This window comes from Cygnus atratus, chromosome 5, assembly GCF_013377495.2.
Source record: "Cygnus atratus isolate AKBS03 ecotype Queensland, Australia chromosome 5, CAtr_DNAZoo_HiC_assembly, whole genome shotgun sequence".
NCBI classification, from domain to species: Eukaryota; Metazoa; Chordata; class Aves; order Anseriformes; family Anatidae; genus Cygnus; species Cygnus atratus.
Genome location: NC_066366.1, coordinates 9,147,407 through 9,435,764, shown reverse-complemented (window position 1 = coordinate 9,435,764; position 288,358 = coordinate 9,147,407). Strand labels below are relative to the sequence as shown.

Here is a 288,358-nt window from a genome sequence, read left to right as displayed (position 1 = left end):
CTACGCCTGCAACTGTGGCAAGAAACAAGTTTCCCCAGGAAAAAATATTAAGCTTCTTGCTCTGATTTTTTTATGCATCTACTTCGAGGGAAGCACGTTACTCTGATGGTTGGACCAGATGATCTTGGACTTTTCCAACCTTAACGATTCTATGATTCTAAGTCACGTTTTAGAGCAGCAGTTTTATTTGTGAGACAATCTTCTTCTTCTGCCATAGCACAGACATGCAAAACATCCATTTGCTCATTAACAGTAATGCCCCTAAATTTTTCACAGAGAATGCTGAGCTGTTTAAGTTACATTAACAGTCTAAACCTAATGCCGTGTTTAAAGAAGATAGATACAGAGCTTTATTCTACGGGAATGCCAGTTGCTTTGCCAGAGGCAAGAGTACTTGTTAGGGGCAGGTTTCCTAATTCTCTCTGTAAATGTCGGCATTCAGTGGTTTGCCTGAGACAGTTTGATGGAGAGGATTTCAAAGGAAAACAAACGATCTCACATCACTGCTTCAACATGCAGGTAAGTCAGGGCTTTGGTACTGTTCTGGGCACAGGATGAATGCGGTGTTTCTCTCGATCAGCAGGGTACAGCAGCATGATGTCCCGGAAGAGTAAAAATCCCAGTTACTCACTGGTCTTCACCCAGTAGTGGGCTCTCTGCTGTCCCCACTGGATAGCTTGTGGTACCTGTGCTACTTAACCACAGAGGAGAAGCCTCTGCAGTGTAATGCAGACAGATCTGAATTGAAAAACACACAATGGTGGCAGTAAGGGTGGGTGAAATGCTTTTTTTTTTTTCTTATGCTTCATGTTTCTGAAAATGTCAGTGTATTATGTATATTTAATTTTCATCCAAAACTGAACAGAAAGGTTTTGGCTTTTTTGGTTGTTTGTTTTTGGTTGTTTGTTTTTGTTTTCCTGGTGGAAGATCATAAGTAATGAATGTGACGGAATTATTCTGGTCCTGTGGACCCGAGAAGAGTGCGGGTTCTCTGTGGCTGAGCAAAGTTCCTCACAGGGACACATGGGCACTGCTCATGGTGCTCTGAGATGTTGACCCTTGTTTCTACGTTTTGTGTGGGAAGTTGCTCCTTCACTGATGAAAGGGAAGGGAGAAAATTTCTACAGAAACTTCCAAAGACCTAGAAGTAACCCGACATTTGCCTCGTATGTTCATTTCTGCAAGACTTCAAAGATGCTTTACGTTACTAGGATCAGATAAAGGTTTGAAACAGTCTTTTTTTGACCCTTTACAATTCATTGACTGTTTTATTTCTGAGCCCTTTTTTGAAGTATTTTAGGCTGAGCTAGTATAAAGAGTTGAGAGCTGTGAGTTGCTGGCTTCAAAGGCAGAGCAATAGGGTGAGACAAAATTTTGGGCCAGGGAGAAGATGGAAAAGAAAAAGAGAAAGGTGTAGAAAGGAGCTTGAGAAGAGGCAGAAAAAAATGGACATAAGAGGACACTGGGGAAAAAAACAATCTATTTGGAAGAGGCATAAAAGAACTGAGGCAAAGGATATTCAGTATGTTTATGAAGGTAGCGAGGAGACTTCTTATTCCCTAGTAAGTGTCTAACGATTTCCACTGGCTGTGGTGTGCTCTTCCCTCAGTACATAACAGGCTCACGGGATGAAAACCTCCACACTAATTCAGAGGTAGAGTGTACATCTAAACCCTTTATCTAATGGGCACCCCCTGTCTTTTCTCATGAATGTTCAAGAAAACAAAATAGCTTCATCTGTAGGGCCTCAAGCACTGCCTGGAGATGCATGGAATAGCAAGGTAGCACCTCAAAGGGCACTTCTGTCTCCTCGCTCTGTCTTGTGAAATGTGAACAAGCAGAAAATAGGGAACAAATGAGAGAAGGATAAAAGTGTCTCTGTCAAAGAATATACCATGGACAAAATACTCAAATGTGACCAGAACAAAGTAGTAGATGTATGCCTTGAAAACAGATTTTTGCAGATCCAGGTAGGCCCTTTCCTTGAAATACAAAGAGAAGAAAAGGGCTCCCCCACTGCTATTTATTTTGATGCCTAAACCAGAGCGCATAGGCTTTTATCAGGTCTTGTTAGAGCAGAGAATACTTTAAAACAGGGAATATGTGGAGCTGTCCTTTGCAGGGGATGGTTGGTGGTAAATTGTCCTGTCAGCGGCTGGAGGCTCTCCAGGCTGAGTCATGCAGGAGGACACTAACTGCAGCAGAGGGGTGCTGCGCTTTGCTTGGCAGCACTGTCCAGTGTCCAGTAGTATCCATCGAGCTCAGGTACCCTTCTTCTTCAGAGCAGCTCATGCAATTATTCATGAGCTTATTCGGTCGAATAGTCAGGCTTCCTGTATGAGAGTCTGGCCTACAATTTATACATAGCATTGCCAGAGAGCTGAAGGACATTTTAAGTTAAATGTTAAAGCAAATTCAAAAACTAGGCTAAAATATAAAAAAGATTATAAAAAATAAATAATAATAAAAAAAAAGATACTATAAAACCAGCCTGGTAAACCTGTGGGGGCGCTTGGCCAAATCTCCTGGGTCCCAGCTGCTGCTAAGAGGGGACTGTGAACTGGGACAGCCCAAACTGTCTGGGAAAGCATTTGCCTAGAAGTCACCCTTTAACAAGAGGAAGGCAACTGTCGAGCAGATTAAACAGGCACAAGGAAGCTGCGGTTTGCTGGGTTTGAAATAAAGCAGGGGTGTGGGTGTGAGTTGGGGCGGTGGGCAGCAGGATGGGTCCCCCATCTGTAGGTGGAGGGAGCTGGCGCCGGGGTAGAGCTGGGGCATGTGGGCCGCACGGCTCCTCCGGTGGGGTGCTGAGGGGCACTGAGAAACTGCCAGGGGCACGTTAACATTTTATAAAAACCCAGCATTACAGCTTCACTGATATGGATTAAGAAGATTTAGTTCCCTGATTGCTGGCTAATTATGTCATTAATCAATAAATCGCTTCAATATTGACCTGGTTTAAGCTACCTGAACAGAGCATTTTTTTCCTGTGATACAAGTCCCCATGTAAGTGTTTCACATTTTAGTCACAAGACCCCATTTCATAAATCCAGATTTGCACACCTGTTTAACACAAATTGTATGACCAAAAGTACTGAGGTGGACAACAAGAATGTTTATGAATTACTATTTCTTTTTGAAGCTGATGTGAAACTAATTCAGAGATTGAAGAAAGAAAAAATAAATAAAAAAGAATAAGGTGTTCAACAGGGGAAAAAGAAATAATCTCATCCATCTTGTGATTCTGAACATCAGCCTGACTTTCTTGGGGATCAGAGAAAGACCACAACTATCCAAATTCAGCAGAATGCTGTCCAAACTTTTTAAGTAGAAAAAACGTCCATCAGAAATTTGTTTCTAGATATATAAAACACAATTCTCTGGTAAATTTTTGTTGGAGTATTGGAAGCAGTGTACATTGCTGATTAATGTGTGTTAAACAGGAAAATTAAATTATCCCCTCTCATAAGCTGCTGAACTCTAACTTCTGTAGAATAAAACAACTCTCAATTTCTCAATGTCTTTTTAACACTTGCACACAGAACCGCAGGTCCTCGGGGGGTGGGGGGGGGGGGGGGCTAAACTCTGTAACTCACTGAATATCTGATCCTGTCCTAAAGAAAACTTCATATGTTTCAGGTATTTGCTCTGCCTTTGTCAACAACTGAATTGTTTTTATATTTCAAGTGGGTAGCATACAATAAAAGGGACATGAGGACTATCATCCTTCACGTGAACAACAAGACCTTGCCACCCTTCTTCGCGTTGAATCTGCATGTTCTAGGAGAGGGAAGTCAGCATCAGGCTCTGGCCTTCACCTCCCAGGTAATGTACAGATAGCAAATTTACTTAAACCACATTGGAGAACACACTGTAACGCTAGATTAGAATCATAGGAAAAAAAGGAAGGTCATTAAATCAGAAAGAGTAAGCATGGAAATTTATATATATATATAAAAATGTGTATATATATATGTGTGTGTGTGTAATATGTGTGTATATATATATGTATATATATATGTGTAATATGTGTGTATATATATGTATATATATATGTGTATATATATATAATCTGTTAGAGAATCAATTGCAAACTGCTTCACACAAGGAACAAAATTATGCTCATGCTGTTTTTGTGAATTCTCCCATTTCAAAATACGATGTCTGTCCACTGCTGTGGAGCTGGGGGATTCCCCAGGGTAGTTTGCTGCGTTCTTCTTGACCACCTAACACTTGCCCACTGAAGGGCAGCTCTTCATATGCCACCGGGGAAAGTCCTGACACCTGAGTAATAGCACAGTTGATGAGAAAAAGACACCTCTGTACCTTATCTTTGTTATTTTTGACCATTTCCTCAGCAGGAAAAATGTTTATTCATTTTAGTGTGTCTCCTTCTGAATAACCACAGAAAAGCACTTTCATTACTGCTAATGGTTATTGTACATTTTTTCCACTGTGATGTGTCCTGACTTGAATGTCAGTTATCTCGAAGATGAAACTATGGAAAAATGACTCTGCAGCATATGCAGTTTGCAGTGTGTGTTGTCACTGCTTTCAGGGGCTGCTTAGTAGAAAAGTAAAAGCCATGGTGTTTGCTCACCCCAGAAAACTGGAGCAACTGCCTATTTTTACACTCTAATCTCAGCATGTAGAGATCCAGCCATTAAGCTCCTATCAAGGTTAATTAAAGTTTTGAAGGCAAAGGTTTGAAATGCAGACTTGCTAGAGAGAACCACATTTCCTCTAAGGATTAAATTCAACTCAGTCACTGCAGCTCTTTTCGGTTTCCTGTTAATTCACGTCTTTGTCCAGGTGGTTTTTACCCATCAGAATAAGACCTGAAGGGCTCAGGAAGCACAGTTTGTGAGCTGGAGCCCTAACTCTTAAGCTGAAGACCCATAAATTAACCAGGAGCTGTCAGACAGCTCTACATGATCAAACAAAAGCCTAACGCTAAGCTGTTTAACAATTCTAAGATATACAGCAATGAAAAGGGAACCGAAAGTAGGACAAAAATATGCACTATGATCTGAGAACATTTGCATAATCTTTTGAAAACAAACTAAGTGCTTTCTCTTTCATTTTTTTCCCCTTTATTTGTAAAAATAGGGTGAATATTCCTAAAAATGCAGTTTTAATAGATATATTGCACCAGTTTGGTCTTTCTAAAATGAAATAGAAGATTCAGCATTTGAAATACCACAGAAAGATATTAGCTAACTGAATGCTAACAATTTCATACAGATGTCTACTTATCATGCAAATAGTTTATTTAGATGCAGAGACACATTAGACTCCAGTGATCGGGAAGTGAAAAACAGTAGTTGCTTCATGTTGTTTCAGCGTACGTGACTAGAATTTCAGCATGCTTCCTCTAGTAGTTCAGATAGCAACACTGAAATAAGCAACAAAAATGAGGGACACAAACTGTGTATACAAAGGAGGCTTGATTTCTAATACAGTGGATATTAGCGGTAGATGATGGGCTGCAGAAGAACAGATGCCTTTAAATCAGCAGAGCATTATGCAAACAGCTGTTAACAAGACAAAGCATGTAATTTCACCTACTGTACTCTTAATTTTGCTCCTACCATGCTGATCACATCCTGATTTCAGTATGACATTTAAAAGGAGGTCTCAGCTGGTTTATATAGCACTTTATAACCCCTGATTTGCAAAAGGGTAACTGACTGATACTACTTTTGAGCTCCAGAAAATAATACAGCTTATAGCCTTTTATGGAACATGAATGGGTTTTCATTAGATTTGAAACCTAAACTGCTTCCTGACCTTTTCCCAATACCATACTTATTATTTTTCTCTCTAAATGAAATGATACTCAAACTCTAAACATTTGTACATCACTTTTATATATTACTGTTCCTGAAGATGACTTAATTATCCTAATATCTAGCGCAAAGGTCTTGCTGTTACACCTAATCGCTGATAGCATGCAGAATGAAGGGCCTTCCATTTGTGGACGGGTCAGGTAGCCACGTGTCCTAGCAGCACGTAGTCCACAGCAGAGCACTCTTCTCTGCGTGCTAAACAGACCACAGAATGTTTCATCTCCTGGAAAACACATCATTTATTCATACTAGAGCAAGTTATCTCTGAAAGCAGTGGATGAAAGCAGAAGTCTTTTCCTTGACAAAGATTGTCTTTTGACTGGTGCAAGTACCTGCAAACTCAGAAAAAAAAAAAAAAAAAAAAGGGGTTTAGAAAGGGCTTTCTGATATTTCTCAGCAATTTTGTGTTGAAGGGAACCATTCTAGACAGCAGACTAAAGTCTGTTGTTGACTGTGTTTAATATAAGTATCCAATTCTGTTTTCTTTTCATCCTCCATCATCGCTTAGCAAAGCTTGACTGATGATGCTGCTATTGAGGGGTTGGATGGACGCCCTCCTCCTCCTCTGCAGCAGCCTGGGACAGGAAGTGATATTCTTTTGGCTGCCCATCACCACCAGTTGCCATCTTGGCTCGCCAAGAAAGAGCAAAACGTCAGCAGCAACCTCCGACAGATCAGGACGAGGTGATGCCCCCTCGCTGTGGGGGCAGCTGGGCCTCAAGGCAGCAGATCCGCAGAACAGCAGTACCACAGGATGCTCGTTCCTGGGCCTTCCTATGAAAGATTTTGTGATCAGTGCTGATTTTTCTGCTTTTCTGAATTGTTTTGCAATGAGTTGCAGAGTTGCTTAGGCCTTAGGGTAATAAGGCTTATATATCACTACTGTGAGTTTTTTTTCTTGAGAGTGGAAACTGCCAAGCATGAAAAAGAGAGGGGAAAAAAATACCAGTTGCTTTTTTATGAATCCCTGTTGTTTATTCTGCAGTGTATACCCAATAGCAATTACTTTAATCACAGCAGAGACTGTGTGAATCCATCAGAGAGAAAGTCTATAAACATGATAAAGAAATGTCATATTGTCCTCACTATCAGTTTATCTTTTTTTTAAAAAACTCTCTTGTAGGTGACAGTAGTGATAAAAAATAAAATTAACAGAAACCTGAGGCAATGTGTTGTCCAAACCCCAGTTGTTTTTATGGCATATTTATGCATTTAAGAAGTCGATGTTTTCATCAAAGGAATAACTGATTCAAAAACAAGGCAATTTATTAATGTAGAATAAAAGAATGTAAATTATTTTGTCTAAATTTTGTGTTCTTACATTTTATTAACAAATAAAAAGATGTTCAAAGTGCTTATAATAAAACTATGATGTTTATTCAATAAGTTGCTGCATGTCACTTGGTTTATTTATAGTACGTTTAAATACATAACCCTATCAGTGTAAGAGTTTTGCATGGTTTAGTTTAACCACCAAAATGGCTATAGTGGGTGTGTGTGTATATATATATATATATTTCTCATATTATTTCTCTGGATTTATTTCCACTGGAAGCCTCTTGGGGATTTTATTGGATTTGGGATTAGCGTCTCAAAGTGTGGCTGCAATGCCTGTTATTGAGAACCGTGTGCATCACGTCCCTGACCCCATGTCTCTGACAGTACCAACAGCGACAGGAGTGTTTTTCAGTGGAAACAGATATTGTTCTTTTGACACAATCTCGCCGTGTGCATAAGTATAAATAATTTGCTGAGGAAGAGCTATGCCTGTGACATGATGGAGCAGTTTTTGCCCCGGTGAGAACGTATGCATGCAGAAGTGAAATAACAGCAGGAGGAGCTGCCTGCAGAGACACGATAGCCTCAGAGTCATCCCAAAAATGTTAAAGTAACTGTTTTTGTCTTTATGTTAGCATCATTGATGTTTTCTGTTTCTATCTGGCTGTGCGTAGCTTGGCACTATGCACACTGTGACTGATGCTCTCTCACCTAAGTGCCAGCTTTTGCTAGGCTGGGTGTGAGAATTGTGACCACAGGATGCTTGGTTGATTTAAGCAAAATTGTCTGGGAAGCCAGACATGAGCCAGCTTCAGACATGAGAGACACTCTGTGTACATGTCTGAACCTCACAAATACTACCCTGTAAGGTATGCAAAAATGGGAATATAAAAAAGAGCAGAGTGACCCCAGCCAGATTTTCAGTATGTGGTGTTAAGTATATAAAGAGTGGCAAATGAAGGATGTCTGGGGACATGGGATTAAAGAATGAATACCCTAGGAGAGGAAAATGTTTTTCCCTGTAATTTCTTCTACTGCTGTTGGTGCTTTTCATATTACACTGCACCTGCTGCCACAGTGACATTTATAAGTCTGGAATCAGGCACCATCCTCCTGACCCAGAAAGCTTAGGTTTAATTGAGATAATGCAAACAGTCAATAGGAGGAAAGGCCAGAGATGGGTTTTACAACAAGGTAAGCAGACCACTGGAGACATGGTGGAGTGTGAGCTCATTCTGCTGTCAACACTGCATTTCTTTGGCAAACACTTTTCTGTAGCAGAGGCTTTCATTGTATTTGGAAGTTGTAATCTGGACTCGTGCTGGTTTCAGTGCCTTTGAAACCCGAATGCTGTAGATCACTACAGTTTTTAATTGGTTTTACAGTTTATGTCAGATGTGTCTTTATTTATTACCAGAGCCAACCAGCTCATGAAGAATCATGTTTGTCTCAAGTGACTGGATTAGGAGGAGGGAAGGTGCCGGCAGAGGTTAACAAAGGAGCTCAGATTGTCAGGGGGGCTCCCCATCAGGTTCTGATATGAACCAGAGGCAAATCTTTGGAAGTCCTGTTATGAAGCAAAGCAAAAATGACTTGGGGCTTTGTTGAGATGACTTCTTGGGACTGGAGTGTGGTGGTTTTACTCAGCTGGGCAGATGAGCTCCGCCACAACTGCTCTCTCACTCTTCTTGGTCAACGGGAAAGGGGGAAAAGAAAATGATGGAAAGGGCTCAAGGGTTGAGATAAAGAAAGGGAGATCACTCTACAGTTACTGTCACAGGCAAAAACAGCCTTAGCACAGGGAAATTAATGCAATTTATTACCTATTACTAACAAGGTAGAGCGGTGAGAAGCTAAAAATAACAAACCTAAAAACAACTTCCCCCCCATCCACCCTCTTCTATGCCTTCCCCCCGAGCAGCACAGGGGAACGGGGAATGGGGGCTACAGTCAGTCCCTAACGCTTCATCTCTGCTCCTTCACAGTCACTCCCTGCCCCTGCTCCACATGAGATCCCTCCCATGGGAGGCTGTCCTTCCTGAACTGATCCTGTGTGGGCTTCCCGCAGGCAGCAGCTCTTCAAGCACTGCTCCCACATGGGTCCATACCATGGGGTCCATCCCCCAGGAGCAAACTGCTCCAGCACGCCATCCCCACTGGCGGCAGCTCCTGCCCAGACCCCCTGCTCCTGCGTGGGCTCCTCTCCATGGGCTGCAGCGCTGGCCTGGGGCCTGCTCCTGCGGGGGCTCTCCATGGGCCACAGTCTCCTCCAGGCCACATCCACCTGCTCCACCAGGGGCTCCTCCACAGGCTGCAGCATGGAGATCTGCTCCATGTGGGGCCCATGGGCTGCAGGGGGACAGCCTGCTCCACCAGGGGCCTCTCCACAGGCTGCAGGGGAGCTTCTGCTCCAGAGTCTGGAGCACATCCTGCCCTCCTTCTGTGCTGACCTTGGGGTCTGTCAGGGCTGGTTCTCACTCCTCACTCTCCCAGCTGCTGTTGCGCAGCAGGTTTTTTCTCCTTTCTTAAATCTGCTCTCACAGGCACAAACAGCATGGCTTATTGGCTCAGCTCTGGGCAGCAGCAGGTCCCTTCAGAGCCAGATGAAACTGGCCCATACCTAACATGGGGCAGCTTCTGGCCTGTTCTCACAGAGGCCACCCATGCAGCCCCCTGCAACCAAAACCTTGCCACATAAACCCAATACATGGAGAAAGTACATTAAATAATGTGTTAGCAGTATTTAGATATTTACTTAGAAAAGCTGGAAATGATTAAGCAGGAGAACAGAAGAAGTGTTTGCTTAGCGATCTCCCTTGCAGAGAAAGACTGGAGCAGGGGTAGGGGAGGGAGGTAGAAGAGAAACTCCCAGAAGGGGGACACAGATAGCTGCTGTGCTCAAGGTATGGAACAGAGAGAGTTCTTGAAGCAGCTGACAGAGGCACCTAGTTTTGCTGGGAGGGCACTAGCTCCCTTTCCACTGATTAAGGAAGATCTGGCATGCTGCTCTTCAGCAGCTGTGCGTGCCCAGCAGGCATCTGAGTTAAAAGGGACAGGTGTTGCGTTCTGCCATCTTGAGGCCGTGAGATGTCTCTGTATGTGTTTTTCCCCCCCCTTCTCCTCTGCATACAGCTGAAGGTAATACTGGCAGTCAGGAGCAGCTCCTCAGGTGGCTAAAGAAGGTAACTTTTCATAGAATCATAGAATCCTTAAGGCTGGCAAAGACCTCCAAGATCATCTGGTCACCCTACTACCAATATCACCCACTAGAGCATGTCCCTAAGCACCACGTCCAACCCTTCCTTGAACACCCCCAGGCACAGTAACGCCACCGCCTCCCTGGGCAACCCGTTCCAATGCCTGACTGCTCTTACTGAGAAGAAGTGGCACCAAATTGCTAACCTAAACCTCCCCTGGTGCGACTTGAGGCCATTTGATGAGGTGCTGTTGGTAACTGTGTGTGGTCATGCATTCCCTACACGGAGTGTAGGCCTCACCTCCCTTCAGAGGCTTTTTCCCCCCAACATTGGTTTGGACAGGATGCCTTCAATCTATTCAAGATAGAGTCTTGACATGCAAGTAAAAGACAAAACAGATAGTACACTGACCAAGCCACTAGGAGAATGTGACCAGTTCTGGAGGGTGAAACCACAGCCAAGCTGGAGGAGAAGTGGTAACACCAAGAACAGGTACACCAAGAACAGAGGAGATGCATATGCAAACGTCTTTCTAAAGATCATCTTCTCAGGTTTCAGAATATAAAGCCAAAAAATTCCTTAAATCACACTAGGTGAAAACATCGCGTATCTCACTGGTTATCTGGGATCATTTGTATTACTTGTCAAACCTCCGATTCTTTTTTTGTAGAAAGAATTTGTGTTTCAATGTGGGAATTAAAAACAAGCTTTCATAATAGCCACAGAAAATATACTACTGCAAGTGAATCTTTTCATCCTGGGGGAACACGGGAGAAAATAAATAAAATAAAATAAAATATTTATTAATAAAAAAAATTATTCTAGGAAAAGGGCTTTTCTTGCTCAGCTCCAGCCCTGAGAATTTTTCTGCATTGCTCTTGCTTTTCCCTTCATTTTTCTCACCAGCCACAGAACTGGCTGAGCATGCTACATAGATGCACACAAAGGATAACCTTGGGGCTTTACACATGCAAAACTGCTTGATGTCTCATAAGCAAAATATCTGGCCTGACAAATGCCGTTTTCCACAGAAAATGAGCCTCAAAGGAAGAGAGGGCATAAGAAGAGCAGTTGCAGGAGGAAAACCAGGGGACAGCATCACGCTCCCCATGAATTTTGTTTCTGATGCAAATAACTTTTAAAGTGATTTGGTAGTCTGATTAAGTTATTCATAACAAAAGAAATGCATATATTTCTCATTAATTTTGCCTTGAAACACCAAAATATATTTACCTGAGAATACATATTTTTTCTTTTTATTTATTTATAGTGCAAGGCAGTTCTAAGTATGCAACAACTATGGTATAAGTCATAAAAATTCATCTGTAATAATCAAATTGTGTGCAGCTGTGGATGTAGTTAAAAGGTATGTTTTTGAGCTTAAATTATTTACGTTATCTTCTTTGGTAGTTCACGCTGGATTCAACATATGTAGCTAGAGGTTTTTGTTTGTTTTGTTTTGTTAAGAATTCTAGGAATTGCATGCACAGGTAAGTGACCTGGGTTTTAAAAACAAAGGATCGGTAGCCCAGCATATTTTCAAGGAGCCTTGGAAAATTCAGGCTTGGAGGGCCCTTTGGAGATCCTGGTCCTGCCCAGTGTGCAATGCTGGGCCAACCTGAAAGCTGGTCAGGTTGTTGAAGACATTGTTAAAATCTGAGTTTCCCAAGTGAAGGTTGTACAGGAGAAAAATGCCTCCTGGTGAAAATTATCACCACCTCTGAAGAATTATTGTCACTGTGAATAGTTTCTTCCCTTTTCTATAGAATATATATTCTTAGAATATCCCTTCTTGCAGTTTCTAACCATTGCCTTGCTTCCTTTTCGTGTGTTTCAATATGCAATACACAGGACTCTGCACTTTTCTCACAGCATCACATCATAAGAAAACATCATTTAACTAGTTCCCATTCTACAGGTGACTGCATTTAACACTGATTTCTGATCGATTGCAGGTTATCACAGAAATTAGGATGATGGAGCTCTTACATCTGTTTAGTTGGTAGGGCTAGAACAATGTGGATTTTTGTTATTTTTTTGTTATTTTGTTATTTTTTGTAACCCCTACTGGGTTAACAATGCCATTGGCTGAATTAATTTTAATTCACTTAAGGTGTAGTTATTTTATTTTGGGGCATGTTATGTCTTGTAGTTTGCTTTCTACATTTTGACTTTCCTCAAGTTCATGGATGTTCTTTGCTTTCTAGATCTATTGGTCTGGCTTCTGAGGGGCTTTCTGCAACGACTACTCCACTTCAGCTTCTGCTGTGCCCTGTATCCATATTTAAAATGAAATTTGGATATAGTGTGTAGGCCCAAATATGTTTGGTGACTAAAAACTGTTTGCAGATATTTTAGTTTTCTTAAGAAGCTCTTTTCATGGTTTGCCAGGCATGGGGGGAGTAGCTTCGCTGCCATAGATAGAAAGTATGGTGATGGCAGTGGACCCAAAGGTGTGGATCCTCTGGGGACCAATCTGGACTTAAGGTGCAGCCCTGCTCCTTCGGCCAGCCACTGCAGGCTCTGCCGGGGGGAAGCTAGCATTCCTCACCAGTGCCCCAGCTCCCTCCAGCACCACCAGCCTGCGTGCGGGGCGGGTGCAAAGCACGAAGAAAAGGGAGTGGGTAAAGAAGGAGGACTTCCTTTTTATAGGAAAATAGCATTCTGTGAGAGGGAATAGCTGGCAGGAGGTTATCACTGGTGGTGGTGGGCTGTAGTGGGTTTACATGGCAAGGTTTTGGTAGCAGGGGGCCATAGGGGTGGCTTCTGTGAGAAGAATCTAGAAGCTGCCCCATGTTAGACAAGGGCCCCACTGTTGCCCAGAGCTGAGCCAATAAGTGATGTTGTTTGCGCCTCTGTGAGAGCATATTTAAGAAAGGGGAAAGAAAAAAAAAATGCTGCTACACAGCAGCTGGGAGAGAGACTGGAGTGAGAAACAGCCTTGCAGGCGCCAAGGTCAGCGAAGAAGGAGGGGGAGAGGTGCTCCAGGTGCCGGAGCAGAAGTCCCCTGCAGCCTGTGGTGAGGACCATGGTGAAGCAGGCTGTTCCCCTGCAGCCCGTGGAGGAGACCACGGTGGAGCAGGTGGACCTGCACTGACAGAGGCTGTGGCCTGTGGAGGACCCCTGCCAGAGCAGATTCCGGGCCAGACCTGTAGCCTGCGGAGAGGAGACCATGCAGAAGCAGGAGACCTGGCAGGAGCTGCTGCCTGTGGGGGACCCAGGTTGGAGCAGTTTGCTCCTGAGGGATGGACCCCATGGTACGGACCCATGTGGGAGCAGTTCTTGAAGAGCTGCTGCCTGTGGGAGGCCTACCCCCCCCCCCCCCCCCCGGATCAGTTCGGCAAGGCCTGCGTCCCGTGGGACGGACCCCATGGCACAGGGGACAAGAGTGACCGAGAAGGAGCGGTGGAGACTAAGTTTCTTTCCTTTGTTTCTCACTTCTCTATTCTCTAGCTTGTTAGTAATAGGCAATAAATCTTACTGTCTCCCTACTCTGAGTCTGTTTTGCCCATCACGATAATTGTTGAGCAATCTCCCTGTCCTTATCTCAACCCTTGAGCCCTTTGCATAGTATTTTTCCGCCCTTTTCCCTTTGAGGAGGGGGAGTGAGAGAGCGGTTGTGGTGGAGCTTGGCGACCCACCCGAGTAAAACCACCACAGGGGCAACCAGATTTATAGTTACAGCTAAGATGCAGATGCACCTATGAATTGAGCTTCTACAGACAACTTTTATCACCCTAATGACAACCCGCGTACACTACTGTGGAACATATTGCAATATGAGTGAGTTAGTAGAAACTGCATTTATGGTCTTTCTTCTTGCCTTGCGGTGTGACTGTGGTACTTTTCTTTCATTTAGCCATATATTTTGCCCCCAAGGTTGATTTTTTTCGCAAAAGTGAATAAATTACTTCAGAGAATAAATTACTTCTGAAGAAGAAAGCAGATTAGTATCAATGGAATAAAGCAAAATGAAACATAATTTTTACTGTTTTGAGATTCTTTGTATCTTAATTCTACATATAGCTTAGATAACATAGTTGTACAAAACAGACCATGCTTGATATACATTTAAAAAAAATGGTTGCAAGTACTGCTAAGCTGTTTACTTATGCATGTCCTTTAGAAAAAGTGGAGGAATGTACACTAATTTTATGTGAACTAATTTTGTTTAAAGTAGCATGTATCATCATAAAACCACACTCAATTAACATAAAAATGTATAAAAATGTGATCCAGAAAGAGAAGTTAAAGAACCGAGTTAAAAAAGGAGTTAGAACCAAAGTGTAATTTAAACTATGCTAGAGAATACCCACAATGACAGAGGATGGAAATGTATTCAAGTGAAAATCTGTAAATCCATCTGGTTATTTTAGTAACCTAATAAATATTAGCACTTCTCTCTGAGAGTTTATGATGATTTAATATATCTGCCTTACTACATTTATGGTCTAATTTAACAATGTAACATCAATTTCTATGAATTATATGTATTGTAAATTGAATAATTCAAGAACGGGAATGCTTAAATGACGAATGTCTTAAGGTTGAGGTTTTAATTTCTTTTTCACAGAATTTTCCTGAAATTGGGCATTTCAAAAACATTAGAGAATGTTATGCATACATTTTTCACTCACCGTTTAAAAAATAAAAACAAATAATAAATTTTACAGAAATTGAGTACTCTTTCAGATGAAGCAAGAGTTTTGACAACTAATATCTTTTTCTCGGTGAAGGACTACCTCATGATAATATTTATCTTCCAAACTGCAGTTTTGACACATCCTAAAAACAGACCGCAAGCCAGAAGAGCATAATAAATCTCTGTTTATTTATGAGAATGTCCTTACAGTGAGCGACATGTGAACTCAGAGGAAGTTTATTTAAATTTACTTTAGTGGTGAATCAGGTCAAAACCTGATCACCTCTGTTAAATGCTTTTACTGATGTTTTTACAAACAATCTCTTCTATAATGCTGTTAGTTTAGTCTTTTCTTTTTTCTTTTCTTTTCTTTTCTTGGAAAGTATCTCATTTTGACAGAATCTGAATCTTCAGTGAAATAATAATAATAATAATAATAATAATAATAATAATAATAATAATAATGATTTCCCAGAATGAGTATTTAGTTGGAGTAAAACTGCAGAAATTGGTGCACATCCATTGCACGAGGTCGTGTATCCCTTCAGGACTATCTTAGGCAAAGAAATTATATGTGGATAAAACAGAATAGACAATACCTGTCTACTGTAATGTGATATGAGGGCGGACCAACTGAAGAAGTGTTATTATCTAAATTTTTGAAAAGAATTACAGATATATAGACTTCCCAGTAGACTTCAGGGACTACCTTTTCCATTTAGAGCAGAGCGCTGCTCTGATTCCAGTGCATCATGCCCATCCCAGAAAGGGCAACCATTACTGTCGGTCTGTTTTATAATCCCTTCACTTTCTCCTTGCCCCTTTAAATTTGCCAAAATTTTCAGTTACATTTTAGTTTATTTTTTGTGGGCATTTGTACGGCATAAACTCTTGATTAAGAGACACACTGAACAAAACCATCCTAAGAAAAGGTTTTTCAGAATGAGAAGCCTGCTGTCAGCAGGATATAGATCATTTTTACTCCTTTATTTCACAGTATTTGATTTAAAAAAAAAAAAAAAAACTTCAATGAAAAAGCTAGGCTGGTTTGCCATATGATTTTACACAATCTGTCATTAAACTTTATTGCAATTTCATTAGCATCTTTATTCAGGACCTGTCTCTTCAGGCCTTAGCGATGCTGATTCCAGCCTTTCATGACTGATAATCACATAATTTTAAAAACAATGAAATCTTAACAGACAAAGGAAGCTGAACTATGCATTTCTATTTTTAGTCTGACACAGCTGAAACATCATCAGAGCCCAAGGAAAGTTCCGTTATGAAAAATTCATCATAATACTCCTCTCTAAAGCTTGCCATGAGTACATTTTAATTATTTTTACTTCTCGGTGAATTAGAATAAACTCTTAAGAAGGAAGGAAAGAAATAAAATACAGCACAGCACTTGCCAGAAAAAAAAAAAAAAAAGTAACTGAAAAACTTGCCAGAAAAACTGAAAAGTAACAAAACTCCTTATAAGTTTTCCAGAGTTATATATATTATTTAAAAGACGCAGTAAATAAATAAATAAATCCCTGTACTTTATTCATGAAAAGATTTCATGGTAACTTCAAGAAGTGAAAACTCTTTTTTAGGGTAGGAAGTTCAAAGGTATAGCTAAGATTAAACGTGACAGATTGTTTTGAAAATACATGCTTTGAAAATCATGATATGAGGAACCTCTGTTCCCAGGGACTGTGAAGTACAAGCTCTGGGTATAAAAGCCATGCGGGCTTTTACTTAGTCTGGGTATCTTTGAAACAATGCATGCTGCATCACCCAATACAGTCATCTGGTAAGTATTTAGGTGGGGTTTTCATCCTTGGACAGGGCATCACATATGTTCATGCACATCATACATATCCCCTGAAAATGGACTTTTTACATCTTTCTAATATTTCTCCTGCAAATAGCAGGCTTAAAATCGTATTAAAAGTACTGGGCTTATTGAAGTGCTTATTGAAGGGGAGAAGAATATTGAAAACTAAAGATATAAAAACAAGTCAAAGATCTTACCAGCAGGAAGAAAACAAAGGAAAACTAAGGAAAACAAGGGAAATGAAAAGGGTCAGGGACGGGGACAGGGACAGGGACAGGGATGGCAAGGCAAGGCAAGGCACCACCTGTTCTGTTTATTTTTAATCACGCTGTTCTATGGTCTTACGTGACAGGTGAGAAAGAAGACTTTCTCGCACTGCACCAAGCAAATTAATATGCAGTGTAAATGGATCACAAAGCACACCGCGCAGTGGGGCCAGAATTTTTTGTTTGTGATCACAGGTGGGCAAAATTTCTATATGTCTTGTGTACTGTGGCACACAGCCTGGGAACAGGCATTCTGTGAGGGCATGTGCCTATGAACCGTGTGGGAATTTAAATCAATGTATTTTTACTCAGTTCTTCTCGAGAAAACAGCGCGTGCAAGTTGCCAGCCCAGGCGCAGGAGGGCAGGGCAGGAGGTGTTCAACCACAGCCTGCAGGCCTGGCCATCCCAACATGCCAGCACTGCTCTCATCGTGGCCATGTCCCACCTGCGCCCCTACCACTCCCAGATAATCTGTTCTTTGTGACAGGAGGGATTTCTCCGAGAAGGGTCAGGCACTGGTGTTGTACAGCACTGGTCTGGCTGATGGTGGAGGTCCGATGTAAGCAGACTTGCTGTACAAATATTTATTGCCCCTTTACTCATATATTTTTTTTACGTCTCCTCTGCTGGAATAAGTGACCCCAGAGGTTAAAAAAAAATATATGGTTACTGTCCAAGGATATGGGACGTCCATGGAGAGAGGAGGATCTGGATTTCAGCTCTCATTCTGGCCAGGGCCAAATATTGCCTTAAGGCCTGACCCTGCCATGCCAGGGGCATGCTCTGCATCAGATGTATCCCCTGTTTTGCTCTTTAAGCATTTAGAAGCTTCTGTCATGGGTAATCCTATTATGGAAGCTGGTTGCAGTTTAGTTTACTACTCGAAGGAATATTATTCATGTTGATGGGTCAACATGTAAGGAAAAACATTTTTATTTCTAAATTGCTCACAGTACCAGAAACAAATCCCATAAACCAAAAAAAACAAAACAAAACAAAAAAACTGCCCCTGAACACTCCTGTAGTGTATGGCTCTAAACACAAGTCAGTCACACTGCGTATGAAGCTGTGGAACAGAATGAGATGCCAACAACATTTTCAGTCAGAAATATATTAAATGCCCCCTGTCCAGAAGACTGGATTTGATTTGATATTTGCTTCATCAAGATGTTGGACACGGCAGAAAGGCTGTGAAAAACAAGAGAGAAGGTATCATTTTGCTGCTGTATGAAGCCTTGGCGTACTCCTGATCAGTGTGCAGCTCTGGTGTTCACACCTCAGGAAAGTCCCAACGGAGCCAGAAAAGGGTCAGCAAAGTGACTAAAGGGATGGGGCAGCTGCGATGCCTGGTGAAGGGAAGGGAAGGCTGGGGCTGGGGTCTAATTTCACCAAACCCCAACAGTGACAGAGCTGGTGAAGGTGGCACTGCTATTCACTAAGCACTCAGTACCGGGCACCCCAACCAGCTATGTTTAAAGCAAGTGAGAGCAAATACATGGTGTTTAACAGACTTCTGTAATTGTCCTCTGTGGAGGCAGACAGTGTCAAATAAAGGGGGTTAGACAAATACCAGGACAACAAGTCCAGGAAGAGGTACCGAAAAGGGGCATCAGGATGTGCTCTCTGACATCCCCCTGCTTTGAAGGTATGGGGGGACAAAGGGACAGCAGAGGGGCTGTGCCTGCTTGTACTGCCTGAACACCCAAGCACCGCTCGGTGCCTCCTTTGCACGGGACAAAGCGCCCGACAAGATCCAGTTGGGGAAGTTTCTAAGTTCGTATATTTTTATGCTTCCATCTTTCAGGGGGCACAAAATGAGGGTGAGCACATACACCCTGATTGCCGCCTGGAGCCACAAAGGTGTGTGCAATGTTGCTGATGGCTCCTGCTGCAGTCCTGATGCTGAGTGCTGCTACCTGTGCTGCCCTCTGCTATAAAAGCTGGAGGTGGCGGCACAGGTCCTGTTTGGCTGGGGGACTAGGGAATGTCTGAGTTTTAAGGTGTAGGGTGTAAGTCTGCCTTTCTCTTTAGAAGGGCTTTTCTGAGCTCAGGTTTTCAGGCTTTCCTTGCACGGGATCAGAAGGGAGCATGCTTCTGTGTGGGATGTGTTTGACTGCCTTTCTGCAAACAGGTATGCCAAACTAATGATGCTGGTGGTGATGGAGTTATTTCTAGCATTTCTGCTGTTGTAAAGCTATGTTGTGTGCCATTGGTTTGAGAGGGAATTTGGCTTTCTTCTTTCCTGGGGGCCTTTGCTGATTTCTGTGACATTAGTTGTGTTTTCTTTATCGTTTAGAGCTTTGCAAAGCTTAGTTTTACTTGTTCTGTTTCATGTCCCAGGTTCTTGGCTTTGTGTGTCCTTCTTGCTATCTTTATCTGGTGTCTTGCTTCAGATATCATCATTATTGATATGCTGGTTTCACTTGTTTCAGAAAAATCTTGTAAAGAATAAAATGTGGTTTTCTAGGTGGATAAGCAATGGGAGAGAGTAAAGCTTTATTACTTTCACCTGTTCCTCTTTCGGTTAAAAAAATGTACATAAAATTCATATATGAAGAGATAGTATGAAGTGTAGAGGGGAGAAAAAAGCTTTCTTTTCTAACTTCCATGGTGTTTGTTTTATGCTTATTTTAATTAATATGGAGTTGGTGCTCAATATCACTCAAAATGTGGGTGTGGAATTGATAATAACCTGACCCCAACATATCATGGGTGTCCCTGGTGAGGAAGTTTCTCTATGTGAGAGTAGGCTGTGCTGCAGGATTTTTAAGTAACTGCTGGTAGTGAAAGTAGAGGTGGTGAAATTTAATCAGCGTGAAAAGCAGACTTCATGTGAATGTGGAAGGTTTGTGGTTTTAGGCCACAAAGGTATGGTTTGAAGCAAGATAACTATTTCAGGGTGATAGCTAGAGTATTTTTATTATCTTTCAAAACTCTGTATGAAGGGCCTTTGATTATCCCCCAACAAGAAAAAGCAGAGGTATTTCACTTGCAGGAACTGAATCCATATTGGTTTTCATTTGATTTCCTGAACATCACTTTGGCTCATTCTATGTCACCTTGGTAAGGTGGGGATTTCTAGTAATGATTGTTGCACAAATTCAGTTGTGCTTCTCTGTTAGTGTCTGCCCAACAAGATGTTAAACTGAAAAATTCCTCAGCTACTCTATTACTGTGGGTTATGTACAACAGAATCCAGAACAGTTTTTTTTCATTTTTTAGGTAATGCAATTAACATCATATTTGAAGTAAAGGCATGAAATGCTTTTGAGATAAGAAATGCTGTATATGTTGAATTAGCAGCAGCATCCCAGGCAGGTGGCCTGTGATGTTTCATTGTAGGACCGGGTAAGTGACTGACCAACTGTACCAAAAAAACACGTTGAAAAAAGTAGATTCAGCTAAATGAGTGCAGTTTTTCAGACTGAGTGTGGTCTTCTAGTCCAAAGCAAATTCTTCGCAGTTAGGAGTCTTATCTGGTGCATATAGTATTCTGTTGACTTGGTTTAAAAAACAAAACAAACAAAAAAAAACACTTGATCAGCTCCAATTCTATTTTCACTCAAAGGGAGTATTTGTTCGTGGCAAATGCAAATGTTTCTGTGCCAAGTCTTCATTTTATAGCCTTAAGTGTCCTGTGTGCCAGGTTTTTATTGTTAGAGTACCCAGAAGCTTTAAGCACACCTGTTGACTAATTTGAATTCAGCTCTTGTGATGGTAGTGTTTTCTTATTCCTTGCTAAGTCACTACCTGAAAGGATCAAATAAAGAGTATTTTGAGTTTTTTTAATGTTCCGAGGGAGGGAAGTAAAGGACTTGTTATTGCACCTGAAACAAATGATTCTTGCTTAAAATTTGTGAAGTTTGGGCAACAGCAATGCATGTGGAGCTCAAGTTGGGGTGAATATCATTGCCATTTTTTCAAGTTGTTATATTTAGTTATATTTAGGGTTGTAGTTAGGAATCGTCATAAAGTTTGTTTATCATCATGCAACACTTTGCGTGCACTTGTACTGGCATCTGTGATGGCATCAACCTTGAAGGGAGGTTTTGTCAGTGTGAGTCTGAGTTTGGAGGAGGTCAGTGGTTGTCCACTTCAGAGCGCAATTTGTACTAGCCAGAAAAGCCCTATGCACTACTTTGCCCATCTTTTTTTCTTGAATTACAAGTATATTACTCTACACTTGTTTTGGTGTGTGTATAGGTGAATTAAAACAGCTGGTTCATGATCCTCTTCTTTATACTTCCACTTGTTCTCTTGTTCCTTTAAATAACTACAGTCAGGTTCATTTCACTTGTATTGACAATTTACTGCTAAATATGTACAGTTGCGAAATCACCATGTTGAACTGACAGAGAAATCACTTCCAGGCAGTTTTGTTCTCTGATGTGATTTGTGATTTATTTCAAGTACCAAAGTGTGTGTTTGAAAGAGCTCCAATTAGTAGCTCCGATTCCAGGTAATGCTGTGCTTGGAAAAGAATGATATGCAGGTTTCTGTCAGCTAATTAGCAGTATTCGTGAAAAATTTGTTTTAGTTAAACTACTAGATTTTATGCCTGGGTCTAATGTATACCATCATTAAATGACTTTAAAAAACATTTGAGTTTCAGTTACCAGAGGAATAAATAATGAGGGCACTTGGTACTGAAAATTCAAACCTGAAATTGCAGTTTGTATGAAGTGGAAGGTCAGGCATCCTCACAAGGACCTGGGTTGCTGCTTCTTTTGGTGTTCCCTTGCAGCCAGGACCAAGACCTTCTTCCTCTATGCTAAGAGCATGACAGTGAAATAAGCGGAGGTCTTGTAACAGTTATGAAGGATTTCAAGTCTCCAGCATCCAGAAACACAAATGGACAGTCTCCTGACAGGCAGAGAAATTGGAAGTGTCTTGGTAATACTCTATAGCAATAGTAAGTACCACCTGTCTCATGCTTCATTTGCTTTGCAGTAATACTTCATACAATTCACTGCATCTCTGTTTTAATACTCAAATATCCTTGTCTCCTTGTATATGTGATATAAACTTGACAGCTGAGAAGTTCACTTCTTTGGCTTTCCAACTTTACATACTAGCACTTAATGGACCTGAATTGAGTTTTTGCATTTTGGGGAAAAAAGTAGTGGAAAAGAAATGCTGCTGTAGTTCATTGCAATAACACATGCTGTAATTTTTATTTGCATCCTTGAGTAAATAACTGCATTTGTAGCCTGAGTACATTATGCTGTATAGGAATCTAGTTAGTACTTGGTGTATAATAACTCTGCTTAAAGAAATGCCTTGTTTCAGAGATTATGAGACAATGAGATTACATATATGAAAATGCTTCAAGTCTGAGATAAACATGGAACAATTCCCCTGAAGCAAGTGGCTTCATAACCTGAGGAAGAAACAGTCTTTAGGACTGATTTGTTCTTTAGGTGTGCTCTAACTGGGCTGACCTTGCTATTGGAGATGTTGGACAGGTGAATCCTGGAGAGGCTCTAGGTGGGACAAGAGCAGAATTAGAGAGGATGCTGGGGGAATATCAGAACATTGTTTGTGTGATAGTCAGTTAGCAGCTTGCTGCTGATCTGTAATCATACTTAAGTATCAGAAAGCACCTCTTCAGAAGGGATAGAGTAGGTTTTGGGGTGATAAATGGGCATGGTCTGTGTTTTCCATTGGTGCCCTTCCTGTGCATTATGCTGTTCCATGCAATTTTAGCAGATGGATGGATAAATCTGTTGTAGATATGGACAGTATCTGACTTTAGCTCTGAAATGGAAGAGGAAACAGGATTCAAATAATCCCAGATGCCAGTTTGCAGTCTGAAGCCTTGGAATGCTGAGTCTTGTAATTGCTCAGGTGCTCTGGGATGGGTGTTGAGCAGACTGCTGGTGATAATCAGCTCTGTGATAGGGTGCTGCTGGCATGGACAGCTGCTTCTCATTTGGGCATCTCTGAGAAACCTGTCTGTTGATACTTTGTCATGGGTGCTCAAATACTTTCTAGACCATTGTAACCCTTTGTTCCCACCCCAAAGGAGTTGCTAATCATGGCATGAGAAGCTCTTTATTTGCAGCATGGAGACTCTGGTCCTCCTATTTCCACAGAGAACCACAAGGAAATATGTGTGACAGAAGTCAATAATTTATAGCTTGGTAGTTCAGAAAAGAAAGTAGGTCAGCTCATTGCTTCTCTCCCCTTCAAAAGTGCTCCTTTTTAAGGCAGTGCCTTTTCTTTCAGGGATCAGAAACCGTTTTCCTGTGCAGCCAAGCAATTTTTCCTAATAAACCAGTTAGACATCATTATTTTGTATTTCCAACATATCCCTGACTTACAGTAATGAGCATTTTTAGGTATGCTGGGAAATTTTTCATCTTCTGTTGCTCTAAAGGTATTAATAGAATCATGGGTCTGTGAAGCCTCAACAGACTGAGGACTTCTTCCTGCATCTATTACCTCATCTGATCTGATGCAGGAGTGTTTGCTTCAACCTCTGCTGCTAGGAGACTCGTCCTTCATTTTGTTGATGAATAGAAACTCCCAACTAATTTCCAGCGAAATTTTGTTATGGCTAGTTTTAACTTTTCTTGTATGACTTCTGCCTCTGTTTAGAATCCCTTCTCTAATCAATCTTTCCATTGTTACTATGTGAGGTTGGGATCTATATTTTATCCATTTATGCAATGTATGCTTTAATATTGGGAGGGCAAGGTAAATGGTAAATTTTCTAAGTGTAAAGCTTAATTAAATTTTACATTTCAAATACGTTTCCTCTCTCACCAGCATCTTGAAATGATATTTGAATGGCATTTTAATGGCTGTTTTATATGTACTGTGAGGGAAAGGAATAAATAAGTTATTGATGATCTCTGGATGCTGCTTTTGCTGTAGCGACTAACCAGAAGACAAAGAATAGAAGGAAAGATCAGAACAAAGTGTGACAATTAGAGATTCAAGGCAAAAACTTCAAGTCTAACTCTGTTGTAGAATCACACGTGCCTATGGTTATGTCAGTAAAAATGTCAATGTAAGGTCTTATGACAAGGTAACATTGAAAGGAATGGTTGCTGCTATTGTACCAGAACTTGATAATTTATTTTGCAGAGTCCTCCAAAGGGACTCTGCAGCCCTAATCCATTAAAATGAGCCACTAAAAATGCCTCTAGGTTATCTTTATGTGTATGCATGTCTGAATGACTTGTACAAGGAGTCTGTAATTGTTTTTTATTGTATAATACTTAGTATCTATGTAAATTGTGTAACTTTATGATTTTATAGGGTGTTCACATGCTGTTGCTCAGTTTTTAGAGTAGAACTATTCAACTTGAATCTCTTCCTATTGAATCTCTTCCTATTTAGTCTGTATTGCATCTACTTAACGCTTCAGTGATATTAAAACATTTCAGATTGTCTCCTTCGGTGAAAGGCAGTGTTCCTCTGGAGTACGTGCCTTAAAGACTGTTGCATGCTTTTGTGTTAATGCTCAAGGCAACAAAGAGAAGTTGGAGGGAAAGGAATTATATAGCATAAAATATTTCTGTTTGGTTAGGTAGTTTAAAGCAGAAGAAATTGTTGTAATTGCTTTTTTTTTACTGTAAATGAAATGTTACAACAGTTCTTGGAGGGGTGTATAACATGATCTGTATTGGTGGAGATGAGTGTTCAGGGAGAGGCTGCAGTGCACACCCAAGGTTTGTGATGAACCAAAATCACTGCAGGTGCATCTTGCAGGGTGTCAGCTCATGCTTGCCTACTTCTTGGGACCCATAGAAGATTTTTGTCAGCTTGTTACTACTCTCCTCCAAAAGGGGAGCTTTCTTTGAAGAAATCTCTGGCAAGGTGAAGTTTAACTTGGTTTTATGTGAGAAATTCTGAACCTGCTGGGGTTGGTAACCTAGGGTTATTGATGCTGTCAGCCTGGTGTTTCTGAAGGGTTTTTCATGTTTTTTTTTTCAGCTCCTAAGTGAGCTGTTTTGTTCTGTGTTGAAAATCAGCATTTAGAGTTTGGGAAGCTTGGAAAGCTACTAGCCTGCCCTATGTGACATGTTCTGCTGACCAGTTGGGTTCATATCGTGGGGTCTGGGACTTGCACTTGTTAAGTTGGATGGGGGGCATTAGAGTTTGTACCAATGCTTACTTGAGAGTTCTGAAATGACTTGTCAGAGGGATGTTATTGTGACTTAGTGCTATATTAAGACCCCTTCTTTGTCAGCATTTTTTACAATCCTGAATTTATCCCAATAGTTCTTTTCTCTTTTTGTTGTAGCAAAATTGCTTATGTTACTAATTTCCATGGAAACTGTTTGGCTTCTTCACAGCTCAAATGGTAGATGAAAGCCCCATACAGGTAATGTTTGCAGAGCTTAGTCAACTCCTCATTTTGCAGTAAAAAAAAAAAAAGGCTTAGTGGCTCTCAGGAGGATCTCTGCTTGTTTGTCAGAGCTGCAGAAGACACCTGCCATGTTGTTCTCCAGAAGTCCAGTCTGTGACTGACACTGCCATGGACCACCTTGTGTCTTTGTGCCTGTATGGTTATGCCTTCTGAATTTAATTTGTGTTATAGTGGCCAAAAGTTAAGTGCTCAAAACTCTCCAATCAGTACTGGGTTCTACATTGTTAAGTACAATTACTACTACTGAAGTCTTTTACAAAATAAATATTAGTCTGGGGCTGCACACAGGAAGAATGATTTGAATCCTGGATGGAAATATGAACGAGCAGATGTCTTGAAACAGGATTTTGATTTTGGTAGTTGTCGGTTCCTGTTCTTTATATGAGATGTGTAAATCAGAAGCTAATGCAGTCAGGTTAATTGGGGAGTAAGTGAGAATAATTAACTTAGATCAGTGCGAGTAGCATTGGTATTTGAACTGAAGTGTGAAGCCATGTCTCAGGTGGCCTCCCACCAATACTTTCGATGAAGAAGTTTAAAAAAATTGTTGCTTTATAATTTCGGGTTGAAAACCAAACAGTATTTCAATTAGTATGCATAAGCTATCAAGTGTATTGGGTGTTCAGGTGTCTCACATGATGCTGGGGTAATGGTTAAAGAATCCAATGCTGTTTGTTCTTCTGTAGGCTTAGGCTTTCTTTATGATAATTCTACAATAAAGGGCTCTTCTCAGAAAGATGGAAATTCCTCAGAATAACAAGTGGAAGAGCCTGTATCGTAGGGGCGTGTGTAGGAACTGATATTTCAGCTTGTAGAACATAGGTTAATACTGCGAAAATGTAAAAAAAAAAAAAAAAAAGCTTTTGAAGCTTGACTAAATCATTCTAATAGGCCTAAGAAAAAAAAAGGGGGGTTGACATATTTCTCTGCAGTTACAATGGAAATAATGTTGATTTTTCCTGTTGTGAAATAATTCTCATGAGAATACATGACCAGCTTTGCTTCAAGTATTCTTTAATGTAAAAGTATGGAAACGACTTCTTTTTTGCTTAATATCCAGTTATTACACAGGCTAGTTGCCATGCTGCTTCTACAAGGTTTTTTTCCACCTGAGTTTTGAATATTCTTAGAGATGGAGTGATCTATACAGTTTGCCCCAGGTGATTTTATTTAACACTTCACAACAGAGTGAACTCATTTCATACCTGCTTTTTTACTTTTGTAGTAGGACAGAATCATCAGCAATGTAAAATGAAATGGTCCAAGGAACTGTGATGTGTTGCACCTTGATATATAAAGCTTAGTTAAGGTACTCAAAGTTTAATTTACTGTAATTAAATATCTTTGTCTAGTTGGAAACTATATATTGTGGTGTAGTTCTCATCTATTTATTTGATGTACAATGAAGGAAGATGTGTGTGTTACTATTGAACTTGATCACCAATACTCCTTCTCATCCTAAATTGTGTTCAGGAAAGGAACTCCTTAAATGTATTAGGCCATGTATTTGTTTTCCACCAGTTCATTCAATGATTATTCACCTTGTCTTGTCAAGGGGTATCAAGGCTAAGAGTGCTATAATTTTCTTAAAATGTCAGATGTGTTCAACACTAGTCTCCTGTCGTGATATAGGACTCAGGTAAATATCTTCCATTTCCTGGGGCTTCATGTGTCTCTAGATGGAAAGGTTGTGGAGCAAATGCTGCTGGAAGCAAGTTCAAGCTGTAACTGGGAACAGGGCAGATTGACTGTTGCATTTCAATTTACTGATGATAAATTTCACCTGTCCTGTCAGATTTAAACCTGGAAGAGCTGTAGATGTTGTATGCCCTGGCTTTCTCTAATGCCTTTGACAAGGTCTTAGAGAATCTTGATAGCCAGAGTGGTGAGATAGAGGTTGGCTAGCAGACTTAAAGGGTGAATAGAGAGTTGGTTAGGCTCCACGGGGCTGTAAACAGGAGTAGAATGGCAAGGCAGTATTTGTTCATCTCCCTGCAGTGTTTCTGGAACAGCACCCGCAGTCCTGTGCTGAGTTTGGTTGTCCCCCCAGGGAGGCTGACATAATGGAGCAAGTCCAGCAGAGGGCCACCAAGATACTCGGGGGCTGGAGCAAATTACACATGGGAGTCTGAGAGAGCCGTGCTTCAGCGAGAGGAAGAGAAAGGTAGGAGTGACCTTAGTGTAATATGATGAGAGATGAGGAATACAAGTTCAAAAATGGGAAACTGCTGTTGGATACCAGGTTCTCTTAACTACAAGGGTGCCCAGACAATGGAGCAGGCTGCCAATAGAGTCTCAGTAGCTCCCTCCTACATTCAGATCTTAGCCAAGTGACTGCTTGTACAAACACTGGAGGTCACACCAAAAGTGACATCCAAGGATCCTTTCCAGCCTAAATTATCCCAGAATCCATACAAGTGGAACAAAAAAATCATCCCAAACACCTATAAAAAGTTTGTTTTTGTTCCTGCTTTAAGTGGGGACATCATAGGAAGCTACTTGGTGCCTAGAGAAATGTGATGATTAGTCATGTCACTGCTTGTGCTGTATTTTTTATGTTGAATTGTAAAATGAACACAGATTTTTGAGGGAAATGTTACTGAAGCTGTTTTTCCCTCCATTCAGTACTCTGCAGTAAAGAAGTCTCTAATTTGGGTTATATTTCCACTGAGATTCTGCTTTGTTTCGGGAGCTGTGTAGTAGAACAAATGTCCTTGAATTTTGGAAGGCCTCTGGGCTAATCATTTGTGTTGCATCTCTGAAATTGAGACTAGCGCTGAAAGTGGAAGTGGTTTATATTCCTTTATTTTTGATGCAGGACTGAGATGTGGAACATATCCTCCTTTCTCACCCAATGAGCTCGTAAAATGCATGTCTGTTTGGCAATTACGGTGTAAAGAAGTATGTGTTCTGAAGTGTTTTGGGGAAATCCTGTTAGTATTTGTCGAAATGAATTGCAGAGAACTTTACCTGATATCTGCCACTTAATGAGTAGTCATTGCTGGGAATTGGATTTTGGTTTGTAGTAAAAAATTATCATTGACAACTGTAGTGCTTTGAAGTAGAAAATGAGTGTTCTGTGTAACGTAGATATTCTGGAAATTTGTCCTTTTGGCATTATTTAATGACTAAGCAGTTTGAAAGAACAAATATGGTTAACTTGACAACTTGCTCTTTCAGTCATTTCTATCTTTATAGAAGAAACTAGGGCTTAATGTTGGGTTAACTTGCCTTGAAATTCAATCCAACTGCTATTGCTAATACCAAACTTGTATTTGAGTTTGGTGTTTTGTATACCAAACTTCCCAGCCTGGCAAGGTACAATGAGTAGTTAAATTAGCAAGTTTGAACTGAAGAGCTACTATTTAAATGTCCTTCAATTAAAGACATGAAATGTTTCAATTTACCTTATATGCTTATTTACGAATAAAACTTTCTTCGGCTCCCAGAAAACTGTTTCTCTTAATCAGCCCTCTTGTGATAATCTTGTGATAATCATGGCTCTACACAGGCAGGTTACTATGGTTAAGTTATTAGGTGGCTTATCAAAATGTCCAGTACACAAGCTGCCGCAAGAGCAGATTGCATTTCACTGATTTGCCAGCCTCTAGGGGTTAGTTAAATCTAAAACTATTGGATATTTAAATAATAACATTGTATGGATAATTGACCCACTTACCCAAAAGCTCTGTAATGTTGACCACAGAGGTTTGTGTTTTCTCCATGTTTCTTGTTCTACCCTGTTGTGCTAGAGGAGGTGGGGGGTGAACCACAGTAAGTCTACTTGTCTTTGAGAAGCTTGCTTTTTGTCCCATAGAATTTGAAAGGTCCATCTTTGGTTGAAAAACCATTTCAGGAAAAGATCTATTGCTGCTCTTAGTAGGTAATTGTGATTAAATGAGCACTTGAGAGAAGGCTGCTTTAATGCATTTTCACACAGTCTACCTGCTGCAAGATGTTACCTTGCTTTTTACACTCATCCATGATAAGTACCCTTAGAGTTGAGAAAAATAAGTTGAAAACTTCTTCACTAGTTATAATCATTATTCAGTATATGGGCTGATATGATTTAAAGGAAATGTCTTGATATTGCACAATGTAATCATTCATTCTTTTCTGCTGCTTAGTAAAAATTGTTTTTAAAAATAATTTGCATAAAACAACTGAGCAACTATGTACCTAGTATGTGTGTCTTTTTTTTTCAACTTGGCTTCATGAAAGAACAGCAACTGAGAATCTTGTTTTTGTTGTCTGAAAGTATGTTGGTGTTGTGACAGGTCTTTAAACAGGAACGGAGTATCTATGAATACTTAAACTTAATGATCAGTCTGAGGAGAGAATCTCTAGGGAGCCACTGTCATTTCCTCAGTAAAAGATTTGGGGTGGGGGAAGAACAGTATATAAAAGTGTTCTTATTCTAAATGTTTAGAAGAAACCTTATTATGCTGAATAGTCTTGCAGCTGTGGTGTTCATTGTAGGTGTGGGAAGACCTTGAGGTTACAAACACTCCAAGAATGAAGTCTGAGAGGAGTCAGAAATGGATGTTGACTGATTTGTTTTGATTAAGAAAGATATTTATCTGGTTATTCAGCTCCTGGAAGAAGTTAATACTGAACCAGTATTTTACTTGATGTTCTATTTTACTGGCTATCCATGCAAGTTTAATGCTTTTTCGGAATGTCTGGGCAAGATGATTTTCCAAGACTTGGTTTCCCATTCAGTAGTAACCAGTAGAGATGTGGAGGACAGGAGAAGTCTTTAAGAGTGAAGAAGATTGTCAGAGGAGAAAATAACTGTGCTGTCCCACCTGAGGGGAAGAAGTGTAGTTATAGTGTATCACTTAGCCGTTTACACATTTATTCTGGAAATGGAGATTCACGCTGATGTTCTGGTGACGGAGCTGATGTGTGAAAGCTGCCTGTCTCAGCACAGACTTTCCATATGCATTTGCCATGTCAATCAAATCCATTTCATTATCTTAAGCACATAAATATTGAATGCTCAGGACTAGGGATATAATAGGCTTTTACTCTACTTTCATAATAGATGTGAGATAAATCAGAACTGTGAATATTAACTTAGAATAATTCCCCTAAAGGGGAATGGACTTGGTCCAGTGGTGTAGTTCCTATAGAAATTGCAAAGACAGTAATTTGGCAGTGAGTTATTTTACTTGGTTTTTGAACTAAAATTTTTCGAAGTGGCCCTGTTTGTGTAAATTCACAGGAGCTATGTCAAAGCAACTTTTGCTATGTGTGAAGTTGAAATCACTTTTTCTGCAGCTAGCTGCTAGATGACAATTTGTATGAATATTGTTTTTCATTTCTTCATAGGAGATCAAGTACACCAGAAACAAGCTGACTGTATTGTGGCTTGCATTTTTGAAGTCTGGACAAGCTTGAAAAAGCTGTCTCAGGTAGTTCTGTGCAGGAGCAATTTTAGTACAGAGCCTCATGCAAGATTTCATTTCCTTCAATTTCTAACAATGATTTGTAGAGCATTTAGTAGATGATCTGACAGAAATGCTTTAATCACATCACTGGAAACCAGGAAAACAGGGATGACAACGTGGCATCTAAAAAGCTAAACATACAGGCTGTGATGACTTGAAAGATACTTGCTTCATTCATTGAAGAAATGTGTAATCACTTGCAGAAGTGGAGACAGGGCCCTGTTTTGGAAAAGTAATTGGAGGGGTTTGTGACTGCTTGAGGTCCTTAAAAGCTCTCACTGTTCTCTGCCTCTTGCTGTAAATATTTAACCATGCACTTCACCTTCTGGAGAAACTGTTTCTGTGGTGACTCTTCTGGGCTAAGCCTCAACAAAGGGTGGAGGAGGGTGCGTGTTATTAATGCAAGTGTTGCAGGGTGTCTGAACAGCTGGCTTTACTGCCCACAGAGTATTTATGAAGTGGGTCACTTTAAACCAGGAATGTTGTTCTGAGCCCTTTCTGCAGGGGTCTGTCCTAGATACACTTCACTTATAGAAAATATTACTGTCAGTGAATTAAGTGGATGAGGGACCAGGAGCTTGCTAAATTCACTGGCAACACAAAATGGACAAAATTTACAGCTCCTAACAAGTATGCAAAAAATGGCCTTAAAGAAAAAGGGGGGGGGGGGGGTAATGTTATTTAAAGTGGAAAAAGCTGCTACACATTTCATACTGAGATCAGATTGAAATGGTATCTGCAGAATAATCTAAAAGCCAAGTGCATATTGGAAATGGTGAGTGCTTCCTTTTATGTGTTCTTTGAGCTCCAAGGAATAACTTAACTGAAAGAAGGTCCATATTTTATAGGGAGAAAGTACTTCAAAACCAGCACAGTAATAGTATATTTCCTCAGACTCAAATCTTGCATAAGAAGTATCCTAATATCTTTTCTAAAATATTTGTAGTAAATGAAAAGAAAAGCAATTCTGTTCATTGGTATGAGAAGGAAAATCGTAAGATGAAATATTTTGCAGACATTGTCAGAATTCAGGTCATTGCAATGCCTTGGGGTTGAAAGGGTAGAAACAGTTCCTCTGCTTACAACAGAGTAAGTTGCAGAGTAAAACTCTCAAATGAAAATGAGGTTATGGACTCTACAGAGGAGTAGTACTGGAGCTGATAACAGTACTATCTGATAAATACAACACGTAGGTAAAAATCAAAATACTTTGTTAGTCTTGAAACTGATGTGAATGGAAGTTTGTGCTTTTAGTGTTTTTGAGGAGCAAATTTGATAGATACTAGTGGGAAATGAGAAGCACGGTTGGGTTTTTCAAGTATTAGATGATGGAAAACACTGATTGTTCTCAAGCAAGACAATGGCTCAGAAGGTGAATTGCTACTTGAATTGTTTTGGACCCGCAGTCTAGTCTGCTTGTCAAATTCCTTATCAACATGCATATCTTAGGTGTACAAAGCTGATAATTTATCTTCATATTAAACCTTAATGGCATTGAAGAAGTGCAAGTTGCAAATAAGAACAATATTTTAAATGTGGTAAGCTTCCTAAAATACAGGCTAAGACAACTTCTGTTAAAGGGCACCAAGGTAATACCTTGTTAACTAGGGAAACAAGGTGAGGTCAGTGAAGTTCCTGGTAAGGAACCAGTGTTTTGCTTGTGTTCAGGATACAGATTAAAAGCATATCCTTGACTATTTCTTAGGGAGGGGGAAAAAAAGCAGTCTTACATATCGATTGCCACCTTAATTGGAAATGTCTTTGAACCCCATCATAAAGCTTTGTATTTTTCTTTTCACAGTGTTTTTTCAGGTCATAGCAGGTCATAGCTAAGATGTATAGTTCTCGAAACGATTAAGTTTTTAGCTTGGTATTGTGGTTATTTTGATGTTACTTTATTGCATCAGTATTTGTTAAATTGTATTGTTTTTCTGCAGTATGTTTTACCCTTGTAAGATGAGTGCTTGCCCAAAACAAGCAATAATGGAGTGTAGATGTACCTTTAGCAATTCAAATCAGATGTGGGAAATCGAGTACAGTCTAAACTGAACTGATTATGGCCACTTGAAAACTCCAGGCATTTAAGGATATTGAGGATAAATCCATGTATTCCTTATATATTTGTTACGTGTGGTTCCAAGCTGTAGTTGTTGGCCAGGTTAGAAGGAAAATGTCAGCAGACCACACTGTGACTGAGAATTAACAGGGATATATGCGTAAGAGCCAAATGGGGGGAAAAGCTGCTTGATTTTCTTTTTAGATCATGAGATCATAAAGCTTATTAGGACCTAGTATTGCAGAATACTATAATTGCAGAACTAGATGCTTTTTTCTGTGCTTCTTTCAATCATTTATAATGACCATGACTCTTAATGATATAGAAGAGATCCTTTGTCATCCTGATGTCTCTGCCACACTAGTTTCTATTTGTAGGAGTTAACATAAGATATACCAAGGCTGTTGACCTAGAGAATAGGAGAAATTGCATAGTGTGTTCCTAGAAAATATACCAAATCTATCTAAGTACCTGATAGTCTTGATTGATTTCTTACTCTGTGTTCTGAAAAAAATGTGCTATAATAATCATATGTTGATGAATATATTCTTATTAGTGTACTTTTGACATGTAGGATATTGTATGATTGAAATGCAACTTTCTGCTTGGAATATTATTTCCATAAATGAAACATGACTCAGCTTATTAGAAATGATGCTATTTAGGAAACTCAACTAAATATTCTACTTCTGCACATAACTGCCAAGTTTAAAAGAGCTTCAATAGTTTAAAAACAGTTGGAGAAAAAAATTGACTTTTCTGTAAGATTGACAAGATAGCAATTCATTGCATTTCAAAAAAAGTTGATGTTTAGGTATTAGTTTTCAAGGAACAGTGTAAACTTTGCTCACCCGAAGGAATTCATTTCCACTTCCTCAGCAGGGGTTCAAATTTTTACCTATTGTACCTACTTTATTTGGAGAAGTCTAACAAACGTGTCTTTTAATGCCAACACCATATTGCATTTTGTCCACCCAGTGATAATCCTAACTGGTAAAACAATGAGATTTACAACAGTCATGCCTGTATGCACAGACTTGCTTTAGTCTATTGCAAATGGTGAATCGCTAATCTACCTTCAGATGAAGGGTCCATCTGATCCACAGAGGTGCATACGGGATGTCTTTGCTTTATAAGGAGTTAATCAAAATAAATGTGAATTGTCAAAGGAGGAAGAGAGAATTCCTTTCCTCTACATGTCATATTTGTAAAGAATCAAATGTAAAATACCCCTCTGCAGGTAAGCGAATGCTTCATATCAAGGTGGAGGACCAGAGTTGTCTGTTAACAATGCTCTCAGTTGTCTTGTACAGCTCTACCAACAGGGGAGTGGAAGAAGATCAAGTGCCTGTGGCACTTGGAGGGGGGTGGGGGCAAGTGTTCTTAGTTTGAATAATATCAGCCTTAATTCATGACAACTTCAACATCCTAAGATGTTCTCTCAAGTACTTCTGTAGATACCAGTTAAATGCTTCATCTAGCTTTTATTTTTCACAATTACTGCAGGTGAAAAACAGTACCAGCTTTAAGAAGAGCAGTCTTCCATTGTCAACAGCCTTTGAGAAGTACTGAAGTAAATTGACACCTCAAGCCTTTCTTCCTCACTTCCAGCTGTTAGACATGTGAATGCTTTGGTGTTATGTGGTATGTGCTTACTTACTAGCCAGCTGTGCTGTAAATTGCAAAATAACATCCTGAAGTATCTTCAATGACAAAGTAGAATATGGAATAATGATAAATATCAATATACACTGAAATATGATGAAAATGAATCTGGTAGCAAAAGCAGTTGCTAGCTTGGAAGATGGGGTATGGTGTCACTAAATGAGAAGAATGGTACCTAATGCCAGTATCTTTGGTGCTATGAGAAGTGCATATGTAAGCCAGCTGAAGAAATACGCTGTTTTGCAGTGTGCGAGAGGATCGGTAAATGTCGTGCACTCTCCAAGAACTCCAAGTGCGCTGCAGAGGAACTGCTGCTCCTTGTCCAGGCAGTGATACTTGGCTTGAGTATTAGCACTTGTTTAGTTCTTTCTGTTGCCCGTAGTGTATTCCTTGGTGGCTGGATTTAAGCTTGCATGAATAGATGATTGCTACGTCCAAATTTCTGTCATGTGGTTGCAAATGACTAAATATTTTGTAGGGGAGATGGTTGGAGTTTGTTGTTGGAACTCGTAATGGAGAACAAGAATCTATATAAGCATCTTTTTTGTGGGAATGGTCAAAACCCTTAATGACAAAACTTTCTGTAACTTGATACATTGCTTGGGTTTGATTAGAGTTGGCTCACTTATGAAAGTGTTTATAACTTTAGGTTATTTAGTAAATGCTAAGCTTTCAACAGACTGAGGTTGCTAATAATATCTTATTGTAGAAGATGTATTTTGTTTCTACCGATTCTTTTGTTTAATATACTGAGTCAGGTGATGCTATGGCCAAACCTTATGAGGTGAATTCAAAATGTCTACATATAAAATACTAGCAAGTGTCCTTTAACTGTCAGCTAAGAACTAAGTGCTGTCTGAGTCTGTGGATGGATTTCTCTGTATCATATAGGTCTTTATAATGCAACTGTAAGCCCTGTAGTTTAAATGCATGTGTGACCACTCCATAAGTAAACAAAGCTGGTTCAATCATATTTAGTGATAAATTGCAAAGATTGTAAAGTGGAACTTGAGGAACAGTAAAAGGGTTACTAAATATTCTGTCTTGTAACAAAACATTGACTCACTGAGTTTTGCAGTTAAACCATTCTTCAAATGTTTTAGCTGAAACTGCAGACTTTGTTAAAAAAAAAAAAAAAAAAGGTTTTTGAGAAACACTGACCAACAAGGAAACAACATGCTTGAACAGTATTTTGAACAGTAAATGGCTTGGTTCCTAGTTTTATAGGCCTGTTGATTTATACTTGGTATTACAATTTCTGGCTAGCTACTGAAACCCTAAGAAACAAAAAAGATCAGCAGTCTTTTTCTGGACTGATTTTCCTCTGCTGTCATTTTCTCATGGCAAGCAGTTTAGCAATTCACCCTTATTTCTGTATTAAGACATAGAGTTCTATAGCTGCATCCTTTAAAGTTGCATCCTTTAATAGTCGGGGATAAATTTAGGGATACAGTTGCTAAGCAGTGCACACCATATGGTAGAATTTGCATTTATTATGGGAAAGCAAAAAAAAAAAAAAAAAAAAAAAAAACCACAAAACCCAACTTCCTATATTGGTGTAGTGGCTCTCGTACACACATTTAAGCATAAGCTTTATCAAGATGCAAGTTGATGAGACAAATGTGTATCTAGGATAAAATGAACTTATTAAATGAACTGCAATTTCCTCATTAAGAGCAATTGCTGAAAGTCTGAATGTCAAGCCAGCATGAGGCAAGGATAATTGTGGGGAATAGTACTGTGAATAAGGTAAATCCTCCTGGAGAGCACAAGTCAAGAGATTTCAGTGGGAGGTAACCAGTGTACAGTAAATTGATGTACAGTAGATAAATGTGGTGGAAGGGGCACATCCAGTACAAATGGTTTAAGGCATTGTTCTGGGAGCGCTTGCCATCATTATTGGTGCAATGGTACAGATGATAGGAGTTTTTCAAATACCGGATGGGAGATGGGAATAACTGGTGAGTTAGAACTGCAACAGTGACTGGTATAAACAAGGGGTGTTCTTTTTTACGATGCATGCTTTATACTTAGTCTTCTAGTCTGAGCAAAATGAATGGATGTATTGAAATGGCAATTCAGCTTGTACTTAGCTCTTAATTTTGAAAGATCTTTGTTTAGAGGTCCTTCAGCTGTACATGCAAGCCAGGAAAGTTTGTACTACCTCATGTGGGAATCTACTCTGATTCAGCTGTCTGTACAAGTCTCTTTGCTTGGTTTTCATCTTGAAAGTAAAGTTAGTCTATTCATCTGGGTTTTCTGCATTATTGTGAGTAGGACTCTGAAGAAAGTTCCACATGACAATGATAATGAACTTAGCCAATTAACTCGTCATTAAAAAAAACTTTCCTTTAGAATCACTTCAGAGAGTGCTTGTGCTTTGCATGTGAAATGCAGTGAAATGTAAATGTCTTGTTAGTTGTCACTGAATCAGCATGAGCTGTAGTAAGCCTTTTGTTACATATTGGGATGAAGATATAGGGCTTCCTCTGCAGAGTTATCAGGTGACTGAGCTGTCAGTGGTATGAGTTTGTCATATTTTATTGGTCTTGTTTTTTAATATGTACGGAATACTGCCCTGGGCCTATGTCTAGTGAGGTACTGCCTTGCCTGTCATTGTATTGTCAAATATTTTAAAATCATATGTACAGGATATGTTTTCTGTAGTTTATGCAGTGAGATTATGCCTGTGATGTGCAGCAACTGCTAACAGAACAGTTCCCAGTGTAAATCCACGTGGGGAAGTATGAATGCTTATAGTAAATGTAACAAACTGAAAGCATGGGTGAAAATTTCATAGCTTTTGAGTGATTTAAATTTTTTTTCTTCCAGAGGTCTTGAGCTTTCAGAACATGTTTCCCAAGTAAGGGTTTGTAGCTGTACAGTTTTCATACCTCAATATTATCTCATAGGTGCAAAAGAAAAGCAGGAGTAATTGCTTTGTCAGAAGACAAACTGTCCAAGACAATCATTCTTGCATTCAGCAGGCTATTCTTGAATGATGTTACATAGTTAATGTCCTTTTCCAGGTGCTACTATGTAATCTAGTTCTTACTGACAGATGGCTTATCCATCTATTCCTGAAATGTCACTTTATTGGCGTACTTGCCAGTTGAATATAGAAAGGCAGAAAGCTTATGTGACTACTTAACCTCAGCTTGTGATGAGTTTCAGTCATCTTAAAGAGACTTAGGGATGTCAGAAATACTTGTGGTTTTTTTTTCTGGGTTTAAGTGAGATTCTAGGCCTTTAGTCACCCTAAATGAGTTCACTGGTATCGTGTCCATAGCTGCTGTTCTTCTCAGTGCAGTTACAGTTCATTACTCACTGTTTGTTTTGTGTGGCTCTGATGCAAGGAGTACAATGTCTTGTCTTTTCAGTCTGGGTGGGTAGTTCAGATGGCTTTTTTTTCAATCTGAAAATGCACAGATCGGGCACTTGAACCGCTGAACCTAACAGATGAGAGATGATTAGCCTTTCGTCTAAGCACATGTGAAAAGACAGGACCTTAGACTTTGAGTTAGATGGACTCTCATATTTAACTGTAGATTCCAGGCTGTGAATACCAGACTAAACAGGCAGTCTGTAGTTTCTCTCCCACAAATTTAATGCCTCATTCTCCAGGAGTTTTTTGTTGCCTTGTTGGAGAAGGGTTCCCCTTCTGTAATGATGTACAGGCTTTGGGTTGTTCACAGCTGGGTGTTTTGGGTTGTGCTACGCTTGTTGGTCATCATTTAAGAATGGTGAAAAATTACAGATAACGGTTGAGCTAGACAATTTTCAACCTCTATTTGACTTAGATATATTTGGGCTTCTGTGGGGGGTTGGGATAAGTCCGACTGTGGTGTCTTCAGCTTGTAACCATGATTTGTCAGCACTGTCTGCAGTATGTTTAAGGAGGAGGCTAAATAAAGTATTAAGTATTTTCAATTAAAATATTTTTGTCTAATGTGTAAAGAGAACTTATTTATATCCAGTTGAATGTGTGGTAGTTAAATACCTATCTGAAAATTTTAGTAGTCCATCAGGCAAATGGTATTTCCATATGGTGTATGTATTACAGCTGACCCATGTAAGACAGCTACAGGGAGCAGGGAGAAAATGTTGACGGGAAAAAAGCATAGTAACCCATGCATAAAGTACTGATGCTATGGTGACAGACAACTGGTAAGAGACTGTAAGCTAAAGACAACTCAAGTTGAAAACTCCCTTATTCCTTACTGATGTAAGGGAAGGACTTAGTTAAATTCCATACGTTCTGCTCAGGTAGAATCTACTACCAGGGTAATCAATATCAACTCCTGCTATAACCTATTTATGGGCCCAGGAATACTTTCTGTCAGTTGATAGAATCAATAAGCTCTTGACAGATACCTCTCGAGAGAGGTACCTATCTTTCAGTAAGCATATTTTGTGGGGCTTTGATAGATAATGGAGATGCCATACTGCAAAATTACCATTGCAATAATGACTGCATGTTTCATTCTAGAGAGTTGTGTTCAGCTATGCTTCAGATCATTTTTCTTCTCTCAAACAACACTGTGCTTAAAATGCTTGACTTGAGCACTGGTGCCTTGGCTGAATCCTGCTTGGGGCAGGATGAGGGATGAACTCTGAGCATCCGTAAGGAGTTGGGTGTAAACCTGGGCTTGGCTCTACGTACAGAGCATGCTCTAATATTCATTGTATTACCCATGTATTTTCTGGGTGGCATAGACCATCTCAAGCCCTTGGCAAGCTTAACGTTGGAAATTTTCCCTTGGAACAAGGGTTATGCAAATACTGGTTGTTAATTAACAAAAACAATATTGTGCATATTCCTGCTTTGATTTTTTTGAGCTCCTTCCATGGGACATCTGAATTTTTTCCTATTTATTTATTTCATGTGTTCCATTGGTCTAATAAAGGCTCAGTGTATTTGTTTTCTCTGTATGTATCAAAAAGTCTCTTCGGAACACCCAACTACTTACTGAGGTTTGAGCTTGCATGTTCAAATCTACAAGAGGCAGTAAAATCGCTCCCTTCAAGTGCTGACAAACTGGAAGACTGCCCTCCACCCCCTTTCCCTCAAATAACTGACATATCCTGATTAAACTGAGCGCTTGTAAAAATGAAAATATGTTCAAGTGTCATGGGTGAAGGATGAAGTGTGGTGTGTTATGTACTATTGCTATTACAAGGCAATGGAGAGGAAAAGAGGTATTGAAACAGATCTGTGAATCTACACCTGTTATGGACTTGATTTTTCCTTGGGTAGTTGTTATATGTGTAAGGTTATGGCTTAAGCTGGAATTGTGCAGCAGAGTCAAATTTATTCAGACATATTAAACATGTCAGAAGTGTCTTAATTTTGCATTCCTGCCTCAGAAGGCCTTATGGTTAAGGTGTTACTGCAACTCAAAACAGACAAAAACAGAACATTGTACATAAGAATTGACAGCATTCCCAAATAGAAGTATCTCTAGGATTAGGGTTTTATGAGTCCATCCTTCGCTGGGCTGAGGAAAAAACTCCAAATGCTCCTACCTGTAATTGGGGAAACTGATTTCTGTTTTTGCGTAAACCACAAGTATGCTCTGATTTCTGGTTCTGTCTGTAATTTTTCCTCTGGCTATAGATGCAGACTTCATAGATATGTTTAAACAATGTCCAGATAAGATTTCCTATAATCATGCTTGATTCACATATGCTCTTAACTATACATGTAAACAGATCACTGTCAGACATGAAAGAAAGGAAAACTGCAAGTCCTAGAAATTTTATTTTCCCAAAGGTTTGACTATTTGGAAAGGGAACATAAATCATAAATGGCTTTAGCTGCTTTAGAAATGCCATTTTACCCCTAGTAAATAAGAAGCTTGCCAAAACATTGTCCCACTTGTACTTCTGGTATTGTACTAATTTTAAGAATATTCATGAAGTGTTAAAGGGAAAAACAAGTAAGCACACTGTTTTTTCACTGCCATCTAAACAGGCTTTGGGGTGTGGGGTTAGAACAGCTTATAGGACACGGATTACTCTAAGTCAGTGACAGGTCTAGAATACCTTTGGTTTTATTTTCATCTCAATACCTACAGGTCAGATAAGGCAAGGAGTTTGCATCATGGTTCATTATTTGATAAATTTCAGGTTAAATTATCAGAGTGAATGCTGATTGGGTATGTAGTGCTGTTCAGGTGTTGTATGGAAAATTTTGCATCAGATCCTGTAGGAAAATGATGGAACAAGCAAGAGCAGTACCACTAAAACAGCGCATATTTGACTTGGGGAGAAAGTATTATGCAGGCTGTGTGAAACACTTGCTTTACTACTCCTTCTATTATATATAGGGACTGGAGTAAATAATGCAAGTATTGTGCAGAGTTCCTCTCAAATACCAAACTCAAGATTGACTGCCAGAACACCTCCCTGTCTTCATTTTCATGATCTATTGCAGGATGTTGTATGCTGAAAACTCTTTTAAAAAAGCCGTCACAGGATTATCTTCTCTTGATTATCTTTTCACTGATGCAGAAGGAAGCCTCAGACATCTGAGTGTAATCCCAGTTTATCACTACAGTTCATACTTGAAATTTCTTGACTCAAGATGTCAATCCTCTGTGCAAAACAGGTGTAAAGAGCAATTCATTATGCTTCAGGAAAGATTTGCCTTACAGATCAAAGCCTGAAATCTGTTTTTTCTTAAACAAATTGCGTGCTAACATCCACTCTGAAAATGTGCTGAGAGCTATAGCTTTGAGTAGTGTCAGATCAAGTGATTTGCGTGGCTTCTGAGTATGTTAGGCATGGTTTTCTTAACTGTTTTTCCAATCTCAGGTAACATGCCTTCTAAGGGAACTAAACAAAAGAACTGAGAAAGCTATTGAACTCCAAGTATGATTAACTATGGGTCAATGATCTGATAGCTTAATTGGATGGAAGAGGAGAAATTGACTCTAAAAATGCTGGCACAAGCTTGAAATCCCTATGGCTAATCATCAACTCCTTTCAATCAGTGCAAGCAACACATGATTAGAAATATATTAAAAAAAAAAAAACCTTTTGAGTAAAAATTATTATTCAAAGCTTGCTACAGTAATCCAAGTTTAGAGGGGAAGGTGTTCACTGGCTTTTGAGAATATTAGATAAATAATGAAATAGTGGGAGTCGTTTAAGATTTGGGCTGTATTAGCATCTCCCAGTTTCTTCAGTGCTTAATTATAAGTCAAGGCACAAATGTAACACTTCGTTGTTTCTTTCATCAAGTATTCAAAAGAAAGCAACACACAAATGATTGCTTGTTTACAGGGTTTGTACCAAAACTCTTGAACACGGCCTTCCGAGTGCTTACATAAGTTGGTGGGTTATAATTATAAAAGACACCGATGTTTTCAAAAGGAACCAACCACAGTTTTTTTTGCAAAAATGCTTTGGGGAGAAACAGTTCAACGAATCAGTGCTAATAAATGTTTATTTCTTGTTGATAATAGAAAAATAAAGGGAAAATGTTTTAGGCTGGAATATCTAAATACTGAGCCTTATTGAAACAAGTTTCAGACCACAATGTCAAATTTGATAGTCACAATGTTAAGAAGTTGCATGAAGTGTTTTTCTCAGCATGTGTGCGATGTTTAAAATCCAGATCAATGTGACTCTTTCAAGCTACTGAAAAGCTACTGAAAGCCAAGGAGTTGTTAAAGACAGATACCTGTGTTGTAATAGTTGCTAATACTTGGTTTACTTTTTCATATTGAGTGAGGGTTAATCAGGTAAAGATACTAAAATATTCTAAATTGTAATATACTTGTATTGGTTTGCAAGTGACTGTCTGCACTTGAAGTTGCATGATGTGATAAGCTGCTACTGCTCCCAGTGCTTGTTTTATGCCTAGCATTTTCACACAACTGAAGACTATCACCTGTTGGAGTGTTTCCTGTTGTTTTTCCCTTCTACTCCTAAAAGACTTGATTTATCCCTTTTCTTTGTGCCTTAGACCATATTTTTTCATCTTGTAACTGCTCCTAGCATCTTCTATTTTTCCCCTAGTACCAGGAATTAACTGCATTCAGTTGAAGTCTGTATCCTGTCATCTACAGCTTCACTGAGAGCCTATAGCATTCAACATCCAGTAGTTGTACTGGGTTTTTAAAACTGTTCCTGTTCCTTTCTGGGCACCTATACAAAGGGGTTAGACATGCATCTGACAGTCACACTAGTGATTGTTGCACACAACACTTGGAAAAGCAATTAAATGTCCAACTAAAACCAATTTAATTACCTTGTTTTGTACATTCTGTCAAAAACTTCCAGTTTCAGTATCTGTTGTGACTGTATGGAAGCATGTGGATCTTGCACCTGAAACTGGTTATGTGGGTTCAGCAGTAGTTAGAAAGAGAAAACACTAAGATGAATTTGCAGGAATAGTATTTGTGCATTTACTCATGTGTTTTCCTCTAGAGATTGTTGTTTTATGGTAGATTAAGAACTTAGTACAAAAGCAGAAGCCTTGTTTCATGTAGCAGTTATATTACTGCTTTTTTACTATTGTGAGGAGGAAATCAATTCCACAGGTCAAAAAACATTTCCTTTTTATAAAGAAAGCAAAATGTAGAGACTTTGTCTTATGAAGAATTATAGCGTTGTAGGAAATGTACACATTCATGAGCATTAGGAACTGTCTCTTGCAAAACGCATTAGATTTAATAAAGCATAAATGAGCAGTTCTTAGGGAAACCTGAAAGAAGGCAGCATTTCAATAAGAAATGTTTTTTTTGTTATAACAAGTTCTTTTTAAAATAAGGAGCATGGGCAGGATGTTCACAGTGAAGTCTGCGAAATGCCACCAGGATGGACTAATGTGCTAAAAGAAAGCTACCTCCTTCAAGTTCTATATTCAAAACCAACATTTTATATGACAACCATTTTGCTCTCAGGCCTGTTGTTGCTGCTTGGTTCATTTTAGTTATTTATGAGGTAATTACATTCAGCTTTGAGTGTGTAATGGAACAAATGACTCCCCTGGCTCAAATAACTTTGTTCTGCTGCAGTATGGCAGTCCCATGCATAGAGTGCTTGCTATTCAAGTTGGTATGTTTGTTGGTACCAAATGGTTTTATGACAGTAACATAGAAAAGTTGTACAGTTCCTTAAAAATTCCTAGCTTAATGGCTCAATTCGTGAATAACTGGTATTGTTTGTTTATGGCTTGGATCACTGTGGCATGACTGGAGAAAAAAAAAAAAAGACAATTAAAAACACTTAACCAGAAAGCTTATGGAATCTGTATCTCCAGCTGTCTGGGCATAGTCCTGGACAGGCTATTCTGGGTGAACAGGCTTGTGTGTGCATGTAGGCTAGATGATTTCCAGAGGGCCCTTGAAATTAAATTTCTGTGAAGAGTTGAATGTCCAGGACAAGGAAGAAATTTCTAAAAGCTGTCTTGCCCCAGCTGAATTGAAGGTGATGGGAGGGTTGGGCAAGGTGACATCAGTGCTGCAGCTTGCCTTGGTGTGCTGAAGAGGATATGTGAGAAGTAGCATGTGCTGGGATGATGGCATTGTTGGCTGCAGACCTTTGCTGTTTAAAGTGTTCACAAAGAGTGCTTCCTATGGCTGAAAAGTCCAACTTCTCTTGTACTTCCCCCTCCCTACCCTGGCAAGGTTTAACACTGTATAAATTTCCTTATATTGTGTAATTCCAAAAACCCATGATACAGGATAATTAGTAATGTAAAGTGGTGTGTCTACTCAGAATTATGAAACAGCGTTTTTTATCTTAGTAGGTTTGCTGAGATCTATACTCCGTATTCAGGTGGGACTTGTCAAATCTTGAGAGATCTGTTAGGACAACCGGGGAGGTTGCAGATGCCCTATCCCTGGAGGTTTTCAAGTCCAGATTAGATGAGGGCCTGATCAACCTGACTGAGTGGGTGGTGTCACTGCCTATGGCAGGAGATGAGAAACCAGGTGAGCTTCACGGTCTCTTCCAACCTGAGCCATTCTAGGACTGGGAATGTAACTATAACTTTGCGAAATGATAGCTCTTAATCATACTCAATGTACTCTCTAAAGTAGATATTGATATTTTTGCTGAAACTATTCTTTAGTAAAGACCAAGTGTTCAGTTTTGGAGTGCACTGATGCTATCTTGGTGCAAACTCTCAAGGCCTACTTCACCAAAAAATAAATATTCTGCACAGGAAATCTGTGCCTAAGAGCATTGCAGGTACGGTAGTAAATATAACCGAGACTAGTAAACAGTACTTGGCAAAAAGAATTCAAGTTTTCAGCTAAGTAGCATTTATTTCACAACATAGATTTTTGGTGAGTAAAATGTTTTGCTGTTCCTCTTTTTATCTAAGTAGTTCCGGTGAAATGTTTGTCTCATACTACATCTGTAAAGTCCAAGTTCTGAAAATAGTGATGTGTAATACAACATGATCAAAGGGTTCTATTAAGTAAATGTCTAGTGCAATATGTGATCTAATAGAACCTCCGGAAGTACTTTCAGACTGATTTTTATTGAAGAACTAATGAAAAAACGTAGCATCTCAAGTCTAATAATTTGAATGGTGCTTTTTTCTTCTTACCAGAAGTTGTGATGGGCATAATGATAATGAGGAAAGGATAAGAGGTGATAGGAAAAAAAAATGGGGTCAGGGTGAATGAGAGGTGGAGATGAGAACCACCTGAAACTGAAATCTTCACTGAATACTTGAGATATGAGTATATAGAAAGAGTGAAGCTTGAAAACCAGGCATTTCAGTATGCTAAGTAAGCCTTTTTGGTACATGTCAAACACAAATGAATAAGTAATATAAACCAGAAGTCATTTTTCTTGGGCTTTGTGCTTATATTGTACCGGGGAAAGATAAAGGCAAAATGAAACTGTTTACATGCAAAAAAAAAAAAAATCATTCCATCCACAGAGGAATAGAAACTAGTGGAAATTGGTTGCTTATCTTTGAGAAATATCTTCATCTGAGTATCAAACTACATATATACAACTTGACATTCACCTAGTTAGTTTTACTTTATAAAACTAGAACTAAGGGTTTTCAGTTTTCTCCTGTGTATTTCCCAGATAAAATGTGGGAGTTAATTTAAATGAGTAGCTGGTGTGGATTTATGATGCACCATTAAGGATTGCTCAAATCCCTTTCTGATTTCCTGTAATGTGTTTTTTCTATTACTTCTGTACAAAGTGTTTGCACATATATGTATTCATTTTGTCTTTAGGTTTATACTTTTCCTCCATGTATAAGTGTAACTCGACAGCTTCAAATACAAAAAGTGTTTTGAATGAGGAAATGAGGTTTTTGCATACAATGAAGTAAAAAACTTAGTGATCAGAAACTTGGACAAAATGTACTTCCTAAATGCTAGAGGCAAACTTCTGGGCCTCTAGTAGGTGATAGAGTTATCAGTACTGTTAAATGTTAGTGGCTGCATAGACAATAAGGATTTTTGTTACAAGCGATCTTTTTCCATTTAGCATCAGTCAGGGTTTTTCCTGCACTATTAGAAACGCCGTTTACAGTTTTCATGTAAAATAGTGACTTTTACAGATGGAAAGGAGTCCTAAGTAACAAGTTATTAAACTTGTTGGAACTATTAACTACTTCTAAGTAGAAATTTCAAAGATGGAATTATGCCCTCCAACATTATGTGAAACCTCTTAGACTTACAGAAAATTATAAACAGTCTGGAAGGGCTTATGCTAACAGATAGCTGAAGATGCTTGTAAACCAAGGATTAAATAAGGCTTTAAAAGCAGAGAAAAATGATAAATTGAAACACAGATCTTTAAGTAGAAGTTAAAAGCTGCATATGGTCTACAATGTAGCTTTAATTGCTTTAAAGTCTAGATGAAACAACTGTGCCAACCTTGGATTAAGATCTACCTTAATTTTCCACGTGGCTTCTGTATCTCAGCAATTAAGGTCCTTCTTGATTGTGAAAGCTCTGCAGGCTGACTTGATTTTTCTTCTGGGGACTTAGCAGTGTGGAGTTCTCAAGGAATTCTTAATTTTCCTTGAAGATGGTTGGCACTCTGCAGTAGAAGTTGTTATCCAAGCTCGTGTAGACACAGATGTGCTCCAGAGTCTCCTTACACAAGAAGACAACATATGCTAGAGCAAGAATAAACCCCCAAAATGAACATTCTTTAGCAGAACTTCTTAGAAATACTGTCAAGTTGGAGGAATATTTTGGATTTGCAAACACCAATGAGGTTGTTCTTTCTTTGTATCTTCAAATGTACAAACACCTCTTTTTCTTTACAGTTGAAAGCAAGCCAGAGTAGAGCTTACATAGGTATAATACTTAATGTATATTTGAATACAACTGTTTGTTATAAGATTTCCCTTAATTCTTCAGTATTTGTAAATTTTGCTTTCAGAGGGAAATCATGCACTGAATCTTTCATAACACGTTCAAAACATATGAAGTTGCAGAAACTATACCAATTGAATAGTTCTGCATAGAAAACTAAGATCTGAAAATGCAAATGGTTTATTAATAACTCAAATTTTTCACTGAATTCCTGGCTCTTGCCATATTTGGGGGGGAAATAAATTGTTAATGTAAACTTCTCAGAGGTAGGGGAGAAGGCGTTTGAGCAGTAGCAGATTGTGTCCTGTCCAGGTCTGTTTTATGTTGTAAGGGAAGCAAAGCAGATATGAGTGTTAGCTCTTACACTCCAACACCTATGTGAGTTTCAGTTGTATGAACAAACAGGAGTTTGCTAGCCTGATACAAATTGAAGGCTAAGGGTTACTGTAAGTGAACAGAGGTGTATATTATTGCAGATCAGTGAAAACATTAAGTGCAGATGGGTGAAAATACTCTTCTCAAGCAGCAGCTGTGTTGCTGATCCTTCTGTTTTCCATCATTTAAAAGGATGCTTGCCTTAGGGCAGGGGCTCAGAGGGTGGGATTCCAGGACAGCATGTTCAGCAGGCTCTGGTTCCATTGCCTACCTGGTCCAGCAGAAGCAGGTAGTTTGGTTTTGGCAACCTAGCTATTGCAATGCCAATGCAAAGTAGATCTGAAATGCGATGTGGCAGTTTGAGGCATAACCACCCTGTGACAATATCAACAGGTCTTACTAATTTTGTAAGGTCAAAAAATCAGTGTCACAAATGGGAAAGTGACATAGTTGATCTCTCAAACTGGAGGCAGTACTCTGACTGGTTATACGTAACCTTGTAACTGCATTACAAACAGTGGGGAAGAGAAGGAAGATGCAATGAACTTGAATACTGTGAGAAAATTAGTGTGTATTTTGAGGTGGAGTCATTTTGTATGTGGAAATGAACAGAAAGTGTCAGGAAGTTACAGTGCAATGTTATTGAAAGGGAAACGGCAGCTACACTGGTCTTTCTATAACTTCTTCCTATAACTTCTTTCTTCTTAGACATGACAAACTATCTTGTGATTTAAGAACTTGATGTGGTTCCCTACAGGAAATTCTTCTTGAAGTTGAAGATGACAGGGATTCATCCCAAGTGTTAGAAGACAGGGTTGAACAGGAAGTTACAGTGGATAAGTTGAAATCCTTGGGAGAGACCAGCAGGGATATTCTTAAATAATGAATTTGGGGATTCTGAATATTCATTAGGGACCTGAAAACCATAGATGAGATAAGGTAAAAATATTTATTGTGCTAAGGACAGCCCAGCATCTCACATTATGTGACTTTGTCAAGAGAGCAATGGGAACTGGAATGAAGCTTATCAATGGATAACTTTCAGCTGCTGACGTGATGGAGCTCTGAAAGGCACTAATGTAATTTTAGGGGATATCAGGCAAGAAATTTCAAGACATCTCTGTTGCAGTTAGGGAAGTGCTAGTACTGCAGCTTGAGGCTATACAGGATCTAAGTACTGTGTTAAAGCCTGACTAAAATTTTCCAAGATAAGTGAATCCAAACAGGCTGCTGATCTTACAGAATAGAAATATAAAATACACAAAGCTGACTAACTTGCTTTGGGTTAATGAAGGTAGTTTTCCAAGCCAACTACAAGTGCATACAATATAGCTAATTCCTTTCCTTTTCTGAAGCAAAAGTAGTGCCACAAGACTAAATACTCTAAAACTGGTCCTTGTGTAATTTAGAAATCTTATCTAGATTTTCAAGTAGTGGAATAATCTTCCTGGTGGGACTAGGCGCAGAATACAACTTACATAGAGGAGGAGCTAGGTAACTTCATGGAAAGAACAGAGTAGGTGAAGGTCTTGGGAAAATTGGAATTGATTTAATTCCTTGATGTCTTCAAAAAGTTGTGGAAGGATTAGGCAGCACTTGCACTATATAATTCTGTGACTATTTCTTGCCCTACAGGAATCAAGAAGTGCTTAGCTTTTGTTGCATGACACGTCATAAGGTTCCTCAATGATTCTTTCACTGTCTTCTCTGAAAACAGGGGATGGAATCGCTGCCCGTGACCACCAGGGACTAGGTTCGAAGACTTGAGTGGTTTGTACTGTCCTTGTTTGCCAACACTAACTTGTCAAACTCCAGTTTCCACTCGCTTGACCGCAGAGGTAAAGATGTAGCTCTGAAACAGAATTTTCAGTAGTAAAAATGATCCCCTTGGGAGCCACTTAAGAATCAGTCATTTCTGAAACTGAAACACATGATCCTTACACATTGGACAGGATTTTGAAGTCTTCTTATTTCAAGTCCATGATAGCCATGTAGGCTGTTATCACTGAACGGAAGTCAGCTAGGTCAGCTAAGCTTATACAAAATGCCTTGGGCAGGTTTCAGTAAATATGAGAAGATTTCAAGTAGTTAGGCTTGTTTTGATTCCTTCTCTCCCAAGCTATTAGGTCCTGTTCCTGAAAGCTTCCTTTCTCATGCAAATGAACTAACCCTAATGTCAGCACAATTTTTTTCATTTATAACCTTTTCTTCCTCATTAGGTCTTTGTCTTGGGCTAGAAAAGTGTTTGGTACCCTTCACTGCTGTTGACAAAGAGGATTTGTGCTGTTTGTAGGTGTCTTTTTGCTTCCTGAAGTCTTCACGTTGGTCCTCATCTTCTGAGGACTTGGATGTCTTTAGAATTTATCTTGTGTTCCTTTTATTAAAAAAAAAAACCTCAGGTAGACTGAAGTATTAAATCTGTGTATTGTATTGCTTGGGTTTGCTTGTATCCAAGATGTTTTCTCTTCTAAGGTGAGAAAATTTAACTCCCTTAGAGTACACTGTAAAAAAAGCATCATGCTATAGGGAGCAATCAAGAGAGTGATTTTGTTATTGGAGCATACCTTCAATTGTTGGTTCAGCTTTCCACTGTAATTGATATTACTATCCCCCTCTACAGAATCACCTGTATAATAATACTCTATTGAATGAGTGCAAATGGAGGCATCTGGCCTCATCTTTTTGCAGAGTAAGATCTGTCAGCAGTTCAAGGGATGCTCACTAAAACTAGAGGCCATAGCATAATGGTGAAATGAGGATTTGGTTGAACAGACTTCAGAGAATCAGTGTGCGCTATGGTGGTGTTGAAATTGGATTATGTTCATTTTCACTCTAACTTCAAGAAAGCTATATTATTGTAATTTTTGAGGTTAGTATTTAAAAAAAAGTGTTTGGGAGAGAAGAAAAAAATGACTAGGTATGGCAGCTCTAAGGCTTTTAATATGTCCAAAAGCTTTTATCTGAAACAACACACCTCTAGCTGCCTGTCCAAAGTGTCTGGTAGGGTATCGTATCATGCTGGCAGGGAGAAGAACATTCAGCATAGGGAAACGTGGGGACACGCAGGTCCCTCAGTCCTTTTCTGGAGAAAACTTGATGCTGAAGGTGCAGCTCTGCAGGCTCCGGAGCTGCTGCACAGGCCTGTTTGTTGTGCATGTACATGCTCCAGCCATGTTCCCTACCCCTGCTTGTACCCTCTTCTCTGTGGAAATACTTGCAGGAGGAGGCTGCAGACAGGCAATGCATGTGCCATTGTAGTTCTGTAAGTTACAAGGGAACAAATTTTCCAACATTTGGTATAAAACTGTCCACAGTAAGTTTTGTTGCAAGCAGTTCAGGTTTTGTTATATTGGTGATGTAGGATGTTTAAGTCAAAGTTTGTCATACAACAGTTTTTGAAAACTGAAATCCACAGAATATTGGGGAACATCAGAGCTTGAGAGCTCACATAATTTTCAAAAATAGTTCAGCTGTTTCTATACTTGGCAGGTCTTTGACCAAATGGTGTTGAAAAACTTTTTTTGAACGTTAAGCAGTCTGTGCAATGCTTCTCACTATCCTAGTGCAACTAAATGCATGAATTGCCTTATCAGAGGTATCTTCCGGAGCAGAACTTCTAACATAGTCACCCCTTGTAAGTCTGAAATCACAGAATGCCAGCCAAAAGGTTAGTTAGAATCAGTGTTTTTCCCTGGTAATGAAGAGCTAATTTCTAGAAGGTACAAAAGGAGTTCTTTCCTCTAAACAAGCCCTGATGTTTTGGTGGAATTATGGAATAACACTGCATTCAGTAAAATAAGTAGTTGTTCAGCCCTTTCTCTGAGCAGGAACGTTCTGGTAGGGAAACAGTTGCGTTGTTTTTATGTATTTTGATTTACGGAAGGATTTTGACAGTACAGGCAGATAGGATCAGGGATTGAGAAGAAGGGACCAAGAAAACAATTGCTGATATTGTAATAGCTCTCTGAACACAACAGCTGTGGGGTGGGGAGAATATGGAAAATTTTTATTCCTACATGTTGGGACTTGTGAGAACATCACTGAAATGCCAGAGCTGACTCTGACATTTACTTTTGGCTAGTGGTATGCTCTCTATAGACGGTGAACTGCAACCAGTGATACAAAGAGCTGAGCCACAAAATTACATGTGTTTGTTTCCCCCCCCCCCAGATTTCAGATGTACGTACTGTAGGCCTTCCTGTTACTAAAAGATAAAGCCAGGTGGGGGGGAATGTCTTCTCTCTGGTTAAATTGCTCTCTATTTCCCATTACCTTTCTGTTCAACAACAAGCATATGCTATCATGAAGCAAGTCAGACACCTAGTGTCTACTTGAAATTAAGTCATTGAGCAAGCCTATCATTCATAGGCTAAGCATGCTCAAAGTGGCTTCCTGACACTGAGGAAATAGTGTGCATCTAAAAGATTGTACGTGTGAATTTTTCAAGAAACTAACTTCAGTAATCTGATGGTAAATGCAAATCCAACTTGAAAAAATGCAGATGCGAAATAAACAGTTGAATGATGTAGTGCTTTGAGTAACAAATTGTCTGTAAGGACATACTATTGCATTTTACAAAATGTTGTTTTTAAGTAAGCAGTAAGTGAAGGTTTGAGGACTGTTTAATTTCCTGTTGCTTAGGGAGTACTTACTATGTTATGCTTAATGTGTCAAGTTCCTTAATAGGCTATCTTTATAGAGTTTTGTGAACCTAGGCATCTCTGTTTTGTCATAGAAATAATTTTTTCATACAACTAAATGTTTCTGAAACCAGTTGAATATATGCTTGTCTTTATGGGTCTTAAAAGTATGAAAAATAAAATATACTTTAATAGTTCCTATTTTTATCATGAATAAGGTAGAAACGATATTCTTGATGCCTTTGTTTGTGAGGAGGTCATTACTGGAAACAGAAGACAGCTGTATAGAATCTCAAAACTTGGGTGAAGTTGTGGTTGTATTATGATACTTGCTTTAATGAGATAAGTCTTCATTTAGAAATTTACTTTATTCTGTTTAATTTGATGTGTGTGGTGGTTGTTTTTTTTTCAGTAGTAGAGATTTTAGCCTCTGGAGGTGCAGTTCAAATAAGATCTGGTTACTGACTACCTTAAAAAGGCTTGATTGAGGTTTATGCATAGTATACAATTTCATCCTTTTGTGTCAATATTATGGATCCTTCAAATTCAAAAATGCTGAGGACTTAATGATGACTGTTTAAAGCTGTAAATCTAAGTGTACACAGTGCAGGTGGGGTTGAGGCCTTGAGCTTTCTGAGGAGATGAATGCTGTAAATGTTATTGATTATACAAATGACTTTGTTAGAAATACAATTTCAGTTAGAGAATTTTGTCTTCAGGTTAAGGAAAGGTCACAAAAAATGTGGTGAGTGAGACTACTAGATTTGCTAACATTTCAAGAAATGGGGGAAAAATCATCTTATCAAATCATCTCATCATGGTGTGGTGTTCTCAATGTGTACAATCGAATCACTCCCTGATACACTAGATCCAGTTACCATGAGTAGAATGAGTAATGTAAGCTGGAAATAAAGGCTGAGGGAAAAAGATGTTAGGAGTCCAAAAATTTGCTTATCTTAAAGAGCAGAACTGAGGCTCGGTCAGCTTTTAAAGGCTCATGGAAGGAGATGGTGTTCAATAGCTCAGCTGGAAAGGAGCTTTAAAGATCACCTACTCCAACTGCTTGAGCACTTCAGGACTATCCAAAAGTTGAAGTATACTAACTGCATTATCCAGATGCCCCTCTAACACTGATAGGCTAGGGTATCAACCCACCTCTCCGGTAAGCCTGAACCCTAAGAAAACATCTTGCCCAAAACCTTTAAAATGTCACGCTGAATTTGGTAGAAAGCTTGCAATTCATAAAAAACAGCTGTTAATTCCTAAAGCACTTGCCAGACTTGTGTATATATAAGTATATAAGTAAATGGGAATTGGGATGACTGATTTCATACTCTTATGCTGAGATGTTCATGAAATGCAAACATGTAAAACTCTACCCCGTTAAATTTAATCAAGTCTGAGTTCTGTCTGTGTGATTTGAAGTGTGGAGATTAGTCTTGGAGAACCCGCCCTGCATCTATGTTTGTCTGCACATAAGAGTTGCTATAGACTAATTAAATCATTAGAGAGACCTGGTTTGATTTTCATGCCCTTTACAGTCCAATGCTACTTTGTAAGATTGCAGCTATCATAGAGGTCTCTTTAAACTCCAAGGCATTCCATTGCACCCATGAATATCTTAGATGATATTTAAATTCCACAATTGACATCTAAAATTATTTAGCTGAAGTTACTAGAAGTAATGCATAGCTTTCAATTTTGTTTTTTGCTAGAACCTGTGTAAAAGTAGCTCATAACTAGAAAAATACATGAAAGCCTTTAGGAACTTTGTCAAGCATTGTAGAGGAGATTTGAGAAGTAATTGCTTTGTAACTAGGGCATGTTTTGGTTTTGGACTTTGCCACCAGTTTCCTCTGGGGCTGATCTTTGTTTCATTTATCTCTAAGGGCAATTAGATTACAATGTTTCCTGTGCAAGTGGAGAAAGGTATGTTTACATGCCACAAGCTTCAAAAATCACCTCATTAGATGGTTAGGAAATGCCTGGAAGAGCAACTGTTCTCCATAATTGGGCAAGACTCTTCGTCTTTCCTATTGGTATTTCGATCTTCGCTTTAGGCTACAAGCAACACCGTAGTGGAAACAGCACATTGCTTCAACCACGTGAACGTTTTATTAGCAACTGCAAAAGGTCTTTGTGTGTGACAAAGCATAAGGTTTATAGTGCATTATGGGAATGGTCTCTTACCCAAGCAAATATCTGATATTACAGTGAATGCATCTATATAAGGGCAGAGTTAGGATTATGTGCCTCCTTTCTTATGTTCATGTTTCCAGAAAAGATTTTTTAGACAATGCTGAAAAGTAGTTACTAGATAAATATCAGTAATGTGTAATAGGTCATCCTGGTTTTAGCTTGCTGGTATCTTCAGCGTATCTGATATCTATCTGGCATATCTTCGTTAGTGGTCTCCTCTCACTCTTAGAAAGTAAATTAATGCAAACTTCCAAGTATTGTTTTCTTATTGATAATACTGTAATGTAAACTAATTCCAACTGTCACCGTTGCTCACAAATGCAAACGATCCATTTTGTGATCTATTTTCCTGACTGCATGCTAAAAATCAAAATCAAATATAATTGGAAATGTATTAACATTATCTAGGAACAAAAACATGAGCATTTTGTTCAAGACAAAATAGGTTTTTAAAGACTCAGCAGTATAAATGATCATTCTTGCACTTGAATGATGGAGTATGTTCTAGATGCATTTTGTATATATACGTGCTGGCAAGATATATTAAGAAGTTTGGCTTAAATTAAATTTAGATAACGTATTTCTACAACTAAGAAGTGTTAAGATTAAAAAGCCTTCAGGTTTTTGGACTGCAGTTCATTAAGTGCATGTCTGCTTTTAATGGTATTTCCCTATTATAATTGGTAAAATTAGGTGATGACAGTGTGTGCTGTCTGGCTACTTAATTTTGTTCTTTCTTCCCTGGGGAGAATGATGGTCACTGTGTCCTATTTTAGGGTAGGTCTTCATTGAATCATGCAGTAATGCTTTTAACACAAAGAATTGCAGTAAACTCAAAAGGGAAATTGAAGTTTTTATGGGATAGTTAATTCATAATTAAATATTTCCTCCCAACAACCCTAAATAAGAAAATGGGAAGTAGAAAACTATGCTTTTAAGATGGATTATTCAATATTGCCGGCAAAGCTATTTGCAAAACATTCAGATGTGTTAATTCATCAGCAGAGTGTAGCCAGAATTGGTTCGCTTTTCTACCAGCTCAAAAAAGATAAAGATGATATAGTAAAATAATCAAATTCAAATAGTGCCTCAATTGATTTAGCGGACAGTCTGAGGTATTCCTGGGTCTGTAACAGAAGACAGATGGAGTTTTCTTCCTTACCTCTTCTTACAATGTAAATAACCACTTCTGTGGAAATCTAAACAGATAGCTCTTGAATTAATTGATAGGATAACATTAAACATGTGCTATGGTAGTATAAACTTTTTTGCTATTTAAAAACTGTTCTGGTTCATTACAGCATGCTGTATTTATGGTCTCTTTATGTATTAGGTAAAACAGCATTTGTTCTTTAGGTATAAATGAAGTTCTTTCTCTATGCATTGAAGCTGTCTCTGGTACAGATATTTACAGTTGCTCTCAACACCATTATTTTTGAAATCATCGGTGTTAAGATGTGACTTGAGAAGGAGAGCCTCTGTGCAAAGATGTTTTGAGTCAGATGCTTTATCTGTTGTATGCCTTCTCTGTTGAGAAATTCTTTCTGGCCCTTGATGTGGTGGGTTGTCTGTGACCAAAACCCTCAATAAGGATTGTAGCTATTTATAATAGAAATGAGATTGTTTCATATTGGACCTGTTTAGATTTTCTTTGGTAGGAGTTGAAAGGTAGGAATTCAGAACCAGTTCTATTTTGTTCCTTTCTTGCCTTCTCACAGTTTGAGGTCAACAAACATCCAGGAATGAGACAAATTAATTCAACTGATTTATCAATGCTTATCTTACTGCTTCTCTTCCATGTTGTTTGGTTCATCTGGGAAACGTGCAGCCAGATGCAATTTTTTTTCCTTGCAGTGCACTGAAGCCTCTGCTTTTTTTTTTTTGTCCATTGATCTCTATCAAGTTTGCCAATGAGCTGGCCCATGATGATGGTGCAGTCCGTATAAACTTCTGCCACAGGGGTCGTGTACACTGGACTTCATCTAGATCTGTGGATATTTGTGCGTTGTCTAGGTCCTTATAACTTACCTCCTGTACGGCTAATTCCCTCAGGTACTGAATTCCCTTCTCCATGGTGGTCCACTTGACTGGTAGACATACAAGTTCTTCCTTGAAGGGATACCTTTCCTTCACAGCTAACAGGAGATGCCTCCAGAGGCTGTGAGATCGTGCCCATCTCCAATTGCTTTGTCAATGCCTGCGTCTCTAGCAAGGGATCCCAGCCGCCTGGCTTTCCTGCCCTCTAATTCCACACAATTGGCTCCAGTGTCCCAGCACCGGAGCAGCCAGGTGACAAGCTGCTCACCTATGCAGCAACCAAAATCTTTTCGCACATCTCGTAGCTCACGCTGGTATAGGGTTCAGGTAGTTACTGTTGATTTTTTGACATCCTCATCTTCATCCTCCTGCACCTTTGATGGCCCAGCCTCGTCTTCTCTATACTTAGACCTAGCAGAAGACTGTCTGCGTTCTAAACGACCTGAGTCTCTATACCATTTTTTCACCTTGTCTACAGGGGCAACTTGCACTGCTACAGCTCGTTTCTCTGACCCAGCCACAGGGTCTGCCACAGGGGTTGGAATACTCTCTGCAGGGGCAACTTGCACTGCTACGGCTCGTTTCTCTGACCCGGCTGCGGGAGCTGGAACTGGAGTGGCTGCAGGGGCTGGAGCGGCTGCAGGGTCTGTCACTAGGTTGATAGTAGCATCAATTGCAGCTCGATAGGCACAAGCCAGACCCCAGCACGCTACAGTGATTTGTGTCACTTTGGAACTGCCAGAGTCATGACACCTTTTTTTCAAGCATTCTACCAGTTTTTTTAGGATTTTGCAGTTGTTCAGGGGTGAATGTCCAAAACACTGGAGGTGCCCACTGCTCTAGAAACCTGCCCATATCCTCCCACACTCCCTGCCACTCGCAACTATCCCGCCTCAAGACAGATCTCCAGATGAGATTCCTAAGTAGTTGTTTAACCTTAAACAAAACCTGAAGCGCATTCAGGCGACATAACAGGAACATGCTGGTCTGAGTATCCCAAGGATATTCAACATCTTGGAGAGCTACCGTAACTAGCTCGGGGGATAAGAGGGTGGTGAAGGAGGAAGGGAGAGTGAACAGGTAGGAAAAAATATCTTCCCCTGTCTCCTCCACAGATTGACTCCCTGACGAAAAAAGGCAATAGGTGTAATTGCTAATAGTTTCTGAGATATGGTTTCCGAAGTATAGAGTCAATGACAGTGCTGAGTACAAATACCAGGTTAGAGTCATGACCAGAAATCTCGTCATTTCATAAGTCATTGTTACACCGCACAGTGCCATAACAATCTTAAACCAGGGCCCGGAAAGGATAAACAGCGCGACAGGGAGCACATACAGAAAGTAACGTGCTATAAAACTCAATTTGCAAAACAGGCACAGCAGACTTGAGATTAGTCACAATGTTGATTGCCTTAGCAACTATTAAGCAGGTCCAATACTTATATCAATTTTAGTTTAACGCACTCTGGTCAAATCTGTCAATATCTCAACCCTTCGAGCCCCACGTTGGGTGCCAAATGGACTGTTGTGGTTTAGCCCGGCTGGCAGCTAAACACCACACAGCTGTTCACTCACCCTCCCCCCTTCCTCTCTGGGATGGGGGAGAGAAATGGGAAAGTGAAGCCTGTGAGTTGAGATAAAGACAGTTTATTAAGACAGGAAAATAATAATAATAATAATGATGATAGTATTAATAATAATAATGTGTATGAAACAGGTGATGCACAATGCAATTGTTCACCACCTGCTGACTGATGCCCAGGCTATCCCCGAGCAGCCGGCCCCCCCTCCACCACGGCTAGCCACCCCTATATATTGTTCAGCATGATGTCAGATGGTATGGAATACCCCCTTTGGCCACTTTGGGTCAGCTGTCCTGGGTCTGCCCCCTCCCAGCTCCTGCTGCACCCCTAGCCTGCTCGTTAGCAGGACAGAGCGAGAAGCTGAAAAGTCCTTGGCTTGGTGTAAGCACTGCTCTACAACAATTAAAACATCAGCATGTTATCAGTGCTCTTCTCATCCTAATCCAAAACATAGCACCCTGCCAGCTACTAGCAGGAAAATTAACTCTGTCCTAACTGAAACCAGGACATCCTCACTGCAAAGGCCTTGCCAATTGCTGTTAGACTATAGTTGGCTTCCTGAATAATGTAGTCAGGCTAAAAACTATTACATGAGAGTTGAGATGCCAAACACCTCTGAATATGCATTCAAACACAGATAGTGCACTTCTAAGCAGATGCCACACAGCAATCTCTAGATTACTTCCCATATTATCAGTGGTTGGAGCATGTTAACCTTGTAATATTAGCAAATATTCTTGTCTGCTGTGTTTGAAATAATATAATTCCAGTGTAGTTCAGCCTTGTTCTAGGAAGGTGATAACTCATTTCCTCTGTTTTGAACATCTTGTTTATCTGTGGTTCAAATAGGTATGACAAGAGGTTCAAATTAACACACGGATTCCCCACCGACACTAACAGAACAGTCCCTGGGAATAGGCACAGCTCTGTCCAAGCTGAGGTCATTAAGCTTGGGTCTTCAATTAAATGAAGGCATAAGCACTGAAACCTTGGACTAAGGGAGAATTGTGTCAATGCATCTTCATTACCGTATAAACATGTACTTCTCTTGAATTAAGAGAGTTTTTTTGCATGAGACAATTATTTGTCTTGACGTTATCTCTTATTTTTAGTCTTTGAGGAACAAGTATTCATAGCTTGGTTTGGCATGACTTGAGTTTTAGATCATAGTATCTGAATGGTTCATGATAATTAAATTTCCATTATCTCTGAAATACTGCTAGTGGTATAAACCCTACTTTCACATTCTAAAACCTGCAAATTTTGATGCTCTGTTGACAAAGCATGAGAACCGTGAGACTACTGTAAATAACTTGCCAGTATGTGTACGTGTTTGACCAGATGTATTAGAGTATCTATTCACAGAAACTTTAAGAGTCAAATTGTTTAGAGACTTTCAAGGAACAGCATGTTTTGGTGCTTTTGATTGTTCAGTTAAGTACCTATATGAGTACCTTCAGGCACTTAAGGTTCTGAAAATGGTTTGTTCCTATGCTATTTGCTAAGATTTTGTTCTAATACTTTGCCAGAAGGGACAATTGGATAGTGTTTCTTTTTCCTCCTCCTTACTCTAAACCTCTTGGCAAATAAAAGTAGTATTAAAATAGATCAGGCTCCTGGTTTTGCCATCTACTACTGTTGGTGTTGAAAGAGGAATGAGGATGCTAAGGGAGAGATGCTAAAGATGCTGTACCATACAGGACTTGAGCTGCTCACAGGTTGGCTCAGCTCTGCGCTGTCAAAGCAGGTGCAGTGTTAGGCCCTGAACCTCTGTTTTGCTTTACTAACATGGAAATGTCTATAGGCATCTGCTGCCTTTCACTCCTTCCATGGGCCACAGGGAAAAGGAGAGTAGGGTTTATCAAATTTCGCCACTAGGTTACTGCTTTCAATAGATAAACAAATGAAAAGTAAATAGCTATGAACAATATGCTGTCATCTTCTGCCACTGTAAAAAGGATGATCTTTACCTGTTAGCACAGTTAACATGTATTTCAGGGTATTTACACACACCCTGTAATGCATAAACGGTAAAACAGTTTGGGGAATCTCTAAATTGATTTAAAAAATGATGAAAAGCACTGCCTACTGTTAACATATGTATAAACATGTAAAATAAAGGAAAAAAGCTTATACAAATGAAAAACGGTCACACTGTTAAAGATTTGACATGCCTTAGAGTGATTTGCATATTCAGAGTTAACAGTAGCTATGTAGAAAACATAATAGAAACATAATTAGATGCTTCATTTTTACAGTAAACTACACTGAGTTCAGTGTCTTTGGAGAAACCTAAAACATCAGATACAGACTTGTGCAGGAAGTAAATTTGTTTGCATATGCTGGAAAAAATCACAGATACCCAGCTAAGCGTAGGAAAATGTCACTAACAGCCAGCATTTTCAACTGGGGGAAGATGGTTTTTAGAATACCGTCATGTTACTTCAGCTATCAATAGCAGTATAACCAGACTTCATGTAATTAAAAACTGAAATAGGGTTCTATTAACACTGCTGTATGTCTGTTCTGTTCTTTTGCCTTTCTTGGCATGAGTTGTGCTGGAATTGCCTTTCGAACTATGTAACATTGGCTTGCTTGTTTCCCCTGTTACATAACCATTTCTAAAGTTTGGGGAAGTGCTGTGATTCTTTGACCAGGCTGTCTTTGTTCCCCCACCCCGATGTGCATTAATTGAAGTGAAATGAAAGAACTGCTTCAAATTATTTCTGGCCTCTTGGAAAGCCTCCCCTGTGACTGAAATTCTTTTTTCAGTGCCACTTGCCTGCTTCTCTACTTAATAGCAATAGTCCTGTTCCACACCTGGGTTTCCTGCTTTGGTTGTAAGTCACCTAGACGATCTACTCTTGCAAGTTCCCTTAAATTGGAGAAGTGTCCCACTGGATGTTTGGCGTTTTCTTGGTTGACAGCTGGGTGCTGCTTAAGGATATGTTTCCCACACAGGCACAGGGGAGCTCTACCTGCTCCCAGTCGGCACAGGGATTGGAGAGGTAACTGCCAAAGGCTTGGTTTTAAACGAGGCTAATGTTAGCTGGGGTTGCCCTGGAAATTCCTCTCTCTAACAACTGGAGTTTACAGATTTGGGATTTGTCCCCTTGGTACCATTTAAGGGACTTTTTCCTACAAACTGCATGGCCGCATAGATGTTTCTGCATTTACTTCTCTTTCCTGCTAGCAAACAAGGTAAGCAAGTGATAGGCAGCTAATACCTGATGCATCATCCGCAGGTGCCTTTTCTCTAGTCAGGCTTGGTTTTTCCTAGCACAAGCTCGTGTGTGGTGTACTTGGAGGAATGACGATTCCTGCTTTAGCAGCTCTGCTGTCCTGCAGGGAAACTTGGAGCCGTGCAGTTTCCCCCGCCACCGGTGGGTGCCTCCCTCGGCACTGGTTAGCGGGGTCTCCAGCCGCCGAGGCACAGGCTGGAACGAGGGGAGAGGAGCTGAACGGGTCTCCGGAGTTCTGCCGGGGTTTATTTGTATCTAAGCGTGAGGAGAAGTGCAGAGAGAGATTACAGGACTGAGCCGGTTTGCTTAACGTTACTAAAAGCGGTTTTCCTAAAGAGGAGCTTGGTATAATCAAGGCTTAAAAACATGGAACAGAGGAACCAAGAGCTGTTTGTTGCTTGTTTTCAGGGACTGATGGAGTCTGTGGTGTGCCTGTATCTTGCTGCGCGCATCCCGGACACAGCCCTGAGCGCTCACCCAGGAAACCGAGCTGTGGCAGAAGCAGCTTCCCCCGTGCAGCTGCCAGGCTGGCGTTCGGGATGCACTTGTGTTCATTGGTACTGCTTAGCCCCTCCCAGCTGGACCAGCGGGTAACAAAATGGGAATAAGACTCTTAAAGTTAGTCCAGAACTTAGTGGAGATACAGATGTCTCCACTTACCTTTTCTATTTTTGTACCAGCTCCACAGAAATGCCATAATATTGTTGTCACTCCGAGAAGAGAACTTGTTAAAGAACTAGTTTCCTACACTCAAGAAGAGCTGCAATATGTAGCAAACGCTGCAGAGCTGGAAGAACAGCTTCATGGAAATGGAGTTTCTCAGTCATTAAGGAAGTTAAAAGCATTTTGCACTATTACGGCTTGGGGAAATATTTTTATATTAGGAAGTTATTTTTTCCCTAGACTGCAAATAAGCTGAAGTTAAGGTGGTTTGTTCTTTTATTGACTGGTTTTGATTGAGTTACACTGAGACTGTCTCACAATGTCAGCAGTGCTAATTGAACTGGATAAACTTTCTTCAGATGAAATTGAGAGCAAAGAGGATTCCAAGTCAGACTTTAAGGAAGGCAAATCAAGTGATTTATGTGCCGTTCATCAAGGTTTTCAACTTCACTGCTCACGTTCTGCACCAGCTGGTAAGCCTGCCTTTATATAAACTGTTTCCTCAGCTCTGTGTTCATTGACTCCTGTAACATGTGAGTGAACTATAAGACCAGATCAGCAACATGGTAGTCTTTGCTGTCACATATACGCAATCTGAAGTCATTTTTACTTACGATAAAGGGTTGAACACATATGCAAACAAACACCCTTTTCAGCATCTTCTGAGCACTCCAGCATACAAGGTACCGCTAGAAGAGCCCAAGAGGCTGTTACCTTGTATTACCTTGATCGTGATCTGTATGTGGATGCTAATGTGGTTCTTAAAGTAAATCAGAGCAGCCCGAGGAGTTGTGCTGGTATTACGCTTGGAACAGTGTGTACCGAAGGTGTGCCCTCTAGTGCTTAGTGCTGTGCCTCCTCTTTGGCTTTCCTCTGGCTTTTTTTATCATGTCAGGGCTTGTAAAGTGGTAAGTGTGCATGCTGTAAGGCTCTTCCATGACTATTATGACTCATCTATAGGTTTTATTTTGGGGCAGGTGTTAAAATAGCTATATATAGCTAGTCTAGCTGATACAGCTAGAACAACCCCCCCAAAAAAAATGTCAATTAAGCATCTTGAAACTTGAGTTTCTCTAAAAATTCAGTCATGAAAACAAAGAATGCGGCTGTCTCAATCTCTAACAGAACCACGGTTGATCAATGTAATCTCGCTTAAGTCCTTAATGCCTACTGAAGCGTTGAATGGAAATATATTTAAGGAATCCCTTGTAAGGATGACTACTCCAATATCTTGTGGGCTACATGTATTTGGACTTGCACTGCTCCCAAGGGATAATCTGATTTTTTATTTTCATGTTTATGATCAATGGAACAAAATGTAAGCAAGAGAAATAGGTAATATCTGAATATGTGACACTTGTCCTGTGACAGGACAACCTGCAAGATCTGGAAGACTGCAACTTCCACTCAGCTCAAGTAGGTGAATATGGAAATAACTGACATTTTCAACTCTGTGAAGAACTTCTGGAAGAGCTGGTCCTTAAATTCAGTTCTTGCACTTGAAAATGGACAAATGATGTCATGCTATCTGTTCTCTTGCAAGAAAAAATATCTTGTGCTTTCCTTACTAGAAATTTATTTTTTATTGAGCAACTTGACTAAATTTCCTATTTTTTTTTTTTCATAGTAGAAATGCTTGTGGAATCTGGGGATTTTGTGTAAACAGGTCTTTGCAGGTTCAGGAATCGCATTTGTCTGTTCCCTGGGATCCTGCAATGTGACTTTAAAATTACGTCTCCTACCCCAAACTGTCATTAAGGAACTTGTGCCTGCAGTAGGTGATGTGCTTTGCTACGTTACCGGAAAGTCCAAGTAATCTGTTCTAGCCCATCTTGTCAACCAATTCAAAAATGAATATTCAGCTTCAGTAGTGTGTTTTTAGTGGGATGGTAACACATCTGCAGGAGAGAGAGGAAAAAAATAAAACCTTGTGGGAGTCCTATGTTGAAAATACATACTTTTTCAAAGAATTACTTATTGGAATTATTTGTTGCAAATGGTTTACTTGGGCTTGCATGATATTGATCATCTTGTATAAATGCATTGTCAATGTGTTAGGGTTTTTTTGTTTTTGTATCATGGGAAGAATGAGGTAAATGCTGATGCTTCATATGCTTCGTATTTTTGATTTGGATGAATGGTTGTGGTCCATGGAATGGAATGCTAGTGCAGTTTCTTTCTTTGAAAATTTTCCTTGATATACTTTGCCAGTGGTTGAAGCAAGCAAGTCATCCATAGTTCAGTCTTGCATTGGGTTGGCAGAAATCTGAATGAAACAGTGACCAAGTTGCATTGGGATTCCACATGTCATTTCCTAAAAGGAACTTCTACTTGCTCACCCATAGCTATTAAAAAACTAACAAAAAAAAGCTTTTGCTTGTGTTAAAATGAACCTGATTTCTTCAAGAATCATCTGTTTCTTAGCATGCTGTCTCATAGACAAAATGAAACCTTTGAGCAATGGAAACAAGAAACATTTCTCTCAGGCGATGACAATAGTATAAAAATCTTCCAAGACATCAACATGCATCATACATCAGGGTGTTGCACATGGTTTTGCTGGTGCTAGCTCCTGTGTGCCATAGTATTCTACTCTCTAAAGATTCCAAGTCTTTCACATAGTCTCTATGCTTTTTAACAAATGAAGTATTTTTGAAAAGGATTTGAAGAACTCTGTTCTAAAATCATACGGAGCACCAACAAATAAAGGTATGAAACATTAGAACTCAGTGTAAACCTAGAAGAAGCATTAGAATGTTTTTCTTCTGTTCACATGTATTATGAGTTGTTGTTGAAAAGTAAATTATCACGCTTGTGCCATGACTTTTCATGTACAAAACAGAATTCAATATAAAAACATGGTCGCTTCAGAGAAAGCCTTCTCCTGTAGTGTGCCGATTGTTTAATTATAAACATGGCACTCAGCAGTGCTAATGCAGAAAAGTGAATACTCTGACGAACTTAAGTGGTATCCTGAAATAGTATGATGTTCTATAAACGGGAAATGGAATTTTCATTAGAAGACCTGGTGTTTATTCAGAGTTACTGGGACATAAAAACTTCTTAACTTTGTTTTTTTTTCCCCGTCTTAACCAAACCCTTATCAATGGGATATAAATATTCAGTTGTTTTCCTATGCAACTCATAAATAAATAAATAAATAAGCTTAACTTTCTGTATATCACTGTCTTCATCACTGATGCAGGTACCAATCCCGAGGCATATTTTATTTGGGATCTGCGAGTATGTCAATATATTCCAGAGTAACAGAGTAAAACCCTAGAATGTGAGGGACAGTGTTGTCAACCTTTGTGTGTCCTGATTTTTCCACGTGGACCATCTTTATGGTTTGACTAATAGCGTAATATTGAGACTGTTTCAAAAGATAGAATTTTGAAACAAGTGACTGACCTTCTTTAATAAAATGCTTAGTGACCACGTGAAAGGCCAGTGTCAACTGATTGCCATGGCACTAAGGTCAGCTAAACTCTGAGTGAAAACTTGAGTGGAGCACACATACCTGTAAACACACAGGATAATATTGAAGCTGCTGGTTTTTAAAGAAGCCAAGCAATCCTTAAGAAAATAAAGTGATACCTTATTTAAAAAAAAAAACTTCAAAGAACTTTAATACATGATAACATGAGATAACATGAATGCCCATGTTGCAGATGGAGCAATTTGTCTTGACCAATGGGCAACTGAAGGTTATTTAAGCTAAAGAAATACAGAACTAGATCTCTGTATCTGCCAGGGTAGAAGTACCTTCGGGACCTCTTGTATTTGCAGTTCAGAGTTCTCACAGGAAGTGAAGCCAACCTCAATATTCCAGCTGTAAATATTTGTTCAGGCTTAAACCTTATCACTGATAGGTGCTGTTCTGTTTCATCTCACTATTGTGGAAGTGACTGGGAACATCCAACCTACAATAATGGCCTTATCTCCTGATTTTTGTTTTATGACTGCAAGACAAAAAACATTCTCAAGCATTTCTTGACTTATCTTCTAATGTGTGGCAGAATGTGGTTTTGTATAGCTTTCTCATGAATAAATATTTTTTTTAAATATCAGCACATGAGCATAAGTGGGGTCAGAGTACAGCCCTCAGACCCTCCTGAAATGAGAAATGTCATAAGTGACATGGCTTTGACTCTATGACTTCCGGCAGAGCTATTCACACAAGAAGGAATGAAATGTTCAGGCTGGGAAAAAACTTTTTCTGTGATCCTCCTATTGATGAGTGTTTTGGGGAACGCATCTCACATTTTTCAGATAAAAATGCTATTTTACGTTACTTCCACAGTTGGCCTGCTTGTGTTAGCAATACCCTAGCTACTTAATGCAGACATCAAAGGATCAAAACCAGGTATCCAAATCATAGCGACTGACAAGGGTTACTCTTGAACATTGAAGGATATATTCCTGCAAAATGCTTTGAATAAAATGCTTTGAATGATTCTCGTGGCACAAGACAACAGGCTAATAGGGTGCTCAAGGAAAGGAAAATGTGAGTTAGTGGGTAGAGAAGATAGAAATCAAATGCTTTCAGTAGTTACCAGTTGGGCAACCATGACCATCAATGTAGTAGGTGTGCATACATAGTAACAACTGTATTTTAGCAAAGCTAGAAGACTGAATAGCCTTTGGGAGTTAAAGCAGTGGTAAATGAGCAACCTCCCCTGCAGCTACCACCTCCTCTTTTCATTTCTGAAATGGTTATAAGAGGAAGCAGGAGACTGAACTCGAGTGCTCTCTATCATCTCTGTAAGTAACAGCCCTCTAAGTGACCTGTCTAGACAACTTGCTATACCACCCCCTCGGAAGAGCTCACAGTGGACAAATTGCAGTCTCACCTCATAAGAATGAAGTTATATTATTTATGATATCAGCTGAAAGTAGAAGGCAGAGTAGTAGACCCCTGTCTTTTAAATGGAGCATTTACTTTTAAAAATTGAAATATTTAATGATAATTCTACCACGTGAAAAATCCAAAACCTACAAGTTACTTGTGAGTTTCTTCTGGTTGCAAAGTACAAAGCCCTATATGAACATAACTCCTGCTTAACTATGCTTGACAAAATATGTTTCCATCTCCACTGGAACATCAGAAGAATCCTCCTAAACTAGCGTTTCCTATTTCTAAAGTTTACCAACTTTCAGTTTCTGAATTGAATTTTCTCCTTCCCTTAATTTAAATTCTGAGAAGTGCTTTGTTTGCAGTGCAATGTCCAGAGAACTGGATAACTAAGCTGTAGTTTCCTGCAGGAGTCACCTGAACCCTATCGCTGATTTGCTTTACTCCTAGTAGGACTATACAGGAAAAATAGGACTTTACAGGAAAAACAAGTGAAAATACACCAGACACAAAGACATGTCTAATAATTGCAGTGCAATTGAAGGTCTGTATATTAAAATCAGTTTTGGATGAAGCTGCAGCCTGTTATAGAATCAGAGCTTGAAACTCTTCCACTAACCCAATTTTTTGAAACTATCCAAGTGTTTGTAAAATCAACAATTGTAACAAATGATTGCACAAAGCTTAGGTGCTATTTTCTACTTTCTTCCATTTCTTCTTACACAATAAGAGGTCAAGGAGTGTGAGCTTTTTCCTTGATTTCAAGAAGCAACTGAGATCTTGGTTTGAAGATCAATATTCCGAAACAATCCTTCTACTTGTGCCACAGTAAACCACTGCTTCACTGAAAGCCATCAGGCAACTTAATGACATGAGAAATAGAGCAGAAATGCTATTAGTCTCTTACCCTCAATGCAGCAGTGCGGATTTCATTATTTATGGATAAACATAATTACTACTGATCTTTTTCACCCTTATATTGAATTCAAACTTTATCTTGGAAACAAATGTTATGTCTGTGTCATTGATCAGTAATAAGTTCTCACTTTCAAAACAAAATAGGTATCTTGCATAGGGATTGCAGGAGAAGGGAAACTGGGGTAAAAAGCATCTGTGCTCCTGTATTTATGGAGGCTGGAACTTGAGACATTGCATAGAATGCTCTCAGTAGAGCTATGGCTTTAGTACTGAGAAGAGTCAGTCTTGCTATTCAAGCTTAAGGTGTATTAGAGGTACACGTGGAAGATGGTTCATTTCGGCACTGCCCTCTGTATCAAAAAGTTCATTAATAATGTGTAAAATAAGCCTGTAGCTAATGAATAATTCAGAGATTATATAGAAGCTGAGTGTACTGAGGCATTCACCTCTGCCCCTGGGGGTCATGACTTTGATCCTCACATAGCTACAATAAATGGAAACTAAGCTGAATATAGAAACTTAATTTTTCCCAGAGGCATCATTTCTCTTCTGTGCTCTTCCTTCCTATAATGAGCTATTTACTTTTGGTTCAAGGGTGGGGTAGGTTAACTAACTCTAAGTAAAGATACTTTAATGATTTATAATCACAGGTTTTATTTCCCAAATTCCCTCAGTAGCAATAGATGAAATATGTTTACATAAAGAATGTTACCCTCACAGGTATTTCAGGAACTTGGCATTTTTTGAAAGGTGAAGTCAACATTTATAAAACATCAGTATAGACTCAATAACCAAGCTCAAAAAAATGAAAGCAAGAATCAGGCCCGAGCAATCTTGTTGTAGCACACTATCTGAAGACTGGAAAAGCTGACTACAGCAATGAAACATCTGCGTCTTGTTAGCAGAAGTGAGGCTAAATGGTTTTTCTTTCTTTTATTCTTTAAACAATGAGTTTATATTGACAAATGGGTGTCCAGTATGCCATAAGGATGCAAGATGACAGCACAGATAGGGGAGGTCACTGTTGTGTTTAAGGTTTCCTTAAAAATTTTAGGGTAAGGATATATCTTTGTATGCTGCTAAAATAAAATGATGTTTTGTGGCACTGACTTCCCCAAAAAAAAAAAAAAGCCTGAACTTCGTGAGTGTTATAAACAGAGTAGATATCTTAATAACTTTGGTAAGTTATTAATATATCAAATATGTTTGGTAAATTCTAACCTAGATTAGAAATTAGGAGCAAGTTTTTCACTCAGAGGGTGGTGAGGCACTGGAACAGGTTGCCCAGGGAGGCTGTGGATGCCCCATCGCTGGAGGCATTCAAGGCCAGGCTGGATGGGGCTTTGGGCAGCCTGCTCTAGTGGTTGGCAACCTTGCCCAGAGCACGGGGTTTGAAACTACATGATCTTTAAGGTCCTTTTCAACCCAGGCCGTTCTATGATTCTGAGTAACGAAGGATGTTCTTCAGGCAGTGTAGAATACATTTGTATTCGATATTTGAAGGCTATTTACTGTAAAGCTTGACAGCTCTGTCTAGACAGCATGCAATGAGGAAATAAATGATGTCAGTACGTAGTCTATAAGCTATTGCTTAGAATCAGTTTCTTTTATCGTAATAGAGGAAAAAAAACACACTTGGGATTCTGTTACACCACCGTGAATACACAGAAACTCTACTAGTTTCATGTTCTGCTAGACCTTCTTAATATTTCTTTATATACTATGTCCTCAATTAATCTGATTAAAAAAAAAAAAAACTTCCTGAAAAAACATGTTTAGTAATATTTAGAAGGGACATCATGGGAGAGAGAGAGAGAGTTATCTGTGCAGGCAGATGAATGTTATAAATAGAAAGAGCTTTGAGTGGTGCTGGAAGAGACAAGTGTGTTTTTCCAAGAGTACATGGTGAGAAAGAATTTGACTGCCTATTAGTCTCAATCCTAAAATGTTCTGTTTAGCTGGTAAAATAATAAATTGAGATGGTATTTTTAGGAATTAAGCATTTGTACATGTAAAGATATTATTAATTATTTAGATCTCCATCATATCTATGCTTTGACTTCTGGGGGATGTGTTGAGGCATGTCGCTTAGATCCAGATACAGGCATCTCTTGAGCCAGTGCAATTACGCCAGATCTCTTTAACTGTGTATATTTTGTGAGGATGATCAACGTCAAGTGTCTGTTTTAATGCTTTGACTGAACACTGAAGGTGACTGTTTCTAAAATACATACATCCTGTTCAATATTAAAATTAAAGAGCATGTACTTCTTTGCAACCAAAAAAAAAAAAAGCCAGCATCCTAAATTAGATGATGCATCATAAGTCTTAGTAATAGCCTACCTTATTTCTCTACTATTCTACTTCTATTTTGCTCTGTAATGCTATGTGTTTTATGGAAACTCATGTTGTAGTTAACTAACGTCTCTGTCAGAATGTTATTAAAATGAAAGGCAGTTAAACAGCGCTTAGTTAACTTGCTTTCAAGGAACAGTATGATGTCCATTGAAATGAACTTGATCGGTCTTACCAGACTACTGAAGAGCAATCTACTTTCCATAGTACCTTTTCCTTGTACGATTAGAAATTACGAATTTTTTCATAGCTTTTAGAAAGGAAATTCTCTCACCTTTATCAACATGTTTTTGTTTGTTGTTTGGTTTTCCGGTAGTTGCTTTAATTATCTTTTTCCTTAATTATTTTTTTCTCCCTTCTTTTCTTCCTAGAATAAGGAATAACAGCTCAAACCGGTCTTTCAGTCATTATGATTACAAAGGTTGCTGGCAGATACCATACAGGGCATTGGGACTGTGAATAAGAGGTTAAAACAGATTTCTTCTTTCCTTACCTAGGCATTGTTAGATGACTAAAGAGTAGAATTGCCTGAAGTCATTAAAATAACTTAGAGCCTATTCTGCAAGCTTTTTCTCATTTCATCTTGGTATATCTTTGCCTTCTATGTTCCAGACATTTTGATGTTAACATTCCAAAGCTGCTCCCACCTCTTTCCATTCAAAAGTTTTCATTTCTGCAAGACTATAAAATATTAAAGGAAAATGCTCTTGCGGGGGATATTTGTTTACTCCATCTCTCCTTCACTCCAACATCATGCTGTTGAACCTGAACAACAAGGAGTCAAATGAATTATTTAAGCGAACCACCATCAAGGTCCTGTGTTGCTGTGTCACATATTTATGCTCAAGATTCCTGTTGTCAGATACTATTTTGCTAAGGGGTGAGATATACGAGGTATGCGTGGGTTTTCTCTGAGGTTCCCTGCTAAGGCAAGCTCTATTTGCGCAGCTTTAGAGAGACAAAAATTAATGAATAGAGGCCCTCAGCCTGGAGGCCCTGCCAAGCCAAAATGACTTTTTATTCAATGGTATTTTGACACTGGATTGTCACTTTTCTTTTTGGAGAAGCAATTCCTGATGTACGTCAGTCAAGAATGTAATTATATTCATCTGTGTTTTTTTAATGACTGTCTTGAAAAAAATGCACAGACTCTGGAAGCTGTGTTTGAGAAAACAAAGAGCTATTGAAAGAGAGAACCTAGTTTTGCTATAACGTTTGTGTTGGCTGGTCAGTGTGGCCCTGTGGAATGCCTGCTATGAGGCTCTGATGGTTGCTGCTCATTTCTATTGACAAAACTTAATATTATTTCAGAAATAAACAGTAGTAAAAATAGCAAGTATGTTCTGGGTAGCGCAGATATTTTCTTTCTTTCTGTCAAAAAGAAAGACAAAAGATTGAGTTATTCAGGATTAAGGAACTGTGCGTGTGTAAAATTAGTGCCCTTTTGGTTTGTTTATCAAAACCCAATGAGACCATAAATCTTCAGAAGTTAAGGATCCTAAAAATTAAGTTGAATGAAGTTTATTCCAAATGTTGACATCTTTTTTTTTTTTTCCCTTGAGAGGAACTTGGCCTTGTCCTCTGAATTTAACTAAATGATGCAACGTTTTTATATTATTTTCCTTATTTCTGGAGGAACAGTTTTGTCATTAGTACACACTTCTCACACAGGATGTATTTCTGGCTTGTTCATTAATGTCAGGAAGGAAATAGAGGGGCATTGAAAAGCATACAGATAGGTATCCCATTGATGTTCTGTCAGCCTCAGATCCACGTAGTCTTAAATACATTGTATTTTTTCCCACATTCTGTTATTTCTGTTTGTATTATCAGTTACAGTGGACCTAAACTTGCTAAGTGCAACTTCTGTTTTCAGGACTTTTATTTTTAGGAAACCTTTCCACATGTTTTCCTTCTGATTTTCTTTGTTTTGCCAGGAAAGCAAAGTAGAGATGACGTGGGATCTCTGAGGGGAATTGTTATGCTTTTCTGTCCTTGATAGGATTTGAAGGAATTCCCTTATTTATGTCAGAAGTCCACCTCACTTGGTATCCTGTTTCTGGCATGGATCAGTATCTGCCCTTACAAAGGAAAGGAGAATAGGAACACATCCTGTTGGCCATATTTCCAGTACCTCCTCAAGGATATCCTACCATGTGATCAGAACAAACAGTGATGAAATCCTGCAGGAGGTATGGCACCCAGCTAGAGAAAATCAGTCGTCAGCCTCACACATGCAGGGTTTGGTCGCTTGAGACTAAAGTTCCCAAATCACTGATTTTACCTAGTTCAGAACTGGGATAAAGTGTGCTTAAAAGGGCTGGGGGCAGGGGAAGACCTGCTAAAAAATGATCCTCTTATGATGTACGCTGAAAAGCCTCCAAACTGATTTTGACTCTCTTTTATGCAAATCATGTTTTTCAATTTCAGCTGGTCTGTTTCTCTCTCTCTTTGTTCAGGGTCAGAGAATGTTCTCTTCTGTCTTCTGATCAATTGAATATACAGCACATGAAACAGTCTTCCTCTCTTACTAAATTCCTAAGGTTTTTTCTTGACCTTTGCATAACTAGTCATCCGTCCATCAAATTTTATTTGTTTTCATCTCACTTATGACTTTTCATTTCACATGGCATGTCTGGATTTATTTTTAACATTTGTTTTCTTGCTCATTCCTTTACACCTCTCACTTTTAGAATGACAACTTATCCAAGTATATCATTTATAGACTTTAAACATTGGTATTCAGTCCATTTCTTGAAACGAGTTGTCTAACTGTACCTTATTTTTTTAACCACTCTTTTAATACTTTGACTTACATTGAATTAATGTTACTTTCCCTTTCTCTTCTGGTGCCAATAGCATAATTTTACTGATATTATTTCTGAGTAAAAAAGAGTAAACTTATTCTCTCCTTTTTTAAGTCTACAAAGTTGTACATTTATTTTTTTTTGGGGGGGGGGGAAGGGAGAAGAGGGAATAAGGAAAAGAGTTTGAAATTGATATTTTTAGACTTTTTGGGTGCAGGTGACAAAACTATACAAGATCTGGTGTGATGTATGCCATCTATGTAACTTTAAATGTCTTCAGTGATAAGGAAATTGCTGTTAGGCAATTTCTGGAAAATTGAGGTGTGAAGAGATTGAGGAGCCTCAAATCAAAAAAATAAATAAATAAACATTAAAGTTCCTTCTGATTTTACACAGAATTAGGACCCCTTAGCATTTCTGGGAAACAGGTCCTGACTCATTTGCCCAAGCCCATAAAGCAGCTGGGAGATCTAAGTTCTATAGAGCTGCTTGTGGGTTTTAATATACATACGTCTACATAGGCGTGTGTATTTTCAACTATTCCAAAATTACATTATTTATTTGGTGTGCTATATAATGCTTACTGGATGATCTTCAAGAATAAAATGTCCCTATAACAACATTTTCTGCCTCTAGGCAGCAAAAATAGTTTGAAGGTATCAGTGACCCCTTCTCACAATGGCAAATATACACATGGAATCAGGGTATACTCTGATAAGTCCAAAGAGAAGACCACTACTGGAGTTAGAAAAGCATTTTTATTTCCATGTGATAAGCTGATCTTTCTGTTGTGGTTTAGCCCGGCTGGCAGCTAAACACCACACAGCCGTTCGCTCACCCTCCCCCCTCCCTCTCCGGGATGGGGGAGAGAAATGGGAAAGTGAAGCCTGTGAGTTGAGATAAAGACAGTTTATTAAGACAGGAAAATAATAACAACAACAACAATAATAATAATAATAGTATTATTATTAATAATGTGTACGAAATAAGTGATGCACAATGCAATTGCTCACCACCCGTTGACTGATGCCCAGCCTATCCCCGAGCAGCTGCCCCCCCCCCCCACCCCGGCTAGCCACCCCTATATATTGTTCAGCATGATGTCAGATGGTATGGAATACCCCCTTTGGCCACTTTGGATCAGCTGTCCTGGGTCTGTCCCCTCCCAGCTCCTGCTGCACCCCTAGCCTGCTTGCTAGCAGGACAGAGCGAGAAGCTGAAAAGTCCTTGGCTTGGTGTAAGCACTGCTCTACAACAATTAAAACATCAGCATGTTATCAGCGCTCTTCTCATCCTAATCCAAAACATAGCACCCTGCCAGCTACTAGGAGAAAAATTAACTCTGTCCTAACTGAAACCAGGACATTTTCCCATTCAAAAATAGGCCCAGTAAGGAAGAACAAGGCTTCCTGCTAGTGCAAGGCTGAGTTCACTGTTGGTTCACAGAGTTACACCTGTTTGCTTCAGATGAGTGATCTACCTCAAACTCACCATGCAGACATAAAAAAAACTTTTAATCCTGTAGGATTTTACCACAGGGAAGTTGGACTGTGAGCAGAAAATCATCTGAACAATCAAGTGAAACACTTGCAAGAAGTGATTTAGGGAATTAAAGAAAGACAATTGTAGTTTAATCTTCATAAGGAAATAGTTTTGGTGTAATAAAGTAGTCGTTTACTGATACTCCTATACTTTAAGCACTGATCTTTGTTTTAAGTAATAGTAATAATAATAATCATATAGCATCTTTAGCTATTTGTGAAGGAGGAGATGAAGTGAGTTCCAAAGAGGTTTTTACTTTTTATTTTTTATTATTTTAGAAATGCAAATTGATTTCTCTGGAGGGAGGAATGCTTACAGACAGCTTTGCAAAAACAATTTTGTAACTAACAGCCTAGAGTGAAAAAAAGTGTTATAGCCTTTCCTCCTGAACAGATACGGGAGTGAAACAAGGAATCTCTTAGATGTGCCAAGCTTGTGACAATGTGCTTTTTGAAGAATTTTATGTGGTGAATTGAGATGTCATTAAAACCTGGAACAACTCACAGTGCATATATACATATGTTGACTTCTTGGAGAACAGATTGGGAAGGCGACCACCTGGCACCGTCAGCACTCCTTTGTTCTTTGCAGCACATGCAATGTGAGCATGAAACCAAGGTGTGGGTGCAGTTGAGGCTTTGGATTGGTAACAGCAAGTCATACATAGCCGTGTGTGAATGTTTCTTCTCACCTTTCGAAAAGATCCTTAAAAATAAGGCATAAAAAAACAGATGAATCTTAGAAACGTGAAGCTACTACACATTCCAAGTTGGTGTGTGAGCTTTGTTCAAACTGTTCTCCAAAAATCATTCTGATGATAATGCCACAGGTTTAATGATGCCATGAAGCTCCTCCTCTCTGCCACTGCACAGGGAAGCAGGGCAAAAGTTTTCTCATTTATCTCTTTTCCTTAAGTAGGAGGAAAAAGCCCTAAATATGTTCTTTACACCTGAAAGAACATGCCATCTTGCTAGTTAATTAGCAGGCTTCTGCAGACTTGTTCTGCAGCACCAGCTTTCATTAATAAAGCATTGCCTTTTTTTTTATGGTTGCTACTTGCTGTCAGACTACCTGAGTACAGCCCAGACCTGAAGATTCCATTGACTGCAGAAACAATATTAAAAAATTGAAAGGGGGATACAGAAACACAATCCTGATGGTGTTTAAAAACTTAAAATAATTGTCATGAACAAAATATGAGGCTACAAATTTTGGTAGAACTTCTCATCCAATAGTGCATTTTCAATATAAAGCCAATTATAAGAATGCTAATAACTTTCCTCTAACAAGCATCCCAGTGTCCAAATCAACTCCAAAGGTACTTTCGTTCCTAACTCTGAAGATGATCAGATGTGAACAAAAGCTACTGCACAATGCTCTCTCAAGATATCCAAATGCATTTTGGAAGAGCTATTTATATCAAATCAAGTATTTGAGTGTTTAGAGTCAAGATGATAATTTTGTTCACTAGGTGGAGTTTCACTCCTGTCTCATTATTTTCCTCTTACCATTACAGTATGAATTATGTTTAGACTTCCTTTATAACCTTACAGAAATATGCGAAGGACCAAAGAGCAATGCGAATAACTTTTTGTTATTGATAGCAACTTATTTGCAATCTCATGGGAGAAGACTCAGCTCCTGAAACTGCTGCTATGTGAGCATAGTCTGATAGTACATTGCTTACGCTATGGCTTAGTATCCAGCACTGTCTAAAGCTGTTTGTGCTTCTCTTCTGCAGTGTCATGTATCTAAAATTTTCTATGAAACGGATACTGAGCAGCCTGACTGCACCAGGTTCTTTGTTTCCACCCTCTGTGCTGGCACGCACCAGCACTGGCTCTGAGGCTGCTTGTTTGAGAGAGCCTGCTTTCCGAAGTGTCAGCCTCGGATAGCTGCAGCACAACATGGGGATACAATGCAAGTTAAAATTGCGATTGGATTGGTTTGAATGTCAGTTAATGCTTAAATGTCTCCAGCGGCTAATAATTTCACTGCATTGATATACTACAATTATACATCATGAAATTCACGTACCTTCGTTTGTTATTCTTTCCTGAAAGTTTAAATCAAAAACAATGTCAAATTTTACAAGGAGTTATACAGTAAATTATCACAACATAGTCTTCAAATAAGAGTTTAAATCAGCAAGAAGTTCAGATGACGAGTTTTAACTTGGCCATGCTCTTGCAACTTATGTATAGGCTAAGATCTGATATCAGCATTTTGAAGTGCGGTTAAAATTAAGTACCACATGGTGCAGCAGAGAGTTGTAAGCTTGGTCATCCATAGTCTGACAGCATTTTGTGAAAGTTTTGTTCTGTGAAAACCAACAGTGAGCATCATGTTCGTTAATGACAGAATATGGATGTTTCCTGACTAAAGCTTTTTTTCTAAGTATTAAATAAACTGTAAGAAAAAAGAGTTTATAGGTTTTTGGGGAAGATAACTTGTTAAAAATGGCCGTTAACAAGGGCAACTTCCACTAGCAATGCATGTTAATTGAATCTTTGTCATTCTTGACACTTTTTTCATTATTATAAATGTCTTTGCAATTTTAGCCTAGACATGGAACAAAGATTTGTGAAATACCTTTTAAGACAATAGCATGTTTTAATGTTTTTAACAGCCTCTTGAAGATTGAACCCACAACTGTAGTTTTTATTTAATTAAGAAACCTTGATATAAATAATTTCTTTGTACTCACTGCATTTTTGAACTTATCTCAAACTATCAGATCCAGTAACACTTTCACAGTAAGGGGGGCCTTGGGTTTGGGGTTTCTGCATTTGTGTTGGTGAGGAATGTTTCCCAGTATTGGGATTCTTAACAGATGAGAGCTATGCTATAGTGCTGCAGTGTTTAGAAAATGTCTGAAAGAACAGAGAAAGTCAGCTATGCAGCAAAACAAAGGGCATTCTGCTCCACAGCATTCACTCAAATGGCATTTACTGCAGAAACTGGACATGGTAAAGAACATAACTGGTGAATAAGAAGTGATAAGATATTTCTTCATCTTTACTGCTTCTGACTAATATATTTATTTAGCTTTGGCATAAGTTAATATTTGTAAGGAAAATCCTCAGACTTGGCTGTTGATGTCAGAATATCAACTAATTAAGCAGTATTAAAGGGTAATTTTTGAATCATTCGTGAAAGATTTTTCACATGACACATAGCATAGTTAATGACACGATGTACATTGAGAACTACTACATTAGAAGACCTTTTTATAACAAACTTTGTATTTGAAGAACACTGCAGAATGAGGTGCAATGTGTAAAAGCTGATGACATGGTAAGGGGTAAGGGATTCTCTACATTAGAGAATCTTTTGATGTTGTGGAACTCCAGGCTGGGAATGATAAGGTTGAATCCCTGTGGGTTAGGATCCGCGGGAAGGCCGGCAAGGCTAGCATCCTGGTCGGGGTCTGTTATAGACCACCGAACCAGGATGAGGAGACGGATGAGGAGTTTTATAGGCAACTGACAGAAGCTGCAAAATCGTCGGCGCTTGTCCTCATGGGGGACTTCAACTTCCCGGATATATCCTGGAAACACAGCACGGCACAGAGAAAACAGTGTAGGAGGTTTCTGGAGAGCGTGGGAGATAGCTTCCTGACGCAGCTGGTCAGTGAACCTACCAGGGGTGGTGCCCCGCTAGACCTTCTCTTCACAAACAGAGAAGGACTGGTGGGAGATGTGGTGGTCGGAAACTGTCTTGGGCAGAGTGACCACGAGATGGTAGAGTTCTCTATTCTTGGCGAGGCCAGGAAGGGGACCAGTAAAACTGCTGTATTGGACTTCCGGAGGGCTGACTTTGAGCTGCTCAGGACGCTGGTTGGCCGAGTCCCTTGGGAGGCGGTTCTGAAGGGCAGAGGAGTCCAGGAAGGCTGGGCGCTCCTCAAGAAGGAAATCTTAACGGCACAGGAGCGGTCCGTCCCCACGTGCCCAAAGACGAGCCGGCGTGGAAGAAGACCGGCCTGGCTCAACAGAGAGTTGCGGCTTGTGCTTAGCAGAAAAAAGAGGGTTTATAATCTTTGGAAAAAAAAGGGCGGGCCACTGAGGAGGACTACAAGGATGTAGCGAGGCTGTGCAGGGAGAAAATTAGAAAGGCCAAAGCTCATCTGGAGCTCAACCTGGCTACTGCCGTTAAAGACAACAAAAAATCCTTTTACAAATATATCAACGCGAAACGGAGGACTAAGGAGAATCTCCATCCTTTACTGGATGCGAGGGGAAACCTAGTTACTAAGGATGAGGAAAAGGCTGAGGTGCTTAATGCCGCCTTTGCCTCAGTCTTTAGCGGCAATACCGGTTGTTCTCTGGATACCCAGTGCCCTGAGCTGGTGGAGGGGGATGGGGAGCAGGATGTGGCCTTCGCTATTCATGAGGAAATGGTTGGCGACCTGCTAAGGAGCTTGGATGTGCGCAAGTCGATGGGGCCGGATGGGATGCACCCGAGGGTACTGAAAGAACTGGCGGAGGAGCTGGCTGAGCCGCTTTCCATCATTTATTGGCAGTCCTGGCTATCGGGGGAGGTCCCAGTTGACTGGCGGCTAGCCAATGTGACGCCCATCTATAAGAAGGGCCGGAGGGCAGACCCGGGGAGCTATAGGCCTGTCAGTTTGACCTCAGTGCCAGGAAAGCTGATGGAGCAGATTATCTTGAGGGTCATCACGCGGCACTTGCAGGGCAAGCAGGCGATCAGGCCCAGTCAGCATGGGTTTATGAAAGGCAGGTCCTGCTTGACGAACCTGATCTCCTTCTATGACAAAGTGACGCGCTTGGTGGATGAGGGAAGGGCTGTGGATGTGGTTTACCTTGACCTCAGTGAGGCTTTTGACACCGTTCCCCACAACATTCTCCTCAAGAAACTGGCTGCTCGGGGCTTGGACTGGCGTACGCTTTGCTGGGTTAGAAACTGGCTGGATAGCCGGACCCAGAGAGTTGTGGTGAATGGAGTCAAATCTGGTTGGAGGCTGGTCACAAGTGGTGTCCCCCAGGGCTCGGTACTGGAGCCGGTCCTCTTTAATATCTTTATCGATGATCTGGATGAGGGCGTCCAGTGCACCCTCAGTAAGTTTGCAGATGACACCAAGCTAAGTGCGTGTGTCGATCTGCTCGAGGGCAGGAAGGCTCTGCAGGAGGATCTGGATAGGCTGGAGCGATGGGCTGAGGCGAGCTGTATGAAGTTCAACAAGGCCAAGTGCCGGGTCCTGCACCTGGGGCGCAACAACCCCAAGCAGAGCTACAGGCTGGGAGATGAGTGGCTGGAAAGCTGCCTGGCCGAGAAGGACCTGGGAGTATTGGTTGATAGTCGGCTGAATATGAGCCAGCAGTGTGCTCAGGTGGCCAAGAAGGCCAACAGCATCCTGGCCTGTATAAGAAGCAGTGTGGCCAGCAGGTCTAGGGAAGTGATTGTGCCCCTGTACTCAGCTCTGGTGAGGCCGCACCTTGAGTACTGTGTTCAGTTTTGGGCCCCTCGCTACAGGAAGGACATGGACGTGCTCGAGCGAGTCCAGAGAAGGGCGACCAAGCTGGTGAGGGGTCTGGAGAACAAGTCTTACGAGGAGCGGCTGAGGGAGCTGGGCTTGTTCAGCCTGGAGAAGAGGAGGCTCAGGGGCGACCTTATCGCTCTCTACAGTTACCTTAAAGGAGGCTGTAGTGAGGTGGGGGTTGGTCTGTTCTCCCACGTGCCTGGTGACAGGACGAGGGGGAATGGGCGAAAGTTGTGACAGGGGAGTTTTAGGTTGGATGTTAGGAAGTACTTCTTTACCGAAAGGGTTATTAAGCATTGGAACGGGCTGCCCAGGGAGGTGGTGGAGTCACCACCCCTGGAGGTCTTTAAAAGACGTTTAGATGTAGAGCTTAGCGATATGGTTTAGTGGAGTACTTAGTGTTAGGTCGGAGGTTGGACTCGATGATCTTGAGGTCTCTTCCAACCTAGAAATCTGTGTCTGTGTCTACATTAGAAGACCTTTTTATAACAAACTTTGTATTTGAAGAACACTGCAGAATGAGGTGCAATGTGTAAAAGCTGATGACATGGTAAGGGGTTGGCTTAGCTGAAAAACAGTTGAAATCTGAATGATTTATTACTTGTGCAACTGTACTTTGAAATGACTAGGGCTCGGTGTGACACAACTTTCCCTTGACAGAATGCACTGAATCAAGGCTGCTCTGGTGGTATTGTTATTCCTATAATCTCATAAGTCTACGAAATCATTAGTAGATGTGACTCTAAATAGCAATTTTGCTAACTGCCTTGCATATAGGTCTTTCTACAGAGCCCAGGAAATGGGAAGTGCCAAAGTAATGATCAAACTACTACTACTTCATCTTCTCTCTACCTATACTTGTTACAAATTTGTATTTAAAATCTGTCTATCTTTTAAGTAATAGTTATTGCATTATTTTTTTCACAATGACTACATTTCATAATGCATTCAAACAGGACATCCTCCACAGAAACCGGGAGGCAATGCGTAGACTTAGTTAAGGGAACAACTGGACCTAAAGTTTTGACTTCCTTGTTTACTTTTCATCCTTTTCCATTTGGCCTCTTTCATGCTGCTTCTGGGCTACTGATAAACTCTCCTCTTGTTACTATTTCCACGTGTGTAACAGGAGTGCACTCTGCTCGCAATCCTGTGTCACTATCTGAAATTGCTTGTCTTCAAGGTTTGTTTCTTGTGTCTGTACTCATTGACAAAGGACAAGTTGCTTTCTTAGTGCGTGTTATTTGGTATGATTTTATTTCTGAAAATCATACACAGAATAATTAATGGTGTTCAGGATGGCATACAGAACCAGTAGAATTTGTGTAATTTCTACTACTGGCAGTAATTCGTGCTAATGTACAAGTGACTGATACTGAGGTTATGAAGTTTCCACTATTTTTTTTAACTCGGAAATAGTGCTGTTATTGTTGCACTATAGACAAAAGTTATAGAGGTCATCTCTGTATTTTTGATATTTTCAAAAATAACACCTTGATTAAAAGCTAACTTTTTTGTGTCAAACTGTGGTAAATCTAATGAGTTAAAATGCAGAGTTTTCCCATGGCTGAACTTGGTAGCTCAATGTGAACTGGTTAGGACAAAAGACAGAAAGCAGTGAGCAAGCTACTGTTGATGGTGATGGAAGCACATCTTCAACACTGGAAACGTGAACCCACAGTTTCAGTAAAGAAACCAGTCTGTTACGCGTATATCAATGACTTGTAGACTCTGGAATCAATCATTAAAAAGAAATAAGCATTGCGTCACTTAGCTAATGAAATATATTGCTTATTTATTTTTGATGCTGGAAGTCGTCTTTGATTTGCTTTACTAAAAATGGCTATGCTAATATGGTTCTTCTGAGACATTCATCCTCTGTTCTCATCATGCAATCCGTCTGTAAAACATAAAAATGATCAATGCGGGCATAGGTTCATGGCTAATTTCTTCTCATCCTCTGTATTCCTATATCAATAACCTTTTTGACTCACATTTTTTCTTAATTAACATGATGGAAGATTTGTACCTTGAAATATGACAATACAGATCAATAAGTACTGGGTAAAATGTGCTTTGCCTGTTCTTATTTCTGTGTTAGTAGTACTGTTGATTCATTTTTTTTCTGTAAAAAGGGTGTTGTGACAAGAAAAAAAAGTTCAACCTTTGCTTTCTCGAAACCTTTGAACAGCAAGTTGCATACTCAGTTTATCTGCAGTACAAATAGCATTTTCCAGCAGGCCGTGTTTGGACTAGCTAGGCGATATCCAAGCCAAGAAGAGTCTAACAGGGAAAAATGAAAGTGTTATTTCCCTGCCTTAACCTTAGCCTAAGAGTAGTCTGAGAGAAACCTGAGGAAACTGCCTCCACCAACTGGAGGTAGCAACTTAAAGCATGATTTTTAACATTTTCTCCTATTAATAATATTCTTGTCCTCACGGTTCTTATGCCATTCAGTTCATGTTCTTGTGTTGTGATTCTCACTCATCTTAGAGAGAACTTGAAATAGATAACTGGTGTGGCTGATAGTTCAACACATCTTCTTTAAAATGAAGAATGAAAAGGAACTCGAACTTCCAAGGATATTTTTTTCTGCAAAATATCTTTTTGGACCAATTCTAAGTCTCTGATGTTGCATATAATAATAACTGTATAATTAATAGAAATTGTCTATTTAGTGTTTGGTTTGAAGTTACTTAATCTTCACGATCTACAACATAAAACTTTAAAGTAGATTTTAACTTTTAGCCTAAATTATAATGGCTTGAAATTGGTTACTAATTCAAAATGCAACTGTTCTGCAGTTGTTGGAGGTAAAGTGAATGTTCATCATGCTTCTAGTCAAGAGCTTTTACTGTTCTCCCTGAAAGCAAACAAAACCACATCTGTTTTTGTTTGAGCTTGCATGATTTGGGCTTATGACTTTTTGAGAAATATGCGCCAGTCAAATATTTTCAGCTTTAAGATGTCTAAATAAATAAGCAACAAGGCATCCATGACAGAGAACTAGCATAGTTACATGGATAGGAACAATGTCTACAACTTCCAGTGAGATAAAGTAAATTATAAGTAAAAACAGTCCTTTTCAACCGTGCAAAATTAGGTCTCAGCTTTTTCTCCTGGCTTCGATCTTAACTATCTCAGTCGTACTGTATGGGAGTCTGGGAAAGATATTCAGCTTTGATTACTTAGCTCCACATCTGTAAATTGGAATAAGATCCTCTATTGCTAAATTGAGGATGCAGAGGTATGAAAACCAATGAATTTTCAGAATTCTGGATAATAGGACTGTGAAATGTTGGTTCCTTATGACTTCATACCGAGGGCTGTTTCAGGTCTTAATACCTTGGCTTTTTTGTCCTTTACTGGAGAATGACAAAGACGTAGAGGTATGCTTTGCAGAGGCTAATGAAGACCATTCACTCTACAATAAAAATTATCAATTAAAAAGTGATTGTTTTTTACTCTTCATCCTTTGTTATCAGTTTTCAGATAGTATTACACAGGTGTTAAAAACAAAACCAGACAATAGTACCAATATGGTCTGGGGGCCAATTCAAATTATATTCTCTAGGGGAAGTGATGTCTCTATCTGCCCATTATTCATGACTTCCATGATTTCTCAAACGCAGTTGTGAAATAACCTGCATAATCTTGAGCCGATTAGGAAAAATATTGCTCCTTAGATCAGCAGTCTGAGCACTCAGTCCTCCCTTTTACTGGACCAGACTCCTCCAGCTTTTACTGGACCATCTCATGATACCTGGGGTCCCTGAAGGCCATACCATTCTGTCTGCTATGGGTTGATGCCAGAACGCCTTTATGCATTTTCAAGACAGGAAGGGTTGCAGTTTCCCATTTGTTTTCCTGATGAGCCTGATGAGCCCTGGGCCATGCCAGCACCAGGGGCCCATTTCTTCTCCACAGGGAAGAGGGGCCATGAGCACTGTTCAGGTCCACATCTGTAAACTCAAAATATCAGCCTGTGCAGGGCGGAGCCAACAATCCTTATCCTATGCTTGCCTTTGACCGAGAGGTCAAAGAGGTCTGGAGCCTGGGAGAGAGATACCCAGCAGTGAGATCAGGCAGCGCTGTGCATATGATGTGTTCAGCTGTGGGAGCAGGATCTTTGTGTGGGGACACTGAGTGCAGAGACAGTGCTGGCCTTTTGGAACCAGAGCACTGCTTTTGGTGAGCCCGTCCCTGCAATGTGGATATCCCTAGTTTTTATTAGTCCCCTGGGCTCAATAGGGCTGCAGAAAATGGCAAGTATTATAGGTTGCTAATGCTGTCAAACACATTACCTAGCTACAAGTGGTCTGTACCAGCCACCCAGGTAAGGGCATGTGGTTCTTGGACTGGCCCAGTCTCCATAATGGAGTGGTAGAAGAGAGAGCTCATCCTAGTGAGATCTGCACCCCTTTTGTGCCTCCTTTTTCAGGCTCCTGTAAGTAAATTGATTACATTGACTACTGTTCCCTCAGCTAGCAGCCCTTACAACTCTGATTGTATTTGTAGATTAGACATGAAATTTTGCTATAGTCAGATTACATACACTGAACCCATGTATTCACAGCAATAGCAGAGAGGAAAAGGTTTCCTTGAAGCAGATGTAGCTTGCTTGCACTGCTGTTAGTGCAGTGGCTGGCCCTTTTTTCAACTCTGGGTCTTGGAGGTTTGGTTACAAGGATGATAACCTTACAGCAACATCTCAGTGAGTCAGTTTTTGGTGGTCATTCAAGGCACAGGAAACACTGAATAGACAAGTCAATGATCTGCACATTATCTCTGTCTACTGCATATGTGCTACCTCTGTAAGCAGGCGAGGTGAGCTTTGCCATTGGAGTGGGTCCAGCAAGGCCGAGTCCTGCACCTCCAGCATCCCCTGTCCCTAGGGTATGCCAGTCAGCAGCCTAGGCAGGTCCTGGTCACAGAGTTGGAGTTAAAGCTTCTACCTGCTTTGATCTTTTAAGGTTTATCCATTTCTTTTTGCAGTAAGTGGACATATTGGCAACACAAAGCCATTTGCCTCACTGGCCATAAGCAACAAGGTAGACGCCCCTCTCTGTGTGCCTTCTCTATCCCACGTTTCTCAGGAGAAGTCCTCTGCACTCATTATTGGCAGTGTTCTTGTCCTAGAGCAAGAGGAAAACAACGAGGACTTGTCTATAGCTTTCAAGAATATAATGAGGATGATACCAGGACTGTGTCTGGTCCTGTCTTGAGCACGTGGGGGTCCTTGTGGAGGGTAAGACATCTCCTGGAATAGTGCTGAGGGACGAACTCAGGAATAAGCCAGTGGCATGGTCCCATTGAAGTTAATAATTGGTAACCACTGAACCATGTTAACTTCTGGATTGTGCAAGGGCATTGTTTGGGAGCACCATGTTGGCCGTTCAGTGTGCCAGAAACTGTTTGTTGTAATAGAAATTGTAATAATTTATTATGTTCCACATTGCTAACAGTATAAGAGCAAAGACCATCACGTGCTTGTTCCCACAACTGATTTGCTTGGAGAGAAATGGCCTCAGATCTTTGGCATGTGGAAGCTACATAGAAGACAGGCATATTCAACCAAAATGACATTGATAAGTATTACTTCCTTGTTCAATTCCTAGTCTAGAAAGGATAGAGAAAGCAACTAAAACAACTGGGTTTTGCCCCCTAAAAGGTTGCTCACAGGACATGCAATGTTTCATTTTACGTGCTAAACATTTATTTTGTAGTACATAGCAGTCTGGAAGGGGGGAGGGGTTTTGTGTTTGTGTTCTTTCTGTTGTTGTTTGGGTTTGTTTGGTTGTTTTGTTTGTTTTTAATCAAAACCCCATTTTCATAAGATATATATTGTTTACAGCATATATGACAAAACAGCAAGACCTTGGGGAAATAGATCTCACAATGATCTGTTCTCCCAGAAGTTGCCAGATGGGATTTCTTCTTGGGGGATTAACTCCTTCCTCCTCCCTGTCTTCTTTTTAAGCTAAGTGCTTCCTAAACAGTCTGAGTAGTTTGACTGCTAAACTCTACTTCTTATTGGGTAATACTCTGTCTTGTACCAAAAGCTTGCTTTAGGGATGGTCCCATATTCTTAGGGGCAGCTTAACCATCTTGTTTCCAGAATTTCAAATCTAATGTTTGTGTTGTTACATTCCTGCTACACAATGGGTTAGATGCCAGAGGGATTTAATTAAAATTATTGTTCTTTACATCTTTTTAGATTAAAGTGGATTGGTCTGATTTTTCACTACTGTCCCAGTCTTTGTTTAAAGACATCTTAGTTCTCTACTCCATGAACTGGAAAACTAGTTTGTTTAACCTGAAAGCACAATTTCCTGAAGGGTAAAAATGTAAATGCGTTAGTTTGCATTTACATGCCCTAGGAATATTAGATGTTTGTGGATATTTAGATGTTTTGATCCTTACGCTCGGGCTCATCTTTAGGCACCCGAATAACTTTAGTTAATCTCGCTCCTGTGTTTGAAAACGTAGCTGCAGTGTTATGTGTTTGGGGGACAAGGACGGGGCAGTTAGATGCTGTGTTACCTACTCTGTTAGCTGCTTATCTGTACCACCTGCTGCGCCAAAATGAAACAATTCAATTGATGATCTTGTCTGTGATCTAAATGTGTACATGAGTGATTATTATTGCTCTTCACAATGTGATTTTCTCCATGTATCTCATGTTCATTTATTTTCCAAAACAAAAGTTTCTTAAGAAATATTTTTATTATTATTTTATTTGTTTTTATTTGCACAGTCAGCTGGAATCAACTCACTTCAAAAGCTGGAAGACTTTTGGAGAGACTTATTTTGATAATTGTTCTGTAGAAGGATTTGTTGTGTTTCTGTTCTGTGTGAGTCTTCTGTTGTTTTTTGGAACTGTATAATTAATTGATAGTATAGATACTAGCTGAAGTAGTTTCAGGTATCTGTACTTATAGTTCTATAGCTGTCTTAATCTCGGCTTATTTCTTTCTTGAAAAATCAACATTTGTATTAATTTTACGATGATCGCACCCTACTTTCATATGTCTGATTCTTTTGGTAATTTTTTTTTATTGAGATGAAACTTCTTTATATCTACCTGAAGTGGGCTCCTGGTTTGAAAATCTCAGATTCCCACCCCCCCCCCACCCCCCCCCCCCCCCCCCAAAAAAAAAAAGTCTAAATACATGTCATAAGCCTTAACCATTCTGAATCACTCTTTGTCAAAGCTCTTTTTACCCTTTAATGGCCATAATTTATTTATAAATTTAAGTAACTATGTTATAACCTAGCATGGTCATTATATTGTGGGTATTTTTTATTCCTCTTTGATTACTTCTCTCTATCTTGAGCCATCTTATTTTGTGCTGGTGTATTTTGATCACATGCAGCGAGGAAGTTTTTGACAAAATTTATGCAGTTATTTTATCAAACAGACTACGTGTATAAACTCAGATTTCTTCACAACTTCATAGTGGTATTCAACTTGATGTAAATATTTATACTGACAAAACACATAGTATACTCTGGCCTTTCAAGGTAAATGAGACAAGTAAAATCTGTAAAGAAGATTTTCTTAGCATTTTGGATATAGGATGTAATGCCTGAAATCCTGTTAGAATTTGGTACAGGAGGGAACTTTTTTGGAACCTTTCAGGAATCTTTTGCTGCTTGGATAAGAAAAGAGAATAAATACTACTGATTCTGAAAGGATTGATTAACTATAGACATTGCATCGAATAGAAGTTTTCCACCTTTGAAATAACAAAACAAGTAAAAAGCAAGCAAGGTTTAGAAGAATAGATGATAAAAAGTAACCTGTAGGGATAGCAGATTATTTCTATTGCAACATTACAAAAGCTTCAGTTGTAATATTATGGAACAGATGGATGAGACGGGAAGGTATAAGAACAAGAATTTTTTTTAGTAATTTTTCATTTTGAGAATAGTTATCAATATGTACATGTTTTCCAGGGAGACTTCAAATTCCAAATACTGTGAAACACAAATTGTCTGATTAAAAATATGCCAAATTTTGGAGTAAGCGTTGACAGAAGCAAAATCGAAGGCTTTAGAGATAAATGAAGAATTAAATGCAAAGTATGGTTTGAGAAAGGTAGATATCAGTAGGTAGAACTTTTAGGTTCTACCAATTAAAGTTTTTGCATTTAAAATATTCCATGTGAACCAACACAGGAAATCAGTAGTTAAATGAGATGGGTAATCCCACTTAGTAGAAAAATTGTAAACGCTTAGGTATGTCTTGAAAGAACAAATATTGCCAAAATGATGTATGGAGTTGTATTTATGCATTATTCCATGCTTTACGTTGAATTTAAGCAACATGCAGGAAAGTAATGGAGTAGCCTTGCATTTCAAACTGCCCGTATTAGGAAAGCAAGCAAAAGTGGACCGTTCTACTTTGCTTTCTCTTTTTCAAATTGCTCCAAAAATCCAAATTACTTATGAAGGTAAAATGTAAACGAGCTTTTTGTCTAAGAAGCAAAATTGCATTTTTTTTTCTATACGATTTTAAGTAATAAAAGGAGGAAATGAGAAACCTGTTAACAAGCACAAAGCTCTCATTAAATCTATGTAGTATGGCTACTTCATATAGCAAGAACTCAGTTCTTCCCTCTTACATACCAGTATTCCCAACTAAAATGAACAAATCCCTTTGTGACAGCACTTCGTCTTTTTTTTTGTCATACAATAATTCTTCTGTTCCCAGGCTAACATGTTTATTTGAAGCATGTATGTCTGTTCTTGACTGTGCTGTTGCCTCCAAATATATATGATTATAGGCAGTGAGTGGCTGGCGACAGTCCCTGTATTAAGAAAATAGATTTTACGTGTTTTGTCTAGCTCACTGTTCTTAACCGTTGGTCCTTGGAGTCCCTTATGGTCACCCATAAAAACATAACTAGCAAGCACAAATAAAATGATGCCAGGAATGAAGATGCTGGATGGACACTGGTCCAAGAAGTGCAGGTTCAAAACTGAATATATTTATTCTTTTTCTTACTGTAAACTTTCCTTAACTTCAGTTTGGCCGGTGGTTCTGTAAGTCTCATAGCTGTCTTTATCAGAGTGAATTTTTTTTGGCTCCCTATTGATACTGGAGTTATACTTAGCAATACAGGACCCACATCAAATCTGACTGTTGCGTTAATCACTTTATAGTATTAGATGTTGGGTATTGATGAAAGCTTGATTTTATTCAAGCCTTCAAGTGTTTATTGCAAATAGTGCAAAGTTGTGGCTTCCATTTTGATATGCACAAATGAGGAAGAGTGAAGCAGTTTATCATTTTGTGATGATACTCATACTAGTTTTGAAAACTTAAATATTTTTCGTAGGGCAAGTTAGAAAAAAAAAATGTGCAGGCCCTTTTTTTGAAGAAGAGGAAAAAAAAGTTCAGCTGAGATTTTTTGTGTCATCCTTTGTTTTGAAGGTGAAACAGAATAGTAGAGTGATCATGGTTTATGAAAGAACATGTCATCCTATTTATGAATATGTTCCTTTTTGTTTTCCAGTAAGACTTTTTTGGAGAAGGTAAAAATGTATTTATATGTTTAAGTCTAATCTAAATGGATCTTTCTTCACAAGAAGGAAACTTTTTTTTTTTAATGGCAGAAAAAAATAATTATCCAGTTCTAGACTTTCTCACTGTGGTTTGTTTTTTTTTTAAAGTGATTTGGTTTCTTCAGTGTAGCCTACCTTTGTCTGTTAGCTTCAGTTCTAGTCTTTGACTAAATTTAGTCAAATTTTGACAAATTTAATCAAATTTGACTAAATTTGACAAAATTTAGCTAGCAATAAACCAAAATGTTGTTGATTAGCACGTGGTGCTTTTGCAGAAGATTGAAATCTCATCCGTAGTTCTCAACTTGGCTCAGGTTTGTCCGGGATTAGGTAATTACCTTTATAAAAAGGACAGGACAGCACTTTGTCATGTCATTCCTGTGTTGCAGTAATTGCTTTCCTGGATCATTTAAACTGATTTTTAAAAGCTATCTTTTCTCATTTATGCTATCTTTTGTCTTTCAAATATCATTTTAGTGACAAGTATGGTATTTTAGGATATCTATGCATCAAGAAGCCTCACAGTTTTATAGTTCACAACAAGTTTCAAATTTAAAAACTGGCCTTTGTCATGTTTTTAAAGCTTTTTCATATGATTATTCTACAGTCTACTGTTCTGCAATATAATATTTCATCTACTATAAGGAAGTATATTTCATTAATTATTTCTGTGGTAGCCAATTTCCTTTGCAAAAGGGATTTCAAAACTGATGTTATGAACCTCCTGGCAAATAAGTTATACTCAATACCAGTTGTTTTCACAAAGTAATAAAAAGGTAATTTTCAAAATGTTAAAAGGTATTTGAAAACTTTTGTGCTGTGCAGGCCTGATTTTCTTGATTGAAAGCTCAACTTTCTTTGTAAACACATTGGGTGTCAGAAAAGCTGTCTTCACTATTTTTTAATAGCACAAATTTAAGTTTGTTTTTATTCCTGTGAGGCACAAGGTGATTAGAGGATTCTTTTCAACCTATGTTTTTAACTGCTGTTTGTTTGTTTGTTTTTCTGTGCATAGAACCATTTGTCAGGATTTATCTCTAGTTTTTGTATAATAGTGTCCTCTTTCATAAAGAGGTGTTGAAGACTAAGGGATTTATGGGGGAAAATTGTTACGGCTATTGACCACCTTGAGACTGTTTTCATGGCTTTTGCTATTTGTGTTACCTTAGAAACATAAAAGTGACTTGAGGAAGGACAGACAAGGTTCACCAGGCTGCCTAGATGTCACCTCAGCCACTGCAGGGTTGACCTAATATTTCCCTACTGCCCCTGCCCTTAGTTCTTACCCCAGGAGAGACCTTGACCAGAGATCACTGGCCTTTGGCTATTTTCAGGTCTCTGGAGTCAATGTGAGGGTAGCACAAAGGAACAAATAGTGGAACTCAGTCCTTTAGAAGTTCTTCCTGACTTAGATGCCAGAATGAAATAACCAAGGTCTCCTTGCAAGGGTGTAACTGAACTTGGCTTGATAGATGTCATATTTCAAAAGCCCAAGACTGTCAGTGGTTGATAAAATGCCATCTCTGCCTTTAAAATAAACAGAAACTCTGCTGTGTTTAGTTCTTGAAGGGAAGAATTGAATACAATTAACAGTTTATGCATTATGTAAACCACATGTTAACCTTTTAAACCAAAGATTTGCAGACTTTAAACAGTTTAGAAAATTTCTCAATAAAATTATCTGCTTTCCTTCACAGTATACAGAACACAGAGAGAATTTTCTGAAGGGAACTGTACTTTACCCACACACTTGAAGCATTAGCTCACCAAACTGGGCTCTTCTGTGGCTGCAAGAATGCAGGGCCCCTACTGCTTCTCCCAGCTGTTGTCCCTGCACTGCTCGGTGCTCCAGCTGTCCCGGGGACAGTCCTCTGCTGTGCTGGAACATCCCTGAATGCTTGTGACAGCACTGGGAAGATTTGAGATGGATGTACTGTCTGCTACAAACCATGCCCAAGTGAATTCAAACCCTTCAATGAACTTTGGATCAGGCCCAATGCACATATATAAAGCAGCCAGAGATGACTGATGATGGGATGGAAAACATTAAAGAAATCCCCTGCTGTCTGGTGTTGTAGATGGCTTGCTGGCATAATGTCCTGCAGAATCCTGTGTGTGTTGCCTTTGGGAGTAGGTGTAAATATTGGTCTTTGACCTGACTGTTAAAAGATGTGATTACATTTGGGAGGAAAGGTGTAAGAGTGATCTGACCAAGATCTATGTGCAGAGACAAATCAAGAAGGCTTTACTTATAAGTAACCTGTAGTTATTATCTATCAACAATTACAGCTTCAACAGATAGTTAACTCTTGCAAATATTTGTTAAGTAGCACTTCTTAGCACAATTTTCCAGATGAGATTACATGAACTTCACTTTATATTACTACACTTCCAGCAAGCACCATCCGGATTTTAAAATAAAACCTCGAATCTCTCTGGCTAATGTAAGCATAACTGTTTGTAGAGTTGAGCAACTGAAGGATAAGAGATGGAGTCTTATAGGCCAGGTTGCAGTGTGTTGGGGTTTTGGTTTGGTTTTTGTTTGTTTGTTTCTTTGTTTTTGCTTGGGAAAGTCATTATTATGACTTTACTAATTAATCAGAGAAATAAAATAAGTGGAAGGATCTCCCTGAATTAGATAGAAAACGTATTTCCAAACCCCAGTTTTATGAAGATTGATTGCTGCTTTGTGCTTAGCCTTGTCTCAGTGTTTATGAGCAAAAGTCCCATGCATACAGAGGAATTTCAAATACAGAATAACACGAAGACAATTGCTAAAGTCATAATTACTTCATAAATTGAATGGTTTTGTTACTACTCACATCACACTTAAAATACTCATTATAGTACAGAAGTGTGGTGTGAAACAGCTAACGTGACCAACACAAATTTGTAGTACACGTCCTTGAAAAATGCCAAGCAGCAACCTCAGTAGCAAGTAACTTCTAAACATTTCACCACACTACATGCTTTGAAAATACAGGCAATTTATGCTGTCATTGCCCTTTTTCCAATGAAGAACTATCTAGGAGAGGTAAAATGTGTGATACAGGCCAAACTAGATCTTTTAAATATACATTTACCAAAAAAAAAAAAAAGTATATGGAACAGGAAAATATATATATATATATTCCTGTAATGTGTGTCAGCGAAATGTTTTTAAGAATGCCAGTTATTTCCTTTTACGTACCCTAACTATTGTGAAAACAGATCTTCCAGAGCACTAAAGTATTCTGAACATGCTGTTGTACTGGGTCTGTCTAGGAGTCTCAAGCTGACAGTAGCAGGTTTCTTAGGAAAACCTATTGCACGCAAAATGCAGCAATTAAAACAACATAGGCAATAAAACGTTTGAGGTCTATTTTTGCATTTATTTTGAACTTCACAGTTTGCATCATTTGATAGAAATGCTAATTCTGTGTAGGTGTTCATATACATGTGTTCGCTTATGCATGCACAGCTATCTGCTTACAGATAGTTATGTGTTCAATTACAATTTGGAGAGAAAATGTTAGTCTTCATGGCTCTATACCATGGATTTAATTTTAACACAGCCACTGGTAGAGTCCACCGAGGTAGAATATAGCTTTTCCTCCAGAAAAATGAATAAATAAAATAATAATAATAAAACAGTTATATTGAGAGCAGATCAAAAACAACACTTTTCTGGAAGAATTAGCTTTTCTGGAAAGCTAATTTAAAAAAAATAAAATAAAAAAGGGCAAGACAGAAACTCAACCATAGTAGCAACTAGATATTGTAGTACCCACCTGAAACATGGGAAAACGAAGTTACTGATACTTCTATTCCCCATTCAATTATTTCTAAAGCATCTTCATGACAATCTGTGTGTCAGCTGTTCTGAGGGGAGTACTCTACTGTTTTTCTCATGAGAAGCTTTCTGCTGATCTTGAGAAATAGCATGCCATAAATTTATCAAAACCGGCGCATTCTGTAAAATGTTTAAATTTGGGCAAATAGTCATTTTCTGTTCATTAAGGTATTCCATGAGAGAATATCCCAACAGTTCCACATGCAGGTAGCTTCAGTGTTTAAAGGAGATTCAGCAAATGTTGGTATTTTCTATTTACCATTAGGAGTGTAGCGTATTTTGTTCTAGTATTACTGAACTCAAATGATAGGGGGTTGGCTGATTAATGTTTTAGGTCAACAACAATAGTGTGATTTTTTTTTCTATTTGCAAAAATACGTAGTTAATAATTTTGTGACAGTCATAGACTACATTCAATTTTGAAAATAGTTATGCTCAATTTTTGTACAGATTTCATTCTGCATGGTATTATTTTTCATAACTGAACTATAGCATGCTATAAAGATGTGTGTTTGGATTGTGTGTGCAATAGTACTAGAGGAGACTTGTGCTCTTTGAAATGTTTTGGGAAGCGTTCGGGTTAATATATGTTAAATTATAACTACCATATAAGATGAGTGGAATGTGACTGGGCAGTAATATTTGCTTTAAATTTTATATTTTGAGTGGTCAATCCTCTGAACTGGCTTTATGGAACAGAGATAAGGGATCACTTAAGGTTTTTTTTCTTTTTTAACACCAAGTTCTTGGTATGTTCAACTTCTTTCTGACCTCAGTTTACACGCAGCTGTACTATCTCCTTATTAGTATTTTTAGGAGAACTCTTGTCATCTTGGATCGAAAGTCAAGTGGCTTGAAACTTCATCTCAGATGGTCCAGAGATATGGAGGGAAAACGGTACAATATGTCCTCCCATTATAATTTGCTGGTATTTGCAATTCAACAGATTTATTGGAAACAAAATAAAGTTTATGGGAGCTTAAAGACTGCTATTGCAAATAGCACTGTAAAAAACCTTTAGTGATTTTAATTGTTTTTGGAAGGAACAAAGTCACTAAACTTGGTATTTCCTCTAAGAATATTATGACCTCAGGATAATGTCACTAGAACTATTCCATTTCTTTCCAATCCCGTATAAGGGAAACAAAGGAAAACTAAGACTAGTAGTATTATGTAAGATATCCAGACTAAAATCCATTCCAAATGCACTTCAATACAGCAAAGCATTCCTTTCATCTAGTCAGTGACAATTAGAAGTGAAAGCTGCATAGTTTTTTTTGAAAACTATCTAAGCAGTGTCTGAAATCTTGTAAGCAATGATAAAATAGATTTTTTTTTTCCCCCCCCTGTTACCAGCCACCATAGAGTTCAGTCTTTTTTATGTTACTCTATAATTTAGCAACTCAGCTATTTCAGGTACCTTTTCCAGTGAATAGAAGTAGAAACACTACAAAATCCTGCATGGTAAAATTTATATCATTATTGTTTTTTTAGGTGATATGTGAAAATTACATTTTAAGTAAATTGCATTGAAATGAAGACATTGATAAAACAGACAAGATTTCCGCAGCTAAGTAGTTACTCTCTGCGTTCTTCATTCAAGCATAAAATGCCTGAAGTGTAGTAGAAAATATTAGAAATATTAGTCAAATTGAGCCTTATGCTGTGCCTGGATAATAGTGGATAACTGAATACAGAGCCTAGGAGTTTGCATGAAATCACACAATAAGATAATGATAAGGACAACTCTACTTTTTTGATCGCTTAATTCATTCAGGTTTAATAACAGCCGTGTTAACAAAAATGAAGAACTAATGAAAGCTTGGTATTCATCCGTCTGGCAAGATGCCAATGTTTTTATATAGAAGAACAATTGTGCTGTATCTTGTTAAACATTCTGGGCCTGATTTTCCAGCGTGAAGGATTTAGATTTATTTTTATCGCTTTAAAATAGCATCACTAGAATAATATATGTAACTCAATTATATTTCCCTATCTTGTAACCTCATTTAATGCTTTGCAGTGTCTTGTCCTTTGGGACTTTTTAGATTCCTGAGTCAAACTGTGATGCTGTTACACTTCAGATGCTTAAGTGAAGATACTGGAAAAACATTGTTTGAATCAAAGAATATCTCCAAAAAAATTTGGGAATGCTCGATGCACACAGGTATTGTAGAAAGTCTTTACCTTTGTGCTTATTCTGACTTCGAATGCATTTCACCTTGGGTTTTTTTTTGTTTTTTTTTTTTGTGTCCTGGTTTCAGTTAGGATAGAGTTCATTTTCTTCCTAGTAGCTGGTATGGTGCTGTGTTTTGGATTGAGGGTACATATTTTGTACATAGTAGTAGTAGTATCATCATGATTATTTTTTCTCTTTTTTTCTGTCCTGTTAAACGGTATTGTTCAGTCTCCCTCTCTCCTTCACCTCCCCCTTCCTCAGGCTAGTTAGGGTAGCTCTCCAAAACTCTGAATATCCTTGGGATGTTCAAACCAGCGTGTTCTTATTGTTAGAATGCCATCCAGAGATCTGTCCTGAAGCAGGATAGTTATGAGTGGCAGGGAGTGTGGGAGGATATGGGCAGGCACCTAGAACAGTGGGCACCTCCAATGCTTTGGAACTTCACTCCTGAACAAGTGCATAATCCCTAAAAATAAAAATAAAAAATAAAAAAAATACTGGCAGAATGCTTGAAAAAGGTGTGTCATCACCCTGACAGTTACAAAGTGACACAAATCGCTTCAACATGCTGGGTATTGGCCTATGCTTACTGAGCCACAACCAATGCCACTCCAACCCTTGCCTGCGACAGGCCCTGCAGCCACTCCAACCAGTGTGACAGACCCCAAGGCTGGGCCAGGGAACCAAACTGTGCCAGTATCTGTTGTCCCTGGATGCAAGGTGAAACAATGGATGAGAAAGTCAGGTTGTTTAGAAAGCAAAGGAACTTGTTCTCAGACAGCGGAGGAAGAAGACAAGGCAGGCTACTCCAAAGTGTCTGGGCTGTCGGACCAACAGGAGGGCAAAGAAAAAGATGCCATAAAAGCATCAATAACTACCCGATGCCTATCCCAGCATGAGCTACAAGATAAGTGAAAAGATTTCAGTCCTCATCCAGGTGAGCATATTGTCACCTGGCTGTTCTACTGCTGGGATAGCGGGGCAAACAGGCTGGCTGAGGAGAAGCTTTCTCAAGAGGTGCACCAACTCAAAGAGAATGCTTGGGAGAAGCTTTACCAAAAGTGGTTGTCTGAGAAAATTGCTTTCCCCAATTTCTAGTGGGCAGTCCCCCAGATGCAGTAATGAGTACTATGACCAGGACTTAGAGGCATTCTGCCTCCAGCCAGCAGGAGGAAAGGGACAGTCAGGTTTATTGGACTGTGTGGATTTGATGGCCTGGCACGTCAGACCCACAGAAGTATAAGGCTTTTTAGACACTGGTGCACAGTGTGCTGTAATGTCATCCAGCTATAAAGGGGCAGAACCCATTTATATTTCTGGAGTTACAGGGGGATCCCAGACAGGAGGGTGAGTGAACAGCTGTGTGGTGCTTAGCCACCTGCCACGTTAAACCACAACGTTTGGTGTTTTTTTCTTTTTTTAATTATAATAGTTTGCATTTCTTGTTGTATTCATGATCTGATCTGTCTCCATAACTTACTGTTTTAGATTACCTGATGTTCTTTTTGCTTAACCAATTCCAATTATTTGATGCAAGGTGACTGTAGTACAGTTTCTATTCAGGGATTCCCTCTGACCTCTTCCACTTGTCTTGGGCTCTCTTATCAATTGCAGGGCTTGCCTTTCAGTTGTAGGCTCTGCATGGCAATATTTAATTTTCCCTATTGGCCAGTTCCTGGCACAATCACTCTTTTTTGGCGCTTGATGGATGTAGGTATGCTGTGAAACACAGGCTCACTTTTTCGTGGAAGGTCAGCACTGTTCCCAGCACATAGCTGTTTGCAAGCTGAATGGAAATGGAGAGATGAGAGATGGCTGCAGGCCCCATTTCCATGATTAATGTTCATGTTTTCCTGAGCTACTTTTTAGTTTACATTAAGTTCTCCAATATTTTAAAAGGGCACCATGCATTTTCCTGGGGTTATGCCATAATGTTTAAACAAAGGTTAGTTTCTTCTCTCTAATCAGCTAAGCTATATCAGTTTTATGTATCACACTAATTTCAGTCACTAAAGAAGGTAGAGGATTTGAAATAGGAATTAATGGGTCCATTTTCAGCAGATGTTGGGTCTTTTCCCCCCTCAATGCTTTTGCTTATTTCAGTAACTCATATGTTTCTTCTGCTACAGCTGAGTTTCCAGAAGTAAATGTAGCATTAGTTTGTGGTAACAGAGTTATTTTATGAAAACTGGTAAACACTGATGCAAGAAGTAAGGTTGTAGGAGCTTGCTGAACTATGGCAGTGTTGATGAAGTTTAACGGTGGATTACAAAAGGAAAGACTGCGGTCCAGTGATTAGATCAGGGCATCGGGGCTTCTCAATTCTCTTCTCAATGTTTCTACAGACTTACGTGGGTGGCTTTGAGTAAATCAGCTGAGCTCTTTAAAACTCTGTTTACTCATTCATAAAAATGCTGTGATACTTGCAGTCGAAGGTTGCTGTGTGCCTCCTGCTATTTAAGTTAAAAGAACTTACCTTATATTTTATACGACTATTGCTGATAATTAGAAATGTATTCATAAAAGGGAGATAGGGAGGCAAATTGTATATACATATGTATATATGAAACAATAACAAAAACAGGTTATCTATATCAAAGTAACATGATATAACTTCATTGTCATTGCAGTTACAGGTATTTAATGAAGTGTCAGCAGCATGGAACTGAAGGTCCAAAACAACAGAAACGATAGGGCTATCAAGAAAAAAGGTTATTGTTATTATACTCTTATTTTCTTTAATTACAGCAGTAGAACTGGTGCTGAGCTTATAACTTGTGAAAGTTTACCCTTCTGTGTAAGTATATGCCAGCCCAATTGAAGGGGTATGGCAGAATTCCCTGTTTTGGATTATGTTTAGATTTACTATTAAAATGATAGGAGAGCCCTTGACGTTATTTGGAGCACATCAGCAAAAGCTAAACTGCATCTGAAAGGCCTAGAAAGACACTTCCATTTAAGTACCAAATAATTTCGCTTTTGCAAATGTGCTTAAAATCTTTTTCTAGCATCGCGTGGTGTATTCGTGTTTTCTGATTTAATGCAAATGGAATGTGGATTTTAGAATGATGTCAGTGTTATAAGATGGCATGTCTGTAGGACTTGTGATGCTGGTGGGCATCATGGAAGCGAGCAATACCCTGTGGCAGCAGAGCGGCATCCTTGCATTCGTCTCCCTCCTGTTCCTTGTGCTCGCTGTCAGCTGCAATATGCACCAGCTCCTACGTGCATTGAGCTCTTTGCTGAGCTGATTCAACTTGCAAACCCTGCAGACAAGCCGTTTCTTTTGGCTGATGTAGTCATCTGTTAACTAACTGCAGCAGCCCAGCAAGGGGCCTGATGGATGCCAGAGCAGGAGCGTGTGGCTGGAATAGGGGTGGGGTGCAGAAATAAAATGCTTTTTGTGACCAGCTTGAATGACTTACTGCTGCCAGAGCTGTATATAGCTTGTCCTCCTTAAATCACCGGTTTCTCATTTTGTGGCAGATGTCAGCATTGACAGATTTTGAAGTCTATCCTGAAGTTTATAAAGATTGTTTCTGTCTTTCATTTTGTCTTCCTCCTTTACTCTTTTATTGAACTGAAACGACTTTCTACTGTGATCATTAAGTAAAATGATAATGCAGGTAACAGCTTACTAAGCTTCTCTGTATGCAAAGGTACTCTTCTCCTCCCCTTTTCTTCTCAACATCCATAATCTCTGGAGGAAATCCTGCAGTACATCATCTCAAGTGGGTGGTCAGCCTGCACGTGTTTGATAGCTCCCAGATTTGCCTTTGGAGGTTAGAGTATGCGTAGCGTGGGCTCTATTGTTCTCTTCCCTTCTTAGAGCTTGTGGACAGCAACATTACACAGAATTCAAAATATTCCTCACCATTAACATTTTTTTCCTACTCCATTGTATTGAATTTACAGCTATTGTGTTCTCAGTTCTTAAGAATTTTCTACATAAATGGCAGGCGAGATAGTCATCAGAATGCTGGGCTATACTTGCTCCCTTTCTGTCTCTTTCCATAAACATGTGGGTTAATCAGGTGTGACTCATAAGGAGTTGCAGAGTCTGAAAGACAAAACAACAGGTATGGAAGCTTCCTCACAGAAATGTGGGAGATCAATTATTTTTCTTAGAACTACACCCTTTCAAAACAAACTAACAAACTAGTATGATACACTGATATGGGACAAATGAACAGAGCAGCTGGCCGGTTTTTCCTTTAGCACATAATTGTTCTTAGTGTAGACTGTCCTGAGTTGGAAGGGACCCAGAACAATCATCCAGTCCAACCCCTGGGTCTATGCATGAAAAACAAACCCTATGTCTGAGAGCGTTGTCCAAACGCTTCTTCAACTCCAGCAGTCTCAGTGCCTTCACCACCTCCCTGGGGAGCCCATCCCAGTGCCCGACCACCTCTGGGTGCAGAACCTTTTCCTAACCCCCAGCCTGACCCTCCCCTGTCCCAGCTCCATGTTGTTTCCTCAGGTCCTGTCGCTGTCCCCAGAGAGCAGAGCTCAGCGCCTGCCCCTCTGTTCCCCTCGTGAGGGAGCTGCAGGCTGCCATGAGGCCTCCCCTCGGCCTGCTCTGCTCTGGGCTGAACAATCCAGGTGACCTTCTGTGATGCTTTAATCTCTTTTAGACTCTAATGGCACCTGAGAACATGTTTTCTTGTTACCCTTGTACAAACCAAGGCCGAGTCTAGTGCCATGGAAATCCAAGTTGTGGTAAACTAGATCCTGTACTGTGCGAAGGTTTCTTGCTCTGTGTTTCTTCATATTTCAGGTCAAAACTGTTCCCCCAGGCTGTCTAAAGTAGACTGTGGCAGTTATTTTCTTATGCTTTGAGCATTAACAAAATGCTCATCACTGCTGAGAACTTCTGTTGTCAGTACAGATAAGTACAATGACGTACAATTTCATTACCTTCCTCTCCACTTGTTGACTGTGCTACTTGTGGCTCAGTTGGAAAGAGCGTAGGAGAAGTCCTGCTGACATCTATTTGCTTTGTACTTCCTGTCCTTATATATTACCACATTTGCTCTGTATTGAAGAGAAAGCTGAGATTTTATTCTATTCCTACTGAATTAGGAAAATTTCAATAGTTTAATGTACAGGAGCATTGACTATCATTGCAGAATTTTGGATCAGGCTATGTGTAAAAGTACACATGCCTTCAGACTTTGTTCTTAAAATTTCTCACATTTTATAGTGCAGCGATCTAATAAAATTGAAGGCTTGGTCACCACTATATTCTTCTTCCAGTTCTGCGTTTTAAAACATGTAAGGGTTAGATATGTGCATCTTTATTAAAGATATCTCTAATATTGCTCCGTCCTTCATTCTACAACAAATATGTGCTTTTTGTATAAATGTTTTGTCAAATGCAAGCATTTTCATCAATTTAAAGAGCATTAATATTTTGAACCCTGACATTTATTAGTTCAGAGCAGGATACCGTAGAGTCTGAAACAGTGAGAGGATGTAATGTTTGTGGGACTTGCAGTTTTCTGACAGGATGGTTTAAGCGTGCCATGAACCTATTGTATGTGACCAGTGTTTCAAATTCGTGCTTTTTGATGAAAAATTGAAGGTCAACATCAATGTATCATCAAATGCACATCTGTAGTGAAAGAAGTGGTTTTATACCTATCAAAAAACAGTGAGCAGTTTGAAGTGACATGAGGTTTTGTTGTACACGTCTAAACCCTTTAAGAGATTTCATCTGTATGCTGTAGATGCTGGGGTCTAAAAATATGTTTGTTCCACAGCTAGAATATGCTTCTACTGGATAGAAAAAGGACTAAAATTTTTGGTTGCTGAAATGTACTTTTTCTTTTAATTCACATAGCTTACTAGAGCTGTTCATGTCCTTATAAAGCCAATAGATTTTCTGTGGGATAATACTGCTTGCTTTGAACTGTCCAAATGAAATATTGGAGTTGAGATGAAATAAGTGTACCAGAAAAGAAATCAGTAGAATCCTGTGGATTTACAGTACAACGTGCATGTGGGTTGGGGGGGGGGGGCTGGAAATAAAGGAGTGTAAGGTGGACGGACCTAAGTATTTCCATTAATATCACACCTTGGAGAATGCCTATCAGTAGGCACAAGCTTTGCTGTTTTCCTGTATCACCAGCTAAAGTAGCTGTGTATGCACCAGTGTTTTCTTGTATTGTAGCATTCAGTGTTAAATGGATTTTGTTGTGCTTTCTGTAATGACTGATTGACCAGGTGAATTAAGTGCTTCCTGCTAAACAGTACTTGATATTTGCCCATGTAAAGAATCCTATCATATGTCTGAGTGGTGTTTAGGATTGCTTTTAGTAGCCTTGGGCCCATGGCATGATCCACTAAGCCATGGATGGCCTCCCTGAGTAGTTACTGTGATTTCGTTCCAAGCATTATTGTTTTGCCTTGTTACTGAGTACTCAAAGATTTTAGCTAATTGTCTTCTATGTCAACTATAATAAAAGCCATAGCCATTGAGATAGAGAAGCTAAGTTTGATAACGCTGAATTGCTAATCAGAGATAGCAAATGCTTTAAAAATAAGAATTCAGTTATCTAATGAAGAATTGTTGACTTAGTGTTGATTTGGATAGCTTCAGATATTGTTTTGTCAGAATATTTTTCATTTCATCTTTTCATTCCTTACAAAAAATGGAATCCTCACTTGTCTGCCAAATGAAGTGAATTAATTTTGGTTCACATCTAACTTTATTTTGTATTGTTCAAAAAGTATCTTCTGTACTCTCTCTAAGCCCTTTGAGAAGCACAATTGCTTCACAGCACGAGTCTCCAGGCTTTAATCCAGGTATTAGATGGGTCCCAAAATCAGTATCTACTCAACTCATTCCCAAAACCTCACTTGCACAAAATACATGAGGGAAGTTCACAGTGTCATGATATCATAGTTGTGTTCAACCAGCCTAGCAGTTGAATCAAGCTTTGAATGAAAAAAGCTTTTTGTTTTAAACCTTTTTTTTTTAAATAGGTTGGGGCAGGAAAAATCTTTTTCCATGCTACTCTTATTAAAGTGGAAATAACACTGAATTTTATTTTACTTTTCTTTAACCCAGTGACTCAGTACCATGATGTCATTCTGCAGTTCCTTCTTTGACCTTTGATTCCATGAATGGTATATTATCAGCAATAAGTGATATTGTTTCACCCTTTTTTTCCTGCTCATATACAAATACCTTTAGCAACTTAGGTCCCACTACAGTATCCACTAATAATTTTAATCCCTTCGTACAATTTAGCCATTTATTCTTATTTTTTTTTTACTATCTTTCTAATAGGTATCAATCTATTTAAGAAAAAAGCTCATTGTATCTCATGTCATACTATTTGTTGGGTTTTTTTAAGAGGTTTTTTAAGACACTTTGTTGATAAATTGTTAAAAGGTTTTTGGAAACAACAGCATACTATAAGAGCTTAAAAATCAAGTCACATGCTTGTCTGCTTGGTTAGATGCTTGTCATATGCTTCTCTGCTTCTAGTAGCTTTGAGACATGACTTGTATGCTCAAGACCAATGTTTGTAGTTTGGGGTTTTTGTGTTTAATTTTTTATTTTTTTTTTAATTACTAATTCATACATGAGGCTTTGTATTGTTATTGGTAAATAGCTATTGTGCAGCATTTCCAGGGTGTACCTGACAGATCCGTTTAAATAGTTGAGTCACCTTTGATCTCTTCGTATCTGTTACACAGGGGCCATCTCAAGTGATAGGCCACTGCAGATAGTCCTACAATTTCCTATTTATCCTTCTATACAGAAATAAAAATAAATTTAAAAATTGTCATCGGAACATATACTTGTTTTTAGTTTTCTAATTATTTTGATGTTTCAGACAGACCCATTCCTGAATACTACTCTGAGCTCTATTTCATTAAGTGTATCAAAGGCTGGGAAATATTGGCTTACTTTTAACAGTTAATTTTTATTATTTCTATTTTGTGTGTTTAGTCCAGTGAAAAAGATGACTGTAAGGCAATGCCTGGGTTGAAGCATGTGATTAATTCCAAACTGGTAGAATGAGTGCCCTTAGGTGAATGTCTGTGCTCTGTCTATGCACTTTTTGCATTTTTTTGACGGATAAAATTGGTAACCTCTCCACACTTGCAGTGGTTTTATGACACAAACTGTACATCATGTGTTATCCACCTCAAAATATGATTAATAAAACAAAATATAAATCATACTCCTGCAACCAACTGGAAAAAAGTATTTGGTCAAATGGATATAGTTTCAAAAATCAGACAAGTTTCAGAGAATCAAAATTGAAAATAGCTCTGGAATGCAGGAGTTAGTTTTACCATTTTCCTCCATTGCATTTATGCAGAGTGGACACATACCAAAAAAGAACTGGATTGTATTCTTCTCTTTAGGAGTGATTCTTCCCTTTTAGAACACGCAAATCTTTGGATCTTCCCAATTCTACAAAACCCCTGTATGTCACAGTAGAGGCATTAATTTTGTAAGCAGTGAGCAGACAGTGCAAGAGAATGACTGTGTGCTGCTGTTGTGCTGACACAATGTTCCTTACAAAGTACAGATAAAATGTCAGTTTTGTTCACTGAGTGAGAGATGATGCTAAAGTACAATTCAATCTTGCCTAACCCGCTGTTTTCTTGTGGATCAGAAAATGTTCATTCTGGTTTGAATCATGATAAGATAGGAAAGATAGTCATAAAGTACTGTTACATTTTGAAAACAGCTTATTGGAGGATCAGAGAGTAAATAACTTGTATGAACGAGTCAGATATGATATGCTGTCATCACATCTGTTGAGTCTTTTCAGAGCTCACACTGAATTAATAGAAGTTTATCCGTGCATTTCTGAGCCTTCAACTTAAGAAATTAATAATAACTGTGTTCAGGTAAACCAAAACCATTCCCCAAACCCTATAGCCAAATACAGTAAACAAGAAATATACAGCTTTGGGAAAGAATCTGATTTCATTACGGCATGCTATTTTTGATTTGGCAAGTACTTTCCTTGCTGTGTTGTGAAATGCATTTACAGCATTACAAAACTAAGCTGAGTGTGAAATATAAATGAGCAGTGTATGGGAGTGACACTTCAGCTTTTGATCATTGGTTTTCTGAATTTATGGAAACTCACAAGCTACCAAGAGCATGTGTTGTCCATACAGGCAATCAGGCAAATTAAGGTTAAAAAGTAATATCCTCTGCCCTGTAACGTGGCAAATCAGATACTCAGGTTTTGGTATTCGCATCTGAAATTCTAACTAGAAGATTTTTTAAAAGATGGGGATATTTTGGAAAACACCCACAAAAAATCAAGATGTTCTCATAATACACGAGTATGTAAACATCCATGATAGATCTGGTGGCTTGTATATATATGCAGTTAGACGTACCAAGTTAGAGTTATTTACCGAATCTAGTAAATATTTATTTCAGTAGTAGATAAATTTGTCAATGAAATCAAAATGATAGGACAAATCTCTTGCTATTGTTGCTGTGCCAGTGGAATTGCTCCATTTTTTCTATAAGTTAAGGGTTATACTGGTTGTTTTCTGTTGTTTGATATTTCTTTGTGGTGCATTTAGAATTTGCAGGCTTTGAAGAACAAAAAGCTAAATTTGTAAACGCACGATTCAACAGGAAAAAAAGTATTTGTTGTATCCTTGAGGTTAGTCAGATCAACTCAGGGTGATGTAACTTTGGCTCCATACCCTTAAATGTCATTAATTTTCTACCCTATGTGTCAAATACAATGAAATCTGGGAAACTGTTTTAAGGTGTGGAACATCCCATAGCACTGTTAGAAGAGGTGATAAAAGCAATGAGAACTGAAAGGAAAATAGATTATTAAGGATTAGATATGAGACAAATTGTGCTATGTAAACGTTTGCATATATAGAACGTGAAAACATCTAAAGCTAAAAAATAAGCTAAACTTCTTTCTGATATAGAAAAAAAATTATCAAAGACTAGGCTAAATGTATTCTATTTTACCTGGTTTTTTTTTTCTAATGTTGATCTTGTCAGTGAGAGTTAAATGTGCTGACAAGACTATTAGAAAAACAAGATGTATTTAAGCACTTCGTGTTTGAATTCATTTGTTTGTAACTACTGATTTTATTAGTACAATGATTTGAAATGGATCTAACTGAGCATCCTTGAAAATGTTGCTGACCCCACTGGGATAAAAGTAATAGCAAGATCTTTCTGGAGAGACATCCATATTTGTTTGCTCTGTGTGGTGCGAGAAGTCTGGCTACTTAACATTCGCCTATGGATTCCTCACTTAATAAAAATCAAAATAATGCTGGAGGGGAAAAAACAAATACAGCCTCAATAGAGGGAGGAACTCTATTTTCTGTTACTGCCAGAACCGTTGTTTTCTCAAACAAACACATACCCAGAAAATGAGAATTTTTGAGAAAATAAAAAAGCAACCCAAACAAAGCAAAACTAAGCCTTAGCATAACACACTGTGTACTCACATCCTGAGTGCGCTATGTGGTCCTGGATGCCTCATCTAAAATAGAACACAGCAGAGCCAAAAGTGCCAGGGAGGAGAGAAATGGCTAAAAGCAATCAGACAGGGAAAGGATCTGACAACTAAGATCAGATAGAAGGTGATGAGGGGAGGGATGCAGTTTTTTTTATGTAACCAAGGCATTGGAAGATGCATTGTGACAGGACTGAACAAGCAGAAATACAAAACAAAGCAGGAAATGAGACACTTTGCCTTGCTGCAATGTATTGTAGAATTTAAGAGACTTGAAATGGGATTAGATAAAGAGGGTATGTGGGGACCACAGAAAACCTGGTACTGATATGAGAGAGCTGCAAGCTTCACGCTGCAGGAAGCTGGCAGGCGTTGCTAGGAGAAAAATAATCTCAATCTGACCTTTTTCCATATACTGTTTCCAATATCTCTCTGCTGATACCCCTCATAAACTAGGCTAGAGAGGCATTTTCCTGAGCCAGCATGTGCTTGATAGTCCGTTGAGGGTTTAAGCTATGCTAGGTCAGCCTGGCAATGACTATTTCTGTAAGTCTCACATAGCCCAGTATCTTCCAGTCTCTCAGAAAGCCTGCAGTGTCACAGTGGTCATTGGAAGACCTTTGGCTGTCCTGTTGCCTCTGTGTGACCACTTCTTCACAAATTGATCCAGATGAAATGGGGGGGCTGTGCTATAATCTTCTACATACAATGCAGGATGGTTGATGATAGCATTTGTTAAGGAAACCCGGGTACTTACTCTGGAGATATACAATGCTTAGGTGAGGAATACCTTAGGAATGCTTTTTATCTTCAATCACATGTGAGGCAGGTTTATGTAAAATGCTACCACAGGCACCTACAGAGTTCTGCTGTTTTTTTTTTAATGGAAGTCTAGTTGTTCAGCTGCAACATAGCCTGGATGCCATGTTGCTCTTCTGCAGAGGACAGCAAAGGTGAGCCAACTGCTCCTCGCTATGTATATTTGTGAGAAAAAACACTGTGATGGAGCTCTACGCTTGCATCTCAGGCAGTTCAAGGTCAGTGAGCAAACATGCCTGTAAAGTGAGGAGAGTTTGTATGTCTTAAGCTGCACATCCTTCTGTTTGACATTTTAACTCAGACGGCATTCTACAGGACAGATCCTGGGCAGGAAACCAACAGTTCCTGTTGGAACAAACCTTCTCGCTGATGGGGTAAAGGAAAGCATGGATTCAGAACAACAGAAGATGGGTTGGTTTTTGTTTTTGTTTTCTGCTTTGTTGTTTTGTTTGTTTTTCTTACCAAGTAAGCCCAAAGCTTTCTTGAAATCAATGCAAAGGAAGACAAATTTAAATAAGCTTTAGTTACGATCAACACCTCTGCAACCTAGGTTCTCCTCATACAGAAGATGACTAGCAGTTGCTGGTGTCCAAGGCAATCCCATAGGCCTTTTCCTTGAATAAAGGATTCTTTTTTAGAAGTATATTGATGTAATTAGTAATACGTACAAAAATAATGAGTCATATATCAGAGTTTTAGTACCAACTCTTGGCATTTTTATTGGATACTATTATTTTTGAACAAATGAGTTTATATAAATCACTTAAAATTATGAGATTACAGCTCTACTAAATCCTTCTGTTTGACTGTAGAAATGACTGAGACATCTTTAGAGCCGTGAGTTACTTCCAAGTGACACCACTGGCACGTGCCATTTGAAGGGCTGAGAATCTGCTTTTCCCATGGGAAAAATCTTAGGAGAAGTTGAGTAGGTTTGGCCCAAGCGAGACTTTCTGACTTCTGTTGTTGCTTACCCAATCTTCTGATGTTTAGACTTAGCTCACAGAACCTCAGGAAGTCCTCCTACATAGCTTCTCTTTGTTTTCTGTCTTTTAAGCATGATAGCAGACTACACACTTAAATAGTATATAGTATACAGTTCTCATCAAGCTAAACTTCTTCTTATGCTACGTGTTCATCCTAAACTAAAGAAAACACTAAGCACAGATCTTCAGTCAAGATTGTCTGTATCTGGTTAATTACTAAGATAACCAATTGATAATCCACTGATTTAATTTGGCTATGTCAATTCGCAAGGCACTTTACATGAAGGTTTAAGTTACATGCTTATTCCCTTTCATATGAGATGTGCTCATTCCCTTTCTTATGAGATGAGTCATGACTCATATCCACAAAAAAAAAAAAAGCTGGAAGTGGTTAAGTAACTTGCTTTATTATGCCATATGTTCATTGCAGATCCAGGAGAAGAGCTCAGACCACCCATCTTCCAGAGTCACTGCAGAACTAGTCCTTGCCTTATAATTCAAATAAACATTATAAAAAATTCCTCATGAGAAAATAAAATATAATGTCAAGTACATCTATCAGTTTAATCTTCTACTACATGAGTTTTCCTTGTTAGAATGGAGCAACTTCTCTGTTTACTGTAAATCATAATTATGCATTCCTTCCTAGCCCCGCAAATGCCATAACTGACCTTTGAAGGAACTGAAAGGCTTCTTATTTGTTAAGGCACAAGCCTGCACATCTGGTTTTTGCTGCATCAGCTGACAGCAGTTGTAACATTAGATATGTTTGCAGACCTCCATTTTTCACAGTTATGATGCTGTTTAAGTTATCATTTCCACTTGAAGCTTCATTTTGTTTGATGAATAAAAGAAATATTCACTCATCTTTATGAATACATTTCACTCTGCATCGATTTTACTAATTACCTGAGAATTTAATTAGTATCACAACAGTTCACTGGGATAAGATAAATTTTCAGTCTTTCCTACAAACTGAATACATTTTGTTTGACCTATAAATCAATATGAAAAAAAAAGCGATCATTAGAGATTTACCAGTAATGAAGGCAACTGATACAACTATCCCAAATATTTTCGTTGATTGGAGAGGAAAATGCAAGAAGCAATCTACAGAATAGTTTATTCATTTTCCAAGGAAAATGACCAGCTTATTACTAAAATATTATCTCAGATTCGTGAGGGGGAATTTAAAGATGCTCTTCTCTGCTCAGAGGCTCACATAGTTTTTCATACTGGGAAAAGTTGACATTATCTAGTTGATCTTATCCTTTTTCATTCTGAGAACTGTGTTTTTGTGGTACTTTGGCATGTTTTATACCTAGAAATTTCAATCTAGTTTGGATTTAGGTTGATTAGTAACATGATTATTCTTCATGACAGGAACTAAGCTAGTGTCGTATTAGATATTGTTGAGCTTCCATTCAAATCAGAATAGCTATCAGGTTCATTTTCTGAATTCAGTACTATTATCTCTAAGATGCTGTGATAACAAGTTAATGTGAAAGATGTATAACAAAAACATGATACAGAAATAAATATATAGTGATTAAAAAAATCTTTTTTTCATGTAACTGTTGATTTAAATCTGTAAAACTTGTTTCCAACAGATGACAGTACTACAAAAAGTAAATTTGATCACTTTGGAAGCGTAGGGTAAATATATTTCTGTGATCTGTTAGTAATTATTGTTTATTTGCTCCCATGATAGATTTTACTTTGAAGAATTTCTAATACAATTGATTGGGGAAAAATGTATACGTCTTACTTATTTGAAATTTTTAGGTGTGGCATGAAGGCAAACTTTTAGTTTCAATGGAGATTACTTTGTTGTGAAACAAGTGGTTACAGCAATGTGATGACCAAGGCAGAAAGTCAATGTGTTTTTACATGACTGGATTAAATTTTTAAGGCTAGTGTTAAAAGAATCTTGCAAAATCAAAACATTGAAGGATTAGAAAATTGTGCTCCTGAAGTTGACAATACAAAAATAGACGTTCTCCCCCATGAAATTAACTTGAATTACATCCAGGGCAATTTTGCCCCACGGGAGTGAAAAAGTATGTGCTAAATAATAGAAGACAGTGTGCAGAAGATGTTAATCTGGATTCCACTTGAATTTGCAACTTTTTGTGATTTTTTTGATTGAAGGCATGTCAAATACAGCACTAATACATTTTTTTATTAGCTACTTTAAAAGTGTTATAGAATCTTGTATATACTGTGACGAAAAACTGGTTGTATACTAAGGACGTGCAACTCTAATTTTTGTGCAACCATAAGTGAGTGCAAACTGCACTAACAGGCTGCAAAAATGATTAAAAAGATGAATGAAGATATCTTCCCAAAATGCATCAAGTATTTAGAAGTACTGGACTATCTGCTTTTCTTGTGATACTTCATTGGAAGACCTTTATTTGTTCAGGGTGGGAAAAAAATAACTCAGGAACTTGTACTTGTTTTATTTTAAACATAGTCAAGGACCATTCCAGAGTAGTTTGTGTGGTTCTGTTTAAATACATGTTTGTATGTTAGTCATGCTTAAAATTATTTTTACTTTATTCTTCAGTTTCAGAAATTCCTACGAGGACTGTAAGCCTTTAACACAATTGTGTTAAAAGATTCTCTTTCCAGTTGTTAATGTGATAAATATAACAGGAACTGTTGGAGCTATGCAGTGAAGTAGGATCATGCTGTCAGAGCCTAACACTAAGAAACAGAAGGGAAGGAAATGATGAGAAAATGAGCTGTGGGGAAACTCAGCATTTTATGGTTTTCATTTTTTTCCTATATTTTTATCTTCAGTGTTCCAGAGGGCCATTGAGCTTCCTGCTAATTTGCTTCACTTCTGCATGGTCAGATGGTACTGTCACTAGAGAACATAAAAAAATAAATAAATAACGGTAGGTCTTATCAGTACCAAAAACCTAGCAGAAACAGGTCGAAGTTCAATTTTTAGTTTAATCTACAGGTCTGCTGGAGTACAGAACTGAAAAATGAATGTTAGAGCTCATGGGAAAAAAAAAAAAAGGAAAAATTACAGCAAATGCAATTGTTGGGTCATTTTGATGTTCTTGATCCACGGGTCAGAACAGGCTTCAAGCCTTTATGCTACTGTGGAAAGCAGAACTAAGTGCACTGTGGGGCCATCGGCTCACTTAAGACACTGCAGTTGATGCTCTGCACACAACAAAATCAGTTTATGCCTGCAGAAAAAATCATGGCAAGATGCGATTTTTCAAGCTGGGATTAGTCAAGAGAGGAAATGGTTTTCTATAATATGTTCGAACACCTTCCGTTTGAGATGTTAATAATGAATTCTACGAGGCAGCATATTATTGTCTGTGATGAAATTCCCATTTGAGGTCAGGGGCAAGCTGGTCATCTTAAAGACCAGATTTCAAAATCAGATTGATCTGTTTTTTTTTCTCAAGTGTTTTGGGGTGTGGGTTTTTCACACTGGCGACAATTCTGTAGTTACCAGTTCAGTAAAACATTCAAATGAGAAATTGAGCTGCTTAAAAAAAAAAAAAAAGTATACTCCTTTGATAGTTAAAATGTTGTGTTTATGAATCTTTGAAGAATCTCAGTGAAATGACATCCCTGGAAAGCTCCACTGTGTCCCCCTGTTCCTGCTGGGGAAACAGAGGGGAACTGCTTGTCTGTACCCAGGGCTCTCTTCTGTTTAGCACGTATAGCTTGTGTGACCATTTGATTTTCTGACATGGGTCTTTCTCATGCATATGCATACTTTGAAACAAACCAACAAAAAACATAGATATGAAAGGGTGGAAGCCATGATCATAAGCTTCCATGGAGCCACACGGCTGTATGTTTTCACCTCATGATAATGACACAGCTACATTTCTCCTGAAGCCAAGTAACCCTGATGAAGCTCTGTATTTCAGGAAGGAGCTAAACTCTCTAAATCAAGACCAAGGACTGGAAATTATTTTTAGTAATTCATTATCATGCAGTGGGGATGTGTAGCATGAGCTCTGGGTAGATAGTAAGAGATTTTCATCCATTCAGTGGATATTTGGCCTTATGATTATTTCTTTTGGACTCTGTTTCTCAGAGATTACAGTGAATTTTTATTTATTTATTTATTTTTCTTCCAGAAGCGAGGATGTAGATAGATAGTAACGGGCAAGTTTTTATTGACTGCTGGACTGCTCTTTTCCAAATGCATTCATCATAAGTCCTTAACACAATTTTAACACCTTAATGTTAAACTTCATTCAAATGAATCTAGCTTACCCAAAATACATAAATTTCCATAGTTAGAATTGCATCCATCCTCATCTCTGAATCTTTGCACATAGACTCCTGAAGCTGCTCTGGGTGAAATAAGAAGTGGATTTTTTTTTATTTTTTTCTTGGAGACAGAGAAATCTGTTCAGAGAAGCTATAGTGTTTCATTCCTAGTACCTCCACCAGGACACTGATTGGGATCTTGGTTCTGTATAGGATGATGCAGGGATAGGCTATGTTACAGGGCAGTGTAGCAGTGATAAATGACTTTTTTTCCTCATCACCTCACACATAGAAGAAACACCTGACAGAAATATAGCATTTTAGAAGTAGATCGGACAGAAGTAGCATCATTTGCACCCTAGGAGGTTGTGCAAACCTTTTCTAGTGTAGGGAATTTTAGGGAATCTGAATACGTGCCCCCAGGGAAGCCCTGGGCTGTTCTGAACGCATCCAGGATATGAACTTCAAGCTCCCTTTGCCTCTTTTCCCCTAAATCTTATCTTCTATATTACTTGCTACCCACAATATAACTAAAACAGACTTTATGTAAAAATTATGACAGATGTGTGTTTTGGTGGAACAGGGGAAGGAGTTCTAGTTTTAAACCACTTCCTATTACATTTTGTAGATCACAGAATCACAGAATCGTCTAGGTTGGAAGAGACCTCCAAGACCACCTAGTCCAACCTCTGACCTAACACTAACAAGTCTTCCACTAAACCATATCACTAAGGACTACATCTAAACGTCTTTTAAAGACCTCCAGGGATGGCGACTCAACCACTTCCCTGGGCAGCCCATTCCAGTGCCTAACAACCCTTTCAGTAAAGAAGTTCTTCCTAATATCCAACCTAAACCTCCCCTGGCGCAACTTTAGCCCATTCCCCCTCGTCCTGTCACCAGGCACGTGGGAGAATAGACCAACCCCCACCTCGCTACAGCCTCCTTTAGAGAGGCTCTCTACCTATAGAGGGCGATGAGGTCTCCCCTGAGCCTCCTCTTCTCCCAACTGAACAACCCCAGCTCCCTCAGCCGCTCCTCGTAAGACTTGTTCTCCAGACCCCTCACCAGCTTCGTTGCCCTTCTCTGGACTCTCTCGAGCACCTCCATGTCCTTCTTGTAGCGAGGGGCCCAAAACTGAACACAGTACTCGAGGTGCGGCCTCACCAGAGCCAAGTACAGGGGGACAATCACCTCCCTAGACCTGCTGGCCACGCTGCTTCTTATACAGGCCAGGATGCTGTTGGCCTTCTTGGCCACCTGAGCACACTGCTGGCTCATATTCAGCTGCCTATCAACCAGTACTCCCAGGTCCTTCTCGGCCAGGCAGCTTTCCAACCACTCATCTCCCAGCCTGTAGCTCTGCTTGGGGTTGTTGTGCCCCAGGTGCAGGACCCGGCACTTGGCCTTGTTCAACTTGATGATCTTAGAAAACTTGTGAAATAGTCAAAATCTGAAGTAATTGGAATTCAGATGATATGATTACTTAGCTTTTTGTGAATATGTAAATTTAGGAGGGGACATAATGTATAAAAAAAAATATTTCGTGAATGATAAAATGCATAAATTCTGCGACTCTCAGATTTACTTGTTTGGCAAATCCAGAATACTGTTTGGTAGTAAAATTGTGGTAGGGCTGCTATGAAATGTTATGTCTTCTGGCTGAGGCAGTGTAAAACTGCAACAAGGGGCTTTATCTTTGTTTTATGAGAAAAAGGAAAAACATAACCAGGGAAAAAGCAAAATGCTTGTAATCTTTCACTTCATCCCAGGAATAGTGGAGTGAAGCTTTGGGATTTTTTTCATTTTTTTCTTTTTCTCCCCTTTGGTTTTCTTATTGAAATAATTGGATAGAGAGCAAAATAGTTATTGAAGCTCGTGTAAATTGTACTAAAACATACTAGGTGCGATTCCATACGTGCCTAGTTATAAATAAATTTAGAGCTCCCTCTAGTGAGATTTCAAAATAGTGTTTTCTTTGAGTTCTCAAGTTTTAAAGTAAAATCAAACATTAGTACAAGTACAAACTACTAAACAAGTATGGATGATTCAAATGTAGGAGCATGTCACATTATTAAGCTGTTTGAGCACGTTGTTATGAACTTAAAAAAAAAAAAAAACAACACTACTGCCATTTGACTATAGTCACAGGGAGTTGTTTTCTGAGACGGAATGCTTCTTAGTGTACATGGCTTATGTAGTTGCACTAGCTGTAATTGGGTTTTGCTTCTTGAGTTAGATCTTTCAGTATATTTATCTGGCATGCTATATTTAAGTATGAAGTAAATTGAGCTTTAAAGAATGGAAAGGAATGTTAGAATGGGGAAAATATCTTGTACAGTAGCTATTACATGTAGCTAGAATTTGTATTTGCTAAACAGAAACTGTACCTTGGCTTGTACCAGTAGCTAAATCAAACGACAATGGTAATGGTTAAAACAAAACCAACCAAAAAAAAAAAAAAAAAAAAACACAAATCACAACAAAAACAAGAGGAAGATCACAGTTGCTAACTTGAGCTGAAGCAAGCAGAAAGTGTTGAAAGCTCTATCATGATTTGCTGTAAAGGAAAAGGAATCATGAAGGTATTTATTGAATTCAGATTTTGGATAATATCTAACTTATTTGGAATGCTGAAAGTCATGATTTGACCTATTTATGTTTTTTAATGCAAGAGTGTGGTAGAAAATGAGTTTTGTTGAGCATTACAATTAAATCTCACAGACTGGTACCTTTTGCTACTGTTTATGGCTTGCTAACACCTCCTTAATTTCTGTACAGGGTTATTGTAACTATACTCAGTCAAAAACAGACCACATGTCCATTCTGTATAGAGAACTAAGAGCATCGAGCACTGCATTTTTTCCTTATGGATTTTGTTTTCAAAAGGAATTATATGCAATGTGAACAGAAACACACAACTTTGTTGTACCACTTAGAGATAAAAGAATACAGCACAGATAAACAGGAGAAGGCAGATGAAATTCCTACATGATGATGTTCTCCATTGTGAATGTCTTCCGCAGAAATTGAACAGAGTAATTAACCTGGAGGTGAACTGAGTACAGAGACTTTAGTACTGAGAGTGCCTTGCACAGTGACCTTCAGCAACAGCCCACCAGGTCTCCAGGACCTGGTGACCTCGGAGCAATGGGTGCCAACATAGGCCCTGCCAGCAGCTCCCTGCCACAGTGGGAGACCTATGGAAGGTGTCCATCCGCGTGCATGCGCGTGGACGGGTTAGTGGCCATGGTACCATCCTCTCTCCTTTTAGAAGCATCATATCACTTCTGAGATGCCTGACAAGTGTTCATTACAATGCAGGAGCATAGCATTGTAACTGTACTTGGTGTTCATTCATTCATTCTCCAGCAATTACTGCTGACACTTCACAAATGCCTCATTCCTTTGATTTTAAGGAGTCTGCTCATTGGGTAGACCTAGGGGAAAGGGTTTAAAAAGGCTCTCTGCTGGCAATGAACACTACCTCAGCACAGAACACAAGAAAGATGAAAGATGATTGCTTTCTAAAACCCACTGATTGTTGAGACACTGTTATGATTTGCATAAACTAAAACATAAAGTGTGAATGTATATTGAATTAAATTCATCCCTGATTTAATGTCTGGAAGTTATGTTGTAACAAGATGCAAATAGGCACAGCTGGATATAAAAATGTATCAAATGCAATTTATTGTCAGCAGTGCTTAAACTTATATATTTTCAGTCGGCAAAGCGTATTTGCTTGATTTTTTTTATTATTATTTTATTTACAGTCTTGTAAATCTCGCCAGCCAATAGCAAGCCAATTAGCCAGGCAAATTTATGGATGTACTTTTTCCCCCACTCTAAATCCAACACCCTTTCTTGGAAGTACGCCCACTAGGAGTCCTGAAGTGCAGTCTGGTTGTTTCACGTTCTGTGGCCAGCCAGCCAGATAACCTCACTGCTGTGCTCTGCAGCCTCCCATTTCTCACCCCCAATATCCTGTGACCAATTTCTAGTCCCTCTCTCTGTTTCTTTTCTCTGGGACTTCAAGGACTATTTATAAATGAGTTTCATAGTTCAGGTTCAGCTTGGGAAATCATAAGTTTTTACTTTTAAGTATAGTGTCTCAGTAACTTGGGCCTGTAAACTTGCCAAATCTGGTTTCTCATGGGTTTTCCATTATTTCCTGCCTCCAGTCATTAGCCTGCAAAATGCCTTTCCTGTGATATTTTGGCGCAACAATGTTGACAGCTATGAATATGAAGAATTGTCAAGGAGTCCTTCAATTAGGTTAATTTTGGCTTTGTTTTGAGAAATAATTGGGGGGTGGGAGGGGAAGACAGGGAAGGCTCAGACCTTCAGCTGATATAAATAAACTCTATTTTAGGCCAAAATCAGATCTGTCCCAAGTCACTTAGGGAAGAGAAGTATCCGGTCTGCCTATATCCAGTCTTTTTTTCTTCACTCTGTCAATGCCCAGAGAGCCCAAACAAAATCAGACACTCGCTATAATAGGAAAGGCTCATGCATTTTTGTATGAGAAATAACGAGTGTTCCAAAGTGCTTATGAGCTAAATATAGCATACATAAAACCTAAGGGAAAGTGGTATCATCCCATTTTATAGGGAAAAAATATGGTTGGAATTGCTGTTATAGAAGAATAAAAAGGTTTGTTCTTTCTGTTGGGCAGAGGTACAGATGGGCTCGCTCTATCTAGCCCTGAGCTTCCTTGCCTGAAGTAACAACACTTACAAGGAGAAAGGGCATCTCCACTTGGGTACAGTCCTGTGTCAGTGTGTTTAAAGTGTACTGGACCACAGCAGTCTCTTGTTTTGCTGCCTCAGAAACAGCTGAATCAAGGTACTTACTGACTGCATCCTACTTAAATGCTTCTTTCTGCTAATAGACATTGTTCAGTTTTGATGCTGACAGCAATTTGTAGCCCTTACTTAAGGCCAAATCCAGACGAGCTTAATTCTAGCTGTTGGGTTTGATCATGCTGGCATTCATTAAGCATGCTTCTGCCCCTCAAAAATCTCAGTTCAGACTTTGTTATGGAAGTTCAGAGTTTAATTGCAGCTAGTAAATGTCATTCAGCACTGAAAGTGCATAAGCAAACACCTTCTAGAGTTCACTTATAAAGTGAAATACTGCAAAAGTTTGGATTGACTGAGTGCCTGTGCCTAATAAACTGCTTAAGGAAGACAGAAAGGAATCAAGAGGTTCTAGGTTTTTCTATAAGAATACTTAAAAAATAGAAATGGTATGCTGTCTTTTCCATAGGATTTTCTCTGAGTTAGCTTCTCCTAGTTAGTTTTACAAATCTTGTCTGCGCTGACCATGTTATCAATTGGTGCTTTCAAAGGGTTGTTTCAACTTCAGCTGATTTGTATGATCCCCTAATCTTATCACTGATCTGCAGGATCAGCAGAGCAGTGCAGCTCGGCCACACTGATCTCTGACCCTCATGTGTCTTTGTCAGAGAGATGGAAGTAGGATTAATGCAGTAGCAGTTTCTGCTAGATACGGTGCAGTACCAGATTCTCGCTTTGGGGGAATTTTTGTTTGGATAACTGCAGGAAGAGTTTGGCTCTCTTTTGTTCCCTATGCGATCAGGAGAAATATCTTCTTGAAACAACATTATTTAGGCTTCAGTACGTGATTCTTTAGAGACTCTATTTTTTTTTCTTAGTCTGCATATACTCTTGAAAGAACATCTGTGAAGTTGATGGGTTTATTATACGTTTTCCTTAGGATGTGGCGTAATGTTCTTCATGTCCCTGTTCGGGTGCCCTTTGTGGCGTAAGGACCACATGGACACCAGGGTTCTTTTAGGATCAATAACTACTTCTTTATTGATGACAATAACTTCAACTCTCTTATTCAGGACATAACTTCAACTAACTCTTACTGAGGACAGGCTCCCTTCTTATACCATTCGCTCTACAGCAGTACTTTTCCACTAACTATTCATTGGTCAATAACTCTGCTCGGCAACAGCAAACACCCAGCAACTTCCATGTCTTAACAGCTGGAGAACAAGCAGTCCAAGACAGCAAGGTGTCTCCTGAACCACCCTTCTTTGTTCCTTCTAAACTCTTTACATTCTGCATGGCTTCATCATTAAGAGTCCAATGTTATCACCAACCATGGGGCTTGTCGACCCCCATGGCAATACTCCCACTTTAGGAGACACATAGTACCTAGAATGAAAATTGGCAACTTACTTAAAGTTCATTTTTAAAGTTTTCTTGTATGAGTTTTAAATTAAATCTTTTTTACTGGATATTTCTTAAAAAAAAAAAAAAAAAAAAAAGTGCTCTTTGAAGAACTGGTGCAGGCTCAGGAAATGAACAATTGTATCAGAAATATTTCTCAGGACCTTATCCTACTGATTTCTTTCCAAAGGTCCCTCTGAGGACTCTTTCTGCGAGGTCATTGTATTGAAATATTAATACTTATTGCTGTTTTGGTGCCCTGTCCAAACAATGTGCAGGAATTTTGCAGTTGCAAATTGTTTATTCAATAAGGAATAATAAGCTTGTATTAAATGGAAGAGTTTAGCTAAGTTTTGTGAAAAAGATTCTCAGCAGTTTTCTTTCATGTTGTAATGCCGTTTGTTGGCTAATGGAATAATGGTATGTATCTTAGGGAAGTAAAAAGATGATAGGTTTAAGTGTGTTTATGCTATTTAAACATAGCTAAAGGAATAAAATGTCTTTCGATAAACTTCTGCACACAGAACTGATGGGTTTTCCAAGCAAATGGTGTTTGGACTGCTTTAGATGAGTAGTTCATCTTACCTAATGTTGAAATAAGAATTAGAAAATGCACAACGGTGATGTAACCTGTTAGAAACCAAATTAACATGGTTGCAATTAAGAATTTTTTTTCTTTCCTTTCTATATAAGGTGCAATGAGCAACATAGAGCCAAATATCCTGCTAACCAGAGGCAGCAATTTTACCGATGGAAATACAAAAACTAAAGAGACCTGAGGCTTTCCATTAGCAGCAGTGAGGGTATAAGAGTTAATAGCATGCACAATTTTGATCTGCGGACATAAATTTCATGTGGAAGTTGTTCTAAAACTTTTCTCATGTGTTTATTAGCTTAATAAACTGACTCATGAAATTCTGATTAGGTAATCATAGAGTCAAAGTCCATTTTGACAAGATGTCTGTAAAGGGCTAAATGGCAAGCAGAACTGAATATAATTACATTGTTTAAGGAAAAAATATGACTGCTCTTGTTGCCAGACTTACTACAACAGAAGCAGATATGTTTCATTAAAACATCGTGTTTTGGACAAAACGAGAGCCCATTTGGACAAAATGGGAGAAGGTTTGGTAGACCTACCTAGTCAGTTGTGAGGAGAGGCTGGTTTGTTTAGCACAAAGAAGAGTCCAAGAGAGGATCTAATTGCTATTTTGCATTAACTAAAGAGCATGACGGGGCAGACAGGACCAGACTCTCATCAGAGGTACCCAGCAAAAGGATAGGAGTCACAAAACACAGCAAGAAAAAATTCAGAGGGATTTAAGGAAAAATTCTTTGCTTGCAAGAGTTGCTCAGGAAGGCTGTCGAGCTGTACGTTCCCTAGGCCATGAGTGACCAGCTCAGCCTTTGCAGCTGGGCTGCCAGGGTATCAGGAGGCCTGTAGCCAGCATGATGTGGGGCTACCAGCTGGGGCGTGCCCCTGCTGAGGTCTCCCGCGGCTCCTTCCCCACAGTTGGTCCCAGGCTGTGGTTGCCCAAAGCAGAGTGGCCATAGGTACCAGCACCCACTGCCCAGGCAGGGGAAGAGGCTGCCCTGACATGGAGAGGTCTGCTTGGAGAAAGAGTTTGGACTAGATTGCCTCCACAGGTCCCTTCCAACTTACCTCTCTGTTGTTCTACTATTCTAAAACTTTGTGATTTTTTTTTATATGGTCACAGGGTAATACTGTTGTTTCTGTTCAGCAGCACTTCCCGTATATTTCACCACAATACCCAGGGTGCTTGAGTGGCTTAAACCCCAAAAAACTCTTTTGTTTGCTTGCTTCCTTCATAGAGAAATTTTCAAATCATTGAATTGTCTTCCTCCAACATTTAGAAGTCGTCCAGGAGCTCTACTTTGTTTAATATTTCTCAGACAAATTTTGAAGTGTTTTCGTAAGGTTTGTACTAAATGCTAACTTGTATAATCTGAACTACAGAAATGCCATGCTATAGATTTTGGACCCTTTTCAATCTATCAGGGGTGTGAACAGGTAAAGATGACAATTTGGTTTCAGTGCCTGAAGTAGTCAAAACATCATGGTCCAGGTTCCTGATTTCTGTAATTCTGCAGACATGTTTGCTACAGGAAATATTAGAACTGCACATTTTATTCTGCAATCCTCTAGCAAAGAGGTTTGCAGAACCACTGTTCAGCTTACCTCTGATACACTCCCCAGCCACACTGACTCTAGTGAGTAAGACCAGACTTACACAGAATATTTCATATGGAAATGTTCACAAAGCAGTGAACTGCTCTTAGAGAAAAGCGGTTTTCCTTTCGCAAGTCTTTGGAGATTTTTACAGACTTTTCAAAGAAATAATAAAGAACTTTCAACATGCTCTTTGCTGACATATCAGTACTAGATAGGAAGTTTATTTCTGTAATGATTCAAAACCAACACCCAGCACTGCAAGAGATTGCACCGCAGCATGACAGGACTATTCATCTGCACAATCTGATTTCAGATCTGAGTTCAGTTGTGCACTCCATTTAAGAGATTTATTATGTATTGTTTCCCTCTTTAATGTTGTTGACATTTGTACAAATTCAAGCACTTAGTAAATCATACAGCTGATGCATCAACCTGTTGTAAATAGGTAGTATGTTGAACACCTGTCAGTTTACTTTTAATCTTGTATACGTAATTGCTTTCTTCTTTGTACTTCTTTATTTCTCATTGGCCATATTTCCTGTGTGCTTGGAGGCAGCAACTATGCAAAGGAAGAAATGTATGTAGGCAATCATATATATACAAAACTTTATATATATTGAAAAAATAAAAGGAACTTTTTTTTTCTATATTTGGCAGATTCTAAGCTACAGTTCTCAGCTATTCTGGGCTTGTGCAGTAGTAAGGGAAAATGTGTCCACAATTTGAATGTAAAAATCATTTTCTCTTAGTTTCTAGGTACTTTCTAGGAATCATTTCAACAGCTAGCACCCAGCAGGGTACTTTGAATTCCCTCCCATCCATATACACTACCTCCTCCACGGGACTTGTTCACCAAATATTTAAATTGTTACATTCAAATTTAGTACTCTGAAAATAGTATGGAAAGCTGATTGTGGATTGGGATCCACTGTGACACAATATGGATTTATGTCGGGGGGGGGAGGGAGGATGATGTTAAACTGGTATTTCAAAAAGAAAAGCAGACAATCTTGGGGAGAAAAAAAATCATGGAACCTTCTTTTGCCACTCTTTAGGAAAACATAAGTACAGTTTATATTAATTTGGAAAAACTGACTCAAGTTCTTTAAACGCGATTGTCAAAAAAAACTTGAAAGCTGAAAATATTGCTCCACGAGCTATGAAATTTAGCACTGTGATGAAGGTAGGAATGATCCATGTTTCACTCTTAAAAGCTTTGGGAACGACAACAGCACATGAACCTCCTGGCTCATCAGGCCAAACCTCTTAAATAGCATCCACCTCTTTAAGTTACAAAGGGTAAAGTATGACTTGCCAACCGTAAGTTCAGAAAGAAATTTCTTTCTGGTTGTTAAGATGACAAAGTAGGCCTGTTGAATTTTCAGTGTGTTTTCTCAGAGCCTTACTTCCCCCTCGAAGCTGCAGTTGGTAGCCGCTGTTAAAGCTGGGATGACAGATTTGAAGGACTTTGTCATCCAGTGTGACAAAGCCTGATTTCCTATGTAGCAAAACATCAGGGATGATTTTTCAAGTTCCTGAAAATGAAATGGAAACAAATCAGTTTTTAGAAATGTAAAAAATAATCTTTTTGTTACACTTGAATAGTTCTGTATATAATATAAACAGAAAAATAACTTCGGTGGTGTGTGTATGAAGATTACCAAATTTAAATAACTTAACCTGGGAGAGGACTATAGCAGTGGGGCTACTAGCACCCTGGCAAACCAGAAAGCTGTGACATGAAGCAGAAACAAGAAACTACAACATGCTACATCCAGTGAGATTGTTTTCAGCCTTGCAAGTTTGATTTCTGTGCATGAAACTGCAGAGTTTTGAGGATGTGCTCAGGTGATACTATCAAAATTGATAATATCAAAGAACAGAAAAGTAAAGGATGTGCTTCACTGTCATAAGTACCATTCTTGGTCCAGAGACATTACACTTCAGCTTTCAGTAAGTCTTCCCATATGTTCATTTGATTTTTTTGGAATGTTGAAATGTATTGAGGAGTCTTATAATTTCCATTACCACAGTTACAACTTAAAGTATACACCCAAAAGGAAGATTGAATCTACTATCCCCATGTAGGCTAATGATATGAAGAAGAAGAAATATGGAACGGTATCCTACTAGAAGAAAAAAGATTTTCAGTAAAATAGGAATATAATGGGTATATTAGAATGAATTTCCAGGGAAAACTTAAACTTTTAAAGCTCGCTCACTGAAGCCAATAATTATTAGAAATTAACATGACTGGCCTGAATAGCGGAATTATTACTATTTGCACATTAGGCCAAGTGCTTTCTACTGCTTTGCTATCAGCTAGACGGAAAACTGTGAGACTAGCTCCAGAGGGAATGAATGGTTCTTCAGCATACTCTTACTTTTCTGTTAGGTTTACTGTGACTTCAACAGTATTGGCTTGAATGGTCCCTGTATGTTGTCAGTTGGATGTAAAAGCACATTTTAATTTTATTCCATGTATAAGTTGAATTGCACTTTAAGAAAAGTATTGGTTCTCTGTACTCAGGAACTGTTCTTTCTTAAAATAAAAAAAAACTATATCACTGCTAAAGGAAGAAAGAATTCCTCCACTAGAGATTCATTATTCGGTCTAACAAAGTATGTTAATGTAGCTGTGATTCTAGCTTTTATCATCATAGGATGTCAATGTTTTTGTAAATCTCAAAGCATTTTTTCTTTCCTTCTCATATCTATTTAATGCATTTACAAAGATGAGAGAAAGAATCATTAATTGTAGAAAGAAGACCATTGAGATTAAGCAATCAGGCCAAATGCATTAGTTCTGTTCATTTTTTCAGCAGATTTCCACCCACTTTCATGGAAAAAATACTGAAGTCTAATATTTTCTGGAAGTAAAATGTCTTGTTAAACCACATTATGAGTAGTTTAATATGCATTAAAAACATATAAAGGCATTATAATATAGATACGGATTATAGTCTGATGATAACAGGACATGACAGTAGGAAAGATCACTGGTTTGAGGCCTCTTTACTGGAAGGCTTCATAGTTCAGTGGTACGTTATCGCATTTTGCTGGAAGGATTTTAGTATGAAAAACTGAAATATGCTATCCTTTTAATAAATGTGTAGATTTAAAAGGAAAGAGGGAAAGAAAAAAGACTACGATCTTCAACCTTACCTTAGGTAGGGCAAGTTAAGGGTCTATTCCTTCAGCTGAACCATTCTTTGCCTGCAGTTTTCAAATATTGAATAATATGAAACTAGAATCATAGATCTGTTTTACATAAAATGCTGACAGGAAGACTAGCTGCAAGATCTCATTTGCAAGAGGGAGAAATGAGTTTTGCTTTCTAACTTTTTTCCAGAATATATTGTATAAAATAGTGTTGTACTGGCAGGAGTGGATTAGATGGCCTTAATCTACATAGTCATTTGATTTCTCTAGTAGATTTTGGGTCTGGAGGATTAAAGATGGGTCTAAAATACCATATATATTTGGCTGACCCCCCATATCGGGCAAGACAACAGTTTGCTTTGTTTAGGCAGTAGGAGAATTGATATGTTCCACAACTAGCTTTTTAGACCGCTGATATTTTTCCTTTCTCACACTCTTTCATTGCTATTTTTCAATTTGTGCAATAAAATAACACGAAGAAAAATTTTTATTACTGCATAATCTTAATTTAGCTCTAGAGCAGACCAAGCAGAAGAATTTGATGATTCCAGTTCTTTGCTACCAGTGATTTTTGTTACTTAAACTTTATATAATCCCTTCTTAGTTTCTGACTTTTTTTTTTTTAATTTAGATACTGGCCTTGTAGGTGCTTAAGTAATTACATGTAAACTTAATGTAAACATTTGCCCTTCAGCTATTTTGTCCTTTATTGAACTCCTTACAAATTGAGTTTGAGATTACGTTTTATGAATACTCATTTTTTTATTGCTTTAATCTTTTAGGATAATCTTTTAGGAGAGTCTAAACTTAATGTACTCTCAACAAAGGAAGAGGCTGTTTGCCAATGGCTTTCTTTCAACAGTCTGATTAAACCACATCTCCCAATGATTCAGAATGTTAAGAGTATAGAGGGCAATACATCCATAAACACATCTTACCTTCCATATCTCTATAAAATTTTGATTTCAAATCTGTTGATTTATTTTCTTCTTTATATTTTCTTTTATTTCATATCATACAGTATCCCCATCCTGCATTTTCCTTGTGTCACCTGTGTAGATTGCAACCCACATATTTGGAACCCTGCTCAACAACTTAGGTACAGGATATAAGGGATTTGCATGTGTTGCACATCTGAGCACGCTGAATGATTTTTTTCTAGCAATTAAAAATTATATTTAGCTAGTTTTGCTCTCCATGTGTCTATCTTTTGGTAAAGCTAACAGGAAAAATTGTATTTGAGAGGCGCAAGAGATTTTTGCCAAGGTATTGCACAGAACAAGAGTGAGAGTGGAACCTAGCCTCCTTTGAGACTTGGCCAGCCTCCACAGCACCACCGGTGGCCTGAATCCCAGGAAGCTGCTTCCCCAACTTACATTTCTGTGAACAGACATATTCAGAGCAGCCCGAACCTGGGAAGTGGGCAACCCCATGCCTCATTTTACTGTTGGAGCCTGGTGCTGTCTGCCTGTTTACACAAAGCCTCAGCTGGATGTAATTCACAGAGTCCAGCTCCTCAGAAAAATCTTTAATGCTTTTAGCTTCTGCACAATGGCATACCAGCATTCCCACCTCAGCAAAGCAGCTGGATAGGTCATGGGCCTTGGAGAGAAAAATGTAGAAGCTGTCGCAGCTGTCTGTGATAGCAGGGGTGCAACACTGATCTTAAAAGATTCAGAGTACTATGTCTCAGAGCATGTAGCTGAGAGTAAATCTGTATTCCAGGTGTCTCCTGTCTAGCAGATGTTTCCTTTCCTCTTACTGTTCTAAGAGGCACTGGTTTGTATAAATTATTAGGTATTTATCATAGTGGCAATTTTCACCCAGCTGAAATCCCATTCCATCAAATACCTTCTCTTGTGGTCACAAATATTTAATTGATGTGAAGTAGACTAGGGGAGAGCTGGTCTGAGTTATTCCTTATGCTTTCTAGGACAACATTAATCATGAGACTCATGGCTGTTCAGTGCTGACAGATGCAGTTAAATTAATAACCATGGAAAAGGAGAGGAAAACGTAGGGCTGAACGCGCAGGTGTGGGACAGTGCCCAAGCCAAGGAAGGCATTGGAAGGAAATGTTAGAGTTCCTTTGAAAACTTGGCCTTTAATATCTTTATCTTTCTCATTCTGCTGCTTGTTAAAATAGGGATAACCTTAGTCCTGTTGATTCACAGAGGACAAAATAGGTGGATCATGACGGTATACATTTTCTAGGTTTGTCTTCTTTGTAATTACTTGTATTTGGGTTATATTCATCACTCTTGGTTGTAATTTCAGGTTTCAGCAGCTTGTTTCAAATAGAAATACATGCTGAGACTTTCGTGTATTAGTATCTCTTTAGAAATACAAGGTTGAAATGCAAGTACTAACTGTGAATGGCTCGATATTTTTTAACTGAGGCTGGTTAAGGAAATAGAACCAGTGCGCCTTTCTGAGGGTGGAATAATTCCTGTCAGCTCCTGCCTTCTGCAGGCAGGGGTCTGCTCCCAGCCCCCCTAGAGATAGGAAAGCTTGTGCCAATGTTGTCCTGCCAGCTCCGCCGCCTCTGTGTAGTCCTCTTCTCCCAGGGTCCTCTGGCTACTCCAGGACCCATGCCTGCATTGGTTTCAAGAAGAAAAAAAATCGGTCTCTGTGCACGTAGCTTGCTAGGTGCTAGACTGATGAAGTAGCACAGGCACAGCTTGAGCTAACCCCTGCCAAAGAGGAAGAGCACTAGCAGTCAGCTCTTCTCTGAGAGGGTGACTTTTGGCTTTCACTACTCATGCTTCAGTCTGTTTACACTGAAGGAGGACCCCATGGCACAAGTAACTCACCAAAATAATGAACTGATTGATCTGAAATACATCTGAGGCTCACCAGGAAACCGCAGCATGCTTTCTGTTCCTGACGCCTGTCTCAATATCTGCATCTCGGACAAAAGCACTGGCGGCCAAATGACAAGTGCCTCGTATTTACACAAACAGCTATTGAGGCTAGATGTCAGTGAGCATTCCCTCTACCCCCCATACTTTACCGTGGGTTGGCACACTTTATTTCTCCAGTACTGAAAAAAGAATACAAATGAAGATCAGAATAAAGTTCAGCTACCCAAGCTCCATTCCTTGCTTGCCTCCCACTCTCATCTGCTGCTCTCTTCTGCGAGCACAGGCTCCTTGCTGCAGTGTAAACAGTTTCCCCACTGCGAGCCCTTTCCTACAGAATGGCCCGTCAACACCACGATTAACTGATGTATGTTATTGCCATCCTTGCTGTGCTCTTCCTGCCCCCACCACGTGTCGCTGGGGTGGTCCTTGTGTTGAAGTAGAGGGAAGAGCTCCAGGCACACAATGTTTGTAGCAGTAGGGATTGTCTTGGTTTGTGCCCGATCCTAACAGGAGAGACAGTTTGCAGAGAGTGCAGCGTGATTTTTCTTTCGGGGGCAGAGGGTGGGGTATCATCAGACCCCTAAGTTTTAAAGAAATTGTGAAGAACTTGAACTCACTTTAACCACTCTTGACAATGCCAGCTGTGAAGTTTGTTTAACTCTTCTAGGTTTATTCTGTTTTTCCATTATTTTGTTCAGAAGATGAATGCATGTATATAGTGCTTTTATGCATAGTCATCTTTTTATTCTTTTCTATTTGATGGTTTCATGAGCTATGGGCAAAGAGGAAACTAATTTATATTCTTTTTTTTTTTTCCAATTTTACTTTCACCTGATTTCTCAAATACTTTATTCTTCTGACATTCTGGGAGGGTGGTAAATGTCTGGCAAACTCATAATCCTAAAGCGTCAGCTGATCTCTAAAGAGGTGGCTCTGGTCCTTGCTCCATTACAACAGATGCGTGATTTGTTCTTGCCATTGCTTGTTGTACTAGTAATATTATATCATTATGACACTATCTTTACCTCTGGTATTAATTTGACCTAGTGAAAAATAAATCTCTCTTTAGAAATATCCAGAATTAAGAAGAAATATCCTGAAGTTAAATTTGGAAATGCCAACAAATTCTGCATTTTTTTATTAGACTGACCAAAAAGCAGATGGCTTCAGAATAAAAAGTATCTTCTAATCATTACTATTTTTTATAAGGATTATTTTTCAGACTGGATTTCTATTGCTGCAATATGTGATTTAGTTATATTTTTTAACCTTACCTGGGGACACTAAGCCAAAATGTAAAATGCATGGTAGTACAGTACCGTAATATCTCAAAAATTTCATATATTTCTGGATAATTTACAGTCAGTTTTATTTACGTTATTCCATGTGAATCTGTTCAGGTACGTAAAATCCCTATCAGTTACTAAGTTTACTCAGCAGAAAAGAACCTGGTGCTGTTTATACTGGCCTGTGGATGTCACTGTTACGATACAAATCTGACTAAAAATAGCCGTGTGTAACGTCGTATAGCGCCATCGATTAATCAAAAAAAAAAAACAGCTCATGTTTCTTTATAAACTGTCATTGCTGTGAATCCCTTAAGTAGGAGAGAAGAAGGTGAGTAGAGGCAGGTTAACGGTCCTCTGCAGCCACTCGTGGGGTGGGAAACATCTTCTACACAGAAGCTACGTTTACAATTGAAAAATATGGCAATAGATAGTACCCTAAGCTACTTTCCAAAAATACTGGGCAAAGATAAAAATATATATATAAATAAAATCTCGGAGTGTGTAAGCGCACAGTGGACTGAAAAGTAGAATCAACATGAGGTAGTAGACCAAGATATCTTCTTGACAGCTTTTTGTTGCCTTTTGTCAGTCAACTGCCAGCCACAAAACTCATGGCTTTAGTTCTTCGTTGCTGTTGGAATGCTAGATAGTTTAAACAGGATTGCTTGGGTGTATGCCAAATCTATGCCGTATATGCACATGCACACACAGACTATGTATATATACACACGTGTATATATTTAAAATGCATGTATGTTTTTGTCTCAGCTGCCATGCATGACTTAAAAAGTGTTGCTGTTAGAGACAGAGAGATGGCAGAGTGGTGAGAAAAAAGTATGACTTGCAGGGGGCTCTGAAGATTACTTGACATCTATCTCCCCTGAAGAATCTTAAATCCCAACTCAGTCCCTTGATAGGGTACATAGTAAAGTATTGTAAAGACTGTTCTGTTAGTGTGACTCTTTTCCTGGAAAAAGCAGTGAGAAATATGCATATGTATATTTGTACGTATGTATTTGTGTAAGTAAAGAGCTCAACTTCTCACCAATCCGGAGGTGTTCCCTGAGCAATCCTTTCAACTCCATGCTGCCCAGAACCATCCAGGTGGTTCTTAACAGCTTTTGTTGTCTATGGGTTTTGCAGCTATAAGGTTTCCCAGGTAAAGTTCTAAGCTGATGTTGAACTGAGCTTTGTTCAATTCCTCAGACCTTTAACAGGAGAAACATGGAAAAACATGGGGCTTTTAATTTAGGGCAATACCCATTTAAATTCAAGGTGCTGACAGTGTGCCCTACCTCTCTTAAAATGTCCAATTTGTAGGGATGCTGCTGCCTTACCACAAGCACCTTGCCACTTTTCTTCTTATGTTCCAGAGCCTCTTGCTTTAGTCATGCCAGCTTACATGTCTTAACCAAATTAGAAAATCAGGTTTTGCTAGTAACCTGGTAAAAAATAAAAAATAAAAAAAAAACATCCTGAAGTAGTTAAAAATACGATACTGCTTTTTTGAATCTTAAAATGAATCTTAAAATAGAGGGTATAATGGCTGAATCCTACCTACCTACTGGCTTTTCTGATGCAACTACAGGCTGGGGGGGGGGGGAAATGTTTGCCAGGTAAGCCTCTCTGTCTCTACATGCGTGTTGTATTGGGGACATATTCTGGAACATTCTTCTCCTACAATATTTTGGGAAACTGAAGGATTAGGTTCAAGAGACACTGTATAAGCTTCCTAATGGAATCTTGCTGGAATATGATCTCTTCATACTTCTAAAGGAGTAAGGAAGAGAAGAATGCTTCAGTATTCATTTTAAATATTATACCACTGTTCTTACGGCTCTGAGTGCACATCATAAAGCCATTGAGTGCTTCTGCTGTGTGCTGTCAGCATGTGCTTTTGAGGTATGCACAGAAACAAGAAATGTGTGACAGACTGAGGTGAGCTGGCACGTTCATTCTGAGAAACTGCAGTGCTTGGATTTGGACAATGAGGAGCTACAGAAGTACTGTGTAGCTGTTGTGTTCCCTTGGTAGGGGGAAATGATATCTACTGATTTCAAGTGCAAAGTGTTTGTATATATTTCAAAGACAAAGTTACAACGAGTGTGTGGAAACAACTTGCAGATTTCACCTTGGGTGCTTTGAGACTGACAAATATTTCTGACCTTGATAGTTTGCTTCAACTGTGGAGTTCTAAACGATGCTGAAATAAGATATAATGCAGACAGTTCACCTTACTTCTGCAGCAATAATAATTTGCAGCAGAAATATTCAGGAACAGTGTTTGCTTAAAGAGCAATACAAACAGCTGAGCACAGCTGAGCAGGCTATTGAGACAGCAATTTAGAACATGTAAAATCAAAATGCAGTATGCAAATAAGAAATAGGTATATGTTGGTTTTTAATTTTCTTTTTGTGATGATCATGGAAACAGAATTGATTACTCATGTCTCTTCATGCACTACCAAGCATATGTTTCTTAATAAAATGCATGCAAATTAACTGAGAAACCAAAACTGCTACAGATGAGCATTTCAAAAAAGTTTTTTTAATTTATGAGAATAATTTTTCAGAGTAACTATCATGGATAATTTTGGTGCACAATGCTTCCTTGTTTTTAGTAATCAGGATAGTTCCAAGCTTGCATAATAAGCATGAATATATGTATAACAACAACGTTACTGTTCCTAAAAATTTTGAAGGCTAGAATCATACTTTATACAACAAAGGAAAGGTAGACTTGGGAAGCAGGGTCTGTGCACATTTTTTTTCCCTACTGACTCAAAGGTAAATAATCTGTTATATTTAAAACAAAGATATTGTATGCAATGCTTCTAGGTTTTTGTTAGTTCAGGTCTGCAGGGTCACATAAATGAACATAGTCAGTGGGATGAAGCAAGCCTGACTTTAATTAGATGATAGATTCACTTACCTAGTAGCTCTCTTTATGTATATCATTCTAATAGGAGCATTTCCGTTAATTGAAATGAAGATAGTTAACATTTCCTATGAAGTAAAGGCAAGAACCTCGTGGACTTTCATCCAGTCTTGAACTACAGACCCCTTATGCACTCCTATTTCTCCTCTAATCCCACCCCAGAAACGAAAGGTGTAAAACAATACGGTAATAAGTTTCCTAATAGGCTTAGTTTAGCAACCCAAGCTGTAGAGAACAAGTTTTGGAAGAAGCATCCATTTTTCCTATTTCTCTGTTGAACTTGGACAGAATCGGAAAGTTCCTCGTTTCCAGCGTGGGCCCTGGCCATTAACTGGTCCCCTTGCCAACTCGTAGGAGCCTGCACAAATGCCTATAGACTAAATACAGACATACAGATAGTACCTGTATATATTCCTTCATCTTCTCACCCCACAGTTAAATGGTATGAAAGGATATCATGCTTCTTGCACAGATGTCTTATAGGGAAATAGTGTGAGGTAGGGATGCAGAACAAATTCTTCGCTTTTTATTTGCTTTGTCTAAAGAAAACCATGTTAAAACTGCTCTATGCCCTTCCATCTACCATGAAAGCAAAAAGAAAAATGCCACTTTTCTCTTAGGAGAAATATATATATATATATATATATATATATATATCTTATATAATATATATTATATAAGATAAAATATAAAATAAATATATATACTTATTTTTTCAAAGTATTATATCATTTAAATACAAAAGATTGAGGATAAGACTATTTTTGTAGACAACTGCAAAAATACACAGAGATAACCATGAAAATACAGTACTTACAGAAACTGAGAATAAGAATTTAAATTCAGAAAGTGGGGATGAAGAGGAAAAAAATATGTATATGATTTTAGGTAATTCTGACCTGAATTCTGTTTTTGCAGGTGCATCTAGCTAGTAGTCCACAGGTGTCAGCATTCATACGGTAGTATATTATTCTTTAGCAGTATGTACTAGATATTCCAAGAATGTTTTTTCTTCACTGTTTGGTATGTAATAACTATTTGTCTGGGATGCAAGTAATGTACAACTATCCTGTTTGCAGTGAGTTTGCTTGGATCATGTTAGAGGTGTAGAAATAAATGTATCATCTGAGGTCAAGTCGTATTTTACAGACAAATAGACTATGTGTGTATAGGAACAAAGCATAATCTAGTTACCTTTTTAAATACATCCTTGAGAACGTTTACGGGTTATTTTGGCTCAAGTCCTTTTAGCTCATGAGGTCTATGACAGTGCCATTAAATCAGCGTGGTGCTTGTAGATAAGGAAAGCTCTCCTTTCCCATCATCTACTTCCTGATGTCTCTCTTTTCTTTGGGTGTCATGCAGTCATGTATTACTTGGACTTTCTGGGTTGAAAATTGACAAGAGTATTTGAATTCTAAAATATTTTTCTTCATTACATTTAAAAGAGAAATACGTAAGCATATTTTTGTTATTTGATGTTTTCAGCCAGATTGATAAATCATCACCACCAGATCACAAGCAATTTGAGATCGTAAGTATGCTTGAAAATCTTGCATCACCTTTCTATCAGCCACAGGTATTATGAAAATCTAAGTAAAATACTCAGTTATGGAACAAAGCTCTGTAATAAAAGAAAAACAAAACAACAAAAAAAACCTTTTGTTTTGAAAACCCACATTATTGCAGTTGGATTTGATGCTAAATTCTGTAGTTTTAAGGACACTCAGATAATATATAAAAGAGCATCTGCACTATCATTATTGCCTCTTTTCTAGTTAGGTAACAGTATAGTTCTCCCCAGGTCAGGATATAGGATGGCTAGACCAGATGGCACCATACCACTTTGGATACAGAACACTGCCTATAGCACTAATGGCAGGAGGCATGAGTCTTGTGGGAGTTGACCTGGTATAGCCAAGCAGGCAAGTTGTGTGGTGGTGGAATGCAGAAGTCCGTGGGATGGGCTAACCCACCTCAGTATGTTTGTTCCAAAATGACAGGGAGGTGATTGATGCATGGTAAATGTGTGGGGGGCTCACAGCTCACATGTTTGGCATCGATCTGCTCTCAGATGCTGGTGTCAGAGAAAATACATGCTAGTGGCAGAGCTGGAATGAGGATGTAAGGCCCAGCATGGGGTTATGCAGCCATAGAACAGCCTAATCATGCAGCAGGAAATAAGGCCAAAGCTGTATGTGAGCATGATACCGAAGAGAGAAACTTCTGTGAAGATGCTAACTGAAACACCCTGTTAAAATTTTGTTGATGAAAATGCTTAGAAAAAATAGGCATCCTTGAAAAAATTCTCTGTGGTTTCTTTTGCTTCAGAGGATGGCAGGTTGTCTGACAAGGAATGCAGGCATGCTGTGAGATAAATTTAAAAGTAAAATTATCATGTCTGAACCTATGTCTGATCGCTTCAATGCTTTATACAAGTTGGAAAGGAGAAGTTTGATATTGCTGTGTAGTGGCATTACATTGCTGTGCTAGCTGCTGCCAAGAGGATACATCAGTGTTTTGGTTCAAATATTTTATTGTCTGCATTACTGTAATGCCTAGGACTTGCAGTCGCAGACTTAGAGATTGCTGGTTTGAGTTCCTTGAAGAATTGCAAAGCAAGAAAATCTGCCTTTCCTGAATGAACCTTATCAATTAATTTCACTTCTTCCACACGTGCAGGTAGTGTGACAAACTCCTGTACCCTTGCCATACTGTTTTCATCTTGCTGTGCATGGAGACAGCCAAATGACTTGCAGGTAGAGGTTTTGTGTATGAAGTGGCTGGCTATGCTCATAAACCATGTTCATTCTTCTTCTCTTTTCCATTTTCTTCCTGCTCCTTTTAAGAGTTTAAAAGGTGCCTTTTCCTGACTTTTTTTTGTTTGCAGGAGGGAGTAAAAAACTGTAGTTAGAAAAGAATCAGGTCTGTGGCCAAATAAATCCAAATTATAACTATGAGATTCTAAACAAAACTAGCTTGGAGGTCATGAAGGGCTGTCAGAAATGGAACAGAGGACTGATATCTAAGCCAAGAAGCTGATGACCCAAAAAAGCAGTAGCAAATCTAGGAGCAAACTTCTAAGCAACAACTTATAACTTTTTTTTTTTTTTGCTGTAGATTTAGACTACACAGCTAAGAACTGTCAAATTTTAAAAGTTTCAGTTATTGTTATAGACATTCTCAAGGAACGTGGTTTTAAAGAAAAGATGCACAGATTTTCAAAATAGATCTAAACACTGGAAACAGACATTATACAATAGGTTTATTACTGATAGTGATTTTTTTTAGTCAAATTATAGACTATGTTCATATAAACAATATTATATGTTCTTTACTTAACAAATTAGGCTGCTAAGCAGAAACAGAATTACATTGCACCAGTTCATAGGCTGATAACTGCAGAGCTGGAGAACACTAATCTCTTGTGCTGTTTGCTTCAGACAAGAAGCAAAATAAGTAAACACATATAATATGAAATAAAAATGACTGTTGAAAGTAGCCTACTTAGGAAATTTGGATAGGGTTATATATTGGATGCTGTTACTATAGTTATCTTTCATGCTCTTCACCTGCTTCGTGACTTCAGTGCTTTCTCTGTGATCTTTTTGTATTGTTGCAGAAGGATTTTTTCACTTCTGTAAAGGTCTGTTCCAAGGATTAAAGCATGTTCCATGTTCAAGGATGCCAAACTCCTCTCTTTTGGCCCAAATCTTTTATAACAAAATGGAGCTTCTTTGCTGAAAAAATAAATAAAATTAAATTTTTAAAAAATAATAATAATAATTTGTGGTAAATGTTAACTATAAGTTTGTCTCTGTTCCTTGTTTTAGATGGATAAATTATGGCCAAAGCTGGAAAGGTAACTCTGTTTAAGAATGTAAACCTGAATCTATAAAGCATAAGCCTAAAAATATGCATGCAAGTACAGTGAGCTATCGAATCAAAGCCCAAATGCTTTATATCAGGCAGAAAACACAGACCTTGTGGATATAAGAAATTTCTACCTAGTTAGAGAGAAAAGGTCTATTAAATTACCATAGAAATTAAATATTAAAATATGGAAATCAGTGAGTTTCATGGGTTTGTGTCTTAGCAACACAAAGTAAAATCTTTATAGAAATGTTCCATTTTTTAATTCATCTATCACAAACTTTAGCTCTGTAATCTGCTTTCTAGACCTTCTCCGTTGTGACTGACAGCTTTATCAGACTTAATGAGGGACCTCCTCATCATGCTCGTGCCTATGGCAAAATTCCTACTGTTTTCAGTAAGAACAGAACATTTGCGAATAATTTTACTGTTCTGCTAAAGAAAACTGGCAAATATCAAACAAGATGAATTTTGTATTGCGGAGCTTTAAAATAGTACAGAAATGTCCTCCTTGCAAGAGTTGTGCTCAACAATTCTCTAACCATTATTTTTCATACTATTTAAGTCTGTTGATAGAAAATCAATAATTTTGGATGGTGCTGTAAACGTGCAGTGTCAGACAACATTTTAGACCAAGGAATTGCTCTGGTGTTCTCAAAGGTCTTGCAAAATATTACCGTATATTACTGGCCATTTAGCATCATCTTTCTATTTCACGCTTCGATGAGTGACATAAGTATGCATTCAACCAAGTCCTTCACTAAACATATGGAAAAAAATGCATAACTTCATAGTTTGTTTTAATAACAGTTCCAAATTGTGTGTTTTCTTCATAATTTGAATTTGCTATTTCCTACTTCTTTGAATTTGCTTCTTATTATGTATTTTGTTAAAACCATTGGAGGTCATCTAATCCACCCTCTTGTTTTGGAGCTTTACCATTGTCATTACTAACCTGGATCAGACATAGTTTGGTCAAGCCTTATTTTGGAAATATTCAAGAATGGATATTTCAGTACTTTGTCACCTGTTCTTATGGTGCATTACCAATATAATATTTTTTTTCTTAATGTTCAATCTAAACCTCACACATGGCTGTTGTCATTAATCAGATCATCTAGCACTAAGTAGAATTTTATACTGTCATCCACGTAACTATTTTCAAGTAGTTGTAGGCTGCTAGAAGTCCTTAGTTTATTTTTTTTTCCAATTGAGTTCATTTTCTTATAATTGTTGCAGTTCACATATTAAAAACCCCTGATCGTCTCGGAGAAGTTCTATAGAACAGCTACATGGTCTTTCAACACCATTCCTGAACTGAGAGGGTGCGGAGGGGCAAAGCTAGACAGAATTGTATATGCAGTTCAAGTAGTGTCAAGGGAAGGTTAATAACCATTTGGTCTGTTGGCCACATTTCTCCTAAGGTTTGCTTTATTTGTGATGCAAGTGCACTGTTAGTTGGCTGTTGTTCAAGCTGGTGTTTCCCATAACCTTCAGGTCTTTCCCATCAGTGCTGTTGCTCAGGCTGAATTGATATACGGGGTTTTTCCAGGTGTAGAATTCAGCATCTGTTGAACCTCATGAGTTTCTGCTGGAGGAAGTTTAGTTCTCTTTCTGGGCAATAGGTAACAGCTGGCTATAATTACTTTTTGATATGGCTACATTTCTCAGGGAAATAGTTGGCATATGCCACTTATCACAGGATAATTATGTTTTAATATAAAGCTTTAATTTCATGTGGCTTTCTGAAAAGTACTGTGAAAGTACAAATTTCAGTTTAAATCATCTCTCTCTCATAGCCTGTTTTCCTAGCAAAACAACATCCTGATAAGTAGAAAGTAAAATCTGGAGACTCAATCTTCCTTTTATCAGGTGAAATTTTTACAGATCCCAAGAAGTAGGTATATACATAAAGCTACATATTCTGTGATCAAATGAAACCAAAGAAGGATCTCTTAATATCTACTCTGTCCTGACAAAGACTCCGTCTCATGAAAAAGACATGTCTGAGTCTGCAAATCTGTCTATAAAACAGAGTTCATGTCGAAACTGAGTACCTCAAACCTGAGCAAAAACTCAGGATGATGTACAGGCATATGAACTTTAACTTTTGAGTCACAATTTTGATTCTGGTGATTATAGACTTAGAGAGTTTAAGTCTAATTCTGTTTGATCCTGATCTCTTCATCAAGTCCACAGTTTTGATCTATTTTAGAAACAGTTTACAAAATGTCACACTGAAGGATAGTGTGAGTCTTACCTTAACATGACTTCAAAAGAAAGAGTATTCATTAGGGAGTGAGGGTGGATTTTTGAGTTTACTTTAACCTTCAGAGCCAATGTTTGTGTATATGAAGCTTAAGAATTTGTGCATTTCCTATATTTCTTAGCCATTAATTCATATTGTTCTGTTATCTATAATATAAAAAAGCTACCTAAACTAAGACCAATATCTCTCCTTTTCTGAAGAATTAATGTTCCAGATTGTGATATTACCATACTTTAATGCTATCAAGCTTATTCAGTTGACAGTGTCAATGAGTTAATTTAAACCACCTTTGTAGAGGTATTTTTATTTCTCTTTGCAGACCTTACCCCCAGCTGTCGTAGTTTCATGCATATGTGCTACATACTGCTAAAAATAGAGCTGCATTATTAAGAGATAAGTAGAAAAATAACACTTTTCTGTCCTCAGGTTTAATTCCTCTGCTGGGTTTCTGATCACAGCCTTAGTTTTAGCCTTAGTCTTTCTCTCCCCATCGTTCCGTGTACTAATAGGGTTGGATCAACCTGAATTCAGGAGTTCTGTAACTCTCCATACGGGACCATGGACAAGAAATGGGATGGATGGCCTAGAGTACCACGTAGCTGATGGACTCTTTTCCGAGGGTGTGCGAAAGAACCTCTCTAGGCTGTATTTTTACTTACTAGCACCTTTTTTCTTTCTCCTTATTGTAGGTTATTATCATACAAGAGCAGTTCTCTTACGGTTTTACTCTGTTAATGAAGGGAGCTGAAAGTGTGTTTCTCCTCTACTTCACCTTTACGTCAGAAGTGTCAGCCAAGGTCTCTTGTAGGAATAAGTCTGGCCTACAGCCTTACAAAGGTTTAGACTATTACGATAAAGAACTACATCTGCTGCTTGCAGACTATATATGATTAGTTATTATTAAGTTTATAGTATCTTTTATGTCTTTTATGTTATATTTTTGTGTTGTTTTTTTTTTTTTTTGTGCCCCCCCCCCCCCCCCCCCATGACTGTCAGTCACTGGGTTTACATTTCAGTTTTACTTCCCTGCTTCTTCATTCTAATGTTGTAATTAAAGCTTGAAAGCAAAGAACTTAATTCTACCATTTCTTTTGGCATGCTTCTGATTTTCCAGTATTGGTTGATGACCAAGAGCCAGCCTGGCTTCTTGGCTCCGCTTGCTTTATTCTGCTGTGCAACACCAATAGTGCTGTCTCTCAGCAGGAAAGAGTTGTTCCCAGCAGCTTTGGAAGCAGTTTTCCTGAGATTGCAGGAGTGCAGAGCAATGCCTCATCTCTTATGTTCAGTGTGCAGAAGGACACCAGAGACTGACAGACGAGTAGGATCATGTCTTAACAGCACCATAGCTTCTGTATCTTTTCTTAAACTGACAACAAACCCTTTACAACTGTTCAGAAAACACCCCACAACATTTGGTCAGCTATCCTGAGGAGGTAAGTACTTTTTTTTTCTTTTTTTTTTTTCTTGAATTACGATAACAGTTGGACCTGTCAGCTTCATCTTACATAAGTGCTGCCTGGTATACTCTAAAAGAAATTCCTGGAGAATACCTCCCTGCCATTTAAAAAAAATCTATCTACGTACAAGCACCTTTGTATGGATGTATTTGTTTATGCGCAGCTGTTTAGTATGTTTTCATAGTGTAAAAAAAAAAATCTTAATATTTATATACGTATATATAGTAGTTATTTAACTGCACTGATACAGACCAAGCAGTACAACTTCCTAGTACAGACCGGCCTGTAGTAAGGGGTGGCAAACATGTCATTTGTTAAGCAGATGGTATGCTACAAACCCCAGTCAACTGTGGAAAAGTTTTAGCTTGGCTTTACTATCAGACAAATCTCTAGTACACCTTCTAGCATGCAAACAGACCTACTGACTCTTTAGGAACGAAACAAATTTTGTCACCAGCTGCACAGGTGATTTACTTAACTTCTGGGAATTAAGTAATGCGTGTGACCCTCAATGGAGAAAAGGGTTGCTAGATAGTGCTGGAAGCAGGGTGGAATACCAGACTGAGCATGCAACTGAGCGAATTTAGGAAGAACAAGGAAACAGATTATTGTGGTCAGAAAAAAAATGGCAACACAACATTCAACAGAGGTTGAGTGACGCTACCTCGAAATGTACTGCAGCACAAGCCCTGAGCAGGGGGAGGTAGGGAAAGAAATTAACACTTATAATTTTGCATTTTTCATTATCTTGAATGATCCTGTTGGCATCCGTCATGGAGAAAAGGAAAATTAGAACATAAATAACATAGCAATGGGATGCAGCAGGCCTCAAGTGTGCAACGTAGTGTCTTTCTGTAAAAAGCTATGTGTAGCAAGATGAAGACTAAGCTTGTAAACATGTGAAAAAATCTGGTGACATAACAGGAGTTTATGGAGTGATGACAGGAAGAAGCGGCTAACATACCAAGTTACACAGACGTAAGGGCATTTATTGCTGCGTGAAGGAGGTGCGATTTCTCTAGGTGACTTTCCTTAGCCTCCCGTGTAACACCTGATTTCTTTTCAAGGGAAGGGGCAGCACAGCGGGGTGATGTCGGGTCCGGGGGCGATGCCGGCCGTACGGGGGCGGGGGCGGGGGCTGGGGCTGGGGCTGGGGCTGGGGCTGGGGCTGGGGCAGCGGGGCCCGGAGCCGACCCCATTCGCCCTCCTCGGGGCGGCCTCGGGGGCGCTCGCCGCCATTCCGAGGCCTCCGCCGCGCGGCGGGCCGGGCCGGGCCGCCCGTTACCACAGCAACGGGGGCTGCGGGCCGGGGCGGGGCGGGCCGAGCCGGGCCCGGGGCGGGGCGGGCCGGGCCGCCGGGCTCCCGCCCCCCGCAGCCGGCGGGCAGGGAGAGGCGGCGGGCTGCGGAGCGGCGACGGGCTGCGGAGCGGCGACACGATGGTGCACCACTCGGGCTCCATCCAGTCCTTTCGGCAGCAGAAAGGTCAGTGGCGGCGCGGGGCAGGGCGGGGGGCGGCTGCGGGGGCGCCGCCTGCGGCAGGTGACTGCCGGCAGCCGCAGCGCAGCGCAGCCCCTCGCCGCCCTCCGGGGTTGCGGCGGCTGCACGGGGCCGGGGTCCCCTCCCCTCTCCTCGGGGAGAAAAGTTTTGCCCCCGTAGGACGGGCATCCCGCTGGGATGCTGGGATGCGGGAGCGGAGCAGCGGCTGCGGGGGGCTGCCCGCCGCGCTCCCACCAGGGGCAGGGGTGCAGCGGGGACACCCCTAGGACACCCCTCGGGTCCCCTTGGCTGGCAGAACACGGGCTGTGCTGGCCAGCAAGCGCTACGGTGAATACGTCCTCCGCTGGGGTTAGGGATGCTGTGAAGCCTTTGCTGTGGTTGCGATGGTAAACGGTCCTTTCCTCAGTAAACTCCCAGTATTTTTTCCTAATCTTGGAACCCATACTCTTTTCCTGCGTTATATTCTTCTTTTTCCTCTAATTCTCCTTTGTCAGGTAACATGAAATCTAGATTTGTTTCACAACCAGCATCTTTCCATGCTTCCTCTAGTTTTAGTTGTTAAACAACTCTTTTTTTTTCCTGAGTACAGTATGCCATAAATTATGATTTAATACGGAGCTCTCCATACATAAGTCATGGGCTCACTTATTGGATTTACCCTCATTCAAGTTCTTGTGTTTGAATGGCTAGTGAGAAATAAATAATTCAAAGCACTTATTCCATTCTGGTAATCCCATGATAAATTTAGTTCCTTGCTGTAGAGGTTTTGCATTTACTGCCTATCTTACATGCAGTAACGAGCAGTGTTGTTACACATTGCATCTTGTTTATCGAGTACAAAGTTAATTAAACAGGATAAGAAAATCTTTTTTTTTCAAGTGCCGTGGATGCGTTTATAAAAGCATCAAGTGATTTGAATCTACACTGTAAATCTGTGGTTTTTGTTGTTCTTGTTTTTTTTTTTTTAATTAGAAAACATTTTTTTACATTACAGCAATGATTAGTTGGAGTCCCTGTCAAGGCTCTTCAGGAGCTGTTCAGCTGCTTTGTAATAATATTGGGGAAAAAATAGCCCCAAACTAACTTCATCATATTCTAGTTCAGGGATGATGTTTAATTGCTTTGAAACCAAGCTGCGCTGCACAATTTAAGAAATTGTGTGTTTGTGGTAGTCATAAAACTTAATAATAATCTAGTGTTTTTAACCAGTAACCTACTGAGAAGCAGATCATTCTCTTCTCCTTATACCTGAAGAAATCCTGAGTAAGGTACTGAGCCAGTACTGAGATTTTGAAAAAGGGAGAATGCTCTTGTGGAGCTATGTAGCCTGCACAGCACAACTGGGGTGTGCATCGCTTTCCTGATAACCTCATCTGCAGTGTGATGTGTGCTAAATCTATCTGAATGAGTTTGGTCTCAGCTTTTCTCAACCTGCTGCTTCTGGGGATGCGGGAGGACAGCATGAAATCTTGGGTGAAAGGCTACAGAGAAACTAAGAAAACATAAATCACAATCAAGAACTCATCATCTAATCAGGAGGTGTTTGAAAGAAGTGGAGAATCTGGCACCTTGTCATTGACGGAAACTGATCTCAGAAGCTGAGCATCATGTCATTGCCTTCAGTTTTTCCAAACTTGGTCTTTTATGTTATTCTCCTACTTTAAGATTCCGGTGAAGTTCTGTTCTAACTTAGCGTAGCTGAGATTTTGACTAAATGCTCTACTTGTTTTCTAGCTGCTCACAGAACTGTGCCCTAAATTTCCTTTTTTTTTTTTTTTTTTTTTTTACAAATCAGTGGTAATCCCCACGAAATGGCCAACTGCCCATCACAGCTGTGCCTTACACGCTTCACTTGCGTTAAGACCAAGCTTCATTTCTTTTTGGGGGGATTGAAGGGGCGTAACTTTTATGTGGATTCTCAATCATATAGGAAAGGTATAAAGCAACAAAAACAGTAGTTGATGAAAAAAAACAGAAGTTGATGTTAACCTTTTTAGATGCAGCAGCTGTGTACCTGCTGTCGTATAATGCAATATCCAAACCAACGTGAAGAGAGGTACCGTTTAAGATAGGAGATTGAATGGGTTAGAGAGCATTGTGTTTCTTTACCTTACCTGCTCTGAATGCTTTTTACTAGCTGAGAAGACAAATAGCATTTTTTGTACCAAAGCTATCTTTACAAGGCTGGGGAGAATTAAAACCAAGTTCTCCAGGCTCTTGGGTGTGTGGGAGTCCTCAACAGAGAAGAAAACCAAGAAAAATGCATTTATACCCCAAGGATTTGTCTCTCATTGGAGTTTGTTTTCTTTCTTCTGTTTTTCCTCCTTGGCAGAGTGAGGAGGTGTTCGCAGTAGGAGGCTGCCACTGTAACGTGCCAGCGTGGCTGTGTCTTGCTGCTGCTTCAGGTTGTATACGCAGAGTGAAACTCTCAGTTTTCAAAAGCAGCAGTATAGCACAGCGTAGTGTTATGAAAACGCTGTGAGGTTTGAAGAAAGAATCTCGTTCACCCCTACAATTTTTGTTCCCCTTCTCGTATCTGAAGGTATCCCTATCAAAAAGAGCAATGTGCAGAAGGTAGACTAATCCATGTGTCTGCACAGTAGTGCATTAGATCTGTTGAGCCATCTGTGGAATATTGCTATTTTTAACTTCTGTTGTGGCAGAAGTTGCTTTTTCTGAAATTACTTTCCTCAGAAATATTCTCAAATATGTCATTATTTCATATACTATGCCGTACCTTTATACTTCTTATCTTTTCAAAGGGGCATTCAACCTATGGCCTCATAAGAATTATGTCGGGGGGAAAAGGAAGAAATGTTTCTTAGTTCTTTAGAAGAGAAAAATCTCCCGTCAGATGTTAATTTGCAGTTTTGCTTAATACCTCTAAGTAATAAATAGGTGTCCAGGAAGGACAACCAAGAACGAGGTAAAGTTGCTGAAGACAAAGACTATCTCCATAGACAGTTTGTAGCTTAATAATTCCAGGGAAAGACAGCTGTCTGGGATTTGGTAGTTGATCACAAGCACAGTCAAGTAACATCCTTTTAAATGCAGAAGATCGAAGTGCGTGGTGGCCTTATGGTAGACTTTGTGGAGCTTGGAATGGATATGGGTCTGGCGCAAAGCAACTGCTTGTTTCCCTAGGAAGCTTCACTGAAAAATGCTTTAGAAGGAGAGGCAACCTAAGGCTTGGAAGAGGCTCTTCTTTTAACAGGCACTTCATTGTGGGTGGGTTTGAATGTTTCTGGCCTGACAGAAGGTAAAACCTACGTTCTGGGTGTGGGTCAAGGCTATAGCGATGCTTTTAAATTTTAGGATCTAGATTTTTAGCCCTGATAAACAGACCACAATTTCCTGTGTGCTCTGTTGGGTGCTCTTACTGACTATTGTTCTTTTTTAATGCCTCTATTAAAGCTTTTTAATGAGAGAGAAAGGCTGGGAGAAATAAAAGAAAATATATTCTTGCTGTAAAACTGAGGGGTTTTTTTTAGCATGTTGTATGAGTTTTAGGGACATGGATTGCAGATTAAATCCAGTGCCTAGCTTGAGGTACTTCTCATTCTTTCTGTTCAAGTTGTGTAACAGGACAGAAAGGTGTTCAGCAACTTCAATTCATGGTGGGGCTTTTCTTAGTGAGTGCTGATTTAGCTCCTTGAGGGATTTATCTTGGAATTGCCTGATTTCTGAATGCAAATTGGGCATTTCCATAAGGGATGTACTCCATGATCTGAACTGATCAGTGCCAAATATTTTGTTTAATTTCTTAAATTTGTTATCTGAAGTTGTAGTGTGTTTTAGATAGTTTGAGGATTGGATTGAGAACCTCTAAAAAGCTACAGTCCTCCCTATATGGGAGCACTTGTTACTTCATTAACTGCTCTTTGTTAATGAACAAACACCTTTGAGCTTCTTAGAGGAGCACTGCTGTTTTGGAGTAGAGCATTTTTGTTGTGATTTTTTTACTGTAATTTTAAGATCTTAATGATCTGCGTTACTTATTATCTTGTGAATTCAATTTGCGTTCAGGTTGTGAATTTAAAGGAGGGTTTGTAAAGATCACCTTTGTTTATAGTGCTCCAGAGTTTTCAGCATTCAGAAATTTGGAGTTCTAATTAGGATTTTCTTGGAGAATTCTCCAAGGATGTTTGATACTTCATTGGCTCTGGTGGACCTAGTACACTTAGTAATCCAAAGAAGCTGCTGAAAGCTACTAGAAGATGCATTCTGTCTTGCAAGTTCATGAGAAGTGTCTTTTACCTGTTTTTCGCAGGAGCAGAAAGAACAGGTTTTCATATTAGCATGAGGAAAAGAATTTTTAGGGCTCAACTCTTTCATTTGCATTCCCAGGAGCAAGCTAGCATCTACTGAAAATTTCAAAGCTGTCCTCATCCTGACTCTGAAAGCTGAGGCTAGCACAGCTATTAATACACGTCTTTAAAATGATACCATATTCAAACGGTGCCATTTATAATGCTCTGTCAGTGCACTGAAAAGCCAAGCCTAATTTTTTAAAAAGACTTACACCTGAATATATTTGCTCTTATATTTGTTACCTAGTACAGCTACGCAGTTTAAGGTGCACTTCCCCTTTTTCAATCAAACATCTTAGAAGAGCCCATAATCAGTCTTTTTATTCCAGATTGTGCTGTTGTGGTATAGAACTTAATTGAAAATAGTCATTAAATATGGCATATTCAACCTCCTATTATACAGTGCTCTAGAAGTCTTGTTATGTTTTTCCTCACTGAGCAACTATGTAAAATGAGAAACCAAAGGAAATCTGAGTTTCTGGTTTGCCGCATTGCTCTGCCGTCTGGCTGCAGATGATGACCCTGTGGTAAGATATCTGGGCATTAGCTTCCTACACTCTGATTTAAGTACAGCTTAGCAGGGTATTATCTGTGGTCAAACCTTGTACCTGTTCCAGAGCTTTTCGTATCTCCCTCACTAAGGACCTGTTAAAATAGGCAACCTGTGCCAATACTGACTTTCTTTAGAGCTCTCATTTTACCATTTATACTTCATTGCACTTCACCACAAAAGTACAAGTTCCAGGCCTGTCTCCGTGTTTTGGTTGGTTTGTTTCACTTTTTTTTTTTTTTTTCAGTTTTGAAATCTGCTAAGTGAAGAAGATTAATAAAACAAGTCTGGCAGTGTGAATTCTCTTGAGTATTTGTAATAATAGTTTTAGTATACTGGATTTGATTTTATAAAACTTTGCAAAAAAAATTAGCAGTAGTCAGCAGTTTGTGATTAAGTATATTTTATAGCTTCAACCATGACAAACTGAACAATTGTCTCAAGTACAGGGAGTCCCAAGTCCCAAGCTCTGCAGTTAGGTAGCAGTGAACGAAATGATGTGTTTTTTCATTTAAAAGTTGGGGTTGGGGTGAATGACTTGCATTTTTGGTATGCTGTGATAGCAGAAACTAATTGTGCTAAATCCACGTTTGACAAGCAACAAGTCTGGTTTTCTGCTTGGGCCTGTCTACAGTGAAGCAGGTAGGGTGGCTGTGTTGTCTCGAGTTGGATACTGGATGAGATTTGCAGAAAGAATGATACATGTATAGCATTACTCAGGATACAAATCTTGCACTCCCTTTACAAGCTCATTTTATAATCACTTCAGTTCTATGGTAGACTATTTACTGAAGATGAGTGTAACTCAAAACTAAGCTACAGTGTACAGCAATATGTTTTAACAACTCTGAGCCTCAATGAATGCAAATTCATCTCTGTTTGCTCAGAATGAGATTCTGAGTCTGCCTCAATTTGGGTTATCATCTGGCTTGTGAGGGCTTGAAGCCAGTGTGACTACTTAAGTGAGGAATTGTTCATTTCCCTGACTGGTGAGGTCGCAGCTTAATTCACGATTCATTTGACTATTTTAAATGGGGTTTTGAAGAGGGTGATATCTTAGTTATGCTTTTGGGTCATCTCCAATATGTAAGCTCCAGGAAAACAGTAACATTTATGATGCAACTATTTGATCTGTTTAAAGGGAGGATCTCTTGAAAAAAACAGAACCCACGGAAACATGCTGAATTAGCTCCTCTTTGCAGTTAGAGGAAGGGAGTATAGCTTGAAGAGCACTCTGTATGAAGAGTATCTGCAAAAATCACTTTTGAACAACGGCATGCCACTGTTTGTATGGTGTTTGTTTTTTTATTTAGTAATAAAGTACAGCAAGACGACGCATGGGTTTTCTTGCTGCTTTGCTGCAATTCGTACTGGATTTCAGCATAGCATTGATTGCTCAAGGGAAATGCACAAACAAAAGAAAGTAGAGTGCTTGCAAATGTACATTGAAAAATTCATAATCACATCACAGTTACTGAAGAGCTGTAGCTAGTCACGCATGCTCCAGATAATTACTGTGACGATGGAAAGATTTTGAGTTGGAAAGTGTTTGAAATGTCACTACTGGTCTGACTTAGTACAATTACTCTTGCTCAGTTAAACTACGTACTCCTTACTGTTTGTTTAGCAACTTACTCAATACGCCTTTCCAAGTCAGAAGGTGTGATATATGCAACATTGGCATTGTTTTCCTTCTGCTTCATTAAACCAGTGGAGTTAGTACCTTTGATCATGTAATTTTCCTGAACCATTAATCAAATTTTTAGGAGAAAAAAGTCCTTCTACTTGTTATCTCAGGGCTATTGCGTGGCACTCTGTTCCCTTTCCTTTCTGTGTGGTCATTCTAAAAGGAATTTCGTGGTATGAGAAAATAGCAGCAAAAGAACAAAGGGAGTTGAGAAGTGAAAATGGTAGAACAAGCAGTCAGTCCTAAGAATTTCCTGAATTTAGGAGTACATTGAGAGGTTATAGGGAGGAAAATTAAAAGCACAGAAGAGTAAATGAAAAAATATAGAAAGGTGAGTAGTGCTGCAGAGACACAGAGATGGTAGGTGTTGAGAAAGGCAGGTAGATAGAATAGTAGCTAGTAGCAGGTAGCAAGCACAGACATGCGTGTGAGCAGCGCTGCTCAGCTGCTGCACCATGGCAGCCTCATCACTCCCTGCCTTGCAGCCAGCTGCTGCAATGAGTATTGATTTCCAAGTCAGTTGCCAAAAGAAATGGAACAAAGTAGCTGATAGAAACAGTTTTCTGCTAAGGGGTAATACAGTGAGGATGGGAATAGTATCGCGTGCGGGTGGGCGTAGAGCCAAAGGCTTGAGATGGAGAAATAAACAGGTACCACCTGAATGCAAAATGAGTATGGCTGAACACACAGCAGAGGCTGGATTTCTCAGCTGAAAGGAAAACGCAACACCTATGCATTACCTTTTCCTCCCACTTGAAATGAATGTGGCTTTGTGGGCATCATACTTAAAAATGAAGTGTGGTGACATGTCTTGCTGGATGCTGAATCGTCAAGGTGGAGAGGCCTGGGGGTCAAAATTCCTCTTGTGCAGAATACTTCCCTCTTGTTGATACATTTAAAGATAGATAAGAGACCAGTCTATATATAAAAATTGACTTTTAGCATATATGAAGCATTCAATGAACATGTGTACATCTTTAAAGGCTGGTTGTAAGCTGATGCTTTGTACAGGAACGTTGTGATTTCCAAGCTGTTCGGGTGAAATTCCACTCAGTGCTGTAGCACCTAGGGGTTTTGGATTGCTCACAACCAGATTTCGACTTTAAGATTTTCCAAGATGCAGGCAAGTATTCTGTCAGGAAGTTTAATGGCACTTGGATGCCTAACGTGCAGTAATTGTTAGGAGTTACATACTTAATGCTGTTTAAAAGATATTGGAATTCAATGCAGTCCAATAATTACATCTTTAATAAGCTGACCTTTAAATATATAAAACCTTTTTTTTTTTTTTTAAAACAAGGAGTCTCTTAACCAGAAGAGTCAATTCTTTCCCAAAAATATGAATTTAGACGTGAATAACTATTCCTGGTTAACTCTTTTATAGATGCATTCATCCTGATATAGTCATGGCTACAGCCAGAGCTATCTCAGAAAAGCTTCAGATTTTATCTTAGGTCATCTATCTTTTTGAGCCTAACTTGCAGAAAGTGTGTATGTGAGTATCACTGAAGTAAATGCAGCCTAAGAAGACAAAATGTTGTCTGGGACTGGTGGAACAGCCTCTCCTGGTTATCTTCTGCTAAGTTTTGTCGCCGTATGCTTGCGACAGCAGGAGTGTTGGGTAGCTTCAGCCTGCATCTACCTGAACGTGCTGTCAATGGGCTGAAGTGCGGGTGGAAGGTCACACCTTTTGGGTTCTCCTCATACGTGGAGCAGCTGATCAGCACAATGCCGGGTAGGGGAACCCCAGTGCTGTACTGCCCCAGCTCCTGCCAGGCCCATCACGGCAGAGACATCAGCCCAACGAAGGCTTGTCCCCATACGCAGAGAGGAGCTCAGAGGCATGGTGGCAGCCCCAAGTGCCCTGGGCAGAGAGGTGAGTCCCAGGGCTGTCCCAGTGCAGCCATCGGTCCTGTGGGCTGGGGGCAATGCTCGTGACCATGGGTTGCTGGCAGCTGCTCTCTGGGGCACATTTGTGGATGCAGGGGCAGAGCGTCTGGGGACTGTACCAGACTTACCAGGGGAAGAAGCAAAGCAGGAAAAGAGGTATCAACATGGTTTGGGATCGACATTTTACAACCACAATAATTTATTTTTTTTTCCACGTGCAGAAGCAAGGATTTCTCAGCAAAAAAGTTTTGCTTGGCAGTTTGCTTATATTGCAATACGTAGGTGCTGTTGTCTTTCCAGCAATCGCCAATGCATTGCTCATGCTATTGTGAGGTACCTTAGCATGTAAGGTTGAGCAAAAAAGGAGGAGAGAATTTTCAGAAGCACAAATAGTCCATAGGAATAAATGAATAATGCACAGGAGCTTAACCATATTGCTATTAATAATTCACACTTTTCAGAAATGCAGAGCTTTGAAGTTGCTGTTTGAGGAATCCAGCATCTAAGTAAAATGGAAAAGCTGAATGGAAAAACAGCCTGTCAAAAGGAAGCACTTACTACTGCTGTCTTGCCTGAAAGCCACTTGGGCTCAAAGGTCCATCACAAAAACTTCATGACAATTGATTTGGAAGCTATCTTGAGCATCCTCGAACATTAAAAATAAATAAATACATTTATGGATGCACTCCACACAGAAGCCCCACGTACTCTCACTGATAGCAATGGGATTTCAGTGCTGTGCCTGGGAATTTGACTTGTGAATGAACTACTTTTTAGGATATTACTCTGAAGTAAAAATAACATGCTGTTAGGGATCAATCCCAGCTCGCTCTTCTTTTGTACTGTAGGAAAGGCGCCTCTCCAACTTTCTGTTGCTATATGTTGTAGGAAATCTAGAAATAAGGATGAGTTTGACTTGCATTCGCTTGACTCGCAGCAGAAAATTATACTGCCCATTGCTTAATTAGCCTGCAATGATATGTTTGCGTCTGAAAGGTTTACAGAGGTTCTGTAACATTTTCAGTAATTGAAGTAGCAAGATTAAGATGGAAGCAAAATAAATAGGAAGGAAGCTAAACAAGAAATAACATTTCCTTTAAAATATTTTATCTTTCAGTGAGGTTGTTATTATGAGCAGGCTGTCTGAACACTGGCAGAGGTTTCATGGAGAGGATGTGGGGTCTCCAACCCCGGCAATATTCACAACCTGACCAGACACAGTGTCAGGCAGCCCACTCGAGGTGACCCTGCTTTGGGCGGGGCGCTTGGACTGGGTGACCTCCAGGTTTCCTTTCCAACCTCCACCATTCTGAGATCTTGTGGTGATCCTCAGCTAAGGTTTAACATGAGAACTCGTGAGTTACTAACAAATGTATTTAGACTACTAAAGGGTTTCTTTGTTTTTTAGATGACTAAGAAGCCTGACTATGAGTTATACTTTAAAGTTATCCTAAATTAGTTCAGGATACTTATTAATAGGTTTTCTTAATTTTTTCTGTTTTTCATTGTCATCATATATTGGTTTTCTGCACAATTTGCATACTGAGAACAGCAATTAAAATGGAATGAGCTAATAGAAATAAATATGTGGTGCTTAAAAAATAAGTAAGACTTGTACATTGTAGAAGCAGTGCCTGCTTGCTTGGCGATGTAGACAAGCACCACAAGTGCAAATCATGTCAACCACCAGATTTCTCACAGGATGAAATGAACCAAAAAGTGCTTTTTTTCTGAAAAGCCAATATTCATTTTATTTGAAAAGAGTTATACAACAACTCTGTACTGTTGTCTGAACACCTATCACAAGAAGTCAATATCACCGTGGCTTTGCAGTCTTGTGACATCTTAGTGATTTTATTTTATTTTATTTTATCGTTTCTCGTTTAACCTTTATTAGACTTAATGATGCAGTTTGGTAAGATTTGGAAATTAATGCTTCTCTTGAGATCACACAGGACTTCCCTAGACCTTTCTGATGCTGCTGCGTCTCTCCCAGGTGTGTCAGTCGGTCAGGCAAATAGCCGCCATCCTGCCCCCCTTCAAATCCTGCATCACTTTGGCAGCAGGATGAGTGAGCTGCTGCTCTTGGAGGATCTGACCACGTCTGATATGCTCATGGTCAGCTAAAGCAGAGAAAGAAGCTATGCTTGTTACCTAATATTTCTATCATCTAGTTTATATGTAATCTCACAGAAATCTTTCATTTCAGATCTAGTGGACGTCCATAGGTATTCACAGTCAGAATTTTTATCTAGATGGAATCCAAGTTTTTTTAGCAAGATGGAATGAAAAGGCAAGGGACTTGATGAAAGCTGCTATTCAGTGATTTTTTTTTTCCTTTAAGGAGGAAAAGAGGAAGAGAAAGGCCTTGAAAAGAAATCTACCTTAGAAAAGAAAACTTAGAAAAGCATTTTTACAAGTGCTGAATTCTGTCTGAGGTTAACAATCTCCACTCAGGTCCTGCAGTTGTTTTAATTTCTTTGAAAGTAGCCTTGGGCTGGTCTGAAAGTCTTGTAATAAAAAGAAAATTAACTAACATCTTTGGTATGGGTGGTTAATGATTAGTACAATCAGTAAAAGTATTAGGCATGTGACTTCTTAACTAAATACTTCATAAAGTACCAGGAAAAAGAAATGAGAAAACTGGAAAAAGAGAAACAGCTGAAATCTGGGTATTTTTTAAGATGTCACATAAGTTTCAAAATTCAACCTGAAAGAAAGAGCACTCAGGTTGGTCTTCAGTCTCTCCTTTTTTTTTTTTTTTTCAGTGTAAAGCAATTAATTCAAAAATACAGAAATCATTAGGTAAAAACAAAAGGCAGTGAAAGAAATAGAAGTGTGATGCTTGTCCATGAATGGGGGGGGGAGGGAATATGACTTGTAGTTTAGAGTACATCAGTGGGAACAAGAATATAAAGGCTGTGCTGTGGATTTTTTTTTTTAGTTCTACTGTAGAAAAAAAAAATAGAAATAACACTTGCTTTATTTTCTAACTTTTAACTGTGAACAGTTCTCCTGTTCGTGCTGAGGCTCCCAGAAGACATGGATTTTAAGGCATCAACTTCAAGTGCTATGCAGAGGTGGAATAATTAGGATATCATTATTTTAATTTTCTTTCTGGTTTTGATAATTATTCACTTGTTTCTACTGCCAGTCATTTTCTTTTTACTGGAATTTTTAATAAGCTGACTTTAAAGCTGCGTTAGTGTGACCATTTAGAGGAGTTGATGATGTTTCGAGAATATTCTGGTCCCCTGAAAATGTGGTCTTACCATGGCAGACTCACCATTTTGAACGTTTCTGACCAGTTCTGGTGGTGGAGTTACCAACTGATGAACAGGTAACCAAAAAGCATAAAGTGACAGAAGGATTCCAAGGATACTTCACTTAGTGTCTGGTCAACTGGGAAATGCTGTCAAGAAAGTATTTAATAAATTGAAGCTGTAATATAGAGCCAAAGAGAGAGGGTTTGTCTCCAAAGTGATCAGGTAATCTAATTTTATAAACCTGCAGGTGTTGGAAAAAATACCACATAACACCAGATAGCAGAACATATAGTGGAGACCCAAAAGAAAATTAGTGGCTTTGTGCTATCTGTTGATGCCTGAAATGGTGGGTGTTAGAAATGATGGGAATGAAAGTGTGCGCCCCACCAAGGACGAGAAGACTTTATTGCTAGACTTCCCTACCACGTCAATATTTATTTTGGTGTTGTTCCTAATTAGGTTATTCCGTGTGACCAAAGTATGGTTAAAGCTTTGGTAGCAGTCTCTTTCTGTTGAGCACGAGACGGTATTTCTTCCTCTGCACTCATCTGCAGATCCTTGTGTAACACTGGGGCCTACACAGCCTATTTCTGTGTAGTTAGGAGATTTTAGTTCATTTCCAAAACACTTGTTAAGCTGCCAAATATACATTTATATTTTATATCTCCTGTACACATAACCATATCTCAGAGAAACCATCTACAAAAAGATGCTAGCCTCTTCAACCATCACTTGTACGTTAATTATGTCAGCAGTAATACACTGTGAGGAAGAAAATCATGTTAGCTAAATTCAAACCAGTAGCAGTTTTGTCCAAAATGTTTCATAGATTGCATCAATAATATCTCCAAAAAGTATACTTTCAAGAAAAATATATTTTAGTTAAGAGATTTTAGCCTTTAACCTCTTAGTTTTATCTTTACTAGGGTATTTTGCTCTTCTTTTTTCTTCTGTTTATTTAAAATTCACTGTTTTCAGGATTAGCAAAGGGAGAGGAATAAAATTCCTTTTGTGTGTTTTGTTGTTGCTACTTCTCCCATTCATTGTTACTCCCTGTGTTTATGAGATGGTAATTTCTTAAAGTTTCTCACAGAAAAGTGTGTATTAGTGTAGTTTTAGTTATGTGCTTTCTTTTCTTTGCCATTTTTTCTTTTAGTTTTTGTGTTCATTTCTTGTAATAATATATCTTCTGTAATCACAAAGTTTTCATTACTGATTCTGTTGAATTTTCATTTTATATTTGATAAATGAGTGCTGAAGTAATCTTAAAAGGTAGCCTATAAATTGTCTATAACTGTTGGATGAAAACACGTTTTATGTTAAACAGTAAATGTTGAGTTAGTAATTGTGTTATGTTTTTTAAATGCGTACTAAAACGAGTCAGAAAGCAGATGCAAATCTGCATTTCTCTTGCATGCTCTCTTGCAAGTCATTCTGGATGTTGCTGGACAAGTGAATATGCAGTTGTAAGTGAGCAGTTCATTATATGTTGCTATTGAGACTTTTTTCTTTTTCTTTGTTTCCAATGGAAAATTTAGCCTTATGGATACTAATAAAGTAATAACTGATTATTGAGGCCTAGTATGCTAAGAAGTAAACCAACATAATCCCTTTGATGAGAACTACTTCAGTATCTATCAGCAGTACACTATAGCTTTAGGGTACTGATAGCAGGTTGCCTATTCTTTGTCCAAGTTTTAAAACAACATAGCACTTCTGGTCCAATTCAGATTTGTAAAATATGTTCCTAGTCTTCAGTTTTCACAAGAACCTGACCAAAAACCACAAGTCATTTATAGACAGACAGTGGCTGAAAAAATCTCAATATACTGATTAATCACTCTTTTTCATTTTCATCTTTTCCTAATAATCCACTAATTTGGGCATCCAATAGGTAAATACTCTATCACACTGCTATATAGAAGCCAATGCAGGCAGAACTATTGATACCTCCCATCCTAGAGTCCACAAAGAGACAGAGAAAGAGCGAAGATCCCATGCATGCTGGTTATATCCATGGGAATATTTTTCTCAGTGCAGGAAAAATCGCTACTTGTCAATGTAGGAAAATGGTACTTTTTTAATTAATGACGTGTGAGAAGTTATTCTGTCAGGAAAGCATTGATGTGCAATCCTTCTATTTTTCTGTGAAGAATTTCTCTCAGTTTAATGCAAATCTGCCTTGTAAACCTTTAATAAAGTAGTGCCGAGGGATTAGGTTTTGCATGAATTTTGTTTTATGAAGAAGTGTTATCTTGAGGCCAGTACTAGGAAATGGGATAACTGCTTAAGGAATAGAGCTGTTTCTCAGTCTCATAGTTGTAGATGCTGAATGAATACATGGCACAAAGTCAGTTTTCCACAAGTAGTATTTTTTCCAGTGTAGGGGGTTATGCGAAAACTCAGTCTGATAATGGGAAACGGACTGTCTGAAGTGCAGCATTGACTGTCTTCTGCAGTGAGATTTTGCACAGAGCTGTCATCTTTCTGTGTTTGGAAGCTGTTGCTTCATTGAGACTAGATGCAGCTGGAGTATTGGATATATAACTGTAACTGCAGAGTTCAGGCAACTTTGTATGTAGCTAAGTTCTCCAAAATGGACATCAATATTTTTATTAAAAAGTGCGGGAGGAACAGCACTTCTCAAAAGACCACTTGGGCAAATCTAAAGACTCAGAATTTCTATTCTTTCAGATTTTACAAATTTTTATGTTTTTGGCAGAACTCTAAAATAAGAAGCTATTATTTAATAAGAAGCTATTAACTACCACAAGGTAAAAAATTATACGCTTACCTTTAAAATAACTGCATAAATACTACGAAACGGTAGACAGATATTTCATAGCACCGTAGAATGGTTTGGGTTGGAAGGGACCTTAAAGATCATCTAATTCCAACTTCCCTGCCATGGAACACATTCCACTAGACCAGATTGCTCAATTTGAACAGTAAAATATCCCTAACAAATCTTGTGAACATAAAGAGTTCAGTGGGATCATCTGCCATATTACTTTGCAGTATTAATCTTACAGAAACAGAAGGTAGAGTTTTAATTTTAATTGGTGTAATTTTCAGTAACAGACACCTTGAATTTGATGGAGGTCTGACTAGCAAAGGTAATTTTTTTGCAGGAAGCTCTTTGCAAGTTGTGATCATGTCAAAGGACATCTCAACCCCTTGACAACTTCTCTTTTTTGTGTTTTTTCTTTCCCCGTTAGTTTGCAGAACTCAAGACACTATTCTTAATCCGTAGTTGTTGACTTTGTTTCCTCTTCTGTAGTCATATTTTGAACTTCCAGTTTCACTTCATATGATATATATATATATATATTATATACTTATCTTCATTCTGCTGCAATTGCTCTACTTGTTTAACCCCTTTTGCTTCCATTATTTTTTTCTTTTTTTTTTTTCCCCTGATGAGAAGCTTCTGGAATTGAGTAAGAAATTGGGTCGGAAGGTACTTCTGGAGGCATCTATTCTAAAATTCTGCTCCTAGCAGCCCAGCTTCAAAGCTATGTCATGTTGCTCAAAGCCTTATCCAGTCAGGTTTTGAAGATCCACAGTTCCAGAGCCCTCTCTGTCTCGGTGTTTCACTACTTGCACAGTGAAGAATAATTTCCCTATGCCTGTTGGAAATTTTCCCTGGTGCACCTTGTGGCCTCTTGTCCTTTTGCTGGGCATCTGTGTATCTTCTCTGTAACTCCCCTTTTTATGTGGTGGACTTACCTGCAAATAGTGGAGTGGACCTGCAGTTAGCTTGTCTCTCAGACTTCTCTTTGCTGTGCTAAGTGTTGGTTTCTCCTGTGCTGTACATCCCAGCTTCTTAACCATCTTAGTAGCCCACCACTGGAGTCTCTGCAGGGTGTAGATATCTCCTGTACAGGCAGGTCCCCAAACTGGGCACTGTTCCAGGTGTGGCCACAGCAGCATCAAGGGAGGGGAATATTCTCTTCCCATGGTGTGCCGGCTGCACTTTTGCCAAAGTAGCTCAACAAGGACTCAGCCTTCATTTCTGCAGGGGTCACTGCTGACTGCACTGGGAGTCAACATTTTGGCAGGTGTGCTGACAGCTGCTATGGCCAATAGCCATCACCATTAATTTCTAAATTAAATTAATTATAGTAAGTATATCTTGTTGGCTCCAACAATTATTACAGCTTTCACCAACAGTCATTGAAAAGAAATACAGATGTTTCTATCCTTTGACCAGATGGGGGATGATGAGTGATTTGGCTGCTGGACTGGCTACCTTTTGGCTTGAGATGCCGAAGCTTTTTAAGGGTTTGAACAGGTAGCAGGTCATATAGAAAACTTTGGTTTCAAGGCTCCAAATACTGAATGCCCTTTAATTTAACATTTTGGCTGCAGTCAGAAGTTTTCAAAGGTGTGGATGACTCATGGAAGGGCAGATCACCAACCACAGATGAGCTCTGCTGGTTTTATTTATTTTAAACCCAACATACTGAAAGAGTAGTGCCTCAAAAGTTGCCATCAAAACAAACAAACAAAAAAAGCCAGCACTTAAAATCAAGTAATGTATTCTACCAGTAACAAAACAAAAAGAACAAAACCCACCCTCCCCAAAGCAACCTTTGAGTTTGTTTGTTTGTTTGGGATGGGGGGAAGCACTAATAGCATGCTTCCCATTAGTTTGTTGGTAATAATTTGCCTGTCAGATGTCAGGCTCTATCAGAAATTTGTGTACTTAAGAACACTGAGCTGCTAGGGAAAGTGGTCCAGCATCCTGGAGTGAAATAGAGTTTGCGGAGAGAGCTTTGCAAAACATTGAAGGCAACTGCGAGTGCACTAAAGAGGAGCGGTTATATCTAACAGAAGCAGCTAATGAGCCTGAAGAGATATAAAATAAGTATTTGTGACCATAGCTGTTCAAGTTGTTGATGGAGCCAGAAGGATTTAGATGTTGTTTGCCACAAGGCGGTATTACCTGATAGTAGTTTGCAACAAGAAGTATGAACTTATTTTTTTGCAAAGCTTTTTTGTTTACAGTGTTTTATTTTTTTTAATAAGTGTATGTATATAATAGTGTATATATAATAAAAGCTTTGTGACACTATTAAACCATTCTGTTATTGTGTACTGATATCACATTAGATTCAAATCACTTCAAGTACGTACTGGCTTAACCCAAAGTTACATTTTTTTTATTTCTATTGATTGTGTTTGAAAGAAAAGTTTCTGCTAAAAATGTTTTTTTGATGATTGTTAACAGTGGCTATATTGAATAGACGTAGCTTTACCGGACCTTTACAAGAGTTTTATTTATGAAGATCACATTTATTTTTCAGTGAGATCAGAATTTTTAAGACACCTTCACTTGACACAATTACATGGAATAAATCCAACATTTTTGTATGCAATGACTTCTCAGATCTTGCATCTAACGTTCATTTCTATAACATTGATTTTGTAACGGCAAGGCATGTTTTATATTTAGCTCAAGGATCCGTCTCCTAAGTGTACAAGAGTTAGTTTGCTAACCGGAGTTCAGTCACCATTCCATCCTCTGCACAACTGAAGATCTTTAAGAAAATTTCAGTTATGGAAATGTAAACTTTCTTGTTACTGCTTCTTCCAATTTTGTTTGGCAATATTAGGAGGTATGTGATTGCAAGCAATTTTCCATTCAGCTTTTTTTTTTTTTTAGGAGAACAAAGTTCTGAAGAAGTCTAAATTTTTAAGTAGCAGAGGATGTATCTTAAAATTTCATTTGATTGGACAATGAGTTGAAAATGAAAATTCTGTTCTTACTGCCTGATTTTATTGAATTAATTCTTATTTTTGCTATTATACCTGCCAGTATCCAATCTGAAAGGCTTGAAAATGCAAGTCTCCAAATTCTTCTTTAAAAATAATAATTTAATGTAAAAATGTCTGCATATATTTTGGATACTCTAGTTATTTTGTTGTATAAAGTCTTGAGGTCATCTTCTTGAAATCAGAAGAGTTATACCCTTCTAAAAATAAAATAATACATATATCCTTTTATTAAGTTTTATTTTTCAGATAAATTAGATGATATTTATTTCCATTATCATCGATATTTGTTGTGTTTCAGTAACAAGTCCAGCAAGAATGTAATCAAAATGAACAGTTAGTGATAAAGTGTTTCTAAGGATAGTGTGAAAAGGTTTTCCATCAGCAGAATATAATTTCTTTAGTATCCGGAAGCAGCATTTGAAGTCAAAAGCTGTAAGATTGTGAAGGAAGACAGTTGGAATCACTGCAGCAGAAATATTTAACCTTTTGGCTTTCCTGCAAGTAGAGTAAGATTAGTTTTTATTTTATCTCATATTGAATCTAAGCATTTAATCAGATACAGTACTGTAGTATTAATTCAGTAGCAGGGCAGAAAATACATTTGGTGAACTTGGTTCATTTGTGAAGTTTTGGATTTCTTTCTATGGTGTAAGTGGAAATGTAGTTGACATTGAAAGCTATTTTTCTCTTTATATACCACTCAAATTTCAAATAAGAGCAATTATTTTGCCTTATTATGTACATTCATTGAGGGAAAAAAAGATGAAACAATAGTATTGACATTTCACATTCTGTTCTAAAATGCCTTCCTATTTCTTTTGCAATATTACCTGAACAAATTTAAATGCAGAATAGTGAGTGCAGCTGCATAGCTCTTGGTTAAAGCCAAGGAAGAATACAGAAATTTTACAGTATTAAAGGAATGATCTATTGAATTAGTTCACAATAAACATTTTTATAAGATGTGGATTCTTCCCCATGTTTCTGGCAGTCAAACTCCAAAACACTTGAAAACAATGAATACACATAGGGTATTCACAAAACTCCTCTGTTGCTTTGGTCTTTCCCTCATAAAATAGCATCTTTTTCTTTTTTTTTTTTTTTTCCATGCCTTTTCTCTGTTGTCTTTTAGGTGAGGAAAACTCACCAAAATGTCTTATATGCGTAAAAAATTATCATCCCTTAAAACCAGTTGTCTGATTTTTAGTTGTTTACTAGTTGATGGTATGTAGCCCTCCTTATCCCGTCATGGTAAGAATTTCATTTGCATCAGTTTATTCAAGACAGTAGAAGTTACTTGAAACTCTTACAACTTAAACCCTCAAATTATTATGTATCTACACCTCTGCCTTCACTGTTTGGAAATACAGTCAAATCTTTACAGTGTTCAAAGAAGCTGTATTCCACTTGTGGTTAGAAAATCATTTATATGATTTCAAATGTGAGAGTATTTTCTTTCTACTAGCTTATTTTATAGCATGTCTGTTTCAGAGAAAAAATAAATAGAAAAAAAAGTATTTGTTGTCTTACATTTCATCACTTCTGACAAATTTTATGAATGTAATTCTAACCATTAGTTCTGGAAAATGTGTGTCAAAATGAGATAAAAATTTAAGCAGATTATATTTTTAACTTGTTTATGAAAGGGAACTGCTTTCTTGCCTGAGACTTTGATTATCAGGAACACTTTTTGACAAAGATCCCTAAATTCACGGATACTCCTTCTTACAGGAATCTTCTTTATAGGTTACTTCCAGGATATAGAAATCGCTGTTCCTTACCCAAATAATTCCATTTTTATAGTTCTGCATGCCCAGCTCCCACAATTTATTTTTATTTTTTTGCTTCCACATTAACTTACCTATGTTGAAATAGTACAAAAATTCCTCACGTAGGTTTAATTTTCTTAGGAATGAAGTGCCTCGCTCTAGTAATGAAGTCTATGTGCTCATGTCTACACCATACAATGTAACATGGCTTCTTTATTTTTTTTATTTTAGAAACAATAATTGGTCAGCATAGAATTTTGTGAGTGAAATATTAAACTTAAGGGTTTCATTTGGTACCTTAAATAAGTAGATCATTAATCGCACAGAGTATGTGATGATATTAATTCTAACATCAAGACTCTAAGAGCACAGTGAGGCAAGTTTTGCAGTGGGAGAGATATCTTTTATTAGCTAGTATAATTAGAAAAGTTAGACAAGCTTCTAAGCATGTAAGCACTTCTTAAAGTCTTAAATAAAAGCTGCGAACTTCAAATTTAAATAAAAAAAAGTTGAGATTAGTAACGTATTAAACAGTGTCCACCATCTTGTCTTTCAGAAGGTCTAATTGATTTAACTGAATTTTAAATTGATCATGGGCTTCTTGCTATTTGATAACTTTTCGTAACCACAGTGGCATAATTTTATGCTGTGATATTAGAAGGCTGTGGGCATGCACTTGTTTTATTATAGGAAAGTTTGATGTTAATGAACATAATTTTCAAAATCTTGAATACTTGTCTGTTAACTTTGAGCACACCAGTAGTCCTCTCAGATAATAGGTGGCTCTGTGTATTATTAAGTTGAGGCTATGGAGCATTGCACTGTAGTAGTTAAGGAGGTAAATGCTAACATAAAAGCTAGGTTGAAACTTTTTCAGATTGCCTGTCTCTGTTTCTAGGTATGAAATCAAACAATTGAGGGTTAATAGAAGTATTGAGTTATGTACTGAATAGTTTCAAAGTACATTTTACTTTCAGAATACCTTCCACTAAATTTTATGCAACTCCAGCTGCAGTATCTGCTGAGAGCTCCTTGCTAAACAAAGTCAGAAACTATTTTTGGTGCATATTTGAATTTAATATCTGTGAATTTTTCTGCCTTACCCAGAACATCTTCTCTTTCTTGTATTAAACGTGATTTTTTTTTCTTCTTCTGCACTCCATTATCCTCTTAACTTTTCACAAATGAATGCTTTCTCTATTACCAAATATTCTAACAAACAGATAAACAATATAGTAGCATCACCTATGATTAATTTCTTCTTTTAGCATTAGATAACTATATAGCAACAGAAAAAAAGCATATTTTCTGGAGCATTTTATACAGAGTAAAATTGCAGCCATTTTGCTGTGCTGTCATCTTCTTGAAAACTAATTCTCTTTGATGTGACCACAGTATATTATATGAAAATATGTTCAGTTCAAAAACTGGGCTAAGCAGGAGGTCAGACTAAAATCTTTTTCTAAGAATGAACCTAAAATCTGTCTCACTCTTAAAGGATAACGTAACATGCATGATAGGTTCAGCAGGATGCTTTGTTTGTGGTTACAATCTAGTACAAAGTCTACAATCTAGTTTACAATCTAGCTCAGTCTTTGTAGCTAGATCCTGTTCTCTGTGTTCAGTGGAAGAGCTTTATCTGGAAAGACCTTTTGTCATCTAACTAATTTCTTGTGTGTGTCATGTTTCAACTTTCTGTGAGAAGAGATGCAGTGGATATTATGAGATGTGACAAAATAGTGGTTAAAATGTATTTGCGCTTGGGTTTAATGTAGAGAAATAGAAATTATGTTCCAGCTGAGCAATTTTGCCATTTCATAAAGTTAAAAAAAACATTCATAAAATACATTATTCTTGATTTCTTAAAAGACATTATTCATGAAAGGAAAAAATATCTTAAAGTAATACAAAAATCTAAATTAGGTGCATAGATGAATAGAGAAAACTTGCATAGTTCTGTACAGTTGGCTTAATTGTGTTTGTTGAAAGGATATCATTTTCTTTTTAAATCACAGACTTGAAAAGAGCACTGGTAATTGTTTTTCAGATACTTAACCTTTAGAGTTTTTAAGTGCTTTAGTAATGATCTCAACTTTTCCCCTGTAATTTTGGAAAATTATGAAATTACAGATTTTTAAAATAGCTCTGTACACCTCCACAGCATGTCTCAAGAGACATTGAGCTGTCTTACGTGGGCCTGATGTTCAGGTAGGTGACTCGAAATTGGTACAAAGGTTGCTGAAGGAGGCTAAAGAAAGCCATCTAATTAACAGGCTTTTCATTGTATCTTGCTCTAAGAAGCCTTTGTCACATGCTAAATCTCGTCAGTCACCGAAAGCTAGCAGGGAGCTACACCACAGTTGGTAAAGAAAAAATTCTTTAGTTCTGCAGCATCACCAGCTGTGGTGATTTGCAGGTGAACAAGAGTTGCACAGCAATGAAATCCATTTTCATCATGTGCTGGTAGCTCATTTCTAGACTATAAGCAACAGAATCACATCTCAGTTTGTGTGCACAAACATGTGAGAACATAGACTGAATTTCACTTTCATAGAGGCAAACTGGCTACTGGGGTTAAGGACAGTTTTCTGTTCTAGGTGCCACAACTTGTCAATTCTTCTGGGTCTTGTATCGGCTTGGTCAGCCTTTGTGTGCCTCTTTCTGTAACCTCAGGCTTGCAGTCATCCGCTTCTGTACCTTATCTGAAGGCATTTAGGAGAAATGTGAGTAACTGGTTCTAAATAGTGCTATGCAATACTTGGGTTTTACTGGTTCTGTCACCAGTGTTCACTGTATACAACATTGAAAGTTTCCATTTTAAAAAGTTCTGGAGTTATACTAGATTTTCACATGAATGAGTAGACCTACATAACAAGCAAATTCAGAAATTATTGTCCTAGAAATGCGTCTGAGCTTACCTCATCATCTACAGATACCTGCAGGGAGCGGAGGCTGCAGGCATTTTCAGTTTAGAACCAAGGAAGTCTTGGCTGGCTTAAGTTCCTCAGCAGAACTTGTCTGCACGGTGTTTCTAGTGTTCTTCTTCTGTGCCATGCTTTTCAGTGATGACGTGACTGTGAAAAAGCTGTCTCTTTTAATTACAGACATTATTAATTAGGAGAAGTGGAGATTGTTTTCATGAGGTAGTTAATTGGTGTAGCCATTAGTAATGACAGATGTTATGCTCTCTCAGGGCTTCATATTCTTCATGTTAACCTTACCAGGAGTGTTTTTAAAGTAGTAGTAAAATATATGTGCTTTTTCTGCAAAATCTTTTTTACACTTAATGATAAAACCAAAGCATTTCAGATTACCATGTGACAGTGAAGAAGTATCACCATAGCAGCTGAAAAGCAAACTGTCGATATACAGTGCGCTTAAAGAAAAAAAAAATGCTAGTAAGTTAAAAACATGTTGGACTGAATTCCTTCAAGACTGAGCTAAGTAATTTATCTACAGCATAGCTATTGCGTACATAGACGTTGTTTCAGCTTCTGACCAGTGCATACACTCTGGGATCCAAAGGACGTCATTCGAGGGAGTCTCTACTTGGGGCACATGGGATCAGGTGCTGCAACTCGGTCTGTCTGATGTGTCTTCCTGTTTTTTTAGGCAGAAGAAATGGATGCTAACAGATAACTGCAACAAATTACTGAAGCAAAATTGTTACTTACAATAAAATAAAATAAATGGGTGAATGCATCTTTGACATAGTCAGTCTCAAGAGACAGATAATTCAGAACCTGAGGATCTGAAATGTTTAGAAATTGAACTTCTAAATACTTGAAGCAATTGGGTCACTGATGGAGTATATGATACAACTCAAATCATTTAAAACAGTTTTGCTTTTATCATATCTTCTAGATGCAAATAGGAAATATGCCAGGTGTAGTTAGGAAAGGATGTAAAAATTTTCTCTTATTATGGGAAGAAAAATATGACAAGTAACTGGAAGACATTCACACTGCCAGTCCTTCCTTGTCACATTTTATAGTAGAAATAAGACTCAAAAGTGGTTTTATTTTCTAACCAGTAACAGTTAAATATAGTGATGGGCCTCCTCTTGAGGGTTAAAAAAAATCCACAATATTATCATTCATCTTGTGCCAAAAATAGTGGTTTTGTTCAAACAAAAGGTAGCAGCAGCAAGCGATGAAAACCTTGTAAAATGAGCCATTGAAAGCTTAAAGTGTCTGTCTACTGGCTTAATCAACTAAGAACATGAAATTTGTATTGGGCAGTATTACTAAAAACTAATTGTTTTGGGACATCCTTCTGGTTGTTGCATAGTCACAATTCCAAACACAAAGCAAATTGCTCTGGGCGAAACTCCATCGGAATAGAAAGGAACTGTGGGAGCAGCACTTCCACCATACAGACTGCATTGAGAGGGGAAGCAAACAGCAATGAACCTAAGTTGCCAGTGTAAAATTCAAATGGATAATAAGGCAGCTAATGTAATACCAGTGGTCAGTAGGGTTTAAAGGCATCAGGACAGCATTAAAAAAAAAATATTACAAATGACATAAAGTGAATAAGATGCTGCCATAAGGGAAAGAGCCCTTACTTGTTACAGACAGATCGTGAAGGGCTACGCAAGGCACAATAGTAAATATTTCTGTGTTTGGAATGAAGCAGAATACAAACATTGATGTGATGCTGTGCGAGGAATAGAAAGTTTAGCTTTTGTAACAACGGATGGTGTTCGCAAGCTGTTCAGAGACTTTACAAGCAGCCAGCTTGGATCATTTAGACTCAAGAATTTTGTCATGTGTCTAGGCAACGTGTGCGGATGCGCATTTGCTCTTCCTCTATACACTAAACCAGTGGGATGCAAAACAGCTTCAGTCTGAAATCTAGACAGATACATTGTGGTTGTGCTGAGTCTCTGCCTTGCCTTTTGCAGTACTGAATGCTTTGGGGTACTTGTTAGGCTACCGACAGAAGGCACTACCTTTTCTGGCAGAGGCCAGCTGCCTGCGTCCGGCGGTGTTTAGCACGTCCTGATGTGCACGACCTGCAGACGGAGTTACCCAGGCTGCGGGTTTGGAGGTATGGCGCGTGGGTTCAGCAGTGGGGTCATGGGAAACGCTGTTTGGAGAGGGACTTAGTGAAAATAGCTGCATTGGATGGGAAAAAAAAAACATTTGTGTGGGCAACAGAGGGTTTTAAATATGCAAATAAATGCTGGAATTATTTTTTGTTTCTGCACGACGAGCTGGGGAGCTGGGAGGGTACAACACTTGGAGTTACATGGCATTAACTAGTTGCCTTGATTGAAACTAAGGTGTAATCTACCCTTGTGCTTTCATGTTATTTCTTGAAATTTCTCCTGTATTTACAAGATGAATTTTCTACCTGGGTACTCGGATACGGTCTAGTTAATGAAGCATTCGTTATGGATGCCACTGGTGCCAACTGGAGAGTGCTCTGCTCTGGCTGGGCACACATCAAACCTGCTGGGAAGTGGTGCCTCTGGCTGTGTCGTACCTCAGGGATCAACGTAACCTAACAGACAGCTGGGAATTCAGGAACTTGAAAGTCAAAGGGGCTTAGAAAATGTGGTTTAAATATTTTGAACCTGCGGCTTCATACTGGATAAGGCCTTTAATAATGGGTAAGGCCATAGATCGGTCTACATTAATCAGCTCCCTGCCTAAGCGCTTTTCTGGGCTGGTCTGTACAAAGGTGATCAAGTCACTTCGTGTTCCAAGGGCTGTTGGCTTCCCCACTGCCCTCTGCCTGCGCCTCCTTTGCACTCCACCTTTTGAAGCAACATTATCTTCTTTTCTGTTTTAGTGTTAAGGAATGGAAGATAAGTATTTTAAGTGTGTAGACAGCTATTTTGATATATTGTTCAAATGTATTTAGTCCTATACTAATGCAACTTAACAGGAATTTAAGGTCAGGAAAACCATGATGCAATAACATATTGCAGTATCTTTCTATCTGCTTGGCATAATTAAAATAAGCGTAAGTAGTGCATACCATTGCATAGCATCAATCTGAAACACAGCCTTAGGAAAGAACTCTCCAACCAGAATTTCTTAGATTTAATCTTTGCTGAACACTGATTTAGTGGATACCTGCCAGAATAGCAAAGCATATGTTCAAAAGCCTGGCAAGACTTGAAGAGCTTTGGCAATACTGTGCCACGCGTACCCTGTAGCTAATTCAGCAATGTGCTATTAAAAACAAACGGTATGCCTCAGTTTTCACTGATAAATTTTCCAAATATATAACTGATATTAGTCAAGTCCTCTGTAGATTCTTTAGTAAATAAAATTGATTAGTGAAAACGCTTACGTAGAATGTAGAAGAAATTCTTCTGACTGTAGGAATAATAATGCTTTGCACTTGGAGTCAAAAACCTATTTCTCTTCCTGAAGTGCCAAAGATTGTAACTTTTTATCCAGAATTTATAAAGCTATTTTTGATTGTGAGCATTATGAAATGCCTGTGCTACTTAAATATCAGCAAACCAGTGTCCAAACATAGTGTAGTATTAAAAAAATAAAACCAGGAGTAGTCTAATAGCACTCTGTTTTACATGCTTGTGAAACCCAACGTGACTGATCCTGTTGTGCAGGAGGGCTGTGTCATGGGTTTTAGTCGCTAGCTCAGAGAAGGGTGCTGTGCAGTGCTCTGTTTGTTTCCTGTTTTATCGCCTTTTTATTTTATGGTATAGATGCTTGTCACAGCTCCCTAATACAGAGAACAAATTTCAAAACGAGAGGTATTATGGCAGTGCTTAAGGGATTGTGTCTATTTTCTGTCTGTTGGATGTGAGAGTGTGTGGCTGTTCCTTGCAAAGTGATGAAAAAGCTTCCACGTTTTGCCACTGGCTCGTATTTTAAGTCACTGCTGCAGTTGTGCAGCCTTTCCTCCCTTCTCTGCGGTGATAATCAAGCAGCTATCTTCACATGCTCCTCAGGCTAATTGTCAGAGCGCTACCTTGCACGGCACGGTTGAAGTAAGAGAAAAGAAAACTGTAGAGCTCCAACTATGAGCAGGAGCGTTAAGTTCTTGCTTGTAGTGGTTTCTTGTCAGTGTTGAGACCTTGTCAGGAGCTCAAAGCTGTCTGCCTGTTTGCATTCCTTACAGTAGGCACAGCAAGTTCACCACGATGCTGGCTGCAGAGCTCAGAAGTGCCTGGCTAGCTCTCTGGTCTCGTGGCTTGGTGGTAGAAATCCAGGTTATGCTACCCAGTCAGGGGCTTAAGGGACTTCCTAAAGAAGGATGGTGTCAATGGTTTTACTTTTTTTTTTCTTTCTCCATTTCCAATGTAATTCAAGAGGCTCTCTGACTGATTTAATAGGTCTTTTTTTTAAAAACCAAAGGTGGCTGAGACTTTGCCTAGATTCCAAACACTGGGAGAGTAATATGTATGTGGTGTATAAGACCAAATGCAGGTTGCAATCATTCAAACACATTTCTTTTAAAATTCTGATTCTAATCTAAAGGATTTTAATGAAATATGGAAGTACTGTATCCCCTAACCAGGTAATATTAATAATAAACATTTATAATACCTCATTTGTGTCTCATACATGACATTTTATCAAATTTCTTCCAGAAACAATGTACCAGCAAAGTAGGAATTGCCAATGATTTAGTTCTGAGTGCCGCCTAATACCACATCTGTTTCAGATTTATCTTACTTTACTCAGGAGCGTGCTTCGCATACAAAGTACTCTTACCCAGCCATCAGGCAGCAGTCACTGCTTTAAATCTAAGCACATAAAAGTCTTCATAGGAGGGCACGTATAATCATTTGTACAGGTAGTAAGGAATCTGAACAGAATTGCTTCACTCCAAGCTGCAGGAAAATACGAAAGGAGAACAAGTTACATAATAGCGGCTATAACTCAGAGTAAAACAAAAGTCTCCTTAGGGATGATATTAACGTTTAAGAGAATAAGAACAGACTTTAAAGATATTATGGCAGAGTGCCAAACACCAGCTCCCATTGTCTTTCTCAAAAGCATGTGCCCACACAGCTGCAGATACTGACCTGTCTTGGAAACAAAAGAACTTGAAAAATACATGCATAATTGATTTTAAAAGCCATCCACAATATATGTCCTTTCCTCATGGAAACAGAGATGTCAGCGAGTAAATGAGATAAAAGGATATATCCAGCCTTTCAAATTTAAACCAGGCGTTTCTCCATTTCTAGTATTCTGCTGAGCATACTCTTCCTATCAGCACAAATAAAGCCAATATAATAGTACTGGCAATCACTGCGCTTGGAACTCACGAAGAAGAAACGATCGCTTAATTGACTCTGTGTGTTGGCTTCACTTGTGATTGTGCTTTCTCCCAGTGGGAGAAATACCTATAATAATGTAGTCTTTACCCTCAGTGCTAATATCTGAAGACAGTTGTATGTTGAGACTTCCTCAGATTTTGATTTCTTTTTCCATGTCCTTTTCTTACCTCATACTAATGTATTAATGTTGTCATGCCTTCAGTGTGCATTTGACTGAGCAGGCAGTGGTTTTGGACTGCGAACGTAACCAGTATCTGGCATCTTGCTTGTGATTTGCAGAAATACTCAGAAAATGAGCAGGACTCAAACTGTGAAAGGTCATCGCTTTCTGAAGCACGTAAGCATTCTTTTTTGTAGGAATTGATTTGGAATCTGTCTCAGTGGTCCACAGTATTGATTGAGTAGTCCACATATTCCAGAAAAATGCAGCCAACTTCTGGCAGAAGATTTTGGTTTCTGTCTCTATGTGGGTTTTACTGGAATAGCCTGCTTCATCCAACATCATCTTTATTACTGTAGGCATCAATATTTCTCTCGTCACCATATTGAAAGCTCTGAGAGTACAGAAGTCATGCTCAAATGGACGCATAAATTTTGCACACCCGTAAGTATTTTCCGGTAGACATTTATTGTCTCAGTCTGTGTCATTAAATGATTCACAAAGGGAACAGAAATATGGCTCACGGTGATGGCTTATGGACATTCTTTCTTTGGGAGAGTAAAAGTGTCTGCTGGAGGGTTAAATCCCAGGAGAGTGAAAAATGGGAATGTGATCGCATCACCATGGCTGCTTCATTACACAGCCAAGTGGCTTTAGTTGGCAGACAGTGAGCCAGGCAGCAAGCATCAGGTTTAGTATCGAATGTAGTGCTGGCATGCTACAGTGGGTAAGCAGCCTTCAGCACAGGGGCAGAACCTGCTTGAGCAGGGGTTCAGACCAGCCAACCTCCAGAGGTCCCTGCCAACCTCGTGGGTGATTCAGATGAGTGGCAATAGAGACTTCTGAAAAAGATACAGCTGGTTTCACTTCAGATTAGGAAGGCAGGCTTAGATCTTCTTGGTGCAGGGTGACATAACCATGCACGAATTAATAATCACCTATTTCTAAAATTGCCGGTATAGCTTTTAACGCAATTTTTTTAATTGCACGAGTTAGAACAAGCACGAGTAGCTTGTGCACGGGCAGCACGAGTAAGAACAAGCATGGACAGATGAATAGTGGAAAAAATCCAGCAGTTTTCTCTGTTTCTTAAATGGGAATTATGTTACTAAGTGTATGCTCTAGTCATCTTTATCAGGTTTTACCTGTAAATATTTTATAAAGGATATTGCAGATTGCCTTTCTCCTGCATGGCACTTAAATTCTAAATTATTGTATGATAAATTATTTGTTGTGCATCTAGGCTTGAAAATTACTAATTCCAATTAGAACTAAATTCAAACATCTTCTGTTAAGATAACAATCATAATTTCTGAAGACAAAATTGACAGCTTTAAGTGCATGTGCCTTCAATAACAACAACAACAAAAGAAGTAATACATGAGTGTGGGAATAGGGTTGCAGTGTTTCAGTAGTGCTGTCTACTGGAGCATCCTGACTGTTTTTCAAACCATGAGCTTAAGCCCACCTGTATGCGGAAAAGAACAGTATGGGATGAGTGAAATTTAATACTGATTTTGGTGAGCGCACAACTGAATTCATGGTGACCTCTGCTTTTCCATAGTAAATACTTTTCAGTGTATATAGACTTTGAATCAGTTTTTCATAAAGGATGACCGCAATATTTCTCCATTTGTCAGGGATTGTCTATCAAGCTGGTGGAAACCATGCAAGAAACCTATTTTTTCTTATCCTGAACCCTTATCTTACTCATCCCCCAACGAATAATGGGTAATATAATTTCATCTTAAATGTTCATTTAAGATATTGAGTGATTGCAATATTGAGTGCTTTAGTTCTCCCTTAACAGATTTGGATCAATTTTCTTTAATTGAGTTTATTCTTGATATACTTGAGAAATTTTATTTCACCAAATAAATCATGATGATTCCTAGTCTTGGCTCTGTATGTTTTGCGTATTTTTATTAAGTATTCATTACTGTGACAGTATTTAGAGGCATTTTGAAAAGCATATAACCATATAAATGCATATTATAAGTCTGCACAAAGAGCTTTTAAACCATTAGTGCCACTATTGTAGATAAGTGCTTAGGGGTTCTTATATCCAGGGATTATTTGACTGCTTCACATGATGAGCTATTAAATCCTCATGTGAAATTTAGTCCAATTTTTTTTGGTGATTACGGATTAGCTTATCATTGAGTTTAGCAGCGGACTCGTTTGTCGTTTTGAAAGTAGATGAGAACTGGTAAGTTAAGCAATCGGGAAGACTGGCTGATCCTCAGCTGTGGAAGCACACAACAAAATTGAAAACACCCTGCACCACCCCTGAAACTTCCATCTTACGTTAGATTTTGTCTAGAAGATTGGTCCACAGCTTGCTTCTGAAAGAGTTAAAGCCTGTAGCACATTTTTTGTTGTGGAGATAAAGCCTGTGAAGCTGTGAAATCCTAATGGAACTATTGTAAAAAATTAGGCCATCTGAAGGAAAGACTTCTGCTTGTACCAACCTTTAAAAGCACCGTGTAAGCACATCTTCAGTTTCTCCACCCTTTTATATTTCTCCAAGCGTATCAACTAACGTCTTTTTTGTAGTTTGGGTACCAGAGGCTGGAGAAGAACTTTCCTGAATCATCCATTGAAGGCAACTTTAAAATAATATATTGATTTTAGATTAAAAAGCCAGGTAAAAGGAAACTAGAAGATGTGATTTCAATGTGTTAAATGCAACTAAGGCTTAACACCAGGTGCAGACTTACAAAAAGATCTTACAAAAGTTGATAGGGAACTCACTACGAACATAAATTGTAAATAGCTGAAACTTTTCATATTGTATTTAATATAATGCTATGTTAACTCTTACTTATTCAGTTATTCCTGGAACCATTAAGAAATGCCAGAAGGTAAGTGGGTTCTGCAGCTTCCGTTGCAGGTATCGGATGGCACATCCTGCCGCGTTTAATCATCTCTCTTACAGTTGACTGGAAGAAGAACCTGCAAACTCAGCGGAGCGTCATCCAAATGCTCCTGGATGGTGCTCAAGTGTGAGGCACTGCCAGCACACCTAGGTAGACAAGCCTAAAGCAGCTTCACTTTGGGTTTGAGTTCACAGGGGACCTGTTAACAGCCGCAGTCAGGAAATGCCGTCGTTCTATCACAGCACAGGGCTGGAAGGGTCCCCAGGAGATCACTAGAATATTCCTCATCCATAAGTTGTGATTACTTTATTATTTCTGATATATTATTTCAACCTATTCTAAACAAGAATGATTAAAAAAAAGGGGGGGGGGAGGGGTGTTAAAAAAAAATATATATATGCACTCTTTCAGGGCTAGTAATCTTGCCTGTTAAGAAGTTTTTCCTAGTATGGAACTTGGTTTTCTTTTGACTTAAGCTAACTACTCTTTTCCCTAAGCATTGTGGACAGGGAGAACAATTGATGGCTCTCTTAAATGCATAAGCTTATGCGCTTGAAGACTATTACCGTGTCTTTTGTCTGTTGACTAAACAACCCCAGTTTGTTCAATACTTCTTCACTGGTCATGTGTGCTCACTCTAATTCCATCTCATATCCTGCTTTGTAGACTAAGTGATCCATTTTTCCTTTCTGAAAAGAAATGCTAAGTATTTCAATAAGTTCATAGTGTCATACATTATTAATGAGAAAGCCTGTACATATATATATTTGACCGTTGTTCAGAGTAGTGGCCGACTGCTTTTGAATCCAAGCAAAGACAGTTTTGCATAGTCTCTGAAATCAGAATTGCATAAAAAGTATAATCAAAATCTTTACAAAATCAGAGTAAGAGGATATACAGTATGCTTTCCTTACATCCACAAGACCTGTTATTCTATTTTAGAAATAAAAACAGGGCAGTGTGATATGACTTGTCCCTGAGATATATGTACTGGCATCCACTTGACTTTCTGGGTTCCTTCTGGTCAGCGGTGTGCAACCGACCATCCACAGATCCTTGCGATCTGAAGAGGTTAGGAAAAATAATGTAAGCAAGCTCTCTCAGAGAATTACATTCTTTTCGTGATCAGTGTTTGTATTTATGGTAATTCCAAAGGTTTTTAACCAGAATTCCTTTTTCAGTCTGTTTCACTACAGTCATATGTCTTCGTTTTTTGTTTTTCCCCCCTCTTCTCCTCCCACCACCAAACCCCCCTCCACCCCCAATAATCTTCCTGGACTCCAGCAGTGTGCTTTTAGTTGCTTATCAGAGTTCCCTCATGCGTGTATCAATAAAGCTGGACAAAAAGACCAGGCTAGAGCATGCCTGATTTAGTAGTGTACAAGGTTAAAAAGATGGAGGGTAGAATGGATGAAGTACATAACTGTGGAATAAACTATTTAATATATACTAGAGATTTTCAGGAGTTTATGCTTTGACCAACTGTGGGTGTATTTTTTTTTCCACACTTTAAAAGCAAGGCTCTTGCAAATTCATATATCCCCTTCCTAAAGCACGTGGGCAAGATATCAATTCAGTGAAAATGTCAGAAGAATTCTTTTTAACATTAGCAAATACGTTTTTCCCAACACTTTTGAAACAGATAAAGCGTTTTTTTGGTTGCATCACTCCCCCTCCCCCCAAATGTTGTCAAAATGGATGCACTTAGTCAAAATTGTATGAAACTTCAAAATGTAAAGTGTTGGTTGTTAATCTATAGGAGTTTTTAGGCATTAATTTTATTGGTGCCTTTTGTAATTTGTCTCGGGTAGGTGCATTTTCCCCAAATTTTCTAACATCATTACTGTTACTTAGTGCAAGCCAGGAGAGGAATATCTACATAACAAAGAGAGGAGGACGAGAAGATTCACATCAGAAGCAAAATTCTTCCTTCTGCTATTTCCAGTAGCACAACTCGCACCAGAGTTGTCTTTGCTTTTTGCAACACGGAGAGCTGCGGGCATGTGGGTAGTGTGGGATGATCTGGCACCATTTCAAGAAACAGTTTGCGCCCTTAAAGGTCCACTTGTTGTCACAATAAAGCTTAGATTTTTGGAGGGGCCTATAAGGTCCTGTTCAGTATAGAATACCTATCTGAACTGCAGTATATGAATAATGCATTTAAAATCTGTTTGCGTTTTGTTGCATGTAATCATGTCGGTGAGCATCTTTTGGTTCATGTAACTAGATGCTGACCCTAAAGTCCTCACTAATGTGTTTGCATCATAACTGCACATCTGGTTGTGCGGCAAAGAGTATAGGCGCATTTAGTTCCCACAATTTCACAATGTTTATAAGTGAATAGTGCTGTGCTTAAATGGAATCACATCTCAGAGCTCTTCATGGGGTTGTGCTCTGTGAGCAGTGCTCCTGCCACTATCGTCATATTTTTGGACACATGAGGAGAAATAGATAAAGTACAGCAGCTCCTTCCTGGTGACAAATTATTAGGCTGATGCACCCTATAGAAAACACATATACCCTTTCATCTGCATGGTTAGTATAAACAACAAATCAGTGTTAAGGTGCTAGATGAGTTCATTATCTTTCTCTCTTATCCGACAGATGAAAAAAAAAAAATTAAGAGAAATGTGCTTTAGAATAGTAACGGGGTAACTTACAGACAGGAGTGGAAAAGTGTGAGCTCTGTGATAGTATTAGCGTAGTGTTCAAATGAGAAATTTTAGTTTTAATGTCTTTAAAAAATAATGTGTCATTCTTCATGTTTACCAGGTTAACCTTTTGTTCAAGAATACCAACTTATTTTATTGTCTTCTAAAAAATCTATTTAAATCATGTGTTTATTTGGAATATGATTTAAATTGTAATTAGATTTAAGAATGTCTTAGTAATTCTCTTGCAACAAGAAAAGTGACTGTGAAATTACGCAGTACAGGTTCTGTCAAACCTAGGAACTTTTGGATTGATTGTTTATATTTTACTTCATATTCCTTCTGTAAAATGGTGCTTTGAGATTTGGGATTTTTTTTCAGTCATAAGGATTGACAGGAAGATCCATTGTGAGAGTTCTGCTGGAACTTGCACAAATGGCTCCCTTAGAGAAGGAAGGAAGGCAGCTAGACCTGTCCAAATTATTTCCTCAGTACTGTTTGCTTTATGTTGCTTTTTTAAAATGAAAACGAAAATCAACCTACCAAACAAAAAACCATCTCAATCTAAACAGAATATTAAAGCTATTAGATGTTTGTTTTTTTTCAAATATCTCATCTTAGTTTATTTTGATACCGATCTTTAGATTACGTGTATTTTTGACCATTTCTTGCCTCTTTATTGTGAGACCTACCTCGACAAAAGTAGCAATTTTTTCTCCTTTTTTTTTTTTTTTTACATTACAGAATCACAGAATCATCTAGGTTGGAAGAGACCTCCAAGACCACCTAGTCCAACCTCTGACCTAACACTAACAAGTCCTCCACTAAACCATATCGCTAAGCTCTACAGCTAAACATCTTTTAAAGACCCTCCAGGGATGGCGACTCAACCACTTCCCTGGGCAGTCCATTCCAATGCCTAACAACCCTTTCAGTAAAGAAGTTCTTCCTAATATCCAACCTAAACCTCCCCTGGCGCAACTTTAGCCCATTCCCCCTCGTCCTGCCACCAGGCACGTGGGAGAATAGACCAACCCCCACCTCTCTACAGCCTCCTTTAAGGTACCTATAGAGAGCGATGAGGTCTCCCCTGAGCCTCCTCTTCTCCAGGCTAAACAACCCCAGCTCCGTCAGCCGCTCCTTGTAAGACTTGTTCTCCAGACCCCTCACCAGCTTCGTTGCCCTTCTCTGGACTCTCTCGAGCACCTCGATGTCCTTCTTGTAGCGAGGGGCCCAAAACTGAACACAGTACTCGAGGTGCGGCCTCACCAGAGCCAAGTACAGGGGGACAATCACCTCCCTAGACCTGCTGGCCACACTGTTTCTTATGCAAGCCAGGAAGCTGTTGGCCTTCTTGGCCACCTGAGCACACTGCTGGCTCATATTCAGCCGACTATCAACCAGTACTCCCAGGTCCTTCTCTGCCAGGCAGCTTTCCAACCACTCATCTCCCAGCCTGTAGCTCTGCTTGGGGTTGTTGTGCCCCAGGTGCAGGACCCGGCACTTGGCCTTGTTGAACTTCATACAGCTCGCCTCAGCCCATCATTAATTACACCTATTAAGATTTAGTGCTGTCTTATACCAAATTTCATCTTTTACTATTTACAGCCATTGGAGTTGCATGTATACTTGCATTTAGAAATAGTTTATTTCATACTCCAGGGTTTTGTCTTGCGTGTTTCATATTCTGTAACCTGCCTGGCCGTAAGAAACTACTTGCAGCTTTTGAAGTGCCTGTTACAGAACTGCTTGCTTACTTCTGCAAAAGGCCCATTCATTCTGCACTACACAAAAAAAGTCTATTTCTAGCACTGTGCAATGCTTTTAACTTCTATGTTGTCCATCCATGCAAAACTGTCAATTACTATCTACATTGATCTCTTTTCATCTTAACATTATTGACAAATGTGAAAATGTCCAGAGCTTTTTTTTACTGTTATTATTACTTGACAAAATGTTAAACTTTATTTTATTTACTCATTAGTCTTAAAAGTTCACCATATTTGTATTTTTTCCATAGTCTCTTCCGTTACACCATTCTATCTGCCAAACATATACTAATCCTCCTCAACAATATTTAGATTTTTCTCTGAGAACACTAGTTTTATGGTTGCTCTTCAGTATAGTCACGTTTAATCCAAAACAGAATATTATTCTAAAACAAATCTCTTTTGTTTATTGGCACAAATTCAGGTTTTTGTTTGGTTTCATTGCAGCAGTTTAATTGCAAGCCTCAGTCAAGTCATTATTCAGAGTACCTTCCAACTGCCTGGAATTCTCAACTGTAATTTTGCAGGCATTACTTTGTCGACAGAATATAATCCGTGTACTTGCAGGTTTCTTTGAATTGAATGTGATGTGTAATTAACCAGCCATTCCTACTTTGGGGTCGATTTCTGGAATTCAAATGCAAATGCATGTAATCTGCAAGATGATGTTGTCCACTTCTCTTAAGGAGCTAAATTCCGTAGAAATTTGTGCCAAAGTCTGGGGAATACAAGGGTGTTGCTATACTGACTAAGCAACTCTTTTTAATTCAGATTTGCTCTGCACGCCACATTGTCCTTTTTACCACAGGCAGATCTCACATAGGTTTGATATATTGTTTTGCAAAGAATATGCAGAAAGCTGAGCAAAACCTGCAGTTATACTGTGCATTAGGTCATAAGAACCTGTTTCTGTCTTGTTGATTTCTCATCTGACCACCCATGACAGAACACAGGTGTTCAAAAAGGACATGTCACAGTCAACCTTGCCTGTAAAGGAGCTGGCTGCTACAAACCTTTCATCTCGTAAGGTGAAAAGGAAGTGGAGCCATTTGGTATACAGTGAGAGAAAGCACCAACTTCCTGACTTTTATTCCTTTTGGGGCTGTTTGCTTCTGTTGTTATTTTTCCTTTGTTTGGCTAGCACATAAATATTATTTGAAAAAAAAGAAAAAAAAAGATAACTGGACTCAAACCCCTTGATACCTATTAATTTTATGCTTGGTGCATTTAAGCAATATCTTGCTCTATTAAAAGGCAATAATGCAGTTTCTTCCTTTTCCTTAACCTCATTATGTTCTTGCTAAATCAACTCAATTGTAGCAGTTCTGGTCCCCTGAGGATTCTCTAAGAAAGCCTTTTCAGAAGAATTTCAAGATGGAGGCCTGTGGCATAGCCTACTTTGAGATGAATATTCTCAAGATTTACTGTTATTTTTTGGGGGGAAGAGAAAATACAATATTTTGTTTAATTTCTAATGTTTTCTGGCAGAAGTGTTTGTTACAATGTTGGAGATATTCCAGACTAGTTAGCAGCCTGTTGAAGCCTTTTAATTCCCTTGTTCAGTTAAGCACAAAAATATTTTGTTTTATTTTCATGGGAAGTGTTATTGATCACTCAGGCACCCATTTCATTCCACTGAAATTAAAGTTTAAGTGACATAAGACCAGATATTCTTGGAGATAGGCTTTATAGAAGGTACTGTATAAAGCTTTGGAATGATGTCATTATTTAAATTATTTTTGTCCTTTTTTTTCCTTTCATTTTGGCTCTCCAAAAAAAATCAACTAATACCTTTTTCATTAAAAATAATATATAGGTGGTCTAAACCAGTTCTCAGATATACAGAAGGAATAGATTTGGGGCCTGTATTATGTAATCAAGAATATAAGGGGAAGAAGTAAGGTGTGAAGATCTGGGAAAAAAAAAAGGGGGGGCATTTTTCTAAAGTAAGCTGAATATTATTGATTCTGAATGAGGTAATGCAGTTTTTCTTAAATGGGAACACTACTAGTTTTTTCTTTGTGTAGCTATCCAGACCATACAGGGGCCTAAAAGTCTTCAAATAAGAGCTAGAGGGGCCTACACATGGTGTTTTATAATAGAATCCTGCTTTTCCCAATTCCATGAACATAAGGTACAAAGGGATGCTTACAGATTTCATGAAATAAATTATTTCAAAACAAAAAGCGTTCTAATGGTGTTTTATTACAGTGACCCTTAAGTACTGGCATTTCATTGGCTGGTATTGGCTGCTTCTATAAATCTTGCAATCTGGGACAACTTCTATACATTTCTTAGATAAAATTGTACATGAAAACATGGCTATACTTTTTTGTCTCTCATCCTGTGAGTTATGTATTTTTTATCAAGGTAAAGCTGTTTAAAGTAGTAGACTTCCTTTTAATTTTCAGTTGATTGTTATGTTATAGGAATTATCCTAATAGGCGCCACGTGGGATCAAGGCCAGGTATCTGCTAAATTTAGGAGAGGTTTGTGCAGATGTAGGTAATTTGTTGATTCTGGTGCTAAATTTCCTGCTGCTTCCATAAGAAAATAGGTCTTTGCTTCATAGGCCTGAGTGCATGAGGTATATAGAATGGAAGGAACATAATTTCCTATTCTTTGTGATTATGTAGTAGATCTGTGTGTGCTTTGTTGGATTTTTTGTTTGTTTTACTCTCCATTTGGTATAGTTGGGACAAAAATAAGGCCGTGTCTGTTTAAATAGAGTTTACAATCAAAGCTATAGAAACAGAGAATATTGTTCCCAAAAGTAACTTAAATGGGAGGAACATCTTAAACCTAGGTTCTTTAAAACCTGCAGTGTTGTTGCATTATTGGTTTGCTTCTGTTGGCACAAAGGGAAAATGTCTGGGTGGAGATGGTTTCGTTAGAGACTAAAAAGAGTTCCATATTGATAGGGATATCAAATGCAAGCCCAAGCCCAAACAGCAGACTTAGTAATAGTGAAACAGTTACTGGCTAGGTTTCTTTCCCAGCAGAGTCCTCTAGGGATCATTTTTAACCATAGTTGCTATATTTAGTAGTGAACTGGAAGTTTACTTAAAATCATTGCTGCAGTAGATTGCAGAGGTCATGAGGTCTGAAGCACTAAATTGAGTACCGGCCAACAATAAGCATTTCAGTACAGAAGTTGGAGGCTTTTCCTGGGAAACAGTGTCTTGGATTTATATTTTTGTAAGTGGCAGCTATTTGCAACAGATCATCACTGTCTGTGGAAGACCTATAGCCAGGAGGGCTAGTATGACTTCGGAGCCCTTGTGTTTGCCACTGTTACAGTGCTGTTGGAAAGCTGTGTGCTGTTCTACTGCCAAATCAAGGAAGAAACACAAAATGTTGATAAGGTTCCATTAATCCTTCATTATAGTTTTATACTGTAGTTGTATGTAATAGCTCATCAAAAAAAAAAAAAGATAAATTGGATCTAATGTGAAAATCTATGGCTACGTGAAAAAGTAAAGTAATAGCGTTCTGCTTCTTAATCTATTAGATAAAGCACTATAAAATCAAAGCTTAGAAACTGAAGCGTAACAAAACTTTATTATTTGAAAGACTTCTGGAGGAAATCCAGTTCAACACTGAAAACCACTATAGCACAAATCAGTATTTTGAAATAATCACTAACTAAACTTTTTCTTTTTTTTTTTTGAAGTCTTATTTTTTATATTGTATTGAAGATCATTTAGATGATCCCACCAGTTCATTCCTTTCCCATTTCTGAAGGTTATTTCTCACACGTAACTGGGGAAAAGAAAACCTAGCACAAGTATGGCATTTACAGTTTACTTATTCATTTTTGTTCTTCTTTTCACAATATTTGTAACTGGGAAAAAAATAATGGTATTAAATGGAAACAATCTTAAAAGGCATGATTGATGATATCATTAAACCTCTGATTATTTCATAAACACCTTCATAAATCAATTTTATTTGTGGTGTGGGATGAAAATGAAAAATACCCTAACAATGAGTTATCATTCAGGATGTATTTATTAGCTAGCCTAGGAGTTATATTCGCCCAGTAGCTATGTTTGAACATTTAATAGAAATAATGTTGACCTATTCATTTCATAATGGAAAAGACAGTTAAAGGCAATCTGGAAAAATACCTTTAGAAAATTGGGATTCATAAGCTTGCTTGATGCACTGATAGTATAGAAGAGAAATAAGATTTATCTTTGAAGGCTATTTTCTGCCTGGTTACTGTGTGTCTTATTTTTCTTTTCTTCACAAGGAAAGGGTTGGCTAATTTTCTATAGTTTTGTTCAGGCTTTTTAGTTGGGTTTACCATATAATAAGAATACTTGACATCGGTTTGTTTTTCTGTAAGAACATAAATGAGCTCTGATGTTCTCCAGTTTGGTTCTACCTTTTTTATGAAAAAGGAAAATGGGTAAATTTCTTAGTCAATTATAGTTCTAATGTATGAAACTGAATAATACCCTTTGTATTTCTTGAGATCTTACAAATAAATGAGAAAACTAGTATCTGGTGGTACTGAAATAGTTTGTTTCTTCATTATTAGGTATCTTTCGATCATAATTTCCCAGAATTTTATAAAGAAATTATCATATATTATTTTCTTTTGGAGGTCACTATTGCCAACCAGACTAAGCTTATTCTTTAGGAATAAGTACCTGTTATATCCATTTATTATCGAAGCCTAAATTTTATAGTGCTTTTCAGACTGGAGCTGTTTTCTGCTTCATACTCTAGAAATATGTTTTCACATAAAATGTAAATGTCATGAAAATCATTGCAACTTCTCTTTGTGTTGTATTTCATTAGAGAGCCTAATTATGGTGACACTGACAGAAACATTTGAAATTTCTGTTTCTCAGTCTGTTTAATGTGTTTTGTAAATGACACTTCATTATTTCATTTCAATTAGACTGGTGTGGTATGTGAAGCCAAAGGATTTACGTAGTTGGTTTTCTTCCTTTTTTTGCTGTGTTTTTACAATTAAGAGGGCATTTTTATCAAGAAAAACTTATGATGACGTGAATTGTTGGTAAGACCTGTATGTTGTTGACATTGATTGTGGACATTATTATATACTGCATCTCTAAAGTTGATGCTATTGATTTGGCTTTTATAGCAGTTAGTCCTGCTTCAAACTAAATTTTATGCTGGATTAATAGGCAATAGTTATTAGGCTATTCTTTTTGAAATTATCACTGATCCGGTCTTGCTAAGTGTGCTTCTGTCGTTAGGCTGACAGTGCGTATGTGCTACTTATAAAACTTTCCTCATATAAAATGCAGAGCAAATGAAATGCAAATAAATTTTTTGTTACCTCTTAGTAGAAACAATTAGCTGTATTTTGCAGAATGAGGCTTAGGAGAATTTTTCCTTTATGTTTTTAATGGCCAAATCCAGAAGGCATCTGAGAGCTGGCTTTATTTAGCATTTATCAAGATGGGCATAATGTTGAGTGCGCATTAAATTGTGCGTACTGGTTTAACGATCAGAAAAGCTCATCACACTCTAGCTCCATCCTTCCTGCCTGCTCTGCCAGGAAGCTATGAGATGTAGTACAGCTGGCTATTCTGGCTTTGAGCCATGCGGGGATTTGCCTACATATCAGGAATCCCCTCCTTTCCTGCAGAAAAAAAACTCTCTCTTACACCATAAACTTTAACCACCTTTTTCTCCTATGTGAGAAATTTCTGTACTCATGCTGTGCTCATTTCCATATTTGGGGAATGTTTTATAGGAAAAGATAAAATGAATGCAGTTTGAATAGAAAAACAAATGAATTTTTTTCAGGTCATGGTCTTGCATGCCTGAAAGCTATCTAAACCATGTGTTTCAACTATTTTGTTGCAATGCTAATATTGCTACAATACAAATGATTGTCATCTTTACCACGTTCAAAAACTTTTGCACGGGTCATAAACATTTCCTCCCATGAAATCCCATTTCCCTTAAATTTGACAAGTGGTTACTTGTCTTTTATTGCAGTTCCAAATATCCTTGACTGAGCAAGTGAAGTATTGTAAAGTTGCAGTTGAGAAGGTCCAGATTCCAGAAAAACAAAACAACAACAACAACAACAAAGAAAAAAACCTATGGCAAAGAGAGGAAGAGAGTTTAAGTAAATCAGTTTAGTGACCCAGTTTATGATGGTAGCCACAAGCTGTTTGTATGCCAGAGCTGAATAAGCAATGGCATGCAATAGCAAATGCCACCAAAACTAGCAGGTCGCGGAACTGGACTGTGACGCTTTACCAGAGAAGAGAATGGATTAAATGGTTAAATTTGAATCATGGAGGCAGATCATACTGATGTGTGCAAACGTGCAATGAGGTTACTTTCTTTATTCTCTCATGTGACTCATTCTCTCTAAGCAGAAGCAGCATTGTACGTATTAAGGAATCAGCTTGAAATGATGTGGAAGAATATGAAGTAAGAGAGAGCAAAAGGAAGTAATTTTCATTTAAATTGAGGCAGTGCCTCATAAAAGAATTGTACTTTTTTAAACGTGTATCACTTAAACTGTTGTCAAAATTGAATGACAGTGTGTGTTATTTGCATTACCTTAAATTTCTTTGGTAATAAAATGATTCGTCGTGCTACATGCAGTCATTCCAATAAGAATGCAAAAAAAACATTTTTTTTGCCAGCATGAATAATTATACATTAGGGTCCATGATTTCTGTCAGTATGTGGCTGCTGAAGAAACAGATCAGTACCCAGAACAATTACAAAATACATCTCTTTCTGTATTATTTGGTCGTATCCATTGCTCTAACTGTAGATTTCAGCCTTATAAACGTGTCCATTTATGAAGCGCTGCAAAGAAGACTTCCCAGAAAACTTGCAAGTAGCCTGGCAGGCACCTGTCTAGTGTTGCTCTGTCTGACCAGGACACGGTCGGGGCTATAGCCCAGTGCCACCGCGCACTCTGCTGGCACTGAGCCTTCACTTCAGAGTCATTAAAAGCAGAGCCCTTTCTGCTCATAGCTATTTAAGAATGCATGGCACCTGCTGAGGCAGGAAGACCAAGAGCAGTTACACTGTGTGGCAGATCTGGAAGAGCTGTCCTCAGTGGACTGATGAAGTTCTGCATTTCCTGGTGGAGTGATGCTTAGGCTGGTGCAAAGCATGGTCAGTGAGCTCAGGGAGGTTTTGAAATGAAAGGCTCTTTTAAGCCTTTAGCCAATGGAGATAAATACTGGAACTATCCTGCTAATCAAAGGACCTTCATTATGGACTCCCATTTGAGCTTCAGAGAAGAGACATCCTTGCTGAATGTGACGTGCTTCTTCGAGTGGCACAGATTTTGTTGAGGACAATTCCTCAGAATTTCATGGCATTTCAAGCAACAGATAGATTTAGATTGCGTGGTGGGGTTGTTGTTTTTTGATTTTGTTTTTTACATAGCACAAATGGAGAGAGGTAAAATACAGTGCTAAAAGACTAAGAGACTAGGATTTTTAAGGAAGTGCTACAGTGTAATTTATGCTCTCAAGCAGAGAAGTAATGTCGTAAAGTGGACTCTCTTCATTAATTGTCTGAGGATCTTTGACACTGTGTACAGCTATAACAGAAGATCTGTTGATTTTATACAGATAGGAGGCCTTAGCATTCTTCATAAGCAAGCCATAAGACTATCCAATGCAGAGGTAAATTGTACATTTTAAGTTACTGCTTGAGAAAATGCTTGACTTCTGTCATGTCTTCTGAAAACATATATGGCTTTCTTGTTTTTTTGGAAAATGCTGAGAATCAGTTTCACATCAAAAAGGATGAAAACATGAATGCTAAATAAAACAGCGTGCTAAGTTTAGTCAAAAGCAATGTTTTGGGAGGACCCAGTATGTTAATGAACATATGTGACTTGTAATATTCATCTTAAGATTTAATGTCCACTCAGAAATGCATGAGACAAGAAAGTCATGTCACCAACAAATGGTGGTATATTAGTTTTTCATTTTAATCATTTTCCTTGGTATTTTTTAATTCTTTGGTGTATTGCCTTTAATAGGTAGTGAAGCACAGAATCTTAAGCCCAGTTTTCTTTTTGAGACAAACTAATTTGCATTTGATACAGGAAAATGAATTGTGAGTTTTCATTAAGACTTTCTAGTGTCAAGATTTCCATAGGAAGAGCAGTTCTCAAAGAAGCTCATTTCCTGTAGCTAGCATTTCATTCCAAATGCCTTCAAAAAGGCAAATAAAATATTAAACTTATATGTCTGTTTCACTTGCAAGAAACAAAACAAAGGCAACCCAGTCAGTAAAGCAAGTTACTGTATTTTCTGACGCACTATTGCATGAAATGCCTACTATTTGGTGAGTGTGTGTATTTAATTGCCATTAAATTATTTCATGTCTGCATTTCTGCAGTGTAATTAAAGTAATGTGAGAAATTTTCATAGTGCTCAATCTATTAAGGAAAGAATAATTCTTTCATGGTATCTTGATGTCTAAATCTGAAGTTGTAAGACTAATAATGCCAACAAAGATGATGATAATGCTTTCTTTTGGTGTGTTGATGAACAATTCTGTACTGTGACCATGACTGGGGATGTTCTGATGTTGGACTAAGGTGGACTCTGAGCATCCTGGTAAAGAACTTTTTATGCAGAGAGGGCGTAAATTGTGTCATGTCTTCCCCTTATTTCTTGCAAATATAACATAATCGATTGTACTTTTCTTAGACAAGTGCACTTGGATTGTTTACCGTTCCTCTCTGAATCTCTAGAAAAAATATGAATTTTAGATATTATTAGTACATTATTGCAATTTACTGTTAACAAGCTTTACAATTTATATAAAAGTCTTTCAGGATTAAATGAGTTGAAAATATTTTGCAGATGTTCAAATGGCTGGTAACAATCTTAATGTCTGATACTTTAAGCATAAGTCTAGGAAATGTAGATGATCTCTTGTTTGTGGACAGGAAATAAAAGCAATTATAGTATTGCTTGTTATGTCCCCAACATGGAGATACGATTAGAGACCTTGCTAATTATTAAAAATTTGTGAGATGTATTTTGGAAACGGGGAGATGAGATGTTAGAATAGGACAAACTCAGAACAGGGATTGATATTTGCATCATTTTTAGATGATTCACTGAAAGCATTGATCTGCAATTCACATTTTTTCATTTAAATTAACAATCTGCTCTTTCGGGTGTTCTCATTGGTTTTACACAATTGACTAGTGTCAATGAATGATCTGAACCTGAGGCTAGGCAACACATATAAAAGCCTACGATTGTGCATGTGTCTCAGAAGAAAAAACTAGAATTAGCTAATAGATTTGTCGTAACTCAGAAGCATTTTAGGTATATTTCAAAGGAGAAGCTGGTCATGAATCCTTTGGGAAGTTCATGAACATTTTTTGCTTGTATGCCTTTTTTTGTGTGTGTGTCTTTGAGGATTTTTATTCATGAAATTTTGGTAGACAAATCATCGTAACGGGGTTAACACTGGGTACTGTCATTTGCTTCCTAATGACTGGATAACGTATGTACCGTGGAACTACAAGATTAAGAATATTGTCAATGTGAATCCTTGGTTTTTGATGGAAGAGTAGGTGAAGACTTCCTGGATTCTCTTTTCAGCTCAGCATTCTTCTTCAAATTTGAAATATTTTAAACATTTTTTGTTTAGTCGGAGAGTTGCTTATTAAGTGGATGAAAAATCTTGAATTTTCAAAATAAGCAGTCTGTCTTCATTGTTGCTTAATACAGCTTCCTTTTCTTTTGGCTTTTCTAGGTATGAATACCAGCAAGAGTGAGACAGTGAAAGAACATCCCTTACAACCCTCTAGAAGATCGCTGCCATGCTTAGCTCAGAGCCAAACTCATCCTCAGAGTCTGAGCAAGCATTCTTCATTTCTGCAGCCAAATCGTGTGCAGCCACAGCCTTGGCCTCAGCCCCTGAGTGCAGGGACATCTACAGCTACAGTGGATGTAGTGTCAGAACGAGGTAAGAGGCTGTCTCTCAGCAGCTTCTTCCAACACTGGGTGTGGAAGGGATCTTTGGGAACATTATTCATGGTCCTTTGATACCTTAGATACAGTATTTTAGCATCTTCCATTAAATTACAGAGGCATCTGATAAGCCTTGATATGTTTGGGTATGTACAGTTTGTTGAAGAGACAGTGACAGAGTTGTATGCAACAGCTAGAAGAACCTTGGTGCTGAGTTCTTGAGTGTAATCCCTATAATGTTTGAAGTGAGGCTTAAAAAAATTTTGCTTATTTGTCTAAATTACAAGTTATTTGTGTTCACTGAAAATAAGACAAGGAACTGCTCATATATGCTGTGAAACAGCATGAAAGTTTCAGTAATCTGTCCTAGGAGAGAGAGGAAAAAAAAAATACTGGGCTTTCTGTATTAGAAGTCTTTAAGTATGAACATGTTGGAGCAGACTTCTTCATTCGCTGTCATGATCCAGGGAAGAGTGCTATGAAGAGAATGAGAGAAGGGAGAAAATACCTATGAATTTTAGCTTGTGTTGGGCACAGGCTCTACTTTTATTTTATGATTGCTATTTTAATAGATAAGCATGCCTTAACAGAGAGACTAGTCTAACTGGAGATTTCAGTCCTTGTGTATGTACCCTATTGCCAGCTATTGCCAAACACTGTTGTCAAATCTGTGTGAACCTGTATAGATTGAATTGACTGGTTTCTGCAGCTAAATTTTGGAAAGTCCTTCCTTAATGTCGATAGGCACTAAATGTTACTCTAGTAAGTTATTTTACCAAGTGAACTTTTCTCTGGAAGAGTGAAAGTCTTCAGTAAACTGATTGTGTTTTTTCTTCTGCCAGCGGAATGTACTTATCAACACTTGAGCATATTTCTTGTGTTTTGAGTCACTGACGGCTTTAAAAAGCGTATCTTTCCTTCATACATGTGTATGATGATATGACTATTGCTTTTATTCCAGCTAAAGTGATGGAGACTTTGGAAAACAACTTGATCAAGCTGTCTAATACAGAATACAATGATCCATTTTTAGGTAAGTTTGTCTGAACTCAAGTAATAACAAATTGCTGATGCTTCCATTACACTTGTGGTACTTCTGTGTGGAAGAGCAATACTTATCCTGAAATGCCAGGTTGTTTTGAAATGGGAGAATAAATGTGACTAATGAAATGTGTGCTATCATAGATATTTTAAGGGAGACATTTCAGAAAGTTTCGTAATACTTTCTCAATTTTTAGACAAACAGTAAATAGCGATTAAAGAGACATGTATTTTTTCATACATTTAATGTAACCTTTTTCCATAAGTCCTTCATAATACGATCACTTCAAAGCATACATTACAAATTCATTTGAAATTGTGGGGTTTTCTCCTATTATTATTATTCCTGTATATTACTTTGTTCAGGATTGCCATGGTTGCAGTTGTTATGTTGTTTTTGCTCTACATATTCACACACAAAGTATCTGGCAAAAAAAAAAAAAAAAGGTTACACAGAAAAATAGCTGTAATTGGGGCATATTTGTACCTGCACTTATGCTATTCAGATGCTTAAAGCCAAAGAAAGTAGAAAAGCCTTAAAATAATGTCATCCTTGCAATGTCAGAGACTATATACACACAAACGGAATAACTTGTAGGTTCCAAAACTATTTTTTAAATTCCCTGTCTATATATCCCCCATTAGAAGTACATAAAGATTTTGCTGTACCTTGCATAACTACTGTGAAAGCTCTTTTTGTTCAGAGTCAGTGTAGCATCCAGCTAAAAATGGTATCTTCATGCTGAAGGAAAGAGATTTGCTTTCAGAAAGCTATTTCTGCTTAGCTCTCACTTGTTTTTGTATTAATTTTTCTTGCTTCCTAAAATATATGATAGAGAAAAAAACTCTTCAAAGTCTCCTAAAGCAGTGACTACTGAAAATGTGAGTGAAACTGATAGTTCCTCCAAAACAAAGTAAAAATGTTTCAAAATTGTGACAGAGTCCAAAAACTTGGCATGAAGATTATGTTAGAAAACCACACGTCTCAGTTAGGTTCCTGTTGAAGTTAGTGCTGTCCCTCAGTGTAATTGGTTTCATTGGGTAGGCAAGTATGGGTATGAGAAGTTTACACTGTTACTCTTAGTTTCTTTTTTTTTTTAATCCTGTTATTTTATTTTATTTCAACTAATTGCTCACATATACACATACTGATATTATTGCATATTTATGTGTGGTAGAGGAAATTTTTTCTTTTAGTAAATGATGCACTATTTTTCGTTCATATCCGCTTAGTTTTCACCTGAAAATAAACGTGGAGACCTCAGAGATTGAGGAAAAGATAGATCGAGTCCCATCAGCTCAAAATTGTATTAAACTTTTCTGTGGATGTTCTTTTCTGACTATATCTATGCTATTTGAAGAGACAGAAGAAAATACTTAAATGGTAGCCTTTCTCTAAAATGGTTCGTTAATTTGCGTGTGTAAATCGAGACACTCCCCAATTATATCACTGAAATCAGTGAAACTATTATATATTTAGAGAAGTGTGATTGGTTGGGATCTTCACCTACAGGCACGAAACAGTATTTATAAATAAATCCCAGAAAGGAGTAGTAGGGATTGTATTAGATAAAATCAACATTAAGCTCACCAAGAGAAATCAGAGACAGTTGAAAAAAAAAAAAAAAAAAAAACTTGCTATAAACCTTCAAAATTCATTTTTTTCCTTTTGAGGATCTTGTTTATGTGGGTAAGAAATTGTCTCCAAGACTAAGCCATTCTGTGATTCTAAAGCAAAGAGAAAATAGATTTTTTTTCCTGAATCTGAACAGTCAAGGGAGTATTGCTGCTTGAGCTTTGATCACCAAGGAAGTGAGAATGATGCAGTGCTGCTCCAAGCTTTAGTCGGCATTCTGGCACTTTGATGGAGTTTGCAAAACAGTCTGATTAATGGGTATCATCTTTTTAAGAAACCTTTTCAAACCGCTCTCCTGAGAACATGAAAGAATGCTGAATTAAGTGAATGTGGTGAATTTTTAATTAGACAGTATCATGGAAGTGTACACAAAATAGACCAAATGGCTTTCTTCTCTTTCAGAATTGTAACCGACTGGATCTTCTACCTCTTTGTGAGAAAGGGTTAATAGGCATCAGATAAACGATTTGAATTCAGTGGAAAGCTTCTCCTTTAATTAATTGAAATTGTAGCTAAGGCCATAAATGTATTGGACTTATTTAGTCAGTAATGCTGATGAATTTGTAAAGTAGGCAGATCATGTATTACACCTTTGTTACAGATAACACAGCCAGACAGAACCAAGGACATAATGGTTTTATGTGTTTTTTTTTTTCCTCTGTCAGTTTTAGGTGGTAAGTAGTGTTTTTAGTTTGAGGAATCAGGGAATTCAAGGAAAGAAATAGGCACTGAGCTTCTGTAATGTATAATGTGATCTGTGGGGTTTCAGATGTGCCATAATGCTCCGTGCTTAGCCAAAGCTTGGTGGAAATTTACATCCAACAAAGGTTAACATCAGGGCTTTCAGATCTTACACAAGGTGGAAAGCACCCGATGCTTGGTTCTGGACCTTTAATAAACAGGATCCATTGCGTTTCTCAAAGGGTGGTTGTAGAAATTTTCTATTCTCTCCAGAGCAAAATCATGCTGTTGCTTCGACTTCCTTGAAAATGTTCCTTCTCTTCCTAAGTTTTTGAATTATTGAAGAGTATTAAGTTCTTTTTGTCAACTGTCTGACCTTGTCGCTTATTTTAGCTTGAGTTTTCAATAGACAAATCTAAAATCTGAGCTTGCTGTTCACCAAGGACATTAATCACTCAAGGTTCAGGGCAGCTTCTTGTATGACTTCCACTTTTCTAATGAGTTAAATATTCCTGATTTTTGATTGTTGAGAAAATGGCTTTTTACCTAAGACCTTCCCTAAGAGACAAATATGCCTGATAACCAATATAGTATGGCTCCAATTCTGGATGTGTACGTGGAAAAACCAGTTACAGCAAATTTATTCTCAACAGAAATAAATTTATGTCAACCCGTTTAGCTACAAGTAGCTAGTCAAATCCAGTACCACGCATCTGGGGGAATTTTCTGAATAAGTTTCTTGATGAGAAAATCCCAGTTCGTCAAGACTTCTTTGAAAATATCTGTGGAGGAAGATTTCTGACAGTGGGGGAGATGTGCAGAGTAACCAGTACCCTGACAGGCAAGCAGTTTGTCAGGGAGTGGAAGGCTGAGAGTTGAGTTACAGATTTCTGCAAGACTGGTACGCACAGCAACTTGGTGACATCGTTACAGTCTGTAATACCTGGAATTTTTCTTGAAAGATGCCTGAAGTTTTTGTTCTAGTATCAAACTGGAAAACTTCAGAGCAACTGTTGTAGAGACGGTAGAAGTATTTACTGTCTAGCTAAAATCTTTGATGCCAGACATGGGGGAGATGCTTATGTGGGATGGCAAAAACACTCAGGCTGTCTCAGTGTGGTATTACAGGTAAGAAGAACAGTATGTCTGTGATAGAGCACTTACTGCAGTGCATTCTCATATTAACAATATGGCCATACGTTTTGTGATGAAAGCTACAGGCTCTGTATGACTTTGTGTCATGTTGCACAAATTAAATTTCAGGAGACAATGCATGTTATGTTGATGTGATAGTCACAAATACCTAAAATGCGTAGTTATAGCAACATGAGAAAACCCTATCCCATGCTATTTTAGAATTGAGTGTCAGGATCTTATAAGTAAATAGAAGAAAATTTGAAAATACATGTGTTGTATATGTAGATGCATGGAAATCTGGGTTACACAAGAACATGGACATTAATATTACTGAACTTATTACCATAACAAAATATTACTACGATGTCATCCATTTTTTTAATAGATTTGAAAGTCATACCAATGAAACTCAAGCAGTTGTCATTCACCCTCTCAAAGGGAATTCAGCATTTTGCTTTCTAAGTCTTCTGTCTGTGGATATTTGCTTGAAAATACTGGTGTATATTTATGTTCTTTTCTGATTTTGTTGTGCTTTGTTTTTCTTCTGAAAGATGTGCTCAGCAATTAGTTCAGTAGTGCCAGCTGGATTTAAATGACATAGGAGGTTTGATTTCAGTTGCTAAATTTGCCTTTACTGCAGCTACCAATAATAGTGGCTCTAGTTAGAGTTAGAAAAAGTAATTAAGTGGGAAATATTTAGTAGGAGCCACCACATACAGAAAGTCAAATGCCAAAAATGAGATGAGCTCCTTCCTGTAATGCGTAGTATGGATAAAAAAAAAAAAAAAGAAGTATGTCAGGTGCAAAGGCTCACAGAAACAGGAAATAATCTTCCACTGAGTAGTGTGTTCTTTTCTCAAGTCATCCTCTGTGTTCAGCTGTAGGAGCAGAAGTGCAGTGGCAGTATTTGGATAGATAGATGGCATGTTTTTCTACCTGCTAGGTTCATTTACATTGTTAAAACTACTGACATTAGTGTTGCCAGGTTTGAATTCTTTTATGTTCACTTCCAAACCTTGTAAGACAGATTTACAAAGGGTTTTCTTATTGCAATACAGATTAAGGCCTTTTAAATTCCTGTTTATCGCATAAGTAGCTAAGGCATGAAGATTTTGAGAAGTTAGACCATATTGAAAGTGTAGTTAAACTAGGAGGAGAAACTTGTGAATCTGATGCTCAGTCTACTTGTTAGCTTGAAAATCCAATTTGCTCGTTCTAACAGAAATATCTGCATATAAGTAGCTTTCTAAACTGTGTCAAAGTAGGCAGAACTATGACATGCTGAAATGTCTCATTTCAATTAAGATGTCAAAAACGAGTAATGGATAATACAATCAATAGAAATTGGCATTCAGGGTTTAGCTATAATGAGCATCTAATTTTAATTTATTTGGCAGTTTTTAGCTGCCTTATTAGCAATTAAAGCAAAATTTTGTAATTCATTTATTCTTTTTTCATTTTTTTTTCTGAGTTAGGTCAATTATGAGTGCTTTATGCATGGTAATGCGGAGATTGAGAAGAATATGATTCAAGAATATGACTTAGGCTCAATTTCTGCTTCAACAGAAAAGTGATGTTTCCACTGTGATGCTTAGAATACATTTTTCAAAAGCTTGTTTGATCTTCAGGTAATGCTCAGCATGGGTTAAGTGTGGTGACATCTATTCTGACTGTGTCCTGAGATGGCTGAAAATCTGCCTTAGGATACTTTGTAATGTACACAGTGTCTGAGGGCATTGTCCACCTGCCACACTAGAGCTGGTTCACGCCTGGAGAGCTGGCAGCATGAGTAATGCAGCTAAGCGATCCATTAGGAGTGTAGTGCTCACTGGAACTAGGTAAGGATTAGTCTTCTGAAAGTATAATATTGAGGTTTAAAATATCTAAGTACTTTGGGCGTTTAATCTGCCTGTACCAATTCTGTATACCATCTTAACTCCTCCAGACAGCTAAAAACCTGCCTGGCTCCCTTTTTAAAAATTAGATATATTCTGTGTAATAGTTACAATTCTTGTGAGAAATTGTACACTAAGAAAAGCCTGCAGTCATCAACTATGCTAGCTTTTGGTATATAAGTATGCATATGCAGGTAGCTGAAAAACCTTTAATGGTATGTTTACAATATAGCATTCCAGGTACCTAACAGAATAAACTAAGATGGGCTAAATCCATCACAACCTCGTTTATCTGAGTGTCTAGTGATATCCTCCTGCAGGTTATTTGTTGTTTCTGGGACTAAAATTGGGGCAAAAGGGGATTAACTTCTTGACCAATAATCTAATTCTTTCTAAAGCTTACAAGGTCCAATAATAATCATTTTATCAGAATTTGTGGAATAATACTATCAAGGAATAATTTTTATATGACTTTCCCTTTCAATAATAGTGTCAGGTTTCAGCTGAAAAAGATCTTCTATCCTACACCAGTTATCTAAAATATTAATGGATGGTGAGTTGCAGGGAAATTGGGACAAATACTTTTTAGGTTGTAATTATCATAAAATTAAAATGCACTCTTGGCCCTTCAGAATTATGTGATAGAAAGAAAGGTAGCTGAGGACTGAAGAAGACTAAAGGTGAAAATGCAAACTGTGGACCTGGAAATTAATTTCTAAGTGCTTCTGTGCTGTTGGGTAAAAGAATCCTAGAAATGAAAATCTCTCCATCATTTTTTTTTTCTTATAAGTGCCCTTAGGGTAAGTCTCACTATCATGCATCAATCTTAATAAAACTGTATGTCAGAAATGGTAGATATCTGTTGTGATGAATAAAGACTGAAGTTATTCATCTTGCCCCTGTGTTCAAGGTAAAAAAAACTTGATTAATGCTTAATTTTTTAAAAAGAAAATCATTTTGTACCTAAGTCTGGATCCAAGTTGATGGTACAGATGGTCGTAAATGTTCAGATGTGCTAACAATTGTGTCAGTGCTATAAATACGTACCCAATTAAAGAGATGTCCTTGATTTACTGAATTGAATAGCGAAATTCCCATTGACTTCATTGAAAGTTGAAATATCATTGGTGTTTGCCTCTAGAATTAGGATCTGTCACCCTTTTCTCTGATTAAATATTCTCGTCTTTATTTAAAATTTAATCTTTTGCTTTTTCCCAGGGTAAAACCACTACAACAGCAAAGCGCATGTAGGACAGGAGTTGTTACCAGCAGAAGTGAGAACAAATTTTGGGGGAGGCAGGCAGTTGCCTGAGGTCTGTTAAGGAGCAATGTGAACTGAGTTTTCCTTTATTGTTCCTCTGGTGACTTCTTGCCTAGTCTCTGCCCCTCCCCAAATCAGGCAGGCTAGTTGGTGGTTGGCACTAGAGAACCATCCAAGAACCACAAGAGCGGTGTAAGCTGGCAGTTGTTCTTGGCAGTAACAACCAATAACAACCAATTTAGTTGTTGTAGGCCAGGGAAGGCATGATGGGAAATAAAGAAATGAAATGAAGTAAACAGTGGATTTCCCACAGTGTAGATGAAGAGCTTGAAGCTGACGAGCTTTTCTCGTGATGTTTTGTGGAGCTGCAGCCAAATCAAGTCTCTGTGTTTGAATTTAAAGATGGGTACTTATAATGCAAGAGAGAGAGAGAAACAGTCCATTTCACTGCCTTTGGGCTATGTTGCATTAAAAACATCCTTCATCCCTGAGCAGTACAGCTCCAGCCACAACATCCAGGGATGCTATCTTGTTTTGGCTTGTGGTGATCCCAAATGACAGTTAAAATGCAAAAATAAATAAATAATAGAGATTGTAAAGGAAAGGATAGCAGAAAATAGTGTTACTTCATAGACTAAAATAATCCAAAAATGTCATGGAAGTTTTAAAACTGCAGTTATTTAGGAAAGGTTGCAGAAGCTAAATGACTGTGTTTGTATAAAATGTAGCATGCATTGGTGATGCTAGTAAGAACTGAATTTAAAGTAACTTAGGTCATATAATTTTATCTTTAAGAGCACGTCATTTTGGCTTCATGGGTGGGAAAATTGCCCAAGAGAGACTTTATCTTTTAATAGAAGTGGTGGTTACCTTATTATAGGAGAAGCACCTGGTCATAGAAGAATTCCACTAATAGCATTGACTGCTTTTTTAAAGTTTCACCTCATGATCTCCCAAGATCCTTTTCTAAAATGAACGAATTTCATTTTGTATTCTTCACAAGTTTTGGAACTGTTCAAAAGAAATTTATAAGAAGTTCAACTTAAGAAACAAAATATGCCTCCCAAAACCATACACATTTCAATTATTCTTTCTAGCCTGTTCTGGTATATAAATGCCATGCAATCCATTTACATTTTTCTCTGGAATTTTATTATTTATATTAAATATTTTGTCTTAAAGTATGCTGCAGAAGAGACAAACAGGACAGCAAGTTTATTCAAAGTATCTGCAAAGCATGCTTCCTGACACTAATGCATATTAATGTTAAGAAAAATGTGCACGCTTGGATATACTTTTTAAATATGGATTGTATGCTATGTCTCTGACATTTTTTCAGACAGGTGTAATATATACTCTAGTGCAATAATTAAATGTTGTGTGTTAATCTTAATTCCTCCCATTTTTACTATATTGATACCATTACCTTGTGGAATAGTGTTTTCAGTGCATAAAATAAGTCATCGACTGTTAAAATGTACAGTGCTAGATTTTGTTAAGTTTTATAATCTTTTTAATTCTAAATTTGTGGTTTTTTTCATTGCTAAAATCTTTTTGGTCTACATTTCAGACAACGTAGCAGGTACCTCTAGATGGAAGGTAATCTTTTTTACAGAAAGTGGATGGTACAATTTAAAAGTCATGGCATTGAAAATTTAAAAAACGTTTAGTAACTAAAGTATATTGAGCAATAAAACTCGTTTCATAACTTAAAATTATTTAAATAAAACAATGTACTTTTGCAAAGTTTTTTGTTTGTTTTAGAGGTACGCAAAATCTATAATCCTATAAAACTTTCCCTATAAAAGTGGACTTTTTAATGTAAGTAAAGTCTTTCTTTCAACTCAAATGGCTTGTCTAGATGTAAGAGGTTAGGTTTCATAGGACTTTTTCCTTCTTTTCATTTTATGCATCTGGGAGTGAGTCAGATCAGCACATTTGCTTAAGTATCCTGTTTCCTACCTTGTACTACTTAAAGCATTTTGCAGTCTTTTTACTACATTCCCTTTTGTTGTCTGGAGAGTAACCTGTATATTAGGTTAAAACTTTCTTTAGATTAAATAAAGGCTAAGTTTGGTGCGCTCACAATCAAAACAGGCTATTTCATATATTAAAATAAAGTCCCTTCACAGATTTACTGAGTTAATATCAACATCAGAAATCACTGAGGGCTCATTTTGTGCAATTATAATGTAAGTAGCTAAACTGCAGGGGAAAAAAAACAGCTTTCTGTAAATGTTCCAGTTTAATATTCCTTCTCAGAAATATTTAGGCTACATGAGATAATCGTGATTGTTTTTTTTCTTTAATATTTACTGTGGAGAATTTAAGGGACAACTTAATGAAAAATACTTTGTTGTTGTAGATGAGCTTTTCTGAATATAAAATTCAGGAAATTCAAGATTGTGGTTCCCACAGCAACCATGGCTTGTTTCTTGGCTTCTGTTTAGGGTTTAGAATTACTGGGATAAATGCTGTTCCCAGTTCCCTTGACTTTTCCCATGTTGATATGAAAGCTGAGATGAGAACTTGGCTCACGATTTATGGGTAACTTTTTGGTCTGAATAGTTTCTATTTGCAATTTGTCCAAGATATAATTGCGTGGGAATAATTATTCCATCTTTTTATCTTTAAAATATTTTTTTTCAAAGCTAACCATTTTCCAGTGTTCAGTAGAAGTTATATGGTCCAACATTGTACAGGCATTATCCCTCATTTTACTCCTCTGAGCGTGTATGGTAAGCCTTGTCATGATCTTTTAGATGGAGAATGTGAAAGGAAATTCAATGACTGAAGAACAATTCTCCTTCCAATAGAGGATATAGGGTGACTCAGAGACTTAACTACAGTCCGTCTGTCTTGCCTGCAGTCATGATGCAGAAGGAAATCTAACTTCTAATAGTGGGTCCTAATAAGCTTTGATGAAGGACCTTAGTCATGTGCAACTATGCTGGAGTATGCAGATATTTTTATAAATGCTTTTGTTGAGTGATTAAAAAGAAATCCACTGAAGAAGAGTACTTTTTTCATGGTTTCAACTATCTTCTACCACCTTTGGGTACACCTCTTAAGTTTTCACCGCAATACCTTAATATGCAAATTTTCAAATACTATATGTAATGATGAGCAGCATGTGCATAGCAGAAGCATTTTGATTGCTTCTGTAGTTAAAAAAACATACAATAACGTTACCCTATATCCAGGATGCACCTGCCAATTTAATTACACATTTTGAGTCTTGACAGTTATGAGTCAAGCACAAAAGAAGAGCTGAATATTTGCATTGTGGGTTTTTTTTGGTTGGTTGGTTGTTTTTTGTTCGGTTGGTTTTTAACTACTGTGAAGGATGTTGTGGGATTCTTTGATTTAAATGGTAGTAGAGAAGAATCGTCAGTAGGATTTCTGCTGAAAAGGAAGTCAATTCTAGTTTAAGACAACCAGTTCAAACGAAAAGCTTTAGCAGGAAAGGATAGAATATAAGTTGTTGAAAACTTAACACTTAAGAGGAGTATTCCACTGCAGATATAACTTTACTGTCAGTTTCTTTCCATGATAACCTAAAATGAGCCCACTGTTTTCTTCTGTTTTTCCTTCAGATGTAGGAAAGGACAAAGACACATACACAGATGATTCAGAGCATGGGAATTACGATGTTCGTACAGATCAGTCATTGCTTATTCAAAACAAGCTTGCCAGACAGAAAACAGAACCTCGGACTAAATCATCTTTAAAGGTAATGGACAGAAAACTTTATTAAATTGTATCAATTGCCATAATAGCTTAGATATTTTTTAAAATATGATTTTTAGTGGGCTGGTTAAGCTAAAGTTTGAATAAATAGACATCTCACAGAAAGAAACGTAGGAGGCTTCTGTATTACAATTTGACCTACAGAAGCAGTGAATAGAATTCTCTGTAGCAAAAGTGACCAAAATTTTGTAGGATCGAAGGTTCTAATGATTTGCATTGACTCATTTAAATGACGGTAGTCTTCTTTTTAAAAAAAAATATAATTTAGAGCATTTATGACATAGGACTCCCAGAATGGAGTGAAAAAAAAATTGTCGGCTGGGAGGCCTCAAGAAATTAGGAGAGTTTAGAAAAATTATTACATGTTGCAGATGATCAGTCAAAAGTGATCTGAAGTATAGGGTTTTCATTCTAAACAAAATCCACATGGTAGGTAGAAACATTAAATGAAAGACAAAATTCACTTGCTTATAGGAAAGTGTAGGAACTTCAACTAAATAACTGAAAGAAACATCTCTCCAGATAAAACTGACAAGTTATCTCACCTAGTAATTAGCTAATCATAGTATTCATCACAATGCATTTTCTACAACACTTCATCCTTTCTAATGCCAAAGAATTATGATTGATTTTCAGTTCAAAACAGATTTTGTTTATTTTTTTCTTGTTGTGGACTGGAAGACCCTTAATTTTCTTTTCTATCAAGCATAATTTCTTGTAAACATAAGACAAATGACCTATTCTCAAGAAATTCTGACTTATTTCTTTCTTCAAGCACTAATGATTTCAATCTTCAAGTAGCGGAATCTGCAATACAGTTTTTACCAGCAATTCTATGGTTTTTGGTATATAAAAAAAATTGGTAATACTGTGCTATGGATCTAGAACTGCCTCAGTCACTTAAAGAGTCTGTTGTTCATCGACTGTACCCATCAGCAGGACGTTCATTACGCAGTTCTGGCATCCGTTATGCTCGTTATGCTCGTGGTACTTCATGATTCTATCATTGAATGCATGCTTCATGAAGAGTCTTTTATTCATTGTAAGGCTTGTTCTCTCAATCACGCTGTATTGTCATTGCTACAGGATTCTCTAAGACAGGTTGATGTGATTTCTGAGACCACATTTTATGGGATGCTTTGGAAAAAAGTTGTTCTTTTGTTGTTTTGTTGTCGTTATTGTTTTAATTATAATAGCTACCTAATCACTTAGATTGGTTTGCAGATAATGGTATTTACAGTTTGGAAACTTAGGACCTGAAAATGAAGCTTTAGTAAAGACAGAAGGTTTATATTTTAATCTGAACCACAGCAATGAGAACTTGTTGTGTTGACAGATTTTTCTTTGTTTTTGCAAGGCTAGATGAGTTAAGACAGAAAAAGCTTTTCTTTCGTTTTATTTTTTAACAAAATCTCATTTGATTTTGTAATTATTTAAACAAAGCCTCTTTATCTTAAATGTGAGCTAAAAGAAAAAAATGAAGAATTTGCAGGATTTAAAGTATGTTATTGACATATATTTTGCATAACAGGTAAGGCTGATTAAAAAAAAGGCTTAGTTGGCAGATAATGTCTGTCTAGTAACAGACTTTTCAACTGACTCTTCATTCTGCTAACACAAGATAACTCTTCTATTTTCACGTAAAATCTAAAACAACCACTGTTTTCCCCAAGCAATGCATTTAGGACTTATACAAAGTTTATAGCCAACCAGTAAGTTAACTTTCTTTCAAAGTTCAAAGGGTACCCTTGTATATATATGAAGTTTAAACAAAAGTACAGTTTTTCTGTCTCAGTCTTTGTACTTCCTGACCCTAAATCTAAATCTTCTGAAGCCACACCTGGCTTTTAACCTTGACAGCAACTTTTATCACAGCAATTACTTAGGAAGCTTCCTTTGGCTTTTCTATTGTTTTTGTAAATGAGGCAACCAAGCAAGATTCTCCTGTTTACTGTTTGCCTGCCTCCACAGGAAAAAAGCAAGGGAGATTTTTATTAGTCATATAGTAGAAGAGAAGGTTATTAGTCTGCCTTTGAAATATTGTGCCAAGTCCTTCTGGCAGTTAGTGGAAGATATTGAAGGGAAACTTTCTCTAAACCAATACAAGACTAGCAAAAGGAGTCTTCTGATTCCTTTTGAGATGGTTGAATGTTACAGTGGAAAGCATAGTAGAGAGCTTTACAGCTGGTAAGTACTCATATATTTGGAGAATTAACTGATTTATCATTATATTAAAAAAAAAAAAAAAGTCTTCTTAGTCTGACCAGAAAATGAAGATCAGAAGTACTGCCTTGACAAAGTGTACAAGGATAAAAGCTCGTTATTCTTCTCTGCTTATTTATGATGCTAATTTAGGATTGTTTTGGAAGGTTTTTTTTTTTTTTTTTTTTTTAATGCCTGAGAGTTTCAGGGACAGTGTCCTGCTGGCACAATGAAAGACAATGCACTTCTTTTTTTTTTTTTTTTTTTTAAATTGTCTAGTGTTTCAGATTGCATATATGATGTGCACTCTCCATAAATCTAACTTGCATCACTGCAGTTTTAAATTTTTAGAAACATCAGATAATTTAGATATAGCACCTGGATGCCAACATTCATCTTGATAGTCATCTACTTTACTCATTTCCTTTGTTATGATGTATAACTCATAATCCCCTTTAGTGTGATAGGGTGAGATCAGTACAAAATCCACAAATTTCATATTGACAAACTGGAAATTGTTCAGAACCATTAAGTTATCTTCATTAGCTATCTCTGGTGTCTTCTCAGCACCAACTGCTACTGAGATTGCGTAGGAAGTACGACTTCATGTATGTGATTCCGTCATGGGATCTCATGCAGATGGGTAATGCCAGCAGGTGGCAGCTGAGCAGAATATGGCATAAGTAGTATCTGCTATTGTGAGTGAAATGTAGGGAGCAAGCAGGTCCCTAATGGTAAAGTTGATATTTGAAATGTTCTAGCTTCATGAAGAAAGGAAAATGAACTACACACATTTTGTCACTTAAATGGGAAGCAACATATGCCTAATGAAGTAATGAGGTCAGTAACAGTGAATTCTTTCTGTACCAATGACTTTAACGTGTACAGTGGCGAGAGGAATATGTGAGATATTTTCCAATATTTATCACTATCGGTTCAGGAACTGCAAAGAATGTACCTGTATAATAGCCTAGTTTACTGCTTTTTGTAGTATCCACTGATATCTGCTATAATACTGCATGTCCAAACCAGCTTTGTATTGGATAGGATCTGACACAAGTTCTCTTTTAGTCTCTGGAGATGTTATGTGACTTCTAATAAACTTTAAATAAGATCTTAAATAAACAATTGCCTAAAACATGGAGAATTGTTTCCATTTAGCTGAACATAATGCTGAAAATTCAATATAATTTGAACAAAACTCAGTGTGTTCAGTGTAGGTTATTACAGTTATTATTAAAAGTTAAAACTACCAGTAAAAACCTGAAATATATTTTTTATGCTTTTTATTGGATTCTTTTGGACTCTGAACATATCCATTACATTTTTCTCCAAAATAAATATTTACTTTTCAAAATTTTATGTAGGTAGTTTTGAAAATTTGAGTAAATCAAATTTAATATCTATAGAATAAGTATATTTTTAATCTTATTTTTTCTTTTCCACTCTTTTGCAAGAATTATCTTCTGTTTTCATTTTCTTCATGTTTAAGTGCATGTGATTGAGTTGCACAGTTTCTTAAACTTGATCTGTGCTATATGTTCTAATCCTGTCAATTTATCACTAAATTCATCTACATAATTTCACTCATAACCTTGCTGTTGTGTTCAGTGGAGGCCAGACATGCATGCTCAAAGAGAAGAGTTGTTTTAGTGTATAAATAAGAACAAGATGTTGTCAGCTGACAACAATGTACTGGAAAGGAGAATAGCAAATGGAGTCTAATAGATAAGTAGTCTGCTAATGCATTCTAATAACAGAAAAGTAAATAAAGTTTAAAAGGAATGATAACAGATAAAATCATTATCCCAGAATAGAATGACATGGTCAAGTGCGACACAAGTTAACTTCATGTTTATGCTTCCAGTGCATGGTTCTCTTCTGCTGTGAGGTGTGATTTAAAAAATAAAAAATAAAAAATCAGGAAATGAAGGGAAAGTAGTGAGAAATTTAATCACAGTGAAAGATGAAAGTTTAAAAAAAAAAAAAAAAAGTTCAGTGGTCATGTCACTTCCTCTTTAGGTCTTCCTATTAGACCTAAAGAGCAAATAGAGGTGATTGAATATTTAAAAAGAAAAGCCTCCTCCTGTCCAAGCATCCTCCATTGCCACTTCCCCCTATAGTAATAATGAGCAGACTTTCAATATTTTGCAGTAGATCGCATAAACCTGAAACTAAAATATATGTATTTTTCATATGACATACACATGTATTTTTCATACTTACATCCTAAGTCTAAATAAAGCAAAAAGGAAAAAACAAGTGAAAAAAATAAGGTAACGACTAGTTGTATAGTTTATACCTAAACATTAAACTACAGTTTTATTGGGGAGATAAGATATTTCTTCCTCTCAGTTCAGAGAACAGCCTGAGTTCTGCACAGTACAATGTGGTATATGCAGAAATACATTAGCATGGATAATTACGGCAGCATGTCATATTAACCAAGCTATGTTGTCTCTGATGCCCAAGATAGTCTGGATAACTTTGCAAATACAAATAGGTCCCCAGTTTTCTGTTCTAGTTTATTATGGTTATTCAAAAAAGCACGGCTGGGGGGAGAGCAATATATACTTAAGATCAATCATTCTATATTTTTGGAATTAAGTAATGAAAAGGATAAACATAAAAATCTACTTTAGTTTATCCATTCCCAAACTGTTTAAGCACAAGATGATTACTAACTTAGCCATATCCTTAGAAAATTTCTCAGAAAGCACATCTTGGATTACTCTTAAGTAGAACATGATTTTAAAAATGGTAAAAATGAGTCTAGTACTATTTTAAGTGCACTGCTATAGCCTAAAATCTTTTAAAATGTTTTCACTGCTAGTTCCATGTAACTTAAGAAGTCTGTTATCTTGTTGGAGTTACAGGTTTGATTTTAAACATCCTGAAATAAAGTAAGCTTTAATTTGGAATCTCACTTTCGTTTATGGAAATCAGCCTGTTGTAATTAACATTAGTAACATATTTGTTTCCAGAAAATACTTAAAGCTAAGAGTTGAGTCATAAAATCTGAATGTAGACACAAACCGTTGAAATGATGATATCCTTAGGCATGAAAATTACTTAAGATGTTAATGCTAAGTTCATGGTAACAGTATTAGGGAGAATTAGTAATGAAATTAAGAGAGGTGTTTTTCATGAACCAGCCAATAATCTCTTTACTTAATAACATTTAATGAACAGGAGTAAATTGTATTGATAGAAAAAAATCTTGTATTTCTGGTAGAATAACCATTCTACTTACAGTTAGAATGGGAAAGCTGTTCATTTAGATCTTGCAATTTTAGGTGGTTATATCACCTAAGAAGTTCACTTAGCACATTTCTGCCCTAGTTCCTCAAATTGTTTCCATGGCTACATCAATCTCATACATGATTTAATAGTCCTGAACTCATCCATTATTATCTCTGAAGCATCTCTTAAAAATCAAGAGATGAAGAGATACAGAAAACTGTTTTTCTTTGCCTCACCTTTGACTACCAGTGTGTTTTAATTGTAAGATTCATTCTTCTTCTCTCACTCCTCCATTGCAAGCAGATTTTCTCTGCAAGCACACAAAGTGCTTTTATATGCTGTAGGGTGTTCTGCACAGCCCTATTTAGGCTGTAAGACTCCATGCCAATAAGCTTTATGGTGATGTTTATAATAGAGTTTAGTGTGTCATCAGTAGGTCAGTGAACATATTGTTGCTTCCATGAGGAAGCAAAAACATTTCAAGGTCTATTTAGGTTTGTCTCAGTGTTCTTCAAATGTTTTTTGGTTCTACAGCTACTGTCAAAGTGGTGCTATAATGGAGTGGTGATGCTGGGGCAGAGTAAAATGTTTGTGCTCTTTATTATATGTGGAAGGCATTGATATAGTACTCACAAAATCTTGAAATAGATTATTCTCAATTAAGTTTCTACAGTGATGTCTGTTATTTGAAGATAAATTTGAAAGGTCTATTAAAAATGAGAACAACTATTCACTTGTAAACTAATTTGCTTATATCTAATGAATACTTACACATTTGCTTATACGCTGGAGGCTAATAATTTGTATTCACAGAGTAACTGCTACCATTTTGGATAGCACAGAATATTTTATCCAAGATTTCATATATTATTTGGATATTTTCTGTTTATTTGTGTTTTTTTTTGTTGCTGTTGTTTGATTGAGTGATTGTTTTTTATGATGAAATAGAATGTTAGATGGGTAAATTGTACCTCAAGTGAACTTCTCAAACCTGGACACTTGAAATTTGACCTTAAACTTTGTATAGATGCTAGACAAAGGTACAAATACTGTGCTGCAGAATTGAAGAGAGGAATACTTTTAACCTTTAAACTAAAGCATGAAAATTAGTTTACCTGAATTATATTATATTCCTACTGTGATTCCACCAATTGTCTGTGAATGATACTGGACAAATTATTTACTGTCTCTTTAGCCTTGTTGACTTGGATGGAAATATTGTCAATTGCTTTCCATGGCCCTCTTGTATGTGGGAGTTCTGTTTCTGCTCCTTCAGCAGATACTATGTATTATCTAGACATGGTTGAAGTGACCTTGACAGCTAACAGACTATCTGCAGGGAAGTGTTAATATTAAAGAAAGTAAAGCTGTGAACTTGGAAACAGAAACCTGTAAGTTCCACCTTACCTAGTGCCTTACCAAAGCCCAAGGGGTAGTAGGAACTGGCCAAGCAAGAGAACAATTGGCTGCTTTGAATCTATGCTAATGTTTATAATTTTGTATGCATTAGAGTGTCAGTTAGCAAAGAAATTGTATTAAGAATATTTAAGGTTTGCTGTTTTGTTTCTTTTTTTGTTGGTGGTGTTTTGTGGTTTGTTTTTTTTTTGAAGAGGTAACAGAAAAGATCACTTATACAGACTATATAATTAAAACTTCATTTTATGTTTAATTTATGTAGTCGTCTTTATCATTTGAAATACAGATTGTTTTGCACATCAGAAATGTGAATTGTATATACATTATAAAATGACTGCATGAAACATTGTGACTTATGAAAGGGAAAAAAAAATGAGCCACACCGTTTACCAGAATCAAACCAAATTTAAAAGTTTTTGATATTCTTCTCTCGCATGTCTTCTTTCAAGTTACCTCTGTTTTTATTGTCTTTGCTAAATACTATGCATTACGTTACCAGGGAGACTGTCTGGATTCAGTGCTTCCACATCCAGTAGCAGCATCACTTTTTCTGTTGTTGCATTCTTCCTTTCCCTTCCCTTCTTATAGTTTCCCTGGTGGATTGGGGGGAAGCAAAGGCATTTGAATAAGTCTCTTTTTAATATGGTAAATTTATCAAAATTATTATTCCCCAGCACACTTAGCTGTTAGAATTCACCAGCTGTCTTAGGAAGGAAATTATGTTCAAAATCTTTATAATAAAGAGACCTTGAAGAGAGAAGTTCAGTAAATTTCAACTGTAAGAATTTTGGGGTTCAGCTGTCTGCAGCCGTCTATATTTTGGATCATAGGTTCTACTTTCTTGGTATGTTTCTTTTCCTTTACATAATTTTACTAATTTAAATCCAAATTACACCACTTATGTGGAAGGAAGTTGAACTTCGTGTCTACTGTAGAGGCAAAATAAACAACATTCTGTGGGGTCTTAATTTTTGTGTGCTGTATCAGTCAGCACTAACATAACGGAATGCTTCCATTGTTGATTATGGCTGGGAAATGATATTCTTGTATGTTCTTATAAATGTGAAACTTCCTTAGGTTCTTTTTAGAAAGAACATGACAGTCCTTTAAGTCAGAAATTGAAACACAGATTATTCTCTGCCTGAGCTACACCCCAATGTAAAAGTTGTTTCTTGCTATATGGGTACCTTGGGTCAGAATAACCTGCTCTGGGCTGAGTCCAAGACACTTTGTGCATGCTGCCAGACTAGCACTTGCCCTGTGCTTTTGTCTGCATGTTATTTATGACTATTAATCTTGAGGTTGGTAGACAAAACTATGTCTGAAATATATTTTAATGCAACTTAGAAGTGCATCAGCAGCAAGCTCCTAACAATAATAGTTGTCAGCCTCTGTGTTAATGTGTATATGTGTATAAACTAAGTAGAAATTGTGCTCATTTTCATTGTCATTGTTGTCAAATTTCAGGAACCTATGAAGCAAATCTTAAAATATAATTACTAAAGGTCTACTTTCCAGCTCTTCATTTAGCCTTCATATATTAGGTTATGTAAATGAAAACGGTATGTAAAATGAAAAAGCTAGTCAATTTCTTCCACGACAGACCTGATTTACTGCACATTGTAAGTTAGAATAAATGGATTTATTAGAGAAACGTGGCATCTAGTAATAGGGCTTTTCCTAGGTTAAATTCACAGTTAGGTACTTTGATGTTTTGCCTTGAATAAAAATTTTGTCACTGTTCAAACTAGAGTCAGTTATGACATGAATTTAGGGAAATGTTAGGTTGATGAATCCAATATGTGGAAGTAAAGCTTCAGTTGGGGATTTCTGTGTATCTGGTCAGTTGTAGTCTGTACTATTTCATTGTATAAATGAATGCAAAGAAAATTTGAGTCCTCAAATGGGTGTTAATTAATCCCTTAGAATAATGAACACAAGAATACAAACTGCAATGGGCTATTTCTAAAATCAGTCAAATGAATACTGATTGAAATTGTGAGCTTAAGAAAATGAAACTTCAATGAAGAGGTTCCTTTTTATCGTGAAGGGAAATTTTATAAGAGGTTAGTCTTTTGCCTCGGCTTGAATGCTTTTAGTGTGGTTCAACATTAAAATCTGACTTTAGGTTACAATATAGGCAATATTTAATATTTTTAATATTTAATATATTGTTCAGTATTAAGTATTATAGAATACTATTATAATATATAGCATATGCATAAAGTGTTATTTTTATATTTGTAATGAAAATAATAATATTTGTCCTGTGATCATATTTTATGTTATTAGGTTGTGTCTAAGTGTAGGTAATTGTGAAGTTTGTTAATGAAGTCTGTTGTAAGAGGAGGACTGCACATGTTTGGCCAAAGTGTAGTGGTTGCTTTGAAACAGAATGATTTTTCATTTAAATAAGGTATGTTAACAGTAGAGTTAATTTTAAATGGATATTTGAGTCAATTTGTTTCATTAACAGTATTACAGTATGTGGTGGTTTTACTCGGGTGGGCAGCTGAGTTCCACCACAGCTGCTCTCTCACTCCCCCTCCTCAAAGAGGAAGGGGGAGAAAATATGACACAAAGAGCTCAAGGTTTGAGATAAGGACCGGGAGATTGCTCAACAATTATCGTAACAGGCAAAACAGACTCAGAGTAGGGAGATAGGCAATAAATTACTAACAAGCTAGAGAAGCGAGAAACAGGAAAAAACACAAAAATACATTCACCCTAGAATATCCCGACTTAGAAGGAACCCATAAGGATCATCAAGTCCAACTCCTGGCACCGCACAGGTCTGCCCAAAAGTTCAGACCATGTGACTAAGTGCACAGCCCAATCTCTTCTTAAATTCAGACAGGCTTGGTGCAGTGACTGCTTCACTGGAGAGCCTGTTCCAGTGTGCAACCACCCTCTCGGTGAAGAACCTCTTCCTGATGTCTAGCCTAAACTTCCCCTGCCTCAGCCTAACACCATTCCCGCGGGTCCTGTCACTGGTGATAATGGAGAATAGGTCACCTGCCTCTCCACTCCCCCTCGCAAGGAAGTTGTAGACTGCAATGAGGTCCCCCCTCAGCCTCCTCTTCTCCAGGCTGAACAGGCCCAGTGACCTCAGCCGCTCCTCATATGTCTTCCCCTCTAGGCCCTTCACCATCTTTGTCACCCTCCTCTGGACACTCTCCAACAGTTTAATGTCCTTTTTGTACTGTGGTGCCCAGAACTGCACACAGTACTCGAGGTGAGGCCTCACCAGCGCAGAGTAGAGCGGGACAATCACTTCCCTCGACCAACTAGCAATGCCGTGCTTGATGCACCCCAGGATACGGTTGGTCCTCCTGGCTGCCAGGGCACACTGCTGGCTCATATTCTACTTGCTGTCAACTACAACCCCCAGATCCCTCTCTGCGGGGCTGCTCTCCAGCATCTCGTCGCCCAGTCTGTACGTATAGCCAGGGTTGTCCCATCCCAGGTGCAGGACCCGGCACTTGCTTTTGTTAAACTTCATGTGGTTGGTGATCGCCCAGCTCTCCAATCTGTCCAGATCTCTCTGCAAGGCCTTTCCACCCTCATCCGAGTCCACAACTCCCCCAAGTTTGGTGTCGTCGGCAAATTTGCTCAAAACACCTTCTAGTCCTACAACCAAATCATTTATAAAAACATTGAAGAGGACTGGCCCTAAAATGGAGCCTTGAGGGACCACACTAGTGACCATCCGCCAGCCAGATGTGGCCCCATTTACCACAACCCTTTGAGCCCTGCCCATCAGCCAATTGCTCACCCATCGCATGATGTTTTTGTTTAGCTGTATGCTGGACATTTTGTCCAGTAGGATCCTATGGGAAACCATGTCAAAAGCTTTGCTGAAGTCCAAAAAGATCACATCAGCTGGTTTCCCTTGATCGACTAGATGGGTGATCTTATCATAAAAGGAAATCAAATTTGTTGGGCAGGACCTACTCCTCATGAACCCATGTTGGCTGGGACCGATGACTGACTGCATTGTGCCCCAGGTGCGCTTCAATAACTTCAAGGATCATCCTCTCCATAATTTTACCAGGCACTGACATGAGACTGACAGGCCTGTAATTGCTAGGGTCTTCTTTCTTACCCTTCTTGAAAATTGGCACAACACTTGCCAGCTTCCAGTCTAATGGAACCTCTCCAGATTCCCAAGATCATTGAAAAATAATTGAGAGAGGCCCCGCGATGACGTCAGCCAGCTCTTTAAGCACCCTGGGGTGAATTCCTTCTGGACCCATGGACTTGTATGAATCCAGGTGGAGCAGCAAATCCCGCACACGTTCAGGGTCGGTTGGGAGTTTGTCATTCCCACCGTCATGGTCCTCCAGCTCAGGGTACCCTGGGTCCCAAAGCCCATCATCAGTGTTGAAGACAGAGGCGAAGAAGGCATTAAACGTCTCTGCTTTGCCTGTGTTATTGTCTGTGAGGAGACCTTCCCCATCTAGTAGCGGACCTGTGTTTTCTTTGGTTCTCCTTTTTCTGTTCGCATATCTAAAAAAACCTTTTTTATTGTCTCCCACAGACATGGCCAGCTTCAACTCTAGTTGGGCTTTGGCCATACAGATTTTCTCCCTACAAACACGAACAGTATCCCCGTATTCCTTCCTCGTCGCCTGACCCTCCTTCCAGCAGCCATACACTTTCTTTTTTCATCTAAGCTCCAGTAGAAGATCCCTGGTCAGCCAGGCCGGCCTTCTGCCCCGCTTGCCTGACTTCCGATATTTTGGAATCACCCGATCTTGTGCTTTTAGGAGGCAGTGCTTAAAGACTGACCAGCACTGATGGACGCCAATGCCTTCAAAAGCAGTTTCCCAGGGGACCTTGCTGACTAGTTCCCTGAGCAGCCTGAAGTCTGCTTTTCCCGTATCCAGGACTGAAGTTTTGGTGACAGTTTTCCTTCTGTCACCATAAATCCACCCTATCTGTCACCCTATCCACCCTCTTCCACCTCCTCCCCCTGAGTGGCACGGGAGAACAGGGGATAGTGGTCAGTCTATAGCACTTCGTCTCCGCCACTCCTTCTCAGTCCCTCTCATCCCCTGTGCTGTGGGGTCCCTCCCACAGGATGCCGTCCTTCCCAAACTGATCCGGCGTGGGCTTCCCACAGGCAGCAGCTCTTCAAGAACTGCTCCAGATATGTCTCTGTACCACAGGGTCCATCCCTCAGGAGCAAACTGCCCCAATCTGGATCCCCCACGGGCAGCAGCTCCTGCCAGGTCACCTGCTCCTGCGTGGGCTCCTCTCCACAGGCTGCAGCTCCAGCCCGGAATCTGCTCTGGTAGGGGTCCTCCACAGGCCACAGCCTCCGTCAGTGCGGGTCCACCTGCTCCACCGTGGTCTCCTCCACAGACTGCAGGGTGGAACCCTGCTCCACCGTGGTACTCCATGGGCTGCAGGGGGACAGCCTGCTTCACCATGGTCCTCACCACAGGCCGCAGGGGACTTCTGCTCCGGTGCCTGGAGCACCTCTCCCCCTCCTTCTTCGCTGACCTTGGCACCTGCAAGGCTGTTTGTGTGGCAGCGTTTTTTTTTTTGTTTGTTTGTTTGTTTTCCTTTCCCTTTCTTAAATATGCTCTCACAGAGGTGCAAACAACATCGCTTATTGTCTCGGCTCTGGTCAGCAATGGGGCCCTTACCTAACATGGGGCAGCTTCTAGATTCTTCTCACAGAAGCCACCCCTATGGCCCCCTGCTACCAAAACCTTGCCACGTAAACCCACTACACAGTAATGATAAGATATTACATATTTTAAGAAACCACATATATTTGTAGGATTATGGCCATGAAGCAGCAATTGAAGTTACTTTCACCCAGGTTCAAAACAAAGAAAACAAAATGGCTCTCCCAGAAGTGACCTGTGGAAATCCTTATGAAAAGTATTGTGGAAACTTAAAGGTTACATGGATTCAGGGGTAGCTGGACAATGTTATTTATGTAAGAGAAATTCCATAGGATATTACCAAATACATAGAAAGATGAGCTGAAATTAGCTGAATATTGGGCTGGAAATAGAAGGAAGTAGCGCTTTTCCTAGTACATGCTCTCTCCTAGACAGGTTTCTTTCTGTAACTTTTATTTGTAACCAAATTAGAGATAACACTTCATAATGGTTTGAATGTACTTCAAACATTGTGGTTTTGCTGTTGCACAGCTCAAGTTGTAAAAATTTGAAGAAGTCAATGGGAATTTGCATATTGGTTTGAAAAGTAGCAGGTTTTTCTCACTGTTCTGCCCAGTGTAACAATGTTCAGTGAGGTATTTATGGAAATACAATTACCCATGGCAAATAAGGCTGTGATATAGAGTAAACAAGCTTGGGAAAGGGATAGTGAAGAATTTGGAGCATCATCCCCCTGTGAACCAGGGGACTGAGAATTATAGGCAGGGGGGAGTGGGAGTATCTGCATTTAGATACCACTTGATCTGTCTGAGAACAGAGTAGTTCATAAGTCCCACATCTACAAGCAAATAATTATTTAAGATTTAAAAAATAAATAAATAAAAAACACAAACCTACAGAGACTTTGTCAGCCTTTAAGCGTTTGCTGTTATGTTAGCTTTGTTGAGGCTTTTTGAATGCTGAGTGAACATGAGATGGTTACAACAGACAAGTCGTCTCTGTATGTGGTTCTAGTTAATGGGTTGCCCAGGGAGGTGGTGGCGTCACCGTACCTAGGGATGTTCAAGGAAAGGGTGGACGTGGTGCTTAGGGACGTGGTTTAGTGGGTGACATTGGTAGTAGGGTGATGGTTGGACCAGATGATCCCGAAGGTCTTTTCCAACCTTAATGATTCTACGATACACAGAATATACCTCCACACACATGGCAGAAAATAAGCTGAGAATGTTGCAACGTTCTCACATCTTGGTTCTTATTTTTTATTGAATCTCTAGCTGTATCTGGGTGGGGGTGTTTGTCCTCTCTGAACTGCCATTTATGCAATCATGGTGTTGCTTTAGGATAAGTATTTTTCGCTTTAACCCTTCCCAAAGTTTGTAGTTTTGTTTTCTGGTTTTGCTTTTTTTTTGTTTTGTTTTGTTTAAAGGAAAAAAAAAAAGGAAAGAAAAAGTATTTTTATGGAAGATTAGTGAAAAAAACATTGGAAAAACAATCTCCTACCCCAGTTTGCTTACAGCTATGTTATGAATGTATTCATTTTATGTTGCATTTTAAGGCATTCTAGTGATTGCAAAATTTGACTTTTAAATGGTTGGACCTGGCATTATTACTCTGCTGAAACTGAGCAATTTTGGCAATCACCTCAGGTAACCTAAGTAAATGAGAAGGTTTCAAATGTTGCTGGTGGCCTTGCTGAGGTTTCTTTCTGCACAGCTTGATTTTATGTTAAATCAGTGTTGTCAGTGGGGCTTTCAAGCATTTCTATTTATTTCTTATCTAACTTTAAAGCAGGAACTCAGCACGTGGATTTTAATTAATTTAATGTCAAATTGAGTTCATTGGGGATTGATTAATTAATTTGTCTGATTCTAACTGATCTGTGAATTAGTAATGGAAATGCTATTATGGTCACAGAAAAGTGTGAAACACACTTGGATTGGGTTCAGGATGGGTTCAGGATGTTATAATAGCAAATAAGGTTCTTAGATTTCTCTCCTGTCATGTACTGATAGGATTTCCAACAAGCTGCTGCCAATCCCCAATGAACTTAATTTGGTATATTTAGTGCTTCACTGGAGATATCATGGGAATCTCTCATTCCTACTACATTCCTACTATAGAGCACAGCTACTTTTCCATAACGGGGAAAATGAAAACCTAGTAAAATGGATTTTTCAAAGAGGTTATTGTTATGTTTATGTACGGTTTCCTGAGTTCAGCTGTCCAGCTGTTGCTAGATGATGTTTTATAAGAGGAGCATCTAAGTTTCTATTCTGTTTATTTTCATCATTTTTATTCAGTGGAACTGAGTCTCTTAAAAAATGCTAATATTTTCATTTAGTCAGTGATTATTGCTAAAATGTTCTGCTGATTTCTGAAAAATTTGTCGACCTTACATGGGTTATTGGAATGGTCATTCTCAGTTCCTGTGTGGTACCTTTCCACCAAGGGACCTGAAATAACTGCAGGAAGGGGAAATAGGGCTGCAATCTAGTGGAAAAGCTACATTGCAATATATCTTTAAGTTAAACTTTTCAGTAATATAAAGTGGGCAAAAAAGACAGTGTACCGATATATTACAATGCAGCGTAATTTTCAGTAATTTTCAAAATTTGTTAGTGGTTTTTCTATTAATGAAATACACTGAACCTGAAGCCTACCATAACATGCCATTTGCTCTTAAATGCTTCTATAATTTTGCTTACTGTTTTTGGAAGGCTTCCATCTCGCTATTCTAGAATATTTGTTGCTATGTATCAGGTGAAAAGTTGCCAGAAGTTTAATCTACAGAGCAGAATGGTATACTGAAATCAGTGGAATTAAAACATTTTTAATTGCTGTAAGTGGTGCTATTTAAATTAAATGGGGAGAGAAAAGGCCTGTAAAACAGCTATGCCCAGTCTGTAAAGAGGTCTTTGCTTATTAATTATAATCTGAAAAATAGTGTCTTGAAAAATCCCATCATGTTGGCTAAATCCAAAGAAATTCTACTTGTACCAGATTTGGATGGAAATGCAAACTCTTTTTATTTCATAACTTTGACAAATATTTACGTTATATTTTGTTTGACTTTTTTGTTGACAAAGAAGATGTTTTTTTTCCTGTTAAATCAATCAACTTGTTTCCTGTCTCATATAATCCGCAATCAGATTTCAACAATAAATCTCCTAAAATTGCTTGTGCCCATCTCTACTAACCTATATTATTTTCATTTACTTAAGTTATATATATATTTATATACACTGATCTAGAATCAGCAATGAAATGCAGTTACATGTACTGTACACGAAGAGGCTTATTCACCACTTTTCCCCAAAGCATGAATGGAAAAAGAGTAGAAACTGCATCCTATTTCTCTCAGTGGCTACTGCAGAGCCAGTATATGGATTTCCACGCTGCCTGTCTTCTAAGGCAAACAGATGCTGAGCGGTCACAGCTATGTGATATGAGCCCTGCTTGTGCTACTCACATGGAGCAATTCAGGCAGTGTCTTGAGGGATAGTGTTTGCAGTAGTAGTATATTGCATGCAGTTTAGAAGGGTAAAAAATATTTTAAACCATCCAGCTCCTCATCTTGCAAAATTCATTGAATGAGGTCAGTGTTTTGAATTGTATATTTTCAGACTTCAAAGCAATGTGTCATGCTGTGTGTAATAAAGATTTAAATAATCCAAAAAAAAAGAAAAAGGTGGCCAATAATGAAGAAAATCAAAGAATTTTGGAATATCTGTAGTGGATAAGCCTCAGTATTTCAGTCTGATGCAAACCCCTGTCTTATAAATAAGTTTACAGTTTTGTGAGGAAATGCTTCACAGCCTAGATACTCTGAAGTTCTCGAGTTTAAAGATTTTTGAAGAACAAGACGAAGTTAAAACTTTGAGCTTGCAAGATGAACTATACGGCAAGACTCCAAAAGGAATTTTAATAAAAAGAAAAAAAAAGGCAGGTGGATACTGTTTCAGGAAAACTGGGAAACTAAGATGATAGGGAGGAGGAGGAGGATTAGAGAGAAATATGAACATTGGTCTGTGTGTTTTCAAATAAACTTTCCAAGTGAAAATCTTGAAAAGAAAGAGGTGGGTAAGGACTTGGCACAAAATATTTCCTTCAATGCTTTTCTTTTCCACTGTGCTTACAAAAGGGTAAAAGAATGAATCTCAGAGTTATTGGTCTAAGCCAACAGTTAAATAATAAATGTGCTATTGCTCATTATACCAAAAGACTGACTCACTGCACTAGGTGTAGTTAGTGGCTAATATACCTTGACTGGTACATTTAATTGAAATTACTGTTCCCTGTTCTCCTTACACACTATGTAGCTCCTTCAGATAAACCCAAGAAGCATCTAATCACCAGATCAGTTATCTTACTGGCACAGGTGTTCCTCCTAGCATAGGTAGAGAGTGTTGCTGGAGAATTACACTGAAGTGCAACTAGCCAAGTGGAAGTAGCACTGAAGTCCTGAAATCAATGTAGTTTGGGTTCACTGCATGATTGTGGTAAATGGCTTCACTATTGCACATTTCATCTGTGCATCTGTAAGAACAAGATCCCGTGAAAGCGGTTTGAGATGAACAGATGGAAAATTTCTTCCTACTGACAGTGCAGATCATTATTTATTGAATGCTGCCCCCAAAGATTTCTGTTCAGTGCAGATGAACCTGAGGGCATATTTGCATGCTGCTGTTAATCAGAATAATGAAACAATAGTTCTTAATTCACTTTGTGTCAATTTTCCTTGCAGTAATGTGTTTTTTTTCCAAGACAGAAGAAGAGCATGTGTTTCAGAACCGAGGGGGGGAAAAAAAAAGCTAAAAATTATCATCTAAAAAAAAGGTAGAAGGGTCTTACAAAAGAAAGTAAATTTAATTTGCAGAATATCTGTACAGAAACTGCATCAGCAGAAACTGTAAGAAATATTCCCGATCTCCCCTGTGGGGAAATTTTGAGCAGACTTTTCATATGTGATTTTCCCTCATTTGCAGACCAAAAAAGCCAGTTCTAGTCTGCTTTTGTGATTTACTTATGCTTCATTGCTGAAGAGCAACTTCTACTCCAAAGAAGCATGCTTTGTATGCTTTTCAAAGCAGTCAAGTCATTGCAAAGAGGACAGGTAGATGGAGGATGTAACAGGTAGAAGGCGTAATGAAAGATCATTTGCAAGCAGCAAGGAAAATGTACAAATGAGCACTTTTGGCACTGATGCTGGTACCCTTTGAAGAATATAGGAGCAAGTTGAAGATTGTCATCTTCAGTGAGGCTGTCTGATTGGTCTGAGTTATTAAAAAGAGGGATGTAATTAAGACAGTGGGTAGTTAGACCTGTCAGTGATGCCAGTAAAGAGCATGCCAGAGAATGTGCCAAATCCAAACTGTAAAAGCCCAGAAAGATAGGCAAAACTAGGAAAATCCAGCAACCCTGCTTTATTGTTGAATGTTGTCTTCCAGGGGCAGAATGGTATAGAAACAGGATTTCTGCATTATAGATGATGTCATGTTATTTTTGGCATTTCATTCTTTAAATAGAATGAGTACAGGATGAGAATGAGTGGGCCTGTGTATAAGAATTGTGCTACTCCAATCATAATTTTAAATGCTAGTTGGATTTCTAGTATAAGTTTTATAACATCTTCCAATTTACTTTGAAGTTTGAACTGAAGATTTCAATGTTTTATCTTTTGGTCAGATGTCTATGGAATGGTTATAAAAAGGGGTGGGGGGGGATAAAAGCCTTTCTTCACATTTTTGGTGGGCTTTTGCTTTTGATTTTTTGTTTGCTTTTGGTGATTAAAAGAATTAGTGACAGCAAAGGTTCAGGCAAGTAGGACAAAGTTTGGATTTCTAAAACATTTTGTTTTTACATATTCATTAATAAAATACATAAGCAGGTATGCTTAAAGAAGGTAACAGATGACACTTTTCAAAACAAACCATAAAAACATCTGGAAAAGAAAGACAATTGATGCTATTGCTAGCTGCTGAGGAGAAAAAGAAGCTTAATTGTACTTATATTGAAGCTTAATGTATTTTAATAATGTTCCCAGAGGTGTGATGATGCAATTTTGTAACGCGGGGTGGTCTGAGAAGGATATTTGTTTGGTTTTGGCTTTGGGAGGGGGGGAAAAAAAAAAAAAACACAAGAATCTTCTTTAAAAATTTCAGATTTTGCAGACAGAGAGATTCTCAGAAACACTAAATTTGTAAAGTTAGCTGTGAGGTATGTGGGAGTAAAAAAAAAAAAAAAAATCACAAACAAATGAGCTGGTATCCAGTATTTGTACTGCTGATATCACACACTAGCATATGGTTCTGTTTATCAAAGCAGAGTGTTATCGTTGGATATAACTCCAAGTTTTATAAATTTCATATCAAACAATCCAAATACAGTGAATTTTCATGACTAACATCCTATTTGCTAAAAGATAATGTGTTATGAATAGACTTATGGTCATGCACGTGTGTGTGATACATCTGTCGTAAAACTACCATACGTGTTCTGGACAGTTTTTGTTAAAATGAGTTTGCATTCTCCAGAAGTCAACAACTGTTTCTCAGTTTACTTTTTCAAATTTCAAACTCTTCATAGAATGACACCAGTTGATATAGTCACTGTCTATTGTGATTCATGCAAAACCAATGTAAAAATAGCTTTCAGCAGCAGCATGTAAAGCAGGGTTTTCCATATCAAGGTCAGAGAATCCCTTGTGTTTACAAGCATGGTGGGAAGGAACTAGACAAGATTTAAGCCTCACTAACATGGCATTAAAAAGCACTTCAACTGGAATATCCAAGAAAACATTCACATCAATCGTGTTTCTCTTCTAATTTATTGAAACTTGGTTTAATTTATTTGCCTTTAAATTTTATTAATTCCAACTGGAAAGTAAGTATTAACAGGAGCTCACATCTATATATACTATACAGTAATTTTAGGGGGGTTGTACAGCTGAAAGTAATGGCTAGATTATGATTGATATAGAGTCATTTTAGTTTGTTTTATTCTAATTGATTGGAAATCCTGGACTAACAACGCATAAGAACTGTCTGTTCTTGTGACTTGTTCTTTATATATTCATCTTGTGGATATGTGGACATTTCCATGCTTTAGGAAATGCTGCGTTGCATGGAATTCATGACAGGTCTGTTCATCTTTATGAGTGACATATTTACCATATTTTTATTTTATCTTATCCAGACTGATGCCATGGCATCGTCAGGCCTCTTCTTCAAAGATGGAAAAAAGCGCATTGATTACATCTTGGTCTACAAAAAGTCAAGTCTACAGGTAGAAAAAAGAAGCACATTTGAGAAGAATTTGAGAGCAGAAGGGCTGATGTTAGAACGAGAGGTGAGTTTTGTAGCTTACGTGGTATAAAGCTATCTATTTAGATATAGTATAAAGTATTTAAAATACTGTCTTACTTGATTGAATTTATAAACTTCCTGGTGTCTTGAAAGTCTTTGCAGTCAGGCTGGTCCCTCTGTTTGTTTAATGATATTATATTAACAGTTTGATAGCATGTGTTTAACATGTTTTGCTCCTGCATGCTTATATGCGTATGTGCACATGCATGCACCCACCCAGTATAGAATCAGTTTTAAATAGGAGCAGGTTTAGTGCAGTATCGAGGGAAACTTCCAGCTCCTGACATCTACAAAACAGAAGAAGCTTCGGTAACCCATATTGTTATTTTAATATATAACCTCTATGTCTTTCAGCAGGATGCATGGTATTAAATCCCTCTGTATGTTTAAAGGGCTAAAGATGTCAAACTAATCCATCCCTAGTTTGTGTGTCCTAATCTGCATTGTGCTCTTTGAGCTAGAATAGTTTGCAATTTAAGTGCTACTGTTCAGACTTCTAAATTTTCCAGAATACACTTGAAAACAAATAATAAAATAAAAGACTAGCCTGTTACTCTGATTGTATTAAGAAGAAAACCTGATTTTGTGCCAAGTTTCAATACTATCCCCCTTTTTCTTTAAATGCTGAAACTCCTAAAGACTAAGAACTTCAGGTATTAGTGGGGAATTATTTTGTTGTTGTTGTTGTTGCTATAAGGGAAGAATTTTGTCATCTTAATTCTGATCTGTAATAGTTTATTTTCCCCAAATTCCAAGTGAATGTCTCCTTAGGCTCCTAATACAATTGCTGATACTGCGGAGATTAACATTTGTTTCTGTGTGCTCACAGTCAATCTTCAAATGAATACTAAAACCTAGATGTTCTCTGCTTTGTCAGAAAAAAAACATATATTTGTGTCTGCTTCCATTTTCTTTTTCCATTCTTTCTGTGTCTTAGTTTGAGTGCTGCTCTGTATTGCACTGTGGTAGATATTCACGAATTTTCATTTTCCTACTGTGAAATGTGAAGAAACATTGCAACATTTCAAAGTGTTAAGTTGTTGCTGTTGTGGTTGGGATATCAGTAATAAGAACATTAATATAAAAATGAAGGAAAACAGAGTCAGGAAAACAGCTTTGGAATTTTGCTGTTTCATGAATTACTTAAAAAGCAGACATGTATTGACTCTATCCTGAAATAAGCTCCTATACTTCACGTATCTTTTATCCTGTTTTATACTCTTCAGCTCAGCAGAATTACCTTGCATGTTCTGTATTAAAGCAATGAGGTTTTAACTGTTGGAAGTCCTTGCAAGTACTGGCTGACAATAAAGGATGTTAAATATTCATAAATAACTGACCTGATGGTATTGTAAAACTTGTTTTTAATGTTTTAAAAATTGATTGGAGTCTAATAGAAAAAATAATCTGATCTTGGGATATTTACTGAAATTAGAACAATGTCAGCTGGAGTCAATTCAGAAGCAGTGACCTTTCAGGCAAAATATGTTTTTATAAGATTGTAATTCTACATATCAGGTTATTTAAATTTTTACAATATTACTTTTTCCACATCTTTTGCAAAAAATGAAATCCTAGAAGCAATATTTTAGAACTATGACATGACCTTATGTCACTAATAGGCAAAATTTTGAACATTTATAATTGTATTAACTCTTCGATTGAATTTTATATTTACTTAACAAACCTTGTGTTACTTAAGTTTTTGAGTGGCTTTAATCAGACTCAACTCTACCAAAATATTTACATATAAAAATTCGTAGAATCATAGAATATCCTGAGTTGGAAGGGACCCACAAGGATCATCGAGTCAAACTCTTGGGTCCCCAGAGTACCACCCAAAAAATCAGACCATGGGTCTGAGAGCGCTGTCCAAACACTTAAGGAAATATAGCTGGGAGAGGAGTTTAAAATGGAAATATTGATTAAAAAATATAAATTTAGGAACCTGTAATGCTGAAATTCTTGTTTTGTGTTCATATAAATACATTACACAAAACATTTGTGTAGAATATTCCTTGTAATTTTATGAAAGATCTCAATTCTTACAGAGATGACATTTATAAGTTGATAGAAGGCATCACAGTTACTTAACTGTTCCTGGTTTTTCCATTTAGGCCAAGTGGGACCTGCAGAATTCTCTCAGCTGTTTTTGTGGCTCTTACATTCTTCTTGAATTGGACACGCATTGATTGGTCATGAAATGGCTCATCAAAGATGATTTCGAGGGGATGTTTAATTAATTTATTCCATGTCAAAATGCTGCATAAAGCCTCTCCCTACTTCTGCTGTGTTTATAAGCAAAGATCTGTCCTATGGGTTCCTTTTGACAGTTTCTAGGTTATTCATATTACAAGATTTGGGGAGGGGTTTTTATCAATTTTCCTTTGTTCGGGTCAGAGCACTTAGAGCGTTTTCAGATCTGCCCAGCAGCTTCATGCAGGAAAGCAGAATTTGCCCCTGAAGAATGCTTTTAGAAACATGAATGCCATGTGGGTTTGAATTATTAATATGTGTTTATTTGTTACCTCTTTTTGCAGCCAGCTGTTACAAACAGTGATATCATGTTTGTTAAAATTCACTGTCCATGGGAGACTTTGTGCAAATACGCAGAAAGAATGAACATCAGGATGCCTTTCAGGTATTGTGGAAACCATTTTAAGGAACTTGTAATTTAGTACTTAAAATATTACAACTTTGTTACTTACCTTAAGGCTAAAATTCAGTCCACTTGCTGCGCTATGGTCAGGCATGTTTATATTTTAATTTATTGAGATGAAAAGGAAAGAGGAGAGGAAGAAACAAAAAATAGGCATTGTTCTTTTTCACGTTTGCCTGTGGTTATTGTTTTCAGGCTTACCTTCCAAGTCAAATCAAACATAGACTGTTAGAAAGTGTTATTAATAGTTGACATGTTAGTGAGAACTCTCAAATTCTTGGTCCTCTAATGTTCCTTTGCCAGAGTAATGACCTCAACTCAGTTCCTCATCTGTGCGCCAAACAAATTTTATCGTACCTTTTTGCAATAAAGAGTGTAGGACAAGTTAGTATCTCCTGTAATAACACAGGTTTTAAAAGGAGAAAGTGTTCCTTTCAAACTCAGTTAAAGCTGTTTCTCCAGAGAGAAGAGCTTTGTTGTGTGCTGTAAACTTCATCAGGAGTTAAAGTGGTAACCAGATGCTAAAGCTGTGTGACTCACGGAAAATACCCTTACAGAACTCCTTTCTCACTTAAATTGCCAACTGCTCTACCTCTTATGTCCCTGCTGACTTCAGCTATCAGAATGCAGCTCTCTTGCGTTAGTCCTAAGCCAGAAACTTAGTCATTGTGAAGCGTCCTTAGCTCAAAGCTGGTTTCAAATACCCAGTTTTATACTGAGTTTCCACATCATTGCATTAAATCCTTTCCATTCAATAATGTGTTCTGTATCAGTCATCTTCTGAATGCTTAAGAATATTATTATAGTGCCCTTTGAGCTTCTGTGGTTTGAATAATTCTTGTTTACATTTTAAATATAGAAGTGTTTGCATATGTGTATGCACAAAAACAAACTAAATTCCAATTCCAAAAAGAGTTCTTTCTTGCTTTTAATACTTGAAGTCACAAACGATAGCTTTTAGCAGTGGTTTGAATTCTTCCTCATTTTAGCGAATCCATAGATCAGTAGTGCCCTTCAGAAAATACTGGTTAAATTCTACAACACTACTTTATTTTGAAGCCATTCTTTGTTGTTGTGTTACTAATTGACATGTAAATATATTGTCTTTTCCAAAGTGTCTGAGCCGTGTTTCTTTGGTTTGGGGTCGATGCTTCAGCTTCCTTCTATCCCAGGCATTTCAGATACACAAAAAGTAGTTAAAATGCTAAACTCTACTGTTTGACTTTGTTAGTTTGTAGAGTAAAACACAATTACTTGGTAAGAAAGAAAGAAGCCTGCTGCCCACCTCCAGCTCTGTGAGAAATATGAAATTGATCACCATTTCTTTGTGTCTTGAGAAAAGATTTAAGAAGGAATTAAAAAGAAATTGCAATGTCAGACTTGTGTGAATATTTCAAATAAGCTATTTCTTTCATTTCTGTACTTTTTAAAATAGCAATAAGCGTGGTAGTTTTATTGTGAACACAAAGTGGACACGGCAGATTAGAACAAAGGTCCACCTTGCTTTGCCAGCAGCCAGTCTGGGATGTTTAATACAGAAGCAGATAAGTATTTCATGATGCCCTCTGGTTCCAGAAGTCTATGGTTTAGAGACTTTCTGAGACAGAGCTTGTCTTCATGTGTGTTTTTATTAGCCCCTGATGGCCTTTTCATGGATGTAAAAATAGCCACTTGTGCTTCCATTACAGCATCACATGGTCACACATTTTATAATTTCGTTACATGTTTTGGCAAAAGCACTGTCATTCACTTAAGTATTGAGCTTGCTTATTTAAGTTAAACCTTACTAAACTGGAAGGCATATATTTTTTCCTGAGGTAACTATTTTCTCTCTTCAGTGGATAGAAGAAGCTTAAATCATACCATTGTGCTGTAATTGCAATGAACTAGTGTTCCCTTCTAAGAGCAGATTATTTCTCTTCAGCTTTGTCTGATTTGTCAGCAGCTTCTGTCTGTCTATTTTGGATGTGTAATTGAAGAAGAGAGCTAACCTTCCCTGCAGTGCTTCAATGCAGTACACCCTTATCCTCTTGCACAGTGTTGCAAAATTTTGGCTTTCAGCTACACTCCTTAAAATAGGAGATATCAGTACCACGTATGAATAATACATGAAGAAGAAGTCTCCTGAATTATACTCATACTTTTTAGGTTCATTCTGCTCAATCTAGTAATTGAAACAAAATCAGTATTCTTATTACACGAGAAGTATTTCTGTTACTGAAAAGTAACAGTAATTTTTTTTTATCTGACCAAGGGACTAGCCGGCATCCTAGAACTCATTTTTAGCATGGCATTATGCCTAAATGTGTTGGCAGATACATAGTATGCGTCATATATGCAGTCTAAGATGGTATCTCAGTGTTTCAATTACAAAAGGAAAGTTTTCTAGCATTTCAACAGATTACAGTAATCACCATTACAGTCTATATGCTTTCAAACAGGACAGTGTTTAAATTATGACTGGATTATACTTTGATTTTAAATAATTTGTAGATATTTTTGTTAAATGTGTGTTCTGACAGGAGAAATGTAACTCTCTGATATGGTTCTGAAACCTGAACAAAAGTTTCATTTTACCAGTGTCTAAAGGAAATTCTTGTGAAACATAAATTATCAATGTGTACAATGAAGAAATAATTTGTTTCTGTAGCTTAGCTGGACCCAATCTGCGCAAAACAGCTAAGGGTGATTAAAGGAAATGAAGAAAGTGTTTTTTCAAATATCTGATGTCAAAATCCTGTAATAATTCTTCATTATTTCATTTAAAATTCTGCCTAGTGGTACTAAATATCAGGCTGCCAACAGTCTACAGATTGGTAGATAATTTTCCTATGACCACTTATTTTCTAGGCTCTGTTTCCTTTTCACTCTTTTTACAATAATCATTTTGTTATTATTTTAATGTAAGTAATGTACCTTAATGAATCTCAAATATTCTTGAGATGGGCAGTTGCAGATCTTGTTAACTATGTTGGTTCTGGGTAAAGTTCTCCTCTGATGGAGATTTCATTCACTAAGTATCCAGAGTGGAAGTGCCATTTTTGTGTGTGTTACCATGAAGGGCGGGGGAAATAGCAACTGACAACAGGGTTAAGCCCCCATATTAATGTATCTACCTAAACTTGTTTTAATTACTAATAAAAAATAAAATATGCAGAAAATAAAAGGGTTTAGGCAAATGTAAAGTATGACATGAATTAAGCAAGGAAAAAATGTCCTGGTGCCAAACTTCACTGTCCCCGATGGTTGCCATGGTAAAGATGCAGATACCCCAAGGAATTTGTAGGATCTAGGCCTTTGTTTAGCTGAAATGTGGCAGGAAAGGGTAGAAGAAGGCCAGAGGAAAATTAAAAACTGAAACAAGTTATGGAAGGTATGACATTGAAGCAAATATGTCTCTATATTGTTTTCAAACAAACTGTACTCGGAAGACTTCACTGGCAATTTCTGATACTGTTTCTCTGAAGTACTGTGACCAGTGACTGGTGGAGAGAAAGGAACTGTAACATGATTGTGTTTTGTTTCAGTTAATGCTCTTAGATTTGTAGGGCCATGTGCTGTTCTTCAGTTGGATGCAAAAAGCCAAGGGAAGGGAAGGTGATGGTACACCACTTCAGAGAGTGGGATCTAATGGTGCTAAGTGCTTATGGTATTTAATGCGCAGAGTGCAAAAAGCATTTATTAGCATGGGAGTCCTGGTAATTTTCTAGAATTAGTTCTATGGAACAAAAAAATGCTAAGAAAGATGTCACGAAATGAATACAAGCATGACAGCATTTGATCCTTCTCTGAAGGGTGTCTTGTGAATGAATCATGGATAAGTTATTGTTATTAGCTACAATGCTAAGAAGTAAATTTTACTCTGGAGCAAATTTTAAACTTGAAAATATGTGAGGTCTCAGTATTTTAAAGTGCTTTATTCATCTTTCTATGAAAATGTATGTTTTTAAATGTCCAATGTTCTTTTATGATGTACATGTCCTTTTCAACTGTCTCCTGCTTGATTATTCTCAGCTGATTTCTGCTGTTCTTTCAGGAAAAAATGTTATTACACTGACTGGAGGAGCAAAACCATGGGCAGGTTGGTGGGTGATGTGTAGATTCTAATTTTGTCGAATAGTCGCCCTGCTAAAGAAAATCCATTTGCAGTTGTAAATTTATCCAGGAAACTTGGAAAATTAGATTATTTCCCTCAAAACTCAAGATATGTTAGCTCCAAGTGTTAAAATATTCATTTTCATGTAACAAGATGCATTTCTCTAAAGCTTTGCCAGTTCTCGTTTTAGAAATGCAAAAGTGTTTATGCCAGGAAAAAAGTGGCCCTTACCTGGCAGCAAAGATTTAATACTGGATCTATCTCTACAGTTACGTCTGCTGTTACTAAGACATATTACATTAGCATAGAAGATACTTTTGAGTGCATGTCTTAAGTAAATTCTGGTAGTCAGCTATTTCCTTAAATGCGTAAATGTAACTTCTCTCATGTGCATCCTGTTGATCAGGACTGCATCGATGATGCCCTAAAGGCTGGTTTGAATTCTTATTTGATAGCTGACAGTAACATTTTTGCTGCAGTGAAAGACTTTTAACTCTGAGATTTCATGAGGTTACTATCTTCTAAAATATCTTTCAGTCTGTCATTATCATAAGTGGCTTTCTTTCCTGAAAACCGTCCAGCTGTAGCATTTAATGCCCAGGGAGCTAGTAGTGAGTAGCCAGGCTGGGATGACAGGGCTGCCAAATGAAGGCCAGTGCACACAAACCTCACCTGCGGCTGCTCGTTTGCTGAACGAAGCCTGGAGGAGCTAGGATGGGGGACACTGTGAGCTGTAACTGCTCCCTCTTGCTCTAGTCAGGCATAATGATGTCTTGTAAATCCTAATTACCAACAGAAAATATGTGATTTTTTTTTATGTGAGGGAAAACTCCCGAAAGAGTTTTCTGTGGTGGGTTTTCTTGAGATGAATCTTGATTACATTTGATTTAGGTTCTCCCATTTTTACTTTAGATGATGAAGAACTCTCATTATTTCTCAGGAATAATTTATATAGTCTCATGGTATCAGTTTGCAAGATAAAAGCACTGCTGAACGTCAAAGTAAGAAAAAAATGCATAAGCAAATAAAATATATTAAAATAAAACAAAATATTACATAAATTTACAACTGCATTTTTCCTCTTCCCAGTCATTCACATGCTTGCTCCATTTTACCGTGCATTATGAAAAATGTAAGTGATGTGCTTTGTAATGAAAAGGCAAAATTAACAGAGCTTTATTGCAAAATTGTCTTAATTTATCTGAAACCCATTTGGTGAGTCCTAGATATGAAATCAATTTATTTTCCTTATTTAGAAGGACAGAAACATGCTTTTGAAGTTCTGGAGTACCCATGAACAAAGTAATAAACAATTTTAGTGCCAGATTGATTCTACATTCAAAACAAATGTTTTTACCTGGAATTTACCTGGAATTTGGGAATCTGTATTTTTTGAATATTTTCTCTGGCACTTGATACAATCCAGTGCACAGAGGAATAGTGTGAAAAAGAAGCTGTGTCTGAAGTTGCATGCTAACTGTAAAATTGCTGACACATCCATTTTTTGCTCTCATCATTCTAACTTCTGCTACTGTCATTGTCTCCCTGCATCTAAAAGCTTTTCAAACCTAACTTCTCTGTACTTTATTAAATAGTTTTTAATATTTCTAAGTGGAGTTAACAACAGCTAGGATGAGGAATGTGTATTAAAATATTTGTATATCAAAGGTAAAATTTTGATGCTACTGAGTTTCTATAATTAAGAATATGGGCTTAGACTATTACGTTAGGCTCTGCTGTGACATGTACACTTCCCTGAATTTTATTGATGTGGTAGTATGGTAGATGTATGTGTCTATACATGTCTTTAAGTCCACAAAAGATTATTAGGAGTGTGGTTAAAAGAATGAAGGTAAATGTAGTGCTTATTGATATACTGTGTTTCTCATATGTGATATCTACATGGTATCTATCTACAGCCTATTTATTTATTTACATAGCTTAAAAAAGGCAAAATTGTATTCAGTAGTGTGAAGCTTGATTTCTATTCATAGGGCTACTCTACATAATTTGTATTTAATAATTTATTTTTTAATAATTTTAAGTAAATAATGCATGTATCAAAAATAGTCTGAACTCCCTCAGATTTATGACTGAATAATCTGATGAATCAGTCTTATATGTGCCATATCAGACACCCCAACACTGGTTAAGGGATAACATTAAGGAGAAGAAAATTAAAAATTAGTTGCTACAGTATGCAGGTTCAGTCTTCCTAGTGAAATGTTAAAATAATTTTATACTTGTAAGGCTAGAGAACCAAAAATGAATTTGTTTAGCAACTTAGCTGCGGTATCCTGCTTTCCAAAAGACTTCTAAAACCTTTTTGATTTCAAACTGCACACTGAAATAAATCTGTTAATATCATTCCATAGGACACACTTTGTAGATTTATATATTTTTTTTTGATGGTGAAAATGTTGCAGTATTGTGTCCCTATATTGAAACTGTCAACCATAACGCATTTACCATTACAAAGCATACCACAAGGTCTATGCAATTTGATGGCACGTGGTTGACGATTTTGACCAGTCTTGTGCATTTTTGTCAGAGTACAAGAGGCAAACACTGAGCAAGCTACTGGCTGGTGATCACTGTCAAAAATACCTTTCCTGAAGAATGGCAGTTGCTCAGTTCTGGTGTCTTGTTCCATTATAACCGTGAATCCTGGTCAGAAAATTCCAATAGCAGTTTTATAAGAAGAAGTAATTGCTCCTTTCAGTCAGTGTGGTTAAAGAGTGAAAGGCTGTGAGAAAGAGATAGGAGTGACAGAAGGTCACTGTTCTGCAAATAAAACAGTAGTATGGATGTATTGTAGATCGAGCTTCCTTGACTCCTTGAAACTGCAGGCACACTGGACAGCCTAGTCATGTTAGATTAATTCTCATTGCACCAAATTCATCTCTGAGGTGCTTCTTTGCATTGGAGCCTGCTGAGGAAACATAATCTACAAGGATTTTTGGACTAAATAGTTCTCCAAAAACAACAACCAACAAAACAGAATGTAACAGTACATTTGAGCACAAAAGTTGAACAAAGCTGAAATTACAAGCTTCTTCAAAAATATTTATTTTCATGTCTAAGAATAAAATGCTTGCATGTTTCAGAATAACATCTTGTAGTCTCATGGTTTCAGTAAGAGTGTATCTGAACAACCAGCAGTGTTTCCAGTAGGACATTTTTAATCTCATTGTGTGAACTGACTTCAACAGTGACTTCACCAGACCAGATCTGTCTGCCTTCACTCGTACTGAATACACTACGCTGAACAGATCGTCAGTAATCTTTCTGAACAGCTAGTTTTGACCTGGAAAGTCACTCTGACTAAGCGTGCTAATATTTAGTCCTCAAACATTCAGTCAAACATTTATCTGAAATTTGTTTTCGCTTTGAATGAAAGCTCCGTGAATCTTTAATGTCTTCATTAACTGTAGAGTCATGTGAGCCAAGAAAAGAGGCTTGTTTGCTGAATTAGTTTTTGTATGAGGAAAGATGTAAATTTCAGTGGGCATACTCTACGCTGTATGAAGAGACTGGGTTTTGGAGTGACCAACTGTAAGTAAGGTAATGAAAAGTAATCACACCTTAGATTAGTAAGTCTTCTTGTCTCCTAAGAAAAGTTGCATATGTAACATAGGCATGATTTTTAGTTTATTCCAATAGTGTTCTTCATCACATTGCATGTTGAAAGAAATAGACTTTGTTTTTTAAAGGGTGGATTTCTTTAAGATAAAAATTATTGACTAGTATTTTTTAAATTTTGGAGATGAAACATGGTCAAGGTTTTTTGCATGACCAATTCTAACGTAATTTCATAACCAAAAATGTGATAATCTGATATCAGTTGCATTGGTTACTGTTCTTCCTGATGTATCTGTGTACTTTCCTCTTAAAAATAAAAGCCTGTTTTTAAATCTAAAAAAAAAAAAGTCAGCATGTGTATAACGAGAAAAAAAAAATTAAGAAAATCAAGTGCAAGCTACCTGCATGGATTGTATATAATTTTGTGCTGGAAGAATTTCCACTGAAACCATTAAAATAATCAACTGGCACATTAAGGTATTATTTGAGCAAAGGAGGCACTGAAGGGATGCACCTGCGTAGGAATTGTTTTTTGTGTTTCAGCTTTATGAATATAGTTCACATGAGTTCTTTGTCTCATACTGCTTAGTATCAATAGAGTGCTGTCCCTCAAGTGTAGTACCAATTAAATATGGAGTGTGCACGTACTCCCTGGTAATATATAGCAAGAAGAATATATTGAGGATTTTAAATGTAAATGTAAAATTATGATCCCACATTTAGTTTAGCTTTCTGTCTGACATAGTGTTAAACAGGGGTACACCTTTTGCTGTTTTTGTTGATAATGAGACACATTTTCACAGAAGTGGCTTTACTGCCTGAGAGCAATTTGCTGCGATCGTTTATTCCTCTTAATTTTGAAATGGGGAGCTGTGCATCTGCTTAGCACAAGCAGTTACTTACTCCCCTCAAATAAAAATCTAGTACTAAGCATTACAGGTTTTGTGGCTCTGAGATCTCTATGCTTTATATATCATGCATCCATGGTAATTGAGTAAGGCCCATATCCCACTGACCGTTATTATATGGGGAATGTTTTTCCAAAATGTTTTCCAATGTTTTTCCAATTTTTGTCAAGATCTCGGACATGATTCATAATACAGCATACTGTAATGAGACTTATTCCTTAAATACCCACATTTTATAGCAGTTCGATATGAGAAAAATAAAGGTCAGCAAGGAGTGCAAAATGGAAGTAATAAGGTAACTTCTAACATTTGCTTGAAAATTGACTGCACTACACCATATTTTTCCATCTCTAAAACTTGTCCTGTGATACTTTTTAGCCAGGATGTCAGTGAAAGAAATACCTTTATGTTACCAGTATATGATCTGATCAGGAATAAAAAAATATGTTCTGTTTGTGTTACAATGCCAGCTTTTAGGAAACTGCAGGAAGCAATACCAGGTTTTTGCTGTTTTTGTTGGAGTTTTTTGTTTGTTTATCTAAAGACTGTATAACAACTTCTGTGTAGTGTAGCTTTTACTTCATTTGATGTATCAGTATACGGTTTCCTAAGGTAATATCAGCCCTTGGATTCTGATGAAAAGCCAGGGGAAGGCTTTATTTAGATCGGAAAAACAGAAGAATTTGACACTGAGAAATCTTGTATTCACCTTTAAATTTTCTGAATTTTACTGTCCAAATACCAGGGAAAGGAGGGAGCCAGGGAAGAGAGGGAGAACCATAATCCCACTGATTTTAGAATGAGAGGCACTTGAGTCAATTCTGCAAGATCAGATCACACAAAAAAAATACAAAATGAAAAAATAAAAATAATAAAACAACTGTTAATTATACTCCTTAACTCCTTATATTCTTTTACTTAATGGGGAAATTTCCTGCTTTCATTTCATTTCTAGTATGATGTCAGTAAATATACAGTGATGGAGTTAGAAATAGCAAGCAGGTAAGAGGTTGTAAATTTGATTTCTTGCTATCTCAGTTTGCAGAGGAATATGAGAGAGCTGAAAAGCTGGCTGCCCAGAAATCCAATGAAGCTTGATAAGGAGGCCCTACCTGATCTCGAAGAGACGGATTGCTACACAGCACCCTTTAGCCGTGCACGCATACACCAGTAAGTGTTGGAACTGGAAATACAGTGCCAGAGACCAGAAGGATTTTTTTATTTTCTCACTACTAAGCAAGTGCCATACAGACGGTCACTGGCAAATACCCAGCATCATGTCTGGTATTTTCTATGGTTTTACTCTTAAAGCTAAAATCTGTTCTCTGTTACTTGCTGTATGACAGTCACGGTGAGTAGTATGAACAAAAATTTGACTGAAAAATCAACACCACCTTTTTGGTTTAGAAGTTTTGCTTTCCATTACATTACAAAATGCAAATATTTGCTCAAGTTTGCTTAGCTTAATAACATATTTTACTTAGGCAAAACCTGAGACAGCTGTAGAAACTGTGGAAACACCTGGAAATGGGCTAAAAATAGTGCCAGGGTTTTTGTTATCAAATGTGCATTTGAAAAATGCTTTTGTCTCTGAAGGAATTGATATATATATATATAGTATGTATAGTATATATAGTGTATATATATAGGTACATATATATATATACACCTATATATATACAATATATATGTATACACCAAATAAAAACTATGTGCTCAAATCACCACCTTGATGATGATCTAGTTTAACCATGTTATAATTTTTTAAAGGACAAAAGCAGTCTTGAATATTCTAGCTATTTGTTTATTTTTAAATTATTTTGTGATAAGTCTTTTAGGAAATGAAATTTGATATAAAACAGAAAAGTAAGTTGGACTAAACAGATTTTTTTTCTTCTACGTGAAGAAGCTATATGCTAGTGGACTGACTATGCCCTACAAGGACAGAATAATTGCATTATCATTTTATTTCTTATTTTTTTTTAGTAATTAGCTATATTGCATTGGGACTATCACTTGTTCATGGTGTTAGTTCTCAACCAGCTCAGCTGACGTTATGAATTGCAAGAGTGTCATCTTTGGCACAGCTGAGTAGGCAAAAGCTCCTGCATGTCAGATTTCTGGCATTCAGAATCCTGAGCCATCTGGGAAAAGGATATTTGCATTATTTGGCTCCATCCTAGGATTTTCTGTGGAGCTGCTACTGAAGTGTCCAGTGCCTGGAGCTAAGCGTGTTTTGTGGTTTTTTTTGTTTGTTTGTTTTTCCCCAAGTAACAATGGTAGTAGTTCTATGACTTGGACCTCTGCCAATTTATCAGTAACACGAATTTCAGAATGATCACTACTTCTGAATATTATTTTTTTTAATTTATATCCAGCATGGAAATGACCTAGATAGTAGGACATTTTAGAAAAGAATTAGTTTATTTGCTCATTTTACCCCAAAATCTGTGATAAAGACAAATTTGGGGGGTGATCTGAGAAGATGCTTTAGGAATGCAAAATATTATGTCTTGTGCAGTAACCAAGAAGTGTAAAGATACAGTAAATCACTCTAAGAAGAAAACATTGAACAGCTATATTTCAACACCTGTGCATTGTTTTGAATGTTGAAAGACATTCATTATTTCTATAGCTTTACAATAAACAATAAAGACAGCTTCTTCAGCAACTCCACGAGAAGTAGAATCGTGCATCACATGCTACAGAGAACGAAGTATGAAGATGGAAAATCCAAAATGGGTAAGAATGCTTTATTTTTTTTAACCTGTTTTATATCTTTACTTGCCTGAAATAGTATTTAGTGGAGTAAACTTGATTAATTTTGGAATGCCCTTGAAATCTTTGTTCAACCAGTAATACAGTTGAATGAAAGCTGCAAGCAATTGCTCTGTTAAATAACTCAGTGAAAAATAACAATAATTTTCACATAATACTCATTTTTAAAATAAATATGAGAGATTATAGTAGCTGTATATGATCAAGAGCCATATGAAAGATAATGTGTACCCCAGAAAACTGGCAAGAGTTTTTTAGGACTGGCCCTGATACTGGTAGAACCCAGCAGTGCCAGTCCAGCAGAATCAATCAGAGCTGCACTTAAATTATTTGAGATCTCCAATGCAGCTTAGAGACGGTTGATTTAAAGGCAATTCAATTTTTATTGACACTTCTATTACAGTACTGTATTTCAGAAGGTCTAGTTACTCATTTTCATTTGCAATTAACAGGGAATGTATGTATGATCTTCTGGTTTTTGTACAAGAATTAAATTAAGAATGTAATATATAGATAGACACCTAAAGCCTTATAAAGACGATAGCAATTACAGAAAGTTGTTGCTTGAGTTTCTGGGAGAAAAGCAGTAGTAAGAAAATCTTAGAAACTGAGGGTTGAAATCTAATACTATTGAAATTGATGATGGCAAGTTTCATCTTGAGATTAGTGTAATTTGTATGTTATGTTTGAATGGACAGATCTGAAATGTGTCATGAGAATTTATTTCTTGGGTAAACTTGGCTATATAGGTATCCTCTCACAGGCTACTGAATCTTTTTATTGTTATTATTATGGTTACTACTTTATTTTTTATAACACGCTTTGATAGTAAAATAAATCTGGCTTTAGGAGGACTCTAGGAACTGATCCAAAATGTTGTAGCAGAGCATTGATCTGATACAAACTCCTTCAGCTGGTTCATATTTAAAAGTAACAGGTTAGCTTTTAACCCTGCAGGGGTTTTGCTGCCTCAAAGATTGTCTGTCCATGCTACTCTGTGTGTGCCAGATCATTTGATCACCCATAAAATCTGTATCGTATGCTCTGATTAATACAACATGAGTGTAACTACCTTCTCACACTTGATCTAGCACGAGAACCCGACTATGAAAGCAAAGTTGCAGACACTGGCCCTCAGAAAGATGTAGTTTGACAGAACTAGAGAGCTTAAGGTATCAGTAAGACCCATGGTTGGTGCAACAATTGATGACTGTCATGTTTAACAGCATCCCGAGCATCTAATGTGAAGTTGCATTCTCATTTCATAACCTGACAATTAATTCTTGGTGCTTGAAGTTAAAATATATATTAAAAAATCATGTTTGAACTAATGCGTTTTTTTCCTTTTAGGTATTAATAGATTACTAAATAATGGAACTTATGAAGCAGCATTTCCACCACATGAGGTAAGCTCATTAGTTTTGTATTTGTATTTATATTTTGATAAAAGCTTGCATTAGTATTTCAATATTATAGTTTTCTATTTTGTCTTGCAAATGTTTTATTTCACTAAGTAGCATTGAGACTTTTTTTTTTTTTTTTTACTAACAGCTCTTTAATGTTGGCTTTTTGAAATTAAAAAAATATATTTATTTTTATGTAATGCACTGTAATAATCCTGGAACATTTCCTGGAACATTTTCTTACTGATCTAGACTACTATGTTTTTTCTAGCAAATAGTGCCTACGGAGTTCTTAACGGCAATGTTAATTATTCTAAATTGTTGCAATTAGTTGCATTAAATTATTTATCCCTGACACCATTCAAAATATTTTTTTTTTTAAAATAGGTTGTGCAATGGATAAAATTTAGGGAAGCGGTTTACTTATTTCCTATTTAATCCGTTCTGTATAGTTTGGGATAGCTTCTACTTGATAATTCTACTAGTTTAAGGTCTACTGAAGAGCTGTGAAATAAGTGAAAAACTTGTCTTTGTCTTCAGAGGGTTATCAGAGAGTCTTTGTGTATTGAAAGGAAAGAAGCAAGCCACAGATCTTTGGTCATAATAAATGCTGATCAGCAGCTGTAATTGCAGCTGTGAACTCTGGTTGATTGGCTGAATACTGTGACTTGATCTTGTGTTTCAAAGGATTGGCCTATGCTTTACAAATTGAAAGTAATTTTTATATGGTATAAATAATTAAATGCAGGGAATACAGAGAAGGAATATTTTAGATAAATAATTGAATATAATTGTTAACGCTTCAGTAGGGCATTACTGACTGTAGGAAAAAGCTAGTCATACTGCCAGAAAAAAACTGTGAAGCTTTCTCTGGCTTCCAAATCCATGCTCTCATATGCATTTTCTGTATATATTCCTTTGTTATGTCACAAGCTTCAATTTCAGAGTTTCAGTATAAGCTTAATGAAGTCACATATTTAAGCCACTCATCTTAATTGCAGCTTAACTGGTGCTAAGGATAGTGGTTAAACACCCTCCACTTTTTTTTTTTAATCACACAAGCAAATGAGAAATTCAGTCCCAGAGTGAACACTGTGAGACTTGGACTCTGTCATAGATAAGCAGTGCAGAAAGAAGCAGGAAAAAAATACCTAAAATGTACAATGCTGGCTAATGCTTTATGTATTGCACTCATTCAGGCGACTGTGAGAATAAGCTGATATTCTGTTCCTAGGAACTTCTCAATGTTGCAAAGGCCACTCTGTGCTAACATTTTGGTATGGCTTTTTGCCAACTTTAATGCGTAACATTGTTTTTAAGTCATTCTTAAACCAGAGGGGTCAGCAGGCTCCAACAAGTAAATAATGTTCTTTCAGTGTGAGGAATGTTCAAGATTTCAAATAAATTATAAAAATCTAAATGGCTAAACAGCTTGAGTTTACCAGGTTCATGAATCTCTCTCTTACCAAGAAGTAGTTTGGATTACTTGCAGTTGTTTGATGAATAATTTCCTTTACCATAACTGAGAGTTGTCTAATGAAAGGACATTTCGGGGGGAAGAAGTTCAAATAAACGTCCTGCCTCAGAATTGGGGTAAAATGGCAAATACAAGCAATTCTGTTTAGGATGGATCTAGTGAATCTGTGTTACTCCTCAGCTGCTGGGCATGAGGCTCTTCTTTCAGGCTGTCAGGTGGTGTGTAAATGTCAGGCAAGGACTCTTTTTGAGCCAGATTGATTCTGTTTTGATTTTAATGCCTCTGAGGCTTCTGTGCAGGCTTCAAAATAATGCCAGTTCTGTTGTATCCGTCATCTTAAGGAATATGTACCACAGTCATAGGAAATGTCTAGGAGAGGAGGATCAGGCTGACCTACCAGAATTTTCTGAAATTTTGTAGGAAAAACAAAAAGATACCACAAACACATCTCATGAAATTTTTTTTAAAATTGAAGTAGAAAAACTGTTCTTGAAGTAATATAGAGTTTGGTAGTTCTTTATAGCCTTGTGCTAGTATGATTTTGTCATTAATTTTTAGAGAAATTGGCCATTTCAGAAGTGTATTTACCATCTCTCTCTTGTAGGCTCACGTTATCTGTAGGTGACATTTCCTAGAGTTGTCCATAACAAATTGAAACTTATTTAATAAGCATAGTGAAATCATAATTTAAAATTATATTCAAATATCTAAGAAATGTATTTATATTCCATAGAGTCTGGCAATATATTGTTATTTATTTGTGTTTTTCAGGGAAGCCACAAAAGCAGACATCCCATCAAAACGCATGGAGCTCAGAATCACAGACACCTTTTATACGAGCGTTGGGCACGGTGGGGAATGTGGTACAAATACCAACCTCTTGATTTAATCAGGTATTAGTACTTTGAAAAGCAGCTTGCTTCTGTGATACAAGTAGCCCGATAACAACACATAGACCATACTGCTAAATCCATTGTCCTTACACTTCACTGTAAAATTTAGCTATTCTCTATGATCAGGGAAGACTGGAATTCTCTGAATTGCTTCTTATGAATGGTCTTTTCTGCAAGGCTATTGATTTCAAGTGAGGCTGAATAAAGGCACATAGATCCAGCTGCTTGACAGTTCACAGAGTGAAAATACCCATGAAGTGGGCTGCTGATCAGAGACACCTGCCCCTCATGACAGCACTTTTGAACGCAGAGACTGTTACACGCATGGACGGAGTTACCAGATCCACTGGGGATCTGAAGTTTCCATGTAGGTTTAAATAAAATTCTGTTTATATATGTATAATTAATGTCATAGGTTCCCAACTGTAAAGCAGAGAAATATCTTTAATTGCAGTTAAGTAACTGGGTTGTTTGGGTTTCATATTTTCCTCAACTTGGACATTGAATACCAGTAATTCAGTTTTCCTTGATGTCTGTTTTTACTCCTGATATGACAATCATAAACAATCATTATGCCCAATATTGTTCCACTGAAGGCTGTGGAGTTAAGAATGTGCTACGCAACAATTCTGTGCTAATCTAATAGGATCATCCAGATCCAGGATTTACTTTTTGTTCACTGCTACTTCATCTTTTATAGTAACTGATATCCACATTTTGAAGAATTAAAGCTGAAACTTCAGCTTGTGTTTTCAATCTATTATTTTCTAACTGGTAATACTTTGAAATATGTCATACTATATGATTATCCATCATAAATTATTTTTATAATGGAATACTTAGGCCATACAAACTTACATTATTCCTTTCGAGAAACTGTGTGTGTGTGTATCTGTGTATTTGTGCGTGTAAATAAAGTCTCCTGCATTTTAGCAATGTTGAAATTAATGCATCTACTTAGTCATCGCAAGGACATGAAAATTGCAGAGCACTTCAGTTACATCCTTAAAAAATACATGCTCTAGTAAGTCTGCAGTTAGTGTCACTAGAATGTTGTGCTAGCCTGAATTAAAACATTTTGGTAACCTGACAATAGTTTTACTATAAGCTTGTAATGGTGATGGCTTATTAAAGTTACTATGCTACTATGAAGGTAGATACTGTTCACCACAAGTTTTAACTTTAAAAAATGTATGCTTTTCCTCTTCATGTAGGCGATATTTTGGTGAAAAAATTGGACTGTATTTTGCCTGGTTGGGATGGTATACTGGAATGCTGATTCCTGCTGCCCTGGTTGGGCTCTTTGTTTTCCTTTATGGATTATTTACGATGGATTCCAGCCAAGTAAGGTAAAATGCCATTTAAAAATATTATAATAGCCTGTTGAATATTAACAGTCTTGCACAAGTTAGATCATTTTATTTTTAAATGCTTTTCAGATATGGTAATCATAATTCTAACCAAATAGAGCAATGGGTTCTTCAGTCAAGTGCATTCACTTTGTGTATCTGTTTTACATCAAGTTGGGTGCATACCATTTACAGCAAGTTCTCTTACCACTGTATCTGCAATGATTCCAATTCTGTCTGTAAGAGAAAAGAACAAATACTGATTCTAATGTCGCATGTACTGCAATGGTTATCATTCTAGTCAAGACTCATGGGTGAAAAATACAGACATACTTTACTCTTTAATTCCATTTTGCTTTTAACCTCTAGAGTGTAGTAGAGCTGTAAAACTTCAACTTATTTTGTGTATGCTTTTTTTTCTATACAAATGTTAATAGTGTTAAATTTAAGAAAATTCTTAACTCTGTTGGTGTAAACTGTGGCCAGGAATTACAGCTTCAAGGACATTGCCACCACGTGAAATGAACCAAATTTTCAAGTTTCTGTTCAGTTTCTGCAGTCTTTTGTGATTTGCTCTGAGAGTGGTTTATGTCAGTTTAGAAATAGTGTTGAGAGTGTTAGAGTTAAATGCTGGCTGTATTTTTAGGAACCGTTACAGGAGTAAGCGCCCTTACTACATCAGGTATCATCAGACAGAACGGTATCAGTGGTTTTGCAATTGCAGCTGTTGCTCCAAGCAGTTTCGATTCTTAGGCAGTAAGCACAATGAAATCAAATTTCATACAAAGTGTTTCTTGGCCTTTGAGCAGCAGTACTTTACATTTCTTTATGGAATTGTCTTTATTTTCTGACAGTTGTTATATTCTGCAGTGCTGCAATTAAGGCTTTTTTAGGCAGTTTGTTTTACGCCAAACTCCTGAGAGACTTGATAGCTTCAGACTGCATTAAATGCAATAAAATGCAATAATATCAGCCAGGAAACTATGCACAGTTACCCTGCTCGCAGGAGGCTTCAGGGTATGAGTCTCATGAGGGCAGAGGTAGGCTAGCTTTCATATTTTCCCGTCTTTCCTTTTCGATGCAGTTGAGCAGCTGCAGACAGAACAGGCAGATTTTCACTTGCTCTCCATGGAGGTTGGTTGTCTCAGATCCTATCCTGAGGCGCCTCAGCGTCATGCTGAGGAACTAACCAGGGGCTCTGGACTCTATTCCAGAAGCAAGAGCCTGAAAGTTAGGTGATCTGCTGTATAGCTTCAGATGCCTACAAGGGGAGGGGAGTAGTTATATATCCACTCGCCGAGGCGATCGGCTCCGCGGCAGACACGTTGTGCAGCGCAGCTGGAGATCGAGGCGGGCAGGGATTTCTTTTCCCACATCAAGGCCACTTGAAGCAGCTGAGCGAGCCACCAGGACCTGGCCACCCTCTCGAGGGAGGCTGATGAGGCGTAGGCGGTGCCACCAGCAGCGGCGGGACGTTCAAATTGGGCATTGCTGCCATTTTACAGCCAGTTCTACAGGCAGCTGGCAGAAGTTGCGTAATCACCAGCACTTGTTCTCCTGGGGGACTTCAACTTCCCAGACATATCCTGGACACGCAATACAGCTCAGAGGAAGCAGGCTAGGAGGTTTCTGGAGAGCGTGGAAGACAGCTTCCTGACGCAGCTGGTTAGTGAGCCTACCCGGGGGGTGCCCCGCTGGACCTTCTGTTCACAAACAGAGAAGGACTGGTAGGAGATGTGGTGGTTGGGAGCTGTCTTGGGCAGAGTGACAGGACGAGGGGGAATGGGCTAAAGTTGCGCCAGGGGAGGTTTAGGTTGGATATTAGGAAGAACTTCTTTACCGAAAGGGTTGTTAGGCATTGGAATGGACTGCCCAGGGAAGTGGTTGAGTCACCATCCCTGGAGGTCTTTAAAAGACATTTAGATGTAGAGCTTAGTGATATGGTTTAGTGGAGGACTTGTTAGTGTTAGGTCAGAGGTTGGACTCGGTGATCTTGGAGGTCTCTTCCAACCTAGATGATTCTATGATTCTGTGATATTATTATAGCTAACATGAAGTAGTGTTAATTTCAAAATATTGATAGAGGGTGTGTTAATGCAGAAGCCCCTGTTGTGTGCTTATGGCAGTCCCAGAACATCTGTAATCTGGATGTGTTAATTCTGGGCAGAAGGTCATCTCTGTTTACGAAGGTGTGAATCCGTGCGTTCACTCCGACTAGTCGTGACACAGTAGTGTCAGCTCAGTGCATTGCTATGACCAAATAAGTAAGATATGCTGTGAGATGTAGATTCAAGAACAGAGCTTACCTAACTCAAGTTGACTGTTATGACCTGATAAAACGTATGTAGATATTTTCTGTATCACCCATGTCACCTCATTACCTACCTACTGCAGATGTTCCTGCTTGAGCAGGGTCTTTGGACCAGATGACCTCCAGAGATCCCTTCCAACCTTAACCATTCTGTAATTCTGTAATTTTAATGAACAGTGACAGCAGATGCTGTTCCTTGCCTTATTTGTTTGCTTAACCTGGAAGAAGGTAGTGAGGGTTGGACAGAAACTTTACACCTGTAGAGGAGACAGGAGCCATCCATAAGCAGGCAGAGAGACCACACAACCTAAAAGTTGTTATCACCATATTCTGGGGATGTGAGCTGATTGGTTCTAATGTGTCTGCAGTCATTTAAAGAAACTATGTAAACATTCATGTTAGTTTTGATATATATTATTTGATTTTGAGCACTGAAGCTACAAATTTATGCAAACAACTATGTTTATCAGCCATCCGGAAGAAACTGAGTCAAATACATGACTCTGGCAAAATCTAAGCACAGGCATTGCAGTCACAATTCGGAATTAAGGCTTAGTGCCAGGGCATTATGGCAATGTTGTAAATGCTGCATTACCCCAACTTCAGTATTATTCAGGGTAATGCTTTTTCATGTGAAACTGAGGTTTCATCCTATTAATATCTGTAATTAGGAATCAGTGGATGTTAGGAAGTGTTGATTTACAGTATGATAAATTCTGTGGGGAGAAAAATGGTTTTCATGTGTCCTTTTACCACGAAATTTGAACTTATCAATTGATCAAATTATTTTTGTGGAAGCACGCTCTTCTCAGTAAGGCCCGGGCGCCTTTCGGGATGGTTGGCTTGCAGGTAGCTATCGTGAGTCCCCCTCTAGTGGCTGCAGGCAGAAAACGAACGTTTTATTCTTTCAGCAGAGAAGAATAAGCACATATATGTTACGCTGCCATGAATCAAATATTGATTGCGGTGCCAGCCAGAGGTTTTGTGCAGCAATAATTAGGGTGTTGTGAAGAACGTTGTCACATCCAATAAGTAGTTTGTCTTGCTTACAAAATGTTATGGGTGCCTGCCTCTGCACCATGCCCAGGGGCTGGTATGAGGTGGTCACAGGGCAGCTCTCGCTGCTGAACGCCCATGGCCCAGGACCCCGGCGCTGTCAGTCCCTGCCACGTGCATTATAAAGACAGTCTGTGTAGTTCATCCCTGGCTGCCACAAGCAAGTCAGAAGCTGAGGATATATTTGATCCCCTTTGGTGGTACCCTTCCTTCTTTTCCTGGGCAAGTAGCCCTCTCACACACTGCTTTTGCCCCTTATTGGAAAGGATCCCTCCTTTCCTCGGATATAATTTTAGGAAAACAATAAACTTTTAGATCAAACGGAATTACTCAATGATTCCAATGTATTATGCAGGGAGGAGGAAGGTGAAATAATGAGATAACAAAAACCCTGATACACTGTGGTATCAGGGCCTATATACTGTTATAAGAAAATACCCATCTGTGTCCCATGTTTAGAAACAGAAGTTTCTCCCCAGTTAGGGACATTTTTCTTGTTTAATGTAAAAGGGGTACATAAGAATGGCAGTTTTATTGAAAGCAGTTTGGGATGGAAGATGTTGTTTTTCTTGCATGAGTTTGGAATAAAGCTTGGTAATACTCCCGTTGCCCGGATTTGGCACTGAGGTTCCCCAGGGTACTGTGTGTCAACCACTAGTTCCAGGATTCAGTTGTGGAATTAATGTAACCAAAAATCAAAGAGTCTGGAGTTGAAGAGAACTCCACAGTAGCTTCCAGAAAATTTGGATTACATTTTTAAGGCTCAGACATGCAGAAAGAAAAAATGAAGAATGTGAACATGTATATCTGGTTTCACACACTTCTAAAAATATTTTGATCTGTTTGCCCTACTTGAGTTAAACTGTGAACAATGGGTCTGTCATATGGAAGGGCTTAAATAATAGTCCTTTAGAAGTCCTTTCATTTGGGTTCTTTTTTTTTTTTTTGAAGCAAATTATGTGGCGTATCTATTACACATCTTTATTCTCAAGTTAGTTATCAAGCTATTACATGTTGATTATTCTATATAAAATAAGTCTGATGATTTTAAAGAAGGTTGCTTTCGATGCATCTGTACACATTGTTAATTATCACTGGTCTGATTTGTCACACTGTTGTCAGTCAAACAGAAAGGCCAGGCATGAACACAGCACAGCTTTAGGCATATTCACAACGTGTGCTCTTGTCAGATTTCAGATATGTAAGTGAGAATAGTACAAAGATGTTTATTTTGCTCTGTTATGGTGAAGATTTGAATTGCAGTAACAATTAACATAGCACTTGTCATGAACACTTGTGCAACGCGTGTCTTTACAGAGTAGTGCTAGAGCACGTAGCCTGTCACTGGCAGTACAATTTGCTGAAACTTCATGTTATCAAAAACAAACGTAGACTGTAACTCAAGATATAGAATACAGAGAATCTAGCATTTATAATGTTGAATTTAAATTTAGAATAGAGTAGAATTTGGCCTTATATGTGACAACAGTCTGCATTACTGTCAAACCATTATATCACTTTGTTGAAATATGATTTTCTGTGCCTACTTATTCGCATGAAAATGCAATCAAGAAAATTCTCATTTGTGACACACTGTAAGCTGTTACTCTGCACTTCTGAAATGATGGGCTGTGCTCTTTCTGGCTTTCAGGGTTGCTTAGAACAACTTCTTAAGCCCACATTATGTTGTACCGTTTTAGTGAATTACTGGTTATGATGTTATGTGAAGTATGAGCAAAGATCACAAATGTGACATCTCTGCAACACTAATCTTGTATTTCTGTATACTGTTATGTTGGACAGGATTTAATAGATGCATTCATTTGGTAATAAACATAATCTTCCATATAGTATTAGAACTGTAAATTCAGATTTTATGAGGAGGAGAATGAAAGCATAATGTTTATTAAAACAAACCAAGAGAGTAATTTCCTGGCATTTGCTTTATAGTACTACTTTCCTTGTGTGACATAGGATCATTTCAGGCATGTCAACATTGCTGAAGGTGATTGCTGAGTTTCTCTACTTACTCACTGCTGTTAAAATTTGCCTTTAAATTCATTTTGCACTTCTGGTGCTTCTACTTTGCCTTTGTCAAGGCACTTAAGTACTATGTTTTCAATATGAATAATCCCAGTGAAGTCGGAGATTTCATAACCCCCAAATCTTAAGATCTTTAAGCAGTAGTATGTCATTTGAAGGTATTTTACCTCAAAACAGGATATTAAATTGTTCTTTTTTTTATTAGCTATAAACATAAGTTCTTCCATAGGTAATAAAAATGCAAAGACTTAAACTGCTAATGCCAGAAATGCCTGTCAGTGGGGTTTTACACGGTGACCTCCTGACCTAGGTACGTATGCAATCGTACTGTGGGACAGACCTTCAGCTGACGTAAAGTGGGATAATTGATTGAAATTGGCAACGTCCATCTTCTAGTGTTTGGTGTCTTCTACATCATATGGATAAACATGCAGTAATTTGCTTGGCAAGTAGTAAACAGTATTTTGTTCTTCAGTTTGTGATATTTCTTTTGGAGAGAATGGGATATTTCCAAGCATAAATATCAGATAAATATCAATAAGATATTGCATCAAGCCTAGGGCCCACAGTTTTAGGGTAGTGACCAACTTGGGATTAAACTTTTTATGCCAAACATTCACTTCTAATTTATTTTATTGAGTCAGTTTTGTGGTGTAGGCATGCTGTTAACAAGTAGAGGCCACAAATGGTGCAGCCTCAGAAAATCTTGAGAATGCTAAATGCCTGTTTGTAACCTTTGTTTTCCTATCTTATACTAAAGCAAAGAGATCTGCGAGGCAAATGAAACCATCATGTGCCCTATGTGTGAACGCAATTGCACACTACAAAAACTCAATGAAAGCTGCATATACGCCAAGGTAATTAACAGCTGACTGCTATCATGATAATTTTTGTCTCAAGGTCCACTTTTATTATGTAATGGCAGCCCTTGTTCCAGTAAAGACTGCAAAATGTGTTGTTTATCTACAGAGTTTTCAGCCTCTGCGATCTGTGCTTCTAATAAGGGAATAATCTGAAATATTCAGAGATGACTCTGAAACTTGTTTTACTCTTTTAAAACATTTCCTTCCAAAATCCTTAATATTTTGATCCATTTATAAAGTCCCCTGAGTAACAAAACTTCTCTTGGAAGGTTTATCCTACTTTCCCTTAAAATTAACTTCTTTCTTTGTTTTCCTTGGTTGCTTAGTAATTGAAATTCTGCTCCTGCTAAAGGAATTCTCTAGCATTACCTAGGATTTCAATGTGTCTGTGGTGTGCTTTGCTTTTTCAAACTAATGCAAAGAGTTTACACAATTAAATATTTTGCTACAAGAAGCTATCCTTCAGACTTAACTAATCGTAAGTACTTCAGTGTATGTGCAATGTTAACAAAGTGAGTAATATATATTTTGATGCATGCTAGTGTGTTCATAATGCTGGAAAAGCAGCCTTGCCATTTTTCTTGGAACTCTTTAGCCCATAAGACAAATCTTATACAGAAGCTTGTATTTATGGAACGGTGATTGTCTCTAGGTTGTGGCAATGCAACAAAACTAAGCAAAGTGGAAGAGAAAAATCTATTTTCATTAGATTTTGAAATTTGGTATTTAGACAGGACTTGGAGTGAAACTCAACGTTTCAAAAGTATGTGTGAAGCAATATTTGAAAAACATGATATTGAAAGAAATTATTTGTATTTTTTTAAATTTAGCTTTCTATTTTTTAATGAACAAGTTGTTTTCATTTATGTTATAATGTTATATATTATATAAATACAACATATGTGAGGCCAACCTGTGTTTCATTTTTAAATACTGCTGCAACTTTATAGTAAAATATGGCTGCATTAATTTTTTTTCCTAGCTTTTTAAACTCATTTCATAAGTTTTTACGTGTACCGAAGGTAAAAGCTTTCTTAATTGAAATAACATTATGCAAATCATACATCCCATCTGAGAAATGTCTCTTTTTAGAATATGACGAGTAACTTATTCAGTAGTCCACTCCAGCGTGACAGAAAATTAGTACATATAGTATTGCAGCATCCCTTTAATTTTAGGTCCTATTATTTTAACATCCCCAGTTAATAGAAGCTGATTTTGTCTCTCATATATATTAACACTTACATCTTGTGCTTAAGTCATGCATTTTAATGTCACATTGTGAATAGTTAAATGCAGCAAAAAAAAAAAATGTGGCATTTCATCCGTACTTCTGCACACTTTTAAACCAGTCGTCTTGGAACAAAACCAGATGATGTCTGGGGAAGATGAGTAGTAAGCGCTCATATTCCGTCTTCACAAGCACTCTTTCCCAGTGTCTGCAAAACCTGGGGAAAATAACGTAGGCTCCCAACTTTTCCTGCCGATGTTTTTGCTCTGAAAAACTGGCCAGCCTTAGATTGGTACACAGAAAACAAACAAAATTTTTCTTCTACTAGGATTTGTCTGTTCTGGATCTCCCCCAATTGGGTCTAATCATGTTATGTATGTTTTCTGCATACATGGGTAACGTACTTCAAAAAACTGATTTTCAAGGGGCAGAGAGAGACTTCTCTTTGGGAAGGAATATGATTACCATCTGGCCATTTCAATGGCAAAAAAATAAACTTTTTATAACTCTGAGGATATAACTGTAATGCCTTCATTCACCATGTTGTCTCTAAAGAAAATTACACTGCAGCTTCACTCGTTTCTCTCACTAGGAAACATCAGGTTTCCAGAAGGGCTTGTGATCCTGCTGGTTGCTGCTGTGTTGTTTGAGTGGAGCGGCAAATACCCAAACGTGTGTCAGCAATTCCTCTGTGCCTGCACAGAAAGTAGTGAATGAAAGCAATCTGTAATGTTAGAGAACTACAGTCTGATTTCACATATTCCTTTGTACTTTCTGAAGCACCATTAATAATATAAATAGAAATAATCGTAAATAGAAATAATCGATTTGAAAATAAGGCATAAAACCTGCTGAGAAATGAAAATGGCGTTTCCTCCTTTCTTTCCTGTTCCTGAAATGGAACTTGTCTGCCTTTCCTTCTGGTTTTGTTGCTGTACGAACATGACTTATTTCTTCGTCTTCCCCACACACAATCAAAGGGATGTTTGCAAGAGAAGCTTTTCCTGTTTCATTCCAGGGAAAGGCATTCATATTCCAGGATGTGTTCTGATCTTTTTTCGTTTCTTTGAAATAACCCATTGTGTACAAGTATGCTAACATTCAGTTTATTAGGAAAAGTGAGTAATTTTGAGTAACTTTTAAGTTTATCTCCCCAGATCTGCTCATGTCATGAGACCTGCCTCATTTAGACAAGGACTTGGGTTCATATTTCATGTTATTAGAACTGCTGTCAGGATTTCCTTCATTAAATTTCCCTTTCTTTCCCTAAATTTCCCAAATTTCCCTTTAGAGTAGTATTTTGGATAACACAAAGTAATGCAGAACAAATCACATACTTGAAATGTTTTTTTTCATCCAAGTTTCTTGCAAGGCTGGGAGACAAAATACAAAAGGTGCATTTTTCCTTCTTGCTCCTGCCCATTTAGTTCATCCCCTCCCTTCTTTCTTCATGTCCATTTAAAAATACCCCATTAAAAATGAAGTTTGTAATTTAAGAGAAGGGCATGCCATGTCTGAGTTGTAATCTGAATTGCTGAATGCCCTAACTCTCATTCTTGCCCACATTAGGTGGATTCTTTGACGAGCAGAGGTGACTAGCACAATGCATAATGGCTCTTTGGCTGGTACTGCTCCCAGCACACCTTGCCCTAGGGCCCAGCGGCAGGATATTAAATCAGGGTGGACTTGAAATGTGTGAAGTCATGTGTGATGGTGACAATATCAGTCAGGTGTGCTGACTGACTGGCACTGAGTCGTGGGGTATTTCTCTTCTGCTTGGAGGGCTCTGGTCAACACTTACTCCAACTGCACAGTTAGCCTGTAAGACAGTCAAATCTTAATTCTGAGCGTGGTGCTGAATAGTATAGCCCAAACACCTTTCCTCAAGACAGAGCTATGTCAAGAGCAAGATACATGTTTTCTACTTTTAACAATACTAAATATGCTGGGTTGGGTTGGGTTTGTTTATTTGTTTGGTTTATTTCCTTGGAAAGATGCACTCTACTGAGCAGAATATCCAAAATCACTTGCGCGCACACATGTATATTCAAAACTGAAAGTATTCATCAGGTGTACTCTACTGCATTTATTCACCTGTCACATTTTTGGCACCATACCCATTATGGTTGTATTTTCCTTTATGGAACCATATTTGGACATATTTCTACATACAAGTGATCCCACTATATGATTTATACGGGATCATTTTGGATTTATAGATACCTAATACCAGATAGTAAATTCCCATTTCTTCAGAAGCTTAAAAAAGTAAACAAAAAAAAAAAACTGGCATACTGATTAAATCTATGTGGTATTTTTAGTAAATTCTCACAATATGAGAGTCAATTTACTCAATAAGAAATAAAATAGAGGCAAAAGCAGTACTGTTACTATTAACTTTTTTTGCTTGCCTAAGTTTTCTCTACCAAGTAATCTTGCTCACCCAATGAAGCCAACTTTCTCTGAAAGAATGAAAATCCGTCCGCATGGGCAAGGGCAGCCCTTGCTGGAGCCCGTTAGGTAATCTGCTGGAGGCGGGCTGCCAGCTGCTGCATCCCCAAACACCTTGTGTACAGGATGTTCCTGCTGGCCAGAGTAACCTCAGATAGGAAAGAAGGTCGTGGTACAGCCCAACTCAGTCTGGTTACCTGCCCAGTTCCATTGGCATAAGGAAGGGTTCGTTTTCATGAGAAAATGATGATTGGTTCTTCAATCTTCATTGGAGTCGACACCAGTGAAAGTAAATTCTTTTCAAGAATATGATGTTCTATTCTGAGTTCAGAGAGCAGGAAATAGCCATAAACTTTTTGAATGGGTTAGGACAATACATTTCAGAGCAATTTGCTGCACTTTTTTTTTTATTATTATTTATTTGTTTTTATCTTCAGGTGATCCTCTTTCTAACATATGCCTTTTGACGAGGTGGTTTGCTCTATTATCTCACAATGGTTTGTGCTTTGGGTGGGTTTTAATTTTTTTTAAAAGAATATAAGAATGTGAAACATATATATATATATAAATATAAGAATGTGAATATAAATATAAGAATGTGAAACCTATGCTTTGTTTACTAATGCTCAGCAGCATCTTAAACCACCTTTCATTAGAAGAAATTCAGGCCCACTGTCCATGGATAAATTACATTGCTGTCCACTGGCAATCTTAAATCTGTTGAAAGTGCATTGATCTTAATTTCAGCTTCTTAAATACTGTTTCTTATTATGGCTTGAATATAAGAAGCTCTGGACTTTTGTAATATAAATTCTGATGTTTGCATAAGAAGTGAGACATCACATTCACTCATTCAGATGCTTAGTGTGTTCCATAGGCTTACAGAAACTACTTACTCCTTATTTTCTACTGGTAAATCTTGGATTTTACAGCAGATAAGCTTATAAGGAAGAGTGAGATAAATGATAAATCCAACAAAAAGGAAGGCATTCATGAAGTGAAATTAAGTGCGTAATTTAGATTTGCATTTCTCTGACAGTTTTTTAGAATTTATTTTATATTTGTGGGAGTTGAGGGACACTAGCCTTTTAAGAAGGAGAATACGCTAACAATTTTAGAGGCTGAGATTTCTGGATGAAAATGAATATATCTTATTCTTACCTGCAGAGAAATTGCAGGATAGCTTAGAAGTAGAAAATGAAATCAAAAGGGACATTAAGTAATATATAGAAGAAGAAAAGTGAAAAGTCTGAAGCGATTTAAGCTTATGAAAATCTTAAAATAGAAAACATCAAATGGAAATTTGACCCAGGATACGAGGAGAATTCTGGAGCAATTTTTAGCCTGTCTGGACAGAGAGCAGCTCTTACTGTCTCTGAAGCAAGTGCTCTGGAAATGCTTGAAGTGATAGGCTGGAAAACAAAGAATGGGACAAACATTGGTAGAAGAAACGTGTGAGTAGGCCTTCTTGCTGGAATGCTTGGCTTTTAAGTTCTGCCATCAGTTATGTACTCTGGGCTTCTTTGGGGCAGAAGTTAATGTGGCAATATTGTTTGTTCCTGATGTATTTATTTTCTATTCAGGTTACACATTTGTTTGATAATGGAGGGACTGTCTTCTTTGCTATTTTCATGGCAATCTGGGGTAAGTAATTTTTCATTTATTCTTTTTTTAATCGAACTGACCCTTTTGGGGATTGCTGAGTTAAAGGAGATTATAGTTCATGGTAAAAATTAAAGAATGATTTTGTCACACAAACATTTTTTTCCTCTTTTCATCAACTTCAATTTCTCTGCTAACAGGACGTGAAAGTAATACCTTTTGTTGTTAATGTAATAACTGTCTTTAGTATCTTATATCTTATATATATATCTTATATATATCTTATATAGTATCTTTAAGCTCGAATTTTATACCATGCATGTTAGGAGTCTTTTACAGCGGCAAACATATAGGGTAATTTACTGGTCTGGAGTCAATACAAAAATCACAGTGTATAGAGAATTCTTGTAGAATAAATGAGAATGCTTTGTGGGAGCTAATTAGAGGGAAATGAAGGGAAGATTTGATGATAAATGTTTACAGCAGTTTAACTACTTATATTCAAAATCTCTGTCTAAATATCTATTCATTATGTTCATTCTAACATCACATGCCATGTCATGGGGCATGAAGTAGGGTGGCAGGACAGATGCAATGGTTCCAGCATGAAATATTTGGAGGAATTAGCTTTCAATGAGTATAATAATGCTTTGCTGTTGAAAAGTAGGAAAGACTGGTATTAAATGTAGGACATGATTAATTTTTACCAGTATAAACGTTTGTCTGTGCAGACCCTGAGATAAAAACACCAGATCACATACATACAGCTGTCTGAATTGAGGCCAGTGTTTTACAATTTTAAATAGTCAAATGGCACAAAACATCTTTATTTACATAGCACATACAAGTAAGGATTAATGATTCTAACTTACAACAAAGGACGAACATGTTACAAATTTTAGAGGCTGGCCTGGTAAAAATTAAAACCAATATTCAAGCAGAAACAAAACATCAAAGCACAGGATAAGATAAGCACACACATGCACAAAAAATCATAATTTGATTGTAAAAAATCAACACTAACTGAAGGGCACACTTCAGTTGCTTGCCTTGATGATATTTCTTCATTGGCTCTTGATACTGCTGTGCAATTACTGATAAGTAATTATAATAATAATTACTAATTACTAACAATTACTAATTGTAATAATAATTACTAAGTCTTGCAATTACTAATAATTTGTTTCATAAATTCCTAAAATACATTGCACTATAGGTGTTACGGTTCATTATAATGTAGAGAACACTGGTAGCTTCTTAGCATCTCCTTGTATCTATCTTTGAGTTCTCCTTAGAGAGAACTCTTCATTTTAAGCTGAGGCCAGGGTTAAAGTGTGAGGAATTTTCACACGTGATGCTGCTTATGGTTATCGTGAAAGATGGCATAATATGTGCTAATAAAACCAAAATCTGAGCAGTCCGTTTTTGGTCATTTCAAGCAGGTGACTGTGTCTCAATTTTTCAGTCTGTAACCAGCACGCTGGAAACAATGTTAGAAATCAGGTTCTGCTTTAGATGGAAATGTGCAGTTTTCATGACTGACCACTGTAAGAATGGCAGCACTGCACTTAGACACTCAATTCTGTAATCTTTGAAATAATTTGAAACAAATATGTGTTTTCATTCATCTGCTGTGTGACTGCCATTGTTTCTCTGTCTGGTGTGTGCAAGCATGTAATGTACTCACAAATTACATGAACCCACATTGCAACATTCCCAGTGAGTTAGTGAGATCACTCCATCAACATTACCCACAGCCTCCTCAATAATTCAAACATTGTAAGATATATATTACCAAGCATGTATTCCACGTGAGTAGTTTTTTTCTCTGCACTTTGTTGTGTTTATGCTATGTCTTTTGTTATGTTATTGTCTTTACAGTTGTGTCTTTTTCATGTTCTTTCTTTCTATGTAGACATTTCTGGAAATTGCAAACAGATAAACAAACCTTGCAATTGTTTGCATTTTATTGCCATAATTTTACTTGTTAGCTGCACAAAAACAGAGCATGTTTTTTTTTAGGATACCTATATACATGTCAGAGATGGTTTCTTTTCTTTCATGTTGAGATAATTATTTCTTGTCTAACCTTTACAAAACTTCATGCATCGTTTCTACAAATCTAGTCTGCAATGCAAACAACAGATCAGCTTTACAGATGAATAGAAGTTGTCTTTCATTTTTCCCTTCGATTGTGTTTCTAACTGCATTGTCATATTCAGAGGTTAAATTTAGTCCATGTTACTTGGTAGTTCCATTTCCATTCTCCCCAGCAAACTTCAGCCTCTGACAAATGCAAATAAAACTAATTCTTTTTGTCTTATTCTCTGAGGGAGGTACAAACACAGAGTGGCGAAAATAATGCCCTGAGTCATTAATCAGATTGGAGTGATATTTGGAATACTTTCTCCTTAAAGTAGTTAAACTGGGGGAGTGGGGAGAGAAAGAAGCAGGTTGTATTGTTGTTAAAATATCATTGTAGTCCTAGTTGAATTTTGCGGTGTTGCAGTGCCTACATTTTTGGCTAAAGTTACACGAGGGAGAATTTTTCCTGTGTACTGTTTCCCTGTATTATTCCTGAGAAAGCAAGACTAATATCTTCCCAGGAAAACTGCAAGTCGATCATCTAATTACAAAGCAGAAGAGTGCTGCCTGCCTGTTAAATGTCAGTGTATCTCATGGTAACAAGTGGGAATATAACCCAAAGCAAACATTATGGTGCAGGATGGGATGGTGTCATGTCAGCCATAGGAATGCCATCACCTGGGCACCCTGCGTTGTCTCCCTCTGCCTTGTCTGCTGTGCTGGTTTGGTCCCCAAGTGCACTTCCAAAGCTTGTATCATACGGTCCAAGCGAGTTGTCTAAGTGGAGAACTGTAAGGGTAATATGATTATGGTTTATATATTCCTTGAAAGATTCTTATCCCCAACATGGTTTAGTTCAGCAGTCTATCACAGCTAAATCCAGTTAACTTCTTTTCTACGTATGGAGGTCTGAGTGAGGAGAAGGTGAAGGCCCTGACACAAAATCTGAGGATAAAATATCGTCCCAGGAACACCCACTCAGCACTACATGGGTGGTCGACTTGAAAAGCTAGTTCCTAATCTGACTTTCTGCTCCTAATTAGGGTTAGGTTTAGTACTATGTTTAGGGTTGTTTGGAAACAGAGAAAGAGCACAGTCGTGTTGTGTGTGGGGTTGCGTAAAGGCTCCCAAAGGGAGTTCAGGTCCACCCAAAGGCTTCCGTTGGGAGCACTTCTTGATGGGAGAATCTGGCGACGTATGTGTTTTTTAGGGTCCTAATTAGGGTTAGGTTTAGTATTACGTTTAGGGTTGTTTGGAATGAGAGAAAGCGCTTACTTTTTCCGTCTGAAAGTAATTTACAAGGAGTTATTGGGAAGGAAGAGGGTGGAAGAGAGTTAAGGGGAGAAATGTTTGTTATAATTTAAAAAAAAAAAAAAAAACAGGTACTGTCAGTTAAAAAAACGTTTGACTGGAGTCAATTATACAATGCTTAATAATTCAATAAGACCAGATCATTTAAATGACTATGTACAGAAATGTAAATGTTCTTAGGCAAAACTCTTGTGCTGTTTCTTACCTGGGTCATTTCTTGTATCATCATAAAGCCGTCTGTGGGAAAATGATTCAGATCTTTTCTTACCACATATAAAATATCCAATCAGACCAATTAATATAGATCCCAGAATGGCTCCTACTGTGACACCAAATATTACTCCTCCTTTGTTGGTTTTCTCTAGGAGATAAAGAAAGGAAGGGATAGTTTAATGAGAATAATAAACTGTAAAATCAGATAATTCACCCGCACTTTATAGCAGTGGCATGAAATCTCTAAGGATCTGAAACACTTTGCAGATTATGACTAAAGCAAACTCTCTGCTGAAATTATCTGCCTTTGTAAAGGAAAACAGATATCTGCCTCCTTTTGAAGGGAGTAACCGGGAGTGGAAGGGAAAAAAAAAAATTGCCAAATGAGTTTGAGTCAAATAACAAGCTTCCTAGTTTAGTAGCAGAATCAAATGCTCTCCTTTCATTTAAAGAAATAAGCAACAATCACTTTCTGAATGCAATTACTTGTGAGTATGTAAACCAGCAGTTAAAATAGCAGTCTCTGAATTTCAAGTGACTAAATTTTAGAGTAACAGTTTTTAAGTATCCAAGGTAAGATGTCCAGTAATGCTTTCTACACCTGTTCAGTTAGCAGAATAACTGCATTACTCAAGATTTTCCTCAGATTTCATAAAACTTTTCTTCAAGGTATTCTGTTTTTGTTGGAATTGAACTGACTCTCCCACCCCACTTCCTTTTCAGTCACGTTATCTAAATATAGGGAAAGTTGTAGTTGTTAGAACTATGATAAGACATGAACTATGATAGAAAATGCGAAAGCATGGCGCTCCTTCAGTTCTTAGTACAAACTGTACTCTACTAGATATCATGGAAAAGGCTTTCAGTCCTGTGTGAAAAACTTTGGAAGCTAATTCAGGGCAAAAATTACTGTATCTTGTGATCTTTTCTTTTCCTGAAGACCTAATTCAGAACAGCAGGATAGAAAAGTGCAATGACAGTTTTACGTTCCATTGTTTTCCCACGCATACTCAACTTAATTAAATGCAAAATGAGTAATTCCTTTGGAAGTATTTATAAGAAGTCATCTTTGTTCACAAAAGTTTCTGAACTTACATAAGTTGATATATTTAACATTTAAAATGTTATTTCTATACATCTGCTTTTTAGGTCCACTACTGTAGGTCCAGATGAATGAGCAGTGTCTGTCATTAGGTTTATTCGCTCTTGGAATTGTAAAACAAACAAGCAAACATCAAATAATTTGTTTTTTAAAACAAGTTATTAAATCACTTTTTATTCTGTCCTCCACACTGATGAGCTCCAGAGATGTTGAAAGTGGGTATTGCAGGATTGTATGGAACTGGGATTTTATGCTTAAATAATCAAAGTGTAAAAAGAGTCAGCTGATTTATAGCTGACGCATGAGAAAACTCCCAAAATATGTGTTTCTGTTTTGTTTTGGGTGACTTTTATTCTGGACTAGGTCACCTACTAATTTACACAGCTTGTGTAGCATTCTGTTCAATTTAAAAAAAAAAAAAAAAAAAAGTTTGATTTCAGCATTATAAGTTTATTAAGCCACTCTAGTTAGGTGTTTACCTTCATTGGTACCTTCTGGATTAGATGATATAGTAGAAGTGTTGGTAAAATTATAATTCAGCTCTGTAGTATGCTGAATGGTGTTGAAGTTCGTTGTAGGACTGTCCTGCTTCACCATGGGGGATGTCAGAGCAGTACTTATGGGAAATGTGGTGGGGTTGATCGAAGAGGTGTAACTGGGGAGGGCTGCAGCCGAATGGGTACCCTTAGTGACTGTGGAGTTGCTTGGTGTCACTGTGGATGGTAGACCAGTAGAATTAGCTGCAGCATTTGTGGTGACTCTAGAAAAGTCACCTGGTATTGTAAACGTTGATGAAGACGTTGAGTTTCTTTTGAAGTTTGTGGCAGAGTTATTTATTCCATCTTTTAATACCATCGTGAATGTTGAAGATGAATAGGTAGCTTCAGTAGTGGACATCAGAGGTGTGCTGGCTGTTTGACTGCTCATCTCTCTTCCTTTCATTACATTTGCACTGGCATTTGTTGGTGCAGCATAACTGAAAACAAAAGGTTTTATGGCAAACAGAAAAATAAAAGTGATTCCACAGGAGGGCTGCATAGTATTGACTTGAAAACTTGTTTTGTTATACAGAGAACCTGCAAGAAAAGAAATTATGTTGTTATTTTTTATTCTTCTTCTTATTATTATTCTGAGAAACAGAACTACTTGGTTAAGACCCACATAAGCTTGTTTAAAAATAAAAATAAAAAGTCTTATACTGTAGAAAACTCAGTAGTTCACCACATGTTGATGCTGAAAACTTAATATTGAGTATTAATGACCTTAATATTGAACTAAAACAGTACTGATTATCAACAAAAGCTTTTTGCACAAAAAACTTCCATGCTTCTATAAACAAGCTTCATACTAAGACAGGAATAATCCAAAGCCACTTTGTGTACAAAGTAGTAATGATATATATTTGGATGGCATGTTGAAGGCAATATTTACTGGGCAGGCAGCAACTCTAAGAGCATACTAGAGTTACGCTCCATTGCAAAGACATAAAATTGTTACAATTAGCCCTGAAAATTGATGGGTAAGGTTTTGTGACTCTGGGCAATAGAGTGTCATGTGAATGCTGCCAGGAACAAATGGAAAGCTAATTCGGTCCAGGAATTATGGAGGATGCTGAATCTGTGAAATGGAAGCTTCTTTTCCTATAGAAAACTGGAAGCTTCATATTATACATTATCTTTTTCAAATATATTGAGAACAATGAGGGATATTCATCTTGAAGTCCCTTCATCATAGCAGATATCCTGTTCAGTATATCAGGGATGTGGGGGGTGGATGTGGGGCAGTTTTATGTTTGAGACAAGTTGAGGTCGTGCTGTTTCTGACTGCTGTACATAACCTATTCCATGACAGCGCAGTAAAAACTATAGGTAAGTTGTATCTTCAGCTTCATTAATTAACTAGGTGTCCCTGTATGTGGGTACTTTACCGTCTGAAGAAAGGAGATGTACACCTGGGAAAAGTAACTTTATTTTTTTCATATTCAGCCTCCCTTCCTACTGTCTTGTACTTTTTCCTGCCTTTTATTATTATTATTTATTTAATTATGCATTTTCACCAGGTTAGCTTCTTTGTATGTTACGTGGTCAGGGCAATGGAAAGTAACAGTAAATAGCAGTCAGCTGTGGGTAATGTTATATCAATGGGTAGATGGTAATTACTTATCATGTCAATCTGTCTCAATTTGGATCTGTTCGTATTTTGTTTGTGCTCTATTAAATGTTTTCTGAGTTTTGTGGTTAGAAAGTGGTACCATTACTTGAAATGCATGTGTATTTATAAAATGTTGCTTAATCGGCTTATTAACATTTTGATCCTCTTCTCAAAACTCCTTGTTTCTTAAGTTAAGGTCACTTAAATGGGAGGGAAGATCTATGCTCATTAAACACATGCAACTTATTTAGCAAAAAATAAGAAAAAATGAAACATGTTTCAGTTAAACTCAGGATAACCACTCTGACCCCAAATGAGCTAACCAAAGAAAACCCCTCTGGAGTTCAGTGATGAGCTCCAGTTATGTTTACAATTTGAGTGACAGGCTATCAGATGACTATGAAATGCTGTGTAATCTGAGTCAGATTTTTATTTGGTAGTACTAATAATACCTACAAAACAATGAAAAAAATAGTCAATATTAAAAAGTTTTCAAACATTCTTTCACTTTGACAGTACTCTGGTTTTAAGTCAGTGACATGATCTTTCCTTCCTTGTATTAACAGTCGTATTAGGCAGCAAAGTGAATTTTGTCATATCTTGTTATCCCTTTGCTGTAACTTACCTATGTAGGGCAATTGCACTCAGTGGACTCTAGCTGCAATTTTCATTTGGAGAGCAGTGTACAAAGGAGTCAACATCCTTGCTGAACAAATTATTTGTAGTTTTTTTTGTGATTGTCTTTTTCTTTGGTAATTCTCTTTGTGGGGGACCAAAACAGTGAAACCTCTTTACTTTGAATATTGCGTACTGTAGCTCTAAGGCTGTAATGAATTGTGCTTCCGGTAAACCCTTTGGTGTGTAGTAATTAACTCTTCTTCTTTGAGTGCAATGTTAATGTTCATAAAGTTTAGACAAACCCTGAAGTTCCTTGAAGATGCTCACCCCCCTTGGAGCTTAATATGCAAATAGCACTGTTCCAAAAAAAGAGCAGTACTGTAGACTAGTAAAAACTTGCAGAAGAGCCCAAACCTTAAGTTACCTTGTCAAGTAAGTGTTTAAGGAAGCTATGGATAGATTGTTAGTTGTTTGTTTTTGTTTTTTTTTTAAAAAAAAAAAAGTCTTTCATTTTGATTTACTGGTGCTTACATTAATCAGTACCAATTCAGCTGAAATCAATGCAGATTATTTTTTTTAGCAGGAAGAATGAAATTTTTACATGAGACAGTCACCACCATGTTTCTTTAGTGGATTTTTCACGCTTCACTTGTTGCTTTGCTGCTAGAGTCAATTTGAAGCTATTAGTATATGTGCATGCACATCTGCACACCCATGCTCTGGAGGAAGCCCTGGTTCCCTTCAAGTCAAGTTTCCTTGTGACTCCGCTGGGGTCATGGACTTCACCATGAAGGTTGTGTTGGTATTGTATCTGGCTTTTTCTCCTTAAATAGCTCAGATTTCTACTGAATATTTCTTCCATACATTGCAAAATATATCTTAATGCTTATGTGGTTATTTTCTGTGTATATTCAGTGGTATTGTAAGTATTTAAAAATAGATTTTGGGCATAATAAGTAAAATTGCAACATGTATTTTATGAATACACCAGCCCAGCACCTGACAGTGGTAGGTGTAAAGTCTGCAAAAACTCTGCAGCTATTGAGAAAATAATCACTTAAACTTCTTATGGGTAAATAATATAATCTTTAGAACTATAAATTAAAAGGATCTTTTTTTTTTGCATGTCAGTAAACTGAGCCTTGTACTTTTTTCCTCCCTTACAGTAGGGGTTAGAAAGTACTATAATTTATGCAGTAAACAATAACGTGATGAGCAAATTATTAATGGGTACTTCTTTGTTTCTTGTGGTCTGGAGTAAAGTGTTCGGATTTGCAGAGCTTGCATATGTACTGTGCTTTTTAAGCTTCACAAAAGCAGATTTTTACCTTTACTTAAAAAAAATAGATGGAACAAATATAAAGCTAAATATTGAGTGTTTCTCTTCTAGATTTCAGGAAGAAATAATAACAAATGATGGTGCCAGAAATGTGTTGGATGTTTGTTCCAGTGTCTCTTTGCTCTGAAATTGATTGCTTTCCAACGATTAGATATTTCTAAATTTATTAAGCAATGAATATTAACATTTTCAAGCTTAAATGTATCTATGTATTGAACTCAGAAAATAATTTATAACGATTTAGTAAATTATAAAATGGAGTATAAATACTGTATTCTATAATTTGGTTAACTTTTCTCTTCTGTTAATAGCTAGCAACCTGACATAATATATATGTACTAGCAGAGCTGCTTAAGTGTGCATTGTCACTAAAAAGCACAAAGAATAATAGACCAGCAGTACCTTTCCTTACAGAGATTTGGTCTAAGTTAGCATGCACAGAATACTTCCCCCCCCCCCCCCCCCCCCCCCAAATTTAAAATGGACTCTGAACTGACTCAGAAGTACGCTCCACATAGAATATGGCTGCAGCAGTACCTAGTGCCTTCCTGACCACCGTATAAAAGAATACAGTATTTATTAATCAGATTCACTACTAATAAGCTTTAAAAACACGCCTCAGACTTACCTTTGAGCTCTACAAGATATGCAAGTCCCTGTTGAAATACTGCTGTGGCACAGAGTGCAGTTGGTCTGGTAGGAACACTGGAGTGCAGGTGCTATCCATGTGACAGTGTCATACTTGTCAGGAATGCACAGTACAGGTAAAGTTAGGTGGGGCAGTGCTTTTCTGAACACAACAGAGCATTTGGGAACCAGACTGAACAACTTCCCCGTTGTCATGCCTGAGCTCTATCATTACAGAGTTCACAGAAATTGCAGTATTTATGGTAAAGTGGGTAGGCAGTACTTGTTGCTTAATCCTTTGAAAGCCTTTTGAACCCTTTCAGAAGGGCGACTGCTTTTTTGTAAACTGTAGGAACTATTGTTCCATGTACTATACAAATAATAATTTAACAAAAAATAACTTTAGTATCACAGGGTTTCTTACTGTACACTTTGTGAGAGGAAAACTGAAAAAAAAAGGCTTCTACAAAATCAAGCAGAAAAATAAGTTAAGAAAAGTATGCTGTTAGAAAGTTGTATCTATTTTAACTTGTTATATACTGATTTAGCTTATCATTTTTTTATTCTTTTGCTCTTTGTGTGTATTTATTCTAGACTGGTATGTGGTGTAGAGTGACTCAGAAGTGTTTTCAGTATTGCGTTACTGTTTGAGTGGAATGCCATGATGCTGTTATCTGTATCCACTTTAAATTTTTAAAGAATCAAGTGCAAATGCTGTTTCATAACTTGTCATCAAGATAAGTCTTGAGGATATGGCATATAAAGGAGATATTTATATAGAACGACTAGTGGCATTTTCATGAAATACTACAGTGCACAAGCGGAAAGATTTCTGTGAATGGATCAAGTTCTACCCTTTAAGTTAATTGTCTGGCACGAGGTGGTGGTCTGTTAAGAGGAGGGAGTACAGAGTCTGATCCTATGAGTTTGGTTTTCTTTGAATTCTAGCATTCCCATAAAGGAGATTTTCTTCAGTGTCTATCAACAAGCTTCAAACTTAAATTTCTTGCTTGTCTGGGTGAATTTGCATCTAACAGATTGATCGGGATATGTGAAAACAAACACCACAGATTTCTGTCCAAATTTGTATCTTATGCAGCATTAACCAAATGACAAGTGGTGGTATTAGGGTCAGCAGTATGCTTCCCACTAGCACAAACATTAATGTTTTTATAGGCACGTGGTATTTGAAACTAGTAAGACCTTAAAAAGCATTAAAAGGGCTCCAGTTCTGTTGAAATGTTACAGTTGTGTGAAAGTCTCTAGTGCTGCCCTCAGTTTCAGCACTGGGCGTGTTAGGGTGCGCGCTCTCTCTTATTTGTTGGCAGTTCAATTCACCTCTTATGAAAAGTAAAAATTGTATGCATGAGTGACTTAAAGCCTAATGGGGAGGTGCTCTGTTTGTGAGTCAGTTCTTGGCTAAGTGTCCTATACCTGCAATGCAGTGCCAGGATGCTGGCCCTCTGTTCCTGGAAGACGAGATCTCCTGCAGTGAGCACAAGTGTTAACAGATGCAGAGCTGTGGCCATCTGGAGACAGGGTGGTTTGGGGTACTCCAGGCATGGGAGATGAGACTAGGCTGTCATTCAGCTGTAACCTGCATCTATTAAGTAGCAGATTCAATTCTGAAGAGCGTGTCTGTGTGGTACCAGGTTTGTAGGACTGCTTTTGTTGCACAGATTTTCTGTAAAGGAGCCCTTCTGATTAAAACTGAACAAGTAATGGGGCAGAATTTTCAGAAAGGACCTACCTGGCCATGGGCAAGTTCTGTAGAGAGGCAGTGGAGATGGTTCCCTTACTCCTTACTAAAAATTCTCTTTGCAATGACTTTTTTTTAGGGAAACAAGCACACCGTTCATCTTGACGCAGTGACTCTTAGAAAAAAAATCAGAAGAGACATGTTCACGTAGTAGTCTTGGGTTCTCCAGATTTTGTTTTGTTTTATTTCTCCACTGTCTTATTTCCATTAATAGCATTTAACAGCAACCATTTGTCTTTTCTTCTTCTTGGCAATGTCAATTTTTTGTTATACTTAAGATTGTATCAAAGCACAACCACGATCTTTCCTGCCTTTCTTAACCAGCAAACATCATCCTTTGTCTACTGGAAGATTAAAAACTGAGTAAAGCACATGCCTCAAGGTTTTAGTTCAGTACAAGTACGGGTGGTGTAAGGGCAGTAAACATAAAGTAATTGAAATAAGAGTTGAGAGAAAGTTTTACAAGTGCACAACTGACAGAACTGCAAACTGTATTGCAAAGCCTTAATAGTAAAGCCCTAAGTGAGTGCACCTATACCAAAATGCTGTACCAATAAAAAAAAAAAAACAAAAATTCACATCACATATTCCAAGATTTAAATTTCAGAATTACAATCGAAGCTGTAAAATGGGAAGCAGTGTGTCTTGGGGAAAGCAGGGGAGGCACCAGAGAATGTGTTCTTTAGGGAACTAGAAGCTTGTGTTTGATCCTCTAAATTGTCCATTACCCGGAAGTGTTGAGCAGCTAGATTGGGCAGAAAGAAGCTCTGCCCTGTCAACGCCTTGTTAGATCAAGAATGTTCTTGTCTTGCTGTTGAGATTGTTGGATTAGTCATCTGTTGTATGTCTTGTTTTTCTACCGAAGTAATGGATAAAAGTCAAGGCCTGGCATTTCCGAGCTGAGTCAGTAAGAAGTGTCTAGCAACTGGGGACTGGAAGGGCTCGATTGCAAGGAGGTCTGACGGGTGATGTTAGCAGAGTAGTAGAGCGAAATAAAGGCAAACCAGGAAACATACATGCTTCCTCTAGAACTGGACCATTGCTTGGTTTTGGTTTCTCTGACTCAGGTATTTTATGTCAGTGGGATTTAGGATTTGTTATTTTATTTGTGGTAAATGGGCTACTTCCTTAACTTCTATTACCTTTGAGTGTAACTAAGTGAACAACTTAATTTGTGCAATTACAAACATATCTATTCTGACAGAATACTAATGGATTTCTTGGGAATGCTTCTTAGAGCAGGCTGACAAATAGAGGACCATCTGATGCTGTTTTACAGAATGTCTTGTATTTTTCCTACCTGTTTTGGTCACATAGAAAATCATTGTTTGTTTTCTGTATGGCATGGGCTTACATTGCTCCTGAGTCCTCACAGAGTGCATGCTGGGAAAGGATTTTTCTTGCATAGTTGTGGGTTTTGTAACATTTCTGAGTCTCACACTGTACTTGTGATAGCATTTCCAAGGACAGTGAGAAAAGGCTCTTTTAACCTTAGATTATTGAAGGATTATGCTGCTTAATTATAAAATCATAGAATGGCTTGGGTTGGAAGAAGGGACCTTAACAACAGTCTGGTTCCAACCTCCCTACCATAGGCAGGGACACCTCCCACCAGACCAGGTTGCCCAGGTCCCCATCCAACCTGGCCTTGAACACCTCCAGGGATGGGGCATCCACAGCTCCTCTGGGCAACCTCTTCCAGGACCTCTCACTGAGTAAGAATTTCCTCCTAACATCTAATTTAAATCTCCTCTTTCATAGTTTAAAATCATTCTCCCTTGTCCTTTCACTATCTACCTGCATAAAAAGTCCTTCTCAGGAAGGGCAAGCCCACATTTTATAAGGAATCCCACCAAAACAAGGTGTCTTACCCTTTTTAGCTCTTTTTCTCTTAGTATTTCTATGGTAAGGAATAGGCAGCCTCAGTGGCAAACTGCATTGTTTGGGAAACAGAGTTATTTATTGGTAGTAATTATCTTGATAGAACCTACCAAAAAAACTAAGTACATGAAGGTTATGATTATGATCTTATGCAGATAAAAAATATTTTAAAAAATATCTTAATAGCAAAGCTACAGCAATACAAAGCTGGTATAATTGTGAAAGAAGCATCATTGTCCTTACTCAAAATGAATAAATCAAGGTGAAAATCTAGCTCTGCATTAATAGATACCATTGTATATGCGTACGCTTGTTTCTTCAGAGAAATATTTTAAACTGTACAATATATTTTGAATAAAATTAAAAGCAAAGTAACCTAAAAAGGGTGATGTATTGTCAGGTGCCTATCTCTACAGATATAGCAGAAAGCAAAAAAAAAATGGAAATTCTTAGATGAACATAGTCAAATAATTTTCCAATTTTAACAGTCATTATCTTGAAGTTACTTACAGTTTTCAGATTCTACGGGAAACCAGCCAGGAAATGATTAAGGGAAGTTACCATGTTACGTATCTTATGTATTGTTGATTTTATTGAGATCTGCATGGCCTTTTTTTCTTTCTTTTTCCATAATTAAAATGCAGTTCATTTCCACAGCTACAGTCTTTCTAGAGTTTTGGAAAAGAAGGAGAGCTGTATTAACCTATGATTGGGACCTCATAGACTGGGAAGATGAAGAGGTAAGACAAAGCAGAAGTAAATTTGTAGATCTTGCAATGACCACTATTTACGTGTAAATAACACATTGTATGCCAGCAATCTGAATTTGCCATTCAGATTGTATTTGCATTTATTACACAAGTTGTAGAATACGCCAGTGTACTTGAGACTATACAAGAATACTTGTGTATTTTGAGGCTAGCGTTACAAATACAATTCTAAATACTAAAAGTGTGCTTTGAAAAATTGAGCACAAATATTTTGTTTATTTGTTTGTTTAGCTTGCAAAGGTTTCTTGAACAGAGATGATAAACCCAGCTGTAATAGCTGTAATAATGAGGTGGATCCTTTAAAGGACAATTCTAAGTTTCAGCTTTGTCCTGCTCCTGGCAAGCCCAGCCATCGAGGCTCTAAGTCTTTTGGAGTGATTGATGTCTGCAATGGACATCAGTATATTCTGGGAAAGAGGGGAGAATGTTTATGGTTTTCCTTCCTGGGACACAAGATTGTGAAGAGGCCCAATCTCATAATGAATGGGGCTCTGGGTGAACAGACAGCTCAGTTTAGCCACACATCTAGGCAAGGATGCCACAGTGAAAGTAAACTAGACTCCAGAAAGTGAAATGCTGCATATACAGAGGACAGGAGCTATGACTGATGTCAGCACAGATCCTTACAAGATTCTTGATTCTGTGGTCTCTTGTACTGAAAGTTCCTAATCCTGTCTAGAAACAGAACCAGGACAAACAAAGGCACAGACAGTAGATTTTAAATCCCTCTGAGAGGCATAACTTATTCATTTACATTCTGCTATCAGCATCAGCACTGGTCAAATGATTCTATGCACTCTATAAAGCACTAGTGAGTATAGCTGTAATGTAATTTAACTGGTGATTCACATGCAGCATAAGTCAGTAGAGACTGTATCATGACTTAGTTTATAGCTTTCCACAGACTTGTTGATACAAGCTAGGGGCTTTAATAAATGGTTTCATATCACAAAAGGTACCATCATAACTGACATTAATTTATAGTTTTGTTATCAATTTCTGCAGAGAAATTAGTGTTTAAACACTATGAGCCGTGATCCTTTTAATACTCTCACGTAGTAGGGAAGGCTCGCAGTGTTTCTCTCCTTCATTGGTCTCTGGCATGGTGTCTGAGCGTTTTCAGAAGAGCACGTTATTTGGATATTTGAGTTGGAACACTATAAAAAAAGAATTGGTATCAGTATAAATTTCTTATATCAGATATATGTCTGGTTTTGATAGTTCGATAACATAAAAGGTACAACAAATGGAATATCTCCTGTCATTCCAGGAAGAACTGCGCCCCCAGTTTGAAGCTAAATATTCCCAAGTGGAAAGAGTAAATCCCATCACAGGAAAACCTGAACCTTTTCAGCCTTTCCCTGATAAGCTCAGTCGACTGATGGTGTCTGTCTCAGGAATATTCTTCATGGTAATGTTTAATAATATTGGAATTATTGTAGTCTTTAAATTTATCTTGATGTGGATACTAATGTACATCATGAATGCATTCCTGAAGATTAGTGGATATACATAATATCAGGAGAACTGCTCACCTCAATCCTACTGCTTGTTTAGGGATATCTTATTTTTAAGAGATGTAATATAGTTACATTGTAAAAGTATGGCAAAGAAATACTGGAATTCAACAGTTTAGTATTTTGGTTCTCTCAAAGTCTGCTCACCAAAACAAATCGGAGTCATTAAAACACTTGTTAATTTATTGAGTCAGTAGAAATTACTTCAGATGTTTTTCTTTGTTCTAATTTTTCTATTCATAAACATTTATCTGTAGATTTCACTGGTCCTCACTGCAGTGTTTGCAGTTGTTGTGTATCGTCTGGTAGCCATGGAACAATTTGCTTCCTTCAAGTGGTATTTCATCAAGAAGTATTGGCAGTTTGCAACATCTGGCACTGGAGTCTGTATCAATTTTATGATCATCATGTCACTCAATGTTGTAAGTCCAATTCATTTAAAGGAGGGATTAATTTAAAAGCAATTTATACAAGGTTACTGAGTTTACTCTATATCAGAAGTATACATGTTCTTGTCTATTTATACAGCAATGTTCAAAGCTAGTATTTCAGGGATTTCTTCCTCTTCTAACATTGTGTTTGTCAGCGTTTTTCTCTACTTCCTACTTAATTTGTCACTACACTTCTTTGCTTATGTCACCAAGTCACATTCATACAGAGTACTTCTTTCTACATTTGCATTTTTATTTTTCACACTACCTTTTGCAAAAAGTCATTTCTCCAAATGGATCTAAATTATTTTTTTGAAGTAAAATCTTTTTCTTTTTTTTCCTTTATTGACTACTTCTGAAATCTCCCCTTTCTTACTCAAAATGCATCTGTGATACCATTGTTGCCTAGTCCTAGAAGGACTGTGATATATGATTTCGGTTTAAGCTTTTCCTGTCATGTAACATCACAGCTTTAATCGTTGGTTATGGAAGCACACTGTGCATTGATATAAACTCTTATTTCTTTAACTGCAAGAGCATGTATTATTTTTCTATTCCTGTGCAGGCACAAATACGTAAGACAGAATAGTAGCACAGCAAACAATGGCTTTTCTTTCTGTTAAGGACGCTGCCTACTTAATGCAGTAAGAAAGCAATCTTCAAAATAGAGCTGTCATACATTTATTTCTGTTGTTACATATGATAATCCTATGTCATAAAAAGTTCATTCAAGTGAACAATCAGACCAAAATTATGGACAAAGCTAAGATGTTGTACTCCCTTCACTGTCCTGATAACTTGATGCCATAGCGCAACTAAACAGCTATGCTTTGATGTTTTTTTCATTCTGTGTTTGACATCACAACGTACAGGATTTTCTGTACTTACACTACCTCTTATTTCTGCTTTAGGTATATGAGAAGGTTGCCTATCTCCTGACAGATTTAGGTATGTACGTCTTTATTACTGGTATGGTTCTTTCTAGCAGTGATATATATCTTCATACTTCTATAAAATAGGTTTTTGAAAACTTCACCTATGCATACTAGAGTACTGGCATTTCTGTTAGCATATCGGTAATATCAGAGAAATAAATGTTATGATGACTTCGTTAAGGAAATAAGATAAAAGAAAAAGAAAACATACTTTTTATGTTTTATAGTGTAAAATGAAAAAAACTTGTTATAACAAAAATCAAAACATTTTCTTTGTTACAATACTAAACCAGATTTTTTTTTAGTTCTATCCAAACACTGTCATTTTTTTTAATTGGAATTTAACTATGGAAAAATTGTGTTAAGATAAAATTACATGGTCCAAGATAAAAATGTTGTCATAAATTTTAAAGTAGCTCTAATTCTGTAACATTACAAATTTATGCTAACGCTTCTCTTTGCTCTTTATAACGCTTTTAATTTATAGAAAAAAAGAAATTCCAGACAGCATTTAAGATCTCCTACTATGTGAATGTTATCTTTCAGTGTTTCTTCTCACATGGTGTCTTTTTTATCCCATGTCCAAGTACACAGCTGATCTTGTCATATTTTAAAAGCAACCTCGCTGCTTAAATCTATTAGCTCCCTCTTCTGGTTCAAATATTGAAGAGCATACATGAAACAACATGCTTAAAAATTTGTGCGTTACAGGTAACAAGCAGTTGAACAGATTAGAAGATTCAGTACGTGTAGTCAACTTATTCAAGTTACTAAAGTACTTTTTTTTCAGATCACAATTTTTTCTCTCTCAACTAAAATTTTAAAATACATTGTTACATACCAAAGAATGGGAAGGAAAATAGTGATTTTATTTACATAGATGACCTCATTTTTCCCACAATACATTTTAAATAAAAACAGTTTGTCTTGAATTAAGCATGATGAAACATCAGGTTCCATATGTGAAATAGGTAGCTCTTCCTAAAGTGTTCTGCTTTCAAGAGCAGGAGAGAATCCTACCTTCTGAGGAACATCAGTGTCCATATGGAGAGGCAGTATATTTAAATTTGTATAATGTTTTATTTCAAAGCAGTCTGCATTTTTAGAGGTAAACAATCACATAGTACAAAATGTAACTTAAAAAATCAAGGCAGTTTGGATTTCTGAATCATATATATATTTGGAAATTTTAATCAATGTACTATACTCCAAATTTGATGCATCAAAGAAATTTGAAATTTTTACACACACAAAAGTTAATTTAATCATTTGTGTCTAGTTCTAATTCCTTACATTCTGCATTCTGTTCTGATTTCTTTACATTCTGCAAACTGTAAGGAAAAACATCCAAGTCAGTGTAAACCTACACAGAATATTTGTAATCCTGATAAACGTTTCTACAGTTCTTTCCGAAAGCACAGAAGGAACTCCATTGTTTCTTCATTGTGTTATAAATTGTTTTAAACTTCACAAGCATTTATATGATAGAGGAAGTGTCAAGGATGAATTAGCGGTCTTATGGAAGTATTTGGAGGGTGAGATATTTGAGTGAGAAACCAACTGACCATTGGTTGTCTCTTTTCTATCTGCTTTCCCTGGCAGTCCCTGTCTATTGATCTGCTGATACCACATGCTTTTGTGTAACTGTGAAAAATCAAGATTCCTCTAGCCTTAAAATTAAACATTCACATTGAATTCAGAACTTTTTCATAGAAGTGAAAATATACCTCCTATGAGACGTATCTTTGCTCTGAGCTATTCTGTACCACAGGACTTACCTCTTCTGTTTCCGCACAGAGCCATCCTAGCCTGAGCTGGGCATTTTGTGACCTGCAGCTGGAATACTTGGAGGGAAAAAAAAAAGTTAAATGCAACTGGGTGGGGCCCTATGGCTTGAAACCATCACTTATTGTTAGTGTTGATTGATCTGTGTGCAGTTAGGCATTACTCAATTTAATTTTTGTTTATATGATATATACTGTGTCTTTCCATAGAGCACCCAAGAACAGAATCCGAATGGGAAAACAGCTTTGCCTTGAAAATGTTCCTCTTCCAGTTTGTCAACTTGAACAGTTCTATCTTTTACATTGCCTTTTTTCTGGGCAGGTAAATTATCTCTGCTAACTGCTTTTAAAGTAAAGTTCACACAAAACTCTAATCTTGGTAATTTTACAGGTTTCAAGAAAATACATTGACAGTTCAAACTTTAAGATTTAGGTTTGACACAGTTTCTGAGCGTAAATAATAGTACAAATTGTTTCTAACTGCATGCAAGGGTTGGACTCTTGAAATCTCAGAAACGAGACAGTGAAAAGTCTACTTTTTAAGTGGGTGTATGTAAATGACTTTCCTAACAAAACAAGAAATCAGAATTTTGAAAATACAGATGCTTCCTAAATGTGCATCTGTGTTCAGCGCTGCTGCACTAATAAACTTGATTCATTTTTTTTTCTCCCTTATTCACTTTTGGGTACTTTTCCTAGGACCCATTTCTATAAATACTAACTATTGTCTGGAAGGTATTATACAACATTAGGAGGTAAAAATTCTGGATCCATGTCCTGTGTGTCTCTTCAGCTTAGACCAGGAGTTACCAGACAGGTCTAACCTCATCTTCACTTGAGTTGCTCTACCATCAGATTTGCCTTTCTGACAGAATCTACAAATGATTTCTGAGTAGCTTCTATAATGTTTTATAATGTAATTTAAGTTCAAGATTGTTTGAAAGAAAAAAGCTTAAGTAAAGATTGTTGGTAACACCTGATTGTTACATCCAGCAATACATTCGTCATACAATTTCTAAATTAATGTATCTTGCTGTGTATTGTGTCTTGTAGGACCAGAGCTCTTATTTTTTCTTTCTCATCTGCAATTGTCACTGAGGTTATTAAGAATTTTGATTTAGTTCATTATGCAAGAATCTGTTAGATCTCTAAGAAGGGTTTAGTTATGATGTATTTGGAAGTCATTTTATGCTTTTATGTCTGAGGGTGCAATCCAGTGCACATTTCACTCGGCCAAGTAGATCTCTGTGCTGCAGTAAATTCCTACATATTGCAATAGTTTATCTTCTTAAAAGCAGATTAGAGAGTTTGAGTATCTAACATCTAAAACCTCTGAAGCTAGGATTTTTGTTCCGGACATAATAAAAGCTTAGGATTCCTTGCAAAATGATGGTTCCTTTGCTTGTTTGCATTCTGAAACTACCATATCCCACAGATACCAGATTTAAGCCTGTGTGATTTAATCTGTTTATATTTCATGAGTTTGCTCAGTGGATGTTGTGAAATAACTACTGATACAGAGCGTTCTTGGAATGTTCACTGAGAAGCAGAAATGTTATTTTCTAGATTTGCAGGCCGCCCAGGAAAGTACAACAAGCTTTTTAACAGATGGAGACTGGAAGAGGTAAGCAGTCCTGTTTTGTGTTCCTGTGAAATTTACGTGAGTAAAAAGGAAAAGGCTGTAGGACATGAACTATGTCCAGTTTGAAAGAGTTATTATTCCATCTAAATGTGGTGAAGAGTAAACTCTTATTTATAGCAAAGGATAGGAAACAGGAGATGTGTTTTTCCTTCTGTGTTCTCCACTGTGCTGAGTGACTGCACGACACACGCAATTCCTTCTGCCTCTCTCTTTGAAAAGCAAACAGTGATACTCTCTTACCTTCCTGGCACTACTGAGTCCTAGGTGATCTCCTAGGTATGTGGAATTTTTGGATAGAGGACATATACATAATGCAATCAGCTTTCCTTATCATTTCCTTAAGTTCTTACCAGTATGAAATGATTTAAAAGATGAAAAGTAATATTTTCAAAATTTAGCTTGAAAGTATGTTAGAATTGCACCTTCCTTGGGAAGAGTAGCATGCTGAAGCTATCTCCTGATTCTGAAAAACACGCTTCTGCAGAGACTTGGTAGCCACAGAGTAAATACTATAACTTTGTAGTCTGTGGTCTAAAAAAAAACTCTGTAATTGCCACACACGTTAATATGTTATTTAATTTAGCATACACTGTTTTGGCAATTGATATGGTTAAGATACTGGCAGCAGAGATTCTGCTCCTAAGTCTCAGTTTGGATCTAGGCTATTACAAATAAAATATTACTTCATTCTTTTCAAATCAAAACATATGTATTGGTCTCAATGAAATGAATTATATTGTTTAACATATATCTAGCACACTTGCCCTTAGCCCAGGTAACGCACTCCAGTTCTCTGAAAAATAAAATATCTAAAGAGTGTTCCATTAAATTCTGTGTTAATACTTCTGTTATTAATATTTTTCTTAATATTTCTTGAGTATTTTTCTCCATACTTATTTCAGTATTTTCCATTCACACTGTGAAAAAAATAAAAATTAACAGAATATTTTGACTTTAACTACTAATCTTTTTCATTTCAGTGTCATCCCAGTGGCTGCTTGATAGATCTGTGTCTGCAGATGGGAGTTATTATGGTTTTAAAACAAATGTGGAACAATTTCATGGAGCTAGGCTATCCGTAAGTTCTGTTGCTAATATTTGTTTTACAGATAGTGGTTCCATATTAGTGCTGATTCAGCAACAGGGAAACATCTTCATACGAATGGAGGGTAAAATATCACCTTTAATTAAAATTTATCATCGTCTTGATGAAGATCATGTGCAGGTGCATTGCTGATCTCTAGAAGTATATTTTCAGAAGGACGTAAAATGGAATTCTTCAGCAGGTTCAGGTTTAAGTGTTTTGCTTTATCACTCAAAACATAATGTTAGTGTTGCTTTTCAGCCATCCCCAAAGGGTGACAAGAAATTGTTAGTAGTGTTTACATAGTTTTGTGTTCAGTACTATCTCTGAGGCCTAAAAATACAGTTGTGAAATACATAACTGGGTTTATGTTCTTTCCCTACATACCGTAAGAAAAAATAGAGTAAAAATAGTAGACTTTTGCCAAAATAACTGTTTCAAGTTATTGAAACAACAGGCACAACGCATGCCTGGAGAATGTTTATAGTGTTTGCATCTCACCATCACATACTGTAAATTTACTCCCAAGGGAAGCAGTTAAAAAAAAAAAATGTTTCCCAGGCTACATTAACTAGCTAAATTGTTTATTTTAAGTTCATTTGCCCTAATACAAACAGAGCTGTCCAACTACTGAAAAGGTAATGGGCTAAGAGTTACAGTTCTTTTGAAACTGGAAAAATATGTTTTCAGCCAAGGAAAAGGTTGCTCATCAAATATTAATTTAATCCAAGTCTCAACCTTGATAATGTCAGAAAAGGTTACGCTTACAATGTGCAGGCAGTCTGCAAATCATTGCTACTGCATTGTTTTGAGATGTGCGTTTCTGAAAAGAAGAAATCTACTTGAAGTATCAGGCTTCCTGTCTTCTCAGCCCAGCAGTATCTTAACACTGTCGAGAATTTATTTTAGAACGTGCTTGTATTCCTTTACGGAAAGCGGTGTTTTGTTTTGACAAAACCATTGTTTGCAACTGAGGTCATTCAGTAACAAGACAATCAAGACTGAAGTACTAAATCAGTTTGAGCAGAAAAAAATAATAAAAATACTTATAAAAATGATTTCCCATATTTGGTCTCTTTTTTCTTTCAGTAATATCTAGAAACAAATAATAGCCTTTAAGTGCTACCTTTGTCAGTACTAGATAATATTTTCCTATGTATAACACTTCAATGTATAAGACCATTTAATACTTATAACTGCTTTGTGAAAGGACCTCTGCACAGCTTCATAAAAAAAAGTCTTTAGCAGCATCTTTTTGGATACCATGTCCTGCTTCAAAAGGAAAAATGTTCTGTAGAACATCTAGATTTATAGGTTTGTTCAAAAAATAATAGGTATATTCTACTGTTCAAAATACTCTAGTGCCAGTGTTCCTAATGAGCTTTACTTACTTGGTTTGTCTTCTACAGTATTAAAAATAAAGCATTTTTCTTTTAATGCTTTCAGTATATGTGATTTTTTCCTGTTCTTTTTTATTGATACAGGTAAAAATCCTTAAAAAAAAAAAAAAAAAAGGCAGGTTCTGTATTCTGAAAAGCTTGTTTGTGCAATGCCTGACATGCTATGTTAAAGACAAAATTTAAATCATCATGAAAAGTTGAAAAGGTCTGAAAAATATTTGAAATTTATCTTACACAATATTGTAAATATTTCCAGAAAAAAAATACCTAACACTTAGGTGCCATTCAAAACAATAGCAGCTAGTATTGCAAATTACTGAGCAAGAACAGTCAATAATACTTCGTCTAATACAGTTTATTACAGAATTGGTGGTCACGACGCAAAATGAAGAGGAGAGGACAATCAATGGAGCATAAAATTTCTCTACCTCAGTGGGAGAAAGATTGGAATCTGCAGCCTATGAATCTTCACGGCTTGATGGATGAATACTTGGAGATGGGTAAGCAAACTTATAGAGATGTCAGGTTTGTTGTTTTTGTTTTTTAATGAGAAGGGGCTGGGCAAGTGGGAGGGGAATGTTTTACGTTAAAAGAACTTTTTGCACGTCCAATTTCTAACCACAGAAATGCTTATCTAGTTTTACAGTTTGGCTTCACCACTATCTTTGTTGCTGCCTTCCCACTGGCACCTCTCCTGGCATTGCTGAACAATATCATAGAAATAAGGTTAGATGCATATAAGTTTGTCACTCAGTGGAGAAGACCTATGCCTGCAAGAGCAACAGATATAGGTGAGAGAACCTAACTATCACTGTCTGGTACCATCTCCCTTCGTTTTCGTCTTTGATGTCACTTGAACTAGCATGTAACCTACAGATATCAAGGATGACTGTCCTATTAAGCAACAAAAATACTCAGCTGCTTAGCTAAAAGGACTTTTCAGATCTTTCCATTTCCAATAAGGGATTGTAACAGTTAAAATTTTGAAAACAGGCCATTTGTTCAGATGCTTAAATGGCATTGCTTAAATGGCCCTTGCATTAGGCTTCTGATTTGTGAAACTCCAGATCCAAGGCGCTCTCCAAAATCAATTGAATTTTAAAATGAAATATAAGAATTAAATTCAATTTTGTTTCACAATGGAGTTAAATAAAAATACAGAAGTGTCTTTCCAAAGTCTTGTACTTGGCCTTTATTGCGTTCATTGCTTAGCTATTTCTTCTCAATAGGGTGTGCCAGACTTCACAGAATCACAGAATCGTGTAGGTTGGAAGAGACCACCAAGATCATCTAGTCCAACCTCTGACCTAACACTAACAAGTCCTCCACTAAACCATATCACTAAGGGCTACATCTAAACGTCTTTTAAAGACCTCCAGGGATGACGACTCAACCACTTCCCTGGGCAGCCCATTCTAATGCCTAACAACCCTTTCGGTAAAGAAGTTCTTCCTAATATCCAACCTAAACCTCCCCTGGTGCAACTTTAGCCCATTCCCCCTCGTCCTGTCACCAGGCACGTGGGAGAATAGACCAACCCCCACCTCTCTACAGCCTCCTTTAAGGTACCTATAGAGAGCGATAAGGTCGCCCCTGAGCCTCCTCTTCTCCAGGCTGAACAATTCCAGCTCCCTCAGCCACTCCTTGTAAGACTTGTTCTCCAGACCCCCTCACCAGCTTCGTTGCCCTTCTCTGGACTCTCTCGAGCACCTCCATGTCCTTCTTGTAGCGAGGGGCCCAAAACTGAACATGGTACTCAAGGTGCGGCCTCACCAGAGCCGAGTACAGGAGGACAATCACTTCCCTAGCCCTGCTGGCCACACTGTTTCTTATGCAAGCCAGGAAGCTGTTGGCCTTCTTGGCCACCTGAGCACACTGCTGGCTCATATTCAGCCGACTATCAACCAATACTCCCAGGTCCTTCTCTGCCAGGCACTTCATTCGGGTGTAGCCTGTCATGGCAAGAATGTGAGGACGTGGCTTAATCTTGACTGTTTTTTCTGACTCAATGTTTCTTTTTCAAGAAGCAAGGAAAAGTGTGTGACAAATAATATCACCAGTATGACTTTTTATGACTCAATATCACTATTAAAAACTAATGGCTTTGTTATTTATCTTGTTTCTAGGTATCTGGTATGGGATTCTTGAAGGAATTGGAGTTCTGGCTGTCATCACTAATGCCTTTGTTATTGCCATTACTTCCGATTACATTCCACGTTTTGTCTATGCATACAAATATGGTCCCTGTACAGATCAAGGATACAGACAAGAAAAGTAATGAAGATTTTTTATATATATACATGCATATTTCAGTGGAAGCACATTTGTGCTACTGTCTTTCTGTGTTAACATACTTCATCAGTAATATTTCATCCTTTACATCTTTACAAACCTTTTCAGGTGTTTGGTGCAAGTAACTTAGCCATTCCAGAGAGTTTGCTGACTAGCTCCACAGTTATATCAGCAGAAAATCCTTGCTTCTCTTCTAAATGCATACTACAAAATTCAGTATACATTGCCCACAGTTTTCAGGCACTTCCTAGATGAATTGTTCTTTTCCGCCATGGTTTTGGTCCATGTTCTCCCACTAATTTCACACACACACATCTATGTTCCCAAACACTGTTGTATCCTAATGTTCTCTGTCTATTTCTCTCCAGAAATACTTTCTGCCAAGGTCCAGAAAGATTGGCCTTGACATTCTTTAGACTAGTTCCTTATGTAACGCTTCTTGGCCTCAAGTAAGGTATCTTTCCTATTTTGCACAACCAGGCCTGTTTCCTGAACTTCTCTCCAGATACTTACTAACGTCTCTGAGTTTGAAGGAGGTGTTCCTTGAATATTAACCAGTTTTCTTGGGCCACTGTTTCACGATCACTGCAGCCAAGGCTGCCTTTAAGTTTCACAATCCCCACCAGCTCCTCCTTGTTGGTGAGAATAAGATCCGGCAGAGCACCTCTCTTCATTGGCTTCTCTTTAATGAGGACTGCCTGTTTAACAGAGAACTGTGTAATCCTATTTACTCTTTTTCTTGTTGTGATTGGAAGTACTACAGCAAACCTCAGGGGATATAACAGATACCTTGTCTTTTTAAATGTTCTTTGCCTTTCAGGAGCCCCTTCATTACATTACAGGACACACTTTCAGTAGGACAGGATGGCTTAGGTGTCTGGTTTTCCAGGGACATGAAAAAATTACACTCCTGCAGTCATAATTCAGTGTACTTAAGTGATATCTGACATTAACACCAATAAATTGTTACCTCCAAATGTCTATTTGGTACATATACACTGTTCTCTTGACTGTTCTTTGATTTGGTTCATAAAACCTGTCATTTTTTTAGTATATGTTGCATGACTAGCAGCAGATTATGCAAGGATACGAAATTATTCTATTCTCTTCCTCTCTAGCCATCTTTGTCAGTTCAGTATTTTTAAGAGGCAACAGTGAAGAACACTGTTTGTAGCAAAATGGTTTGTTTTATAGCTGCTAGTAGATAAGCCAAAAAAACAAGAAGTGCTCAAAACATTTTTTAAAATTGTGTTATCCCTGAAACAGAAGTTATTTGATTTCTTCCAATAACACTTGGCCTCTATGTATAAAATTTTAGAATTGCTTTTGTCTTAATAAGCAAATAAAACAGTATATTCACGATATGCGATGGCAGAATACGCTTACATACAGAATTTATGCTATATAACCACTTTATAAAGAAAATCCTGATGCTATGTCTTTTTCTTTCAGATGCTTAAAAGGATATGTCAACAGCAGCTTATCAGTATTTGATTTGAGTGAACTTGGAATGGGATACTCAGGATACTGCCGGTATATTTAGATGCTCCCCCTGCTGTAATGTAGACACAGACATTATTATAGGCATTAAATGGAAAGTCAGTGATTAAATTACTTGTAGAAGAGTTTATTTTTTGCCTGTAAAAGTATTGAAGTTCAAGTTTGTTCAACAGGGAAATCTCAGATGCGAAAGCTGTGTTGCAGGATGCAATGCTAAGATGCTGGAAACCCATGTTCTATTCTTAGCTTTTCCAGGACTCCAGTAAGCCATGTGTTACAGGCCTGTACGAATTATTTCATTTGGGAGTTTCCCCACCTGCAAATAAGGCTAAAAATTCTTGTTTTATTTTGGTTCAGCACTCTGAGGTCTATTAATTAAAATATGCAAGTAAAATCTTTGTTTTGTCTGTAACCCAGCCCAAGATGACAAACAGTTATGCAAGATGAATATGAGAAACTCAGCATAAAGATTAAATATGACAATGCATAATTGTACTACTTCAGGTTTCAGATTTAGTTTTATAGTGAGAGTTATCTTGGATTCACTAAGCTCTACAGTCATTCTGTGTTTGTACAAGACTTGTCTTGAGAATCTCAACTGCTTATAAGAAAAGATGAGAACCAATTTAGAGCCAGTGAATTTAAACTTGATACTCCAAGGGGTCAGCTGTGTAACAACAAAAGGAAATATTTGCTATGGCTTTTTGGAACCAAACTACCATCTTATAAGCAGCTGTATTTAATACCTGTATTATAGACTACTACTTTTCATTGAATTCCTCTTGAAGTATTCTTTCAATTCAAGTTCTGTCCTTTTAGGCAGCTCTGGGACAAGCTTGAGAGCTCTTCATCATGTTCTGGGTTTTGAGCACAGACTAACTTAACGAGTTTTTCTTTGTCTTACAGGTATAGAGATTACAGAGCCCCACCATGGAGTTCAACTCCATATGAATTCACTTTGCAGTTCTGGCATGTCCTGGCAGCACGGCTGGCCTTCATTATAGTTTTTGAGGTTAGTCATGGAAAGGAGCAATTCCTTTCTATCTCTTTGAAGTTCAAGTTGATTTTTTATAATAGTCCTGTAAAGGAAGTGTCATTATCATTAGTTGCTTGTTCGTTATAGTTGAAAGAGGAAAAAAAAATCACTCACCCCCATACTGTTGTCAATCAGCTGCTTCAAAGTGAATTGACAGAGCATGTGCAGATTTTAGTCCCTCCAAAATCATATTTTCTTAAGTAATCTTATAAATAATGTTAGTTCTCAACAAAACCATTGATGTTTAATTGAAAAATCAGACATGCAATTTCTTTGTACATTAAACACATTTATTACAAGTTCAAGTGTGTGTCAGGAAAATGATGCGTGATTGTACCCTGATATAAAACTAGAAATGTGTACTAATTTTGAAGAAGGTATGGTATGCTGTCTGGGGAACTGGTTAATTACTTTGACTACAAGTTCTTAACAGAGACTGCTTATATGTAATGGTTGCTATCATTACTCTAACCAGCAGATCCTGCTGTCTCATATTAATTTCGATCACTAGTCATACCCTTAGTTCTACTTTTGTTAAGACTGCAGCATTTTCCCATTCCCGACAGACTATTTACACACGTGTGTGTGTGTAAATATATATTAGAGAGAGATTTAAAAAAAAGAGTCACTTTTCAGTCCCAAATCAAATCCCTGTTACAGATTTGCCACTGATTTTTAGGCCCTAAAATTTGATTCTAGAAATTAGTATTTACGCATCTTTGAAGCAATTATTTTCTTTCTTCTTTTCAGCACCTTGTTTTTGGAATCAAGTCTTTCATTGCTTACCTGATTCCAGACATGCCCAAAGACTTGTGCGACAGAATGAGGAGAGAGAAATACTTAGTCCAGGAAATGATGTATGAGGCTGAACTAGAGCATTTGCAGAGAGAAAGAAAAAAGAATGGGAAACAATATCACCATGAATGGCCTTAGTCAATACCATGCTGCAACAGAAACGCTGTTTGGAAGTTGAAGAGTGCAGTTTAAAACTGAAGTCAGTCTGTCATCAGTGTATGAGATTGGCAATGTATATATGTTCCTGCTGGGCTGTACAGTTGCAGGCTTCGGTAGGAAGTGGAAAACAGGTGCTTCCAATGAAGAAAATGAAGAGCCTTATCAGTAACCGGTCTCTGGGGAGCACCAAGTACTGGCACTCAGGAATGTGCAGACAGATTAAAAATTTGGATACTGATTTTTTAAAAAGGCAATGAACATTCGTGCTGTTCATGAAGGTACTAACAGCGTAATGAAAACAAAAAATTGCCTGTAAACTTATACAGTATGGGCATGACAAAAACAAATTACATGATATCCACTACAGCTTCTGATTGCTCAGCTGCATCTGTAATGTCTCTGAAGAAAAAAGCAGTTGTTGCCTTTGTGGCCATAACTTGATATAAATGAGCTTTCAGGCTTACTGTTTTGTCAGGTTTGTCCTAGTCTCTTGTTGAGATTGTGGATGTGGTCCTACCCTAGAAAAGGGGTATATGGCTGCTTAATATATACTATGCAGTTTAAGATTTGCACATCAGTGTCATTAATTTATCCTTCTAGTTGAAAACCAAAAAATCTAAATTCAAAGAGAAAGCAGCACTAAGAGAACACATTGCATTGCCCACACTGCAGCTGTATTTGAAAATGACATGGCTGTGAGTTGTCTTTCCACTTTTATGTGCAGAAAGGCCACCTCCACACACATCCAGGATGAAAGAACTGTCATTTCCATGCTCTGATGTATCATGCAGATGTCCAACTGTGTTACTGTTCTCTTTGAACTGTCTGAGCAGTGATTCCATGACTTCACAGAATGCTAACTTGAAATATTCTAATACAGTGCAAATGACTTTGTTCTGAATATAAAATTAACTATTTATAGTATGCAAGCTTATGCAGATATATATCAGACATACAGTATAACATTTTGACTTGCTTGTTCAGGGAAGGAGAAGCAGAGTACCTTATAACAATGCTCTTCTTATTGTAATAGTAAATGTTCCAGTAATGTGCACTTCTTTTATTGGGCTAAATAAGTCAAAGCATGGGAATTAGATGCAGGCAGATATCTATACAGATTGTATATAAAAGCACACACACACACAGTGGTTACTTTTAGATTTTTTATTATTATTTGTATGCCTTCTTACAGTTTTGGGGGCCTTTTTGGATAAAATCACTCTAAAAAGTAGATGTTCATATATAAAGAATCAAATTTCATTTTTTATGTGCATGCAGTATGGGGTAGTGTTGCTTATGGTCATAGTCACATTTTGGTGATGGAACTGTATTAACGTTTCATAATTTGGGAATAGATAATCACTTAATTTAAAAAATCAAAACAAGCGGGCAGTGTTCACTTGCAGAGAAGGGAGTGGGGAAACCAAGTTACAGTCATTCTGTTTATCTTCTGCAATTTTAATAATCATTCTTTATACTGGATGAGAAAAAAATAAAAGAGCCAACAAAAGCACATGAACACATATAAAGGCTGCAAGTTTTAGCATTATTTTAGGGATAAAGCTGCAATGAAATCACTGCTGACAGATATGAAAAGACATGAAATTTTACTTGTTAAAATAGCATATTGAGCCAAAAAGTGTGATTCCAGTATTCACTTGCATATATTAGAGCAATCACTTTTTTTTTTGTATTATGCCATATAAATTTAATTTTTAAGAGTCAAGAGCCCATCAAAGTAGATGAGTAATATCTGCCAGTGGACCTAGCATCATACCTTAAGTTCTTTACTCATTTCACCATATTCATGAAATTCTGTGGTTAATTCCAGCTCTCTGTGACCAGACAAGGCAACTATAGGAATGTCTGCACTATTACACAAAGGAGGAAGGAGATTGGAAGGTATGATCTAATCAGATGTATTAGCCATTAGATCTATGATAATGGGCTGATGGAACTCAAATTTCCATATTTCGGAAGGGCTGGGTTTTTTCCTTCATGTTTTGGGTTGCACACTAAGTTCCTCAGGAGTCCTTATCAGAAATATCAGCCCTCTCCTCAGTGCTCATAGGTTCTTGCTATTTAAGTTAATTTATTCTCTCACTGTTTCATACTGTGGAGTATCAAGCACCATTTGACAGCATTAACCAGGTGTCACAGGTCCCATTTTTGTGCCAGGTAGTGATAATACTTCAGTTCTTCAGAAGGTCACAGATGAGCTCTCTTTTTAATGTTTTCTCTAAAAACAAAATGCCTTGGCTGGCCCAAGGTATAAAGATTTAGAATAAAATTTGGCAAAAATCAGAAATATTGATTATTTTATACTTTCTCATTTCTGATGTCGATATTGCCACATGTGAAAATATACTTAGGCAAATTCCAACTGAATTTCCAAGTGCATATGAAAGAAAGACGTTTTGTATTTGAGTATGATTTTGGATTTAAATATATATATATATTCTTAATGATTTTCAGCACTGGTGTACAGAAATATATCAAAGGCAAGTATGTAGATCTGACATAGTGCAGATTATGCACTGGAAAAGCACAAGAAATTTTGGAGAAACACTGTGTGTGTTCCTTTGTTTCGGAAGGACAGGAACAATGTCTGAAAGTTTTGCCACTAGTAGCCATTTGCTTAAGCTGAGAACTTTTTGCTAGACTTCGTTTAGTATGCTGTTTGCATAGACTGCACGTTATTTTACTAAAGTATAAGGCACACACTGTCCTCAGGAATAATGTATTTTATGAATGGTGAATGATCTTTTCATATTCTAAGTATTGTCTTTCCAAAAAAATGACCAGTATGAATAGACTGTGCATGCAAGCTGCATTTGTGAAATCTGACAAAGCTTTAGAACTTCAATTTGTGCAAAAATGCTTTAGATCATTGCTGATCTAATCTATGACAACTTTGCTCTATGCATGCGCCCTTACAGAGACTGCATGAGCAACTAGATATTTTTAAATACAAAGAATTAGTCCAAAATGTCTTAATGATTCCTAACCGAAATCAGTGTTTTGATTCAGACAAAATAAATTTTCATTTCAGAAATGGCAAAAAATCCACATACGTTATACACGTTTCTATTTACTTCTCATTCTAAATTTGTGCCCAATGTGTGGGATCTGAATTTTGGTTAGTAAAAATGAAAAAAAAAATGTGTGTGGAATTTGAATGCACACAAAGATTCTGTTTCACTGGCCTTCCTAATGAGAAGTTCCTTCTTAGGGCTCAGCGTCCCTCTCCATAGAGAGGGATTCATCCACTGCTCAGTATTCACAGCTGAGTGCCAGCAAGGTTGCCTGCAGTTTGAGCAAAGGCTATCTGTTTGTTATGCTGTCATCTAATTTCCTTACCAAAAAGACAATGCAGTGATTGGGTGTCCTGATAGAGTGTTAATATTTGGAAACAAAGCAGACTACACAATGGCTTTTTTATTTTTTATCTTTTCTTCCCAATCCACTTTATATTTAAGGATTTATAGAGGAAATTTAGCTGAACTTTTAAGTTGATATTGATGATGACAAGGCTAAAATTTCCAGAGTGTGATGATGGACGATAAGTGGTTTGTGGGTTTGATTTTTTTTTTTATGTTTCTTTAGAAGTACATAACTTCAGACCTACGAAACAGACACATCAGCTATGCTCTTTTCTGACAGCAACTAGTCTTGAATTATGTTCTGAGGATCTCATTTAAGCTCCATAGTGATCTAAAGAAGACTCAAAAGAAAAATGTCTAGAGGGTCTGGTTGGAAGTAGGTTAATAGCTACTTACCTTAATGCATCAATTCATTCATTTCCTGAGGTTTTCTTCATCAAAAGTTCTACAGGAGGAAAAATGTCTTAGGAAACACAGCTTTAGGGCAAGTGTTAATAAGGGGAAAGGTAAAAATTTGTGATTTTTTTTTTCTTACCTTATTAAGATGACCAGTCTAATATAAGTAGTACACATCTGCAGTTTCCTTCACAGCTGTTTCTGCTTCAAACTCCAAATGCAAGTGCTGCCAGAGAGAACTGCTGGAGCTATGGAGTCCGGTGACACTACTTCTGAGGTCCCATGTGACATCATGGGGCTTATTAATCTTTGAGTTTGTACAGAGGCAAATTAGTACGTCCTTATTTAGAAGCATCATACAATTTTGATTGACTGAAAATGATCCTTGTCCATAAGAAGGAAAAAAAAAAGAGCTGTTCTCACATAGTTAACTTGAATGCATCACAAATTTTTTATTAGGAACTATTACAAACTAGATTTTTATATACACTGAGCAATGGTTAAGTAAACTCACTTTGTACAAACAGCTAAATATGAAGGCAGTAAAGTTAATGGAAAATCAAACGTATTTTCTAGTAAGTGTTGCATATTGGAGAAGAAACTCCCCAAAAAATAGATAATTTCGGAAAAATAACAATCCATGTACCAGTGATCACTTACAATTACAGCAGTACCTCCAGAAGCATTTTATTTTTTGTAATCCTCATGGACCACTGCTAACGTTGATTACTGGGGGTAAAGATTGAACCGAATCTAAAAGCAACCTTTCGTAATAATGTTTATTCAGTGTTACAGCTGACACTAAAATTCAGAGTTTGCCAGTTAGACTTCTGAGAAAGATGAAGTTATTTTGTTAGTTCTAATGTCTGGTTGGACTAAAATGTATGTAGTAGCACTTTCTCCAAGTGTTTAAGTGACTTGCAAACCTGAATTCCTGTGGCAGAAAATGTAGCAGCTTTAAAAGCTCTCTGTATCTGTTGGTACTCAACCTCCTGCCAGCAAAGCCCACCTCCTGTTAGAGTGATATGGAACCAACCAGCATTTTGAGGCTGGGGATGATCAGAGGAAGCAAAGGTCTCATGTTCGTGAGACCATGTTCATGAGGAAGCAAAGGTCTCATGACACAAAGTGCTGCTACATCTGTCCCATCTGCCACTTTCCCAGGCACTGCATTTTGCACTCCTTCTGTCCCTCCCTGCACACACACGTGCACCCTGAAGACCCTACACAATTCTGGCATTTTTAAATGTAAATAAATAGATGAGTATGGACAATTTTCTCTAATTTTGACCTTGTTAACCACATTTACTAAAAAATAGTATTGGCATGATTTTGGCATAGTTGCGATAGCACAATGTTCCCACAGCAGCACAAATTTATAACAGCACAACAAAGAACTCTAGAGAAATCACTTTGCTGCTCTGTGTTATGCAGGAACTTCTTTAATGCGGGACTGGGATTTTGTTTTATATGGTATATGGTTAATGGTATATTCCCTCCTCGCTGCACTGGAAATTATCTTTTGTCAGTTCTGTTGGCTTGTTCTAACTTCTTGCCATAACCTCTGTAATGTTAAATGTTCCCTGTAGTTTGTACTCTTATTGACATGAAATAGTTGTTCAGATGCTACTAGATGAGAAATTAGGATTAAACCCAATGCAGTCCAAAGCTAATGAGATTTTAAACAGTGAGAACATGATGGTTTTTCTGTTAATAATGAAAAAAAAATGAGATCACCTTTTTATTTTATGTTCTATTTAGATGAATGAGAATTTTGTACTGAAAAATTGACGAAACTGTTGACTCTAATTTTTACCTAGAGTAGTATCACTGAAATTTCAGTTGTTTGAAATAATCTCATGTAAAATCTAACTACGTAACATAGTTCAGTCATTTTTACTCTGACAGTCCTGGCTAACTTGCAATATCATGATCGTAAAAGATTTCTTAAAATGTGTATATATTTGAAATTTATGTAATATTTAAATACAACTTGGTTTCTAAGTAAGAAATTAGAATACAACTTCAACTATTTTTTCTATTCATAAATCCAAATTTTGTAAGTAGTATTTAGAATAAGATTACCACCAAGTGTCTCAGAAAAAGTGACTTTTATGCACTACAAGCTAGAAGTTCCTCTGTCCTCTCAGCTTTCATTTTCTTTTGTGTTTAAGATTACTTTTACAAGCCGATATGTACCCCAGAACTAAAATAATTCACTAAGGAAAAAGCTGTTGATCTGATTAACTATTGTAAGACACTTTTGGCATAAATTTGTCTTTGAGATGCTGTTTACTTTATCAAGGTTTACATGTACAAATGCAACTACTTACTGTATCATACATATTTGAATATTGCATTTTTCAGTAATAAACTTGGATATCTTTGAAGGAGACTGAGCTTCATTATTACAAGTACTCAAAGTTATGAAAAAAATATACACTCTAATAGTGAGCGTTCATATGCCTTCAAGTCATATGTTGTAAGGAAGTAATTTTAGCGTTAAACTTGACTCAGACACTTGTTAAACATTTAACAAATACTGTGGTCTCAGGGTACCTTTAGACTCGCTTTTCAGATTTTCAGTCACTTATGGTCTACTGCTTTCACTAATGACTAATAATTTCTTAAATTTAAGCTCCTGTTTGAAGTGACATGTTTCTGGTTTCTTGATCTCTTTTTCTTTCCCACTCAGCTGCACAGGCTAGCTCTACTCTGTAAAGATCAATGGCTCGGGACATAAAGCAAGCAAGAAGATAAGACAGCTTTAATCAACACTGAATATTTAATCAGAATGGTAATTTTTTCTGAATTCCAATTTAGCCTTAAATCTTAGTAAAAGACTGAACGTTGAACTACTGATTAACAATTTTAGCCATCAAATATCAGGCCACGTGCTGAACTTAGCAAAAACCTGTGGAATGTCTGACTCCTTTACAAATACAAAACGCATTTGGGCTCAATGTGCAGCTTTAGTTGAAACAAACCTAGTCCAGAAATACAGCATTAAAGATAGATTCTTCAGCATATTTCTGCAAAGGCATTCTGGGAGAATGCAGTTCTCACTTTTTTTTTTTTCACATTAAGTAGGCAAATAGAATTTATTTATTTATTTATTTGTGACAAGGACTTTGGAAGGTACGAAGTCTCTGGCAAATATAATGCAAAGCTGTTGTTAAACATGTGAAAAAATATTGAAAAATGCAAACCAGGCATTCTTTACATATAGAGTGGAAGAATACTGAAATGAGTTGATACCTCAAGAAATATTCAGAGTGGATTTGATTGTTTCCACAGTTGGATGTCTCTTACATATCCTCCCACTACCAGTACAGAGGGATTTGTTAATCCACTGTCTAGCTATGTTGCTTGACACCGGTGTTTTGAACAACTTTCACTGACTTACATCCTTAAGCATAACAGATTATATTAAAAGAGCTTAACTGATAATGTGTATGGCCATGAGATATAAAAGTTATAGCAGTAGTGTTCACTAAATTTCGATCTCTGTCTTGCTAGCTGTATCAAGGATAGAAGCAGGAACAGAAAGCATGCCACGTGAGACAACAGGCTGCCAGCCGGATTCAGCTGTAAGCTTTTATGAGATTATGAAAGTGGTGTGAAAGGGATTAAAGCAAATATTGACTTAACTCTCGGTTTGTTGACCAAGTGTCTCCCACAAGCAAGACAGTGTCACTTAGAAACTGTTATTTTTGTCTTCTAATTCAGTATTCTGGGACTGTTCCCAGAGGTATGGCATGAATACAGACACGGGATGTAATTTGGAGGACCAGATAGGACTATATCTTCATCATAAAGGTGGTCCCTGGTTAAACAAAAACAAGAACTGACTTCTTCAAAGAAACATGAGCTAAGTATCAGGAGAGTCTGTAACTGGCTGAATTGACTTTGATATTTTCCGTCTTTTTCATTTAATGGTGGATTTGAAAAAAAAAAAAAGTTCATAAGTTTATCAAGGTAAGAGGTAGTCTGTTGAGTTTGATTTACAACCTAGTGGACTAGGTACATTCTTGCAAGACATTCTACTGCAGAATTTATTTCACCTAATCGTGCCTTTACAAAATTCAACATGGATTCATGGATTCTCAGTGAAGAGACATAAAATGTGGGTTTATTTTCTTTATTGCATACAGTTAGTAAATGGATTCTGCAGCTTAAAAAAAAAACAAACGAAAAAAAAAAAACAGATATACAAACATTCAACCAAACAAAAAGCCTGAAGATAATCTTTTCAAGCTGAAAGGATGTCTTTCCAAGACTAATATGGATAAAGAACAATCCTGGATTTGAAGTAAAATTTGTTACCCTCTTCTATAGCTTTGAATAAGACATTAGAAAGACACATTTGTTCCACAGAGGAAGCAAGCACGATTAACTCAGTCAACAAAAGACCAGTCTGGTCTATACAACGTTCCTGTGAGGAGGCTTTTTGTAATACATAAGAATAGGCACATTCTAGGTCAGCTTAACCTCCATATTTTCCCCTGGGCTCTCTCCATCAGCCGTGGAGAGAGCATGCCCTCCATCAGAGGGCAGTTCACAGTCTCACCTTAGTGAGAGACCCTAGAAGCTTATCTGAAGTCTTGTTTTATCACAAGTTCACCTTTGCACATTTCCCTTCAATGACTAGTTAGTGAACAGAGAATGTGGTATAGACGTATCGCAGCTACTTCCTAGTAGGAGTTTCCATGAAAAGATTCATGAAACATTTCTTCTGAAATAGCAGTGCTTCCAAAACCCTATTGTTTTATGATTTCCCAGTTCTGTCATGAAATTCATAAAAATCTGGCCTTTATTGCTATAGAGAGCAATTGTTCTCTCTTGGTCATCTATAAGCCGGTAAATGCAATATAAAGAGCTCTTCATTTCTGAAGCTGGAGAAATAAAGTCTGATTAAATGTCCCTTGTTCCTCCGCTTCTAGAGACGAGATTCTCTGCTCATATTAGTATAGGATTTTTCTTCAGGATTATAACCAGGTAATTGGCTTCTGTTTTCTTCATTGACACTATTCTTGAAGGTGATATCTTTTGTTCCAGTTTTATTTGGAGTAACTGTAGGAAGATTTTTTTCAAAATCCACCTGAAAAAAGAACAAAAATACCCTAGTAGTTTGAAGAGTGCATGAACTGCTTTTTTTGTTTTGCTTAGAGGGTATCACGTTACATGGTGAAATTTTGACATCCTTTCCTGCAGATCTGAGTACTTCACTACTTAAAATGACTGTCAGACCCACTAAACAGCGCACATTTGTGTCCCGTCTCCCCACGCTCACACCCCATCCCCCCAACAGTCACTGATTTTTCTTGTTCCCCCATGGAAAGTCTCTAATAAAAGCAACAAATAAAAGCAACAGAAACAACTTCTCAGAACTCCTCTGTTGATGCACAAGTCTTGGAATATGTTTTTGGTGTGTTCCCAATCACTGAAATTTATTTTATCGTTAGCATATTTATCTGCATTTTAGTGGTCTGTCTTTTTGTCTGGCCTATACTTGCCTCAGTGGTTTCACACTGCAACTACTTAATTTATGTTGTTATTCTATATTTTAAGCAAATACAAGGGAATAAATGCATGTGTGACTTTTTTTTTCTGCTTTTATTAACATGGGGATTTATTTCTCTGTGGAAAGTCTCAGCTGAACACCTAAAAGCCAAGTCAAACAGCTGAAGTAAATCTAGAGCCACAGCTGTTCTCCAAATTAGACCATCAAATGTAGCGTCAAACTTGATGCAAGCTGTGTGGGGAGGGACTTTATTGCCAAATACTGTGAGCCTTGCAGGCTAAAGATTACTTTCAAGATTTTCAGGTACTCGTAGATGTCTCTGTAGATGACTTGTACTTCTGATCCTAGCAGATTTTGCCAAGAAGGAGCAATGTTGTTTCTATGCAAAATGTTGTGATAGCACAAGAAAATGGGGTGCTCCTCCCTAACAAGCAGTGGAGCCCTGGGACACCTGGGGAGGAGCCATTATCTCCCCTAGGGGGCCAGCAGCAGCCTAGGTGCCTGTGGTTGCCTTTCTGTGTGATGGGCTGGCCAGGAGCATGGCTGCAGCATGGAGAAGCTCTGCTGGCTTTGGAGGCTGGGATGGCAGCGGGAGAGCTCCATGGACACGTGAGTGCTAAAATTTTTCTTCCTGTACTTGGTGGAAGGAGGCAACAGCTGGGTGAACCCCTCCCTAGGGTGTAAAGTACGGCTTTGTCCCTGCTCGGCCACCTGAGGGGGAGGTCAGCCCTGTCCACCCATGGGGAAATAAGTAACCTATTGCTGGCTGGAGCTGAGCCTGGGTTTGGCCAGTCTCGCTTCCAGTCACACAGTCACCCCTCGTGTGACCATAACGGGGGGCTGCCGATGGTTCCTCAGTTCCGCGCGAGTACTCACATCCTGGCTGTCGTGCTGCACGCCACACCACAGCAACGTTTTGAGCCTTTCAGACCAAAAGCAAAACAGGTTGCAGACCGGCTTAATTAGCACCGGGGGGATGTCTTCTCCTCTGGTGGGGCCTGAAAGGAGGGGATAGGGAAGTTGAAGGTACGGCCATAGAAAGGCGGGTGTGAGCTCTGGGTGCCCCAGCCCATGAGGTGGGGCCGCAGCAGCCACGCTCCCCTCAGGCTGGGCTTCACGAGCTGCTCACAGGGCTCCCCTGCTGCTCTTCAGCAGCAGAGCTGGGTTCTTGTGTAACAGGGCTTTGTTTTCATAAAACACCAACCTGTTACAAAGCTGATCAGCAGCCCTGTGATGGCGCAGCCCAGGCAGCCAATGGCACTGAAGTAGAGGTAGGACAGGGAGTACCAAGTGTCTGCCAGCAGCGGCCTGAGGAAACATGACAGAGAGAGAGAAAAGCCACTTGTAATGGCTGTTGCCAAGGGGCATGCTCATGCTGGGCTGAACCCATGGTGATGGGGATATACCTGTCAGCAGCTGCTGTGGGGGCCACTGTGGTCAGCAGGCTTGTAGTGTTTGCCAGCGTGCAGTTGAGAGTCGACAGCTCCAGGGGAAGGGTCTTGGTGGGCGGCGCGGGATAAATGAAAGAGCCGATGCCAGCCCAGAAGGCCAAGGTGATCCCTGTTAGGAGGCCACCGATAGCGCCCTTGGCAGGGAGAGAAAGGAACAGTCAGAGACAGGGAGCGTCTGGGAAGCACATCTCAGCAAATGTTTGCGGTCTCCCTGTCAGCATATATCATCTGGGTTCTCTCTTGGCTGAGGTGTCAAACACAGTCACCTGTTGTCCTCTAGTTAGGAGAGATGCAGCAAAACGGTGTTGATCAAAACTACAGTGACAGAGTAGAGTCTTATTGCCGGGTAAATGTGCTGGGACCACCCGTTGGGCAGTGTGAAATGAGCTCATGTTCTGCTTTACCTGAGTTAAAACCCAAGGTAGTGAAGGCAGAGTGATTGAAGTCATTCTGCACTTCCCAAGGTGGGTATGGGTTTGGGGGTGGCGGGGCATATGTTATGTTGAATATTTTTTTTTTTTTTTATAGAAGAGAAGGAATTGAAATATTTAATAAAAAAAAAAGTCAAATGTCCATCTAATTATTCCACAGTTAGGTAGAGTTAAATTCAAACTGGATACATGCAGACAGTGAGAAGGGGTTTCTAAACAGTTCTCAGGCTCTAAATCTGATAGCCAGCTTGGACTCTAAATCCAAGTCTAAATCCACGAAATAATGTTCATGGTGGGGTCTTAACCAAAATATACTGAGGTGTTCTTTCAGTTAATAAGGATTTTTTTTTTTTCTTACCTTCCAGTTAACACAAGGAAAGACAATTCCCAGGGTAAATAATCCCAGCATGGGACCCCCGCACATCCCATGAATGGAGAGTGCAGCCTGTGGACATAGAGAAGAGACATAAGCCTAAGCAACAGCTGGGGGAGCTTAAGCAATTCTGATTGCCGTCTGCAACTTTCAGTGGAGGAGAAAGGACAAACAGTAACTTTGGCACACCATGAAAGAATTGCAATCAGTATCACTTCTCGGCAATGAGTAAGTAGCAAAAGAGACTTTTTTCTGATTCTTTTTTGCCTAGTTATTTCTCTTAGCAGATGAGGAATTAATATGAGTATCTACAGGAATTGTTCAGGTAAGCTAGAAGGCCCCAGGGATGTCAGTATTGTTGGTTCAGTTCATTGCATTTCAGTTTGTTACTGTTCAGTTTGTTGCATTTTTGAAGCACTACATACCTGCACGATTCCTCCCAGCAGTGATGCTGCTGCAGCCATTGAAGTGCACAGGGCGCCATATAATATACCTGAAAAAGAACAGGCAGAATGACTGTCAGTGCCGGTTCATAGTGCAGTCCATTTGTAATTGATGTAGTGTCATAAGTGACCAGGCAGCATGGAGGAATTTGAAGTTTGGGTTTTGATATGTAAAGCAGACCACTAAGCACTCAGCAGTGTCTTGTGTGAAGTTATGTTGGTTTTGTTGGTTGATTGGGTTTGTTTGTTTGTTCTTATGAAGTAGAATCTGGCAGTGGAATTGACTTAGAAGTTATGTTTCCTGTAGAAATGTTTCAATTGCTATTGCCTTGAAATAATATTTTTAAATGATCTAATGAATGAATTGCACAATGATAAACAAAATGGCATTTTTCATTTTACACCTGTTTTAACCTTGTGGTAGACAACTCTGTTGTAGAAGTCTTGAGTCAAGATTCAACAACAAAATTTATGTGCTAGCAAACCTTTGTTACCGGATGTACAAATGGTTCTAACTGTGCTAACTGTAAAAGCTAAGAAGTGGTAAATCTGGAACAAAATGTTGGAGTTGTTATGGAGACAGAGTATTGATTTTGTTATCAAATTGGTTTATGTTATCATATGGTTGGTTATCAACTGGTTTATGTTATCAAATGCCAATAGTGGGTTATGATGTTAATACAATACTTGTACAAGGGTTATGACATTACTGCAGTGCTTCTAAAACTTATCTTAGAAATTCAAACCACTTTGGACTTGGTTTTGACAGTTTTTCTTTTCTTTTTCACATGTTCATTGTCTTCTGAAAAAAATTGAAAACCTGCTTATATGAGTCTCAGATTTGAACAGAAATGTCTTACTGTGCTACTTACTATTAATAATAATATTCAGTAATACTGCTATAGGCCAATGTGGTAATTACACTGATATCCTTTCTGTGTTGTAAAGGAGTTTCCAGAATATTCTCCAGTATCTTCAGTACATAAAAAAAAAAAATAAATTTGAAACTTTTCAAAAAGATTGTGCTTTGTCCTTGTTGATGCTAGCCTATATGTGTTTCCGTACCATGAGATATGGTACAGAACATGCGAAATTTTAATGAAACATTAGACTGATGAAGGCTTAAAGGATGAGGTGGGGTTAGAAGCAGAAATGGATTTCTGAAGCAGTCAGTATAGGCACTGCCCTTCACTACTTGAACGAGTGCTGGGTGTTCTTTGCTTTGGAGTACAGTTTCATTGTCCTGTGTGAAATAACATGCAGGCTTCTGCAAGCTAGCAATGGGCTTCTTTGTTCCTCCCTTTCTTCATTTTTAGCCCCCGAACTATAGACTAGCTTAAGTATCTTTAGCTTTATAGTTCAAAGGCTGTTCTTGCAATGCAGTCCTTAATTTTACTCCAAGGGAGGGAGCACAATTCTGTAGGTACTGCGTATGTTCACTAGCAAACTTCCTGAATTCATGAGACAGAGACAACATCGCAGCTTAGTGATGTGGTT

General features: G+C 37.9%; 3 protein-coding genes across 3 annotated transcripts in view; 1 reads left to right on the top strand and 2 right to left on the bottom strand.

Moving 5' to 3' along the window:
* The first annotated feature begins 61,978 nt into the window (after positions 1-61,978).
* ANO3 (anoctamin 3) lies at positions 61,979-275,219 on the top strand. The gene is made up of 27 exons (XM_035550066.1): positions 61,979-62,132; positions 184,245-184,457; positions 185,424-185,495; positions 195,710-195,846; positions 215,558-215,710; positions 218,268-218,368; positions 222,423-222,467; positions 228,011-228,142; positions 229,608-229,714; positions 231,101-231,156; positions 233,402-233,523; positions 234,738-234,872; positions 241,043-241,139; positions 246,411-246,471; positions 260,173-260,255; positions 261,556-261,696; positions 262,060-262,224; positions 263,145-263,181; positions 265,163-265,274; positions 266,519-266,576; positions 267,575-267,672; positions 269,433-269,578; positions 269,717-269,869; positions 271,205-271,352; positions 272,823-272,903; positions 273,777-273,882; positions 274,657-275,219. The coding sequence occupies exons 1-27, from the start codon at positions 61,979-61,981 to the stop codon at positions 274,837-274,839; spliced, it is 3,096 nt and encodes a 1,031-aa protein (XP_035405959.1). The 3' UTR covers positions 274,840-275,219.
* Positions 248,545-251,815, bottom strand: MUC15 (mucin 15, cell surface associated). Its single transcript, XM_035550068.2, has 3 exons — positions 251,620-251,815; positions 250,031-250,186; positions 248,545-249,303 (listed from the first exon to the last, which is right to left on the bottom strand). Exons 1-3 carry the CDS (start codon positions 251,735-251,737, stop codon positions 249,143-249,145), a joined length of 435 nt encoding a protein of 144 aa, XP_035405961.1. The 5' UTR covers positions 251,738-251,815; the 3' UTR covers positions 248,545-249,142.
* An 8,359-nt stretch (positions 275,220-283,578) lies between the features above and the next one.
* Positions 283,579-288,358, bottom strand: part of SLC5A12 (solute carrier family 5 member 12) — a 15,603-nt gene continuing 10,823 nt past the window's right edge. Inside the window, exons 10-15 of the mRNA XM_035550069.1 lie at positions 286,844-286,911; positions 286,404-286,490; positions 285,570-285,748; positions 285,368-285,471; positions 285,040-285,161; positions 283,579-283,740 (exon numbers count right to left, since the gene is read on the bottom strand). Of these exons, the coding sequence (XP_035405962.1) occupies positions 283,579-283,740; positions 285,040-285,161; positions 285,368-285,471; positions 285,570-285,748; positions 286,404-286,490; positions 286,844-286,911 (722 nt within the window). The remainder of the gene's footprint in view (positions 283,741-285,039; positions 285,162-285,367; positions 285,472-285,569; positions 285,749-286,403; positions 286,491-286,843; positions 286,912-288,358) is intronic.

Excerpts from the sequence above, each read along its gene's own strand:
- ANO3 (XM_035550066.1), top strand. The coding sequence starts at position 61,979 with ATGTCAGCAGTGCTAATTGAACTGGATAAACTTTCTTCAGATGAAATT. Across the intron at positions 215,711-218,267 it reads GGCTGATGTTAGAACGAGAG|CCAGCTGTTACAAACAGTGA; the intron begins GTGAGTTTTGTA and ends CTCTTTTTGCAG. Across the intron at positions 260,256-261,555 it reads TAGACTGGGAAGATGAAGAG|GAAGAACTGCGCCCCCAGTT; the intron begins GTAAGACAAAGC and ends CTGTCATTCCAG.
- MUC15 (XM_035550068.2), bottom strand. The coding sequence starts at position 251,737 with ATGGTGAAGCAGGACAGTCCTACAACGAACTTCAACACCATTCAGCAT. Across the intron at positions 250,187-251,619 it reads TCCAGAAGGTACCAATGAAG|AGAAAACCAACAAAGGAGGA; the intron begins GTAAACACCTAA and ends TTTATCTCCTAG. Across the intron at positions 249,304-250,030 it reads TGATACAAGAAATGACCCAG|TTCTCCACTTAGACAACTCG; the intron begins GTAAGAAACAGC and ends TTACCCTTACAG.